General features: G+C 37.6%; 4 protein-coding genes, 2 non-coding genes and 1 pseudogene across 11 annotated transcripts; 4 read left to right on the top strand and 3 right to left on the bottom strand.

Annotated features, from left to right (window-relative positions):
• The first annotated feature begins 9,819 nt into the window (after positions 1-9,819).
• On the top strand, positions 9,820-102,107 carry LNPEP (leucyl and cystinyl aminopeptidase). 3 transcript variants are annotated; one of them, XM_078447774.2, is made up of 18 exons: positions 9,820-10,056; positions 44,115-44,955; positions 50,036-50,174; positions 51,955-52,086; positions 63,468-63,588; positions 64,246-64,400; positions 67,176-67,289; positions 68,707-68,838; positions 73,532-73,663; positions 75,576-75,736; positions 75,976-76,064; positions 81,772-81,955; positions 83,077-83,233; positions 89,467-89,651; positions 91,087-91,248; positions 93,576-93,716; positions 94,366-94,447; positions 95,324-102,107. In XM_078447774.2, exons 1-18 carry the CDS (start codon positions 10,038-10,040, stop codon positions 95,453-95,455), a joined length of 3,078 nt encoding a protein of 1,025 aa, XP_078303900.1. In that variant the 5' UTR covers positions 9,820-10,037; the 3' UTR covers positions 95,456-102,107. The 3 variants fall into 3 exon arrangements, with proteins under 3 accessions (XP_078303900.1, XP_078303903.1, XP_078303895.1); XM_078447777.2 differs by lacking the exon at positions 9,820-10,056 and adding an exon at positions 10,591-10,938; XM_078447769.2 differs by lacking the exon at positions 9,820-10,056 and adding an exon at positions 13,414-13,540.
• On the top strand, positions 34,666-34,800 carry LOC132682609 (small nucleolar RNA SNORA13). Its single transcript, XR_009611781.1, has one exon. It is a non-coding gene; the product is annotated as a small nucleolar RNA SNORA13 (small nucleolar RNA).
• LOC132681143 (2'-5'-oligoadenylate synthase 1A-like) lies at positions 95,447-142,696 on the top strand. The gene is made up of 10 exons (XM_060635314.2): positions 95,447-95,535; positions 111,410-111,543; positions 119,102-119,290; positions 120,386-120,572; positions 123,293-123,483; positions 125,850-126,010; positions 130,424-130,548; positions 136,776-136,962; positions 140,171-140,380; positions 140,873-142,696. Exons 3-10 carry the CDS (start codon positions 119,132-119,134, stop codon positions 141,027-141,029), a joined length of 1,377 nt encoding a protein of 458 aa, XP_060491297.1. The 5' UTR covers positions 95,447-95,535; positions 111,410-111,543; positions 119,102-119,131; the 3' UTR covers positions 141,030-142,696.
• On the bottom strand, positions 111,333-111,439 carry LOC132682523 (U6 spliceosomal RNA). Its single transcript, XR_009611710.1, has one exon. It is a non-coding gene; the product is annotated as a U6 spliceosomal RNA (small nuclear RNA).
• A 3,928-nt stretch (positions 142,697-146,624) lies between the features above and the next one.
• LIX1 (limb and CNS expressed 1) lies at positions 146,625-209,323 on the bottom strand. 3 transcript variants are annotated; one of them, XM_078447743.2, is made up of 9 exons: positions 206,419-209,323; positions 200,232-203,995; positions 198,681-198,811; positions 198,331-198,476; positions 179,653-179,816; positions 162,237-162,377; positions 159,847-159,942; positions 151,471-151,548; positions 146,625-149,564 (listed from the first exon to the last, which is right to left on the bottom strand). In XM_078447743.2, the coding sequence occupies exons 3-9, from the start codon at positions 198,791-198,793 to the stop codon at positions 149,277-149,279; spliced, it is 1,026 nt and encodes a 341-aa protein (XP_078303869.2). In that variant the 5' UTR covers positions 198,794-198,811; positions 200,232-203,995; positions 206,419-209,323; the 3' UTR covers positions 146,625-149,276. The 3 variants fall into 3 exon arrangements, with proteins under 3 accessions (XP_078303869.2, XP_078303886.2, XP_078303878.2); XM_078447760.2 differs by lacking the exon at positions 206,419-209,323 and having other exon boundaries at positions 200,232-203,714; positions 203,930-204,634; XM_078447752.2 differs by lacking the exon at positions 206,419-209,323 and having other exon boundaries at positions 200,232-204,398.
• Positions 209,324-209,423: 100 nt separating this feature from the next.
• Positions 209,424-230,969, bottom strand: RIOK2 (RIO kinase 2). 2 transcript variants are annotated; one of them, XM_060635307.2, is made up of 10 exons: positions 230,780-230,969; positions 228,319-228,457; positions 227,375-227,515; positions 225,143-225,318; positions 222,134-222,222; positions 219,980-220,171; positions 217,578-217,670; positions 215,593-216,117; positions 214,003-214,099; positions 209,424-209,710 (listed from the first exon to the last, which is right to left on the bottom strand). In XM_060635307.2, exons 1-10 carry the CDS (start codon positions 230,843-230,845, stop codon positions 209,546-209,548), a joined length of 1,683 nt encoding a protein of 560 aa, XP_060491290.1. In that variant the 5' UTR covers positions 230,846-230,969; the 3' UTR covers positions 209,424-209,545. The 2 variants fall into 2 exon arrangements, with proteins under 2 accessions (XP_060491290.1, XP_060491291.1); XM_060635308.2 differs by having other exon boundaries at positions 227,375-227,491; positions 230,780-230,968.
• On the top strand, positions 219,135-219,261 carry LOC132682478 (U4 spliceosomal RNA; annotated as a pseudogene).
• Positions 230,970-253,077: the final 22,108 nt, after the last annotated feature.

The following is a 253,077-nucleotide window of genomic DNA, read 5'->3' as shown; positions in this document are numbered from 1 at the left end:
GAGGCTCCTTAGGATGGAAATTGGTTTGCAATATTGACTTCATAGTATTGATTTCTCATAAATAAAATTGTGGGCTGCCTAACATTGTATCAGGAAGGTAGTAGTATAAACTACTTTGTTCAGGATTTAAATCAGGAAAATCTTCCAATATTCATAGGGAGAAATGGCTGGAAAGTCTGAGAAATGTAAACTTAACTAGCAAGGTAAAAAAAAAAGTGTCTATGTTTCAATCACTTACACAAACTTTACTCTGCATCCATAACTCCAATATCTTTTACTACTTTTTTCTCTTTATCCAAAAGTTTTCATCTTCCACCATGTTCCCAGGTAAAGTCAGGAAGCCAGTTCTCTACTCTTGGCACATGATTAATCTCGAACTTTTAGGTATTTACACATATGATTTCCCACACTTGAAAGTTCATGCCTCCCTCTGTAAAATTATACCATATTTCTTTCTTTCAATACCTCATTTCAGGTTCATGCTTCAGTGTAGGAGATTCCCATGCTAATACCACCTGACATGTCCCTGTAGTCATCTAAACAATACCTCAGTTACAATACAAACGCCATTTTATTTTTTTTCAAAGTTTATTTATTTATTTAGAGAGAGAGAGCAGGGGAGGGGCAGAGGGAGAGGGAGAGAGAAAGAATACCAAGCAGGCTCTGCACCCGCAGTGCTGAGCCTGACATGGGGCTCCAACTCATGAACAGTGAGATCATGACCTGAACTGAAACCAAGAGTCAAATGCTTAACCTACTGAGCCACACAGGCACCCCTACAAACCCCATTTTATTTTATTAAAAGCATTTTTTTAATGTTTATTTATTTTTAACAGAGACAGAGACAGAACGACGGGGGAAGGGCAAAGAGAGAGACACAGAATTCAAAGCAGGCTCCAGGCTCCGAACTGTCCCAACAGAGCCTGACCGGGTTCAAACTCATGAACCATGAGATAATGACCTGAGTTGAAGTCAGCTGCCCAACCGACTAAGCCACCCAGGTGCCCCCAAACCCCATTTTAAGGTAGGCAGAGTGAATTGTCTATGAAAAGACTTAAGGGATACAAAGAATATTATTTCTTGGTTTTAAAACCGTATTTCTCATTAAAAACTGTTTTCTAGCAAACTGAGCTTAGAAATTCTTTTGTTGTTTGTTTATTTTTGAGAGAGAGAGACAGACACAGAGACAGGGCACACGCAGGAGAGGGGCAGAGAGAGAGGGAGACACAAATCTGAAGCAGGCTCCAGGTAGAACACTGTAACCCTCAAACATGGAAAGAGGCAGGAATGAGGTTTGGGGAACTTTTTCTAAAAGAGAAACACTCTCTTCATGGCACAAGGCTATTAGCATATGCTTTTATTTTCTGTCTATTCATGCTCCAGATGTAGGCCTGAAGACTTAGGTAGGAATTTTAGAAGGACAAACAGAGCTTTTTAAGCTGGCAAGGGGTAAACAGGTACAGATATTCAAGCTGATAAAGATCAAAGAAAAGGTCTGGTCTGAAACAACTATGCACAATTCATGTGAACCAGACAGAGCCCACAGGAGTCAGACCCTATGTCCTGCGCAAATTAATTCAACTTACACTCAGGGACTAAATTAGGGTTATTTAAACAACAATGAAAAAGTTGTTGGTTGAGAGAGAGGCTGGATAGCATTTAAAGGTTTGGGGGCTCCTGGGTGGCTCAGTTGGTTGAGCGGCCAACTTCGGCTCAGGTCATGATCTCGCCGTCTGTGAGTTCGAGCCCCGCGTCGGGCTCTGTGCTGACCGCTCAGAGCCTGGAGCCTGTTTCAGATTCTGTGTCCCCCTCTTGCTGACCCTCCCCTGTTCATGCTCTGTCTCTCCCTGTCTCAAAAATAAATAAAAATGTTAAAAAAAATTTTTAAAAAAAGGTTTGTATTTTTTTTATTCTTATTCTACCTTGTTCCTTATCTATAAGGCAACTGTTATGACACTACTAATTAAAAGCACTGTTTTATTTTATTTTTTTCTTTTTCAAAGCATTGTCTTAAAAATAATGTTCTATAGTCCAGGAAAACCACCACCTGGTAGGAAAAGCGTATTATTCTTCTAGTTTCGGATAACTATTTCTCTGGGTAGCCTAGCTGTTTGGATATTAAGGCCATGGGGAATATACTATTGTCTCCTCCATCTCACTGAGGACCTAGGTAGAAATAACACCTGCAGTGTTGGCCTTGCAAATCCAAATCTAAAAAATGCTGTCTAAAAAAGGAAACCTCTTAGACTTTTTTTTCAAAATACATCTTCTCGTACCCAGTTGCCTTTCCTTCTGTAATTTCACAATTACAGATCCATTCCTTTGGGCTAATGAAAGTTAAAGTATTACATTGTAACTCATTAGTCATGCTTTAGTGTGACTTTTTAATTTTTTTAAATTAATACTTAGTTCTTGATAGCTAGCTGAGAAAAGAGCTCTAAGGAGAGAGAGAGAGAGAAACCTGAACCTGGGAGAGAGATTGGCGTGGGTGGGTTCAGGAATAAGGGCAATACTCCAGAAAATACTGGTTTGGTAGGAAGCTCTGGAAGGCAGTATCTGTCACTTACTCAAGGGTGTGGTATACAGATAGCATTTGATAAATATTTGTTGACTGTGTGAAGCAGCACCTAGAAGTGCTGAAGGAAAATAGAAAATAGAACCTGGTAGAACTCAGAGACACCTACTCATCAATTTTGCCCCAGACTGGGCCTGCTAGTGTATATGTATACTTCTGTGTCATTTGTTATGCATTATGTATATATTCTGTGTGCTTGTCCTGACTGGCTCAATGTATTGTAAGCACCTTAAAAGCGAAACTGTAGCTCCTGTTCTGTTTTTAGTTCTCTTTGGTGTTCTGTGCACCATGGGCACTCCACAAATGTTGCTAACTGACAGCCTGTGCTGGCAGCTCTCAGCCAGAGGGAGGAAATAAGCATCTGAGTCATCCCAGAGTCAGCCAAGAATCACAGTAAAGTGTAATTTTCTGCATAAATATTACAGTACCTTCTCATGTTCAAAAACAAACAAAAACCTGAAGGACACATTTAATGGGAATGAACCTTAGACAGGCTCTGTTTTAGCATAGCTGTTAGAAATAAAGAAAGGAGAAGGAAAACTGAAACAGAATCTTCAGGAGTGTAGACATCTCCCTAGAAAGAGGTCAGTCAAAAATTCCAGCTAGAGATAATTTCTAAAAATACCTTTTGTATCTTCTGACTTTTATAGAAGAGGATCTATGATTGGTTTTCATAGCCTGGAGCAGGACCCACCATCTCTGACACTTCCTAGCCTGGCTACGCCCCAGCTGATGCAGGACTTAGATACCAATATCAAAAACTCAGGACATCATTATTTTTAATTATCAGATTGGAATATATCAGCATTGTACAAATTTTTTGATTTCGCATTACACTTTACAAATATAAACTTTTTTTTTGCATGCAATACACATGGTATTAAAGTTTCACAATTCACATCTAATAGTAATAGCAAATACATCCTTAGTGCTTTTTTGTACCGGTTTCTGTCCAAAGCACGTTTGGTGTGTTAATTCATCTTTTTCTCACAGTAACCCTAAGAGGGTGGTAGCTGTCTCCTCAGTTTACAAAGGAGAAAATAAAGCCCAGGGGGTTAAGCAACTTGCTACAGTCACAGGGACAATGGTTTTTAGGACATTCTCAGAGTGCATATCAACATGGTCAATTCTAGAACATTTTTTTTCACCCAATAACATGCCCTATATTTATGAACACTCACTTCCCATTCCTCTCTCCCTACAGTCTTAGGCAACCACTAACCTACTTTCTCTACCCATTTGCCTACTGTGAACTTTTCATATAAATGGAATAATGTAATATATGGTCTTCTGTAACTGGCTTCTTTGATGAACATTTATGTCGTTTATACTTTTCGGCTATTATGAACAATGCCACTATGAACATTAATGTACAAGTGTTTGTATAGATACACATTTTCAATTATTTTGGCTTTATACCTGCAGTGGAATTGTTGGGTCATTTGTTAACTCTATGTTTAGCTTTTGGAAGAACAGCCAGACTATTTTCCAACACAGCTGTACCATTTTATATTCCCACCAGCAGCGCGTAAAGGTTCTAATTTCTCTACATCTTGGCCAACATTTATTATGTCTGCCTTTTTGATTCTAGCCATCCTATGCCTGTGCCTAGCCATAATGTGAAGTGGCATCTCATTGGGGTTTTGATTTGCATTTGCTTAATGGCTAATGATATTGACCCTCCTTTCATGTGTTTATTGGTCATGTGTATGTCTTCACTGGAGAAATGTCTATTCAGATCTTCTGCTCATTTTTAATTGACTTGTCTTTTATTCTTGAGTTGCAAGAGTTCTTTATATATTCTTGATACAAGTCCCTTGTGAGGTATATGATTTGCAAATATTTTCTCCCATTTTGTGTGTTGTCTTTTTACTTCCTGATGATATCCTTTGAAGTCAAATCTTTCTTGATACTTATCTTCAACTTTGTTAGAAAGATACTGCTATAATGAGTTGAATTGTGCACCGCCCCCTCCTCCCAAATTCACATGTTGAAGTCATAGCCCTCATTACCTCAGAATGTGACTTTACTTGGAAATAAGATCTTTGTAGATTTAATTAGTTAAGATGAGGTCATACTGTTGAAGGGTGGGCGCCTGATCCAGTATGACTAGTTTCCCTTATTAAAAGGGAAAATATAGACTCAGGTGTGCACACAGGGAGAATGCCACCTGAAGACTGAAGTTACACTGCCACCAGCCAAGGAAGCTAGGATAGAGTCCTGGAACGTATCTTTCCCTGGTGCCTTCAGAGAGAACATGGCCCTGCTGACTCCTTGATCTTAGGTTTCTAACCTCCAGAACTATGAGACAATACATTTCTGTTGCTTAAGCTACCTAGATTGTGATAACTTTTACAACAGCCTTCACAAACAAATATAAATGTCCAATTTATTTTTCTATTTTAGTAGTTACTTCCAGATCAGAATTTGAAGTTTAATAATATACCGTTTCTTGGTTTGGAATCCTGATTACATTGATAAATTATATGCAAAATTACATTGAATTGGGCTCTGTCTTTACTTTTCCTGTGACAAATGTCTTAGGGTTTAAAGAAATTATCAAAATATTATCAAAATATATCAGTGTTCATAACCTTCAGTTGACATTTAGACTGCCTGCTTGATATTTTGGTTGCTTAACCCTCCCTTCACCCTTCTGAATAATAAAAATGATTTTGCCCAAGTCCCCCCACCTCTCCCATATGAAACAGGGAAGTAATCCTAACTCAGCATTCCTAAACTCTACTTTGTGTAAGGAACCACTCATAGTAACCCTGTTTTTATTTCTAGTGATTGGTTTGGAAATGTACAAAATGCAGTTTTGGCAATTGAAACCTAGGGAGAATCTTAATGGGGGATTTTTGAGAAAAGTTTCCTTGCTCTTGAGGAAGACACACCAAAGAAAATATTCCTTCTGCCTTCTCTGATGCAACCGCTTTTTGTCCACATGACGCTCAGTCTTTCGGAAAATTGTTCACAGAGTAGACAGAATGAGAAGCTGGGTTCTCGGTGAGGTTGGGAGCTGTGACCAGACACTGTTCTATCTCTGCACTTAACATGAGATGAAAAATTTCCTTGATGTCCGTGCTAGTTTGATTCAGCATATTGATTCTTGTAGTTCAAAGCATCTGACTTACTATATAACTGTTCCTTTCTAATAACCTTCTAGTTTATTTAACTGAATCTTTTTGCTAATGTTTAAGCTCTACAAGAACTCTGTTGCATAATTGTTCTGCTTTCCTTCGTGCTCTAAACATTTCTTAACTTGTTATAGCTTCAAACATCACTAAATGATGCAGAGCATGTGTGTTGCAAATAGGCTACAGATGTAATGAGACACTGATTCCTCTGGTCCTTAAGTTGACTGGGTAGAGTCTGGAGTCACTGGAAACCTCATGGTGGTCACCTTTGTCCTGGAAACAAGCATCATCCTCTGTGTATTCAAGAGTGCTGAATAGGGGCGCCTGGGTGGCTCACTCCGTTGAGTGTCTGACTTCAGCTCAAGTCACGATCACACCGTCTGTGAGTTCGAGCCCTGTGTCAGCCTCTGTGCTGACAGCTCAGAGCCTGGAGCCTGCCTCAGATTCTGTGTCTCCCTCTCCCTCTGCCCCTCCCCTGCTCATGCTCTGTCTGTCTCTCTCTCTCTCTCTCTCTCTGTCAAAAATAAATAAACATTAACAAAAATAAAAAAAAAGAGTGCTGAATAAATATCATTTTCAGATTTTTGCACCAAATTAAGGTATTGTTTAGCTTATTTCAGAGTAATTAGAAAAGATATTTAATAATGCTAAACATAACGGTCACATGGAATATTAGCAAATTAAATAGGAATATCAATTAAATAATTAATGGAACCATATTCTAGTAGGATGAAGCTAGCTATATTTCTGTTGACTACGTATCCCTTTTGTGTATTATTGCCAATGACCCTAAGTTTCCTGTGAGAATTGGAAAGCAACCACAAACTCCCGAGCATTGGTTTAGAACACAGATCACCTGACTTCTAGTCTCTGTCTGCTATGGGACTGTGAATAAATCCTCCAGCCTCTCCAGAATTCATCTTATCCATTAAATTGAGACTTCGATTAGTTGATCCATGGCAGACCAAATTCTTTATTTTGATTTAAAAAAATGTTTCTATATCCATTGATTAGCAAATTTGCTGCCTTTTTATAAATACATGCTATTTGTTACTCAGGGAGCTTATATTTTTTCCTTTCATGTTATTTATTATATATTGTATTTAGTCCTCCAAATTTTTGGTTTTCAAATATTAAATGGTAGGCAGCAAGAATTTTGAAAATAGTAAATGGGTATAGAAGATAATGTCACACTATCTCCTCTGATAATGAATAATAACTTCATTATAATTTAAAGTATTATATCCTTAAAGAAGCAACTCTGGGTAGGAGGAGAAGAGGAAGTTAAAGACTGACACATAATCAATAGCAAATTTGTGAAACTGTGTTCCCTCAAAAAGTCTTTACGAAGTCAAATGTAAAATGGTACCCAAATAAATAAAAATACCCACAAAGAAATCCCAGAATACAGCAAAACAAAATTTATTATTATTCTTTTGAGGGTAGGCAGGATTCTGAAATATTTTAGTTGTTCACTTCTTTTACCTCTATTACAAAGCCACAAGTTTTAAATGTCCTTAATGTCTGTGTGTATGAGTATGTGTGTGTGTGTGTGTGTGTGTGTGTGTGTGTGTGTGTATGTAGGAATGGGAGGGATGGGAGGCAAGAGGTTGGCAAAGAGGACAAAGAAATTATTTATCTCTATTTCAAAGAAATCTCAGGTAGACATGACCCACCTATATTTGCTACTGCAGTGGTGAAGCATTTTTACCACAAGTCTCTGCAGAATTAAAGTATTTAAGACAAAACACAAGATAACGTGTTTCACACTTAAAAGCATGATAGACTCTAGCTTACAGGTAAGGTGAGATGAGGTGATTTGACACTCTGGGGAGTTTTAAATATCTCTGATATTAAGTGCTTTGACTGCAAAAATAACTCCAAAAGAACATGTCAAGACCTAAAGTATAAGGATGAGTCTATTTTTCTGAGCAATGTAAGATGCAGAGTTCTTTTAACAAAATCCGGCCCTGCGTATACTATATAATATCTGAGCACTGCGAATACTATATAATATCTGAGCACAGATGGCACCAATCATGTGGTTCACTTCCTGTTTGGGCTTCTGAAGTGCCTGGGGGAGGAGGCAGCCTAAGGCCTCTGATTATCTTTAACACAGTAGGGAGAGAGCAGCTTTGAGGTATCCTAAGATTGACATCTTCTCTGGACTGATCACAAAGACAGCACTCAATACAGAGATGTTCTCTGGCAGAGTTTTCAACATTCCAAGTGAACTAGAACTCTAACTACCATCGCATCTGTTCACAAATTCATTCATAAATTATTTATGGCATACTTATCTTCGGTAGGATACAGCCCTTAAAAGGTAATGACCCTGCAGTCATGGAGCTTACATTCTTGAGAGGGAGTTTGAGAATAATGAAACAACAAACAGAAACATTGTTTCAGAGAGTGATGAGTGCTGTGAGGAAAAGAGAAGAGGGCCCAGTCTTTAGAGAAGACACTATGTGGCTATTTTCCACTGTGGTCAGGTAAAGGCTCTCTGCAGAGGTGACATTTGAGCTGAGACCTAAATGACAAGAAGATACCAGCAGGCGAAGTACCAGGCAGAAGGGATCCTTCTTGCGCAAGGAACATGCAAGAGGAATAGTTAACAATGCCGGGTAGAATTTGGGGACTTCCAGGGACTGAAAGAAGGCCTCTGTGGCCAAAACATCGTTAGCAAGTGTAGATGAGGTTCCAGAGTTAGACCAGGAGTTTCACTTTTATTGTATCCATTGGAGGTTTTAAAGCGTGAGTGGAAAGTGGGTGATTTAGTACAACTGACATTCAAAAATACAATATTGCACATATATTTCACTTCTCTAAAACCTAATTTCTAATTCCGTGCGGGTTAAACGGCACCCCAGGCGTCCCTGTTCGCCCAGGCTGTTTGCGCTCGTCGGCGGCTTGTTTGCACCCGACGTCCTGCTTTTGACAGCCACGGAGGAGTGTGTGACAGTTGGCAGGCGCAGGGAGGCACAGCCAGAGCCAAGTCGCTGCAGGGGCCAGGGCTGCGAGAGTGGAGGAGGGGAAGGAGGCTGTGGCTGCGCGCTGGGAGGGCCGAGGCTTTCGCTGCGAGCGTGGCGGCGATGCCATTTCGAACAAGGGATAAGGAGGCAGGTCCCCACGAACTCGGGGCTCACTGGGCCCCTGGTTCTTCCATTCCGAAGGTTCGTCGGGTATGCCTGGATTTGACATTGAAAACAATGCTGTCTCGGGATTGGAGGCAATGGCGCGAGTAGGAGAGGCGGGACAGGCTAAGAGAGTTTCCGTTTCTCCAACCTTGCTCCGCCAGGCCTGTCCGTGGGCCCCAGCAGCTGCACCCAAGGGAGCCGCAGGTGTTGATTCAAAGCTAGGCTCCGGCAGGCCTTCTGCTCACAAACTGCGGCGCCCGCAGCCCGGGGGAATCCAGAGCCAGGTTTTGTGATCTGCCTGCATGTAGAGGCCGCGCCCAGAACCTGTGGCCTGAGGACTTGAACCCGGGCATTTCGGACCCTGCGGGGGTCCTCGCCCTCGCTTCAGTTGGCTGGCCAACGACCGCAAGGGACCACTCTGTTGTGGGCATGACCCACAGCCCCTACTCCCTCGGGCCTTGGCGAAGTGAGCAATCTGGAACCAGTCTCCCCAGGGAAACCGAAGCTTCGCATTCCGGGGAGCGACCTGCGCCAGCAGGCGCGAGCTCTGCCTTCAGATCGCTGTCTCAGTGGCACCTGTCAGCAAGGCCTCTTTTCACCACGCCGTCTTAATTAGCTCTCCACTCACTCTCCATCACATCACCCTTTAATGCTCAGCGGGACAAATCTTTTAGTCTTGTGTGCCTTCTGTGTCTGTTTATTGTCTGTCTGTGCAATGTCCACTACACGGGGCAATGGTCGTTGTTTTTTGGGCGCAGTGTCCGGCTCCGGCGCCTAAGACTTGGCCGGGCCGGCAAGCAGTAGACCGTCACATTTGCTAAATGACTGACTACTGTCCCACAGCACTGAAGAGCTCGAGCAGCCCCACTTCCTGGAGGGGCGGGGCCTCGTCGGGCCCCGCCCACGAGGCTGCCTCCAGCTCTAACCTGCTCCTCCCCTTCCTCTCTCGAGAGGTGGCCTCGGGCGGTGCGGTGTTTTTCCCTCTGGCCTCCCTCGCTGTTTCTGCAGCTGTTGCAAAACCCGGAGCAGCGGAACCTCAGAGCGGCGGAGCGGCGCCGCCCCTCGCTGCACCTCCCCGACAGCCCTCCGCGGCCGCGCTGGGCATGCTCAGTCGACAGGGCCGCTTCAGTTCTTGGAGTAGGAAGCTTGGGCGCTTAGGCTGTAAGGAGCCGCGGCGGGGGGAAAATGGATCCCTTTACTAACGGTGAGTAGGCAGCCAGAGGCGTCGGGGCCGGGACTCTCTGGGGAGCAGAGGGACATTGGCTGTCGTGACACGCGGGGTCGGTCGGGCTGCAGTCGCTCTCCACCGTGGGCTTCTTCCCACGAGGGTTTAGGGGAGGTGGAAGCCGACTGGGGAAGGCAGCTAGAGGCTGGGGTGGGTGGGCGAGCGGGCAGAGGCCGGCGCGGGACTAGGGGCTGGCGTGAAGGTCAGTGCCATCGCCTGCCGAGGATCAGGAGGCGTCGGGTGCCGCCAGACCCGCTGCGCGGCCAGGTGGGCGAACAGCAAAGTTTGGGTTGCTTTGCGCAGAGGAGGGGAAAGTTGGCCGCCAGGATTTGCCCCTGGAGAAGACGGGTGTCGGCCTCGGCTCTTTGGCAGGAAGGGTTAAGCCTCGGTCACTGCCAAACCAAACTTCTGTGGTGCAAGGAGAGAGGTCTCCCCTGTCCTTCCTCGAGTTGCCGGCGTGACTTTTCCTAATGGGGCGGGGTGGGGGGTGGGGGGCTTTGCAGGTTAATTTAGTGGAAGGAAGGGAAACTTGCGGAAAGGCTTGCATAGTCCTGTTCTGTGCCCAATAGGTGCCCGCCCGCATTGGCACCCTCCCCGCTGTTGCTGAGGCACTCCGCAGGGCGTTCAAGCTTCCCTTCACGGGTTTCTGATAATACCAGTGTTTCAGTCTAAGGCTCATGAAGTATCAGGGGTCCGTCATGGTGATATCACAATGTGACTTGAGGGGAGAGTCAAAGCAGGAACCTGCAGGATGCCCTGCAAACAGCCACAGCTCTGTACTGAATGGACAGAATAAATCCCACCCTAGTTAAAACCGATGGCTTTTGTTTGGACCAGAAGTGCCAGAGTCACAATACAGGGGTGAGATGCGTTACCATTTTGTGGCGTTGAGTATATGGATTCCCTTTTGGGGCAGAGAGTAGGAATACTGCCAGTAAGGGAGAATTCACAGTGAAACTAGACGATTTAGTCCCTAGTTGACATGTGTTTTCTTGCGGGTGGTTGGTTACTTAAGGTAGACAGTTTGTCGCATTAATAGAAGCCAACATCTACTCCTGTTTAGGTGGGTCACTTGCCACTCAAGAGACAGAGACATTGTCCACTATATCCCAAACCCTAGCCAGACTTTGTCGTGTGCTGTGCTTCATTCATGGGACTGCGAATTACTCGAATTACTCGTTCTTTTCTCCTTGTCCTTAATTCAGAATGCTTTATTCTACTGCCATCTTCCTGTCTGTACTAATTAGGCTTAAAGATGACAACTTTATTTCTGAATTTTTTTTCTCGTTCAGGTTCTATTTGTTATTACTATTGCTCTAAAAATAGTCGGGTAAAGTTACCAAGAATTAAGGAAAATTTGAGCTAAAAGTAAACTTTGAGACCATCTAGTATTTTAGTGTAAAATATGTTTGATACAAATCATTAAATCCTTTCAAATGACTATTCCAAGGATTTTTCTTTGTCCTGGTTAGAATACTTGGAGCTTTCATGTTTATAGGATTTTAAATGTGAACTTTCACTTAAAAAAATTCCCCACAACAAGGCTGAGTCACCCATTTGGTTAAGATTATTGCTAGCTGATGTGGTGGACCTGTGCCTCCAGAATTAAAGTACATTCTCAAGTCTTTGAACTAGGGCCTTTTCTCCGCTTAAAACATGTTCCTCTAGATGTGAATATTTGCCAATTGTCACATTTGAGAGGTGAATGGAAAGTCCCAGAGAGAAGAACAAAAAGGAAGCAGTGCTTTAACTTTTATGTAGGAAATTGGATTTTTAATCCTTTTCCTATCAGTCTTCCAGATTTCCAGAATCTGTTGGAGACAGTTTGACAGTGCATCATTTTAATATGTTAATCACTCCTTGGAAGCTTATCTAGTGTCCTTTACAAAGAAATAGAAACTACAATATCTAAAGTAAAAAAAATTAGCTCCTAGCAATTTAAAGTGCTTTTCAGGTTTAAGCACTGGACTGGTTATTTATTTCAGAACTTTTGAAGGATAGCTGTACAATTTTCTAGTGTCTTTAAACAGGACTTGGTATAGTGGAAAGTATGTTTATCTTTGTACTTAATCCTGTTGAGTACAAAGGATAGGTACATCTAATTCTTCTCCCCTAGGTCTGGGTGTCTTGGTGTAGAGTATTTCATTATCCATTGAATTTATAATCACAGGATTTACTGAGCTTGATACTGGCTTTTATTGCACATTCATCCTCTTTTAATAAAATCTTCACCACTTTTTGATATATCCCTACATATATAGAGAGGTGTGAGAGCTTAACAAAACCATTTTCAGCAGTTCAGAACCACATAGCTTCCAATTAAAATCTTGTCAATGGTTTCACCCTCTGACCTAGAAATTTGTAAAGGAGGCACATTTAGTTTGTTTTGTCATTTTGACTGTCAGTACGCATCGATTCCAATACGACTTTCTCTGCTTTCCCAGTTTTCTGTCAAAACTTGCTGTGTGTGTGGTTCATTTTTCTTGGGCACTGCTCTCTGCCTGCTGATAATGGGTTCATTTGATGAGTATCCTATGTTAACCTGTCCAGCTAACATACTGCTGTAATCTATTTAATATGCTTACCTACAGAAAGGGCTTATAAGAAGGAATCCTAGTGCCATTAGGCTCAGGAGATATTTTTGATCTTGCCCTCAGAAGGGACTGCTGACAATTACATTGAAGACTGGATATCCAGTTTGGTTTTGGATTTTTGGTGACTTTTTATGGGGAGAAAGATGCACTGGACCAGTACTAAAGATTATTTGGCAGTAGCTATTATGTCCTGTTAGGCAGTTAGAGGTGAAACTCTTAAGAAGTAGTAATTTATATATTACCAAAAACAAAACAAAAAATTGCTGGCAATTCTCTAGGTCTTTTGATAGATGTACTAGATTAGGGCAAGTGATTATTTGGTGACTGTGTAGCTTTATTTCTCTTTATTTCTTTATTCTCATTTACATACAGGATTTGGGTATTTCAAAATAATTTAAATTCATGTTAAGGAATGTAAATGCCAAAGCTCACTCTTAGAATATGATTAAGGAGGTCTGAGGTTGGGCCTAGAAATGTACAACTTAATTTTGAGGATACTAGAAGTATTCACCAGAAGGGAGCTTTTGAGAACTTTATTAGGTAGGCAAATTCAGGATTTAGATGTGTACTGATCGAAAAGGACTTCTTTTCCTGCCATGTGTATATATATATATATATATATATATATATATATATACACACACACACACACACACACACATGTTTATATATAAACATATATATATAAACATACACATATATGTATATGTTTTTGTGTATATGTATTTATATATTTTTCCCCTTTGCTTTCTAGTTTGTGGTATCTAGAGGATGGAGAAGCATTGATATTTTGAAGTCCCAGAACTGAAAACATAAGTTAAACAGTTTGTCTTTTTTTCTTATGAACAAAGCCCCAAGGAATCAGTTTGGTACTACAACCTGGTATATGATCAAACAAGGGGGATTTACCTGTCTTAGAAATGATTTTGTTTTTGTTTTTAGATTGGCATCCAATCAAAAATATTACCCAACTTCCAAAATGAGAAGTTGGACAACAAATTAGATATTCATAGGCTGTAGTATAAAATTGTGATTTCATCTTTTTTTTAAATGTTTATTTTTGAGAGAGAGCGTGAATGGGGAGGGGCAGAGAGGGCGGGGGGGGACAGAGGATCTGAAGTGGGTTCCACGCTGACATCAGAGAGCGCAATGAGGGGCTCGAACCCATGAACCATGAGATCATGACCTGAGCCAAAGGAAGTTGGATCATGACCTGAGCCAAAGTTGGCCGCTTAAAGGACTGAACCACCCAGGCACCCCCATCTTTTTATCTTACAAATAACACTTGTCCTATAGTTATGCATTTCTTTAAAAAAAATTAGCATCATCTGTCAAAAATATGAGCTTACCATATGTATGTGCATATATATATATATATATATATATATATATGCACACACACTATTTCTTTTGTGATAAATAACCATGTTGAAAGAAAATCCTTAAAAAATGGAAGATCATAGTTTCTCTATGTGATTGAAGTTAAAATATGTTTTTATCCTCTGTCTTGAATGTTCTGTTTCATTTAAGTGAAATAGGACTGTATAGGAATCAAGTATTAACATGATTTAATATTCTAGGGTTGAGGCTATAACTAGAAACTATCCAGTTTTTAAGGAAAACAGTGGAGGCGGGGGCATAGTCCTTTGCTTTGTAACAATTTCCAAAAAAGGAGTGTCTTGAGACAAACAGCATATTTTAGGAGCAATTAAAATAAGCTTGTCTACAGATGATCCTTGAGAATTGAAAGATATATAACTAGAGAGATTGGTTATAAGGAAATTACCATATAGAAAATAAGCCAGGGGTGATTTCCTCCTCAGGAGTTCATTCAAACACTGTTTTTTGAACACCCACTTACAAGTAGATTTTTTGCTGGGCACAGTTGCAAGAAACCCACAAACCTGTTATCAGGTAATGCTGACCTCAATGAGAGAAATGAAATAGAAGAATCTAGTTTTGCTTTCATGCTAATATAAAACTAAGAAATCTAGGAGAAACAAACAAAACAATAAAACGTTAAGATAGTTTTCTAATTATGAAATAAATGTACAGAATTGTATTAAAACCTGTTCATATAACATTTGCCACCAATAAGTTCACATTTCTAATGATGCGGTATGATACTCCTGTTAAGGAGTGAAAACATTTTCAACCCTTTCTGTGAAAGCGTTAGGAAATTGAGATATGAAGGAATTTATCCAAGGTTACCCTTGAAGTTGTGATGGAGCTACATTGGGCCCATGGCTTTTGGCAGTAGAGATGAGGACAGTGTAGCCATGTTCTGTCAGGTAGTTACCTCATGTCTTGAAAACTGTAGGAAGTCGGAGCTGGAGCTAATAATACCAGTAGATCTTTCCATAATATTATTGGAGCAACCAGAGAATGTCTTTTTTCTTTTCTTTTCTTTTTTCTTTTCTTTTCTTTTTTCTTTTCTTTTCTTTTTTCTTTTCTTTTCTTTTCTCTTTTCTTTTTTCTTTTCTTTCTTTTCTTTCTTTTCTTTTCTTTTCTTTTTTTTTTTAATTTGAGTCTCTAGCTATATACCTTTTCTGAGCATTCACAGGAAACCAGGAATGAGAATGGAGGGAAATTTTGGAGGCTTTGTGGTGGTTCAGCTCCTTGTATATCTGGTGGCCTTTGTGAAAAAAGCTGCTCATTGCCCTGGTGTTTCTGTGCAGTAAATATGACAGAAACAAAATAGTTCTTGTTCCTGAATCTATGGAAGGATGGTCAGGATTCCCTTGCAGCCTTATTTGTTGTTGTAATCCATTCGTGATTGTCCTGGTAGCACCTGTAGGACTTTGAAACCAAAGATCTTTAGGGAAAATTGAGACTTAAGAGAATTAGTGATGAAGATGAGAGAAATGTAGAGATTTAAGGTAAAGGGGGAAACTGATAAGGCAGAGATTTCCAAAATGGTCATACCTTGAGCCTTGCAAATCTTTGAGAAGTTAGTTTAGTTTGGGGAGCAGGACACTGATGTATGAGGTCAAAAGATGGAGGAGTTGGGTTTGGAAGGGGCAAGTAGACAAAAGGACTGATTAGACAAAAGGAATTGAGGAGTAAGGGGATGAGTGAGTTAAGAATGGCATTTGGAAACCTTGGAAGGAGATAGAAAACATTTGACACAAGTTTAATCATGCTACATATTTCTCTCTATCATAGTCAGAAAATGCATAGTCACTTGTGAGTTAAGACTGTTCTCTCTACTGAATGTGAAGAATATAGAACCATTGACTTCTTTTTTTAAAGTTTATTTATTTATTTTGAGAGAAAGAGAGAGATGGGCAGGAGAGAGAATCCCAAGCAGGCTCCACACTATCAGCATGGAGCCTGAGGTGGGGCTCGGTCTCATGAACCGTGAGATCATGACCTCAGCTGAAATCAAGAGTCAGATGTTTAACCTACTGAGCCACCCACGTGCCCCTAGAGCCATTGACTCTGTAGGACTATCATGATAGTAGTCACTGTTTTTTATTACCTGTTTTTGCTCCACTTTTGTACTGATGCTTATGAGTGAACAATGAACCAATTTATATTTTTAAAATTTTTTTTAATATTTTTATTTACTTTTGAGACAGAGAGAGACAGAGCATGAGCAGGGGAGGGGCAGAGAGAGACGGAGATACAGAATCCGAAGCAGGCTCCAGGCTCTGAGCTGTCAGCACAGAGCCTGATGCAGGGCTTGAACTCACAGACTGTGAGATCATGACCTGAGCTGAAGTCAGATGCTTAACCGACTGAGCCACCCAGGTGCCCTATGAACCAATTTATTTTTTAAAAATTTCAACCCTTGCATCTAAACTTGGAGGAAACCAGTTCATTGACCAAATAAAGAAAATTCAGGCTTCTAAGGGAGTTTGAAAAAACAATGGAGAAGTAAGTTCAGTTGTACAAGGCTCTTTGAAGTCTTTTCCTTTAGTGTGTATTACTGCTTAATGAAGGTCTCCTGGGCATTCCTTCCACATATGTCAAGAATGCAGTCACCAAAACAAAATTTAAGCCAGTTGTCTGGACTTTTGTGGATTGGGGATTGGACAGACCAGAGTTTTCTCTAGCCCCCTGGTGCTGTCAGGGAGGCCAAACCAGTGATCTGGGATGAAGGGAGTTAAAGGCTTCCTTATGCTTCTCTGGGGAGAATTTCATAAACTGGGCTAAAGGAGAATGACAACTACAGTGAGAGAATGGGTATTTTTGTGGGTTGGGTGTGCTCCTTTCCTTCCTAGATCTTGCAGCAAATAATGGCCAGGGCTCTGTGGTAGTGTTTCGTAAACAACTGTCTTAGGCATTCACTGTCCTAGACCAACTTTCAGGTGGGCAGGGAAGCTTTGCCGGGGGGGGGGGGGGGGGGGGGGGGGGGGGGGTATGGTATTTCTCACAGCTGAAACTTATTTCCTAAGATTTAAAATAGCTGTTAGAACAGTCATCCTCTCAACAGCATTGCACCACTCCAGGGTTTTCTTCAGAGGAAAAATGCATGGTGATTAGTGGGAGTGATTGAAGAGAGCTAACTGTTTTAAAGATCTTTCTTTAACTTGGTATTGGTAGTGGGATTCGAAGGCAAAAGTTGTTTGATCCTTGTCTGGTTTCTTCTTGTTCCATAATTGTCAGAATGCCCTCAGTGATTTAGGGGGGCTGCTGTGGACCTTAGAGCCTGGTGGAAGGAATGAGTATGTCCAAGATTTATCAAAATAATGTCCATGAGCTTGGGCTGCTTCCTTTTTATACTTATTAGCAGTATTTTCTCTGCCCTTTAAACTAAGTGCCAAGTACCTAAGCCCTTTGGGCCACTGACATTGTCCTTTCAGTATCTAGATTGGCTGGCTAGATTAAGAAAACAACTCCGCGTGGATGTAGTGAGTGTTAGTAGGAATAAGAAATGCTTTGCTGTTTACAACAGCAGCCTCACATCCATCTTCCTTAGTACAGGTTACTATGAGAAGCTTGTAAGTTTTCATTTGGAGGAAGCACACAGAAAAATACTTGAACGTAGAAGGAGGGTCCAGTCTGACTTGGGGATTAGATGATAGTGTTTTGAAGTAGGTAGAAATAAGCACATGTTCACTACAGTGTAGCTAACTTTGCTCTAGTGCAGTTCATTGCAGTTCGGTACATGGTTGTAGTTTAATTAACTGCCACTTCAGGAAACATTGTTGAGATAAAAACTTGAATTCACGCATAGAAGCTTTTCTTGGCAGATAATGAAATGACAGTGACTATTGGTGGACAAAAATGTAGTTATAATCCCAGACTTTTGGATAATCACCACTATATTTTTCAGTGGGTTAATGATAGTCAAATTAACCCTCAGCAAGTTGTAAATTGATGGCAAAGTTTTTACTATGAAGATTTAAGATTATCATTTACCTTGAATTTTATCAGTCTGATGAGTCAGATGGAAAAGTATTTCAGAATTATCAGCAAAATAGTTTTTTTTCAAATCCCTCTGACATCAGGTCTAGCAAATTTATTCACCAATTGAGGTATTTTCTAGCTCAAAAGCATTCTGCATACACTGAAGAGTCCTCATAAATTTTCTTTGCAGATCTCATTCGGTGATAGGCATTCTCTTTAAATCACTCACAGGTATTTTTTATGCCTAATGCCATTTTTCATTTTATATAATGAATACGTTATACGTATATGAATATGTTAAGATTCTTTTGGAACTATATCCAAATATTTGATGGAATTAAAAATAAACCTTTTAGCTTTAAATCTTTACAAAGTATTTGTAGTTATGTAGATTTACCTGAAAGATTGATGAGCATAAGTATTTAGGATGCATTGACAATTTCAATTACTTTTTATGGCTAAATCTTTCTCAGAGGTGCCCTGAGGATTGTCAAGGACTGTGGGACTTATGTTATAAGGAAATATTTTAAAAATTACTATATGTGATAAAGATTATAAATTTGATTGGAGGATAAGTTCAATATAAATATAAACATTATGGTAAATAATGTAGCCTAGAAAAGAAAAGAAAGGTGAAAACTAAGCTACAATAATTTTAATTTTTCCCCATAAGAATATTAGCTAACTTTTAAGTGAATAAAATGGCATGTCTTTTTGTGAATTCTGATCCTTATGACAATACTCTGTACTGTTTGTCTGTATTCTTTAGTCCATGGGATATCTTGTTGCACTTGTTAAATTGATGTGTTTTAGGTGCCCTCTGGCCAGAATTTTAAGTAGAGTATTTCCTCTGTGGAATTGACAGTGTTTTTGAATGGTGGTTGTTCAATAGAATTAAATGGTTATTGCTAGGACTTTGTACATTATTGTAAATTTTATATTTTCTTGGTTCTTTATTCCATTATAACAACTGGAGAAAATAAATACAGAAATGAATACACACACACACACACACACACAGAATTTATTGTAGAAAAATTTTTTTAGATGAATGCTTGGTCTTAAGTCTATTTTATAGAAACCAGGTAATACCGGGATTCAAATGTATTTTTGTTGTTCTTTATTTGCTTTTTTCATTTTGAATTTCTTCCTTTTTACATCTTGCTAATGCTTTTCTTCATTTCTTATTTTTATCAAGACTAAAAATATTACAAACCAAAATTAGTGTTCCATGTCTCCTTGGTCCATTCTTCTTTTGGGGAATCAGCACTGGGGGTCAGAGAAGAAGCCCAGAGGGATTATTTTAATACAGATTCTTCTTGCATACCATTTTAAACTGCATCAGTTAACAAGTATTTTTTAAATTTGTTTTTGACAGGTCCCTACTTATCTCTTCTTTTAAAAAAATAATAGTTTTTAAAAAGATACCTTTCTCAAATAAATATATTAAAATATACCTTCACTATGTGCTAACTTGTTCCAAGCTTTATTCTTTTTTTTAATTTTAAATTTTTTTTTAACGTTTATTCATTTTTGAGAGACAGAAAGAGTGCAAGTGGGGAAGGGGCAGATAGAGGGAGACACAGAATCCGAAGCAGGTTCCAGGTTCTGAGCTGTCAGCACAGAGCCGGACAAGGGGATCAAACCCATGAACCACGAGAACATAACCTGAGCTGAAGTTGCATGCTTAACCGACTGAACCACCCAGGTGCCCCTAAGCTTTATTCTTAAAGCTGGAGTCAAGTAAGAGTGCAGTATTGTCTCTGTTTGCCCTTGGAAAGCTTACATCCAGCAGAACAAATTTTGAAGAAAGGTATATGAACACACAATTTAGTATCCTCTCTTTGAAAACGGTCAGGTTTGGAGGAGCACTGGTCCTATCCCACACTGCTTTCCTTAAATAGTTTTGGTTTTATACTTTTATTTTTTCATTTGGAGATCTACCCATGAATCTACCTCCTTTTGTAAGACTACTATCGTGTAGCATAATAGTGCAAAGTAATTCATACTGCCGGCCTTCAAATCCTGGCTCCTTACTCACTGGCTCTGTGACTCTTATTTAAAGATAATATCAGTGCGCCTGGGTGGCTCAGTCGGTTAAGCATATGACTTTGGCTCAGGTCATGATCTCCCAGTTCGTGGGTTCGAGCCCGGCGTCGGGCTCTGTGCTGACAGTTCAGAGTCTGGAGCCTGTTTCAGTTTCTGTGTCTCCCTCTCTCTCTCTGCCTCTCCCCTGCTCACACTCTGTCTCTGTCTCAAAATTAATAAACATTAAAAAATTTAAAAAAAGATAATATAAAGATGTTTTAATATGTTTAGTTAAAAAACTAAAATGTGCACAGAAGCTCAAAACTTTTTCTGATATCACTGAGGTCTAGGAGACATGGTGATATGGCACATTCCTGCCATAGTGAGATTTTGAAAGTTGGGCCACAAATGATATTTCTTGTATCTTGTTTACTAAAGGCTTTAGGTCAGTATAGGATTCTTTCCATTTCATATTTATTAACAATTATGCATTTGTAACACTTGGAGGGAAGTGTTGCCTAAGAGTAGAGGAACTATTCATTTCTACATCCAGTTTAGTTCTTTTTCTGTCAAGCAAATGGAATAAGCACACCTCGCTTCATACACACTTCATACAAGTAGAACTTGTTTTGGTGTTAAATCAGGTATTAAATATATTTTGTCTCTTGGGTGGGGTTGAAACAGGAATTCAAGACTAAAAGGGGTAGTGTTAACATGAAGGTATAGAATAAAGGTACTTCTTTAACTGGTAACAAGGCCTGTATTTCAGACGTCGGGAATGCAAACAAACATGTCTCTAATATAATGTGTTTAAATTCTTACCTGTTTTGTTTGTGTCCTCACAGAAGCTTAATAAGAAACTAGTTTTACTAGTGAATTTATAGTTGTGCTAGTACCTGTGACACTGTATTTTGTTATTATTTTTGCTAAAGGAATGTAACTTGGCAGCCCCTCTTTGGCTCTGAGAATCTGTTGTGATTTATGGCAATTTACCTCCCTACCTCCATCCACCCTGCCAGAAGTCTCTAGGCCTGTTGCCTGTTGTTGTTGTTGTTGTTTTTTCCTCGCTAAGATAATATCCTGAACTTCTGAATCATATAAGGTAGTGATTTTGGACAACAGCAAGGTGAAGGAAGTAAGAAATAATCCTTTAAGTGGCTGTATGGCTGGGTTGCGTGGGAACATAGTAGAGGCATTCCTCTCCTTGAGTCACAATTTTTCCTAGGAAGCCTCAGTGTTCAGAAAATAGTGTTTTCTCACAGGAATAAGTTATTGGAGTTCATGTTTCTTCCCAAGAATGTTCAAAGAGGCATAAATGGTATATTATGAAAGCAGAGGTACCATTTGTTTAGGACTCCATTTTCTGAATGGTGAAAACCACATTTCCTGTTCTGTATAAATGTACATGCTTGTTCAGCCAGGAACCATCAATTACATATGACAGAAAGCACACAGTTGTCCTATATTTAGTTCCTAATAGAGTTGGTGCCCAACATAGTGCTCCACACATTAAATACACATATTAGATACTCATTAAATGTTATCTGAGACTCATATTACTTCATGCAACTCCAGAACAAACTTTAAGTAACAGTTGTGTTTCATTTTTACTTTTTCAATTTTTTTTCCCAAGTAAAGTTGAATTTCAGTGCTCTTTTCCTTTTTCTTTAAATTTCTCTAAGACAAGTAGAGTAATTCCAAATCAGTTTTTTTTTGAATATTCTTATCAGTGCTCATTCAGCTTTCTTTTCCACTGAAACGCCTTTCCAGCACCTGCTTTTTCAGACCCTGTGCTTTGTACTGGGAAGATAGTGCTAAATAAGAAATGGTCGTAGTGTTTGAGGGGAAGCAAGATGAAAGTTAGCAGGTTTGCATTTGAGACCAAAGTGATGCAGTTAAATCAGTTTCTTTTCCTGCAGTCCTGTGGGGCCTTCTGGCTGGCCTACTCTTGGGGACTTTGCCCTTCATTAGTGAGCCACAAAGACAAATCCCAAGCCAATTAAATGAGACTTTTAAAAAGGAATTTCCTACTATCCCAGAATTGGGAAGAAGGCATGAATTGGCCATGTATAAGCATTCGTGTGGCCTTATGGGTAGAATAGAGTAGGTGAAACTACGTCATGGCTGTCAATCAGGCAAAACCATTGAGAGGCAGGGGTTATTAGTCGACACAACAGAATAACTAATGGTCGAAGTGTATTACAGCATGAGCTGAGATATGAAAGTATGAATATTAGACATGACACTAACCAGGAGGAAGAAAATGTGGGTTTCTGTCCCGAGGTTAATCAAAGGATAAAAATTAAATGACATTTTGAGAAAAAACCTGAAACAACTCCTTAGTGGCCAAGTAACATAAATTATGATATGTAAACTGTGAAGATATTTATTCAACATCTCCTTCCCTTTTAAAAATATCCCTCCCCGTCTCAGTATATTTATGGAGTTATAATACAGAAATGGTATAGGCAGTGTATTAGCTCAGGCTACCATAACAAAATACTACAGGATTGGGTGGCTTAAACCAAAGAAATGTTATTTTCTTACAGTTATGGAGGTTGGGAGTCCAAGGTAAAGGTGACAGCATGGTTGGTTTCTGGTGAAAGTCCCCTTCCTGGCTTGCAGATGGCCGCCACCTTCTTGCTGTGTCCTCACATGGCTTTTCCTCTGCACAGAGCTCTTGAGGCTCTTCCTCTTCTTACAGGAACACCCGTCTTACCAGCTCCACCCCCATGACTTCATTTAACCTTAATTATCTCTTTAAAGGCCCTGTCTCCAAATACAGTTGCATTGGGGTTACACATGCATTTCAGCACGTGAATTTTCGGGAACATAGGCAGCCATATTTTGGACCGTTTGTTTATCTCAAGGTAAAGAAGATTATATTTTTCCATAGGAACAAATGGTTGGAGTCTACATTCCTTCTTCCTAAGGATGCTGAAAGAAACACAAATGGTTCAGTTCTTTTTTTCTGAACCCAGGAATCCAGGATGATTCAAAACCCCTTGTGCCCTTGTATAAAGTTATACAGACCATCTGTATTTATTTTTCTTCATCTATTTACTCTATATGCTTTTTCAAACAGTATAATGAAACTTCAGTGCTTGAATTATGGTATCTGGAGAGTTTGGGAATTTTTTATTTATCTTTAAAAGCAAGAGTTATGCTTCTTAAGTATTTTGGTCTCAGGACCCCTTTTATACTCTTACAAATTATTGTGAATCTCTAGGAGATTTTGTTTATATGTCTAGATATTTACTGTACTAGAAATTAGCACTGAAAATTTTTTTAAAAATAAAAATTAGTAAATTTCATAGTGACAATAAAAAAATGACATTTTTAAATGAAAAATAGCTATCCTCCAAAACAAATTAGGGGAGGAATTATCTTACATTGTTGCAAGTCTCTTTAATGTCTGGCTTAATAGAACACAACTGGATTTTCAGATTTGCATTCAGTCTGTTGTATCTCATGTCGTGCGTGTAGCCTATGGAGAACTCCCCTATACCTACGAGAGAATGGGAGTGAAAATGGCAGATAACATCTCAGCGTGAAGACAGTTTTGACCTTGAAGACCGCTAAAAAAATATGAGGGATTCCAGGGTACCCATACTGCACTTTGAGAACTGTCACTCTAAGCATTAAACTTGCCTTTTACAGGGGCTGGAGACGGACACCTTAGGAGTCTACAATGGGTAGAAAGTGGAACTGATGGAATTGGGCAGCGAGTTTAAGATAGATCTAGGTCATAGAAGGAAATGTACTAGCCAGGAATATCTGACAAGCCACACCTCAGATGCCTTGGTTAATTGAAGACTCTACTGTCATTTCATTTCAGCCCTGGATAGTTCTAGGGAGGACACAGATTTTAAAAAAAGTATTCAATTGTCCTTTATAAAATGGATTTTTATCTATATTCTGTTTATATTTGAAGGGATTTCAACAAGCTGCCCCTCCTTCCCAATACCCCCTCCCTCCAACATAACACTTAATATGGATGCATCATTTAACTTCTCAGCCCTTGAGTGATGTCTTAGACTTATCTTAATTATAATGAATTAAAGGTCTACAAAGTTCAGTTATTTTTGTTTTCTGCTTGTCCAGAATGTTATAAAACCCTTTGTCCCATACTTGCCCTGCCATAGAATGATCTGGATCTTTAAGAGAACTAGAACCAACTGTCTTTTTTTTTTCCTTGGGGCTCTTTGGGGCCATTAAGAACTAGGACTGATCTGCTTAAAACTGTCTTGCCCCCAAATTAAGACATATGGTAAACTGATTAAGTATAAACATGTACACCCTGCCATGTACACATAAGTTCAGCCAACTGAGCAAGAATTCTATAAAAATAGGTGATATACCCACTCATCCTAATGCAGTCATTCGAAGTACTTTGAAATACTTATTAATATTATAGAGAATTAGCCTTATGTCTCTTGGTGTTTAAGTGTCAGGAATACGTTTAAACAGGAGACTTTTTATGCTTCCTTTTTTTGTGAGCGGGGAAAAAAGCCATTTTGGAACAAAGGTCTAAAGTCTGGTGTCTGCCAATGAGTAGTTATTGTTCAAATAAACCTCTCAGATTGGCCTTTTTATAATTAAAATCAGAGTACTGAAGTGTTGCATATTCCTCATTCTTGGTGTTACCTTTTTAAAATTTAAAGTCAAAGCAAAACCAGAAAGCTTTATAATTTATTCCTCCCTCCATTCCCATTCTTAGGCAATCACTGACCTGCTTTCTGTTACCATAGATTGGTTTACTTTCTAATTCTGTAGAATTTTATATAAATGGAATTATATAGATTTTGTATAAATGGAATCATAGACTGTCTTTTTTCGCCTGGCTTCTTACAGTTAGCATAATTTATTTTGAAATATCCATGTTCTATCAGTAGTTCCTTTTTCTCTTTTTTCTTTTTAAATTGCTGAATAGTATTCTATTGTATTGATATGCCATTCTTTGTTTATCCATTTACCTCTTAATGGGCATTTGGTTCCAGCTTTGAGTTATTACAAATAAAACTGTTGTGAAGACTCAAATACAAGTCTTTGTGTAGACATTTGTTTTAGTTTCTTCTAGGTAAATGCCTTGGAGTTGATTGGTTGGATTACCTAGGAGCTGTTTGTTTTAACTTAAGAAACTGGCAACTGTTTTCCAAACGGGTTTTACCATTTTACATTTCCATCAGTGGTGTTTGAGAGTGCTTATTCTCTACATCCTTACCAAAATTTGGTATGATTAATTTTAAAAATTTTAGCCAATCCAGTGTGTGTATCGCAGTGTGGTTTTAATAGCATTTCCCTGATGACTACTGATATTGAATGTATTTTTTTTTTTTTGGCGGTAGTTCATCTTTTTTTTTTTTTTTTTGTGAAATGGCTGTTCAAGAGTTGGTTAGGGATTATAGAAGTTGTTTACGTATTCTGGAGACATGTTTACACAAAGGTATAAATATATCTGTGTAATATAGAACATGTATTATGTATATTACACAAACATATATAATAACAGTTCCATATATGTAAAAGCAATAAAGATGTTGCTCTATCATTTTCTGGCTTTCATGGTTTTCTGTTAAGAAACTCATGGAGGGGTACCTGGCTGGCTTCGTCTGTGGAGCATGCGACTTTTGATCTCTGGGTTGTGAGTTTGAGCCCCACATTGGGGTAGAGTTTACCTAAAAAAAACAAAAACAAAAGCAAAAAACTCATGGTATTTGTACCGGTGTTACCCTATATGTAACATATCACTCTTTTCCCATTTAGTTGCAAGTGTGGTTTGTTTTTTTTTTTTTACTTTTGGTTTTTAGAAGTTTGATTGTGTCTTGGTTTGGTTGTCTTTGGTCCTTTTATTTTTAAAGTTCATTGAACTTCTTGAATTTATAAATGTGTGTCTTTCACTATATTTGCAAAGTTTGGGGCCATTATTTCTTTTTTTTTTTTTTAATTTTTAATTTTTTTTTTTTTTTTATTTTTGGGACAGAGAGAGACAGAGCATGAACGGGGGAGGGTCAGAGAGAGAGGGAGACACAGAATCGGAAACAGGCTCCAGGCTCCGAGCCATCAGCCCAGAGCCTGACGCGGGGCTCGAACTCACAGACCGCGAGATCGTGGCCTGGCTGAAGTCGGACGCTTAACCGACTGCGCCACCCAGGCGCCCCATGGGGCCATTATTTCTTAATAATTTTTCTATCTCAATGTTTTTATCCTGTCATTTTGGGACTCCCAATTACATATATGTTAGTCCTTTTGATACCTTCTTACAGATCCCTGTGGCACTGCTCATTTTTTTTTTTTCTCAATCTTTCTTTTCTCCGGGTTCTTCAAACAGAGTAATCTGTCTTCAAGAAATATTTACTGTCTGGTATGTGAATCATAATCAAAATTGATCTTCAGTTTCGCTTATGAATCCCCTGAAAAATAACTGCAGTAAAGAAAGAGCTGCAGTGAAACTTGGTTCAGTGAATAAATCTAAAGTATAATTAAAAAAAAAAAAATCTCACACGATATGATTGGCTGTAAACTTTTTTTTAAGTTTATTTTTGAGAGAATGAGCAAGCGAGCAGGGGAGAACAGAGAGGGAGGGAAAGAGAATCCCAAGCAGGCTCTATACTGTCAGCACAGAGACTGACACGGGTCTAATCTCACAAACCGGTGAGATCATGACCAGAGCCGAAATCAAAAGTGGGACACTTACTGAGCCATCCAGGTGTCCCAAATTTGCTGTAAAATTTTAAGTTGCTAATTGAAATGTATTTTTAAACAAATTGGCCACTTTGGTGTTTGGGGTATGGGAGCATCATTTCCTATATTAGTATTCTTTTATCAGTTGGGACAGTGAGTTCTGTGTCCCAACAAATAGCATTGCAGTTATTTTTTCCCAATGATGACTATATGTTGAGATCAGTCTTTGTAAGAAGATAGGAAAATAATAAAATGTGTTAGAAATATTTGCATTAAAAAACAAATTTTAAGGGGCACCGAGGTGGCTCAATAGGTTAAGTGTCTGACTTTGGCTCAGGTTATGACCTCACAGTTCATGTTGGGCTCTGTGCTGACAGCTCTGAGCCTGGAGCCTACTTCAGATTCTGTGCCTCCCTCTCCTGAGCTCATGCTGTGTCTCTCTCTCTCTTTCTCAAAAATAAACAAACATTAAAAATTTTCTTAAAAACCCACAAATTTTAAAAATTAGTCAGGCTTTATCTTTTAGCCAGAAAACTACTTTATTTATAATTATGCAGATTCCGTCATCCCAAGTGTCACATTTTCCTGTATCATGATTCAACTAGTACTATAGGGTAAAAGGAGACAGCAAATAGATTTTCTCAAAAAATGTTCTATAGTAGAACATGAGAAATTTCTCTAGGAATATAATTTTTTTTCTATCATATCTAGCCTCTGTTTTGTCTGAGGACAGCATGGAACCATGTTGCTCAGTCTTGAAATGTCAGCTTGTCTGTTTCCCTGCAATGATTTTTATTTTTCTGGTTTGGTCTTAAAGTCTTGAGAATTCATTTTATTATGAAATGTAAAAACTCATTTAAAAAAAGCATTTCATAGTTCTTTGCTCTTTTCAAAGGAAATAGAGTATCTAGAATAAAGTAATAACCGTAGCATCTTGTAGACTTGCTCTTTAGGTTGATGAGTGCTTGTACAATGTTATAAAGTTCTATTATCTGAAAAGGACTCATTAAAAAAAAATGTGTCTGCTGTGGTGCAAGAACAAATGACTTCTCTGTGGTTGCTTAACCATTTCCTGTAAGTCTCAGAAAGTGGTTGTTTTCAAAATCATTGAGCTGAACTTGGGTTGATCTAAACTTAGCTGTGCAGTTGTGTGGGTTAAACTCAGTCGTTGTTTCACTTCCATCTTCCTTGTAGAAAAATTAAAGTCTAAAAATTCAAAAAATCTTGTTTTCATTCGTTTTAACTAAGTAGCTGAATAATTTTGAACAAAAGTTAATAATCTGTAAAATATAACGGGCTTAGAGTGTCTCATAAAAAGCTTCTAGTTTTGTGAACTAGCAAAAAATAAAGTTTCAGTGAAATGGGTAACTGTGTTGTATTTGGATAATTTCAGAATCCTAATGAAAGAGGGATCAAGTTCGATTTACTGCCCAGGATGGAGTTGTAACAGGGAATGTAAATTGGGCAAAATCAAGCAGTACTTTTTCAGTACCCACTAAATGCCTGGCTGAAAGAGTTGTAGAAACTATAGTGCCGTTGTTTGACACATGGCAGTAGTTTTGTGGATCTCTGACACCATCCTAACCCTCTTCTCAGCTCTTCAGCTCTGATGTGGGGATGGCTCTGTGACCACCCAGCCCAGATCCAGAGGCTGCTAAGACATGAGGCATTTCTCTGTACATGGGACCTGGTTTGACTTTCCTGGCCTATTTTAAGTCATGGCACATGGTCTTGAAGGGTTTAGCTACCATAGAAAAATATGGGTTTGAAATTTGGCCATGCCACTCACTAGCAAGTTATCTAACTCTCCAATTCCCACTTCTTCATCTATAAAATGTTGTGGGGATTAAATTAAATGAGTTGACATATGTAAAATCCTGATTAATAATACCGAAAGCTAATAATTATTTAGCACTTTAATATGTGCTAGGCTCTGTTTTAAATGTTTTATACATATCTCATTTAATTCTCAAAACTCAGTGAGATAGGTACGGTTATTATCTCCATCTTACAAATGAGCAAACTGAACTTGGAAAGATGAACTAACTTGCTCAATCAAGGTTACACGGGAATGACATAGCAGTGTAGTTTCAGAGACATTCCTAACTACTCTGCTGTGCCCAGTGCATTGTTAGCACATGCTAAAGCCCTTAGTGAATGTTGGTTTTTATCACTATTTGTGGTGGTGTTAAGATGATGGTTTTGATAACGAACTTGGTCTTACTTTTTTCATTGTTTGCCCTGGTCCTGTACTAGGGCCCCAGGCATAGCATCCCCACATCTATTGATAAGGCAGTAAGAAACAATGAAGTCATGTACTTCAAGTTTTCCTCAAAGCCCTTGGAGGGAAAGCTCACAGTTGCACACAGTTTTGTATAAAGAATGCTGAGTGTTCTGAATACCGGATGTTCTATTCTTATGTGTCTGAGTTGGAGTCTAACCATGAGGCCCTGCTTCTGTTCCCATTTCCAAGATGTCACCGAATCGTAGAACTAGTATGTGTAGTGTGATCTTAGGGGATTGTGTAAGAAATGTACACCACAATATTAATAGTATATTGTGTAGAGGATGGATAAATCATTCATCTGTTGCTGTGTAACAAATGACAATACTTAATGGCTTAAAATAATAACCAATTTTATTTGCCCACTATTTTGTAGGTCAACAATTTGTACTGGGCTCAGCTGGATGTTTCTTCCACTGATCTTGCCTGGGGTCACTTGTAGCAGCCATCATTTGGCAGCTTAATTTGGAACTGGAAGATTTAAAATAGCTTAACTGGCATATCTGGCAGTTGGTGCTGCCTGTTGGCTGGACTTGTCTTTCCATGTGGTTCCTCATCCATAAGGACATTAGCTCAGATTTATTCTCATGGGGCTCTCAGGTCAGCAAAAGAGAAATAATGAAAGCAACAAGGCCCTTTAAAACTAGGATTGGAAATTGTACAGTGTCATGTCTGCATTCCATTGATTGAAACAAGTTATAAGGCCATTAGATTCAAGGTGGATGCAGACTCCACCTCTGAATAGGAGGTTCCATCAGAAATTAATGGTATATTCTACCTGGTGTCCAGGTTTCCTGATTTCACCATCCAGGGCCATTTCTAAGTTTATTTATTAATTTTGAGAGAGAGAGGGAGAGAGAGAATCCCAAGTAAGCTCTGCACTACCAGTACAGAACCGGATGTGGGGCTTGAACCCATGAACCACGAGATCATGACCTGAGCCAAAGTCAGACGCTTAACCACCTGAGCCACCCAGGTGCCCCCAGGGCCATTTTTAAGACACCTCAACAGTGTTGATAATTTTTCATCATTTTATTAACTTTAGATCTTCATAGATTAAAACATGATCTGTACATGTTCAAGGGGGTTCTCCTATTTTTATACATTTAAAAAGTAGAAAATATAGATACTAAAAACACCCAACATACTCATAACTCCCAGAAATAACCAGTATTTACGTTTTTATTTACAGTGTTTCCAACTGGATGAATATTTATTTATTTAAAATTCCATAACCTGCCTCTTAATACTATATTTTGAATACCTTTCCATGTTTAAAATAGATGTAAATAAGTTTTATGATGTAAATAATTTTTATGTCTGTATAATACTTTATTAGGTATGAATATACCGTTGTCACATACTTCGATTATTTCCTTTCTGTTGCTCTGTAAACAAGACTGCTGTAAACATTCTTACATATATATTTTTCTGCAGTTACTCTTAGGATGCATTTCTCTTATGGAGTTATTTGGTCAAGTAACTTATTTTAGGTTTTGACATGTATTGATGAGACATGATTTTAAACATTCTATAGTTTAAACTTATCAGTAAGTATAACTGCAGAGCAAAGTTCTTAGGTGTTATAGAAAGATTATTCTTTAGACATTCACAAGTGGATGTACCCATTATGATTTGTGTTTGGGGGAACTTAGATGTGTGTGTGGGGGTTGTTGGGATGACCTGTTAGGTGAACCTTAAATTTAGATCACTTTCCCTTTAACATGATCTCAAATATAATGAATAACTTTGAAAACCTAGATAAAAATGGCAATCATAAAAAAATAACATTGCTTTAGCATTTCAAGTCAAAATGTGTTAATTTAGTTACTAGTATTATCTTATTGACTAAAGCTTTTATTTTGCATACAGGTCCACTGATTAGAGTTCTACAATATTTCATCTTGTATATGATATGTGCTGTTTGTGACGCAACTAATTTATAGGTCTTCATTATTTTTCAACTGGTTTGAGAACTTAAGACACTTTGAAGGCTGGGAGCAAAATTCTTCTGTAGGGCCCTCCTCCCCTAATCTTTTTGTTTTACTTGCTAATACCTAATCTGGCAGCTGTGTTATTTTGGGGACTCATTTTTGTGGGGTCTTTCTGCTGCATACTCAGCTTTCGTAGAAGCAGTTTTCATTCTTTTTTTCCTTTAATGCAGTACTTATTTACATAACTACAGTTATAATTTTAACTAGCATAAATTGATTGGAGAACAACTAATTCTTGGCAAGAATACAACTGCCCTGGTGGGGACATAAGTGCTTGAATCTTCTAGAGAGTAGCCCTTTAGACATTCAGTAGACACTTGGCATCAGAAAATGTCTTTCAGGGGGGAATGAACAGCATTTGTTAATGTGGAGGTTTAAGTGGACATAAGTTAAAAGAACATCTACTTTGTTGAGGTAGAAAATTTTCTTTATTTACTGAAGGAAATTACTCTTCTTAATTCTTGTTTTACAGTTAAGGTTTGAATTAAACTACAGGTGTTTATTTGTCCCTCTCCTTGATCCTTTACATTGAATCCTGTATCTGAAGCATTTTGTGGCAGGATTCTTTATGTGCTATAGCTCATGTTTGTATTTGATACTTTTTGGTCTTCGGCATTCTCTAGTAGAATGCCTCCTTTTCATGTTCAGTGTTCTCCTTGATAGGTATTTAAAGGTTTTTTTTTTAATGTTTATTTTTGTGTGTGAGAGAGAAAGACAGAGACAGAGATGGAGCATGAGCAGAGAAGGGGCAGAGAGAGAGGAAGACACAGAATCTGAAACAGGCTTCAGGTTCTGAGCTGTCAGCACAAAGCCCGACATGGGGGGCTGAAACTCTGGAATGGCGAGATCATGACCTGAGCTGAAGTTCGATGTTTGTTTAACTGATTGAGCCACCCGGGCACCCCTACTTGATAGATATTTAAAATAATGTGCTTCATAGCTGCAACATTAAACTAGCAAACTCATCTTCTTTGTTGCTGCCATCCTGCACTGAAGTGTTGATTTTTGCTTATAGGACTACACAACTGCACAGAAAGTAACAGCTGTGATTAGACTGAATAAATATAATGTGGTGTACAATTTGAAGATGGTGATAAATTTATTGACTGAGTGTTTTAGTTTGGTAAAGTAAAATTCATGTCTGTGTAATGCCCTTTTGGTTATTTCAGTCACAATGTGACCATTATATGATTTAAATTGCCTTCTTATAAATTGTAGCTGTCATTGGTTATCTGAGTTTTATTGTGTAAATGTAATTATAGTAAATGAGCATGGCCTTTAGATGCACTTAATCCCTAGGGATATTTTGGGAAAGGTTGTAGTGTCTTTACAATCAAGACAGCCATTTGGCAAATATATTAGAAGTCAAATGACTTAAAACATAAAACCTGTGTACTAAAATCTCTGTGATACAGAATTATCTCAAGTTATCCTGTTTTACACTGGCTGAAAGCCTCTATAGATATTGCTGATGCTGATCTTACAAGACGTCAAGAGGCCAGAATTGTTGCTTATGTTATCATTTGGTATTTATGGAAGTAAGACAAAATGGAGTTTCTGGACTTTACTTATTTTATGAATTTATCTAATGACATGTGCTGTGAGTGGCATTTAAGAATCATCTTTTATAGTAAAAGGTGTGAGGGGGAAAATTGTACTGATGCATCTTAAAGAGAAATGCTAGAGTGCTTGGCTAAAAAAGGATGTGTTTACTGGCTTGAGATTTTGAAGTTCCTACTGTGGCTATTTAATATAGTAGCAACAAACTATGAATGTGGCACTTCATAGTTTGCAGAGTGTTATGACCCACTTATTTCATGTAACCCCTATGATAGTCTAAGTAGACAGGGCAGTTATCTCCATTTTACCAGATAAGAACACTGAGATCCCAACTAAGTTCTGGAGCCAGAACTAGAATCCACAGTTTCCTCAGCATTATACTTTATGTCTCCTAAACCATAATTGATTTAAATTATGTCCTAGCTTTGAAGAAAGAGGAGGAAATGTAATAAGTCTGAAGAATCCGGGTCTAGTAGAAAAGAAAGGCAGTGACTCAGAGCCCATAATCACTGAAGTAGTACTAGGCCCTGCTGACTTAGGACCCAGCCCCACAGCAGGTGTTAGAGGACCTTCTTAACCTCATGGCTAACATATTAATTCTGTCTTATTCCAAGCTTCGGTTCAGCCTTCAGAGAATTTATGAGTGGCCTTGGAGGTAATTTTCGTTAATTAATACTTAATTTTAATGTGTTGAGTGTTGGTACTTTCATTTCAACATTTATTACAGGCTTTTTTTCCTGCAGGGCTCCAGGGATATAAAGATGAATGAGATAAGAGCCCCTCCCTTGGAGGAACTGTTTAAATGTGAAGCAAAATCTATAATTATAGTTTACTTCTGCAGAAATTCCCTTCTCTGTAGGGTAAACTAAGCCTTGAAATTTTTCTAAACCTTCTCATCTTCAACCTGTAATTCTGTAATAAGCAAAAAGTTACAGGATTAAAATGTATGTTATTCTAGAAAAAAGTATGGAGCAGGTTTTGGAACTTAGTATTTCATCCTAAGTGTGAAAGGCCGTATAAGCGTATAGTGTGCACAACTTCCATTTTCCAAGTTTGAGAGACTGCCAGGGGTTTGTAGTATGGAAAGAGTGAGGTGACTCATGATTTGGAATGATTGTTTTGATCTCTCCCTGTAGTTGCTGTAGAACATTGGCAGGGCAGCCAGCATAATTAACACCGCACAGTCTAATTATAAACACAACTCTGTGGACAGTGGCTACTAAAGAAGAAAGCACGTCCTGGATAAACAATCAAGTTGGCAGGATTACTTTAGAATGATGACTAGATAATGTCAAGTTTACTATAAATCAACTTGCTTTTCCTAGATTGTCTCAGGAGCTACCATAGGGGAAAAAAAGTATTACCTGTGAAAGTCTCGCTGGGTTATTTTTTTAAGGGCTTATTTTAAGCATTTCTTTATTGCAGTCTTTCTAACCTTTTCATCCTAAGAGAACAGCTAGGCATTTTAATTTTTATGGTGTACTATTTTAGGGAGAGTAGGGGAATGGGTCACAGGAGGACATTTGTTCTAGTAATAGTTGAATTGATTTTTAAAAGGTGAAAGAAACTAGGGATTTGGAAAGATTACATTGGAGTAGTGTAATAAAGAGCAGGAAAAGAGAGACCCGTGAGCTGAGGAGAGTGAAGAGGGTGCGCTAAGAATACAAAAGGGAAGTGGCCACAACAGCCATGCAAGTTTGAGAGAAACTGAGACGCATGTTACACGTGTGTGGTCTCACATACTCGTCTGAGACAGAGCAGGCACTGTGCATGTTTGTATGTGCTTAGGGATTTGTTGAAGCATGGCTGAGAGCTGAGGAATGATTTAGTTAGTTTAAATATAGGTTTGGCCCTTGGGTTCCTGAGTTTCAGAACAAAGGCTATGGAGATTGGTTTCAGGACCCTGTAGGGATAGTTGTATTTCTGCAGAATGAACTTGAGTTGTGATTTACTCTAAATAAAGTAAGCACTTGAAAGCAAATGCTTAAAAATGAGACCCTCCCCCCCCCTTTTTTTTTCTTTTTCTTTTTCTTATTGAGTTAATTTCAGTTAAATTTCAAATGGACACTTAAAAAGAGATTTTTCTGGTAGCCTTTGTGTTGCCAATTCACTTTTGGAAACTAGTGAATGTGGTGTCAAAAACGGTGGAAGCTTTGCAGCCTTTTCCTGCCCTTGAATTTTAATTTGAATATTGTTGGTGTAGGAGCTGCATAAAGTAAGAGTCTATCCTTTTATATTAATTTGTTTACACAAGTGATCTTAACTCTGCTTTTAAATGTATAGTTTCTCTTAAAGGGTTTAGAAGAGGACTGATTTTTCTTTTTAAGAAAAAATATACAAAAATCTAAATACAGAAATAGATGAGTTAAGCACAGTTTTTCTTGTTTGTTTTTGATTTTTTTTTTTTTTTTTTTGTAAAAGAATACTTTCTACTTTGAAGAGATTCTAAGAAGTGTCCTTTAAATAATAGCTCCTGGGGCTCCTGGGTGGCTCAGTTGGTTAAGTGTCTGACTTTGAGCCCCGTGTCCTCTGTGCAGACAATTCAGAGCCTGGAACCTGCTTGGGATTCTGAGTGTCTCCCTCTCTCTCTGCCACTCTCCCATTTGCGCTCTCTTTCTCTCTCTATCAAAATAAATAAACATTAAAAAAAAAATTAAAAATATAATAGCTCTCCAATTCCTTTTAAATACTTGAATTTACAAAAAAAATCTAGCTTTTTATTTTAAAGAAGAGGGGGAGAACATGGATTTTTCTAAATTTGGGTAGAGCTAGCATTAACACTGGCTAAATGATTTTTTTTTTTTTTTACCAGATACTCTTGGAGGAGGGACAGATACAAGGCGGTGGGGCTTGTGAAAGAGGATTTCTGTCTGTAGTCCAGGACCCAATTCTGATTCCTCTGTTACATTAACCTAACCAGACTTTTGAGAAGTGAAAAATGGGTCTTGGAGATCTACGAGGACCTGATATAATGTTGATTTTAAGGCCAATTTCTAGGAAAATATGATTAACAGCCAGTAATACTATTTTTCTGCCCTCCAGCATTTTTTGCTTTATTAATTTTCTTTTTTGTTTTCTACTTTATTGGTTTCTGCTCTTTATTATTTTTTCTGCTTAGGTTTACTATACTATTCTTTTTAGTTTCTTAGGGTGAAAACTTATATCATTGATTTTAAACGTCTTTCTAATATAGGCATTTAAAGCAGTAAATTTCTCTCATTAAAAAAATTATTTAAGTATTTTCTAAATCTGTTATTGTTTATTCTTTGATTTTTGAATTATTTAGAAGTTCATTTTCTGTTTTCCAAATATCTACACATTATCTAATTCATTATTTTTGGGTTTTCAAATTATTTCTACTGTGGTCAGAGAACACAGTCTCAAAAAAACTCAGTCTTTTAAAGTTTATTGAGATTTATTTTCTGGCTCAGTGTATGGTCTACCTTAGTAAATGTTACATATGTATTCTGCAGTTGTTTGGTGTAATATTCTACAAATGTCTTTTAGGCCAAATCAGTTGGTAGTATTTAGATAGTCTATGGACCTACTTGTTGTCTACTTGTTCTGTCAATTACAAAGAGAGACATGACAGAATCTCCAATTATGGTTGTGGATATTTCTGTTTCTTGAGTTTTGCCATTTTCTGTTTTGAATTTTAAAGCTCTCTTATTAGATACATACATATTTAAGCTTGGTATCTTATCCTGATGAATTTCTCCTTTTATCATTATAAAATTTTGTTCTGCTTTGTTAACCTAATAGTATCCTTAAATTTAAAAGGTGTCTTTTATAGACAGTGTGTAGTGGAGTCTTGCTTTTTTTAATCCATTGTGACAATCTCTGTCCTTTAGTTGAAATGTTTAATCCACTTACAGTTAATGAAATTTTTTATGCGGTTGTGTTTAAATCTATGATTTTGCCATCATTTTTATTTGTCCCTTTTATTATTGTTTTTGTGTCTTTTTTGATGCCCCCTTTTGGGTTAATTGGGTATTTTTTAATATTTTATTTTCCTCATTGGCTTTTTAGCTATACATCTTTTAAATTACTTTTTTATTGATTATTCTAGGGCTAATAAATGCATCCTTAACTTATTAAAGTGTGTTTATTGTCAAAATTATGTCATTTATCCATTCATCAGTTGATGCACATTTAGGCTTTTTCCATAATTTGGCTATTGTTGAAATCATAAGAGACTCTTAAAAACTGAGAATAAACTTAGGGTTGATGGGGAGTGGGAGGGAGGGGATGGTGGATGATGGGCATTGAGGAGGGCATCTGTTGGGATGAGCACTGAGTGTTGTATGGAAACCAATTTGACAATAAATTTAATATTAAAAAAATATGCCATCTAACATTTTACACCTGACCATTCTCTCTTCTTACTTTATACTTCCTACTTTTCACTGGACACTTAGCATTTCCCCTTCTCAATTCACAAATATAATTTAATATAGTTCCTTTTATTCACCCCCTCTCTTCTTTGTGCTCTTGTTGTCATATTTTTTATTTTTATATATATTAAAAACTTCCCACATATTATTGATTTAAGCAAATAGTTTTAATATATAGTGTTTTAAGGATATTTGAAGAAGAATAAAATATATACATTTTTTATTTTTAACAACTTACTCATCTTTTCTGGTGTTCTTTCCTTCCTGCAGATCTGAGTTTCTGTCTGGTATCACTTCCCTCAAAGCTTTATAGTATCTTGTAGTGCACATCTGCTTGAGATTAATTTTATCAGCTTTAATTTATTTGAAAGATCTTTGTCTTATTTTTGAGAGATATTTTCTCTGGATATAGAAATCTGAATTGGCAACTTTTTTTTTTTTTTTTTCCCCTTTCAGCCCCTTAAAAACATTCTCACATCTTCTGGCCTCCATTATTTTGGTGAAAAGTTAGTACTCTTATTTTTCTCTTGTATGTAACATATTGTTTTTAGGCTTCTTTAAAGATTTGATCTTTGCTTTTTAGCTGTTTGACCATGATGTAGCTAGATATGATTTTCTTTGTATTTATTGTCTTTGGAGTTTGATGAGCTTTTCTGACCTGGTAAATAGTGTTTTTCACCAAACGTAATAAAATGTTAACTATTATGTCTTCAAATGTTTTTTCTGCTTTATTTTCAGAGTCTTCTGGGACTCCTATTACATATGTTAGACAATCTGATATTGTCCCACAAATTTCTGATGTTGTGTTCATTTTTCTTGTCTTTTTTTCCTTTGTTTATCAAATTGGTAATTGTTAGTAATCTGTCAAGTTCATGAATTCTTTTTTCTGCTATCTCCAATCTACTATTAAGTCCATTCAGTGAGTTTTTCATTTTAATTTTTGAAACTTCTAGTCCTAGAATTTCCTTTTTTTCTCCGATTGATCCTTTTTTGCAGTTTTAGTTTCTCTGCTGAGATTCTCATCTGTTCATATATTCTCCCTTGTTGTTGTTGTTGTTGTTATTGTTCAAAAATATTTTCCTTTATTTAAGAGATTTTTCAAACAACAGCTCTGAAGTTTTTACTAAATGCAGTATTTGGGCCAACTTAAAGTCAGTCTCTAATGACTTATTTTTTCTTATGGGTCACATTTTTGTTGAATGCCTAGAAATGTTTTTATTATGTATTGGACAGGATTGATACATTGTAGAGATGCTGATTTTTTTTTTCTTTTTAATTTCTCTGCAGTGTTGTTTGTTTTAGTGGCAGTTTAGTTGCTGGCTGATCACCTTGTATAGGTTTGCTAGGGAAGATCTGTGGAAAGCTTTTTTTTCAAGTTTTTTTTTTCTCAGGCCCCTCTAAGTTAGCACAACTCTTCCCCCAGATTGTTTTTTCCTCATGGTTTTTATTAGGTCTTTAGGGCTTGGTTTTAGACTGTTTTAATGTGGATCTAGAGTTGGTCTTATTCTATGGTGTGCTTTTCCCCTTAAAGTGAAGCCTTTCTGGCATTTCAAATTGATGTGCAGAATGTTAATGAGTTCTCTTTCTTCAGGTTGGGTTAAACTGGCAATGTTTGCCTGTGCTGCTTGATCTCTAGTATTTCTATTCCATATTAACCTCATTACAGATACTCTTTTGTAAGCCTTATGTAGTTACTTACACTCAGCATTCGTTGAGGATTCTCAGGGAACCCCTGGACAAACTTCTGTGGTCCTCACTCTGTGCATTTCCATCCTCTCTAGTGTCCTGTCTCTGCCACTAGCCCTGCTCTGCATGGACTCCAGCTCACTATACTACAATTAGAAAATTGTCCCAAGGCAGAGAGCCAAGCAAATGTAGCCTCGCAGTATTGCTCGTTTATCCAGTAGCTAAAAATAGTTGCATTATTTTGTCCAGTTTAATAGTCATTTATGAGAGGAAGAAAAGTCTGGTACCAATTACTGTGTCATATTGGAAGTGGAAATCTCCCACAGCATTTTTATATGTGTTAAAATGAACTTTAGAGATAGCTTGAAAGGGAAAATTAAATCTTAGTCTCTCTTAGAACTAAATAAAGTGAGCTTATGTTGCTTATGAACTGACCATTTCTCTCTGATCTTTCTGCCTCCCACCCCTAGTCTCCCATTCACTGCTGTCTTCTCTATTCACAAGAGACACAAGGAGGGAGAGGGGAACAGAAGAAAGACCTTACATGGACCGTGCGTCCTACGTTGTGACCTTGGGCCTGTCAAATGGAAAATTAAATGTGGTTTTGAAGCAGTACTATGTAAAAGTAGAAATGCATATAGGACTTTCTCTGTTAATATTTTATGACACTGCTCATACATTGAAGTGTAAGCAAACAGGATGTATCAGGGAAAGGAGCTACTGAGAACATCTTTAAAATTTGTCTCTTAGTGTCTACTCTTCAGATTCTGGTGAGAAGATGATATATCTAGATTTGTAACTTAACATGAGCATTGTGATTAATAGGAAGAAGTTTTCTTTGAGTGCATCTGTGGCGGGGGTCAGGGGATTAGGTAATGTTTTGTCAGATTAGATCCATACAGAAAAATCACTGTTCTTGTTCTGAATTCTAGTTGTTTTCTTGCCTTTTTAGTATTAAACTTTAAAAAAATAAAATATCTTTTTGATAGTCAAGGATTGCTTATTGGGGAAATAGTTATGTTATTTGATAATTAGTCGTCACTTCAGAAATTTAATGACGTTTCCCTTTGGAAGTGATCTAGAAAATATAAATGTTGTCTCATGCTTGGAGCTTTCAGCTCTGTTTAAATATGTCTGAGAGGCCTCAGAAGAAGCATAATTCTTTATTGTTAAGGCCCAATTTGAATATAGCAAGTTGCTATAATACCTAATTGAATATAGCAATCTTGCATCTTCCCAAAAAGCCTTATTGAAATTAGGCCTATTCTTTTAAATTTGTTTTGGCTTGTTGATTTCAAAATATACCCCATTTCATTTCATTTTCTCAGAAAATGTGATGGTAGTTTAAAGGGATTAAAGTTTGTGGGAAGTTTTCTTGTTTTAATTCAAGTTGCTCACCATGTTGTTTGCCATAGCTTTACTTTTTCTGGTGTTTTCTAAATTGAACCCCTCATTTAATCATTTTCTCTCTTGCCAGCACCTTCTATGCATTTTCCTTGTAGCTTCTTACCACATCCTCTCTACATATTTAACCCTGGATTAACCCATCTTCTGTCTCTACTCTTTAAAAATATTTTCCATTTATATTTTCCATTTTAAATTGTGGTAAAATACACATACATTTTTTTTTTTTTTTCTTTTCTTTTAGACTTGGGCTGGTGAGTACTGCTAAAAGGCATTTATGGAGACTGGTAGTATGAGAAGTTCTACTGCACTTACTGACCTTCTCAGCCATAGCTTGTCCTTGGGTCAACTTTCCCTGGTCCTCTGCCTAAGCTTTTGTACTTTATTTTCCTCCGTAAGCCACCTATCCTTCCCCACAACTGCCTTCGGGCAGATGGCCTTGATTCCTCTGTCACAGAGAACATGGAGGCTCTCTGCTGTTCACATCCTCAGTTTTCCATGCTCTTGTACATGCTTCTTCTCTGTCTTCACCTTCTGTCTCCCAGGTTCAGAGGAGAAGTGCCTAGTTCTCACCCAGGTTAATCTCTCTCCCGGAGTTTTTGTGGTATCTTCCCATCCCTGTGGGATGTTATTCTAACATTTCCTCTCATCTACTCCTCCACCTGCACGTTTTGTCATTCTTTACTTTTCCTTCATGCTTAAGTTATTCCCATCTTAAACACAGACAAACGAACAAACAAAAAAACAAAAGGACTTTTCTCTTTTTTAGTTTGACCCTATGTTTTTTTTCTTGATACACAACTGTGTACCTTGAAAGAATAGTCTGCAGCCCTTGCCTTCCCGTGTAGATTTTCCATTCTTTGGGCTGTTAGGCTTCCATTTCCGCTATTCCATTGAAGGTGCTTTATGAAAGTCGCTGGTTCCCTAGTTGCCAAATCTCATAACCTCTCTAGGCCTCATTTTACTTGATGTTTCAAAGACAGTTAATGCTGACCACTTCCTTCATGAAAACTTCCTTTGTTTTTTGGGATACTACTGTCCTAATTTTCTTACCTCTAGTAAATTCCTTCTTACTCTCCTCTTTTGCCCCTCTTCCTCTGCCCACCTCTTCAATGCTCATACTCTCTGACTCTTACCTCCCTCCCTCTCAGTAGTCTCACTCATCTGCACGGTTTTCATTATGTATACGGAGGTGATTCTGAAATCTGAATCTTCCCCATAAATCCCTGTTTTGAGACCAGATCCATATAACATAGTCCTCATAACAGGCCTAGAAAATAGTAATGTTTTTCACATTTATGGGTGAGGAAATTGAAGCTAAGGGATATTTGTAATCCATTTGTGATCAAGCAGTCAGTGGAAGAGGCAGGACTTGAAGTTCTTTCTAAAATTAGGTGTTTATAATATGCCATTAATCAAACATCTCCATCCGGCTGACAGATGTATTAAATACATCGTATCCCATACCAAATGCCATCCTATAACTGTTCTCACTACACCGCCCCCCACCCCCCCCCCCCAAAAAAAAAGAACACCAAGAGAGAGAATTTGGAAACCTATATTATCAATCTCCGTGAATGGCATTCTTTTTTCCAGTTATCCAAGCCAGAATGTATATTGGGAATTGACATAGACTTCCTCCTGTCAGTCCATCTTACAGAACTGTCTGGCCCAAGGGAGCATCAATTCCTTGGTATTCTCTTTTTTTTTAACATGACTTGTAATCATTCCCTCCTTTTTACTTCTGCTGTCATAATTGAGAACTTCATATCGACCTGGATTGCTATTACAGTTACATTGCTTCCCATTGTCAAGCCATTGCTTCCCAAGTTATGTGAGCCGAAGAATCAAGGTTGTTTTTTAATTTTTAACCTGTAGCATAAATTTTGTAGCATTTAAAAAATGAATCATTTTTTAATGATGAAAGACATCATTAAAAAAGACATGCAAATTATAAGCTTCATTTTTTAAATGATTAAATTTGGCAGACATAAAATTATTGACAGATTGCTATAAAACTTTTTTTTTTTAACATTTATTTATTTTTGATATAGAGAGACAGAGGAGGAGAGGAGAGGGAGGGGAGGGGCAGAGAGAGAGGGATACACAAAATCCGAAGTAGGCTCCAGGCTCTGAGCTGTCAGCACAGAGCCCGATGCGGGGCTTGAACTCACAAACCACAAGATCATGACCTGAGCCAAAGTCGGATGCTCAACCGATTGAACGACCCAGGCGCCCCAGATTGCTATAAAACTTTTTAAATATTAGTTGTCCACATGTATCCTGTCACAGGTAGATAACAGTTTGTGGATTGACACTGATTCACAGACAACATAGGAGAGCACCAGTTCATGGTATCTAATGAAAAGAAATGTCTTCAGTTTTCTTAGATTATTACCACATGGGCCTACATTGTTTAAAACTGAAAAATTTCAACTAGGACATTCTTTGTTTTTTGCTTATAGATAGCATGTATATGTGGATTTAAGAGGTTTTAGAAAATTTCCTGTTTCTATAGGATTCCTTCTTCCTATACAAATAACATCCCATTAGAGCAATGAGTAATCATGTTACATTGTATACAATTTAAGGTTAAGATCGAAGTACTGACGAAAGAATCCAAAGCAGCATTTTCTTAAATGGGCTTGAAGTACAATCTTCATGGGTTACCTATTAACAAGAGTGATTTCCCCTGGTTTGGTGTATTTAACTTGATACTGTACACATATGCAAAAGTCTGCCACCAATGTGCAGTAAATTATACCAGAGGAGGTGATGTATTCCAGTTCTAAAAGATTAAAATTCTACACAAGTATTAATCTTCATGGGTGATAAATAATAAAAGTAACTTATTTGGATTTGGCAGGTGTCTGACAATCCGTATCAAAAGATTTGAAGTAAATGAAATGCAAACAGGAGATGCTAAAATGGTTACACAGTAGAATACCCCTGGGCTTTAAACAAGGCTTTGCTGAGGAATCAAAACACATAAAAAACAAAGTTCTAAGGGGGTATGGATTCAGGAATGGGTGTGCTCTAAATATAACTGAGATTATACCTAGAATTAGTTTAGAAATTCATTAAATAAAACCATACTGTGCAGACCTCATTGTTGTCTGCATCACATCTCACACAGAACAAAACACATGGGCAAATGTTAAGACAACATACTTTTCTCTTATGAGGTTAAAAAAAAAAAAAAACAAAGTCAGTAAAAGCCTTTTAGACATCTTGAAAAAACAAATTAAGCAACTACTCTTCAGCATATGCCAGGACTAAAAACTACCACAGAAAATTTCTAACCATTACGAGTTCATTAAGAGTTAAAAAAAAATTAAGTTCAACTATAGCAATATTTGCTCTGATAATGAAGTAGATGATGCCCAAACACAACCATCAGAACAAAACAAAACTTTGTCATGAGAAGTAGGGGCACTATCTGACGTTTAAGAGATTAAATTCCTAAAGCGGTATGTTATATAATCACTCTTCTTCCATTTCTAGGTCATTCACAGGAGGTGGAAAAATGGCAGCTTGCTAAACCCACACCTAGAATGTAACCAAAAGTTTTATTCAAAGAAAAATTTTTTTAAGTTTATTTATTTTGAGAGATAAAGAGAGCATGGGTGTGAATGGGGCAGGGGCAGAGGGGGGGGGGGGATCCCAAGTGGCTCCACACTGTCAGCACACAGCTGGACATGGGACTTGACCTCAGGGACCATGAGCTGAAATCAAGAGTTGGGTGCTTAACCAACTGACCCACCCAGGTGCCCCGGGAAATTAGTATTTAGTCTCAGCTGCCTTTTTTTGTTACTAGCCTGCTTATTTAGCTTTCTTATTTCATGACTGTGGTATACTTTTATTTATGCTTAAGTTTCTAATGGATGATAAAAGAAAATTATAAGCATCTTATTTAATTCAGTAGCTCCATGATGGAAATAAGCCTTAGTGTTAAAAGAATTCTTAGTTTAAATGTGGTTTTGCTTGTAGACATTTTATTATGAGATTTTTTTTTTTTCTAACTCTGCCTTGTCCTTGTGTTTTGGTTGTTTAGATCTGCTTCAGCTCCCCAGGAATATGATTGAAAACAGCATGTTTGAGGAAGAACCAGATGTGGTGGATTTAGCCAAAGAGCCCTGTTTACATCCTCTAGAGCCTGATGAGGTGGAATATGAGCCCCGGGGTTCAAGACTGCTGGTGCGGGGTCTTGGTGAGCATGAGATGGATGAGGACGAAGAGGATTATGAGTCATCTGCAAAACTGCTGGGCATGTCCTTCATGAACAGAAGCTCAGGCCTTCGGAACAGTGCAACTGGCTACAGGCCGAGCCCAGATGGGACTTGTTCGGTACCCTCTGCGAGGACCATGGCGATCTGTGTTTTTCTTATTGTGGTTGCCGTTTCTATAATCATGGTGATTTATTTACTACCCAGATGTACTTTTACCAAAGAAGGCTGCCATAAAAAAAACCAATCAATGGGACTAATTCAGCCAGTTGCGACAAATGGAAAGTTGTTTCCGTGGGCACAAGTCAGGCTTCCCACCGCCATTATGCCACTACGCTATGAACTTAACCTACACCCAAACCTAACCTCGATGACATTCAGGGGTTCTGTGACAATTTCACTTCAGGCTCTTCAGGCCACGTGGAATATCGTTCTTCACAGTACAGGCCATAATATTTCAAGAGTGACCTTTATGTCAGCAGTTTCAAGCCAAGAAAAACAAGTTGAGGTCTTGGAATACCCATTTCATGAACAAATTGCAATTGTTGCCCCTGAAGCTCTTCTTGAAGGACACAATTATACCTTGAAGATAGAGTATTCGGCAAATATATCTACTTCTTACTGTGGGTTCTATGGAATCTCCTATACAGATGAAAGTAATGAGAAAAAGTATGTAGCCCTCTTAAATGGTTCTACTTCTTTGCTCTGTGAAGACTTCTTTAATGTGGATTCCTTTGCCCATACCAGATATGTTAACTGGAATTTTTTTTTTAATTTAGGAGGTTATGTGCAAAATAGAATGGTGATTTGGAAGCATCTACTATTTCTTTTTTAGTCAAAGCCTTGAGCACCTATCATGCTCATATATGTCATATATTATGTTAGGAGTGGGATATGCTGATGGAAGGAAATTGATAAAGATTTTTATCAGTTACATTCTCTATCACCACAACAAGTTATTTTGAGCTTTTCGTATCTTAGATGAATGTAGTTTTCAGTCCCTTAACAATATCTCAATGGGAATCAAAGAAGAAAAGAAGAGTACGGATAATTCTTTAAGATCTATTTTCCTAATGTGCAGAACTTTTAGAGGGTGCTTATTGAGATGGAGAAAGAGGGCAGGAAGAACTGTTGTATGCTTACATATATCATTTTTAGTGTCCTTAATATTTGCTGTTCATTAAAAAAAGTCACTCTATTTTGGATTTCTGATGGAATTTAAAAAAATCTAGGACAGACTTAATTTAGTTTAAAAAAAGTGACTTAAAAGTATTCTCGCTATTTATGTATTTTACACTTTAATCTTAGTATTCATAGAATGTTTCTGGAATTTGAGTTTCTGGAAAGATGCAGTGCGCACTGTATACAGGTTATTCATAAGTAGCAATAATACCATTTCTCTGGTGTACACAAAGTCCTTAATAGATGTGCTTAATTTTGCTGGCGCATTCCCTCATATTACTTTGTATACCAGTTTGTGAATTACTGAAGCTGGCCATTTGGCAAATGTATGTTTATGTATTGAGAAAAATAGAAATGAATATTTTAAATCTAAAGGAACTTGTTTGATCCTTCTTAAATGAAGAAAGAAAAAACAAGATCTGTACAGCTATTCAGATAAATAATTTTTTTCTCGGGGTGCCTGGGTGGCTCAGTCAGTTAAGTGACTGACTTCAGCTCAGGTCATGATCTCACAGTTCGTGAGTTTGAGCCCTGCATTGGGCTCTGTGCTGACAGCTCAGAGCCTGGAGCCTGCTTCGGATTCTGTGTCTCCCTCTCTCTCTGACCCTCCCCTGTTCACGCTCTCTCTCTGTGTCTAAAAAACAAAAATAAACATTAAAAACAAATTTTAAAAAATAATAATTTTTTTCTCTTTGCCTTTACTTAAAAAATGGCATGCTGGCTCTTGCATGAGATCTAACGTTAAAAGCAAATTTGTAATTATACTGGCAGCCCATGGCTTCTTGGCTTTACTTCTCCTTTTATAATCTTCATCAGCTCTAAGAATTAGAGGATATACGTAAAAACAATGCAAACACACCTTTAAGACAAATCCAGTAGTCACCTCTTTGAATCATTATTGCTCTCGGAGTCCCTTGAGTCTACTCCTACTGTATAATGGAAGGAATAAATGTATGACAAAGAAAGCTGATTTTGGGTATGGTCACTTGTTGACTCTTGCCACGGGCTAGATTGAGTTGTGGAAAATTCTAGAAAAATAGAGAAGACAATCCCTTAAAAATAAAAAATAGAATGCTTTTAACAAGTGTTTTTAAAATGTTTATTTATTTATTTTTGAGACAGAGGAGAGAGAGAGAAAGTGTGAGCTGGGGAGGGGCAGAGAGAGGGAGAGAGAGAATCCCAAGCATGCCCCACACTGTCATTGTAGAGCCCGACATGGGACTCTGTCTCACAAACCATGAGATCATGACCAGAGCTGAAATCAAGAGTTGGATACTTAACTGACAGAGCCACCCAGGTGCCCCAGCAAGTGTTTTTAAATCTATTAAAACAAATTAGTTTGTAAAACTCTGCTGTTATAGAAAGTATATAAATCTGTTAACCTGACTGCTTCAGCCAAATGAGTGTCCCACATAATTATATATCTTCATGGAAGATAAATTTGAGAAGATTATTTATGCCTTTCAAGGTGTCTGAAAACTTGAATTCAAAACAATTTTTTGCCTTTCTCCAAATTTTGCATAGATTTGCATAGTTCTGTTAGAGAAATTTTTTGTACCCCCTCCACCAAGTATAATAAGAATAATTAAATAAGTAGATAAAAGAATTAGGGATATATTCCTTATTGATAGGGAAATCAGAGTATATGTAAATATCAACCATGTATTTGTGGTAAGGGAACTTTACCTACGTTATTTAAGAGGGGAAATGGCCAGTGACCTTGGAGTTTAGTCTAGAAGTTGTTGATGATATACTTAATATTCTAGATAATAAACTGATGCTGAAAGAACTAGTAAACAATTTAGGATAGGGATGTGTTTTCTTTGTCCTTCAGTCTCTCAATGCCTTTTTTTGAACACTTCAAGCATCTTCTTAACTGGCTTCTAATCTTATCACTGCTTTCCCCTCCTCTTGCCACCATCTTCCACACTGCTGCTAGACTCATACTTCTAGAGTACAGATCTAACCATATTGGTCTTTGGTTTGAGAGCCTTCACACTTCCTCTTTTCTGATAAGATTTAGTTCAAGATTCTTCCAGCTCTGGCCCTTGTTTTATCTCATAGCCCTCACCTGCTACAATAAGCTTCATGTGCACTTTCCTGAATTCCAGTGATAATAATAGCCCATATTTACTGAGAACTCAAGTGCTAGAAACTGTTTGAAGCATTTTATATGTTTAATCTTTTATCCTGTCAAACCCATTAAGAGGTGGATATTAATATTTTATTCATTTTACAGATAAAAAAGCAGAGCATAAATAATATGGTTATCAGGTAGGAGGGGGGAACTCAAACTCAAACTCATTTTAACCCCATTCTTAACCCCACTATGATGTACTGCCTCCCTAGTTCACACTACCCATTGTTCATTTATTTACCTATTGTTATTCCCAGTGGTTAGAATTCTCTTATGTGAAGCCTGGCTAATTCATGATTGTCTTCAGCACTACTGGAGGGAGTGCTCAAACTGCAGCTAATATTTCTGAAAGCAAAGGAAGTCACAAATGAAAGAATAAGCTTCAAGGTATTCAGCATAGATAAGATAGATTATAAGTATCCTCAAGCAGCAGCCTTCTCAAAGAGACTTATGTAAAATAGTTAATAGTGCATCTCTTTCAAAAATAACTTAAGATTGTCTTTGCCTCAGAACATTATGATCCAGTTTTTATCCAAAGTGATCGTCTAAATAGACTTTTTATGTGAATGGTATAGATATCATTAAACTTTATCCCCTGGTCCCTTGTGGCCCTCTTTCACAATTTTCTATTAACTAGGTAAGAATTGGGGAATGGAGTGAAGAAATTGAATATTAGCAACATAGCATGTTTAAATTGTTTCATATATGTTGATTGCTATCTTTCATGTAGTTTACTCGATAGAAACAGTTATTTTGGCAAATTCTTATCAGGAAAACACAATATTGAGTGTGGATGAGGAGTTATGACTGTCTAGCATTTATAATAAACATCTATGTTGGCAATTGTGGCATACAAGTAGTTTTTATTTTGAATAGTCTTATTTGATTCTAACAAGACCCCTAGGTGTTTGGCAGAGGATCCTACTCAGTCCTAATTTAATAAATAAGGAGGGTGCGGGGTGGCTTAGTAGGTTAAGGGTCCAACTTCAGCTCAGGTCATCATGATCTTGCGGTCTGTGAGTTTGAGCCTTCCATCGGGCTCTGTGCTGACAGCTCAGAGCCTGGAGCCTGCTTTGGATTCTGTGTCTCCCTCTCTCTCTCCCTCCCTCCCTCACTCACACTCTGTCTCTGTCTCTCAGAAATGACTAAATGTCAAAAATATTTTTTTTAAATAAGGAAATTGAGGTGTGTATTACTGATTTGCCTGAACTCCTATGGCTGGTAAAGTGCAGGGTTTGGGTCTTCTTACTTCAAATCCCACACTCTTTTCTGTCTGTCTTTTAAAAGTGGAAACTAAGCCCTAAGCAAGCTAGGCCATCTTGTCCAGGGTGGTGGTTGTATATGTGCCATATTGACCAGTACCTGAAATATGCACAACAGGGCCACACTTGCCCTGATTATTCTATGGCCATGTTTGGATGATTTCCCCAATGCAGATCTGTTTTATTCCTCTGTTTAATTAGAAATCTGATTTTCTCCTCTTTTTTTATGCTTTTCTCTCAGTTTTTTAAAAAGTTTATTTGTGTATTTATTTTGAGAGAGAAAGAGAGCATGTGTAAGTGGGGTAGGGGCAGAGAGAGAGGGAGAGAGAGAATCCCAAGCAGACTCTGCACTTTCAGCGCAGAGCCAGATGTGGGACTCAAGTTCACTAACAGTGAGATTATGACCTGAGCCTAAATCAAGAGTCAGACGCTTACCTGACTGAGCCACCCAGGCACCCTCTCCCAACTTTTAATGTAAGACTTCCATATGAGTTAAATTCTCGAATGTTATTGCTGTTCTGTAGGAGAGGGAGGAAGTTTTTTTTATTCATTTCTGAAAAGCTTGAAGGAAACAAACATACTATAGAGTAGCTAGTTTTTTTAGTCTTCATGAAAGTTTAAGTAGTAAGTTTAAGGTTTAATGTTGTGAAGCCAGGGTCTGTACAGGTGATTAATGGCAATTAATGACCACCCTTCATAGTGATCATCCATCTGAAACCTTTTTAAGACCGGTTGTAGGCTACCTTTGTGGCTTCATCTCCAGCCATCTTGGACAGCCACCTCCTGTCCCTGAGTATCCATCACTGTCTTTCCTTGTGCTTTCCACTCTTTCTAGAGTATACTTTCTTCCCTTCTCTACCTTTTCAAATATTCTTCATTTTTTAAAATTCTCTTCAAAAGTTTGTCACCAGTTTCCATATAGTATCTCAACTGCCAGTCAGAATTTGTTTCCTATCCTTTATTTCCACTGCTTTGTTTTCAATATTAATGACATGATTTGCAGCCTGCAGGTTTCTGTTCATCATATAACCTAGGTCTCTCCCAGTTGATTGCAGATCCTTTGATGACTGGGATTATACCATGTTTATCTTAGTATCACTAGTACTTGGCAGGATACCTTGAATAGTAGGTGCTCAATAACTACTGGATGAATTTGCATTTGTTTTAGGTACTTTGCAGCAACTCAGTTTGAACCCCTGGCAGCAAGATCTGCTTTTCCTTGTTTTGATGAACCAGGATTTAAAGCCACATTTATCATCAGGATCATAAGGGATGAGCAATATACTGCTTTATCAAATATGCCTAAGGTACTGTTCTGTTCCTTAATGTAAAATCCTTGAGTGGGTCTCTTTCTTTGTTATAAATATTTGAATTCCTCTTTGTGATACTGTTGAGAATGAGTAAAATCATGTATATTCTTATCCTTTCTTAAAATACTTAAATAGAAGTTAAAATATATGTTAGAATTAATTGAGAAGTCAGCTCAAGGAGCACTTGAAGAAAGAGTAAGGCCTGCTCAATATGCATTGTGTGGGCAGGAAATATGAAGTATGTGCTGTATATGAAAGGTATGCAAATACTAATACTATATGAACTAGTACTAAAAATCACAGTGATGTTTTCTGAGACTTGATGAATTTGCTGTTCTAAATAGTGGTGCATGATAATGTTGAATCATGATTGACCTTGGTGTTTTATTAGTTATTGAAAAATCAGTATTCTAACGTGGAGGCTTAACAAGAACGTGAACCTCTTTCTTGGATGTAAATTCTGTGTGGGAGGCAATGGGGACAAAACCAAGCAGAATTGTTTTTATGCTAGACAGAACTTAGGGTTGTTTTTTTTTTTTTTCATGACACCTGAGTGGCCATGTGGAATCTGATGGGAGCCTCTCAGAACCCATGTGGCTAGGGGAGAGGAGTAGCCACGTCTAACAGACTGTGGAGTCAACCTTTGTAGGCAGGCGAGGATGTGATCTGTCCTTCAATAGGGACATCACTTCAGCAGCTCCAGTCCTAGCCCTACTCTTCACCTTAATCTTCCTCTAAAAGAGGTGAGATGCCTACTTGCCTAGTATCCCCAAACATATCTTAATTCATGGTCAGAAAATCTTGGAAGGCTTCTCTAATCTTGTGTCTACTACATACTGCATAGTGACTTACCACCTTTGATCCCACTAAGCCTTCTTGGGGTCATCACCATGGTACTTTAATTTTTTTTTTTAATGTTTATTTTTGAGACAGAGACAGAGCATGAGTGGGGGAGGGGCAGAGAGAGAGAGGGAGACACAGAATCCGAAGCAGGCTCCAGTCTCTGAGCTGCCAGCAGAGATCCCAAGCAGGTCATGATCTCACAAACCGTGAGATCATGACCTGAGCCAAAGTTGGACGCTCAACCGACTGAGCCACCCAGGGCACCCCAACATGGTACTTTAAAAGCTGTTTCAGATCTTTCAGAGGAATATTCTAACTGTAGCTCCTTCTTCTGTGTTTGTAGCAGTAGAGTGGAACGCTCCTATGTCATAAGGAAGGATTTTGGTTTTGATGGTATTTTAAAAGGAAGAAACAGAACCACTGTTATTTACCTTCTCTAAGTTATGTTTATTTAAAACCGTCTTTTGAAACTAAAAATTCCTTAAAGATTTTCACTGTATTCAGTGTATTTTTTCTTTTTTCTTTTAGAGAGAGAGAGAGAGCAAGCAGGGGAGAGAGCCAGAGAGAGGGAGGGAGAGAGAGAGGGAGAGAGAGAATCTTAAGCAGGCTCCACGCTTACTGCCAAGCCTGACACAGGGCTCTATCCCACAACCCTAAGGTCATGACCTGAGGTGAGATCAAGAGTTGGATGCTCAACCAACTGAACTACCCAGGCACCCCTACTCAGTATATTTTCATGATAAGCGATGACAGAACAGAATGAGAGGAAAGGTCATTCTCTGTTTGGAGAAAGAGTCATGTTCTCTTATGCTGAGAAATTAAAATATGTCAACATCTTCACTACTCATTTTGTATTTGAATTTTTAATTTCTTAGTTTATTAAGTCATTTATTACCATAATTACAGAACTGTTATCATTTCCCATTGCTTGTAGAATTCATCAATCATTATGGAAGATGGACTTGTTCAGGATGAGTTTTCTGAGAGTGTGAAAATGAGCACTTACCTGGTTGCATTCATTGTTGGGGAGATGAAGAACCTGAGTCAGGACGTAAATGGAACCCTGGTATGTTGTTTTGGTAATTGTCTCAAAAGCCTGTTTCACAAGAGGTTAAAAGGAATTCTTTGATGATTTCTGGAAATGGAAAACAAGCTTTTGGATCACAACTCTGACATTTTATGCCAGAAATGTTACTTTTTGCTTATATTTAGTTTTGTTAATTGAATACCTAAAAGTCAATAATATTCAAGTTTTCTTTAATTATGTTTCTAAAAGAGAATTCCAGTAAGACAATATATGTATAACAAAGATTCTATAACTGTGCTGTACAATATGGTGGTTATTGGCTTTATGTGGTTTTTAACATTTAAATTAATTAAAATTAGATGACAGCATCATGGTTGAATAAGGTATCCCTCATTCATGTCCTCCCATGCCAACAACAATAATTTGACATCCAGCCATGGACAAAAATGCCTTTGTGGAAGCTGTGGGATCCAGCACTGAATGCCAAATGACCTGGGAGGCCTCTTTTGCACCTATGCATCAGGTACTAGGCATACAGACCTTGGTCCTGGCTGTGGGCCCTGTGAAACATCTCTTAGCCCTCTTGGCTATGGTGTGGGAGCACCTGAAAATACTGTCTTAGACAGTAACACCTGGAGAAAACACAAAAAGACAATTCAGTGGAATCAAGAAGCAATACATGAACAAAATGAGAAGTTTTAACAAAGAAATCATAAAAAGAAACTAAAGAAATTCAGGGGCTGAAAAATACAATGAATGGAATGAAAAAAAAGAGCACTAAAGAACATCAACATCAGAATGGATCAAGCAGACGAAGAATTTGTGAGTTAGAAGACAGGAAAGTTGGTATTATCCATCCAGAGAACAAATAAAAATGTAAGAAAAGAATGAAGCAAGCCTATGTGATTTATGGGACACCATCAAAGAAACAATTTGTGAATTACTGGAGTTCCAGAAGAAGAACAGAGGAAGAAGGGGGCAGAAAGCTTATTCAAAGAAGTAATGGCTGACAGCTACCCAAATGTGGGGAGAAATTTGAATAATCAAGTTCATGAAACTCACAAGTTACTGAACAAACGGCTTGAAGAGGTTTCTTCTGAGACATGTTATAGTAAAACTGTCAAAAATCAGAGAATCTTAAAAGCAGCAAAAGGAAAGAAGATTGTAACTTACAAGGGATAAGTCTGTCAGTGGATTCCTCAGCAGAAACCGTAGCAACCAGAAGGGAGTCAGATGAATTAAAGTGCTGAAAGAAACAACTGCCAATCAAAAAATACTCTTGCCTGACAAGGTTTTCCTACAGAAATGAAGGAGAGATAAAGACTTTCCTAGACAAAAGTTGAGGGAGTTCTTTACCCCCTTAAAAAATGCTGAAAGGAGTGCTTCCAGGTGAAATGAAAGGACACTAATTAGTAATATGAAAATATGTGAAAATACACAACACAGTGGTAAAGGTAAGTATATAGCCAAATTCAGAATACTCTTAATACTCTAATATGGTGGTGTATGCATCCTGTAGAATGCATAAAAAGCAGTTCCAAGAGTGATGTTTAAAGCAGTAAATGCCTATATTAAGAAAAAAGAAAGATCTCAAATAAACAACCCGACCTTATACCTCAAGGAAATCAAAAAAGAACAAACTAAACCCAAAGTTAGCAGAAGGAAGGAAATAACAAAGATGAGAGCAGAAATAAGTAAAAGAGAGGAACGCCTGGGCGGCTCAGTGAGTTAAGCCTCCAACTCTTGGTTTTATTTCAAGTCATGAGGTCATAGTTTTTGAGTTTGAGCCCGTGCTGGGTACTGCACTGACAGCTCAGATTCTGCTTGGAATTCTCTCTCCCTCTCTACCCCGCCTTCATTCGTGCCCCCCTCTCTCCAAAATAAACTTGAAAATTAAAAAAAAAAATAAAAGATACCAGGAAAAACAATAGAAAATATCAATGAAACTAGAGCTGGGTTTTGTTTTGTTTTGAAAGATAAACAACGATAACAGACCTTTAGCTGGACTAAGAAAAAGTAAGAGTCAAATCAGAAATGAAAGAGACAATTCTGTTGCACAGAAATATAAAGGAACATAAGAGACTACTATGAACAATTATAGGCCGACAAATTGGGTAACCTAGAAGAAATTGATAAATTCCTAGAAACATACAACCTAGCAAGAATGAATCATGAAGACATTAAAAAATCTGATCAATATTGAGTAAAGAGATTGAATCAGTAATCAAAACCTCCCAACAAAGAAAGCCCAGGATCAGATGATTTCTCTGGTGAATTCTACCAAACATTAAAGAAAAATTAATTCCAATCCTCAAGCACTCTGAAAAATTGAAGAGGGAATACTGCCAGATTTGTTTTATGAGGTTCACATTCCCCTCCTATTAAAGCCAGATAAGGACATTACCAGAAAAGAAAACTATAGGCCAGTGTCCCTGATGAATATAGATGCAGTAGATGTCTCTGCATAAAATCCTTAAAAAAATGTTAACAAGTTGAATTCAACAGCACATTAAAAAGATCATACACCATGATCTAGAGGGCTTTATCACTGGGATACAAAGATGGTTCAACATATGCAAATCAGTAAATGTGATACATCATATTAATAGAATGAAAGATAAATAGCACATGATCATCTCAATAGCTACAGAAAAAAGCATTTGACAAAGTATAACTTACTTTCCTGATAAAAACTGTAAACAGGGGCCCCTAGGTGGCTCAGTCAATTAAGCGTCTGACTTTGGCTCAGGTCATGATCTCATGGGTCATGAATTTGAGCCCCACATTGTGCTCTGTGCTGACTGACAGCTCAGAGCCTGTTTAGGATTCATTCTCTCTATCTCTCTCTCTCTCTCTCTCTCTCTCTCTCTCTGTCTTCCTCCCTCCCCCCTCCCCCCCACAATGAATAAACATAAAAAAAAAACCCTCTAACAAATTAGGTATAGAAGGGCATACTTCAACAAAATAAAGGTCATATATGGCAAGTCCACAGTTAACATCATACTCAACAGTGAAAGATTGAAAGCCTTTCTCTTAAGATCAGGAACAAGAAAAGGGGCCTACTTTCACCACTCTTAATTAAAATAGTACTTGAAATCTCAGCTTGTGCACTTAGGCAAGTAAAAAGAAATAGAAGGCATCCAAATCAGAATGGAAGAAGTGAAATTGTCTTTGTTTGCAAATGATATGATCTTATGTATACAAAATCCTAAAGACTCCACCAAAAAACTTTTAAAACTAATCAGTGAATTTAGTAAAGTTGCAGGATACAAAATCAGCATAAAGAAGCCAGTTGCATTACTATACACTAACAATGAAATATCTGAAAAAGAAATAAAGTTATCTCATTCTCAATAGCATCAAAAACAATAAAATGCTTAGGAATAAATTTAACCAAGGAGGTGAAAGATCCGTATAGTAAAAACTATAAGATTTTGATGAACAAAATTGAAGAAGACACACATAAATGGAAAGGTATCTGATGTTCATGGATCAGAAATATTAATATTATTAAAATGTCCATACTACTCAAAGCCATTTGTAGATTCAATGCTATTCCTATAAAAATTTCAATGGTATTTTTCACAGAAATAGAAAAAAAAATTACTAAAATATGTGTGGAACTACAGAAGACATTGAATAACCAGAGCAATCATGAGAAACAACAAAGCTAGAGATATGACATTTCCAAATTTCAAACTGTACTACAAAGCTATAGTAATCAAAACAGTATGTATACTAATTAAGAGAGTATGATGCTAGAATAAAAATAGACACATAGACCAAGGAACAGAATTATGAGCCCAGAGGAAAAAAATGCATGAATAGGCAACTAATATTTGACAAGATAGCCAGGAATATGTGGTGGAGAAAGGATTATCTTCATTATAATGGTGCTGGGAAAATTGGATAATCATATGTATAACAATAAATTGGACGCTTATCTTACACCACTCACAAAAATTAACTAAACATTTTAAACACTTTAATGTAAGGTCTGAAACTGTAAGGCTCCAAGAAGAAAAGATAGGAAAGGAGCTCCTTGACATTGGTCTTGGTAATGATTTCTTGTATATGACACCAAAAGTACAAGCAACAAATGCAAAAATTAGTTAGTGGGACTACATCAAACTAAAGAGCTTCTGCACAGAAAAAAATCAAAAAATGCAAAGGCAACCTAAAGAATGGGAGCAAGTATTTGCAAATCATATATCTATTAAGGGATTAATATCCACAATATATATAAGGAACTCATATGACTCATTAGCAAAAAGATATATAAGCAGTCTGATTTAAAAATAGAGGAACTGAACAGACATTTCCCCAAAGAAGACATACAAGTGGCTATACAAGTATGTGAAAAGGTACTCAACATCACCAATCACAAGGGAAATAAAAATAAAAATAAAAACCTCAATGAGATATCCCACACCTGTTAGAATGACTGTCATTAAAAAGGCTAGAGTTAACAAGTGTTGGTGAAGATGTGGAGAAAAGGGAACCTTGTGCACTCTTGGTGGGATGTAAACTGATAAAGCCACTGTGGAAAACAGTATGAAGTTTCCTCAAAAAAATAAAAATAGAACTGCCATATGATCCAGCAATCCCACTTATAGATATATAGCTGAAGGAAATGTAATCCAGATCTCAAAGAGATATCTGACTCCCATGTCAGTTGTAGGATTATTCATAATAGTCAAAATATGGAAACAGCCTAAGTGTCTGTCTGAAGATGAATGGATAAAGAAGGTGTGGTATAAATTACTGTGGATTTTTATTCAGCCATGAGAAAGAAGGAAATCCTGCCACTTGCAACAACATGGATGGACCTTGAGGGCATTTTGTGAAATGACTAAGTCAGAGAAAGACAAAGACTATATATATTATCTCACTTAGATGAGGAATCTAAGAAAGCTGAACTCTTAGACACTAGAATGGTGGTTGCCAGGATCTGAGGGTTGGGGAAATAGGGAAATGTTGGTCAAAGGGTGTAAACTTGGAATTTTAAGAGAAGTTTGGGAATCTGGTGGATAGCATGGTGATTGTAGTTAATAATACTGTATTATATGTTTGAAAGCTGCTAAGAGACTGGATCTTGGAAGTTCTCACTACAAAAAAGAAATGGTAATTATGTGAGATGATAGATGTGTTAACTAATATTACTGTGGTAATCATTTCACAACATATAAATGTATCAAAGCAACACATTGCACACCCTAAACTTTCACAGTGTTATATTAATTATATTATTAAAGCTGCAAAAAAATTAATTCAAATTTAAATTCACTTTCTCAGTCCCAGTAACCATTTTTGGTGTTCTTACAGCTAGTGGTTACCATATTGGATTTTACAGATACTGAATATTCCCATCAATTCAGAAAATTTTATTGGGCCACACTAAATCTAAAACATTATGAATACTAAAGAGATAGTGTAAAAATGTAGTTAGAAGAAAAATTCCATGTTTTAGAATTAATTTAGTCTTCCTTTTTTAAAAAGCAAGTCTAGATTGAGTTTTCTTCATCTTATTGAGTGAGATTGTTTAAGGGTCTTGTGTATCTGTAATTCATAAAAATTTATTATTCTAATTATGCTCCTCTGCTTTTCTTTGTCATTAGTCCATGTATATAAGTGATTATTTGTTTAGATTTTATGCTTGGATTTCACAGTAAAGACCTAGTTAGCAAATATTTTCATATAGTGAACAATATAGAAGGAGAAAAGAGTCTTTTTCAAGAAGCTAAAAGGGATTATTCTTCATGATAGAAATATAATTATTTATTTTTCCTTATTTCGATCACCCCAGGGAATATTTTATACCCATTGAACAGGTTCAGTAGGATTTGGTTTACCTTTCTAGACTGAAGAGCTTTATTTTGATCACGGTATATTTAGATATTGCTAATTAAAAAGGCTATACTCATTTTGTTACAAAAGATTATCATGTCTCCTCCATAATGCTTAGAGGCAAAGGCAGAGATAAGGATTATCTGGCTTTTCACCAACAATAATACTATATGCCATTATGCCCAACAGTAAAGAATGGACAACTATTGACGAGGTTTAAATGTCCAAGGGTAAGTGTAGTCTACATGGTGACTAAGTGCTCAAATAATTTACTTACCTTTGGCTTGAAAGAGGTTTTTTTCAGGTCTAAACCAAAAAATTTTTCAGAGTCCGTTGAAAAGGATATTGAGAGTGGTTTAAATCTGATAAAATTCAATTAATTTTCTTCAAGTGTTGCACCACAGATTTAGGCGTTGATTCACATGTTGCAGCCTGGATAAATCTAAAAGGCTCAATCTAGGAGAGTCAGATTTGCTTCAAGACCCAGCTGACTACCATCCTCTCCTTGAAGCAGCTCATTCTTTCCCCAGCTGGGATTAATCATTCCCTCTGTGATCTTTCATAGCACTTGAATTACATCTCTGTTGTAGTTATCACACTCTTTGATATAAAACCCCAGCACTTTTTATTGTATCCCAAAATGTATGCAGTCTTGGCTTTTTCTTTCCCCTGTGTCCCTCCCGCTCTCCCTCCTTCTTCCTGCCTATAGGATTACATTCAAGTTCATCAGTGTGATATTCGGGATGCCCTTATAAATCCATCTGTATTTCTAATTGCTCCAGTATGGATTCTTCCGTATAGCCAAGCTGAATTATTCACTGCTCAAATGCTCAGGTTTATAACTTATTCTCACATAGAGAGAGGAGGATGGGGAAAAGGGAGAGAGAGGGAAAGAGATTGATTGAGACTGAGATTGAGAGAGAGGATTTTGGGGTGGCTGTTTTTTTCTTTTTCTTTTAATTTACATGTATTAGGAAGCAGCATGGTTAAACATGGACTCTGGAGTCCCACTTCTACAGCTTACTAGAATGTACTCTTGGGCAGATTACTCTGTAATCCTGTCTAAACCTTACCTTCTACAAATCTAGTACTGTCTCGCCTATATTAGCCTGCCCTCTCAAGGATTCAATTGTAAACTTTTTGTAAAGCATTTAGTACCTGGTAGATAGTAATACACACACACACACACACACACACACACACACACACATACACACACATACAAATTACACTCTTTTTTATCCATTTGCAAACATATTGTGAACTTTCTTTCATGTCTGTAAATATAAAATATAACTTAAAAAAAAATTTTTTTTTTACATTTTATTTATTTTTGATAGACAGAGGCAGAGCACAAGTGGGGGAGGGGCAGAGAGAGAGGGAGACACAGAATCCGAAGCAGGCTCCAGGCTCCAAGCTGTCAGCACAGAGCCCAACTCAGGACTCGGACTCACAAACCGCGAGATCATGACCTGAGCTGAAGTTGGACGCTTAACTGAGCCACCCAGGCGCCCCTAAAATATAACTTTTAATGCTACCCAACACCCACGTATTTCAAAATGCATTTTGGAAAAATTAATGTTATACAAATAAACAATCGTTTTATTAATTTTCTCTCTTTTTATTAGGATGAGGGAAGAATCTAACATGCATGGAGCTATGCATTAATATATGCGTTAATCCCATATTGTTGATGAAGAAATAGTGTGTCAGAGAGGTTAAGAGAGGCCCAAGATTACGTAGTAAGTGATAGTCAGGATTGTACTGTCCACTGCAATATGCTTTTGCTCACACCAAATGACACAAATAACTTCTGTATACATGGTGACCAGAAATTTAGGCTTGAAATCTAACACAAGATTTGTGTCACACTAAAATGTTGTAATCTTTAGGATGGATGCTGTTTTGTAGTATTTGACATTTCATAAGATTCACAAGGCCTATTTCACAAGATTCAGGGATAAGGCAGTAGGGCTTTACTAATGTCCGTCTCACCAAACAACTAAAAATGTCACAGTTGACTGTAGATTATTAAACATGCCCTCTTTAGTGATAAAGACTACTATGTTGTTGAAGTTTTTTCAAAAAAGAGGAACATTTGTTTTTATCATTTATGTCTATTCTTCAGTGTTCCTTACCCTCTGTGTTCAGTAATGCCAGAATTACCTAAAAATTTCTAGGCTGGTTTTAAAAGACACTGCTTTGTTTATCTTGAGGTTTTTGTTTTGCTTTTGCCATTGCCTGATGTTGTTTTTCACCATAGACAGGTCTAATCTGTAGAATCAGAGTGTAGTGGTGGTTAGTTGGATGTGGATACCATGCCTATCATTCAAACAGAACCTTCAATGGTATTATCCAGGTGAAGTTACAATTTCGATTTATTCATATTCAGTCAGGAACATGACCTAGTTATGAGTTACCACGAACAACATCTACCTCAAGTATCTCTTCACCAGGCAAGGACGTTGTACGTAATTCACATTATTCTCCTAAAGTCCCATCTCATTATTTATTCTGAATAGACTTGAGACTGGTATGTGTGTGTGGGTTTTTTTGTGTTTTTGTTTTGTTTTATTTCATTTTGTTTTCTTTTAGGAATTTATACTTTTGTGTGTGAAGCTTTCTGTTTAGGAAAGCTCATTTTTTCAGGAAGCTTAATATCAAAATTCTAGTATTTTCTGTATTTATAAATCTTGCAGGCCATGTTGTCCTTTTTTGGGGGTGAGGTTTTATTCTATTTTCTTCTTTTATCTAGGTTTTTCTTTTTACTAAATTAAGAAATAGATTAAGTTAAACTTAATAAATCTTCAGTCTTAACCCTTTTCTTTGATATTTGGTCAAGAATCTTTACAGTTGTGTCTTTTAGAAATCTCCCCAAGGTCTTAGCAAGAAATCTTGCAAGAAAAGTTTTAACTTGTAAGTGTTACAGTCTGAGTGCCAGTTGACTTCTATTTAACAGTGTTTAGAGTTCTCTTATCAAGCCCAGAATACTGGTCAATACGCTTGATTTTTTGTTGAACTAGGTTGTTTTCTCTGTTTCTTAATGCTTCTGTTGCTCTTAAAACAAGCTGGACAATAATTATAATGACCAGATTATTTATCTCTAGTGAGAACTCATAGTATGTCTTCTTTTGAGGGGTGGGGGGAAGAAGAAGAAGTAGAAGGAAAGAGCAAATATAATGACTTTTTTCCTAGTCATTGTATTCCAGAAATGGAATCCATAGGTCAGGTTCCATTTTCATGTGAATTTTTGCTCTTCCTTTGCTTTTCCTCTAAGGGAAGGTGCTTTCACACACATTTGGGAGTGGCCAAATGGTATATATGGCAGAAAGATGTTGAAGGAGTGAATCTGGGGGATTATGAGTGGTGTTTCCATTGGGATAGCATCTCCTAGGTGTTTGAATTAACTATAACATAAAAATACATATGTTTGGAAAGAATGGCAGAGATAATAAGGATTTGTCTCAAATTCCTAGTGATCTTGGTATAGTTATTTACAGTGGTAGAGAGTATAAAAAGAATATGTCAGGCTTCCTCCCCTCCCCCTGCCCCGTAACATTGACTTCAGAGGGGGAAAGATGCAGGAAGTACCCACATCACCAGGAGAAGCTGGTATTTCCTTTGGCAGGCCAAGGGATGCAGGTGGTATGGTGGCCTCATGATATGGGAGAATTAAATTTCTTCATAGTTACTTAGAAAGCAACATAGTTTTAATTTACTAACTCCAGTCCTAGATGCTTTATCTTCTAGTAACTATTGCCACAAATGCTCTACTCACACATATTTTGCCCAATTTCTTTTGGGACTGTGTGTGTGTGTGTGTGTGTATGTATATATATATATATATTTTTTTTTTTAATTTATTTATTATTGAGAGAGAGAGAGCATGTGCAGGAGAAATGCAGAGAGAGAGGGAAAGAGAGAGAGTCCCAAGCAGGCTCTGCACTGTCAGTACAGAGCCCAATATGGGGCTCGAACTCATGATCTGTGAGATTATGACCTGAGCTGAAATCAAGAGGCAGACGCTTGATCAACTGAGATACCCAGGCACCCCAGGACTGATAGTAATTAGCATGTACTGAACATTTATATCATGCCATGCACTAGTCTAAGTTCTTTATATTATTTAGCTCATTTAATTTTCACAGGAACCCAGGGAGGGTAAGGAGCTACTTTTATTACCTTTTTACAGATAAGGAAATTGAGGTTAACCAACCTGCTCAAGGTCACACAACTAGCAGAGATTTGAACCCAGCACTCTAACTACAGAGCCTTTACCCTTAATTTTGTTTTTTGTTTACTTAAAAAAATTTTTGTGTTACATTTAATTTTTATGCCATGTTACCTCCATGTTTTTGTGATTAATGATATGTTCTATAGACTAAAGCCCTACATTAAGACAATTATGATTGATATCTAGTTCACCTTTTAGAATTATTGACAGTTTTTCAGTCCTTTAATGAAAGAAGTAAATTTAATTTGGAGTTAGAGTTCATCAGTGCATTTTTGTCCAAGTGATGAATTGTTCAGTAAGTCTCCATTTCCCACCTTTTCAGATTTTTTTTTGAAATTTTTATTTTCTGCTATGTCTTGTCCATATATCATATTCCTAGGTGAGTATGGAGATTTTTTCAATCAATTGAAAAACAATATATATTGCTTTTTAAAACCCATTGCTTTTAACATAATTGCTTAAATTTTGCCTTTTGATACTTACTGAACAAGATGTTTACAGTTAGTTGCAGCTTATGTGTTTAACATGCATTTAGTCAGAAAAGGAAAGCAAGAATAAAAATTTAAATAATGTTGGGGATTGTCTCTGCCTTCCCCTTTAGTGAGCATGTATCCTGGAATGAATGGGCAATGTGAATATGAATCTATTATCCCTAAGTTGGTTTTAGTTACTGTGTACCACTCACTGAATGATTCTGTGGGTATGATTATTTTTTTTATACAACATGATCCATGAAAACAAGCCAACAACTGGAAAAAAGGAAGCAGTCCCAAGGTTGGAAGAAAATCTGGCTGTGTCATACTTACTAAAAGAGAATGCATTGGTCTGTAATAGGTTTTTCCAGGGTAATTTCAACAAATGCGCAATTTCTGCCTTGTGTGTTTACTTTAGAACTAACTCCTTTATGTGACTCCTTTGTATGGGTGTCTGTTTGATGCCAGGTTCTGTAATAGGTGCTAGAAAGATGAGAATTTGTTTTGTCCTTCAAATAATTTGGTCTGATGGCTCATAGGTAAGGAAGGACAATGTGAGGTAATGGAGAAGATAAGTATAAAATTAATAGTTTGAGAATGTTCTGTTGAGAATGTTCTGTTAACCTAAACAAATAAAAAACAAAACCAGTAAGTTTTTGAACATTGTTCTATGTGTGGAAGTAACTAGCTAAATTCTCCAGGGGAGAAAAGAATTAGAAGCAAGAGTTCCTGTCCTGTAAAATCTCATAAAGCTCTTTGCAGTTCTCATATATGTGTCATGGTATTTATCTGAATATCATACCATTTTAGTTGTACCTGTCTTTATGTTATATGATATATATACATTTATGTATGTTTTCTTTTAGGTTTCTATATATGCTGTACCAGAAAAGATTGGTCAAGTTCACCATGCCTTGGAAACAACTGTGAAGCTTCTTGAATTCTATCAAAACTACTTTGAAATTCAATACCCACTTAAGAAATTGGGTAAGAATCAAACAGTGCCTCTGGTTTTCATTAGCATTATAACCTAGATTCATTTGGCAAATGTTTTGTAGAAAGCACTTTTTTAAAATTATTTAAAGAGAAAACTAATAAACACCTAAAGCTTTAAAAATTGTTTACATTTGTTAAGATTATTTACATTCCCTAAAAGTAGCTGAATGTGGAGCTTAAAACATTTAGAAGTTTATGGAGCTGTTCCAAGGGCTTATACAGGTTCTGTGTGAGTGGCAATTTGCTTAGGGCTTTGTCTGCAGTCAGACTCTAACTTCCTAAGAAATTCTGTTTCACAGGAGGAAAACTGAGTAATAGATGCTGAGGAAAGCAAGAGCTGGTCCGATAGAAGAACGTTGGGCCTGTACTTTGTCTTTCTTGCTCTAGGAAGTTGATTCATTGTGAAAGAATTATATATCTCTTTCTTTGTGAAGGGACAGAGCAATGGTGACTCCACAGGAATTGGTCAGGTCTCAACTGACCGATAGGTGGGGAACATACAAGACTAGAGTAAGGTTCGATTTGCCAAGAATATAAAATGAACTCCCTGTCTTTTGATTCACAGTGATAAACCAATGGGTAAAATATTTTTTGGGGGGAGTGCCTTAGATGAGCGAAATTTGATCACTTCTTTCTTCACATGTTCAGATTTGGTGGCTATTCCTGACTTTGAAGCGGGAGCAATGGAAAATTGGGGTTTGCTCACCTTCCGTGAAGAGACACTTCTGTATGACAATAATACTTCTTCAGTGGCGGATAGAAAACTGGTGACTAAAATCATTGCTCATGAGCTCTCCCATCAGGTATTAATAGCCATGACTATTATATTTAATACTTATAGTATTTTAGAATAAGAAAATAAGTAAGAATTTTAGGATAAGAAATTGGAATAAGCTAATGAGAAATTCGGCCTTTTATTGTAGTATTGCCTTTCATAATAAAATGGTGGGTTTTTTTGTTTGTTTTTGTTTGTTTTTGTTTTTTGTTTTTTAGTTTTTTTTAACACAAACATGATCATCAAATGAAAATGCTATCTAGGGGTGCCTAGCTGGCTCATTTGGAGGAGTACGCAATTCTTGATCTCAGGGTCATGAGTTCGAGCTCCACATGGTGTGCAGAGATTACTCAAATACGTAAATACATACATACATACATACATACATACATACATACTTAAAAGAAATTGCTATCTAATGTTTGTATAGGATTTTACAGTTTATAAAGCATTTTCACATCCATATCTCATTTACTTTTCATAACAGCTGTGAGGTAGGTGATGATCCCATTTTATAGATGTGGAAATTGAGAGTGTAAGTAAATGACTTACCCAAAGTCACAGAGCTAATAATTGGCAGCACTGGCCCTTGAAGAACCACTGTCTCCTCAAGATGTTTCTCCTTTTTTGCCCCCAATAATACACAGCTGTTTCACCTCTGACAATTGCCAGCCCCTCAGTATAACTTTGTGGCAGAGAAACCCTCCCCTTAAATTGCATTCTATTCTGGCATCTCTTGGACTGTAGTTGTCAAGACTAGATTTATATTTTCTTCTCTTGCTCAAACTGGGTTCTTTGTTAATTTGAGAGAGGGAGGGTACTCTTTGTATGACAAGGAGAAAAAGAAAGAAAATTATATGGGTACGTGGACCCCCCTCTTTCTTTCTCAACACCTTGTCTTTCTTTTGTCCCTTGATGAGGTGCATAGCAGTGTTGGGTGTAGTTTGGGGGCATCATGATTGAGGGACAACGTGGAAGAAGAGTAGCATGCACTCTGGTCAGTTTGGTCCCTGTCTCAAACGCCTATATGTGTGAGATTCTAGAGGTCTTGTGAAGACTTCGTAATGGTCTTGCATATGAAGCACATACTTAGTGATAATTATGATTTTAGGCATGTAGACAAGTTGTCCTTTAGGGGATCTTCTCTAGGTCTGTTATTTCTGGGGCCTCCCCATCACCACTTCTCAGTTACTTCTTCTTTAAGACATATATTCCTCGGAAGCAGGTTTTAAAATAATATCTTTGAAAAACATGTTATTGTAATTCTCAAAAGTGTTTTGTTTCCATACCCAGTAACCTTATTATTTTGCTGCTGATTTGAGATGAGCCCCAGATGTCACTAAATCGCACACCCTATAACCTACCACTCTCCATTGCAGAGATTTTTGAGATACATTTTTCTTTTGGAGAGTCTCCTTTCATTGTTTTCCTTCTTATTATTATTTTATAGATGAAGACATTTAATGATATTTCTTATTTCATTTATTTATATGCATGCCAGCTTTCTTAAAGAATATTGTTTGAATTCTCTTTTCAATCATGTAAATACTGTCCTCAACTTGGGTAACTGAGGAGAAACATGAAATATAGGCTCTCTGTAGGAAAATCTCTCAGAAATTTATTTTTAAGTTGTAATGGATGGCTGAAGATATAGAATAGAAATAATCTTACTAACTTGATAGTAGTAGGTAGAAGAATTTCATTATCTAGGAAATACCACTTTTATTTTATTTTTTTTTTTTATTTATTTTTTAATATATGAAATTTACTGTCAAATTGGTTTCCATACAACACCCAGTGCTCATCCCAAAAGGTGCCCTCCTCAATACCCATCACCCACCCTGCCCTCCCTCCCACCCTGCCCTCCCTCCCACCCCCCATCAACCCTCAGTTTGTTCTCAGTTTTTAACAGTCTCTAATGCTTTGGCTCTCTCCCACTCTAACCTCTTTTTTTTTTTTTTTTTTTTCCTTCCCCTCCCCCATGGGTTTCTGTTATGTTTCTCAGGATCCACATAAGAGTGAAACCATATGGTATCTGTCTTTCTCTGTATGGCTTATTTCACTTAGCATCACACTCTCCAGTTCCATCCATGTTGCTACAAAAGGCCATATTTCATTTTTTCTCATTGCCACGTAGTATTCCATTGTGTATATAAACCACAATTTCTTTATCCATTCATCAGTTGATGGACATTTAGGCTCTTTCCATAATTTGGCTATTGTTGAGAGTGCCGCTATAAACATTGGGGTACAGGTGCCCCTATGCATCAGTACTCCTGTATCCCTTGGATAAATTCCTAGCAGTGCTATTGCTGGGTCATAGGGTAGGTCTATTTTTAATTTTCTGAGGAACCTCCACACTGCTTTCCAGAGTGGCTGCACCAATTTGCATTCCCACCAACAGTGCAAGAGGGTTCCTGTTTCTCCACATCCTCTCCAGCATCTATAGTCTCCTGATAGGAAATACCACTTTTAATGAAGTAGCGTAAAACTGTTTTTGTTTACCTAGTAAACAGGGTTTGTATGTTAATTTGATAAATATGCTAACTAACTGTGGTTTTTGCTTGTTTTCCCATTCAACAAGGTAAAATGTTAAAATTTTCATTTTCATTTTAGAGTTAATTTACACAAATTTTTTGTAAGTCTTTAATTTGAATATAGTTTGTTTTACCTAATAACTGCATTTTTAAGTAATTATAATCTGGCTAAAGGGGATGAAGCTGACAATTTAATTATTAGAAAATTCTTGACAGTATAAATATTGTGTTGGTTAGTAGGATTTTTTGCTTTGTTTTCCCCACAGTGGTTTGGTAATCTAGTAACAATGGAGTGGTGGAACGATCTATGGCTAAATGAAGGGTTTGCTACTTTCATGGAGTATTTCTCCTTGGAAAAAATATTCAAAGAGCTTTCTAGTGTAAGTATACCGTTTATTAGACGTGCTATAAATCATATTTGCCCCGTATTTTATAGTCATTTGGAGTGCTGAAAATGTTTCTAGAAAGATACAATAAAATTGACACTTGTTACTGATAGCTTATACCTCTTGAGATTTGACAGTGAAAATTAAGCTTTTACTTATTGATATATTTCATTGAAAGCTGAAATTATGTGCAATTATTTCACACTTTGTTAAGATGAACATTTAAAATCGCTTTACTACATTTTATTTCCAATAGATGTGGCTCTTCTTGAAGGAATTTAAATTAAGTTGAAAAGCCTTTTTAGCAAAACAAAACTTTTTATCCTTTGTATAAAGAGAGAAAAAAAATAAGACATTTTGTAGCAATACTCTCTCCCTGTTATCACTGTGATCATTCTTGTAACAGTGATAACATAGGTTCATACAGACAAATAATTTGCCCTGTTAAGGTACCAACCATATTTGTGCCCTTTTCAATGACTTGGGACATCGTTCTGTCATAGGGAGTGTAATACTGTTGTTACTGTGTTCCTAGACTTCCTGGGGAAAGGCAATGGTATGACAGGTATTGCCAAATAATCCAAGCAATAGGTGGGAAAGTATAAAGATCCCGTTCACCCTTAAAATCCTGTGACATTCTATTAAACTTCCTAAATATACGATCCAAGACTGCTTCAAAACAGGGATACTCTTAAGAGCTTTCAATTTGAAATTTTTGTGTAAGTCCAGTTCAAAAACTTCAGGTAAGTAGAAGGAACTTATTTTTAGCTAGAATACTAAGCAAAGTATTCTAAATCTATGTATGTGACTTAATTAAGCAACCAGATACACAGTTTCACCACTGGGTGGTGCCCAGAATGTTTAAAACCTTCTAATGTATATTCTGGGGGAGCTCATCTGCTGAGCTATCGAAGAATTCTATTTAAGTATTATATTTTACTTCAAATGAACCTCAGTGAAGGGAAATGTATATTATCTTAATAGAAACCTGGACTACATATGAGAAATGAGCTTAAGGACCAGTTTTTATTTTTGCTTTTTAATTGTAAATGTTATTTTAAAAGTACACACTAACCATCTTAGAATATTTACTTCGAATACCTGGATTTGGCACATTTGGTCGCTTTAATAGTAGATTCTTAATTAATCCTTATGCTGTGGGTTAGGAAATAATAATGTTTTTCATATGGTCAGGATGTTATCATTGTATTTTTAAATGTAAGGAATATGAATGAAAGTCTCTCTATGCTTACACTTTCAAAAGCCTATTTTCTGAAGTTTAGTAAAGATGGGTATTTTTTAATAATGACCTTAAACAGGTAATTAATCTAATTCATATAAATAATTACTATATTTTCCTTTGCCTTTGATAATGTTCATGGTTTCATAATCTGTTTGATGTTTTTGCTAGTATGAAGATTTCTTAGATGCTCGATTTAAAACCCTGAAGAAAGATTCCTTGAATTCATCTCATCCAATATCATCATCTGTTCAGTCTTCAGAACAGATCGAAGAAATGTTTGATTCTCTTTCCTATTTTAAGGTACCGCTCTACACATCAACTACCTGGAGTGGGTTTCAAATTAATTTCATATGTGAGCAAGCTTCATGATTTAAATTATTTTAAGCATTAAAACTAGATTATTTTAAAGATTAGAGATTACTTTAAGATTATTTTCAGGTATACGTTTAAACTGTAAGATGTTTGCTTCTATTTAAATCTTGGTTTTAACTTTTTCTGGGTCTTTCTTTCTCTGATTTAAGTTCTTCTGACTGGTATAGTGAGTGGGTAATCAGATAATATAGCAACATATCTTTTAAAGTTGGTTCAGTCTCTGGATCTATAGGTAGAATATGTCCAGGGAAGGTCCTAAGCAAGCCCTTAGCTGTGTTATTGAGGATTGAAAGATGTTCAAAGTCACAGTTGCCAAAACTCAAAAACAAAAAGAGTATTTAAGAATTGAGAACTAGATTGCAGGATCAGAAGCACAGACTCCAGGTTTGGGAGTGAAGCAAAAACAGAAAACTGGAAACCTGATTAGGATTGCCATAGGTCAGAGAACAGAACAATGCCTCTCACAGTTGTGGTGGGAGGTGTGAACGTTAGGACTTACTTACCTCCTTACTCTGGCTGCCAAATTAATTGATTAATAAATGAATTCCTCCACTGGACAGAGAAAACACACAAAACACCTGAGATACAAACCATATCTTCAAGAAACTCAAAGTTTAGGTGGTAGGTACTTGTGAAGCACTAAGAGATGATATGTGCTGAATGAATGGTACAGATTTTTTTTACCTAGGTTTATGAAGAGAACTTTTTTGTAGGAAAATGGAAATGGAAGGGAATTAAATAATAAAAAGATATGGATAAAGAGGAATGGTAAGTGTTGAGTATGGCAGGAATGGGACAATAAGGTCTACAAAGAGACAGTTCAGGAATACTGATGGGCAGGACATTTTTGTTTAGGGAATAAATGCTTGATTGTGGTGGAAGCCATAAATGGAGTAGGGGAAAGATAGAAAAGGAGCTTGGGGCAGTTGTAGAAGGTTCTAAACGCCATCAGGAATCTGGACTTTTTTTGTAAGCATTGGGAAGCTTTAGAAGATTTTTCAGAGGAATTACTTGATTAAAGTTACTATTTATGAAAACTAATTTGTTCCAGCTTGTAGATTTAAGTGGAGAGAGAACTAAAGTCAGGAAATTGCTGCTAACGTCCAAGCATGACGTGGTAAAGGATGAAATTAGGAGTGGTAGTGAAAGTGGAAGAAAAATGATGAGTGTAAAAAAACATGGGCTGGAGGGAAGTTCTTGAAGGATTTAGTGATAGGGTAAGACAGGTAAAGAAAGGGAGACATGTTTTCCAGGTTCACACCTGACTGACATGGAAAATGGTAGTATTGTTAACAAATAAGAAATAAGGAGTTTAATTAGCTATATTAAATATATTCCAGTTGGAGATACTGCTATGATTTTTAAAGCCTATATGGGATCTGTCGATAAAATTTTAAAACTTGTGGTTCTGTTCTTATACAGAACTGTCGCTTCAAGATTTGTTCTTACAGAGCTCTGTCGTCCTCTGACCGCCATCCCCTAAACCCCAAATTCATTGTCTTATCATGTGGTCTCCACAGCATACCTAACCCCTGTCAATATGGTAACTACTTATTTCATGATTGGAAATCTGGCAAATACCCCACATAACTGAGAAAAGTAGGATATTTTACCAATGTTATGTACAAGAACAAGTGTCACTAGGGAAATGTGTTTGACAGATATATTCTATTTGGGTTTTTTAATCTCCAAGCCTAATTCTCATGTAGATTGTCTCTTGAGGAGATCAAGTAGGAAGTAAACTTAGAAAGAAAAGAAAAAAAAAAAAAAAAGGTCTGAAATGTAAATGCCAGGGGCCACCAAAATGAGGTGGTTCCGTGCAAGATGAGGATCCAGGGAGAGAGTGAGAGTGATGGCCAGTGAATAGGGGGAGGATGAAGAGTGCCTCCCAAGGCTCAGTGCAGAAAGACTTCAAAGGATGAGTGAGTGATCAGTCATTCAGATGCCACTAGCAGGTTAAGATGAGCCTGGGAATTGATGTTGGTTTCAAGACAGCATGAAGTTCATCAGTGACCTTGATAAAACCACTTCTGGGGGCACCTGGGTGGCTCAGTCGGTTAAGCGGCCGACTTCGGCTCAGGTCATGATCTCGCAGTCCGTGAGTTCCAGCCCCGCGTCGGGCTCTGTGCTGACAGCTCAGAGCCTGGAGCCTGTTTCAGATTCTGTGTCTCCCTCTCTCTCTGACCCTCCCCCGTTCATGCTCTGTCTCTCTCTGTCTCAAAAATAAAATAAAACATTAAAAAATAAAAAAAAAAAGCCACTTCTAGCAGAGTGATGGTTGGAAGATTGCCTTAAAGAAAATGGAGATGGCAACTGCAGACAGCTCTTTGAGGAGTTTACTACAAAGAGGGAAATAAGAAATAGGGTGATAACTAGAAGAGACATGGAGTTAAAAAAAGGAAGGCCATCTTTTATTTGTTTTAAAGGAGGAATGAATGTTGCATAATTTTGTTAATGGGAATGTAATAGTAGGGAAAGTTGGTCATGCAGGAGTGAAAGGGATCTGTTGGGAACAAGAATGAGTACTTAAATTTATAGAACAAGTAACACCATGAAGCATGATACAGAAATAAGCGAGTAATAGCTATTAAATTCAGTTACGTGTATCTGATAATCTTGACCTAATATTGCTACATTTTTACCAGAAGTGAAATTCAAAGACTATTTGAATTCCTTTTGTGTACTAGGTGTTGTTTTAGTCTCTGAAATTGAGCTTTGCAGTGTTGCCCTCAATTATCATACACTCTAGAAGAGGAAATAAAGATATATCTATCTAAATATATATTAAATATATATCTGTAGCAGATGAAGGAAGTGATACAAATTGCCCTTGAAGATGGAGAAATATTTCTATCTTAAATCAGGAAAGGCTTCACAAAGGTGTTTTTGGAAACGATGGCATGCACTTCAATGACTATATAGCATGGCCTTAATAGTTGTATGCTGGATTCTGAATTATTAGTGTATGCTTATTGCCCTATACATTCATTAGTTCCAAACATATTTGAAGTAACTCTGCAGGAAGAAGAGAGATCTTGGTTATTTTAGCAACATGATATATTAAAATTGGAAATTGATGCATTCCCAAGTAGAGAGGCTTTTGAGAGTTCTGCTTTTTTATTGTCTCCTGCAGTGAACCCATGAATTCAACTGGTACTTTTTTTTTTCAATATATGAAATTTATTGTCAAATTGGTTTCCATACAACACCCAGTGCTCATCCCAAAAGGTGCCCTCCTCAATACCCATCACCCACCCACCCCTCCCTCCCAACCCCCCATCAACCCTCAGTTTGTTCTCAGTTTTTAAGAGTCTCTTATGCTTTGGCTCTCTCCCACTCTAACCTCTTTTTTTTTTTTTCCTTCCCCTCCCCCATGGGTTTCTGTTAAGTTTCTCAGGATCCACATAAGAGTGAAAACATATGGTATCTGTCTTTCTCTGTATGGCTTATTTCACTTAGCATCACACTCTCCAGTTCCATCCATGTTGCTACAAAGGGCCATATTTCGTTCTTTCTCATTGCCCTGTAGTACTCCATTGTGTATATAAACCATAATTTCTTTATCCATTCATCAGTTGATGGACATTTAGGCTCTTTCCATAATTTGGCTATTGTTGAGAGTGCTGCTATAAACATTGGGGTACAAGTGTCCCTATGCATCAGCACTCCTGTATCCCTTGGGTAAATTCCTAGCAGTGCTATTGCTGGGTCATAGGGTAGGTCTATTTTTAATTTTCTGAGGAACCTCCACACTGTTTTCCAGAGTGGCTGCACCAATTTGCATTCCCACCAACAGTGCAAGAGGGTTCCCGTTTCTCCACATCTTCTCCAGCATCTATAGTCTCCTGATTTGTTCATTTTGGCCACTCTGACTGGCGTGAGGTGATATCTGAGTGTGGTTTTGATTTGTATTTCCCTGATGAGGAGCGACGTTGAGCATCTTTTCATGTGCCTGTTGGCCATCCGGATGTCTTCTTTAGAGAAGTGTCTATTCATGTTTTCTGCCCATTTCTTCACTGGGTTATTTGTTTTTCGGGTGTGGAGTTTGGTGAGCTCTTTATAGATTTTGGATACTAGCCCTTTGTCCGATATATCATTTGCAAATATCTTTTCCCATTCCGTTGGTTGCCTTTTAGTTTTGTTGGTTGTTTCCTTTGCTGTGCAGAAGCTTTTTATCTTCATAAGGTCCCAGTAATTCATTTTTGCTTTTAATTCCCTTCAACTGGTACTTTAAGCATTGGGGACAGGGATAGGGATTCAACAGAAAATTTGGCATGTTTTTCTATTAAAGATATATTCACAAACACTTAGCTTTTTAACATAACACTGAAACAGTAACTGATAAACCACATAAAAATGGCTCATAGTAGAATTAGTGCACATGGGAATCTGCTCCATTATTCTTTTGTCAAATCCTTTAAAATAATTTTTAAAGACAATTTGAACATAGTTCACATCAGATTATATGATACTAAATAACAGTGTATTATAACTATGTTCTATAGTGCAAGTTTATACTTAGCATGATTGTATTTTGAATTTTAGATTGTCAATTCTATAAACCGATTGTAGTCCATTATTTTCCACCCCCTTCTCACTATTTTTTTTTTTAATTAAACAGGGAGCCTCTCTCTTGTTGATGCTGAAAACTTATCTTAGTGAGGATGTATTCCAAAATGCTGTTGTCTTTTACCTGCATAGTCATAGCTATGCATCCATTAAAAGTGATGATCTGTGGGATAGTTTTAATGAGGTAAGTGACCTGGATATTTTATTTAGTTCTTAAGAAAGAGAAGAGTTCTTCTATTTATATTCTTATCAAGTATATAAATAAGCTATAGTACCAAGGATATTTAAGACAGAGGCGGATGGAACACAGAATTAAAGGTCAAGAAACGGAAATACTAGCCTTGAAATTATTGTGTGTAGCCTTGTATAACCATTTTTGTTCTATACCTTAGTCTCCATTCCTATTTAGTAGGAAAGTTGTCTTTTCTGAATTAATATATATTACTATATTCATTATTTGATTTTTTTCAAAAATCTATTTTCCTTTTCTCAGGCTTTTGCATTTTCCTCCCATTCATGATTTTTTCCCTACACTCTGCCCTATAAAGCCTCCTCTCATTTGTGGCCATACTCTTTCCTAGAAGCCCATGTTTGTAGAGAATCTATCACAAGCTGGCTGCCATGAGCTGAATATTGCCCTTGGATCGTTTTGCTGTTTGGATTTTGTTGTGCCTGCAGATGTTCTAACAAGCAGTGTAATTAGGTGCCAGTTAGGCTTTAGAGCAGTGCGTGAACCCATCCTCCATGGTGCATGTATGCCGACGGCATAGTCCTTACAAGTGTTTAGGTTTGTCATTTCCCTGATCCAGATCAATGGTTCTTAATGTTTTGGAAGATCATAGACATATTTGAAACCGTGATAAAAATTCTGGACATATTCCCCAGTAAAACCACATATTCACAATATCACACAAAGTTTCAAAGTTTTAGGGGCTCTGAAATTAAGAACTCCTACTCTAAATCTTTTCCATATACCCTTTCTCCTTCCTTGTCTTATCTCAAACCTTGTGTTTTCTAGCCGCTAACCCTGGTGCTCAGAAGATACACCTTTCCTTCTCTCTTTGAAAAGGTGGATTATTCCTTGATACTTAAGAGTTGCTTCCAAATCACTGTTGTTTTTTTCTCTTATCGTATGGTAACATTTCAGTTGAAAGCCACATTATTTACTTTATACCCATATTATCTCCTGACATTTAGAATATATTTCTTCCTTTCTGACTGACTTCAGCTTCTGCACCCATAGTGTTTTCCTATCCCAACCTCGTTCTTAACATTATCCTCAGGTTTGTCAGCCTCCACATCATATGCACTGGCCTCTTCATTTCTGTTCTGTTTTGAAGACCCAAAGGTGCCTTGCTTTTGGGAAAGCTTGTTTTCTTCCCAGTCCCTTATCCAGAAATGAATAGATTAGAGCCATGAGAAATGTAATATTAATATTGCAATGAGTTTGGATATATTTGATCCATCCTTTTCTGCTTTAAATAAATGGGCATATGGAGACTGAGGTTAAGGCTGCCATAGTAGAGTGGTACTGTTACCAAACAAAGTACTTAATGATTTTAGTTGCTTGCAATTCACATCCATATGTAGTCTAGAAGAATGATTTGAATGATAAGGTTACCTCACCTGCTTTAAAGAGATAGTTTTTCTAAAATGTCTTCTTAATCATTGATACCAGATGTCTTTAGGGGATGGTGGGCTTTAGAGGGTCTATGAACCTGACACTGGATTCTAGATTTTGCAGATAAGTTGATGTAATTTCTGGGAGAAAGGGTCTGTGACTGTCAAAACAGTTAACCACTGTTCTCTGGAGAAACTTAAAGTTGAGGCAGCTGATGTGTTTATATCTTATTCTGCTGCTGCTTTCTGGCACTCGCACAGAATTAGTTCTTCCAAAGGTGAATGTCAACATTTACAAAAGTTTAACTCCATATTCATGCTTCTGTTTTTATGTTAACATTACATGTAGTCTTCATAGAATGTGGTAGGCAGAGAGGGAAAGGTTTTGTTTTTAAGCAAAAATAATTCTTTTATATATATATATATATATATATATATATATATATATATATATATATGTATACACACACATATAGGTCACAAACAAAACACTAGATGTAAAGAAAATGATGAAAACCTGGACCCTGCAAAAAGGATTTCCTTTAGTGACTGTCCAAAGAAAAGGAAAGGAACTTCATGTACAACAAGAAAGATACTTTTTAAATGTGAAGCCTGAAATTCAGCCTTCAGATGCAAGGTGTGTTCCTGCTTTTTCTTCCTGTTATCTATCTCTTTTGTATCCTTGAGTTAAAGTATTTTGTAATCACAATCTCTTAAGAAACCTAAGAAGATTATCTTTTTCTGGAAATAGCTTGAAAAATTCTCCTTCCTGCCAAAAAGGGGGGGGGGGGGGAAGACCCAACAAATTATGTGTAAATGACTGAGCACTGACTGAACTACTGGAAAGATTAATCTTCCAATATTTTCTTTTTACAGCTATCTCTGGCATATTCCACTATCCTATGTCACTGAGGGAAGAAATTACTCAAAATATCCATTGGTATTTTTACTGGACAAGAAATCAGGTTTGACTATAATTAACTCTTTTCTGAGAAGAAATTGAAAACAGTATATTTTTTAGAAATCTGACCAAGCAGCAGAAGGAGATTTTACTTTGCAAAGTGCATACTCTTTGAACTGGTTTTATGAGTCATCTATACAAGATGTGACTAAAGTGACACTGATTCCATGTCTCACGTTATCAAGTCAGTCATTCTTATTCATGTGAAATAAAGTACAAAAAGTTGCACTGTGTTTTTATATCCTAGATAAATATTTGTTGTTACAAAGAAGTAGTACAGGTAGAGCAGTCTCTTGAAGTATATGCTCTGCTGTTCACTCTTTAGGGGTGAGCTTGGGCAACTGCATTCCACAAGCATCGTAGATGATTCTTGCGCATAATAAAGGTTGATCATGATCCAGATTTATAGTAAGTAAGCATTACAAAATGTCCTGTGAATATAAGACACATTTTTGGTAGTAAGAAAATGGGCAAGAAATTATGTTTGTAAGGAAGCAGATAGGAAAATGTAAAGATGATGTATGTTGACCCACAAGGAGCCTATAAAAAACAATTGAAATGTAGTTTCTGACCATTTGTTAAATACCACTATGAATCCCACACCATGTATCCTCTTAATCCATGTCCTGAAACAATATGAAGACCTTGGGCTCTGCAGGAACCCTTAGTGATACTCTAGATTTATGGAAAGGGAAAATTTCTTGTTTGAATTTGTATCTGGTGGTCAAGCCTCTGTTTTTTGAGGGAGGAGTGTAGCCTAGTAGTTAACAGGCTATACTTTGGAGCCAGGTTATCTGGTGCACTGGTATGATTGTAGGTGGTCATGTGACTTCCTGAGCCTCATTCCCTCAGCTACTGAGTGGAGACAGTGATCGTATTTATAGTGTTACCGTGAGGATGGGGTTAATTTATGTGAAGTACCTAGAATAATGTCTGGCATTTTGTTATTGTTATTATTGAAAAAAAAATCTTCACACACAGTATTATCCATATTACATGAAATCTAGAAAATGGAGAACAAATCACCTTGCCACAACTATTATCATGATTACTTCTTTTGAGTCATTTTTAAAATATTTTTTACTTAGTTGATACCATTGTGTATAAGTGATTTTTATATCTTGCCTTTTTTTAAAACAAAAAACTTAACACATATGATATTTGACTTGATCTTTACTGCTAGACACTTGACTCACCATTTGTCTCTTAAAAAAAATGTCTCAGTAGAAATTTAGGGTCTTAAATGTTTTGTTATTGTATGAAGTTCTTCATAAGAATGCTTCTCAGAAATGAAGACTGTTATTTTTTGTGATTTAGTACACATTTCTAAATTGCCCTTCAGTTATGTGGTAATAATTTGTAATGCCAGTTGAAATACAGGTGTGTGCCAGTTGAATTGCATTTTCACTAGAGTGGAGTGTTAAAACAGTCTCATTATTTGAAATGCTAAGAACATTTCATAATGTTGTATCTTTGATTAATATCACAGCCAGAAGTGTAAGGAAGGGCAGCCTTCTTTGATGAAAACAAAACTTCCAAGTGGCCTTGGAAGGATAGACCCTGACTTAAGAGACAACAAATAATCCCATCTCCATTTTTGGACCGATAAGGAAAATTTTCAAACCTCCCAGTAGTAGATAAGTTTTTTGGTAGTATTAGAAATAATAGGACAATGAGAAATCTGCTTTTATGTGCCCATAATTTTTAGCTCAGTTTGTGTGTGTTTCTTAAATTCTTTTTGAGATTCACACCCCAAAGCCTAGCTCAAGTTTTCATGCTATAGCCTTTTCTCCCTAAGCCTGTACCTGGCACTCCGTGCTTCTGCTGTTCAAAAGTGGTTTTGGCAAGTCAAACGTGCTATACTGCCTCTTGTCTCTGGGCCTTTGCAGATGCTGTTTTCTTGACTGGAAGAACACTCTTGCCTTTCCACCTCCTCGATTTATTGCTATTCATCCTTCAGGTCTCAATGTGCCCATTGCTTGCTCCAGGAAGCTCCAGAAAGGCAGAGATCATGGCTATATGAATCACTTTTGTGACTTTAGCACCCAATAGGCACACAAAATTTTTTTGAATGAATAAATTTTAGTTTGTAATTAAGTCACTCAATATCAAATCTCACTGTAAAAAGTTTTAGGAAAAGAACATTTAGAGCCTGATGAAATGATATCTTCTTTTCCCTTCATTTGGAAATATTCTTAATAAAGAGGAATATACAAAATGTACTATAATTGGTTTAATCTGGAGCTGGAACTGAGCCAATAGATGATGAAAGCAGTGCCTGTTACTTTCTCTTCTCAACTGTTACTTCCCTTGCTGCTGCTGTTTTAATTCCTGGCAGTTCCAGTTTTGAGTGTCCACACTGAAAATGTTCTGTCCTCACAAAAAATTGTGTTGACCCTGAGGACAGTTGAGTCTTCTTGGTTCTTAATGCTCAAGTGAGAAGCACTCTTATTTTAATTGCATCTTAATTGTTTTCTATTCTAAAAAGAAATGTAGCAGAGACAGTGACTATAGAGGCTAATTTTTTGACTTTAGTACATTGTGTTAACGTGGTGGTTTGTTAAATCTGTAGTATATTTCCATGTGTTGTAAGGCCAGGGTTGCTGGCTTAGTACAAAGCATTCAGTCAAATATAGGAATTTATATTTAATCAAGATTTTTGTCACTCTTCCCCACATACATGAATTTGGAATGATTAACAGTTGTTGTGCATAAGAAAGTCTGAAAGGGGCCATTTTTTCAGGCCACATATTGAGGAAATTACACTAAAATAGTGTCTTTTTCTCCCTTCCCTTCCTTTTTCCCTCTCCCCTTTTCCCTCTCTATCCCCTCCCTCATCCATATCTTACTCAGACCTAAGCTCTTTAACTATAGGAAATCTTTATATTACATCTAACTTGAAACATGATATCCCTGTGCCAGAAATATTTATCTGAAACTAAAAGACATGCCATTGTCTTTGAATGAAAGGCATTTGGAAAAAAAAAAAAAATAAGGAAGGGCATATAATTAAGGTATTTATCATGTGCCATCCTTTGAGCTTGCCTGTTTCCCCCTAGTAAAATAAAGGAGAATAAAAGGGCATTGGAGAAAGGAATGCTTTTGAACAAGAGAGGATGCAGTTTAAATGCATGTATCATGCTAACCCTCTGGAGCAAGCTACACAGGAAAATTTTCAACTTTGTTGTAAAAGCTTGTTTTCTGTTTCTGTGCTTCAATGTTTCTGTTTAAAACAGTAGTTGATTTTCAAAACTCATTGACAAATGGTTTTTAAAATCACTACTAAATTACTTCATCTGCTTCTGCCATATAAGATTGGAGTTACTCTTTTTTAATACTCAGTGGACTGTGAAAATTGAACTCTTAATCTGTTAATGATTATAATGAATTAAAAACATATGAGGGTAGCCTCATCCACTTTTGAGCTGCAGGATGTAGTTACCTCCCTTGTGTGCAAAGCTATTATTTTTTGATACCTGTGGTTTTAAGGTCCTTCATTCTGGATCATTCAGAAGACCTGAAAGAGACTAGTATGTTGATTCTTTAAATGATACCTCTTCTCTCCATGCTGTTGGCTGCACTGCTTTATATTCTGTCATCGAGATGACAGTAACAATTTCAAGTACACTCCCAGCTGCCCCTTTCCTCTCTACTGTCTGGAGTTGGCTAAGTTTATAACATGGCAAATTGCTTATCAGCCAAAATACACTGTATTTCAGTATTGTCCTACATCCATCCAGTGGAAGAATTGCCATATTTATCATTTCTTGCCTCCATTTTTTGGGAAAGGGAGATTTGGAGCTCTTTAGTCCTTCTTCCCAAGGGCCTTTCTTGATAAAAGCTCGACAGGAAATTGTGTTTGTAACCTGGAGAATGTCAATATTTTTGCCATACTTAATGATAAAGTTAATTTCATTAGTCATCATTTTGTTAAAATAGCTCCAACCTGGAGCAGCTACTTTGTCATCACAATTATTCCTTAGAACTTCCTTCTGCTCCACAAAAAAGAATCAATCCTATTAACGTAATCGATCTTTCCCATCTGCTGCTGTGTCAGCAATATGGGTAATTTTTTAGTGAACAAGACTGATTATCTGGTATTTCATATTAATACATGATCAGAATGTAAGTCTTTTCCATCATAAACATCCTTTGTAGTTTCAGTAGAATTGGAGTACTAAAATATTAAGAGAATTTGATAAATTTTAATAATTCTTGCTTTTGAAGTTGATAAACCCTGAGACTTCAGGTACCAAAGGGTTTAAATGTATTTCTAAAGCATTTTATGTGCAAAAACCATCATACAGAGTTGTTTTGACAGTAAAAATTTTAAGACAGCCTAAATATTTCCGAAGAGGAGGTTGGTTAAACTGTGGTAGGTTTTTTAAATGGAATTTTATGAAGTTATTTGAATATTGCTTATGAAGATAATGGAAAAATGGCTGTGGTTGAAATCTGGTAGGTAAAAAAGCAGTACAAAAATAAACGCACATCTATCCACTGTATGAAATATTACATCATTTAAGATGTGTATAGGAAAGGTCTTGGCAGGAAATATACCCCACAATGCTATCACTGGCAGACTGTAGATTATTTTCCTTATCTCTACTCCTCTTATATAATTTTTAAAAATTAGTACTCCTTTATTTATTTATTTGAGAGAGACCATGCAGGTGGTGGGAGGAGTAGAGGGACAGAGAGAGAATCTTAAGCAGGCTATGAGCTCAGCACAGAGTCTCATGTAGGGCTCAAATCCACAACCCCTGGGATCATGACCTAAGCTGAAATCAAGAGTCAGACGCTCAACCAGCTGAGCCACCCAGGCACCCCTAATACTCTTTACTTTAAGAGGACTACTCCTGAAACCATTATTAGCCTACATGTTAACTAATTTGGCTTTAAATAAAATTTTAAAAAAATTGGGAGGAAAACTTATAAACATCTTTCAAACCCTATGTAGATTTCTTTTGAAAGCATTTGCCGTGGCATAGTTATCTTGTTCACTTATTTAGTAACTCACCAAGTATTTTTTGAGTACCTGCTAAGAGCAGTGTTCTGGGCACTGAGGGATTAGCATTAAACAGAATGGTAAGGTAATGGACCTATATTCTAATAAATAGTAAATCTTAAGATGCTTAGAAGCATACCCTTAACTATTATATTAAATCCAAGCCTTGTTGCCAACTTTAAAGGACATTTCTTGATTAGTAACTTAAAGGATGTTAAAAATTCCTACATAGATTTTGTAGTCAGGTTTTATAGTAATATATTTTTGTCATCTTGTATTTTATAGCTCCTTATTAATTGAAATCATTCTATATAAATTTCTATGAATTCTCTCAACATTTATATATGTAATGGTAGGGGCCCCAAAAGTGCATATCACCATATTTTCTTTTTCTAGCAGTAACATTTATATGATATTCTACTTGCCTGCCTATATTAAATTGTAAGATTTTTGACAGAAGGGATATATCTGTCCAGTTCATCATTAAATAAATAATTGTTAATGAATGGTGATCTTTGCTAACATTAAAATAACTGCACTGGGAGGCAGACATTTAGTTTCTTAGTAGAATAATTAAATGTAAAAACATCCTATATTAACTTTGAAACAAACAAAATGTCCATTTAATACTTTTTCTTCCCCTGTTATCTTCTCTCTCTCTCTCTCTCTCTCTCTCTCTCTCTCATTCTTTGGTCTGTATTAGGTGTCATCAATCTTACAGAAGAAGTGCAGTGGATCAAAGTCAATACAAACATGAATGGCTATTACATTGTACACTATGCAGATGATGACTGGGAAGCACTGATCAAACAGTTGAAAACAAATCCTTATGTCCTGAGTGACAAAGACCGAGCCAACCTCATCAACAACATCTTTGAACTTGCAGGGTAGAGTGTGCTTGGTTTGGGTTTGTTCATTTTTAAACAAGTGTTATTGTGGGGGGAAAAAAACTTTAGAAAAACAGTTCAAAAGAACTGGCATATATTGCCTGTTAGGTATAATTCATTTTGGATGATTGGGAAGATATAAAATACAATCCTTGCCTTCATTGGTGTTACAATCTGTATAGAAATGTCAGCTACAAACATATCGAACAGTTAAGTAACAGTTAAGATTACAATATTAACAACCAGGACACATGTTTGCTGAATATATTGATCTAGGAGTTCAGGATTTGCTTTATTTCATGAGAGAATTCTTTTCAAGCAGCTTGGTTAGTTCTTACCCACTGGTTTGAGTGATGTCTCTGAGAGTTGGGGCCTTCTTATTTGGTTACAGCTTGCCTCCCAACTACTCTGTGCATTACAGAATCCCAAAACCAAGTGTGGTCATGACCGTATGTGTTAGATATCCTCCAGATAATAAGAGTACCAGCTTAGGTGGTTAATGGGTCTAGAGACACACAGAATATTCAAAAGTATTATTTTGGACTGCTCTTGACCTTCTTTTGGTTCATTTTTTATGAAGTAACTATATATCATCTCAGCCATCATTGTTATGATTTCTCTTATGTGGTTAATTTTTAAAATGCACTCACCGTAAATTCACAGTGGACCTTGACTTAACGAGTTTGACAAATTTCCATACAAATAACAAAATATTTTTTTTTTGATTCAGATCCTCTTTATGCCACTTGCTCTCACCTGGTAAATATATGAAATAAATAAATTAATTAATTAATTAAATAAAATTAGTACTCTTCATCTTTTCTCATCTAAGACACTGACTTATGTCTCAGTAGCATGACTCAGTAGCAATTTATAGGTAACTTAGGGAATAAAACCTGAGCTATTGTTTATCTTTCTCATGAAATGTATCTTTAACCTTGGGTCACACACATGAACTTAATCAAAGATAATAATATTTAGTCTAACTTTACAGAATGCCACTTTAAGCTTACATTTTAGTTCTTGAAGACTCACCATCTATTCCTGAAGTTTCTCAGCATGTGTATAAAGTTCATCTGCTTCTCTCAGCATATTGACTTTTCTGTTCTTTTACCCTTTAGCCTAGGCAAGGTGTCTCTTCAAAGGGCCTTTGATTTGATTGATTACCTTGGAAATGAGACCTATACCGCCCCCATCACTGAAGCCCTGTTCCAGACAGGCCTCATCTATAACCTCCTTGAAAAGCTGGGACACATGGATCTGGCCTCAAGAGTAGTTGTGAGTCTACCTTATTGCCAACTTGTCTTTGTTGCTTGCCTTTAATGTGTCATTCACAGTTCTAGGCTGTAAAGGCAGCCGGTCACGTTCCCTTTTCTTCACTCTACTAGTGGTGAAATCTTTACTTTGAATCAAAATGGCATTGCTTACCAGGAAGAATTGATAAAGGCTTAGCGTGACATGGTATTGTTTGACTATCAAAATACAGCCTTCTGACACTGCTGCCAAAATGAGATCACATGAAAAGAAAACTCTCTTCAAATCTCAGTTTATTTCTATATAATAAATGCTCAAAATGGGTCCTTTTGCAATGTGGTGTTCCCCACTGATTTCCTAGTGGTCATTATGAAATGACAGTTATGTTTGTATTGAAGAATATTCTGTTTTAGGAGTCCTTACTGATAACTGTCTTATGGATGATGATGCTGGTGGATAGATTTATCTGCAGAGCACTAAAGGAATCTTGGTAGTGGTGACTGCTTTACTTTTTTAAAACCAGTTTCTTGATCTTAACAGTTGCTGGTTTAGACACTTTAAATATTAAACTGTTGACAGAGTCTTTAAAAGCTTGGGAAGGAGAGATGAATTCTTTGTTTCATCTTGCTCTCTGAATCAGCACATTCTGACAATAAGGTTTGCTTTATGAATCAGTCAGGTTTGCCAGGGCCCAGACAAAAGGAATCTCTCAGAAAAAGGAAGAAAGTATTAGAATAGAAATGAGAATTTCTTTTAGGGTTTTGATGTTCTTACTGGTCAAAGGAATGGGTTAGATTACATCTCTCTCTCTCTCTGTGTCTCTGTCTCTATTTTTCTCTCTCTCTCTCTTTTTTTTTTTTTTTATTATTAAAAAAGAAACAACCTCCTTTCTGCCTCTTACTGTTCTGCACTTCCCCTGTTATGAGTTCTCTCATCACAGTGACGGGAGGCAGTACATGGCTGGTGGGCCATATGGAGCTTGAAAAGTACCCTTCTTCCCAAGTCTCTGATCTGACCCTAAAAGAGCCATGACTATCCTTACCCATAACTGTAATATGTAAGTTAGATGATTTCTGAGGTTTTTTCAAACTGTTAGGATTTTTATCATTCTTCTATATCATAAGGCTATCTATCACCATCGTTAATAAAAACCAGAGTCTTCAGAATGTGACTCAGCGCATAGTGTTACTCAATAAATATTGAGCAAATGAGGAAATACACCAGAAACTGGTACATTTCAGGGCTTGTTTTATTCTGCACACCATGCTTAGTGCTTAATGTAGATAACCTTGTATAATCTTCACACAATGCCAGATAGATACTTCTTTTATTTTTTAATGTTTATTTTTGAGAGAGACAGCATGAATGGGGGAGGGGCAGAGAGAGAGAGGGAGACACAGAATCCCAAGCAGGCTCCAGGGTCCAAGCTGTCAGCACAGAGCCTGACGCTGGGCTCGAACTCATGAGCCACGAGATCATGACCTGAGCTGAAGTTGGACGCTTAACTGACTGAACCACCGAGGCACACTGCCAGATAGATATTTCTACCCCCGTTATACGGATGAGGAGACTACTTAACTTCCCCAAAGTCATTTACCAAGTAAATTTTAAAGCTGAGCTTCAAACCCAGATTAGTTCCACTCTCAAACCCACCATTTGTATTATATTGCTGTATTTTAAATTAATTTGTATTCTAGCAATGTCTCTTTCAAAAGATACCTTTTTGTTGGAAAGATCAAGGCTGTTTCTTTCCTATCATTTTTTTAATTGAGATTTTAAATTAAAACAGTTTGAAAAACTTGTAGACCATGTGTTTAAGGTTTAAAATGACGGACTTACATCTAGTTCCTTGAAAATAAAGTTGTCAACTTACTATTTGAGATTTCTTTTATATGCAAAATGTTAATGACTTTTTTAATAGTATTTGTACGAATTTTCAAGAAGTATGCAAATAACATATTGATCTCTTTAGGGCTCCAACACCGACTTTCTCCTGTTAGCATATCAAAGAAATTGGCCCTTTGTTAGCCACTTCAGCAACCATAGCTGGACATGTGCATTGTTCACAGTTTGCAGCTATTATGAATCACAATACTATGAATATTCTTATACATATCTGTTGTGAATATCTGTATGCATTTCTATGGGCTGTGTCTGAAAGTGAAATTGCTGACTCATAACATATTCGTAGTTAATACTGTACTATCAAATCGTAGTTCGACATTATAGCACTTTGTGCTCCGTCAGCAATGCATGAGAATTTGAGTTCTGTTCTGGCTCTATATCCTTGCCAACACTTCGTATTAATAGTAAATCTTACTCCCTTTAGCCATTTGGTTGGGAGCATAGTGGTATTGCAATTTTGGCTTTAGTTTGTATTTCCCTAATGACTAGTGAAGATGAATTCCTTTTGATTTGTTTAATGACCATTGGAGGTACACTTTTGTTAAATGCCCAAGTCTCTGATGTTTTTTCCATTGGATATTCTGTCTTTTTCTGATCCATTTGTACAGCTCTTTGTATATTCAAGAGATGAGTCCTTTGTTGCTCTTGTACATTTACAAGTATCTTCTCCCCCTCTGGCTTGCTTTTTCAATCTCTTAATTATGCTTTTTGATTAGCGTAAATTCTTAATTTTAGTGTATGAACTCTGCCAACCCAAGGATATTCTCCTTTGTTCTCTTCTGGAGACTTTATTATTTTACCTTACACATTTAGATCTATGATCCACCTGGAATTGATTTTCGTGTATGCTGTTAGTGAGACACAAAGATTCATGTTTTTGATACAGCTATCCAGTTGGCCCAGCACCAGTGTGCTTCATTGTATACAGAGATTTTTCTCTTATTGAGTTTTTATAACTACTTTTGAGGTTATTAGTGCCATATCAAATCAACACCATTTGGGGTAGTTTTTTTTAGTTTCCTAGGGCTGCCATAATAAATTAGTAAAACCTGTTGTCTTAAAACAATAAAAACATATTCTCCCACAGTTCTGGAAGCTAGAAGGCTAAAATTGAGGTGCTGGGAGAGCAGATTGGTTCCTTCTGAGGGAAAATCTCTTCCATGCCTGTCTCCTAGCTTCAGGTGGTTGCCAGCAATCCTTGGCACTCTTTAGCTTATAGATGCATCACTGTAATTTCCGCCTCTGTCTTTACATGGCATTCTCCCTTTGTTTCCGGGTCCAAATTTCCCTGTTCTTATAAGGGCACCAGTCATTAGATTAGAGCCTACCATAATTCAGTATGACCTTACCTTAAATTGGTTAAGTCTGCAAAAACCTATTCCCAGATAAGTTTACATTCAAAGATTCTAGGCAGACCTGAATTTTGGGGGTGGGGGAGGGCACACTATTCAACCCACTATAGGTAGCAATAAATAACTACATACCACTCGTGTTTTTTGTTTTTGTTTTTTTTTTTTACTATTAAAGGATAGTGTTTGGTAGTGAATATACCATAAGAGTTAGCAGAATATTCTTGAAGCTGCCCAGCTAGTTAAATTTCATGTTGGCAGAAGCCATTCTTACACCTGCCTCTCTCCAGTCACTCTGTTGAGAGCCTAGTGTCAGAAAGCACTTGATACTTACCTCAAGCTATCTCTATGCTGTGAACATAGGTGCTAAACTCAATCTAAGAAGTTAGACATTTTGAATATTTTCTTACTGTCATGCTTGAGTAACTCTGCGTCTTCATCCTAGATGATAGTTTCCTGTTTGCTGGGCAGGCGTGTGTTTATGAAGAACATACTTCAGGGTGGGGTCCAGAGGACTGATGCTTAGAGGGCAAGAGCAGCCTTAGTGTATATGTGTGAGCCTGTGGGCCCTTTTACTGCTGTAGATGTCGTACACTTGACTGTTAATTAAAGGTCAGGTTAGCTTTAGGTCATCAAGAGGGAGAAACTGTCTCTGAAATTGTTATTCCATTCTTAGGACATTCTGATGCCATCAACACTCTCAAAATATGAAATCTGACACTATAGTTGGAGATTAGAATGGCGGGCATTTCTGAGTTCTTGGATCCAATCCTCAGATAGTATTTGTAATTAATACTGGTGTCTAATTAATTTTTTATGTTGTCACCAGAGCATTGTATAAATATATTGGTCATTTTGTTATTTAGACTGCACATGCCTACATAACACACACCTCTGAATCACATTTAGTGATGTATGCTGTGGTATGGTGGTGCATAGAGTCTGGAGGCACTTTTCAATTGTGTCAAATTGTTCACATCTGATGTTAACATCTGATCCCAGCCATATTCCTGTTTCATCGCTTACAAGTCTGTCATTCTTTTACATATGAGGGATTGTTGGGATAAACCTTTTGCAATAAAAGCTGACACTTCACATTTAAGAAGCTCACTTGACCCAAGAGAGAACTCCCTGGGCATATCAGTATAAAATTAAAGCAGTAAATCACAATGTAATACATAGTATAAGGGCCGCCACCATCTTTCCTGTCTTTTTTATTTTTAAAATCATTTTGTGTTACTGTTCTTGCATTTTATTGCATACTCTGTGTTTGTAGCTTGTCTAACCCATCTGGTTTGTTCTCTTCCCACTTGCCATTTTCATTTTATGAAATCAGGGGATTGGATTCTATTGTTTAATGAGTTTAAATTAAAAAAAAGATAATTTAGAACCATGGAAAAACAGATTCTAGGTTTGAAGTACTTGCGATATGGTTTATTAATATTAAAAATATAACCTGGATTACTTATAAAACTAAAACAGCAGGAATTTTCTGAACACAGAATTATTTCTAAAATAAAATCTTTTGCTCTATTATGTTATCATTTGAAATATATGTAAAGTCAACTATTTGAGAAATTCATCTTAACTATTTGGTATCAGAAATAATTAGTAAAATTGTACCCTATAATTCCAGTGGAGTAACTGCTTAGGAACTGGCCTTAGCATCTTCTAGAGTCAGGGTTCCCTTGCTTCCAGTGCTTTAAAGTACCTTTTTTCCCCTACTGGTTTCTTTATGTTTTAGTAAACTCTTATTAACATTGACATTTTTCTCCACTGAGTTTTTTAAATAGTATTTCAAGCATGTAACTTTTTTCCCCCCTCTGATTCTTCCTTTGTATCTACTTGACAGTTAGGAGCAGTTTTTAATTTTCTTGTATTCTTTATTCATTTGGGATGGTTTGCTATCAAGCCATTGAGAAAGGCCACTGGGAGACAGCATGTCCAATGCAGCCATGTGTATACAATAGGATCTCCTGCGTTGCTTTTATGTTCCTTGGATTATCAGTCAGCATGGCAAGTATTTTTCCACTTCATGTCCTCGCAATGATTCACAGGCTTTGTTACTCACACATTCCACAAGGTGTCTGTTCTCTATTTCATTGCTTTTGAAGCAAGCAAAAGTAAGTTGACATGTTATCACAAATGTGGAGTCCTTCTTGCACAGATTCTTCTTTTCATTCTCATAGCTCCACAAGAGACTTACTTATGGAAGGTCTGCTAAGAAAATGGCCTCAGCAGTTTAAAACTCTCCAAGTAGGATTCATTTTAGGTATTAACACTGGTACTCTGGAAGAATATGATGCTCTGTGAAGAACTTGAACTTATTTTCTGGGCTGTAAGAGTGTTAAAAACCAATGAATCTAACATACAGGTGTTCACCATACTATTCTTGTTGCTTTACTATAGCTCTGAAAATTTTTTAAATAAAAAGTTGAGGGGGGTTGGGGAAATAACTATAAACAACTCTTCTTTCCTGCAGGCCTCATTTTCTTGCCTCTTTGTTTAGATTAATTTGTTAGATCATCAAGCTAGTTGATATTTTAAGTATTCCTTTAATATTGGATTCAGAAGCATTTAGACATGTACCTATCAGTAAAGAAGCACATTTTTCTCACATTGCTTTATGGGTTTATGGATTTAAAGTCATGAGGTCAGAAAGTTTCAACTGGCTTCTAGCAGTGGCTATAGGTGATACTTTTTGGCAGGAAAAATCTCACTGAGTACACACAGAAGAAATTCTCCTTACCGCATAGAAGTAATTCTTTTTTTTTTTTAATGTTATATAATTAAGAGTCCCCGTTGGCTATAGCAGCCTATGAATAGCCTTTCTTATTGAATGGTTTTGCCCCAGTTGTACTTAGGCTTCATGTGTCATTTGATATTTATTGGGTAATAACTATGCCCCCCTTTTTCTCCTTGGGTAAATGTTGGGGAAAAAAGATCTTGCTGTCCTGATTTTTTCTGGTTGTCCTAATTATTATTAACATTTTTTCTCTCTAGGCCAGGGTATTTAAGTTACTTCAAAGTCAAATCCAACAGCAAACTTGGACTGATGAAGGCACCCCATCTACTCGAGAGCTTCGGTCAGTCCTGTTAGAATTTGCTTGCACCCACGGCCTAGAGAACTGCAGCACTGTTGCCATGAAGCTCTTTGATGATTGGGTGGCATCTAATGGAACTCAAAGGTGACATGTGCTTCTACTCCGATGAACTCTCTACTCTTTCTTAAGTTAATATCATATACTGAAACCAGGATCTTTTCATCCTGAAGTATAAATGTTATAAAACCAAGTGTTAATGTAGGTGATTTCTATGCACTTGTATTGTCAAACAAAATTTTTTTTTTCAAATTGTATTAAAATACATAAAACATACCATTTACTATCAACATATTCTAAGTGTGCAGTTCCGTAGTGTAAGTATATTCACATTGCTGAGCAGTGAATCTCCAGAACTTTTCATCTTGCAAAATAGAACTCTTTACCAAAACAAATCTCCATTTTCTCCAACCCCCAATCCCTGGCAGCCACCATTCTATTTTCTCTTCTAAATACCTTATGTAAGTGAAATGTACAGTATTTGTCTTTTTGTGACTGGCTTGTTTCACTTAACATGGTGCCCTCAAGGTTCATCTATGTTGTAGCACGTGTTAGAATTTCCTTCTTTTTTAAGGCTGAGTAATCCTTTATGTGTATATACCACATTTTGTTTCCTCCATTGATAGACACATGAGTTGCTTCCACCTTTTGGCTTTTACAAATAATGCTGCTATGATCATAGGTATATAAATACCTCTTTAAGACTCTTTTAGTCCTTTGAGATGTATACCTAGAAGTGATGTTGCTACATCATATGGTAGTTCTATTTTTAGTTTTTTGAGGTACTGCTGTATTGTTTTCCATAGTGGTTACTCCAGTTTACATTCCCACAAATAGGGCATAAGAGTTCCAATTTGTTCACAACCTCACCAACACTTGTTTTCTGTTTTTTGATAGCACCCATCCAAATAGGTGTGAGCTGTCAAACAAGTCTGTTTTAATTTAGGAATATAACATAACAGAAGAAACATTTTTGATGATGACTGGTTTTCTCCATGTTCCTTATTTTGCACTCTGGAAATAGATTCAAGCATCAGATGAAAGTTGGGGTGGGGGATTTAGATGACCTTTCCAGCTCTGAGATCTTAATAAAGGCAGAAAACTGTGTTTCTTCCCCTCTTCTCACCACTCTTCCCACACTTGCTGCTGTATTTCCACCATGGAACTTACCACACTATATCGCAATACATTTATTCATTCTGTACGTTGCAATAGTCCCTGTGTTCCTGCAGGGCAGAGAGTGGGTCTCATTCTTCTTCCCGTCCCCAGTATCCAGCCAGTTGCCTGCCTGGTTTTTGTGGATGCTTAGTGAATAATTATTGCATTAAATTAGATTGATATTCCCTATAATCACACTGCCAGGAAAGTAGCAGCCAACTGAATTAAATATTTTCTTGACTATTAGTTGTAAAGACTCTTCTTTTACCTGCTCTGACTCCAAAAGCACCACTAGTCAATTCCTTGCCTTTGTATTCAGGATTTTTTCTCTTGTTTTTTTCATATTTATGTACCTCTCTTACAGCCTACCTACTGATGTCATGACTACTGTGTTCAAGGTCGGAGCACAAACTGAGAAAGGCTGGTCATTCCTACTAAGCAAGTATGTCTCTATAGGCTCTGAAGCAGAAAAGAATAAAATACTTGAGGCTCTTGCCAGCTCCGAGGATGTACGGAAACTTTACTGGTATGAAACCACCCAAGGAATATGATATATAGAAACTAAAAGCATAAAAGCATTGTGCTTCTAGGTTGAGGAGCTCATTTTCTCTGGGATCTCCCGTTTTCTACCTTTACTTGTGGGCCAGACCTGACTTAGAAGGTGTGGGGAGGAGCCCGCATGTGTTGGGCTTCATCTCAGGGATTGGACCTGTACAGATGGATAGAAAGTGCTTCGCCTGAAAGAGATTGGGAGATGCCAGAAATCACAGTCCCCTTCTGCTTTCTGCTTAAAAACTTTTTGATCCGCCTGACATGTTGTCTTTGATTCCACAATTAGTGCTTCTTTTTATTTATTTATTTTATTATTATTATTATTTTTTGTCAAGGCATTGCTCTGTCCAAGCCATCATTTTGAAAATGCAGACACTTCAGTAAAAGGTGACATGTGAAAGCTTATAGGTTATACATTCATGTGGATTTGTCAGACCTTTCCTTTTTAACATTCAGCTGATGAAAAGCTAGCGATGGTTGTTTCACATGGGGGAAAGAAGGGCAATAAGTAGGGCTTCCTGGGAGGAAGAGCAATCAGTGTCAGGGTAGAGGCACTGTAAATAACTGAGAGAAACAGGAAGGTATCTTGAAAGTCATCAGCAGGAAGGAAAGGAAAAGCATGTGGGTCTCATTGCTTCTCTTGTATAACTTTGCTCAGAGAAATCCTAATAGTGTTCCAGAGATATTCTTAGCAGCTGCCCAGATCCACTTTCCATAGGATACACTGTAAATAATCATTTTCTTTAAAGTAGTAGCCAGCCTCTGACTCAAGAAAGCAGAGAAAAGTTGTGTATAAATTAGTAATTTTGTTTTAAAATAGTAGTGTTTTACTAATAAATTTCCATTATAAAGTATTTAAACAATACTTAAGAACATGGAATAAAATGTGAAAGTGTCTCTCATCTGACCCTTCGCTTACATCCTTATTCTCTCTTCTCTGTTAACAGTGTCAGTCCTGGTCTGGGTATTTACATATTTAAACATAGGTTTATACTATACCCAGTGCTCTGTAACATTCTTTTTAATTCTTTGACAGTCTTTGAGATTTGCCATGTGAGTTCATAAAGTTTATTTCATTTGTTTTTATGGCTACACGGTATTCAATAGTATGGCTCTGTCATAATTTATTTACTCCATCACATGTTGAGGGGCATTTGGGTTTTTCCTCCTATTAAAAATAATTCTGCAGGGGCACCTGGGTAGCTTAGTCAGTTAAGGGTCCGACTTTGGCTCAGGTCATGATCTCACAGTTCGTGAGTTCGAGCCCCATGTCGGGCTCTTTTCTGACAGCTCAGAGCCTAGAGCCTGCTTCGGATTCTGTGTCTTCCTCTCTCTCTGCCCCTCCCCAGCTCGCACTCTCTCTCTCTCTGTCTCTCGTCTCTCTCTCTCTCTCAAAACTAAATAAACATTTAAAAAAATTCAAAAAGTAATCATTATGCATTCTCTTGGGAGTATGTGTTTTCCCACTATAAGCAGGTATTACAGCATGATACATGAGAACTGCATTCATTTAAGTACCAAGCTTTAGAATTTATTAGCTACGGTACTATGACAATTTTACATAACCTCAGTTTCTTACTATAAAATGGAGATAGGTAATAATTACCTATTTCAAGCCTTGTGTCAAGTATTTAGAACATAATATAGTACTTAGAGAGTATCAATAAATGTTAGCTATTAATATTAAGGGTGTATTCTGCAATGTATCTTGCTTTTTACATCAAACAGCCCAATTTTTTAAGAGTAGGTGCCTGGGTGGCTTAGTTGGTTAAGCACCCAACTCTTGATTTTGGCTCATGTCATGATCTTACGGTTCATGAGTCTGAGTCCCACATTAGGCTCTGCACTGACAGTGTGGAGCCTGCTTGGGATATTTTCACTCTCTTTCTTCCCCTTCCCCACTTGTGCTCTCAATCTCTCTCTCTCTCAAAAAATAAACTTTAAAAAAGTAGTAATATACCTATCTACTCATATCAAATAAGGTTTTTAACAGAAAAAAATCCAATCTTCAGAGTTGTAATAAATTCTATTTGAATTTATTTCATAAATGAGCTTACTACATCAAGAACTGTTTATTATTATGTGACAGTATATTTAAGTCCTTATCTCATTGGTGAGTTCTCCCTTTATTTAAAAAAAATGACAAATTTTCAGTCTATTGATCAACCTTAGACTGACCCAAAACTTACATCCTTTAAACTGCTTCAGAACCTTCATTAGGAGAATGGTACTAATTTTAAGTTCAGTGATCACTTCATGATGAATAATTATTTTGGAAACCGAATCTGCTTTGCTCTCCAGGTTAATGAAAAAGAGCCTCAGTGGAGATATCATCCGAACGCAGAAGCTGTCATTTATCATTAGAACCGCTGGCCGACATTTTCCTGGGCACTTGCTGGCATGGGATTTTGTCAAAGAGAACTGGAATAAGCTTGTGCAGAAGTAAGTGTCTCAGATAACTACTAATTTTTAGTATTCTCCAGTTCTGCATTTAAAAATGTTCTCAGTGTTGTATTGATTCACAAGATTTAAGATTTGCTGTGAGAGGAAAAATGCTTCACTGACAGTTGAACTGAAGCACCGAGAAATTTCCACCCTTGTAAATGTCATTCCATAATGTGAGGCATTAACGGTGGTGCTCCATTCGAATGCTAATTAAGCCCAACCAGGCTTGACACTTAGTCACTTAGCTTCACATGGCCACGGACTATTTGAGAATAGCTCTTGGGTTATGTGTTTTGAAAAGTACCACTTCATTGCCAAAGAATCAGTTAAGAATTCACACCCACCTCAGTAGCACATGGAGCATTTAATTTCTTTTAAAGTAATAATAGATTAAATGGATTAATAATTTATCTGGGTATCCTTAACTCCTGCCTTTTTCTGCCCAGCTTTTCGTCCTACTGACAGTGAGTGTATGTAGGATTACTCCTAATACACTGAGCTTCATTACCCTGGAGGAGGATTTCACTTTGCCTTTGGCCTGTGTAATTTATAGTAAAGTATTTCCTTTGCACTCAAGAACTTTGTTTCCCAACAGCTGCCTCATTTTTTTTTCTCTCTTTTTGCTCTTGTATTTGTGTTTCTTCAGGTTTCATCTGGGGTCCTATACCATACAAAGTATTGTTGCCGGGTCAACACACCTGTTTTCAACAAAGGCACATTTGTCTGAGGTTGGTTGTATAAAATGTTAGGGAGATCGGGTAATCCTTTCCTCTTAGGCTACTTGGTTTAAGTTAGGTGGTACCTTCTCATGCCAATTCCTGCCCCTCCTCTCTGTCTACTGTGGTCAGTGCTAGTGATTCTGCATTGGGATTACTTTCAAAAGGTGAATATTCAACAATGAGGAAAAATTCTGATGAGAAAGAATTTGGATTCCATTCTCAACAATATTCCCTTCTCTTCCTGATACAAATAATTGTTTATAATTTTTATAAAGTTTTTTTATTTATTTTGAGAGAAAGAGAGAGTGCACGAGCAAGGGAGGAGCAGAGAGAGGAGAGAGAGAATACCAAGCAGGCTCCACATTGTCAGCGCCCAGCCGGAAGCAGGGCTCAGTCTCACCAACCATGAGGTCATGACCTGAGCCGAAACCAAGAGTTAGACGCTTAACTGACTGAGCTACTCAGGCACCCCACAAATAATTTTTTTTAATTAACCAGCATATACAAAGTTTCTTTTTAAGTGGTAATAAAATTGTTTTAAAAAATTTCATTACAAGGGTAAAACTGGACATTAATTCCAACTTTAGACTACTTCATTTACTATTACTTGGCTTTTTTTTTTTCCTATTTTGAATTGGAAAAATTCATCCTTGTGGGAGTAAGAGGAATTCATTTCTAACATTACTTCAGATTTCACCATACTTGATCAGAAACTTGGTGTAAATACTTTGAATATTAAAGTACTTTTTGTTTCTACTCCTTTCAAGACATCAGTATAGCCATGACTAAGTTAAAGCTTATTTGAAAAGGATATTCAGAGTTACCTCTGATTTACTATTTACTCTTCTTTTCTTCTTTTGAAATACTTCTGCATGCAACTTACAGGTCCAGGCGTTCTTTGAAAATCAGTCAGAGGCAACCTTTCGGCTTCGTTGTGTCCAGGAGGCCTTGGAAGTCATTCAGTTGAATATCCGATGGATGGAGAAGAACCTTAAAACTCTGACGTGGTGGCTGTAGCATGCACACCTGCACCTCATCTTGTCGCCCATTCAGAGAGCTTGTTAACTTGGGCTCCGCTGCTTTTGCAAAAAGCCAAGGTGAAGCCAGAACCGCTGCCAAGTTGTTTGCACTCTTAGGAGTTCTAGTTAGCTCAGGGCCCGTCTGTACTTTTCATCTGTCTTTTTCGAATTGTCTTTGGGAAGTATGTAGTTATTTATTATAAAATTATATTCGCCTACATGCACCAACATCTACAAAAACAGTAAGTAATTTTTCTACTTTGAAGATAAAGAAATAGGGGGGAAAAATCTGTTTTGGCCTTCTGTTCTGTTTCTCAGTATCTGGAAAATACTGACATGGTGAAACAAGCAAAGATCTACCATGGGAGCCATCATCTTTGCAGGCTGCTGGTTTGTCAGCCATTTGTTGCTTCTTATTGATAGATGTTACTTGAATGTGGTACAACACTTGGCTTCAAATACTATGGTAATGAAGTCGATGAATCATACAACTGTTAGAAAACTGATCTCAGGTGTGCAGACCTACTTTGATTTGAGGTTTTGATTAACTCTTTATTTTCTGAAAAAAAGTTTAAATAAGATCTATAACTTATATTTTTTTTTCTGCAGAACAGCCAGGTGCTACAGAATTTTTAAATTTTTGTTGTATTGAAAAACTAAGTAATAAGGGCAAAAGATTAAAATTTCCAAATATTTAATAATTATTTTTTCATCTTTTAGGAAAATGTTTCAAACTGAGTTAGCTTTAATTATAATTATTTTATTTATGAATTCTCCAAATCTGTACACCTTTACCACTCCCTGCCATAGATATACCTTATGTTATAAATAAGTATGTCTACATACATGGCAAGCATTTTGTTACTACTGGTGTCTTTTATCCTGACTTTATCACTATTACTAAAAATAATTTGTTTAAGTTACCTTTGACATTACCTGATCATAGACACTTTCTCTGTGAATCATACTCATGTAGATTTTCATGTTATATGGTAGGGTATATTAGAAGCATAGTAGAAGCATATTTTAAAATAGGGCCTTTGAGAAATTGAGCATTTTTATTTGAAGTTCACCATAGTACCTTAAAGGAATAAAGAGAATGTGGGATAGGAGTAATTTGATTCAGATTTAATATGGTGGGCTTTGAATTTTTTCTACTGTCAAAAACAGTACCTTTTTTTAGTTGAAAAATCAGTGGTTTTGTTTTGTTTTGTCTTTATCATGGCCAAACTAACTGATTAAAAGGAACGGCTGAGAAAAGAAAGAAAGAAAAGGGAAGATGTCCACAGCTGTGTGGTATTTTCACTCCTTGCAAAGGAGAAATACTGTACTTGAATTTTTTGAGCTATGCAGACTTCATACTTAGATTGTGGAGTTTCTTTGATTCTTACGGGAAAGACTTTCTTCCTAATAATTTTTGAGTACTTTATATTTTGTTTGAAAACATCTTGTATGTACGTAAAAAGAGTGGATACCCATTTTCAAGCACTTAAAACACTCCACAGAATCAATGGGAAAGGACACCTTTTTTTTTTATTTTAGCAGGTATAAAGCAAAAAATATGTGGGATTGTGTATAAAATTATATTTTACTTTATGAAAATATTTTTATATAACAAGATTTAAAATGCTAGCAAGCTAAAAGCTAGCTTTCTTTAGTCCTAGTGTGTTTTCCCCCAATTTAGTCTTTTCTAAACATTTACCTCTGGTTTAGAATACAAAATCTTATATCCTGAGAATCACAGAATCCTCTAAAGATGTCTTATTGAAACTGGGGTGATCGTAGGTTTTTATTTGTCTTGTGCTTCCGGAAATGAATGATAGTTTAGTTGATATGGGAAGTTGGTGTGTTTTTATATTTTTAGAGTGGGGAAACATATTAAACTTTGAGGGGTTTTTTGGTTGCTGGTTTTTTACCATATGTTATATTACTAAATTCCACTTTGATACAGAATTTAAATTTTGCTACTTCTCAAAATCAGTTAAGACTTTTCAGTTTTACCTGCCCATCTTTACATGGCTACTGTAATGTATGTTAACTCTGCATATGGCAAATCCTGTACCGAATTATAGCATCTTTCCTGAGTGTGTGTGTGTGTGTGTGTGTGTGTGTGTGTGTGTGAAGGAAGAGGGTGATGTTTAAATACTTATCAAAACATGAGCTAAAAAAGAGGTAACTTGTAATCCATTGCTATCTTTGTATTCAAAAGCTGTTCATTCCCATGATACTGGATCTATACTGGTTGTAGTGTTATTTATAGGCCTCACCTCAGTTGTTTGTAGTTTTAGCAGCCCTCCCCTCACATTTTCCCACAGGATTCCATAATTTGTAATGTTAAGCTAACCCATCTCTGTATGGCACTTCTAAAAACTATCTCTAAGTCAGGAATATAAGGTTAAGTAACCAGTAGAACATGTTACATAGTAAGTATAACTAGCTTTTGAAGATTATATTACCCCAAACCTTATCTTTGCCCCTGCATCTTGTAGAGCTCAAATAGATGGACGCACAGCAGTCACAGCACGCTTGTTTATGTAAGCACATAGGTCCATGACAGTTAAGTGCTGGTTTTCAAGTATTATGTTCATTGCAGAGAGACGATCTACATGAATGTAATGGAAGGGGCACATCATACTAGGTTATTAGGAAAGGTAAAATTGGAAATCTGGAATTGTAGAAGAAAAACGTATGCTTTGGAGATCTGGAAATAGAAATCCAAGGAGTCTAGTTTGTTCCCTTAATAGCAAGAGATTGGATACATTAAACTACAGGTGGGGTCAGCTTCCACCCCAGGCTTGTGCCTTCCTGCATCTTCTTGTTTTACATAGAGATCTCTTTAAGTTAAGTGTTGCTGTTATTTGTGAACTTCTTACCAGCACAGCTTCCACTTAAATGTTAATACTCTTTGCCATTCATGTTTTCATTTCATTGAACAAGAGCTGTCAGCAGAGTTCTGGGTACATAGAGGATATTGTGCTGCATCAGTCTCACTGGGTACAGAGCAGAGTCCCTTCTGAGCATAGCAAAATAAGGAATGAAAGTTACGTGCTGAGTTTGTTGGATTATTGGTAGCCTGTTACTGAGTTGTATTTTAAGAGTCTATGCAAACTAAAGCACCTGGACCCATAATCTGCAGTTGGACTGCTGAATTCACGTAACCCCGATTCGTTTCATGGGATTGTGCAGCTCAGGACACATACCATCACCGAGGACAGCATTTTCTCAGCTGAGTCTGCAAAACAAGAATTTCAAATTCTCTGCAAATCTGAATTTCATACATAAGATGCAACTCTTTTTCTCCCCTTTGCCTTTGTCATTTCGTTTTTATTGGAATTAACTCTTTTGTAAAGAGCTTCTTCTCTCCCCCCTCTGACACTCCCATTTGTACTGTTTTGTTTTTTATTTTTTGGGTTCTTTGTCTTTTTTTTTTTTTTTTTGCATTCTTTTATTTTGCACTTCATTCTCTGCATTAGTAAGTACTAAATTAAAAGTGGCAGTCCAAAAGTATGATAAGTTTCCTCTTCTCCCTTTCCTTATTGCCTACATGTTCAATAGCTAATAAAATAGTTGATTGATTTCTTTGAGTGGCTTTTTGGGGGTATATACTTTTTTTTTTAATGTGCATATGTGGTTTTGATATGTTTTTATTTTCTTTCACTTTGTAAACTTTTTCTGACAGTGAAATTCTGTCCTGTGAAAAATCTCTTCCACCTGCCCATAATTGCCTGTGTGGGCAATAGGTACAGAGTAGTTATGTGATGTTTCTTTTTTGGAAGTTGATGGTGATATTGAGGGGAGAGCAGAGTATGTTCTTTTTAAAAATGTGTACAAGATGTTTTTGCTGCTATCTTGTGGGTGTCATTTCATTTTGCACTTAATTCATCTTTCCCATGGATATGTAAATATCTAATGAACTGTGGAGGTCCAGAAGTAGGACACATGTCCCACTTACCCCTCTCCATATTGCCTGCATGGACAGTAACTAATAGAGTAGCTGTGGGTGCTCTTGTCTTGATCTAGTCTTGGGGGCTCGGGCTTGTATATCGTTCTTTCAGGTGTGTGTGTGTGTGTGTGTGTGTGTGTGTATGTTATGCTACTTTTTTACATTTCATTTTTATATGTCCCTTTGCATGTATGCATATATACTTAATGAAAATTGAAGTTCAGAGTATGACAGATTTCCTCTTTTCTCTTTTCCTTATTGCCTCCTTGGGCAGTAGCTAATACTTTGTTTTGTTTTGTTTTGTTTTTGAGGGGGGATGGGAAGTAGGGTATGTACTTAATGTATATAAATAAGTTTGCTACTACTTTGTATTACTTAATTCATTTCGTACTTTGCTCTTCTCAGAGGACATTAAAGTACCTAATGAGACGTGGAGGTCCGGATGTATGACAATCTCCTCTTGTACCCTTCCCTTATTGCCCATGTGGGCAATAGCTAGTAGAATAGTTGTTGGAGTGGGGTTTGGGGGGAGGGTGGGGGTGGGGACAGGGATGTGTACATGTTGTATATACCTGTTTTTACTACCAAGTTGTATTATTTCATTGGGTGCCCACACTGGAAGGTACCCAATGAACCATGGAGGTCCGGATGTATAACAATCTCCTCTTCTCCCCTTCCCTTATTGCCTGCATGGGCAATGGCTAGTAGAGTAGTTAATTAGTTTCAGGGGTTCTTTTGTGGGCTCGGGGGTAAATACTTTTAAATATATATATACATGTATATATATATCTGTGTGTGTGTGCACACACACACACATTTTTACTTCCTTATTACAGTATTTCACTGGGTACCCAGTCCTTCACTTGGACCCGTAGGTTCCTAATGAACCGTGGAGTTCTAGATGGATAGCAATCTCCTCTTCTCCCTTTCCCTTTTTATCTACATAGGCAATAATTTTAAAGTAGTTCGGTTTTTTTGAAGTTTTGGTGTGTGGGAAGGGACAAAGGGCAGAATATATACTTTTGAAAACTGTATATACAGTGTTTGTTACTATATTGTGTTATTCCATTTTGTACCGCGTCCCTTACTTGGACGTGTGGGTACCTAATGAGACGTGGAGGTCCGGTTGTATGAAAATCTCCTCTTGTCCCCTTTCCTTATTGCCTCTGTGGGCAATAGTTTAGAGTAGTTTTAGATTAATTTTTTACTCTACCGCTCCCTCCCTTGAGAGGGTGGGGATATATACTCTTTTCAATGTATATGAATGTTTTTGTTCCTTTTTTCTGTTACTTCATTTTGTACCTAGGTCTCCATGGATATTTAGGTACATGATGAAAATTAAGGTTCATTCTATGAAGAAAATCTCCTCTTGGCCCCTTCCCTTGTTGCCTATCTGGGCAATGACTAGTGGTGTAGTTGTTTAGATGGGTTTTTTTTTTGGCAGGGTGATGGGGGATTTCTGGGTTTACGGTTTTAAAAATGTATATAAATGTCTGCTGCATGTTTTTTGTTTGCTTTTTTGTTTTTGTGGCTTGCTGTTTTACTTCAACCAGGTTTGTTTGTTGGTTTGTTTGTTTGTTTGGATTTGTAGATCTTAAATGTAGTGCAGAGGCCCAGATCCGGAGACATGATAAACCTTTTCTCCCTTCCCTTATAGCCTGTGCACAATTGTAGGACTTGGTTTCTGTTTTTTGTTTTAGAGGTTATTAATGGGGAATGGGCTTATTAGATAAGATAGGTGGTTTTTTTAAATGTATATAAATGTTTCTGCCTCTTTTTGGTGTTCATTTCGTTTTGAATCTAGTGCTTCTCATGACTATTTAGGTACTTCATGAAAGTTGCGATTGATTCTATGAACAATCTCCCCTACTCCCCTTCCCTCATTGCCTGGTGGGCAGTGGTAGAAGAATAGATGTTTCGTTTCTTTTTTTGGAGGGGTGGGGGGTGGGGGAAGTCTGTGTGTGTGTGTGTGTGTGTGTGTGTGTGTGTGTGTGTGTGTGTGAATTTTTTAATGTATATAAATGTTTGCTACATTTTGTGTGTTATTTCACTTAGTAACCAGTCCTTTGCTGGGACTTGTAAGTACATAATGAAACACGGAGGTCCATACGTATGATAAATCTCCTCTGCTTCCCTTCCCTCACTGCCTGCATTGGCAATAGTTTTATAATTTGGGGTGTTTTTTTTTAGGGGGAGAGATAATTTGGGTGGGTAGTGGGGAAAGGATAAGGATAGCGTACAAACTTTTAAAAAATGTATATAAATGTTTTCGTATTAATTGATTTTGTACCTACTCTTAGCATGGATGTATAGGTACTGAATGAAAATCGAGGATCAGTGTATGACAAATCTCCCCTTCTCCCCTTTCCCTTATTGCCTGTGTTGGCAATAGTGAGTAGAATAGTTGTGTATTGTTTATTTACTTGGCTTTTTTTTTTTTTTTTGGAGGGGTTTCTATTTTTGGTAGGGGAATATTCTTAATACATATGAATATATTTCCTTTCATTTTGTATTTAGTTCTTCGCATGGCTATCTATGTAGGGACCTAAAGGAAATTGAGTTTCATAAATAGACAGTTCACTTCTTCCTTCCCCACATATTTCCTCATTTATCAGTGGCTAGTATAGTTGTTGTTCTGTGCTTATTTTGTTTTATTCTCTAGGAAATATGCCTTTAAAAGTATAAATATATTTATGCGCATATCTAATCTGCTTCCCTCTTTTTTTTTTCATTATTTTTTGTTAATACTTAGTCCCTTGCAGGGCTGTGCATGGATCTAACAAAAATAAAGTCCCACCAGATCCCTGTCCTGTGACTTGAGAGGCTTTGGGGTGGTGTAACTAATGGCTAACAAATGTACAGCAAATAAGATGGGAGCAGACACTTGGACATGGTTGAGTTGTGAAAGCTAATCAGGGTCAGCATTTCTTACATTGATTCAAACTGAAGGAAAGGGTGAGATGGGACCTGTACTGTGGAAATTCCAGAAAGGCAAGAGGATCATACTAAGTAAAAAGTGTGTTTAACGTTCATTGCTGATTAATCTTTTAGTAACTGGTAAGCCAGTAAAAGTGCTGCCTAGAACTCATTTGAAGACCCTTGAGAGTAGCTTCTTTTGGGGGCTGGAATTCTGATTTATCTACAGAAGTCTCTTGCAGTTCTATAGATAGCATATTCTCGTGTAGCCAATAAAAATTATTTTGACTTTTGGAATGAACTTTTTGAGTTATTGCCATGGTTCTAGTGAATAACAACATGGGCCCAAAAATCATTCCCTTAAGAATTGGGGGGCTAGCCCTCCTGTCTTCAACACCCATCTATGGGAGGGCAAGTTGGTCCTTTCTTACCCAGAGCTCTTCTGTGTGGCTGCATCTCTCCCTTCCATTCTCCATTAGCTGGACCATTCTTCTTCTTCTTCTTCTTCTTCTTCTTCTTCTTCTTCTTCTTCTTCTCCTTCTCCTTCTCCTTCTCCTTCTCCTTCTCCTTCTCCTTCTCCTTCTCCTTCTCCTTCTCCTTCTTCTTCTTCTTCTTCTTCTTCTTCTTCTTCTTCTTCTCCTTCTTCTTCTTCTTCTTCTCCTCCTCCTCCTCCTCCCCCTCCCCTCCCCCCTCCCCTCCCCCTCCCCCCTCCCCCTCCCCCCTCCCCCTCCTCCTCCCCCCTCCCCCTCCCCCTCCCCCTCCCCCTCCCCCTCCTCCAGTATTAGATGTTATACTCAAGTACACTTAAACATGTAAGCCGGTGTTGCCTCATCAGCTCTATGTTTTTGCATGCATTTCATATATCCAGATGTGTGTGTTCGCTTTCTTGAATCATATTGACTCTTCATCCACCACATGGTAAATGTTAGGACTCCACATTTGTCTGTATCAAAGAAAATGCATGTGTAAAATCCCTCACTCCCTCCCTACCTCTCTTTCTTTCCTCCTTGTTTTTTTTCCTTCAAGCTTCTGAGCAATCTTTGTTTCTAATGCTGAAGGTTTGCTATATTATTTTGTTCTATTATATATATTTTTTAGAAACGTTGCTAGATAGGACTCCTAGAACATTTGCGAAGAGATGTCATTTACCATATCAAACTCTCAGGTCCTAGTGTTGAAATATTAGCCTGTACTTTGCTTATTTATACCTGCTGCTGTAGAAAAAACAAAAGTTTGTTCATGACACATGTAATTATGATCATAAATAAGAGAGAAAGGGACACCTTTTTGAAATTAGTCATGGTAGTCATTAGTGATATCTCTGAGCAGTTCTTAATTTGAAATACTTCAAAGAAGTAAAGGTCATGGATTAGCTGAATGAAATGCTCCAGAAGTTGCGCTGTATAAACCATCAGTACAATAATACACTTGTGTATGTATGTGTGTTTGTGTGTGTGTGTGTATATATATATATATATATATATATATATATATGAAATGAGAATTACAGCATAATTGGAGCATTTGCATTAATGAGCAAACTCACACTGAGACGAACTTAGTCTCCTAGCCGTCTTGATTAAACCCAAGTGTTCCATGTTGCTATGAAGAGTAGTAGTCTCTTTCAAACACTTTGAAAAGTAATTATTTGGAAACTTGTAAAACTATTACGTTTTTGTATTTAGACACCTATACGGATCTTCACTTCTTTGAATCTGAGCTTGTGGGTGGAATTCTAAATTTGTATCATAACCTGTCTTTTGTGGAAAATTTTGAAAACAGTATGTGTAATATAATATATATGCAAATTGTGTTGTGTCACTTGTAAAGGGAAAAGGCTTATTTTTCTTTATACTTCTGATAACTTGTTTTGCATATGACCAGCACTGACTGAAAGGCATGTGTAATTGCAAACACTGTTGCTTTTTCTTTTTTGTGAAATGAAAATAAAGTATTTAAATATAAATACTGTGTGGACTATTTGGATAAATAAATTGTATATATAAAGTGGTACATCTTCTCAGATTATATACTCTACAAGGGTAATGACTGTATTCACTGTATTGCATTATTTGTTTTTTACCCCACTAGTACCCCAGTATCTCTACTGCCTGTAACTCAAGGTTTCTCAGGCTCACACTGTTTGATATCTGGGGCTCTCCCGTGCATTCTGTGATGACTAGCAGCATCCTTGGCCTCTAATGCAAGTAGCAAATATGGGCTAATGGAACTTCCCCCACCCCCAGTGTGACAACGAAAAATGTCTTAAGACATTGCCAAATTTCTCCTGTGATGGGGTGGGGTGGGGATTAAAACTTTCAGTGGATGCATGGAGAAGGGGGCTCAGTAATAGTTATATGAACTGTAGGGCAAGTATTTACTTTTTAGACTGAATTGCTTCCTATAAACACCCAGTACCAGTTGATACAGTAATAATTCAGTACCTAAATCAGAATGAGACATGTAACTACTTATGCCAGTGAAACCAAGGAACACTTACTATCTGAAGGTGAAAGGACACTAAATGTTATCAAAGGACACCCCTTGCTTTGATTTACATGTAATTGGAGTGGGAGTGCACAGCTGTTATCAAGGGACACTGCGATAGTTATGTTCCTGGTCATGTCTACAAAAGGAGTTTCTCTGTTCTAACCCCATGAGTAATCTTGAGAATTGAGAATTTCTTAGGCTTCCAGATATGAGAACTAGAACCAATATTCTCTTCCAGTAATTGTTAGGGCTTAAAGTTGGGCATTTTAGAGCAAATACAGTGTCTCTTAATCCCTTTACCCAAAAACCTGTTTCTGGGGACACAAAGAAACCTTGAAGCCATACCTTCTTACAATCTCCTATGGTGATCATTAATATATTGGAGAATCAACAAAGTGAAGGCAACCCACTGAATGGAGAAGATATTTGCAAGTGATCTGTTTAGAGGTTAATATCCAAAATATATGAATAACTTCTACAACTCTACACTAGAAAACCAAATAATCTGATTAAAATGGGCAGGAGACCTGAATAGACATTTTTCTAAAGAAGACCCGATAGCTAGCCAACAGATACATGAAAAGATGATCAACGTCACTCATCATCAGAGAAATGCAAATAAAAACCACAATGAGATATCACCTTACACCTGTCAGAATGGCTAATATCAAAAAAAAAAAACAGGAAATACCAAGCGTTGACAAGGATGTGGAGAAAAAGGAACCCTCATGCACTTTTGGGGATGTAAATTAATACAGCCACTATGGAAAACAGTATGGAGGTTCCTCACAAAATGAAAAATAGAATTACCGTATGATCCAGCAATTCCACTACTGGATATTTATCCAAAGACAATGAAAACAATAATTTGAAAAGATATACATATCCCTATCTCTATTGCAGCATTATTTGCAACAGCCAAGACATGGAAGGAACCAAAGTATCCCCTTGATAGATGAATGGATAAAGCTGTGGTATGAACGTTATTCAGGCATAAAAAAAGAATGAGATCTTTCCATTTGTAACACAATAACCTAGAGGTTATTGTGCTAAGTGAAATAAGACTGAGAAATACCATGTGATTTTGCTTATAGGTGGAGTCTAGAAAACAAAGCAAAAACACACCCATAAACACAGAGAACAAACTGGTTGGTGGTTGCCAGAGGGGAGAGAGGTAGGGGCATGGGCAAAATGGGTGAAGAGGAGTGGGAAGTACAGGTTTTCAGTTACAGAATGAATAAGTCATGGGGATGAGCGATATAGCATAAAGAATACAGTAAATGGTATTGTAATAATGTTGTAGGGTGACAGGTGGTAGCTAAACTTGTGAGCATATGTATGGAGCGGTTCAATCACTATGTTGTACACCAGAAACTAATGTAGTATTGTGTTGTCAACTAAACTTCAATAGGTAATAGTAATGTACTGGGGTAATGTTCTTAGGAATTTTGATTTTGATCAAATCTTCTGGTTACATTTTTTGTACTTTTTTATTCATGGATATCTGCAGTAAACAGTTGAACTAAAACCCATTATAAATGTAGAGAAGAGGGGCGACTGAGTGGCTCAGTCGGTTGAGCATCTGACTTTGGTTTAGATCATGATCTTGCTATTTGTGGAATTGGGTCCTGTGTTGGGCTCTGTGCTAAGAACTCAGAGCCTGGAGACTGCTTCGGATTCTCTGTCTCCCTCTCTCTCTGCCCCTCACCCAGTCACTCTCTTTCTCTCTCAAAAATAAATACACATTAAAAAAAAAAAACTTTATTTTTCAAAATCATTTTTAGAATCCATGCACAGGAGAGTTTGATTTGGTTATATTTTCTTTTTGCTTTACTTCAATTCATACCATAAAGCCCTACACACCTCCTGCAACACACACACACACACACACACACACACACACACACACACATACACACACACACTCAAGCATCTAGTGCTTCCTAAAACTTGTGAGTTGAACAATTGACTTACATGCTATACAGGAGTGTTATTACCAGAGAGCAAAAACATACTTTAAAATCATCATCACAGCCTACCTTCTATAGTCAATAATTAGTGATATGTTTCCAATGCTTTCTGCTTGTTCTTCATTTTTACTATGTACTTCATTTTCTTATGGATGGCCATCCAATCGATTATGTGATTGTGATTTCTATTGTTGGCTGAGCTGAATTATAATCAGGACTTTTGCTTATACATCTAAAAACTTTTATTCTTACTATGCCGCTCATTTTTTTTGAAGGAAGAATGTAATGTAACATAGTAAAATAACCAAATAGAGTGGTGAAAGTAGATGACGTTGCCATAGTTGAACTGTTGAGCAGGCCACACCAGGAGGCAATAGATTCAAAGAAGTCAGGGACAGACAAGAAGCCATGTCACCTTAGGAAAGGCTTATTTATAAAGGGGACTCGGCGTGTTGCTTATTCACATGCCATTTGTATAGAAGCCAAGTGTGGGAAACAAGAAGCCCTTTTGTTCCATGTTTTCTCATGCTGCTCATCTATGTGAACATAGCCCATGTGATCCTTGGTTGCTTCATCAGGATTGTACATTGGCTGCCCTGGTATTTATGGCTGAGTATATCTTCATTTACTTTGCCTCCTAGCCTTTTGTGATTTTTAACTTGACCAAATGCTTGGAATGTTAGTATTTTTACATGGTAGCAAAAGGCAATGATTTCTAGAAATTTAAATATTTGAAATGCTATGGAACATAGACTGGCATCAATCAGGACTGGAACTGGTTCCTGGTACAGTGATTTTCCACTTGTCTCTTAATTCCTATTAGCCTCAGTTGTCTCCATTAATAAAACAGAGATACTGCCTACCTTGTGAGGTTGTTAGCATTAAATAAAATATCTATAGGGTGTCTCTGTGGCTCAGTGGGTTAAGTGTCCAACTCTTGGTTTCGGCTCAGGTCACGACCTTACAGTTCTGGAGTTCGAGCCCTGTGTCACGCTCCGTGCTGAGAGATTCTCTCTCTCTCTCTCTCTCTCTCTCTCTCTCTCTCTCTCTCTCTCCCCCCCCCCTTCCTTGCTTGTGATTTCTCTCTCTCAAAATAAATAAATAAATAAACTTAAAAAAATAAATAAATAAAATATCTATGAATTACCTAGTACAATGCCTGTAAATATAACAGTGACATGGTAAATACCACTGCCATTGTTAAAACTGCCTGCTGTTTTCTGGGGTGTATGGATGTTAACACCATCAGTTACAGATGGAAATGAGTTTTTTAATTGAATATGGTTATATAACTTGCCAGTTAGGAAATTAGGGAAATACTTTCAGTCTAATCCTCTTTGTAAATTTAAGCCTTAAATATGCAGATTTAATTTGAGAGTTATTGTAGTACATTAGAAAAAGGATGAAGTTATATAGATTTCACTGAATTTGGTTAATTATAAATAAGTATGAAATAAAATCTTGATTATTGCCTAATGCAGTGGTGGTAATGACACCTATTTTGCAGTAATAACATCAGGTACAGGTATACAGGAAATAGATCTGGTACTTCGTATATGCTCGTAAATACTCCTTTTTTTCCTTTCAATAATTTATTTGCCTTCAGTATGCAAAACAATCAAGCATGTACGAGTGTCCATTCTACCTAGAAAATATTGTGTACAACTTTGGGCATGGCAGAGAAATTGGCCAAATGTGTTAAGATCTCTCTTAGTGCTAGAAAGAACTTTCCATATGATACAGTCTAATTGCCTAATTTTACTGATAATGTAAAGGAACTCAGAAGCTCTGCCTTAGCTATGACCCCCAAATATAACATTATATGTTAAATTTGTATATGTGTTTGTATTAGAAAAAGTTTGTGTCGCCTTTGAGAAAAAGGATGTGCAAATGCCTACAGGATACTATTTCCTTGGAAATAAGAATATTAGAATTTACTGTTGAAAGAGGTGTTTCATTTTAACATAGAGTGTGGAGCTAAAACTATCGTAATATTTTAACTTTAAACTCAATAATGTGAACAATCTACCATGATTTCAAAAGAGTAGATATATGGTATATTATCATATGCCCTTTTTTGTCTGTTTGAACTAAGTGGGTACAAGAAAGTAACCTCTCTCGGGTGGAAGATGCTAATGTCAGGGAGGTTCAGAAAGACTTCTCTCCCCGCCAAGGGAAATATCAGGGAAGAGGAAGGGGTGGTTAAAACAGTGGTGAGGTGCCAAGTGCTGTAATGGTTGATAGCTTCACCAACTACAGGTAGAAGATGAGGATGAACCATTTTCCTAAAGTAGTTTGAAGTCAGCCTGAGATGGGCCTTTTGTCCTTGAGTGGGCTGTAGAATCCTTGACTGTGGGTGCTGACTGCTGTCTTTCTTATGTTTCTACAGACTCCCTGTTGCCAGAAGGTCAGGAACTTAAGGAAGTTTACAGTCGTGGGAAGAGACAATATTAAAACACAGTTTTAAAACCATCCACTTGACATATTTAGTCTTTACTGGGAATTGGGTAGGGGGAAATAACCTGGATGTCAGTTGACCTTCCTCTGCCCTGCATCCATGCCCATGGTCTCTTTTCTGCCTTGAGCAAACCTGGGCTTAGAACCTAATACCTCTTTAAGATTCCTTCCCACAAACTCACTATAGCCAAAGCATTACTGAACAATGCAGATTTTCCCTAGGATTCTATAGGGGAGAATCTCTCACATGCCACAACAAACAGCTTCATCATCACTTGATATTTCTCTTCTCCAGAGCCTCTCCTTTACCCTGTTGTTTCTGTGGGATCTTTTCACTTCCTGTAATCATCCAAAACATGCATGCACACAGCCACACAGATACACACACGTGCACCTTGCTGACTGCTCACTCTTACTCCTAGACATCTCCTTGAACTTGAAATGTCTCTCCTCCGTGGCATTGCACTTTGGCCGCCTCACCCAGATGCACATGGCCAAGTGCGTCAGGAGCTCAAGGAAACTAATGGCCTGCAGTTAGCAGCTGGTCCCTTGATTTAGTGGACCCGTACAGACGGCTTTTTGCTATTTGGACATACTCCTTGGAATCTTATCCCTTACTCAAAGCAGCTTATCAACTCTTTATTTCAAACAAGCACATTGTTCTCATAAAAAGAAACTTTATCTCTCTCTTTTGACTGGCAACCAATTTCTTCCTGTTTTTCTAAGCTAATATGAAAATTGGCTTATAATATCTGAGCACGTCCTGACTTTGGGTGAGAGAAAGCAGCCATAAGTTGAACCGGTAGAAGAAGGAAGCCAGGCCATGTTTCTCAAATGTTTTTTATGGCCCATTCACTCAATAAATATTTGTAATCATCCACTATGCACCAGGCCTTGTGCTAGGTGGGTACATGATGCCTGACTCTAATGTGAGCAGCTGGCTGCAGCTGGGAGAATGCCACCTGGACTTTATAAACACTGGCTGCGTGGTGGGTGGTAAATAGTTGAGGGCAGTTGGGTTCATGAGGAACAGAAGTGAAGGGCGTCCCCTGGGAGGTTTTAAGCTACGATGTAGGTAGTTCTGCAGCCACCTCAGAAACAGCAAGCGCCTGGAGTGGAAGGGGGTGGGGATGGGGGTGGGGACACTGGCTCCCCAGCCAGAATTCCCCCTCCACTCCTGTGGGTGTGTGGTGCAATGTGAAAAACGGAGACCTCTCCCCAGATGCTGCATGAGTGCCCACACGTCCCGCCTCATGTCACTGATTGGGAACCAAAGACACTTGATTCGCACTGAGGAACCACACAGGTATTCATTCCTGAGGGTGTTCCAAGTGAATGACAAGAGGCTGGAAGTTAATTGCCTGTTTCAGTTTCACTCCAGGTTTCCCTTAAGTTCTAATTAGCAATAAATGAGCTTGGCTCACCTCAGCCTACGTTGTGAGAATGCTTCCTTGTCTGAGTTGCTCAGGGTAGCCAGGCAAGAACAAGGAGAGTGTTTCAAGTTAGACTTCTAAATCAGGGAGTCTCGATTACACCACAGTTCAATAAAAGGGAGAGGGCTTGTAGCTGCCTGCACGTTGAAAACTTACAGGTGAAGTCACAGAGTATGATTAATTAAACACGCCACACAGGAGACGCGCTGATTGTCTGCTTGGCTTCAGATGACAGGCACCGCGCCCCCTGTATTTCTGTCAGTGTCATCTAGCCTCAGGAATTCTAGCGGCAGTTCTGATCTTTGACCTCTCTGAGGTCCTTACCTTAAATTAAGAACAGTCTGCAGAGGTCTTTTATTTATTTATTTATTTATTTATTTATTTAACCAATGAGAACAAGCTTTCGGATGCAGCTACCAGGATTACCTAGTTAATAATAGTAATGTGATGGGTGGCCGTGGAGATGCCAGGGGGACCACTGAGGTGAGCTCTCACCTCCAAGGACAGAAGATTCGGTGAAGTCCAGGAGAAGCTGACAGGTGTGCTGGGTCCTCAGCTGCTAGAGGGAATGCTTAATTCAGTTCGGAACAGACCTCCCAAGTGACCTTTCCGAACCTTGTTTTTTGTGCTAATCCACAAAGGGTGGCGATTCACTGAGGAACTGCACAAAATACGGAATGCTTCACAAGTTTGTGTGTTATCTTTGCTGAGGGGCCATGCTAATCTTCTCTGTATCGTTCCAGTTTTAGTGTCTGTGCTGCCCAAGCGAGCATGGCAGAAGTCTTAGAACTTGTGATGCAGTGCCAGCAGTAAGTGGGTGAAAAACTCTGGTGGCTTCTGTCCTTGCCCAGTGCTCACCAGGAATGAACAAAAGCAGGTAAGAAGACTTGTTTGCTCTGAGATGGCTTAGAATCCATGCAGCCCATGTGGAAGGAATCTGAGTTGTACAGACACTAGGGAAATTTGAGTCAATCATAACAAATCCTGGAAAATGTGCTCCTGTGAGAGGACATGAAAGAAAAAATGTTTCATGAGGACTGGCCAAAAATGGAAATGCTTTTCTCTGTTTGAAAGAGATGCTTAGCTAGCTCTAAGGATTTCCTACCTGCCTTCAAGGTGGCCAAAGCTGTTATCTGATTTATGTAGCCCAGAAATCTCCAGTAGCCAAGAAATGAGTTGGGCTGTCCTGAGTAGGACTTGCTCCAGCAGGAGCCCTGGTAGGTGGTGCTTTCCCAGGACAGCCAGATTCCATCTGAGAGGAGGCAGTGCATGGACTTGGGTGGAGGCTACCCCCTCCCACAGGTGGGAAAGTGCTGCCAGGTCTCTGCAGGCAAGGAGTCTTCTCTAGGATCTGTGAAATAAAGGTTCTTGTGGGTTAGGCAAGAAGAGTGTGGTCCTCAGAGGTGTTCCTTGGTTGCCTTGCTGATGGTTGTCCTGGGTTAGCCCATCAGCCTGCTCAATCCGTACTGAGGCTGATGTACTGTTTGCCATTAAATGTGGCTCCAAAGGACATCATACTGAGTATACAGAAGAGAACTTCAGCTCAGGGTCCTCAGCCTACAGCTTCTCTGGGAAAATATCCTCTCTCACTCCCTACCAGACCAGCTCTGCAAATAGTTGGTAGAAAAACAGAAGATACATTTAGGCAAGACTAGTAAGAAGGATGGGTATTTGAAGGTATTGGGCATTGGACTTCTATTGGAGAAGGCAGTCTGGCAAACATGACCTGTGTAACTCCTGTGTAACCTTTTGTAGCTCCACTCTTCACAAGGGTTTGTTCAAGGTCATGATGTTTTGAGGCAGGTGCTTCATGATTTAGAATCCTAAGCTTATTGATGCTCCATACACTCTAGTAGTCCACTTGTACAGACTCTCCTAGGAGGGTAAGAAGCATTCCTGGGGCAGGGTAGACTCTCCCTTGCTTTATGCAGGCCAGCCAGTGGCTGGGGATGGGGTGGAGAGAGACAGGTCGATCAAATCTTATAACATCTCAAGTGGATGGTGCTACTCAGTTCCCCAAATCCTTGCATATAACTCTTCTCTCCTTTCCTACTCTGGATAAGAAATAATTTCTGGCCCTAGCAAAATAGTAGAAGCAGAAGATATCACAAGAAAAGAAAAATACAAATCAATATCCTTTATAAATAGAGATGCACAAATCAACTAAATACACAAACTGAATCCAACAATATATATAAAGTATTATCCATTATGACCGAGTGGAATTTATTCCAGGAACACAAGGTTGGTTTGATGTCCAAAAATTAATGTGATACATCATATCAATAACACATAATAGAAAATAAAAACCACATGACCATCTCACCAGATGCAGAAAGAAACACTTGACAAAAACCAACACACTTTCATGATAAAACAATAAAGTAAGATGAAAGGAGAACTTCCTGAACTGCTAAAGGGCATCAATGAATAACACATTTAGTGGTAAAAGACTGAAAGATTTTCTCCTACAATCAGGAACAAGACAATGATATCTACTCTCACTACTTCTGTGCAATATCATACTGCAGGTTCTAGCTGGGGAAATTAGGCAAAAACAAAATAAAACAAAACAAACAAAACAATAATAAAAGGCATCCAGATTAAAAAGGAATAACTAAAACTATCTCTATTTGTATATGAAATGATCTTATACATAGAAAATGCTAAAGTACCAAAAAAAAATGTATTAGAGCTAAGAAATGAACATAAAGGTTACAGAAGACAAGATCAATGTACAAAAGTCAGTTGTGTTTCTAAACAATAACAATGAATAAGCCAAAAATGAAATTAAGACACGAGTTTCATATACAATGGCATCCAAACGTTAAAAGACTCAGGGATAGATTTAACCAAAAAAGTTCAAGATTTGTACACTTAAAACTATAAAACATTGCTAAAAGAAATTAAAGTAGACCTTAATAAATAGAAAGATCCCATGTTCGTGGGATCACTGAAACACTTAAAATTGTTAAGGTGTCAATAGTCTTCAGGGCACCTGGGTGGCTTAGTTGGTTAAGCATCTGACTTTGACTCAGGTCATGATCTGATAGTTCGTGACTTCGAGCCCCAAGTCAGACTCTGTGCTGGGTTCTGTGCTGACAGCTTGGAGCCTGGAGCCTGGAGCGTGCTTAGGATTCTGTGTCTCCCTCTCTCTCTTCTCCTCCCCAACTCATGCTCTGTCTCTCTCTCTGTCTCTTAAAAATGAATAAATATTAAAAAAATTTTTTTTCAAGTGATGTCAATACTCTTCAAACTTATTTAGAGATTCAGCACAATTTATATCAGAATCCCAGCTGCCTTCTTTGTAGGAGCTGATGACCAGATCCCAAAATTCCATGAAAACTCAAGGAACCCAGAATAGCCAAAACAATCTTGAAAGGAAAAAAAAGTTGGAGGACTCATACAACACAATTTCAAAACCTTCTGTAAGGTGACAAGAGTTAAGACAGTGTGGTACAGGCATAGGGACAGACATATAGATCAATGGGATAGAATTGAGAGTCCAGAAATAAACCTATATACTTATGGTGAGTTGGTTTTTGACAAGGGCACCAAGACAATTCAATGGGGAAAAATAATCTCTTCAACAGATAGTGCTGGGACCACTAGAAATCCATATGTAAAAGAATGAATTTGAACCACTACCTCATACCATATACAAAAATCAACAATTAATTAAAATGGATATAAATGTAAGGACTAAATGTATTAAACTCTTAGAAGAAAAACAGCTGTAAATCTTCATGACCTTGAATTAGGTAATGGCTTTTAAGATATGACACCAGAAGGACAGGCAACAAAAGGGAAAATAAATCTGAGTTGATCAGAATTTAAAACTTTTGTGCACCAAAGGACACTATCAAGAAAATAAAGAGATACACCAAAGAATGGCACAAAATATTTTCAAATAATATATCTGATAAGAGCTTGGTATCCAGAATATATAAAGAATTCATATAATTTAACAATAAAAAGACAACCCACTTAAAAAGTGTGTAAAGGGGGGTGCCTGGGTGGCTCAGTTGGTTGTCTGACTCTTGGTTTGGTCTCAGGGCATGATCTCATGGTTTGTGGGTTCTAGCCCCTCTTGGGGCTCCATGCTAACAGCACAGAGCCTGCTTGGGATTCTCTCTCTCTCTCTCTCTCTCTCTCTCTCTCTGTCTCTGTCTCTCCCTCTGTCCTGCTCACACACACATTCTCTCTCAAGATAAATAAATAAACTTAAAAAAATAATAAATTTAAAAGACGGAGAAAAATTCTGAATAGACATTTCTCCAAAGGAGATACATAGTCAGCAAGCACATGAAAAGATACTCAACATCATTAATTACCAAAAAATGCAAATCAAAACTCTTTCATATTCACTTCACACTTATGAGGAGAGTTATACTCTAAAATATGGAAAATAATAAGTGTTGGTGAGGATATAGAAAAATTGGAACTCTCATACATGACTGGTGGGAATGTAAAATATAGAGGTCAGTTTAGCTTTTCCTCAAAGGGTTAAACATAGAGTTACTGTAAGACCCAGCAATTTCACTTTCAGATGCCCCAGAATTCAAAACAATGTTTATACAAAAATTTGTAGATGCATATGTGGATGTTCATAGCAACATTATTCATAGTAGCTAACAAGCAGAAACAACCCAAATGTCCACTAATTAATGCATAGGTTACTAAGGAAAGCAGTATATTCATTCAAAGAGTAATATTGACCTGTAAAAACGAAGTAATGATACATGCTACAACATGGATAAAGCTTGAAAACATTATACTAAGCAAAACGTGGGAGGAGAGAAATCTCATTGAGAAGGCCTAACAATTCAACTATTGTCTTCTTTCCTTCACTCTTCTGATCCTGGACAGCTAGTGCTGGGAATCTGAATGATGTGCTACGTCATATCTGTGAACTACAAATGCCCAACATTGCTTCAACAGCCTTTCTTAGAGAACTTGGTACTTAAGCTTATGGTTGAGTTATGTACCTCTCTACCCCTTTCACTGTAGCTCAGTCAAGGTTGATTGGACTAGGAATGAACATGTAGCATAGAGGAAACAAATCACAATTTGGGTAGATCCAGTCAAGTTCTCCAAACTTCACAACATTGGGGCTTGGAGGGACTCAATTCATTAATTCACAGTGACTGGCTGGATTTATGAAGCTGATTTTTAAGGCATACTCTGCTGCAATGGTAGAGTGACCAATTCCTTCTGGTTTTCCTGAGACTTCTATGGTTTTAACACTTCCCTGGTTTTAACACAGGTATTTTCATGGTACTGTTTTTGATTTTAGTGAGGGATAAATTTCTTAGAAAACATTCATGTGATAAAGCACAAATTAGCACAGTAGAAGCTACATCTGTATTTTAGTATATGCCAGTTTCAGGCAAACAGTTTGTCTTTTCAGGCAAACTGTTTCTAGGGCAGTTTGTCACCCTAGAAGGGCACCATTGTAGAGCACGTATACACACTTGTGCAGAAATAGACAAGGGAAGCAGAGATATGAAAGCAGAGATGTAGACGTACAGGGTCAGTCAGTGAAATCAGTGAGAACTGCGGCCTTGATTCCTGATGATTTTCCAGTTCCTTCCTCTACTCACCTATTCATCCATTTATTGGACCAAAGTTTATTGAACATTCACCCTGTTTTAGGCAATTTGGTATGGCCAGAGATGGCCTTGAGGTCTGGGTTTACTTCCCACTTTTGGATTTTCCAAGATATCCAAAACCCTTTCAATAAACTCCATTTTATGTTCAGTAGGTCTCTATTCCTTGCAAGCAAAGTATCCTTAAAATACTTGTCTGCTAAAATGATGGAGGGGACAGGGAAGAGGGCGAGAAAAGGGTGTTTCAGCCTAAAAATTCTGCAACTTTGCATCAATGTGTACACTCCCCTGTTTATGGTATATGCCAACCGGTGTCTTCCTGCAAGACCAAGTTTGGGAACAGTGACACCCATAGATCTTAATGGCTGCCAACAGGAAAGCTAAGTGGACATTTTGGACATGTGCCTTGGATGAAGAAAACTTCCAGGGTTGTTCTAAAAGTTCTCCAGTAAGTCCTGGATTTTCACGCTAGACCAGTGACTTTGAAATGTTTTTTACTTCTACCCAGAGAAAGACATATAGTAAATATAGCAGATATCACTATGGGTTATTCTATAGCAATTAAAAGGAATGGACCAGAGTATAGATAATATATATATAATATATGTATATATATTATATACATATATATAATGTATAATGTATATACATATATTATATATATATTATATATAATATATATATAACAAAAACATTTATGTTTTTATATATAATATATATTATATATAATATATATAACAAAAACATTTATGTTTATGTTTATATATATATATATATATATATATATATATATACATATAACAAATATATATATAACAAAAAACATTATAATGTTTACCTGTGGGGGAACAAGGAGGTAAGTGAAAGTGGAGGATGGGGAATTAAGAGAAATAAAACAAGAGATAGAGCTTCTGCTGACCAATGAGAGGATATGAAATAAACTAATTCGTGTAATTTAGATTTTTTAAAATACATTTTACATTGTAACCCAATACAGATATGTGTATGTTTAGCTGTAATGGATGTTTCACAAATCATTATTTACCTTCATTATGTTCAATATTCCCTACTTTGGTCTTCTTTGATTTTTTAAAATCTTAGTCACAACCCCTAAATTGTTTTCACACCTTGCTAATGAGATAGGACCTGTAGTTGGAGAACTGCACCGCACCTCAGTGAAAAGCACACTGCTCAACACTCTGTGTCTGACAAAGGCTCCAGAACCATTTAAGCACAGATGTTTTTGCAAAGAAAGGAAACAGTTTGCCTCGTTTCCATTTTTTACAGATACATTTTGGATTCAGTTCTATTTCTGTCTGAAGTTTAGAAGTACAATGTTGCAGGCCAAAAATGGTTCCCCCAGAGAAGTCCATGTCCTAATCTTAGGAAACTTTGTATTTGTTACCTTATATGGCAGAGGAGAATTAAATTTGCAGATAGCATTAAGGTTGTCAATAGCCAACGTTAAAATTGGGAGACTATCCTGTGTTATCTAGTTGCGCCCGATGGAGTCACAAAGGTCCTTAAAAGTGGAAAAGGTATGGCACCTGGTGGCTCAGTCAGTTCGGCTCCTGACTTTGACTCAGGTCATGACCTCATAGTTTGTGAGGTGAAGCACTACATTGGGCTTGGGGCTCACCGATGTCAGTGCAGAGCCTGCTTCATATCCTCTGTCCCCCTCTCTCTGTCACTCCCCTGCTTGCACTTTTTCAAAAATAAATAAGAAAACATTAAACAGTGGAAAAGGGGACAGATCAGAAAGATGCAATGTGAACAGGACTCCACTTGCTTTTGCTGCGTTGGAAGATGGAAGAAGAGAGCCACCAGCCAAGGAGTGTGGGCTGTGGGTTGACTCTAGAAGCTGGGGGGAAAAACAAAACTAACAAACAACAACAACAACAACAACAACAACAACAACAACAACAACAACAAACAAGGACATGAATCTTACCTAGAGCCTAAAGAAAGGAATTCAGCCTTACCAATGCTTTGATTTTAGCTGGTGAAACCAAATCAAACTTCTGGCCTACAGAACTGTAAGACAATAGTTTTGTATATTTAAGCCACTAAAATTTGTGGCAATGTGTTACAGCAACAGATGCAAAATAATTTATGAGTACAGTTAGAAAAGCTGGATCTATTCGATTGCTAAGAAACTGGTAACTACAAATCCCATAATTCTAACCTCTGAGGAAGGAGCTCTAAGCTTCAGATAAGTTTTACAAATGCAAGCAGAGTTGCTTGGCAACAAGAAAAATAAACAGTTTCAAGAGAAACCCACAGGAGATTGGAATCGCCAACGTCTTCCTGACTGTGTCTCTTGGTACAAACTTCTGCTTTTTATATGCTTTTAACTACTTTTAAAAATCCAGGGAGCGATTCAAAAGACATGTACAGATCATGATAATTTTTTCAAATATGGGAATTAATGGGGTGGTAAAAATTGAAGAAACAATGGCTCCTGGGGAATCCTTGAGTACTCTAAATCAGCAGATTTATATCTAAACCAGCAGTTACTAATGTCTTTTGGGTCACAGATTCACTTGAAATTTCTTTTTAGAAAAATGTGCATATATACCTATACATATTTTGCATTTGTTTTACTGATGTTACAGCCATCTTAATCTTTATAAGCCCAAGCTCACAATCAGCTTGTCTAAATAGGTATTTTCATGATATTGCATTTGATTTTAGTGAGGGATAAATTTCTTAGGAATCATGCATGTGATTGAGCACACATTAGCACATTAGAAGTAATACCTGTATTCTAGTTAACTATGAGAGACTATATTTTTTTCAAAGGCTCTTTGTTTTTGTGGTCAGTAGTTTCCAGATCTAATACTTCATTGGGAAAGGATGTGGACTCTCAAATACTACAACTGTGAGTGCTGTGGGAGTGATTTTGTCAGCTGCAAGGCTCTGAAGTATCACTTTCAACAGAAGCATTTTGGAAAAGTTCACTATGAAAAATTTGGCCAAGAAGTCCTGAGGGAGAAGCTCCAAGATCACAGTAAGGTACAAGTGGGAAAAAGTAGGGGAAAACTTGGGGTTTTCCCCCACTTTTTCTAAAAAAAAAACACTGCTTTTTATTTGTTGTTTTTGGGTATTAATTCTCTTCATGGAGATTAATTAACAAGAAAGTAGAAATTATAACAAAACTTCAGGTCCTAGGCCACCTGGTGGGATGAAGTAGTTAAAACGGCATGTCTCAGTCCTGCTATAAAGGATCTGTCTCGTAGGGCTGCTGTTAGGGACACTCAGCAGAGTTCACTGGACACGAGTGTTGTATCCAGGGCAGCTGCTACTGCTGGAATTACTTTTCCAAAATGCTTATGTAGTGACAGGATTCTCACAATCCTAGACTTTTTACTTTTTTTTTTTTTTTTAAGTTTCTTTCTTTTGAGAGAGAGAGAGAGAGCATGAGCAGGGGAGGGGCAGAGAGAGAGGGAGAGAGATACCTCACAAACTGTGAGATCATGACCTGAGCCGAAACCAAGAGTTGGCTGCTTAACTGACCGAGCCACCCAGGCACCCCTAGAATTTTTACTTTTAATGGAAGCTTAGAGGTAGATAAATATACTTTCCCTCCTTCCTCCACCTCATTTTACAAATGAGGGAACAAAGCCCCGATTAGGTTAAATGATTTTTCTAAAGCCTCCAGAGAGAATAAAAAGAGCCGGGATTTTATTCTTCTGATTTTATAAAACAAAACCTGGTGATATATATATATATATATATATACACACACATATATATATATATGTATGTATATATATATATATATATGTATATATATATATATATCTCATGTATATATATACATACATATATATATACATATATATATACACATACATATATGTATGTATATATATAGCAGATAGATATATCTTTTTTTCCCAGCACTGTAGTTCTCATGGTTCATCCATTAATCTACAGTAGTTTTCTATCTATATCAAAAGAACTAATGGGCTTTGCTATGTTTTGAAAACACAGAATGAGAATCTCTGTGCTCATGAGTGGGAACATTTAGTGAGAAGCCAAATCAAGTCCAGCAGATCTTTCAAAGAGCTCTTATAATTCCTATGTTATGTGTTTACTTTTTCTCAGTCTTTACATGACAGGTCAGCCATGGAGACACAGAAGCTCAATTGGGAAAATCTAGAAGAAAGGAATATAAAGCATATGGCTGCAGAAATATCAAAAACCTGCAGGATGTGTTCTAGGCACTTTGGAACCATCCTTAGTCGGGAGAAGCATGAAATACAAGAACATCACTTCACAGCCAGAAAAAGAGGTAAAAGAGAAGCCTGACTCTTTCTCTCTGTGTATATTTACGCAACATAGAAACCATATTTTGATTTTCCCTCAGTGCAAGGCTTTAGGGGTTGTTTCCAGGAATAGGTAATAGAGAACGATAGAGGATGAAACCAGATGTGGCTTGAGACTATCCTCTCTTGGAGTGGCAGGGACGAAGTAAAATTTTGCAAAGCCAAATCTGAAGAAGAAGCTGGGAAACCAAAGTGTCATTCAAAGAGACAACACAGTTCATGCAATTCTGTGGGCTTTCAGTCAAAAGTGGGACAGCATCAGGAATTCAGGTGGGAGTCGGGTAATGGTCTATCCATGTCAAAAATAGCCACAAAACTAAGCTTTACACCTTTTCCTCTCATGTTTGTGGTCTGTGCTCTAAACTAACTTGTGGTTGCTGGTCTATGAAAGAATTTTAATCAATATAAATTTTTTCAGGAAATAATAATTGATTCTGGATACAGAGAGTCACTGGAAAGTAATCATTTTGTGATGAACTTCCCCTAGCGTAGTATATAAGTTGGATATTATGTTTCAAGCAAAAGAATCAAAGTTTCAAAAAAAAAAAAACCCCACATAATCTGTTAACTTGGCATAATTGATAAAACTTAAACAAGAGACTATGTATCCCTTGAGTGTTGATATAAAGTCTCTTGTTACTGATTATTTCTGAGTATGTTCTGATTTCCATTATGATTTCTTCTGTGATACATGATTTATTTAAAATATGTGGTTCTTAAAATTTCTTAAAGCAAGGAGTATTTTTAGTTATTTTGTTACTGACTTCTCATTTAGTTGCATGGTGGCCAGAGAATGTAATCTGTGGGACATTAGTTGTCTGAAATGTGCTGAGTTTTATCTATAGCCGAGTATATATTCAATTCTTTCTTGTTAACTTTATTTATTTATTTTGAGACAGAGACATAGCGAGGGGGGTGGGGTGGGGGAAGAGGGAGAATTCCAAGAGGGTTCTGCACTGACAGTACCAACTTGGGGCTCAGTCTCATGAACTGCAAGATCATGACCTCAGCCAAAACTAAGAGTTGTATGCTTGACCAACAGAGCCACCCTGGCGCCCTGAGTGTGTATTCAATTCTTGTGAATGTTCCATATGTGTTTGAAAAAGAAAGTCCAGTTGAAAGTTCATTCCAGAGAGAATTAGTGAATTCTTTAAGGCACTTGAGCCCTTTTCTAGCCAGAGGCCACTCTAAAATGAATTCTCGGGGTGCTAGGGTGGGTCAGTCGGTTAAGCCTCTGACTTTGGCTGAGATCATGATGTCTCAATTTGTGGGTTTGAGCCCCATGTCAGGCTCTGTGCTGACAGCTCAGAGCCTGGTGCCTGCTTCAGATTCTGTGTCTCCTTTTTCTCTCTGCCCTTCCCCTTCTCATGCTCTGTCTCTATCTCTCTCTCAAAAGTAAAAAAATAAACATTAAAAAAATATTTTAATGAATTCTCAGTGATAATATGAATTTATTGTATAAACCTGAATGAGGGCCACTTTGTGACTGCAGATACTTAGGGATTGTTTTCCTGATCCTTCCAATGCAAAAGTTATGAAAATTTCTTTGCTGTTGAAGGGGATCAGGATATGCCAACCCTAATTATGCCAATTTGGTGTATTGATTATTTGGAGCCAAGGCAGTTGAGAAACAGTAGATACAAGAACTCCCTGCTCTCCTCCTTTCTGCCTAAAAGCAAGCCATAAATTCTCTCTCTCTCCTGTACTGAGATGAAGAGAGTAGCCTTTATCACTGATAACCTAGAGCCGGCACATGAGTGTTTCCAAACAAACCTTAATAGTTTTCTTAATAGTTAATAGAACTTAATAGCTCCCCCTGTGTATTTCCTAGTCACCTTCCCACAATTTATTGGCCTTCAAAGCTCCTGACTCCCTTCCTTCTGTCTACTCACTTCTCCACAACATATTATATTTTAAGTGGCATACAAACCCCCAAGTCTCACTGCTACTTTGAATTTTCTTTTCTTTTCTGTAAAGAGACCTATGCACATTAAAAAAATATATTAGCATCAGTAAAATTTGAATGCCTCTTCTCCTGTTAATCTGCTTTTCTCAGTTTAGTTCACACGCTCCATTCGTTGAACCTAGCAATTCAGTTATTCACTTCCTTCTCGTGAAGGATGTGGTTAGTCTTGTCAGCTCTTCTGGCTCAAAACACACACCTACGATGTCCCCATTTAAAAAAAAAAGTACTATCTCCTGATTTTTAGGTGTTGGCTCAGTTTTTTCTTTTTGAAAACACTGTGCAGGCCAAACCAAACATTCTGTAGGCAGAATATAGCCTCTGGACTGACGGTTTGAGACCTTTAATAGATGGTTTAACTTGGAATTCTGTGCCTTGGGGTCATTTTGTTGAAACTTGTTAACATATATGTTTTTCACTTAGGAACTTAAAATGATTGAGGAAAGTGGAGCAAAGATTTTTTTCCTCATACAAGAATGTCTGAATATCTGTTCAGCCATTTCTCTATAGAGACCTAGGGTTCAATGTCAGCTAAGTCTGGTGGGAGTGAAGTTTGCTGTTCACCTGATGCTCTACCAGCAGAGTCAGTTTCCCTGTTATTACAACTAGATAGTCCTGGTGATTGACTAGATGTAATTTACATATAAAATTAGATTCTTGCCTTAGACACACACATCTTTTTCTGTACAGTGAATATCAAATACTGGCCATTTCTCTATGCAGCCCAAATGTCTACAGGATTTTCACCTCATAATATGTTGGAGTGTAAAAGTCCCCAAGAGCTACAGAGATTTGCAGATAAAAATATCCGCCCTGCCTCTGGTCATCTGAGCACTGCATGTGTGGCTGAAATTGGGGCCCTGTTCAAGCTGATCCAGGATTGCTTTCCGGTGCCGGCCTCCCGAGTGATCCAGGTAATCTGAGCCAGGCCACACAGCCCTAAGGAAGCCATTCCTTCCTCATGGAGGCAATGAACGTCAACCGGGCAAGGCCACATGTTCAAAGGCCAGTGTTGCCTTCTGCATGGGGTAACACAGCTCGCAAGGAGCTCTTTGAAATGCCAGGGCAGGCTTCAGGCTGGTGGAGCAGGCACTCAACCATGCGACAGCTGGAGTCCATTAAGGTTGGCAATTTTTGCCCAAGGGATGAAAGTACCTTTACATTGGCAAGACCAAAGAATTGGCTTACACTTGACTGATATTTGTAAATGCTTAAGGGAATTTCAGGCAAAGGAGGTGAGCCTGTCCCCCAGGGCCCTGTTTCATGCTTGAGCAATCTGCCTGTGGAAGTAATTAGGTGCTGCGCTGATGGGCTCCCTGTCAACTTAAAGACAACTCGCTGAGTCCAGGAACAGTTGTCCAGAGAGCACAGAAAATTTCCTTGAAGAAAAATGGCCTGAACACAGGAAAGGAATCCAAATAGCAATGATGGTATGATTTCCCTCCCGTCCCGTTATTATTATTTTTACCATTAATACTGTCGCTGAATACTCTCTCATCCGTGTTTAGAGAAAAAAATACAGGGCAGTTCTGTGGGCATTTTATTCCGATAATTTTTCCACTCTTTCGTTTTAAAATGCACACATGGTGTGCCTGGCTGCCTCACTAGTTGGAGCGTGAGACTCCATCTTGGGGTCATGAGTTTGAGCCCTCCCTGGGTGTAAAGATTGCTTAGAAAAATTAAAAAAATAAAAAAATAAATCTTTTGAAATGATGTCAAGAAAACTACAAATGCACATATATTTGTTATAAGATCATCTTTCAGCCATAAACTTATTTAAAAGCAAAAATGATTTTTAATGTAACTCAGTAGCAAATATGATTTATGAGGATGATTAAATTCTTCCTTCAGATAGCTATGGCAATGCCTGAATATGAAACAATGTATTTTCTTCTACAGAGATAAGAGTCAGCGTTCTATTCTAGTCCTGCCTGATGCTTGCCAAAAACAGGGGCCAATGATTGATTAAGTTGCAGAATTGTTGTGCCCTTTAGTCCATTCTTGGATAGTGACAGTACACATTAGTGTATTAAGAACTCTCAGATTAAAGATGCTAAAAACTACATTTCCCATATTCCTCTGTCACTATAATTTCCTCTTCTTTTTTTTTTAAGAGAAAGAGAGAGAGTAAGCACACATGTGAGCTGAGGAGGAGCAGAGGAGCAGAGAGAGAGAGAGAGAAAGAGAGAGAGAGAAAGAGAATCCCCAAGCAGGCTTCATGCTCAGCATGGAGCTTGATCCCACAACCCTGGGATTATGACCTGAGCCGAATTCAAGAGTCGGATGCTCAACCAACTGAGTCACCCAGGCGCCCCTGTCACTGTAACTTCTAATGGGAATAGGTTTTGTAAATTAGTTGCACTAGTGAGAACCGTGTTAGGAACAGAGTTAAGTTGGGGTAGAGCTGGTAGGGCATGAGACACCTATTTTAGTCTTCATGATTAGCAGATACAGAATGACTCTGGAGCCAAGCATTGAAATGTTTTCTAACTTCATGTGAAATCACAGTGTCATTTGTGTGTCACAGTCTACCTTTGACAGATTGCTTTTGCCTTATTCGGGACATGACGGTTACCAAATCATAGGTAACAGGTTTCTTTGCTGCTAAAGAGATTCCTGGGGGACCTTGCAACCTGAAGTTTTCCTGGAGTGCTAAAGAAGGCAATAAAGTACAGTTAATTCCTTCCAGTTTGACTTTTATAAAATTATATTTAGAGAGAGATTTGAGATAAATTCTCAGTAATTATAATTACAGAACACTTATTAAAAAGCATTCAAGATCTATTTAGAAACAAGGAAAAGTAACATCCCCCAGAAACCTCAGTCGCTTGTGGTTCTAGCTCTCACAGGTTGGGTCTGTGTTAGGACACTTATGCCAGTGGCACCTGTCTAGCTGTTCATTGACAACTGCTAGGTGTGAGCTTCAGGCTTCACAGTGGTGAATTTGATTCCTGCCCCTGTAGGTTCCATACAGTCTAGTGGCTTTCAGGCAGAAAGAGTCTGAGAACTAGCAGCTCTCTGTCTTTGTAAGGATTTTCAGGATTTTTTGGAAAATTATGCTTTCTTTTTCATAGCTGAACCTGAATTCTCAGTAGACCGTGATAGATTGCTTTCTCCTTCTTCTGTTCCGCACCCCCCCGCCCAGGGTGAAGGGGGTTAAACTGCACATATTTAAGCTATTCCACAATGTTAATTGACCCTAAAATGCTACAACTTGAAATTTGTGCTTCCCTCAAGGTTAGTTTAGGTTTGACCCACATTAAATCCTTCGTCTTCACAGGGTGGTTCTTATATAAAGGGGACTGACACCCAAGGATGCTCAGAGATTGACATCGTGTTGTTCAGTGATGTGTTTGCCAATGTGAACGATTGCAAAAAACAACTGAGAGAAGCGCTGGATGCTCTGAGGGAAAACTTAAAGCATACATCACGTGGAAACAGGTCTGGGTGAAGGTGTTGCTGTGAATTCTTTTCTTCCACAGGTGGAAACGTCGGCTAAGGGAAATTCTTAGCTTGGTACAAAAGGGCATTATTGAGCAACCATTACTTCTGTATGCTAACATTAAATTTTTGAGAGAAAACTTGGAAAGATTGCCCCAGAGGCATTTTTTTTTAAGACTTCTAGCTGAACTTTCAATGAAATTTCACGAATTTGAGATTCTACGATTTAAGGACTAATTATGTTTTCCCCAGTGCACCTTTATTTAATTTCCATCCCCTAGCTGAAACCTGACTCTGAGGAATGCAAACAGGAAGGGGTGGGAAAGGTGCCTCCAAGTACCAAGAGTCTTTGAGGCACATTTGTCTGATAAACATTCCCTTCAGCTATATCCTGGGGTCTCTTGCTGATGTGGCTTTGCTGACATTACACACAATGTCTCTTTGCTCCAAATGTTGAACTAATCAGACCTGGCAGGGTTTTTTGTTTTTGTTTTTGTTTGTTTGTTTGTTTTGGTAAGTTCCAGAAAGAAAAAAGGAAAGAAATGCAAACACCTTGACGTGTTATTATTTATTTTTCTCTTTCATTTTTACACATCCTGTTATTTTTTTCAGTATAGTGAATTGTGGATAAAGAGAAACGCAAATATCCATGTTGTAAAATAAAGAAAGCATTTTTCCTGAGGAAAACAAACCAAGCTATGTGTCACTTTTTCTAAAATAAGATCAATGTTTTAAAACAATGTCCCAGAACTGTTTCTTAATTTAAATAATAGATTCATTACCAAGTCTTTGCTTCAAATGAGTATGGAGAAGTAGCTTGAATGTGTCTTTATTGAAACATACTACCTTCAGGAATACCAAACACCTACTAAATTGTGGTAGTTAGCGAAAGACTTCAGATGAATGGCATGATGGTGACAATAGTGACTGACATCCTTTGGGTTGGAAAGGCAGAAAGGGAAATGATGGAGTTTCACATACAATTACACTTTGGATGGAGAAAGACCACCTTTAAGAAAAAAGAAAACAAACAGGAGAAATAGGAGAATGTGTTTTTCATTTTTATCCATTGCTTCTTCCAAGTTTTCCCCATTAAATTTGTAAACTAAAGGTTGCATCATACTATTGTTATTATTATTTATCAAAACAGAATGTTAATGTACTCTAAGGCACATTAAAAATAAGAGTTAGGCTGTATTCTTTCCATGGTAACCTTATTTGGAAACACAATATTTGTTTTTCATTGTTAGGTCGTTTTCTATACTCCTTGCCCACCCAACTTCAAAGAACCTTATGGATTCACTCTCCCTAATGCTTTTTCCCCTCTTCCATATCTCAGCTGCCCTTCACTTGGAAAAAACAGCTCTTGAAAGTCTTTACTTTTTAGATTTCCAGAAGGAATTTTGAAGTAGAACCCATGAAAAATAACAACCCTGAAAACCATGGTTCATTTACTCTAATTGTTCCTGACTAAAAACAAGCAAACTCATTTTCTCATCTATGTTCCTTCTATTCTTTTAACTCATTAAGTAATTTAATTGAAAAGTCTTCAAAGTTGAACCGAGTTCCCAGGTAACCACCATCTTTCTTTTGCACCTTTTAAATGCCTGTTCATTTTCACTCACTCTGAGTGATTTTTCAAGGGACTAATGGTTTTAATTCAGCCCAGAATGTATTTTATCCCATATTTTGTTTGGTTGAATGGTTCCTGTGGCTAAAAAGGAGCATATTTTCTGAGAAGTAAGACTTAGAGGCAAACTGAGAAAAGAGGACTGTGAAGTCAGGAAAAGAGGCAGATTGTCCAAGGGTGCTGTTTGGTACTGATATCTGAATGGAGCAGCCGCTTTTTCTGGCTTTCTTCTCCACTACTCAGAGCAACTAAGACCATACCACAATTCATTTGAAGGGAAAATTGAATTAAAAATGGAGAAGAAGCAGATATGTGGGTCTGACAGTTGGTTTTGACTCCCACCCACTGAGAGAGTAGAGTTTATTGTTTCAGTTGATGCCTGGTTTTTGGTGATATATTGTTTGTTGCTGTTATTTTTAAAGCTATTCAGTTACTTTATTTTGAGAGACGGGTGTGAGAAAAACTCGTTCTTTTCCTTTGAAACTAGTCTATATCTTAATCTACCAGTAACAGCAACTGTTCTATGTCAGTCACTTTCTGGGCCCTGCTTATGAATGAAATCTCAGGAGACTTGCCCAATAAGCCCAAGTTACTGGAAATCATTTACATGCCAGAGGTATTGTGCTCCTCTCTTTACACATGAGTGTGTTTATTATTAAAAAACCACAATGGGAAAACATACTCTCAGCTTTTAAGGAGATGGTGCTATAAAGTGTCACACCTATAATAATTATGTTATAATTGGAATTTCTCCAGATTATCTCTTATTTCTTATTGCATTGATTTAGAAGTCTTGAAAACAAGAATCTCTCTTTCATTATATTATCCAGTCAGAGCATCTTAAAGCTCTCCTCTGAAAAATAGTCTTTTAAAATTACATTGCTGGGTGGCTGGGTGGCTCAGTCAGTTAAGCATCTGACTCTTGATTTTGACTCAGGTCATGAACTCATGGTTTGTGGGTTTGAGCCCTGCATCGGGCTCTGTGCTGACAGTGTGGACCCTGCTTAGGATTCTCTGTCTCCCTCTCTCTGCCCCTCCCCTGCCCACACTGTCTCTCTAAATGAATAAATAAATAAATAAAGTCAGATTGGAGGACTTGGAGTTGTCTTGATAAGACATGGACAAGACATGGCATGTTCATGGACTGGGTTGACAAGAATAGGAAGTGGCAAATAATATCACCTGAGGACTCCTGAACAAGCACTGCTATGACCCATGCCTCTTTTCTACTAATAAGATTAGCAAAAATCTTTTGGAATACTCATTGGACAGTAATGTGTATGTAAGGTAGCCTAAGATAGTGACATTCTCATTAACCTTGACCCATTTTAGAACTCTGAACTCCTCAGTGGATTTAATACTTCATTCAAACTCTCTGGTATACACAACAGTAAAAACTTCACATACCAATGGCCATGTCTCCTATAGCCCTGTCTCTTGGAATTTCTAGTGATTTTTTAAGATTAAAGCCAGGACACGTGCATAAAAAAATCTTAGATGCTTCAGCTGATGTTCTTTTTCCAAGTGGATAGAATAAGAACTGATTACCCAAGTAACACCTCATACCCATTAAATAAAAATGTTTGGAGGCCAGAGCATCTGTACTTTTTAAGGATCCCCAGGTGATTCTAATATGCAACAAAGTTGGGGAACCACTGTTACAGCCTGGTATGTTCACCAAGGTCTTTGCCCTAGTCCTTGTCTCCTCAGCTCTTAAGACTGAACCCTCATCCATGTTGTCTCATTCGGGCAAAACTATCACCAACCCCATTCAACTCTTGAAGACATTCTGCTTTATTTCTTCAGCCATGCCTGTCTCAAGCATCTTCAGAATTCAGCAGATGTTTGGAGGGAAAAGCAGGTCATATTTCAGATTCAACTCTCCACCCTTCCCTTTTGATCAGGATTGTGGCCTCCAAGTCTCTTAACATTGCATAAATCCCCTGAACTAGAAAGAGTTCTGCTGGTTTCTTTACCCCAGAAGCTTCTCTTCACACAAACAAAATCCATGTTTTCAGCCTCGTGTCTATTCCCCAAATCAGTGTATGTCCCCAGAAAGGAAAAAGCAGAGTTTCTGTCCACCTCTCCATAATCTGCTGTCCCCACCCTCATGGAATCTCAGCCTTTCTAGCTTCATCAACTCCCTGATGCCCCTCAAATACGTTTATATGTGGTTTTGAAAATCTAATTTTCTAGTTGTTCTGAATGAGCATCAATCTTCCACAGACTACTTCATTATACCCAGAAGTAGAAGTCTGATTTCTTTTAAAATATATTACTTAATCATATTCATGGTTAACAATATCTTGTGCCCCAATCTATATTCAGATAATAATTCACTTAAACATTACTTCTTAATCACCTACATGTCAGATATTAGGGACAGGGCAGTAAATAAAACAAACACAGCTCCTGCCTTTGTTCAACCAACACTCCAATATAAGAGAAATAAGCAAATAATGCCAAGTGGTAACTAAATGCTGTGAAGAAACATAAAGCAGGGTAAGGGAACAGGGAATAGGGAGGGAGCTCTTGTTTTAAAGGGTGGCCAGGGAATGCCAAACAGTGCAACGAAGACTGAAGCCTTGTGGAGTATCTTCCATCAATGTACTCTAGGTATAGGAATAGCAATTGCAAAGACCCTGAGAAGGGAACATTCCTGGAATGTTTGAGAAATAGCCAGGAGAGTAGCAGGGCTAGAATAAGGGGAAGGGTGGTTGAAAATCATCTCAGTTTCTTTTTTCTCTACTATTTCTCATGCCATGTCTTGTTCCTTTGTTAAGGATCCTAATGGGAAAGAGAGCACCATTGTCTTTAAGATTCAATTTTTTATGTACTGAAGGTCTTCACAATCATTCTTTTGAGATCATGGCCTGCTATGATGTCCTGGGGCATGCACCCTCCACAGGTAAGGTTTATTTTTTTTGTTTCACATGAAGCCTTAAAATGACTGCTTATTCAACATGTATTTATAGAGGACTGAGGACATCCAGACATAGCAGTGAAGTAGGAGTAGGGAACCAGGCTGCTTGTCGTAGTGAAACATTTAGTGTTGTTAGGAGACATTTTTTTTTTCCTGCAGCACATAAACACCATGCATCTGTCTGCCACCAGTTTTTAACTTAAGAAGTGTGATCAAGTATTAACTATTTGTCCAGGATAATGGAGTAGAGAAAGAGCACAAACGAAGTATGGACATGGCTTGCAGGGAGCTGCTGCTTGTAGCAGGAATCCCTATGTGAGCCTAAGCTGGGTTTGCCCCAGGATTCAGGCACAATCTGGCTGACTCAGGAGGGAAACTGAGTCTTCCCCAGTGGGAAAGATGGGTTAGGAACATAACTTTGGTCCAAACTCAACAGACCAGTATTGCAGAGAAAGGTGCTTAGTACTCAGCACCATTGGCTCATGCCTGTCTCTTGGAGAAAGACTTCAATAAAATTTGAGGGAAAACTAGACGAGCTGTTTCCTGGATGTCTGCTATGGCAGGCAGAGCTCAAGTCAGCACAACTTTGCAGCCTGAGTGGTAGAATGCAGCTCTGGGGTTATTGTGTGAACGAGGAAGGGGTCCAGAGGGCATGAGGAGCCAAGAAGTCACCCTCACTGTGACCTGAGAAGATGCAAGAACAGGCCTCTCTCCTTCAGGGTCTTACTTCCCCACTACTGGCCCGAAGAGTTGTGCCTTTGGCAGGCATGGCCACCCCGATGGCATAACTGTTTTTGGTGGGACCATCAGTGCTTTTGGTAACAGCAGCTACAGAAGACATCAAACAGCACAAATGATCAAGAGAAGATGATAATGGCAAATATCATGTGGTATAGAAAGAAAAAGTCTGCAAGCACATGTGAGATAGTCCATGGGGGCATCTTAAATAGGGGAGGAATTTGAGGAAACTCCTTAAAGAAATGGGAAGTGAAAATGACAGAGTCATAGAATGATATTGTGATGGCTACTGTGATGTTATTTTTATCCCTAAGATGTGCTATCTGAAATGAGATATGAAATATAGAATTTAGTCATACTTATAAAAAGAGGGGAATAAAGTATCTCCATTAGGCAAGAAGATTAAGGCCCCATTATCAGCTCCTCAAAATCCATATGTTGAAACCCTAACCTTCAGTGTGATGGTATTATGAGGAGAGGCCTTTGGGGAGGCAATCAGGTTTGGATGAGGTCATGGGGAATGGACCCCCAGGATGGGATCAGTGCCCCTCAAGGAAGAGAAGGAGACACAAGAACTTCCTCTCGGGGCCATGTGAAGCTACAGCAAGAAGATAGCCAACTGCAAGCCAAGAAGAGATCTGTCACTAGGAACCAAATCTACTGGCACCTTGATCTTGGACTTCCTAACCTCCAGAACTGTAAAAAAATAAGTTTCTGTTGTTTAAGCCATGCAGTCTGTGATATTTTGTTATAGTAGCCCCAGCGGAGGCCCAGATGACTAAGTGATTTATGCAAACATAAGTATATTCTCCAGAGAACTTGGGTGTTGAGTGTAGGCTTCTGCTTGACTTAGAACATTTATGTATGTATTCTCTTTGTGTCAATAGGTGGTACTAAAAGTACCATAGCAAATCATGAGCCAATATATGAGCAGTGATCCTCCTGTAGCTTAGCAGGACATATTAAATATTTTCACTGATCTATTCACTTATTTATCCCATTCAACCATTATTTGTGGAATATCTACCATGTGCTATTAAATACTTACAATGAAATAGACAGGAGATCAAGATTGTTGTTCTTTTGGAGCTCACATTTTGTAGAGGAGAGATTCCTAACCTTGAAATATCTGTTATTCCCTAAGGCTCCAGTCTATCTGTCTATCTGTTATTCCCTAAGGCTCTATCTCTATGTCTTTGCCCACTGTTTCCATTGATTTTTTAAGTTTATTTAAGTAATCTCTACACCCAACATGGGGCTGGAACTCACAACCCTGATTATCTAGAGTCACATGCTCTCCTGACTGAGTCAGCCAGGCACCCCTAGTGATACATTTTCTTAACCTGCCCCATCCTATACTCTATCTTAAAGTTTCTGCTCAACCTTCAAGACTCAACTCAGCACCAGCTCAACTTGCTTCTCTAATTCTTCCTAGACCTGACTCTTCTGCTTTCCCACAGAATCCTCCCTATATCTCCACCACAGCATGATCCTCTATACTGTCACTATGTACAGGTTTGGCTTCCCACAGTGTTTTGAGCTCCATGAGCATAAGATTTGTCTTTGTTCCTGGTACTGTATTATTCAATAACTATTCATGGAATAAAAAGAATTATTAAACATAACATTGGTCCTACCCTCTCAGCTAGACCCCAGAGGAACAGGTTGACTTTCTTGAGCTAGTTCTTTTACTAATCAGCACTGTTGGCCAATGTGCTCCTCACATTAAAATTCTCTTCTTTTGAGCTGTAATTTGTTAATGCACATGCAATACATGCCTGCCACGGTCTAGAAACTGTGTTACCATTGGGTACAAACATGAATAAGACATGATGAAGTTTATAGTCTGGAGGGGAAAACACATGCATAGGCTATTTTATTTTGTGTTGTTTGTTTATTTATTTTGAGAGAGTGAGAGAGAGAGAGAGCAGGAATGCACTAGCTGGGGAGGGGCAGAGAGAGAGAGGGAGAGAGAGAATCCCAAGCAGGCTCCATACTGTCAGTGCAGAGATGGACACGAGGCTTGATCTCATGAACTGTGAGACTGCCCTGAATCAAAATCAAGAAGTAGACGCTTGACCAACTGAGCTACCCAGGTGCCCCGTAAATAGGTCATTTTAATATAACATCATCTGTAATAAGACAGAAGTATAGGGAACTCTGAAATAAGGATACTAGGAAAGGGAATGTGACATCTTGGTCTATACTGCAGTGTTAGTTAAGCCTTCTTGGCTCTGATAATCTTGCTGATCCTGTAAGACTTTTTTAAAGTGCTATGATTTATCCAGCACTTATTATATGCCATACATAATTCTCATTGCCCTAAAATTAATCTCATTAAATGAATCCCATTTGGTTTGCAAAAAAACAAACAAAACAAAACAAACAAACACCTAAAATAATGACCCTCTCTCCAGTTTACATATTTAAAAAAAATTGAGCCTTAGAAAATTTAAGCAAACTACCCACAGTTTTGTAGCCAGTATGTGCAAGGCCTGGGATATAAATCCAGGTCCTTCACACTGTCTAGATCCTGTGTAGACTGATACAATGTCAAAGTTCTATAATGGGAAGAATACACTGGGCTTGAAGCCAAATCCCAGATCTATTTTATATTATCTATGAGACCTTAGGTAAATCATGGGAATCTCAAACCTCATTTTTTTAAATCTAAAAAACAGAGATATTGCAAGAATTAAAATATGAGATTCAATTTGAAATCATGTAGCAAAATGCTTATTAGCTCAATGAATATTTATTTAAAAAGATGATTCTAGGGGCGCCTGGGTGGCTCAGTCGGTTAAGCGGACGACTTCGGCTCAGGTCACGATCTCGCGGTCCGTGAGTTCGAGCCCCGCGTCAGGCTCTGTGCTGACAGCTCAGAGCCTGGAGCCTGTTTCAGATTCTGTGTCTCCCTCTTTCTGACCCTCCCCCGTTCATGCTCTGTCTCTCTCTGTCTCAAAAATAAATAAAACATTAAAAAAAAAAGATGATTCTATCTCCTTACGTCTTACCATAGGCTCATAAAGCTTTTGTATTTGTGCAAATTAATTCTTTCTCTTGTGTGCAGACTTCAAAAGCACAATTGTTAGCCAACAGCAGTTCGTTGGAAATTGTCTTGAGGATTTGAGGCTGTATCAGTAGCTCTTGAGCTAAAATGTCTCCCAGAGGAGATAAACATATTTTTACACTGGCTTCTAAGTCCCCTAAGTTCTTGAGCACAGCTGTGTGAAATGAACTGAAAAATCCTGAAATTGTTATGTAACCCTGCTTTTCTCCACTGATGATGGGGAGTGGATTTTACAGGACAACAATCCAGCAATTCAGACAAATCTTAGGATTCCAAGGAATTTTAGTGGGCAACTAAATGTTGCTAAAAATTGCCAGAGCAAGACTCAGATGATCACATCAAGTTTTCACAGGAATCTTGATGTCATTCCCTGCACACCTTACATAAGTGCTACACAATCAATAGTGTGGCCCATGTGCTACAATGCAGCCCAGAGCCATGAGATCTGACAAGACCATGATTGACAACATTCCTGCCCCAGATGTGATTCTCAGATCAGCACTATCAGCATCACTTAGGAACTTGCTAGATACAGAATCTTGGGTTCCATCCCAGACCTACTAAATCAGAAATTGCATTTCAAAAGATCCCCACAAGATTCTTGTGCTCATTAAAGTCTGAGAACCATTGAATTAGCCACTAATTAGGCGTTTGGGCTCAGATCTAACATGCAATAGAAGATAGTAGGGTGACAATAGATGGTTTAACTTCTTGGCCATGCTGACTTTGAGCCACCTACTTAACCTCTCTGACTCTCCTCCTCCTTTGCAAGCTGGAGAGAATAATAGTTCCTTTATTTCAGGGATGTTAAAGAGTAAATGTGTTAATAATTATAAAGCACTTAGAATAGTACTTGATTCAAAGCAAGGGAGCTAAGTGTTCCTGTATTTCAAATAATGGTGATGATGTGATAATGCTAAACTAAAGTTTCTTAAACTGACCTAAGTCACACAGAGTAGAAATAGAAGACCATAAGCATTAAAAATAAGTTAGGGACCACAAACTTGGGTTCTTGTCAGTGAAGACCTTTGAAGGAGGGGAAATGTTCATATACCAGTGGCTTTGAGTAGATTATCCCCAGGTCAGCCATGACATCTCATCAGATAAATAGAGTAAGTCATCAAGTATCTGGCACACTTATTGAATATCAAAATTTGAGTTAAATTATTGTTTCTTTTATCTTTTATGGTCATAAATCTGAGCTTCTGGCCAAGTCTGATTGCTAAGAAAGGCAGAGAAAAGCTCCGAGTAAAACTGAAAGGTCTTTTTTAATAGTTCAAATGACTATTGCCTGGAAGTTTGGGACTAGAATATGTTTGTTATAATATGCCCTTATAAGATATGTCCCATATACAACTCTATTTATTTGCTTATGTTTATCATAGTAATTTGATTTTACTCTCTAACCTGTTGATAATCAACCTACTATTATATCTCTGATTTGGCCATAAACAACTGGACCAGGATAAAAGGACTGCACAGATATGCTTGAGATTAGGGATCCAGATAAAGGCACATCAGTATTTTACTTTATGTAAAATATATTTTATAACTGACATAAAGTTACTAACCAATTAATTTTAAAATATGTATTATAGATGTGAAATTTTCCATGATTAACAAGTGTATCATTGTGTGCAATTTAGTTGGGCAGAAGGATAGGTATGTGTAAGGGCTGTCTAAAATAAATTCATATTAGAACTTCCAATTGTTTTGAATTGGGAAAATTTAAATAGATTATGATAAAAGGTACTAAACATTTATATTTCATACAGAGAGAATAAGCATGACCTGAGTAGATGTTTTATAAGGTTGTAGTATTAAGCTATTGATGGTCCTTCTTGCCATTTAATCTCATTTTCCTCCCTCATTAGTGGACTATTTGTTTTAAATTTGACCCGAATACATCTTTAAAATCATTTCTACCTTTATAAATACAATTAATTCCCTCGTGTCCAGGTGGTAGAATCTCTTCTGCAAGTATATATACAAATAAGAACAATTTAGATATTGAACAAGGGGAATTACATAGGTTATTGTTCAGAGAGTCTGATGACATTTAGTTTATATGTAGATGATATTTGCCTAAGGTACTGAAATCTGCTTCTGGGAAATAAACTTCCAGTGTGAATAGACAGAAAATCTGCCTCATCAGATTTTCTTACATCAGAGTTTGCTCACTTGAATTGCTCAGGCATCATGATGTTGAAGCTCTCTCTTTTAATTACTTGAGTAAACTGGAATAACTTTCCTAAAAAGAAAAAAAAAAAAAAAAAAAAACAACTTTCGTTTTAAACGATCAAGATCTAATTAATCAGAGAAACATAGCTCATTTGTATTGGGGAAGCCAAAAAAGAAGAGGGAGCAAATTCCCACAATGGTCTTTGTTCCTTGGTGTTAACAGATTTAAAACACCTTTACCGCAAACTGTACCTCTGTAACGACAGTGACTCAGCACAGCTGTGTGCCTTGGCCCTCTTGCCGTACCAAGTGGATTTTGTCAAGGCATCCGTGGTGAGGGTGAAGGAGCTCATTCGTTTAATGATACATTGGTTCAAGACGTCATTTGCCAAGTCCACCGAGGAAAATAAGTATGTAACCAGCACATGGGCACCATGTGAGCCTTCCTCCTTTCATATCCCTTTCCTTTATACTTCCAGGCCCCACCTCTTACCTTGGTAAGCAGAGGAGAGGGAAATATAGGGAGAGAGGAAGAGAGAGAGAAAGAGAGAGAGAGAGAGAAGAAAGGGCTGTCTAGAATATGGAACATCTGTATTACATTATTCTGAAACAATATAATGGTTTGGTAGGAACCAAAGAATAGAAACAAAAATATTCAGTGGCATAGCCAGAGGGATTGATGCAAAGAACGAAGCCACAGGAAAAAGAAAGGGGAAACTACCAGCACAATTTGAGCTTCAAGTGTTCCTTCTGCTGTAGCCAATTCTATCAGAGGCAGAGTTGTCTTTCAGAGAAGGGGGATCCTCAAACGTTGCTATGTGCATGTTCTTGATTCTTTCCTTGCGTTTGCTGGGAATAAGCTCTAACTTATAATGATCGGAGGTGAGGGAGACAGTGACTGGTTTGAGTATTTTAAGATAAACTTTTGATAAACAAAGACATAGAATATATCTGTTTGAATTCTCCTTTTGGCAGAAATAGCAGAGACAGGAGATTTACTATAACATATTTATATATGGCCACTTTCTACAAAGAGTATGTCTTCTTTGTCTTTGTATAAAGTTACTAATAATCTTGACTTGTTCATCTGAATCACCCACTGTTTACTTTGTATATTTTTATGTTTACCATAGAAAACATTAGTCACTTTGTAAACATATATTTCTATATAATTACTTCCTGTATCTAAACATCTCTGAACAGTCTATATGTTTTTTCTCATTTGGTTGAGCAAAAATTTATTATTAAAAATAGAAGAACAGAAGACCAAGAAAGAAAGTTTCTTGCCTGAGTAGATCCTTGGTCAGATTATAGGCCTGGTTTTGAAATCTAACACTGTTTTTTTTTTTTTTTTTTTTTTTTTTTTTTTTTTTTTAATGGAGAGCATTTAGAGGCCTGCAAAGTAGCTTATCTCTTAGCGTAGCAGAACAATAATTCTAATACTTAAAAAGGTGCTATTGTGGGGGAAATTGGACCACATATGTTATAATATGGTAATTGGTTTTCTATTTTGGGAAAGTAATCTGGTAGTGTTGTATTAAATATTTATTATGTGTTAAGGATTTTAAAATATTCAAACCATTTGTCAAGGTAATTCCTTTATAGGTTAAAAAAGTGATAATAAAAAGTGAAAAAAAAAAGTTTATTTATTAGTTGGTTTCAAAAAAGAGTTGAGGTCATTTATATTAAAAATATGTCCTAAAAAAGTACTAAAAATAGAGATTTTTAAGAAAAGAGATGAGAAATACTTCGAGAACTAACCTTACAGAAAATAAATGCATTTAAAGAAGTAATTTGTGTAAATATATTCAAAATAGTACTGCTTAAGATAAAGAACAACAAAAATGCCCCTGAAGAACAAATAAACTTGCACACAAATATGATGAAATACTATTCAAGACAAATTTGGGAAGCACGGTAATTAATATGTGGAAGAAGTTACATGAAACAATGTTAAACGACTAAAACATAACACAGAATAAATAGTATGAACATGTATCAGAAGTATGAAAGTACAGATGTAAATGAGCTGTAAAATGTGAGGGAAAATAGTCTAATGTTTATTAAGTTTTTTCCCCCTAAATTTACTCTCATGTCATATGAAGAGCATCCTCTGCCTGAGTGGTTTTCAACCATGACTTCCTTTTGGCACTTGGGAATACCAGCTGGTTCAAGTGGGGATGGATTTGAAGTCTGGTGTTTGTTGCTGTCAACCCCTCAGGGAGTATTGTAAGAACTAAATTATTGATAGTCTGAAATCTGGTTTGCTATTTCATTACCAGGACAAAAAATTTCGTCTCCTTTTAGTTTTTCCTATTTTCTTTACTGAAATAAAAATGAACAACCAATAATGATAGTAAGAAAATATTTCCATGCTATTAGGGGAAGAACTGCATGATTTTGCAATATGTCCTCAAAAGAGATTGCACTGGCTAATGAATGCCAAGGCAACAAAATATGTGTTTGGATATCAACCAACATGGAATCCTGAAACTATCTGTTTTTTTTTCTCCCATGAGTTTGTTTATAACCCCTGGCTTTAATTTTTATTTTATTTTCCCCTGATGTACATAAGCTGCAGTTTAAAAGACTGATGTAAGAAAATTTTCCTTCTTCACTCCAAATTCCCACCTCCCTAACAATGTTTAGGACATATTCTGCCAAATTTGTTTTTTACATATGCTTAATTTTTTTAAAAAACAAGGAACAAATGGGTTTGTAGTTTATGTATCACTATGAACATTGTTATTCATTTAATCTATATCTTTTTATAGCTGTACCTAGAGAGCTACCTTCTTTTAATGACTACAAAGTACAGTGATGTTCAAATACAAGCCACATATGCAATATTAGATATTCTAGTACCCACGTTAAAAGGTAAAATATAGGAGTGCCTAGGTGACTGAGCTGGTTAAGTAACCGACTTTGGATCAGGTCATGATCTCATGTTTGTGAGTTCGAGCCCAGAGTCAGGCTCCGTGCTAACAGCTCAGAGCCTGGAGCCTGCTTCAGATTCTGTCTTTCTCTCTCTTGCTGCCCTTCCCCTACTCATGATCTGTCTCTCTCTCTCTAAAATAATCATTAAAACAATTAAAAAAATAAAAAGGTCAAAAGCACTGATGAAGTTAACTTTTAATAATATATTTAGCCACTATATCCAAAATGTTATCATTTCAACAGGCAATCAATGTAAAACTTATGAGTATTTTCCTTTTTTAAATATGTCTTCAAAATCCAGTGTGTGCCCAAGTCAGACTAGCCACATTCTCTACAGAATGAGTAGAAGTGAAAAATGCTGACCAAAGCGATGGAACATACCAAATTTTAGTAGAGTTGACTGTTTTAATTTAGAAAAAAAGACTGTATTAAATTACATCCTCACCAATAGAATGTGAGAGTGTCTCTTTTCTCACAAACTCACCAATGTTAGATATCATAATTCTTTATATTTGGTCCATCTCATTGGTGGAAAAATTGTTTGATAAACAGTGAGATTGAAAAGAGAATTTCTTGTTTTGTAAACTGTCTTCTGAGCTTAAATTTTTCTCGTAAGTGAATAAATCTGTCTTCATTTTCTGGGTTAAGGGAAGTAGATAACCCTTCGTTCTGTGTGTCTAGATTCCGCAGACTTCCCTCCTCTTACACAGTGGAGCTCCTTACAATTCACATCTGGGAACTGGCAGGAAAGCCGCTGTTGTTCAGCCTGGTGCAGGGAATGAGGGCAGTCCTCAAACTTCTGGTTCGATACACAGAAATTGATGTCGTTTGGCACAGACACTACCATCCCAAGTTCCCCATTTTTGTAAAGGTTAACCAGAAACACACCAGGTAAGTATGTATCTTCTCTATGCCCTTAGGCTATAAGAAGCATGTTTACCATCAAGAAAGTCTGGAGCAAGGAGTTGCTTTATTGTCATTCATTGTAAATGAGAAGGCCTTAATTACCACAAAGCCAATTCCCTTTGATTACTTCTCACAGAATCTTACTTCTCAAGGGTGAATTAAGAATAATTTGAGTAGAATGAATCAAATGTGGATGTAGATGGCAAATGGGGAGGTAACTGAAGACTGAAACCAGGGAAGAAATGCCTCCCGAGGTGAAGAGGAAAAATGAGAGGGAGTCAGAGTTGGAGGGGCAGAAGCAACTTGCTGTTTTCTGATAGGTATTAGTCCCGCGTGGACTTGCTTCCACCCTTCCAAGAGTCCTGTTCTTAACCAAATTCCTTTTTTTAACTCTGACATTCCCCTTTCTCACTATACTACAAATTGAAATTGAGTTTAGAAATGAATAGTTTTGTGTTCTGTTTTGTTTTGTTGTAGGCCGTTCATTTTAGACCCCGTAAATCCTACTGTCAACGTGTGTGACACCTGCAATGCCTGGGACGAGGTTGCCCTGGTGGCGAGGCATAGCCTGTTGAAGCCTCTTTTCAGCAGAGTAAGAGCTGAGCCCCCTTGGCTTTTCACAAACAACTGGTAAACTGGACAAGGAGCTACTCTCCTCAGATTTTTTTTTTTTTTTTAATTTTTAAAATGTTTTTTATTTTATTTTTGAGACAGAGGCAGAGACAGAGTGTGAACAGAAAAGAGAGGGAGACAGAATCTGAAGCAGGCTCCAGGCTCTGAGCTGGAAGCACAAAGCCAGATGCAGGGCTCGAACCCATGAATCGTGAGATCAAGACCTGAGCTGAGGTTGGATGCTCAACTGAGTGAGCCATCCAGGCACCACTGTCCTAGATTTCTATGAAGAAAATATAAAGGACACAAAGCACATTCCCAGTGAGAGTGCTCTGGACGAAAGGCAGCAGGAAGAAAGCTTGTCTTACTCTAATTCACCATATTAGTGACCCAATCTTTAATCAACATACTGATGTAAGTCATCATTTAAGATAAAAGGATCTATTTCAACCTTTAGGAGAATTGAAACATCCTCCCCCATGTTTTGGATTTGTTTGCTTTGGTGGTCTCATGACCAAAAAACATTAAAACAAAATCTAAGTAGCCACAGTGAATAAATAAAACAAAACTCCCAGGTCATTTGAGAGAGAATTATCTGAAAGGGTAAAATAACTCCCATTTTTTAGTTTTAATTCACTATCATTTCAGGTTGACTTTTCAATTCTCCTGGTAACCTAGTATTTCATTGGGTCACCTGTGTTTTCAAAATTTCCCTATGAAAACCTGCTTGCATTAAGTATGGTGTATTCGCTTCCAGACATAAACTTACAAATGAATACATGGAAAGATGGAAATATCTGGAAAAAACACAATGGATTGCCTCAAAATAAACTGTTCCCAAATCATTTTATGACTGCCTATGTCACGACTCAGGGGTCAGAGTGGAGCCATTCTTAAGGTTTCAAGGTGCTTAGCCATAAGCAAGGATAAATAAAATACTCGGGCTATTGAACTGTCCAGTTCTGCAACAACTGTTTTCAATTGGTGGTATCAGCTGTTTTCCTTTCTATTAAGTAGCGTTAGCGGCCACTGATAATGAAAGCCAGAGCCCACCAGAAATAGACCAGAGGAAATTTCCTGACTCACTTGCATAGCAACAATTCATCAGCATGGAAGATGTATGAAGTGTGACTTCAGATTAATGCGAGTGATTAGGCTTATCCACATGACAGAACTCTTACATATAAATGAGCACTGGCCCCTTCAGGCGAGTCCTCAGAGAACTTGTATGCTTATATTCCAGTGATGTGATTGGTCTGGAAACACTTTTGGACTTCCCCTCAGGGGAGAATGTTCTTTTGAACATCCTTAATGGTGACAAAATTTGTCCTTTGAGGGTGGATTTGATTTTTGGAAATGGTACAATGTATTCATAGTGGACATCTGTTGTTTTCGTCTACCCAGAATCCTCTTACCCAATTACAGGTTGAAGAGACTGCATTTGTTCTATTGTTCACTCTGCCTCTGAAGACTCTCAAGGAGAAATATTTTTAAAATGTCTTAGGAGGTGCACTTCGGTGGCTTAGTCGGTTAAGCCTCTGACTCTTGGTTTCAGCTGAGGTCATGATCTTGTGGTTTGTGAGTGTAAGCCCTGCCTGGGACTCCACGCTGACAGTGCAGAGCCTGCTTAGGATTCTCTTTCTCCCTCTCTCTCTGCCCTCCCCTACTCATCCTCTCTGTCTCTCTTGAAATAAATAAATACATTTAAAAAAAATAAAAAATAAATGTCTTGGGAAATGTCCATCTTTCCTCATTTTGGTGACTGCACCCATATCCACCTCAGGTGACTCCTCCCCCTCCTCCACTAGATCTAAGTTGTTTAGATGGGATGACTTAACCACTAGTTCTATGGGGACAGACATGTGATTCGGGCCTGGCACAGTGATTGTTTGAACTGAAACACCACAATAGCGCTCAGTTCTGGGATTTGGGTTTGAACTGCTGGGAAGAGAATTTCTTCTGCTGCTATGAGGGAAGCATGACACTACTGGTCACCATCTTGCCGCTCCAGGGGACAGCAGGCCTAATAATGAGGCTGACACAAAAGAAAGCCGTTTTGAGAAATGAGCAATGATACACATGTGCACACTTATGTACATGTCTATATCATGAGAGAGACCAAGTCCCGGTTTGTGCTCCTGGACCCAGATGTACTTGCAGCAAAAACTATCCTGGGACTCTTGTGTCACAAGCCAATGAACTCTCCTTTTGCCTAGTGGTTTCTATTTGGATTTCTACCTTACAATCAAGTGAGTCCTGACTAGTCTAGTAGAAGAGAGAAAGACTGGTGAATGAATTAACTCATCATCAAGGAGTAAGGAAGGCACCAACACACTGTTAACAAATTTCTACTGAAGAGACATTCATTGAGCACCTGCTAAGTAGTTGATCTAAATAGTCCAGTTGCTAAAATAAACCAGTCAGTTCAGGATGGCAAGAAGCTTTCAGCCAACAAAAGAAACTGCTTTTCTTCCTTTGCTTGCATGGATTCAGGGGACCATTTCCAAAGAGGAGTTCATGACAGGAATGTCTTTGCCAAAGACAGCATTCTTGAGGATTGTTAGAGAAGGTAACCAGTTTTTTAAGAAGACAACAGTCATTTGAGATTATGAATTCTGTCTTTTTAAAAATAGAGTTCTATTTTCCCTCTGTGGTCATACCTCCTGTGGAAGGTGAGAACACAGTGCAGCAAGGGCAGGATGAGATGATCAGCATAGGATACATAAACTTATTTCAGAGCTGGGAGGACTCCTGGCCACATTGGAGGGGGAAGGGGAGTGAGTGGGGAAAGGTGATCTCTGTCCCAAGGTCTAAATCTACTTTCCTCAGCAGCATGTTTATCATTCGAAGAGGCTCTTTCTGATGTCAGTTTTTTTGGGTCTATGCTGAGGATAAAAAATCCAGAATAATAGAGTATGATTTTGCTCTGAATGGTTTCCTTGGTTGCAAGGTATGTGATCCACTCAGATAAAGAATAAGAAACTTTATTGCAGGGCACTTGAGACACAGCTCTTGCCATCCTCTCATGGGCTTCCTGTGTTCACCTTCTCCTTGCCTCTCCGCCTCTCCCTGCATCTGCTCTCTGCACCAACCAGTGTCCCTTCTTTCTACTGACCAGCTTCCTCTACTGACTCATGGTTCCTTCTCCTCACTTCAGCTTGCACAAACCATCACTTTCATGAACATGACTCTTCCAACTTTACCTCCCAACTCAAACTGGCAAATTCTTTTCATGTTTCTTAGTTCACATTCCTGAGAGGACAGACTGATCAGTCCATTTTGGAGTTTTGAGCCAGATTACTCAGAATCACTGGCTAGTTATGGGGCAGCTGTGATCAGGATGGGGCAGTGTCATGTGGAACCTAATGAGAACACCAAAAAGCAGGAAATCTAGGAGTATGGGGGAATGGGACAGGTTCCATGGCTAGCCTGTCCAAAGCCTGTCCTGCTTTGTGTGTCTATGTTTTTCCCACCAGCCCTGGTGAAAACAGTCTGCAGAGAAGCTTAGTAACTGATATTTTTAGGTCACAAAAATGTTCCTGGTTCTAGTGATAACACCTCTTAGAAATTTTCAAAGAGTTTGTAAGAGGGCAGTAAAAAGTCACCTCTCTACTTCAGTAAGTCAGAAAGTAGAAGAAACCATGATCATAAGAAGCAGCAAGTGATGGCAGTGGGTGGTGTATTGGCAAGGTAATCTATGGAGGAGCAAGGAGAAAATAAAGAGCCTGGAGAACAAATTTGGGGATGAGAAATATGCCTCGGGAGGTTTTCAATACTATGCCCTAGCCTCAGCTGTCCTTGTTCCACCCTCCCCTGCCCTCTTTCAACCTGGAGAGGTATTAGGTCCAGAGATCAATATTTGGGGTACCCTACTGCTTATGTAGGCTAGTCTGGGAAACTTGCCACCATATATGACATTGCTCCTATAGAAAAATGCGCCTTCAGGGTTGAACAATTGACTTACAAATGTATTTGTGGAACATAATTGCTGCTAAAATGGGAACTGCTAAAAATAGATTGCAATCTGGGATTTTCACTCCTAAACCTCTAGAGACTCAACAGCTTTCAAGAAGCTTCTGCTTGCCTTTCCCACAGCCTACTTTGCTCCAAGGAACAAAGTGCTACCAGGGTTTAGTCAGGTTTAAAGAAGTAGCTTTAACTGTGAGCTAAAAGAGATTTCCACAGTTTCTAGTAAAGGGATTAAAAGTAATTCCAAATGTTAAGGCCAAAGTGATAAAAGAGTGGGAGCTGCTCTTTTGGTAGAGAAAAGGCAGCCATATCTCTGTGCCCCTTCTGTTTTTCTCCAGCTTCCTTCCAGAAAGGATAGAGATAACCTTCCCTTCTCTTCTTTATTCCTTTCTGCACGCTACCCCAAGAGGCTAGTTATGTCAGAAGGGGCAGGGCTGTTCTGCCTACTAAAAATGTGTTAGGTAGCTTTAGGCCAAAAGAGCTCAAATTTAAGTGTGATCAGAAACACCTGGTGAAGTGGTAAATAACCCAGACCTTCTCCTGTAATTTGGTCAGCAGGTCCGGGGTGTGGCCCAGCAACTTGAAGTTTTAAATGAGTACCCCCTGATGATTCTGGTGTAGATATTTTACGTACCATATTTGAGAAAGAAAGCCTGGACCCTGGGGCAGAACGTGGATGTACTGCTAAGATACAGTGTATGTGTGTGTGTGTGTGTGTGTGTGTGCATGTGTGCGCTCGTGTGTGTACACGCATGCGCATGGATATGCAGGTGCTTGCCCCTCTTTAGTTCTGGGCTCCAGGAGATCCTCTTGCTCAAGCTGAAGGTTTTGGTTCTACCTAGCTCAAAAGAACTCAACATTTGAATTGGGGCCTAGGCCAAGTGGAATAATAGCTTCCACTAGTTAGGTCATAGACCTCTGAGCCAGACCTTGGTGGATAGAGCAGTCATTCTCAAACCTCGCTGCACATTGAAACAACCTGGGGAGCTTTAAAAAATACTGATGCCTGGGCCCCACTTCCAGAGAGTTTGATTTCATTGGTCAGGGTATAATCTGGACATTTTGGAATTTTTAAAGCTCCTTGGGTATTTCTAATGTGCAGCCAGAGTTGAGAACCACTGTGGTAGAAAAAAAATGATTTTCTTTTTCCTAGGACCCTGGCTGAAAACAATATTCACTCTTTTACACCATAGACACCATAGAAGAAAACTTGATACTTGCATTTCTGCAAGGCAGAACAAAAAAGTATCAATGATATAAAAGTGATAATATCTTGAATAGTGTTTACTTTTAAATATAGTCAAGGATAATGAAAATATTCTTAGTCTGGCTTCTTTTGTCCATGGCAAGAAAGAAAGACATGGCATGATATAACTCAGAATTCTCTAAAGTATCTTAGAGATGAAGTCAACTATGATAATACTGTTGTCTTCAAAAGCTTCCCCGAAAGAAACAGGGAAGTGTTAAATCTTTATTCTTTATTTCTCTTTTTCCTGAGACATAGATGATTAGATTCATAGTTGATTATGGTATAGCATTTCAGGACTATCTGTGATTTTATTCTCTTTTTCTAGAGGTAAGTGAATAAATTAAATGGAAAATGTATCAGTGAACTACAGCTTTTGAACAAATGGACAAATTCTGATCATTAGAGGAATAATGTCTTTATTAGATTGACAATATTCTAATAGGTTCACACACTTAGTGACTAGTTTGTTTTAAGCTGTTTTTTCATAGCAATTTGGTATATTTGGACTTTGTGAAGATTAAACCATTCTTGTCAAAATGCAGTACAATTCTGTATTTAAGAATGATAACATTTATCTTAGAAATAAGCTACACAGGGCTGGTCTGAGCTAGTTTGGATCCATGCTGAAAAGTTTGAGACTATAAGTCTGTACTCAAGATTCTAAATTGGAGGTCCTTGGACAGAGCAATCCATGGACGTTGGGGAGGTTCACAAACTCTCTGAAACTGTTTGCATAAATTTGAAGGTATATGCTTCACTCTATTTTCCTAGGAGAAGGTCCATAGCTTTCATCAGATTCTCAAAGGCATTATAACCACAAAAGTTTAGGACCCAGAACTCCATATATTTAAAATAGAGAATCTTCCACTTTAATCCCCTTCAACACAGTGTATCACTGAGAACAAGATACAGAAGAGGAAGAAGAATCTACTTTGCTTTTCAACATGGCTCTTCTTAGGTCTGGAATTATAAATGTTTAAGTGATGTACTGGCAGCCCTTATGTCTTAGCTAAAATTGATTTGCTATAACTGAGCATTAAAAGGCTCCAGCAATGGCAGAGATTCTGAATTTTGTTTCTTTTGCTATAGGTTCCATACCATTCCAGGAAGAGTGGGCAGTTCTGACCAGGTGGGAAAACTGCCATTGGCCAAGGGCAATGCTTTTAGTTCACGTAATAGGTACAGTTTTCTAATTATAGAGCAAAGATAAATTTTAACATTTTCCTTGCTGATTCCCCTTCCTGGATCTAATTAGATGGTGTCAGCTTTAGGTGGTCATGGTCAAAAGCTGCAAATGCAGCAAAGATGGACCTACCTATAATCACACCCAACATGGGAAATTACGGTTTTATGAAATGATAAAGAGTAATGACTTTATGAAAAAATTGCTTTTAACAGAAAGTTTCCTTAATGTTAGAATTTATTCAACTTGCAAACATTAATTCGAATTTCTTTTTAGGATTATAAGGGAATATAGTTTTAGTTTTATTCTAGGTGACACTTAGCCTCATTTTGGGGAGAAATGTGACATTTGTTAACACAATATTTTTAAATTAAATTTATCTAATATTTATAGTATTACCTTTCATGACAGAGTAAGGCAGTAGGTAAGAAGCTAAATTTTCCCCTGGTGTGAGAAATATGATATCTGAAATTAATTTTTTTATTTTAAAGGCTAATTCCAAAATACATGATCCATATATATAGTTTTCATGGGGACTTAAGGAGTGATAATTACATCTGCACATATTTATATATGAAGTTAAGCTATCATACTTTTGTAAACTTTAATGTAAATATAATGGTTTTAGCCTTCAGGAATGTTAGTTTGCATTCACTTAAACATGAAGAAAAAGAAATCTTACTTAACATTGAAAAAACTGTATCCTTTATTTTGAATTATTGGACTAAATGCAAGATAATCCTTTTTATGTTATAAAGTTGGAAATTCCTACAAATGTCTAAAATTCACACTGCTGCCATTCTTAAATTTGAGTGACCAGAAACCATCTACAAATTGGTCTGTATTTGCTTTTGGTTTTCTAATCAGTTAATTGACCCAAGCCATTTTCAAAGAGAGATGACAATGTCTAATTAAAACTTGGAAATGACACTACATTTGAACTACTCCTGGCTTATGTTCTTGAACAAAAATAAAGACAGTTAAAGACTCCTTCTCTCTAATGCACGAGAAACAATCAAATGCAAGCACTGTTAAAAGCTAATGATTTTTCAAAATCCAGTGACTGTCTCCATGATACATAGATGACTGTGGTGGCAAAAATAAAAACAAATCAACCTGAGTTATCTATTTGCAAGTTAAAAATGAACATCACTGTTTGCAGGACTCATTAAAATTAGATACTAATTCTTCTTGAGGAATAGGAGTACTATTCTAGGTGAAATTTATCCCCATACCGAAGAGTGTGGATTTTTTAAAAATTATCATAACTGGCATTTTAAGCCAAGTTAAATTTATCACGTATTTTCACTATTACCACTTTAGATCTTTGATAGTGGGATGTCCAGATAAAATTGCCACTGGAATTTTGGATTTTACCTAGTAGAGTAGAAGTGTCTCTTAGTTTATAAAGCTTAGGAAGAAATTCTGACCCATGTGTATTTTCTATGTTGTTTATTTAATCCCAACTATTTTTAAAAATTGCTCTCATGCTACTTTCCCCAGTCCCAGCTGGTGTTCTTTTGGGGGATGCTACACTGGCCCATTGTTTAAAACAACATACATAATCTAGGAAGGCACATGTCAACAGGGCTTTAGGTTAGAGCCAAACCTGGGAAATGTTTTTCAAACAATTCTGTCTCCATCCTTTCAGTAAGAGGAGGAACTCTTGAAAGTGTGATGGGAAAATTGTTGGGACCTGTAAGGATCCTATTACTCTGAGAGTCTATGAATGGAATGGGTGGGAAGAATTAGTACAGCCTTCAGGTGGTAGCTGTAGGTGGTAAAGCCTCCAACAACTTCCTTCACTGAGCTTCCTAATGTTAGAGTCCAGCTTCTGCCAACCTCAGGCCAGCTGGAACCTAGCCTTGCTAGTGGTAGCCACAAAGAGCCGTTAGGCTCAGCTGATCATCACTGGGTGAGGAGGTGTCAGGATCGCTGTAGATCTGAGTCAGGGCTAAACTCAGGATTTCTTTCTTTTCTTTGTAAAAACGCAGTTCTTGTCCTGCTTTCCTGGCTTCCTCCAACTCCCTCAGGGCCATCCGTAGCTCTTGAGAGAGAATTCCTGGAGATTCCTTCTCTTTCATGATCCAGTCCAGGGCCATGTGGCTGCGCATCTTTTCATCTAGGGAATACTGGGAATAGTAGGAGATGACTTCCTGGAAGCCAAGAGACAAAGTCCAGAGTGTCAATGAAGAGCAACAAAGGCACCTGTGTTCATGGCTTTCCAACACCTCATTTCCTTTGTCCCTGCCACCCCCCACATCCACATTCATACAGGTTTTACCAATAACTGAACCTCTCTGATGTTTACACATGGAAACAAAATCCCATGATATACTTCTTAAAGCAAATGAAGGGCCAAGCTGGTCAAGCAAAGCAGGGTCACTTCAGGCTAAGTCAAAACACTACCACCAAGAATGACTCAATAATGTTCACAACAGAACTCTGACGTTGCTAGAAAATGTCTTCCTTAGAAAATGCATTCCTTCACACATGGATATTACCTCATTTATTCCTTGAACTCTTCTGCCCAGGATTTTCTCCTTCAGCAAGATGGAGAGATGGAAACAGTTATATGGAAAGATTAGGGTATAATTGCGTTTGGTCTCACCCCCTGCAGAAAGCAGGAGGCTTTGAATCAGGACAAGACTTAGAAACCAGGAGAGCCCACTTCCTAACAAGAGTCAATTTGTTAGCTTAAGGAAGATAGATGACAGTCCAAATGGCTCACAGCAACTACAAATAGAACTTTAAAAGTGTATTGTGGAACATAGGCATTATCATTATTGATATAATGGTAACTTCATGTACAGTATTTCTTCTGCAAACAATTAAAAATTGGCCACTACCTGTCAATTTTCATGTGAAAAAAATTGCCAATACATTGTAACATAATGTATGGGTTTGATGGATACACTTTAAGAAGATCTTGTAGAGTGGATGCTTTGCTTATTTTTATTTTCAAGAACATATGGTATTTATTTATGACCTTAACAAATTAAAAACAACCATGGAAAAGTGTTTATAACTAACCCAGTGAGTTTCAAAGGCCTTTTATAAAATCAAAGGAAAAGAAAAAAAAATAGCCAAAACCATTGTCAGCTACTTATTTCTTTTCCATCTTTGACATTTTGAAAGCCAGACTTTCTAACCAAAGAACAACTAAAAACTCCTGGGGCTGCAGTGCATGGAAAACTCTTATATCCACCCACATCTAGCTGACTAGTAGAGGCTTTATTCCTCATACAAATTCCTGTTAGCAAATTCTCAAAAATAAATGGCCATCTTTCAAAGTCTAATGGTGCATAAAGAAAGCAAAGAAAGCATAAATATTGGAAGATAGCAGGTGAAAGCTGTTCAATACACAGGAGAGGGTTTGCCTTTGCCATTAAAAAAAGGGGGGAAGGGTGCTTCTCATAGGTAACAAAGAAATAGTGAGACCCCATTTCTGAAAAACAAGGAAGAAACTTCCAAACCAAAAAATTGAGGTGACTGAATGCCAGCTTGCCCAGCTTTATAATCATTTCTGTTGCCCTTTGGGGACTTTTAGTGGATAACTTTACCATTCTTCAGTGAAGCAGTTCAGAAACAGTACATTCTCAAATTTCTTTCTGCATTCGAGAACAGAAGAGGGCACAAATTCTTTTTTAATATATATAATTTATTGCCAAGTTGGCTAACATACAGTGTATACAGTGTGCTCTTCGTTTTGGGGGTAGATTCCGGTGAAGGCACAAATTCTAAGGTTGGGCAGGTGTGTAGAGTAGATTTAGCACTTGACTTAGAAATCAAGTCTGTCTTAATGATCCCTCCATTCTGGCATTTAGTACAGGTAGCTAAATGAATCCCATGTCCAGGCAATATTCTCCTTAGCATGCCTAGTTGGTCAGTCCCTGACTCAAATAGATTGTTTTATATATTTTTTTCCTGTATCTTCTGCTCTTAATAAATAAAGTACCAAATTTAAACAGAGAAAAATCCAAATAAAGGAAATCTAGGAAGATGACAAGCCATCTGCTCAGTCTCTATGACATAAACCTGTTCTTGATTGGAAAATCTCACCTGTCGGGAACACTTTGTTTCACGAAGGGCTTTTAGGCTTCCATTCCAGTGCAGTAGTTGGAAAATGGTCATCAGCTCCTACAAAACCCAAACACCTGTCATTAATCTCAAAGCAGAAATGTGAAAGAAAGTGTGAGAGATGGGTAGGGCATAACTCTGATCCCCAACTATCTCAGGAAAATAGAATACACAATATCATCAGAAAATTTTGAGACTTTTCAAACACCAGAGTCTCCAAGATTCTCGAGCATTCTTTCTTCCCTCCTCTGCCACATCCATATTTGCACAATAAAATGACTAAGTAGTTGAAAAATATCTTTCAACATTAAAAATACATATACTGTAACAACTCTACATTCAAGAAGTTATCTAAATATACCAGCATATCTCAGAATGATGTGCAGGCAAAATTATTCATTGTACTGTTTTTGAAATTGCCTGAGGCTGGGAATATGTTAAATGCTCATTTTTAAGGAAATGGTTTTAAAAAGTATGAAACTTAAGGGTAGCAGAATATGCTACTCCAAAATATGAGTTTAGGACATGTCATTCCAAAACATGCCATTTTGGTATATTGATTATTTTAAGCCAGAAGCACTTGAAAAACATCAAATGCAGAGACAGTCTTTCCCTGAACTCCCCTTATCTGCCTAAAGACAAAAGGAACTTGTTTTGATAAATCTCCTCCTGAGGAATTTTATCAACCAGGGAAGACCAACTCTTACTATAGAAAAGGAAACTGGAGGTCCACACCATACCCAAACAAACTCTGTCACAAAGTATTATACATCCTATCTATTCTACTAAGGGCCCATTCATCTTTATTAAAAATCATTTGCTATCCCCTAAGAGGCCTACATCTCCTGCCTCCCCTTTTCCTATCAAGATGGTATTTTATCATAAATTCCAAGCCACCTCAGGAAGATACTTATTTTTCCCTGAGTATCTCTCATGTATATGTGAGGTATATATGCTAATAAACTTCTGTTTTTCTTATGTTAATCTGTCTTTGATTGCAGGGGTCTCAGCTAAGAACTCATAAGGGTAGAAGGAAAATTATTTTCCTCCCCTACAATACATTCTTGCTACTGAATACTTTCATTCATGGAGAGAGAATGAGAAGGCTCTCCAGGTTCTAGTATAAAGAGTCTTTATGATGTGGTGTTAAAAGAAAAGCAAGATGCACAACACATATACTGTGTGCTGGTATTTGATTTAAAAGAATAGAAAACCCTTATAAATGTTTGCTTGTAAATGCCAGGAGAGTTCTGGCAAGATACAAAAGAACTGGGTAACATAGTTGTCTCTGGGGAGAGAACAGGAATGTCTGGAAGGATGGGGAAGGAGATCTCCCTCTGACATTCTGTGTTACCTATTGAGCTTTGAATCATGTGACAATATTACATATTAAAGAAACCATTTAAATTTTAGCCAAAAAGTAAATATAGATAACATATAATTGACAAACCACAGAAACTGTAAAATTCTCCTATGTTTATAAATTCAGTCAAGAAAATGCATACAAATATGGGTAATAAAGTGTAATTGACCTTAAAACCAATCCACAGTCCCTATATCCAGTGGCTGGGGCTGAGCACATCATTGAGTTTCTATCAGCATCTTTTCCCTTGATGATATGAAGGGCAAGGTAAACTATATACACATACTGAAGATTTTATTTTCCTAATGCGTCTTCCAGTGAAATTATCTGCATTTTTTTTCATTTTTGGTCAGAGAGACTACCCCCCCCCCCCCCATTGTGGATTAACAGCATAAACAACACACACAATGCAATTAAGGAAATTCCTGGTCATGACACTAGTTATGAAAACTTAACTTTGAGACAGATGTCCTACCGACCATTTAAAAAAGCTGATTGTTTTGTCTTTACCTCTGCTTGCTCAGGAAGAAGCTTAAATTATGAAAATGAAGAGACCTAAGGCATTCTAAGATTTCAGACATCTTAAAATTATTGAATTTTAAAGCTATAAGATGATCAGAAGAGCAAATATCACCATTCTTATGTCTAAAATTGCCAGTAGAATGTAATTTTTTTCCCTTCTTTTCAGTTTGGAGTTTTGTCTATATTCTATTATTCAAGTAAGCACTCAAAGAGCCCATAGAGACTTCAGTAAAAGCAAAACCATGTGTTTCTATTAATTAAAATAATTCATGGATACCAGCAGAATTACTCCTCCTACCCCAAACAGAGATGCCACTATCTGCCTAGGGCTCTGGTTCCACTGCTCAGGGAAGCTGCCCCTCTTATGCCCTCTCTTTTCCACTTCTCCCTGGTCCAGATTTTCAGTCCGTCATGTCACTCTGATAATTTGGAAAAGTGAGAGTGGGTTTGTTCTACAGCTAAATCTTATGTAATCTGCTTCTCACCCCTGTGCTTCTCAGCAAGGTAACCCCAGTGACTGAAGAGGGTAAATCTGTGCTACCTTTCTCATTGTACCTTTAAACCTACTCACTAGAGACTTGGTAGCCATAAAAATGAAAAGGAACACTTTTTATGTCCTGATAGGAAACAGTCTCTGTGATATTACAGGAGGGCCACTATTTCCAAATAAGACATCTCTTTCCGTTTCATGTTTTATTTTGTATTCTAGTGTATATATCCGTTTTTTAAAATAATGCATACCACCTCCACTCCTCCACTTTCCCCCCAACCCAAGTTTATAATGGTTACACTCAGTAAAACCCAGAAAGATATAGTGAGTTTCTTCTGTGACTTTCAACAGCCCTCTTGATATTGTCCTTGTGGCCCAGTTTGAGAAACAGCCTACAGGGCTCTTAATTCCACCATCCTACAATTTTTGCCTTAGTAACATATTCTTCCTCCAATGTCTTCTAAGCTCTCATTCTTATCTATACACTAACTACTGCCCCCTTTCCAGATAAACTCTTGGCATTCCACCCAGCAGTCCTCCTAAGACTTTAGCACCCACAATTCTGCTATGAACAGAGCCAAAAACTGTTCCCATGTCCCTTGGCAACCGACATCTCTCAAAAACTTCCCCACAGAGACTTGAACTGTTTTTCACTGTGGAAGAGCCCTCCTCCTTACCCCTTATGGTTTGTCCAAATTTCTATTCCATCCCCAAGGAGTTTTTGCTGCAGCAGTAACACAACTGCCTCTTTCTCAGTGCTGTTTTTGTTCCTAAAATCCCACAGGGAAGATGACCTTCTTTCTGCCTTCTTACATTACATCCCAATCTAGTCATTGCCTTCCTTTGTAGAGATGCTAATCTTATCATCACTATGTAAAGTATATTGAAATATTTCCACATTCTTCCTGTCCTACTTCTTTATTTTCCTTCATAAGACCACCTTTACTATCCTCAAATCTTCCCAAAGCTGTTTGAGCCCTTCTCTTAACCCCAGGAAATCCTTGTATGCCTCTCGTTGATTCCATCAGAAATCCCTGCATTATTACAGATTGGCAAGGAGAGCAAGGAGAGGGCTGCTGTGGGCCTCTGTAAGGATTCTCTTCCTAGGTCATCATAATCCCCTGCTGCCTGGTTTTCATGGTTTTGTTTTCTACCTGTCAAAGCCTTAACACTTTAATTTTTTTTTTTTTTAATGTTTATTACTGAGAGACAGAGAGACACAGAGTGCGAGCAGGGGAGGGGTAGAGAGAGCGGGAGACACAGACTCTGAAGCAGGCTCCAGGCTCTGAGCTGTCAGCACAGAGCCTGATGCAGGGCTCGAACTCACAAACCGTGAGATCATGACCTGAGCTGAAGTCGGTTGCCCAACCAACTGAGCCACCCAGATGCCCCAAAACCTTATCACTTTAAAGGAAATATGTTTGGTGAGCTATCTGACCTGTTCCTTATTCATGTCTTTGTGCCATGCTTCTTGTTATGTGGCTGACCTAGAAGCCTGGGGAGTCTGGGTAGGCTGACAGGTAAACAAGAAGCTGGCCTATAAGTTGGGTTGGGACTAGGGTGATATTTGTTATGAATTTTCACACATTCATTTTGAGTTTTTAAAATATTGCATTATAGGGGTGTCTGGGTGGCACAGTATAGTGGTGTCTGGGTGGCACAGTCACTTGAGTAGAATTCTTGGTTTTGGCTCAGGTCATGATCTCAGGGTCGTGGGATCAAGCCTCACATTGAGCTCCATGCTGAACGTGGAGCCTGCTTAAGATTCTCTGTCTCCCTCTGCCCCTCTCCCTTGATTGCACTCTCTTTCTCTAAAAAAAAATAATAAGAATAAAATAAAATAGTGCATTATAATATTGTCTTTGTCATTGAGTTTTTTGAAACTCCTTTAAATTTTGTGCCTGAGGTGAATGCTTAATTCTCCTTTTCTAGTCATCCCTTCTGGTGAGTCTGTCTCAGGGACAAGGCCAGCTTCATGAACTTGTGATCTGTGCAGTCACACAGGACCCCAAGCTTGATTTAAGTCTCCACCGACTTGAAATTCTTAGCAATTTTTTTTAAAAGGCCCTGCATTTTTATCTTATATGGGCCCTAAGAATTATGTAGCCAGTCCTGATCAGTAAAATAAATTTGAAATCAAATGGAGAATCGAGCCCTGTGTTTTCTTCATCTTTAGGAAAAAGTGCAAATTGCAGCTTTCATTCTTCAGTTTTCCTGGTTCAATTTGTCATTCATTTAGTTTAAACCACCACCAGCTGGGCTCTGTCCTCAGTGCTTCCTGGTGTTGCCTCCTATTAGGAACAATGTTTGCCCTTTCAGCTACTTTGTGGGGAGAAAATGCATGCTGCTTCTCTCTAGAACTCTGTCTGGGAGACTCTCTTGGTTCTGTGATTCATCAGAAATAAGAAAAACAAACACTGTAAATGGAGAACTTGAAAAACAGGTGGGCACCATCTCCCCACCCAAGAGAATGGATTTAAGAGGAAATTTGTTTATGGGATGAGGTTTTAAAAGGCGACCTGGAGAATTTAGCAAAGATGTAAATAAACAAGTCGTCCTTGGACTGCATTAGGCTTCAGAGTAAATATATTAACCAGCTTCAGTCAAAGTCTGCCTCAAATCTGACCTTGACAAGACCCAGTGGCTAGTGCTGTCGCCATCCCTCCCCCCAAACACCAGGCAATTTTCTGTATGGGAAGGCTACCCAGCTTCCCTCCCACGAAGTGAACGTAAGCAGAAGCCTATCACATTTCCTCTGAGTGCTGCCTCCTTGACAGCCCCCCTGGAAAGCCTGCAGGCAGTCAGGAGACACCCGCCTTGTTTTTATATGGTATAGTCATCCGTAGCTAGATACAGACATACGTCTATTACCCACCAGGGGTACTGAATTGCTGTGTCGGCTACAAACAGCCCAGGTCTGTGGTCAATTCCCATTATGTGAAGAAACAAGCTGATGCATTTAACCCAGGACACCAAGGAATGTGCTGGGACCCAGCAGGCAACCTAGAACTGGCGGAAGGAAAAGAGATGTGTTCCACAGCCGTCCTCCTGGGTTGCCAGCATCCCTACTGGGGGAGTGAGTTTGGATTTTTCCTGCCCTCACATCCTCTTCCTTTGTCCCCCATCCTGTCCCCAGCCTCTGTTCTGAGAATTTATGAACCATTTCCACAGTTTGATTCAAGTTATTATTTCACATACTTAAATACCTTACTACATAGACCACACAGAAAACATACAGCCCATTGCAAGGTAATTAAAGTATTACTAAAAGGTGGTTGAGTACAGCCTTTCATAGTATTTGGACAAAATTTTAAGAATTTTTAAAAATCATGCCTCCCTCATCTTTGCCAGATTAATAACCTAATTGCATTCAAAACTCATTCTTAGTTTTCTGAAAACAGCTACTAAATCACATATGAGCTACTATGTACTAGAGCAGGCAGCATTCATTTTATAGTAAAAGAAGTACAATTTTCTTTGGTTGGGGTTGAGAGGGGAGGAATTAAAATACATGAGGTTCTTCCTTGGGGAAATTACTGTACTAGATGCTGTATAAATGTCACGTTATGTGCATTCCACAAAAATCCTACACAATGCGCATTATGATTCCTATTTTATGGATGAGAAAATTGAGTCTCAGAATACTGAAGTGCCCAGGTGGGAAGTGGTAGGGCAGGTGTCACACAGTCTGTCCAATTTTGACAAATTGGTGTTCTTTCTCTTGTGTTATCCTCTTCCCTTTCATTTTTTTCTCTTTGACTTTAGATTATTTATGGGGGAAAAGCACGGACCCTTTACAGTTCCACCCTTTTATCCTACAGCAAGACCCCTGAAATATTTAGTGCAGGGAGGTATCTTTTCCTCATTTGAAACCTTTAGGTTAGATAAAGTTGCCAAGGGAATCCATCTGGTAGCCTTTCAGGTGAAGCAGTCTTTCTTCAGAAGTATATATAATAACAGTTGTCAATATTCATTGAGTATTTTTAAAAAAACATTTTTTTTTAACGTTTATTTATTTTTGAGACAGAGAGAGACAGAGCATGAATGGGGGAGGGTCAGAGAGAGGGAGACACAGAATCCGAAACAGGTTCCAGGCTCCGAGCTGTCAGCACAGAGCCCGACTCGGGGCTTGAACTCCCGGACTGCGAGATCATGACCTGAGCCAAAGTCGGCCGCTCAACCGACTGAGCCACCCAGGCACCCCAATATTCAGTGAGTATTTACCATATGCTAGGAAATGTTCTGGACTCTTTCTATATTGTCCCATCTAACGCTCACCATGGCACTGTGAGGTAGTGCCAGTACTAATAGTCTCCCTAATTTACATACAATGAGGAAACAGATTTAGAGGTGAGAAGCAGAGCCAAGCTAAATTGGGCCAGCCCACTTCAGAGTCTGGGCTCAGGATCACTGAGCTGATGCATGCCCCTGTCTATCCCAGAGGGTATGCTTTAGGGATACCCAGTCTCTTCAAAACCAAGACAATCAGCCTCAAAGGCCAGTGAAACCACTGTCACTTAAAAAGAAAACGGGATGGGCGCCTGAGTGGCTCATTTGGTTAAGCGTCTGACTTCAGTCCAGGTCATGACCTCACAGTTAGTGGGTTCAAGCCCCACATCAGGCTCTGTGCTGACAGTGCAGAGCTGGCTTCAGATCCTCTGCCTCTCTCTCTGCCCCTCCCCGACTCATAAGTACTTACTCTATCTCTCTCAAAAATAAATAAACATTAAAAAAAAAAAAAAACTGGGTGACTGAATGAAGAGAGGGTAATTTTGAGGACAAAACAAATGCCTAATGAAGGAAAATACTGATTTCTTAAAAATGGGCAGGAGGGACGTATCCACCTACAAAGTGGCTATGGCATTGCAGTCCAGAAAATAGTTTGAAAGGTATTTGAAAGCTGGTGGCTTCAGAGCTCAGCTGTAAGACCACTGTAAACTACACCATAATGAACATTTGGGTCCATAAAACATTGTATCTTTGATTGCTTCTCGGAATCTAACAACAGAAATACTGGAGGTATAGTCTCTTCATTATAACATTGTGTATTGATTCCTATTAGCATTGCATAAATATGGATATTCAATACCCAAGTTTAGTTTTTTTAGAGGGCACACATTTCATGCCCAATCACTGCTGAATTTTCATCTGCCCAGTCCAATAAAAGATAACAGTTGGGACTGTGAGCTCAGAAATTAGAGTGCGTGGGTCTGAACCCTTGCTCTGCAATTGACTAAATATGGCACATTTCCTTTCCTGATGACATGGGGATAATAAATACTCATATGTTTATTGTGAGTGTTAAATTATGCTATTTGTTAAATGCTCAGCACAGTAAGCACAGTGTCAGACAAAGTAAGCATCCAATAAGTGTCAATGAGTATTATTCTTATTGTTAATGTTATTGATTTGCAAATAATAAGTAATATAGTTCTTCAGCTCTATTATTGCTTGTCAGCAGTGGATGAAACAGAGTTACAGCTTGATAAATGTTTTGATTTAGTTAACAATGGGTGGTGGCAGATCTTGTTTAGTGGAAATGCCAGAAGCAAGGGGGGCATTGTTTAATGTACACTGTAGGCAACTTCATCTATGACTTCCAAAAATTAAGAACCAAATGGTCAAAACCAACACTTCAAAGTGTTCAATTTGGCTTAAAAGGAACTTTGTACTGAAAAGCTGGTGAAATGTTACAAGGTCTTCAAGTGGTGGTGTTCCCCAGCTGTTCGTTAGACTTAAGTCTTTTACTTCCCTTTAAGAAAGCAAAGACTCTGCTTTGTTTGCTTGTTTGTTTTAGTCTACTGAGGTGTGGCTATAATGGAGCTACCATGCCGGATTCTAAGAGGGTTAGGTTAAAAGGTCCAAAACAACAAAAAAAAAAAGACTAGACTATTGGGAAAGGAGATGTTAATGATAAGAGTGGCATTCTCACAAGTTTCTGGATTGTGTAGCAAAATTAAACATATAGCAGGAAGTCAGATACCTGAAATTCCAGCATGGTCTTCCCCATGTTTGACTCTAACATGTAGTGGTAGGCTCCAATGCTGGTGCTGGGGTCGTCTGCATCATCCAAAGTGCCCTTGGGAGGAAAGCAGAGAAGGAAAATATTATGGATTTTCCCTCCTCTTCTTTTGGTGTTCACGAATTAATGCCATGGCCCTACAGTGAAATTTCTATTTTCCTGACCTTTCAGGTGTGCATTCTACAACCAAGTGTCCAGTTGATTTGGGATAAAATTCTTAATCTCATCATGACTCAGAGTAAAGAGGAGGATTTTGTAATCAATTTGAATCTAGATTTTGATTAGAATGTTAACTAATTATATACTTGCTAAAAGAATAATTTTCCCAAAGTAGAAATTCCTGTATCTTGCACAAGGTCTTTGCTGTTGATGCTGGTAATGTGTGAGTGGTTGCCCTCTGAGGCTGCCTTCATCTGTTATTTGAAACACTGAAATGCTGACCCTGTTCTGATTTGATGGCAACCAGGCAAGATTATATAACTGAGAGGGAAATAATTCTCTGGTTGTACGGACCATTCATATTTTACTGCCATGATTCTTAATGGGAGTTCTTATAATATGTTGGTGTTTGACCTGGAGACATGGATCTTGGTGTATATTTTTTCACTTCTGGACTGCTTAATCTTTAGGAAACAAGGTGGGTGGGTGACGAGTAGAACTGAAATTTCTCTTCAATTTAGTTAGGGGTAGTAACAATAAAAAAAACTAACACAAGCTGTGGGCTGGCATTGGGGCCTGCCCTTTAGTATCCCAGGGCGTTGGATTTCTGGGAAAGTGGGCAATGCCTTTGTGAGACTGAACAAACAACTGCCAGCATCAGATACTAGCAAATTTATAGCTTTTGAATGCAATAACATTAACATGCTGCTGCTGAAATATTTATGTTGGCTTTTTAAATATCCCAGAGGAAATCCATCCAGAGCCTGCAAACCTTATATATTCTCTTTCCTGAGAAATTTCCATGAAAAAAATGATAAATTACATTTACACTGAGGGCCCCTCCCTGCTCCTGAGTAAATTCCACACATATAAATCAGGCATCATTTTCCTAACTCTCTTCCTCAAAGGCACTTAAAATTTACAGGGCAAGAAAATAAAGGCTTCCTTTCATCCTGACAGCAGATACAGAACAGAGCTCCCTGATGTCTTCCTGCCAGGTCAACCACTCTCTGTCCCTTACCCCTTCTCTTATCTCTCTTGGGGGTGACAAGAGCATTTACGAGGGGAAAAGGAACAAAAGGGTCACTGCTAGGGCGATAATGTGTCCTTCATTTTCAGCAGCTTCTCCAAAATGACAGAACCTTTATAACCAGATTAAGGTAATCAGAGAATGTAAATCTCAGATGGGGTTTATCCATGCTAATGGCAAAATCAGGAGGTGGCTAATTCCCTCAGTAATGCCAAGTTCCTGTTTTTGGAGGACACACACAGAGACACCTGCCACAGTAAGAAACCAAGGCTTCGTCCATTGTAGTTTGCAGGTAACAAGTATCAGAAGCTCCACATAATACAAGGGGCAAATCATCTACTCCTGGATTTCTAAGACAGTTTTTGTTCTTACGCATTTTGCATTAATTACGTCCATTATAGAAATTTTCTCTGTAAAAAGTTTTCAGTTCTCTGAAAGAAGTAATTCCTATTAAGCATAATAATTCTAAGAGCTAACAAATATTGGGAATATGGCTTTTCCATATCTGAGCAGTCAGCCTTTCCTTAAAAATACAGATTGCCGGATTCCTACACTGGCTGGGGAATTGGTACTTTTACTAAAGCACTTCAGATAATTTTTATCATCAGTCAAGTTTGGGGGAAAAATGAGCTAGTTTATCTCTACATTAAAACAGTATTCAGTTGTATGCATTCCCAAACCCTAAAAGAATCAACGCTTTTCAAACAGCTAACATTCAAGTAAACAAATCAGGATGGATCAAATTATCTACTTTGATTTAAAGCTTGGTTAATGGTGATCCAGGGCGTCTAAAAAATATTTCTGTGATGTGGCATAGGAAGACAGTTCCAATTTCTTGATTTCTAATCCAAGTGTTAGTTTTGTTGAAAATCAATGATTTCATGGGTAAAACTTAAACTTGCACAATTCTTTTTTTTTTTTTTTTTTTTTTTTAAGTAAACTCTATGCCCAGTGTGGTGCTTGAACTCACAACTGAGCCAGCCAGGCTCCCCAAGTTCTTTAAAAAAAGTTCCTGCAGAAGGAACTCCCCAAGTTCTTTAAAAAAAAAAAAGTTCCCCAAGTTCCTGCACAGTTCTTAAAGAATTTGCTTATTTGAGTATTTCCCAAGATTGAAATGCCTCAGTGTTTCAGTGCAGCCAGCTCTACCCTAGTGGGTACTCACACTGGTGGAGGCAACTGCTTCCTGCACACTCTCCATAATGAATTCCTTAGTGATCCTTCGAGAGGGCAGCTCATTGAAGAGGGAGTTGATTAGGGCCACTTTAGCTGCATCCCGTCTGGCCTCAGCTCTACTTAGGCAGCACTTAAGAAGAAAAGAGAAAAGGAGTTATTACAGGATTCAGCATCTCACCATTTTTTTCACTGCCTCAGTGGATCTCTGGACATTTCCATTCATACATTTACTCTCTGCACCTATTCTTCCTTACTCATTGCTAATCCCCTGAAGATCATGAGATTATCTTTCTGCCCTAGAGTCCATGAAAATGTCTTGGTTGGTCTTCCATTGATTTTTGTCTTATTTTACTGTCGTTGAATGTCTACTCTGCACCAGAGGCTTTGCAAACTGTTAATAAATAATAATAAAAGTAATAATGGCTACTACTGTGTACTTGGTGATTACATTTGTCTTCAGTGCCTTCCTCAAATCCTTATTTCAGAAGGAGAAAAATGTAAGGAAAGAAGGAAAATGGGAGATATATATTTTTTTAATTTTTATTTTTTTTTTATTTTTGAGAGAGACAGAGAGACAGAACATGAGCAGGGGAGGGGCAGAGAGAGAGGGAGACACAGAATCCGAAGCAGGCTTCAGGTTCTGAGCTGTCAGCACAGAGTCAGATGTGGGACTCAAACCCATGGACCATGAGATCATGACCTGAGCCAAAGATGGACACTTAACCATCTGAGCCACCCAGGTTCCCTGGAGATATTTTTAACAGAATAATTGAAAACACAGTTTCCGGAGTTAGACTGCTTAGATTCAGATTCAAGCTATGGTACTTATTTGCTGAAAGACTATAGGCAAGTTAGCCCTTTCTGTGTCTCAATTTCCTCCTCTGTAAATGGTAATAATAGTAATTCCTATGTCATCACATTGAGGATAGGCACAATTAGTTAATATAGGTAAAATCCTGAGAACACCTGACACATGGGAATATCTGAGTCTTATATGTGCTTACATGTCCAGGTTAGGACAAGGGAGCTAATGTCAAAATCTATTGTTTTTCTTTTCCAGCATTTATCCCCCACTTTCCTTCTAATAACCATTCCCTGATATTCTTGAGGACCACCCTTTCCACCTTGCTCTCAGTCCACACAGTTTGGGTAGGATATGCCCTGTTTGGTCTTTCTGAAGTTAAGAACCATAGGCAGACTATGATTAGCAACTCATTAAAAAAAATAGTAATTCCTCCTAAAAGTAATATTGCTCTCCATTCTCCTAACCTCACTTTCCTGTGGCTCACATGGGTCACTCAATGTGTCTTGATTCTTTTCTATCCTGTTTCTTTTGTTGTCAGCTACAACTCCTCTTATTCAAATTCTGGCTTAGCATGGACCCTGGGGGTCCAGGTACAGGGATGAAGCCCTGTGAGAACTGCACTGTCCTTGGAGCTCACTCCTACTGGAGGGTGTGATGCCATTTCTCCCACAGGTTCCTATGAACTGCCAAGGGTCGTAGAACCTACTCCAGAACTCCTGGTGGGAAACAAGCCCTGGGAAGAGAAGCCCAGAAGCAGGTCCTGGTCAACAACGTAGCCAGTCACCTCTGGCTCTGCTACTTCATGATCATGAGACCCGGGCTTCCTAAACTTTGGGACGTATTTCCTCACTGGACAAATGGGGAGGCCAGGCCCTCTGGTCTCCAAGGCTCCTACCACCTAAAATGCATGCTTCTCAGAATCAGTAGTGGTTGGTGACTGATGTGGAAGAACAGGGAAAATACCAAAGATCCCAATTTATTTTGTAGTTTTGTAGCCTCAAGAATTCACTAATTCCACAGGGAAAAAGCCAAACCCCCTCAGTTTGCTTTCCACACCTCCCCACCTCTACCTCATCTGCCCCACTCTGACTATGCGGACACTGACTGAGGAACACTTCAAACTCGTGCTCTTGTATCTTCCAGAGGCTGGCCTCTCCTCTCCATCTCCACAAACCCAGTACAAATCCCCTGAGGTCAGGCCCCAGCCCCTGTGATTTTCCCACTGCAACCTCCCTCTTTGGACAGTTGAGACAACTATTGTAATGATCCCGTACTTGGCTACGGATCACTTCTTCCTGCCCCTCTCCCAACCTCCAGGCCTGGGAAGGCAGCTTGTATACTTCTTGAGCATCCTCCAGAGTGCCTGCTCCCAGGGTCAGCACTTGGAAGTGCTCCACATGGTTAGGGTCCAGATGAAATAACGACAAGACTTCTGAAATAGAAACGTGACCCCAGGGAGGATGGAAAAAACGTGCAGTAGCCTAACAAAACAGCAATTATACACAGCTATTTTAATTTATAACACACAGAGAGTTCCAATATCTCCTTTTAAATAAAGAATGATGCTGGGGTGCCTGGGGGAGGGGCTCAGTTAGTTGAGCATCTGTCTTAAAAAAATTTTTTTTAATGTTTATTTAATTTTGAGAGATAGAGAGAGACAGAGTGTGAGCAAGAGAGGGGCAGAGAGAGAGGGAGACACAGAATCCGAAGAAGGTTCCAGGCTCCGTGGTCAGCACAGAGCCTGACACAGGACTCGAACTCACGAGCCGTGAGACCATGACCCGAGCCGATGTAAGACGCTTAACTGACTGAGCCACCCAGGAGACCCTGAGCATCTGTCTCTTGGTTTTGGCTCAGGTTATTATCTCACAATTTGGTTTGTGAGATTGAGTCCTGCATGCCAGGCTCTACACTGACAGCATGGAGCCTACTTGGGACTCCCTCTTTCTCTCTTTCTCTGCCCCTCCCCTGCTCTGTCTCCCTCTCTCTCTTCTTCTTCTCAAAGTAAATAAACTTAAAAAAAAAAAAAAGAATGGTGCTAAAGTTCTAAAATATATATGAAAGTGATTTGGGGTTTTTCCCCTTAGAGTTGAATGACAAGCAAGAAGGCTTTGGGATAGCTTCAGGCAGCAAAAGTCTTTTAAGATTTAGCTCTCTCCTGAGGTTTAGGCTACTTTATTCAATTAGGGGGGTCTGGACAGATAGGTTGATTTTGTCATATGGACTTGGCTGAGAATTTATGGAACACTGAGTTCTGAATCAGTGGGCTTTCACGGAAGCTCAGGTGTTACCACTTCCAGGAAGTTTTCCCTGACCACTCCAAGGTGAGGGTGGGAGGATCACTGTTCATGAGAGGCATTCACCACACTGCCATGTAATTATCTGCCAGTGCTCTGCCCCATAACCCTAGGCGGTAAGCATCCTAAAGGCAGAGTCGGTGACTAAGTCATTTTTATGTCTCTGTACTTGAAATATAGCTTGTTGAATGACATTCAGCTTGTTGCTGTATTCAATTGAATACAGTCTAGAAAATTCAACAAGTCTTTTTTTTTAATTTTTTAAAAATGTTTTTATTTATTTTTGAGAGACAGAGACAGAGCATGAGTGGAGGAGGGGCAGAGAGAGAAGGAGACACAGAATCTGAAGCAGGCTCTAGGCTCTGAGCTGTCAGCACAGAGCCCGATGCAAGGGCTTGAATTCACAAACCCACGAACCGTGAGATCATGAAGTGAGACAAAGTCAAACACTTAACTGACTCAGCCACCCAGGCACCCCAAAAATTCAGTAAGTCTTTAAGGCACCTGACAAAATGCTCAAAAAACCCTCAGAAAGAAGAGAATTAAATACATGTACTTATTATTTTAAAATCCCATTTCAATATACCCTGTATGGTATGTATAACACAGTAATATAAAAATCTATTAATATGTGAATTTCTGAGGGATAATTGCCATTAGTTCAGGCACTCTAAGATTACCATTTTTGCTTGAATGTAGAATATGTTTATTATTCTTTGTAAAGTCAGTTTCCCATCAGAAAGCAAAGTTTTTGCAAATATTACCTGACATCTGTAGGAGTATCCCATTTTAATAGGAATTTTCTTTACAAAATCTATAATAGAGCCATTGGGGGTTTCAGAGTTTAGATAAATTAGATTCAGATCTGGGCAATCTTAAGAAACTTTATATAGCTTTCTATCTAAATAATAGCAATTTAAACTGTCTTTCATAGAGAGAGACCTAGTAAACACTACTTAGATAAAAGAAGCTATCTATTTTAAATAAGACCAGCTAAGTAGTAGATCAAAGGCGCCACATACATTTACAACCAAATGGCACTGCTTTTGAGATCAAAGTGCTGCTGGGCTGAGAGAACAGAAGAGCCTTTTCCCAGAAAGCATGAAAAAGGACTACGGAGACTTCACCAATATCAAGATTTTAAAGCAGACACATGTCTTTACTTATTTTATTGTTTCAATGTACAGAATCTTTGGTTAAAATGGGGGAGAAAGTGTACCAATTAATAAGTACATAAAATAAAATAAATTCTGAATCATCAAAAGGCTTTTCTTGCTATTGTTCTTCGCATTTCTAAAAGACAAGTACTTCAAAATGTCTATAATGTTAACCAGCCGCTTTCTTCTAAAATTTAGAGCTACAATTCCAAGCCAGTAAAGGCTGCATATTTTTCTTTAGGGATATTTAAATGGGATCTCTCAAACCATAAGGGCCTGCACTTGGGCAAGAAATGTAGCCAGAAGCAATCTGCTTGGCAAATCTACATCAGAGTGTGGATTCTGTTGTAAGAATAGGCACCATTATGGTTACCATCAGTAGGAAATGCTGCAAGAAAATAAAATAGGGTAAGTGACAGGACACTTGTGTCCTGTCCAAAGTGGTCATCAAAGACATCAGTTGGAGAGTGAATGAAGTATGATGTTATTTCAAAACAACTTCCTGCTAGAATTAGACTTCCCAGGTTGTATGGTTTATTCTCAGTTTTTCAGCCAGACCCCAATCATAAATACAGATTCGTAAACCATGCCTTATCCGCTAACCATTCTTACTTGTTAATATAGAGAGACAACTTCTGTCCTTTGCACTTTGTTAAAGTGCAGAGCTGGAATATTTAATAGTTGAGATAGTCAGCTGTGGATTTCTTAGGCATGTGAAGCTACATGATTTTCAAGCAGCTAGTAGACCCCACTCAGACATTTATCTTGATGCTCAGATGCCTTTCATTTGTTGATACATTATAAATCACAATAATCATTTCAAAGCCTCCTGGCTCAAATCTAAAATTAAAGCAAAAAATAAAAAATAAATAAAAGAGTGCGGCAGTGGTACCCAGCCCCAAGATAGCTCCCCATGATCTCTGCTCCTGGCATCCACGCCCTTATGCAGTCCCCTCCCACACTATTCCAGGGCTGGTGTATGTAACCAATAGAATGTGACAGAAGTTATATGGTATGTCACTTTCAATATTAGGTTATAAACGGGACTGTGGTATCTGTCTTGGTAACACTTGCTTTCTCTCTTAGACAGCTTTCTCTGGGAAAAGGCCACTGCCATGTTGTAAGCAGTGCTACAGAGAAACACACATGGTAGGGAACTAATGCCTTCTGCCAACAGACATCTGAGTGATATTGGAAGCTGATCCTCCAGAACAGATCAAGCCTTCAGATGACTTCAGCTCCAACTGACAGCTTGACTATAAACCTCCAGTATGAGACAATGAGTGTAAGTTTTGAGGTAATTTGTTACCCAGCCATAGATCACTGATATAAAGGCATTTCTCTTTGTTATCTTATTTTGCAGATAAGGAAACAGAGGTCATATCCCAAGGTTATATAACTTAAAAAGTGACGAAAAAAAGATTAAACCCCAGGTCTCCCTGACTTGAGAGCCAAGATTTTTAACTACTACACTATTGTGCTTGTCACAGAAATGGTCACACACCTTGGAATAGATGGAATAAATAATTTAGCTAAAATCTCATAGCACTCCTCAAATTGATATAGTTCTTTAGCCAAAGCTCCTATTTTGATATTCTATGGGTCATTTTGACAAAAGACTTTAAGATTGTCTCCTCCCATCCCCGCATGACAAATTCAACTTCATTCAGAACAAAAAGCCAAAGAGGAAGCAGTATGCTGTGGCAAGCATCTGTGCTTAGTGAAGAGGGGAATGTGCTGACAATTATTCTATATCTGCTTCCTTTCTACTGTCCTTTTGGTGCTTTCCTCTAACTGGACAATAGGAAGAAGAAAAATGGAGAGAGAGGCCAGCTATGATTAGATGAGAAGATCAAATGTCATCCCTTGTAGGAAATTTCTAATGCTGGCTGGAAGTTACCCCTTGATGAAGTATGGGGCCAAGAGAATTTATAATTCTACCACATATGAGTGCTCAATAATTTTAAGAAGTGTTTGCTAACTCTTCAAGAGAAAAAGTCATTTAAATTAAATGTCCCCAACTCCATTAGATAAGAAATTACCCCAAGACCAGTTCATTCTTGCCTTATATTTTATTTTGCATGCTAGATCACCAACAAGCCACTAAGAGCCCTAGGTACACTGTGAAGATCATTGATAAGCCTAGGCCAGGATCTGAACCAAGAGTTCAGAAACTTTAGTGTTCATAGTAAGATCACTGGGGGAAATGGTTAAACATGCACGTTTCCAGGCCCCAATCTGACCAATTTAATCAGTTTCTTTAAAAGGATTGCAGTGGGGAGGTCTGCATTTTAACTTTCTAGGTGATTCTGAGGCAGGTGAATCCAGGACTTCTCTTGGAGACTTCTGTCCCATTAGTGTCTCACTTGTAAATATCAGGGGCAGAACCATGATTTTGTGGGGCCTGAAGTTCACACAATTTGGTGGACCTTGTTTAAAGAAAATATGAAATTATGAATTTAAAAAGTTGGCACTGTGATTTGGAAGGAACCTAGATAGAAGCTTCACTGGCTTCATGGTTGAAAAGTCGAAGTCTCTCCTCTACTATACCAAAACATTCTACACTTCTATACTCTGGTCACCAACACAACTATTTCCCCCATGCAAACAAATTCTCTGACACCAGCTGGATGTCCTACATTTTAACATAATTCTTAAACTATCTACCTGGAGATAGCATCACTTCCCATAGATTAATGGCTCTGTCCTACAAGACTGCTCCCACTTCAGACATCAATAGCAAGTCCAGATTGTCACCTAGGTTTCTGATTAACCTGTTAAAAATGAGTAGTTCCCATTACTCCCTCCTCTTCTATCATTTGCTAGAACAACTCTCAGAATTCAGGAAAATGGTACATTTATTAGTTTACTCATTTATTATGAAGGGATACAATTCAGGAACAGCCTGAGGAAAAGATGCATAGGGCACAAATGTGGGAAGGGGCTCAGAGTACCATGTCCTTCCCAGGTTCCATATGTACACTAACCTAGAAGCTCTCCAAGTCCCATCACTTAGGATTTTTGTGGAGGATTCATAACATAGGCATGATTGATTAGATCTTTGACCATCAATGATTAAGTTAATTTTTAGCCCCTCTCCTAAGAGGTCAGTTGCTTGGTCTGAAACTTTCAATCTTCCACTCATTTGGTTGGTTCCTTTGGCAACCAGCCATCATCATTAGGGGCTTTTCAGAAATCACCTCATTAACATAAACTCAGGTGTGGTAGAAAGGGTTTTTTTGTGAGTAATAAAATATACCTTTTTATTCTTACCACTTAAGAAGTTCTCAGCATTTTAGGAGTTTTGCGCTAGGGACCAGGAAGGATAAAGACATATGTGTTGAAGAATAAGAAATATGTATTTCTTATTATAAATCACAATATCACAATAGGAAGTCCACCTCTGCTATCATCAAAATGTTAATTTCTCACTAGTGAAATTGCTTCTACCAAAGAATCAAGGAATGCAGTGTTCAGGTTGAAAAAAAAATTCTTTATGACAGTTCTAAAATTAGGCCCTTAGGAAGTATATAAGCACTGCTGATTTAAGTAAGTGAGGTCTCCATTTTCCTTTTCTGCTCAGCAGTTTTTATTCCTTCCATGATAATTTCCCAAACTGTTGCACTGTACAATGGCAAATTATTCAACCAAGATTAATTTGCGAGTCAGTAGGTTGTCCTGAAATAAAATAGTAACTTATCAACTTTTTAGGATATACAGAAGTTCTTAAGTAAAATAAAATTTTGGGTGTCATGTACATGTTATTAAAATAGAAATGCCTGGGGTGCCTGTGTGGCTCAGTAGGTTAAGTGTCTGACTTTAGCTCAGGTCGTGATTTCACGGCTCGTGAGTTGGAGCCCCACATCGGGCTCTTTGCTGATGCTGATAGCTCTCGGAGCCTGGAGCCTGCTTCAGATTCTGTGTCTTCCTCTCTCTCTGCACCCCACCCCCCACCTCTCAAAAATAAACATTAAAAAAAAGGGAAAAAAAATAGAAATGCCTAATAAGAAACGAATTTTAATGTTAATTATTTATTAAATACTTTACAAGTATTGATAAATGTGTTACTGTTCCTAGAAACCTGGTTAGGCTGGCACAATTTATACTCTGAACAGTTACTTTCCTGAGAGCCTTCATTTGATTAATAATTTTCCCCATGCTTAGTATGAGAAAATAGGAAGAATACATGGGTTGAATGGCTGTTTCTGGACCTCAAGATGTTACTGTACATACATCTCAACTACAGTGTTTTCCATAGGAAAGCACATGGAAAGACATCCATATAAGTAACTTTTTTCCATCTTAAACATCAGACTTTTTAGGATTTTTCATATTTTTATTTATTTATTTATTTATTTATTTATTTTAATTCTCTTGTGGCTTCAGGTTTTGTTTTTTGTTTTGTTTTTTTTTTTGAGAGAGAGAGAGAGAGACAGATGGACAGACAGACAGCATAAGCAGGAGAGAGGGCAGAGAGAGGGGGGACAGAGGATCTGATGCAGGCTCTGCGAGGACATCAGACTGCTGTATGCTGGGTGACTGAGCCACCCAGGCGCCCCTTTCATATTTGTATTTGAAAGACATCAAGAAAAAAAAATGGTTTGTAGGTCCAAAATGTACAAAACCAAGTTAGGCACACTTAACTCAGTCCCTAACTAATGATAGCCAAGGAGTTGAAAAATAGTCTATTTAAGAAATTAGATTTTTGAATAAGAACAGTAATAGCAAATGTGACAGATCGAATCTACGTATGAATTCAGACCTGAAAATGTTGTCCCCCTTGGGGTCAAGGGCAGGTCAGTGTTACTTAGGTGGCATTCCCTGAATGGCACATTTACCCAAGGGATGTCCTGAGGTGGGACTTTGCAGGTGGCAAAACCAAATAAACTGACTGAGAGGTGAGAATTCTTGCCCAAGTCCTTTAGGCTGTCAAGTCTGTCATTCAGGTGGTTGGAAAAATTTTGCTTTTGGGAATCAGAGTTCAAGTCTCAGCAAGCGACTTGCAGAGTTGTGTGTGTATGGCCTGCCAGCTCTGGTCAGTGTCACCAACACCTCTGTTTCATCCTGACAGCAAGGCATCAGCACAAAGAATGCCACAAGCCAGGCCCTGCTGCTAATTGTCCCCTTTTCAGTTCTTTAAGACCTTGACTGCCCTGGTCTAAGCATGAACATTTGCATGTGTTCCAATTTATCTAATTGTGGATATATTAGCATTTTTTCTCCTTCCAGATGGTGATGTGAAAAAGGGCAACCGTTGAAACTCAGTCACTCAAGTTAATATTGTGTCTCTTTCTCTGTAGGTCAGGCTGGCTGCAAATATGTTGGGAGCAATTTGGAACTCTGTGAGTGCTGGGAATCAGGGTCTTTGCTAGGTATGGGGGAGGGGAGTGGTCTGGGAGTCCAATTTTCAGAGAAAACTCACCAGTTCCTGTCAACTGAAAGAAACGTTTCATGCACATGGTGGGTCAGAATGTTATTTTTATAATATAAACCACCTGGCCTCCTCCTAGTTTACCTCTGCTGCAAATGCTATTCTACACACATACCTAGACCAAGGTCCCTGGTAACTATTACAAAACCATGTTGTGTTTTGCTCCTTGCGTTTTTTTCTTTCCCCTTTTTTCTTTTATTCCTTTGCTTTTTTCAAGTTCAGGTGAAGACAAGATGAATTGATCAGGGCTCAAAGTTTTGGTTTATTTTTATAGTTGCTTTGATGTAAAAGGACTTGGCTCTGATTGCACTGAGAGGGATGGAGGGGGGACGGGGCAAGATGGAGTCAGCTTTTCTTCCTCACTCAGCAACTCGAGAGACAGTATCTTCCTAAAGCTCATTCAACTAGGGGCTTGGAGACTCCTGTGAAGATAGTCCCAAGTCTTTATTTACTGTGGATTCTCTTCGCAAGCATTTCTTTCACTGCACTCTGTTCTATTTGGAGGCCAAGCATCTCTGTTCACTTTGCTCACTAAGAAAAGACATAGATTAAAGTCAGGGAACAGGGCTGGGGAATAAATACAACATCTCATTAAAACAACATGCACTCCTGGGATGCCTGGGTGGCTCAGTCGGTTAAACATCAGACTTCGGCTCAGGTCATGATCTTGCAGTTTGTGAGTTCGAGCCCCACGTCTGGCCCTGTGCTGACAGCTCAGAGCCTGGAGCCTGCTTTGGATTTTGTGTCTCGTCTCTCCCTGCCCCTCCCCCACGTCTGCTCTGTCTCTATCAAAAATAAATAAAATGTAAAAAAATAAAAATAAAAAAAAAACCAATATGCACTCCCAGTTTTATGGGCAAGTCATTAAAGTCTTGACATATGACTTTCAAATGGGAAGGGGCTATAACTAGCCTTCCTATCTTTGGGTCTCATTAGTTGCAACACAGGATGCTTTCCAGTGGAGATTTCTACCAGGAAATGCCTCCTTTAGAAGTTACGTTACATTGCATGGTGTGTTGTGCATTTGGGTCAAGGTGTACAAGTCTGGAGACAGAGAGGTCATGGATGATTTCAAATAGAAATACTTTGCATTAAAACAGCTTTAGTGTAGGGTAAGAGTCTCAATTTTCTGGCAGGAACTAAATCTCTATTTGGGACACAGAATGTTAAGGCTAGGCCTTATTTAATAAACAGTGAAAAAAACATTATGATTCCATTTCACCAAGTCTATGAATTAATAATATTTTCTATTAGTTCATGTCTCCTGGTAAAAACTTACTTTTATAAACTTAGTTTGTTGTGATTTAAATATACTTTTAATTCCATGGACTTTGAGAAGAATCATTCAATGCATGAAAGTGTAAAATATGTGTTTTATATCTGATAATACAGGGGAAGTATGCTTACTGCCACAAGTAACTAAAACACAATAAAATCAAACAGTCCTCTCCTTCTTTTAGGCCATATATATCTTGGAAAAGTAGTTTTTCTAGGTATCTTCACAGGCAAAAGTTTTGGTGTGAAAACTAAGAGGCATAAAAATGAAAAGCCTTTTAGAGACAGAGCTTTGCTAGGAGCTCATCTGCTCTGTGTGTTCCTCTCACATCTCTCAACTGTGCAGCGTGTTATGCAACACCAAATATTTGTTGAAAAAAAATCAATCAATGGGTTGCCTCTGGAAATATGAAATGTCTCAGTTCTGTGGGGTGATTGGCAATACACAAAACAGCCTAAATACCCGAACCGTGTTTAACACCTATATTTATTTTCTGTGAAGAAATTTTAACAACAGCAAAATGTTTATGTGAAAAAAGATATGATACCCAAATGGCTTAGTGTCCTGTACTTCAAATAAATCGAGCTATCACATCAGTGTTTTAGCCAGGGGACACATTTTTTATTCAATCCCAACTTATGCACATAAATAATCGCATGGTCTAGTACTACACTCAAAGGAATTTTTGGTTTTTATTCCAAATAAGAATGAAGTTTCATTAATCCAAATCACTCTAGCAGGTTACCTGGAAGGCCACGTCACTGGCCGGAAAACAAAATTTGAATCAAACCTTTTAATCAAAATAGAAAATAAGATAAAATACTCAAATAAGTTCTCCTTTTGCATTTGAAAACAGAAACAGCTGCTGAAGCAGTGAGTGGCTTTCCTTCTGAGTTCATCAAAAGGGGAGCCAGACGTTGATCTGATGGCCTCTGTGTTGCTCTTATTGTAAAAAAATGGAAATTACTGCAAGTTTTCATGGTCATGATATGTGGCTAGGGAAGGATTAACTGCCTAGACGAAAATGGCATAAAGAAAATATGTCCAAAATGCATGAATTCCTACCTAATGCCTGTAATATTAGAGGATGGTTTCTGTTATAAAAGACACAATAAGAACTAATGTGTTTCAATATAACTTTCTAAAAGAAAAATAATTTAATATCAATAGGTCATTTATTCATTGTTTTGAAATTCAAAAATGAATCATATTTTCACTTCTCTTTTTCTAATACATAGTAATTTAGGAAGGCATAGTTTAAACAAGATTATGGCTGCTGTCTTTCCCTCCGGCTCTTTATTTTTTTGTGGCTTGTGGTGTCAAGACTAACTGAAAGTTCTTTAATTAGTCTTCTTGGACACAAGCCTCCCATTTACTTCAGTGGGAGGTTTCTTTGCATAAAACCAGTGGTTTGTGTCCATCAGAGCCTTTTGACTGCTTTCCTTTGATTAATCAGAAAACTAAAGCTAAGTCTGAATACCATTTTTCTAAAGAATGAATGGGCATAATCTCTTACAGCTTTCATGAAACCAGAAGGATTAATCCTTCAATCCAGTCCCATACTCCACTTCAAGTATTTTCAATTACTTGGCACCATTGGAGGTGACGTCCATGGCTCAGTAAGAAGGCTACTGCTGGCATAATGGTTTCTCCATGTCTCAGCACATGGTCTTGGCATTAATAATCCATCATGAAATGATTTGCAGTGCACAAGGGTGACATTTGATTATGTGAAAAGCATTGCAGGAATGAGCATGTAGGCTCTTACTGGCCAACTGCTGGCAAAAACATGATGAAATGTTATATGGTGAAAATAACATTTAAGATGGTTTCTGAACTGACAAAGAAAAGGGTAAGGACATTGCTTTAGGAGAAATTTTCTTTCTTTTTTCTATTTCCTGGTTTTCCTTTCTCAAATCATATTTTGGAAGGCCAAATGGGTTAAGGGACCAGATTTGTCAGCCAATCACCCAAACACATTTTCAAAACATTTGATTCAGGAAATTCTGCATCTTTTAAAGCAACGATGTTAACAATCCTCCTGAGAACCTTAAAATATAATGATTTAAACATAAGGTAAAGGAGACTCTGAAATGATTAGAGAAATCACCAAGAGGCTTCCCTATTGAAGAGTTCAGTTTTCTCATTTTGTCTTCTATTTTTTAAAGACCACAAGGAGGATGTTGAATGTACTATCTAGGGGAAACCCTATCATTTTAAGTAGAAATTTATGAGATGATTGGGAAATTCATAATTCTCAGTGTAGTGAAAGCAAAAAACAAAAACAAGAAAATTTGACTTTCTTAAACTCATGTGCTCTAGACCCATGCACTGATCTGTCATATACATTATATTCTAGATAGATTATAATGAATGCACTTATTACATAAGGACAGACATAATGAACACTTGGGTGAGAGGATGGCCAAATCTTGCTTATTCATGGCATGGGTATAGGGTGGAAGGAAAGTTATTACGCATAAATTAAAGTCAGAGAGACTTAGATGGTTTTTTACATCAATATTTTTAAATTAAGCCACAGATATGGACATAATAATATTATTTGATTTTAATGTTTCTGACTTTTCCTTGCCAGCCCACCATCTTATAGTTAGGTAAAATACCTTATTTGATATACTGTATTGCATATAATAATATATATACTATTTTATATATCAATGAATAGTGATCGTATACAATAATGGACAAATATAAACTTCAGTGATTTCTTTAAGTTTATTTATTTATTTTTGAGACAAGAGTGTGAGAAGGGGAGAGGCAGAAAAAGAGAGAGAGAGAGAGAGGGAGGGAATCCCAAGCAGGCTCCACACTGTCAGTGTAGAGCCCAACGTGTGGGTTGAACTCACAAAGTGTGAGATCATGACTTGAGCCTAAATCAAAAGTTAAATGCTTAACCTACTGAGCCAGCGAGGCGCCCTTAAATTTCAGTGATTTTTGAGATTTTTTATTCATTTATTTAGCTATTCCTTCAACAAAATTTATTAGGCATTACTATATGCAAAGCACAGTGCTTGGAGTCATAGGGATAGGATACAGAGCTTATCTCTGAGGCATTTACATTTTATTATAGACTATGCATATGCATATAAGTATATGCATATAAGTAGTAGCTAGAAGAGGTCAAGATATAAATGAAGAACAGTTAGGCTGAAGCATTGAGTGTCAGAAGAGGAATTCAGGGAGATAAAGTTGAAAGGGAAAGTTGGGGTCCAGTTTAAGGAATTTAAACTTTAATAAGAAGGTAATAGGGAGCCACTGAAAACATTTTTTAAATTTTAATTTTGAAATAATTGTAGACTTATAGAAGAGTTTCAAAGATAATAGAGACTTCCCAAAACGTAGTCAATATCATCTAAGTTTTTTTAATATCATCTAAGTTTTCATGTTTTTCAATATAATTGTTTATGTAGTATTCTTATATTATACTCCTATGATTGCATTCCTTTTATCACGCTTAGTGTAGTATATGCTTTGTATTGTTTCTTACTCAGAAATGCCAAAAATGTTTTTTATTAATCTTTTCAAAAGAATAGTTCAGTTTTATTGACCAGGTTTGCCATTTTTTGCCCTATGACATCAGTTCCTCCAAACATATCTTACATAGAAATTCAATCTACATTAAAATAAAACCAAAAACTAAAACCCAAACCAGTGAGATCAATTACAAATCTAGTATCAAAAAAAAAGGCTCTTGATCCATCTGTTAAGCAGAATATTTTCTCTAAGTCCCACAGAACTCTGTGATTCTTTCATCATGATCCTGTTTGGAATATGGTAGGGCATTTCCATATTATAGAAATTTTACATTATAGAAATGTAAAATAAATTTTCATAAATTTCCATATTATAGAAATTTTAAATTATAGAAATGTAAAATAAATTTTCATTTCTATATGAAAATTTGTGATTTCTTTAACTCAAAGAAAATTGTTTCTGTTATATATTTATTCACCACTATTTCCTTTGTCTCTTTCTAGAACCCTTATGAGATTAACGTTTGCCTCCAGGATTTATCCCCATATCTCCTGTATTAATTTTTTTCCCGTCTCTTTGTCTTTTTGCTCTATGTTGTAGAACATTTATTTTACTAATAAAATTTTTACTTTGTCATCCTTCACTAATTTGGCTGTGACCTATGTCCACTCATCTATTTACTCCTCTTTTATTTATTTATTTTTATTATTCTAATTTGGCAACCATATTTTTAAATTTCTTGTTCCCTGCCTTGTTTCATAGCTATTTCAAGGATAAATATCTTTCCACAATTTTCTGAGGATACTCACTGGAATCCTCTCTTATGTCATCTGTTGCTTGAATTCTTTATATTCTTATGTTTGTTTGACTTGGCCTTTCTCTTCTGTTTTTAGTTTTCCTCAGATGTTTGGTGGTCTTTAGACCATTTACATTCATGGACAAAGAGATTCATTCAGGTGGCTGGCAAGACCTTGTTCTGTGGCTGAGTAGTTCTGCCACAGAGCAAGTTCTGCCTAGAAGGTCTCCTCTGAATGAGAAGTCTGATGGAAGCTCTGTATGAATAGGCAGACTTCACCTTAGAATGCTCAATGATGGGCCTGCAGGTTCACATGGTTTGGGAATCCCTTTCTCAGTTGCTGCCTTTCTTCCCCTTCCCCTCTCCCTCATCCTTGTCTAAGTATTTGTGGTTATGTTAAACTCTGTTTTGAGGCTTCTAGACCTGCCTTCAAATCATCTTCATTAGGCAACTCACTGTCATTAGTCGAGGTCAAATAGAGGTCCACTGTTGATCAATGTTCAGGGTAGGAGAAAGCAAGACCTCCGTAGCGGGCTGGGCCAGAAGTTTTGAAAACAGTTCTTTTATTAGCCTGAAAATTACTGTCATGCTACTGTCAGAATAATCCTTCTGAAACACATTTGAATGTATCAGTCTCCTGCTCAGAATCCTTCAGGGGTTCTGATTGTACACAGAATAGAACCTGTTCTCCTTTGCAAAGTATGAAGAAAATTTATTGTTTGATATGAGTGCCTATTCCATCATCTCCTACCATTTCCCTGCCACAGACACACTTAGGCTTCCCAAAGTCTGAAAGTTCTTGTGGTTTTCTCTTCCTCCAGACCTTTCCACATACTGTTCTGTATGCTAGGAATGTCATGTCCCCTGTATTGACTGGCAAAGACACCCTCATGGTTTGGGTCTATTTATTAGACTCACTCCATAAAGGTTTGAAATAACATGTAATAGATACACAGTAGCAGGATAAAATAAATGAGTAAGGCACACTAGGTTCAAAGGGAGAGTAAAGGTAGAAATATAAATAATATCAAGTATAATGTTAGTCCTTAATTACGTGACATTAAGTTTTGTAGACTCACACTGCAAAGAGGTACACTGTAAATTGCCTCTGGGGTTCCTAGTTGTCAAACCTAAGAGGGAAACTTGAATGCTTGTTGAGTATATAGTTCATAAACTATAATTAAAGCATTTTTGCCAGTTATGGAAAATTGAGAGAGAGAGTTACTGCATTAAAGGAGTACTTAGAAAGGTGATTGGTAAACTGAGAAGTTTCTTCTTTATGCTTTCATTGACCCTCATCTATAACTATTTGATTACTATAATTTTTTTGCACCTTTATTTCTTCAAGGTATGGACTATATCCTCATCATTGGGCCCAACGCTTGATATTTCCTAGTCAATGAATATTTGTCATATACACTGGACAATCATAAGTTGATGGTTAATATAGGCAATGTTTTTGTGTGAGTTGATATACAACTAGAAATGCATCATCATTTACGTTAATCATAAACAAAATAAAGATTTAACCAACTAGAAGAGCCTTTATAATAATTACCAAAAAATACTTAGAATACCTAGTATGTGCATATAAGTATATTGCATATATATCTGATATGACTCCCAACTAACACCATGGATATTATTCCCCATTTCAAAATCAGTGAAATCAAGAAGTTAAAATCAGCTTCCCAAGGATATACAGCTATTCAGAGGCAGAACTTGGGCTTAGTACAAGTGCCTGAACTCAGACCTGTGAGTCTCAACCTTTGCTGTTGGTTCGTGCTTTGGTGTGTAGTAGATTGATTAGCATTTGATTACAAAATTGATGGAAGGCCCCTGATAGAAGGACTTTGCAAGAGTTTCCTTGTTCCATATGGTTTATTCTAAAATATTCTGAGGGGAAAGGCAGCAGCTATCAGCAAATAAAATGCTATAAAATTAATTTTCCACAAAGAAACATCACTTAATTTAAAACACTTACATTTAAAAAAATTGGAACACCTGACCAACCTGTATATATAATGGAATGTGACACAACTTATTTTTCACTACGACCAAGAAAGCTTATAATGTTACCATTTTATGAAACGACTTACTCTCTTAACCCAATTAACTTTTCCTGACCAATTTATGGTTGTTTCTTACCTGAAAGTTGCCAAAACAGCTTCCCCCTGGGAGGGTCACATAACTCACAAAGGGCGGTCCTGGAGATGGCAGTGACTCATAGACCACCACGCCTTCACTTGGGAATGCAGCCCTCTGCTGCTGCTTGCTTTCCCAAAATTCCTGTAACATTGACACAACATTCACTGAAAAACACAAAAAAACACAATCGGTTATTAAGGAAGGATGTACTCTGGCAAAAACAAAATATTATTTGCATGCTGGATTGTGTAACATGTCATTTCCAATTTAGGCAGAACAGTATGTACTGTGGGAGTGGGAGGGAGTGCTTTCCTATTTAATGCAAATGTGTTTATCTCTTTATGAGTATGGCTCAAGCGGTTTGGTACCCTAATTCTAATAATGTTGCAGTATATTAAATTTACTTTATAAATTAATTTTTAGTATCAAATTAAAAACGTCACTCTTTCTTCTTTGAAAATTTGTTTCAATAAACTTTGTTTAGAGCTATGGTTATCCATGGCCCCTGCTCCCATTTCTCATAGATTCTTACACCTACAAAGTGAAAGCCAAATTTGGAGGTAAAGATATAAACAATGGAATTTTAATTGGGACCCACCTATTATAAGATTTAAGAGGAGAAAGGCAGAAAGAAGAAAACTCTTTCATGCTCCTCTCCATCCCAATCTAAAGGAGAATGAAAGGCAATTGTGTAATAAGCAGGAGGCTGGAAAAAGCCATAAGTGAAACTAATAACATGGAGACCTTGTTAAGGACTACGTCTGTTAGATGACTTCAGAAAACATAGTAATGGTTATAGCCATGTGTTTTAGATTAAATGACCTGTGATAGCCTGCAGAAGTTTCAGATCAAATTTGGTTGGTTTGTTTATCCTGTACTGCAAATTGAATTGTGGAAATTAACAAGGATAATAGAATTGTAGCATCAAAAGAGACCTTACAGGTCATGCAGGCAAAGTTCTGCCTAATGTAGGAATGTCTTACACAACACTATTGACAGCTGCCTATCTGGCTTGCGCCTTAACATAGGGAAGGAGCTGGCACTTGGCACACCTTGAGGCAGCCCGTTTCAACTCTTAATGGTTCTGTGAAAAGATCCTTTTTGGGAGTAAGCTGAAATCTGCTTTCCTGTAAGGTTCCTGCAAGTGGTCTATTTCTCATTTCTGGGGCCTCACAGAAGTTTATCCCCTAATCCACATGAAAGTCCACCACATGCATGAAGGCAATATAGGACATCTGTTGTTTTTGCCTGCCTGGCATTTGCTTCCCCTCTTTGTGGGAATAGCACAAAGGTTTTCTTTAAACAATCATCTTTCCTTCAACCATGTCTTCTTCAGGGTTGAGGGATGGAGATTTGACCAAAGCCAAGTCATTTAGAACCAATGAGTGCAGGACTTCTGTTGGAAATGTTGGAAGACTAGATTCTCCCCTTTTTCACTAGGTTGCTGGGAGGATAGGAGGTAAGTGTGGCACTGCCCAAGCAAGGGAGAAACGTGGCTGAGAAGAAAGCCAACACAGAGAAGTGTAAAACCAAGAGATGGAGAAAGAAAGACTAAGTTCCAAAGAAATACTTTGAGCCCCTGAGTCAATGCATCTGCTTTTTCCTTAAATCATTTTGTATTGGTGTCTTTCACTTGTATATGAAAGTATACTAATACAGACAACTCTCAGGTTTCCTCAAGTTCTGGATTAAATAGTTTTTGTTCTTCCAAACAGTCTTTGCATAATATTGTGCCTATGTCCTTTGCATTCTCCTAAATACATTCCTAACTGTGCTTCAAAATGTTGGGCTTCAGTAGTTTTCAGGGAGTCAGGAAAGTCACAGAGTTTAACCTGGAGGCAAAAACAATGCACAACCACCTTCTAAGTTGTTTACTAGAGCACGTGGCGCCTTTACCTCATTCCTAGGTCGTGGATTAGTTTCATAGTGTGCAGTTCAGGCAAATTCTCAAGATGCCTAAGGAATCAGATGCCTGAGTATATTTTAAAACTGTAATGGTTAGTATTTAAGAAGTGTTTTGAAAAAAAAAAAAGGAAAACATAAGACTATCAGAAGGTGTAGGTGAATTAACTAAAAAGTACATGTTGAAGTGGTCAAGGTGAGATTGGTCATTACAGAGTTTTTCATTTATTCAAAAATATTTGAATAATATTTTCTACCAGTTGATGTACTTCTAAATAGAACTTTTATATCCTAAACTGTATTTTTGCTACTCATCTTCCCTGGCCTCCCAGCTCTAAGAAAGCAAGGATTTTTGAGCCCTCTGGTTTGCATTTCTACTTGCATGTGACCACCAGAATTCAGCAGGATGTCTTAAAGACTGAAGCCTAAAACAAAAGCCAGTAAACTGTTGCTCTGATAGTCCACAAGGCACAATAGACTGCTATTTTAAGTCAGTTCATTGTTGGATGAATTTAAGCTGAGAACTGAAGTTGGAAGATGAAGACTCATGATAGTCTAGGTAAAATGAACACAAGAATTTTGGCATGCAAAGCTATGTGGATTACAGAGTTCAAAGGTATGTAATAAGTAGATTTCTATATGAACACGAGTAGCAGTTTTCAAATTTTTCATTCTGCAACCTTGGAAGACTTCTTTGATAGTTCTGTGTATGTCATCACCTCTAAAGAGTACAACATATGTACATGCACACACACAATCCATCTTTCTATCTCTATCTCCTCTTGTCGACTGGAAAACCTGATGAATGGAGTGCAAAGGGAAGAAGGCCAGCTTGCTATTTGAAATTCCAAAGAATCAGTATAGCAGAGGATACTCTATTTATGAAACATATGATCCTTTATTTTTTTTGAAGTAGTAGCAACAAGGTTTATGGGCAATGTCAAAGGAAATGCAAGCAGAGGCTTAACTTCTGCTGAAGAAAACCACCCAAGTTTGAGGATAGGCCTCACTACACAATTTAGTCCCTAGCCACAATTGCCCTTTGATGCTCAGTTAATGATCCTGTCTCCCTTATTACAGAAAAAAATTGGGCTACCAAGCATGTGATATCCATCCCCACATCTAGTGACCCATCTGCTCAAGTGCCCAGATCCACATTATTTCTTCCAGTCTCAAATGGCATTGTTCTGGTAGTAATTCTCTTCACCTCCTATTTTTAAAGGTTTCCTCTTTATTCACAACTTCTCAGCAGCCATAGGCATGATCAAGATAATGAATCAATCAATCAGTCAATTAAATGAAACACTCAACCTTGGAACTATTTTTGGCTATTAGTTATTAATATTTTCCTGTTGTGGCTAAGCTACTAGAAAGAATATCTTATATTACTATCTCGGATTCTTTATCTTCCATTCATTTTTAACCCTCCATAATCTGACTTTATTCTTCTGCACTTTATTCCGCTGAAACTGCTCTAGCAAATATCAACAAATCTTAATTTTCAGTTCTTATGTATTTGACCTCTAACTGTATTTGACATAGCTGGTCAGTTTCTTCTAGAAATGTTCATATCTCTAGTCTTTTCTGACAGCATTCATCCTGATTCTGCTTTTCTATTTTTAACCATTTGCTCTCAGTTTCTTTTTTGGGTTTCTCTTCCTCCATTACCCCTCACATTGATCTGAATAAAAATCTTGTCTTTTCTTGCTTTCTACCATTTTCCTTAAATGACAGAACCTATCTCCATGACTGCATCTACCATAATATAAGCCAACGGTTCCCACACCATTCTCCTATAGCTCCAACTTTGTTAATAGATACTTGCTTATTAGATGTCACACAAATTCAACATTTTCCAAACTCAACTAATTTTCTTTCCCAAAAACTCTTCTCTTCCTCCTGAAGTATTTAGAAAGTAATATTATAACCTACTCAGTCACCTACATCAAAAACCTGGCAGGAACCTTAAATTTCATGTCCTCTTTCCATTCTAATAAATGCCCAAGTTTTACCAATTCCATATCCTAATGTCTTGCATAATCTCCACTTCCTCTCAATCTGTACTGCCATTGCTGCATTGGTTCATATCTCATCCAGTATACCATAATATCCTCCTGACTTCCATTATTCTCCTATCCAACCCATCCTCCAATTGTTTCCAGGGTAATCTTCTAAATCTCACAGTTCATGAAATCATTAACATTTTTTTTTAATTTTTAACGTTTATTTATTTTTTATTTGAGAGAGAGAGAGAGAGAGAGAGACAGAGTGTGAGCGGGGAGGGGCAGAGAGACAGGGAGACACAGAATCTGAAGCAGGCTCCAGGCTCTGAGCTGTCAGCACAGAGTCTAACTCGGGGCTTGAACTCACAAACCACAAGTTCATGACCTGGGCCGAAGTTGGATGCTTAACCAACTGAGCCACCCAGGCGCCTCTCATTCACATCTTCTTAAAATCCCTCTGTGAGTCCCTCATTACCTATAAGATAAATAACTCCTTGGCAAGGCATAGAAGACTCCATGTCTTGATACTCTCTTGTTCCATAAAAGCCACCTCCCTCCTCTCTCCTCAAGACACCTTCCAGGCCCCTTACACTTCCTTGAGTTTTATGTTAATGGCAAGCGTCTTACTTCCATTCCTTTTCTTAGAATGCCCTTTTCCCCAGTGGCTGTTGACTTCTTGCATGGTCTAGTTATCTTTTAAGATTCACTTTCAGCATCAACTACTTAAAAATAAAAACAAAGCCAAAATAATCACGAAATCCTTGTTTCAAAAACTTCAATTCTCTGAGAAGCAGCATGGATATCACTTGGGGACTGGTTAGAAATGCAGGATCATAGGCCCCACCCCAGGCCTAGCGAACCAGAATCTGCATTTAAAAAAAAAAAATTTTTTTAACCTTTATTTATTTTTGAGACAGAGAGAGACAGAGCATGAATGGGGGAGGGTCAGAGAGAGGGAGACACAGAATCTGAAACAGGCTCCAGGCTCTGAGCTGTCAGCACAGAGCCCGTCGCGGGGCTCAAACTCACGGACCATGAGATCACAACCTGAGCTGAAGTCGGACACTTAACCTACTGAGCCACCCAGGCGCCCCCAGAATCTGCATTTTTAACAAGATTCTCAGGCAATCTGATGCACATTAAAGTTTGAGAAGTCCTGTTATAGGAAGAAGTTGCTATTCTGATATCCATGTGTACCTATTATAAGCCAGGCACTATGCATTTTCTCATTTACTCTTTATTTTTTTTAATGTTTTTATTTATTTTTGAGACAGAGAGAGACAGAGCATGAGCAGGGGAGGGGCAGAGAGAGATGGAGACACAGAATCCGAGGCAGACTCCAGGCTCTGAGCTGTCAGCACAGAGCTTGACGTGGGGCCCAAACTCACAGACTGTGAGATCATGACCTGAGCCAAAGTCAGACGCTTAACTGACTGAGCTACCCAGGTACCTTGTCTCTTTTAATCTTTATAACATCCCCTACAACTGGGCATTATCATCCACAACTTATAGATTAGACATTAAAGATGCTCAAGGTACAATCAAACAGCTACTAAGTCTTAAACTTGGGATTTTTAACCTAGTGCTGAGTTTATAATCTAGGCTCTTTGTTCATTCTGAGACACTCTCTAATTATGGCAGAGTTTAAGTTGTTTTCATGTGTGCCTACCTCTACTGAAGACAGTGCTCTTTAGAGGAAGAATTACATCATTTTTTCTTTCCACTGAGTCTGGAACATAGTATGAGCATAATTAATATTAGTTGAGTATTTGAATATCATCAAAGCATAAAAGATGTGCTGCATTTGTGAGGCTGTTGGCAATGTGAGGCTCTCCACAAGAATTACCTCACCTATGTTTTCCCAGGGGGCATTTTTTTTTTTTTTGACACATTCTTGACAAAGTCAAATAAAGCAAAGGCCAATATTTGTATTTTTTCATTCAGGTTATATGACATGTTTCCAGCTTGGAACTGTCATAATGAATGAGCAGCCAGGATGTGAACAGGTATCCTGATGACCAATCTTCAACCAACACTTTGCTCTGGTTTAAAGCAATGGTGTAAATACCCACTGATTGTATACCTCAGAGAGGGCAGTGACTGGGCCTCCCATTCTAGTCCCTTCTTTCAAGTAAGGATGACTAACGGAGAAACAAGAGGAAGAAGAGGAAATGATAAAAGACTGATGAGGAGCTTGGACAGGTTTCCTGGGCAGAGGGCCATGAGCAAAAGTCAAGGTCAATTCTCTGCCTGATTATGCCCTCCATCTTAATGTCAAGAAGCTATAGTTTGGAACATATCATTTTTGGTTATGCATTATTCCTCTCAAAGTTTAGTAAAGTTTGTTTTTTTTTTTTTTTTTTTAACTTTCTACTTTGTTTTAATGGACACTAAAGAAAAAGGTCTTTATCCACAGCCAGGACAAGATAAATTGGTCATCCACAGTGAATCTGGACACAATATGAGAGAGGTAGTGCATCCTCAGCTAGACTGGGATAAGGTAGATGGTTAACAATTTGCCTGATGCTGGAGTCAGGACAAACTGAGCATCCCTCCTAGTTCACAGTATAATACCCACAGGTCATCAGTGGTTTTATGTTTTTCAAGGTAACTGATGTTAAACTGGTAAAATTACTACAAAGAAATAGAATATCAAATGGCTGAGACTAGGGGTGTGAGAGGAGTAGAAGGAGAGAGAAATGTTGGGGAGGGCCTAAGAATAATAGCATGAAATTTAGTTATTTTTTGTGACTTCTATCAGTTTATAACATCTGAGAGTAAAGAAAGGAATTAAACCTCTGAATTTACTGTGCACATCAAACTTCTTAATCCTTTGCATTTCCCCAAATTGCTTTCTCAGACACAAGTGATTGACCCTGATATGGACTAAATATTTGTGCCTCCTACCTATCCTTCCTTCCCCCAATCACCAAATCCATATGTTGAAGACCTAACCCCCAGGATGATGGTATTAGAAGATGGGGCTTTGGGGAGGTAATTAGGTTTAAATTAGGTCATTGGGTTGGGGTCCCCATGATGGGGTTAGTGCCCTTATAAGAACAGAAAGAGACACCAGAGCTTCCTATTTTGGCGATGTGAATATACAGCAAGAAGGCAGCCATCTGCAAGCCAGGAAGAGTGCTATCACCAGGAAGAAAATATGCTGAAAACTTGATCTTAGACATCCCAGCCTTCAGAACTATGAGAAAATAAATTTCTGTTGTTTAAGCCAACCAGTCTATGGTATTTTGTTGCAATAGCCTGAACTAACATAAACCACTTTGGAAGTTTTGATTATTTTGTGTATCAACAAGACAATTTGCATTGTAATTTATAGGCATTATTAGTATGGCTACTTTCTTTGTCATTGTGTTTTGAAACTTGAATATGACAGAGTTTTCAGAGTGGTAATTCAATCTCCAAAAAAATCTTTCATAAATGAGGATTTCATTTTTCCCTTCCTCAAGCTTTCTTTTTGATTATAAAAAGATGAGCATTAAGGATTTCACAGAAGGCAGATGACCAGTGAAGACATCCAACAATGTGGAATACCTTGACCATCCAACCTTTGATCCTTTCTATAGAAACCCCCAATCAGTTTCAGCAAAGCAGTGTCTTTACTTGTTCCTGAACATATAGTTCTTATTTTTTACCTGTCCTTTGGTTCAAGTTCTCCCAGGAGTGTTGTTTCTGCTCCTCCCCTCTATCCATCCAACTTACTCCCATACTTCAGAGGAAATACCACCTATTCTATCATGCCTTACTCATGGGTTCCAGCCCATATGGATCTCCTTTTCTGAGCTCTCATTCCATTAGTGGCCTTGTGTCTTAGCACTTAATCTCCTCTAAACCATGCTAATGAAATGGATGTGGTGTTCCAGGCTAAACTGATAAAGTCAGACTTGGCTGGACTTCTTTCTGGCTAGAGGAATGAAATGCATTCATCTTACAGAGTACAGTTTTCTGTTATTTAACTCACAGCAGACTGTGAGATTCTGGAGGGCAGGGACTCTGGTTCATTCTTTTCTGTAGCCTTCTTGGTATACACCACAGGGCCATTCATCTGGAAGCAATTGTGGAATTCACTTGGAATATAAGAAAACTCTACCTTTCTGAACCATTTGAGTGCAACTGAATGAGTGTGTAGAAGGTAAGTGAAGTCACTAAAATTCCTAGAGAGGTCAAGACTTCCTTCTAGAATAGGAGGTTTCATGTATGAACCACTGTGGTGCTCACACAGCATGGATATGGTGGTGGCAGCCATGCCTCAGCTGGAGATGGTGGAGTAGGGGCAGAAAGATGAAGCCTGGTCAGAGTAGACACATGATTGTTACTCACTTTGTAACAAGGTCTTCACTTTCTTAAAAAGTAGAGTTTAGAAAACCCCTGAATAGAGATGGTAAGTAATTTTGTCTTAGAGTGCCAACTCAAACACACTTAGGCTGACTTGCCTAGAGCAATGTGTTGAAAAGGATTTGAAAGTAGCTTCTGGCATTAGTGGAACATAATTAACCAACAATGTGTACTGACTGGCATAGTTTATCTGATGACCATGACCTTGATGATATGGATTTAAAAAAGAAGTTCATAACAGGCTTCTTCCCATAAAAACTTACAGTTTGATTGCAGAAATAATATATGATAATATAATTGGTGAAGAAAATATTAGAGTGCTACATTGTAGAACAGAGATGTTTTTAAAGTAATATTTAAAACCTAAAAATTTATGGCACAAGAATTCAATCCACACAGGGGGAAAGCAAATGAATGTGGACTGAAAAGTTCAGGAAAAGTCTGCCCTGGAGGAAGGCCTAAGCTGAGCCACTTCAGAAGAATGAGATATAGACCATGATGAGAAAGAAGCTGTGCTCTCCAAGGAGTAAGGATGGCTTGACAAACAGAGTAAGAAAAATAATGTGTCAGCCAAGGAATTGTTTAAGAGGGCATAGGAAAGGGTGCCATTAGGAAAGGGGTATGATTTGATAGGAGACAGGGTAAGAGGACTTAGCTTCCTTTAATAACTGGAAATGAACCCCACTGGCCTAGTGCCCCAGCTTTACCCAAGTGGGTGAGAAAGGCAGGAGCACAGAGTCCCTTGCCCTTTGTCTTTGCCTAAGGTGCTGTGCTGCTTGTGGTGACTCCATCCATGAAGACACAAGCACAGACACTTGGAGAGAATGTATGGCTGCTCTTGTACATCTGAGTGAACCAAAGAGAGGGTTTCTGGGAGGAATTCAGGCATAAAAATCTATGAGAAGTGGGTAAGAGATGAGGCAGGCGAGAGAGGGCTCATTCTGCAGCCTGGAAGGAGCACAAATCCCCTTCAGATAAGATCATCAATCACCAGACACTCAGAGGGCTTTTATCCTACAAATTTGGAGCTTGTCATTTTCACGGATTGGATGCGTGTGATGCAGATGCCAATAGGGAGAAATGATCTATGTTTTCATATGGGCATTTTGAGATGTATAGAATGTAAATGTCCAAGGATTATAGAGCGTGTTATAGAAGAATCCTCAAATACAGACACTGGTTCAAACGCAAAAAAATGTATACTGTGTCTTCTCTCTCCACCTTTTATCAACTGGCAGGCAGTTTACTCAGTAGTTAAAAGCATGGAACCTGGAGTCAGAATGCCTGGGTTTGAATCCTGTCTTTACCACTCAAAGGTACCTACTTAACTACTCCAGTTCTAACTGTAACATGCAGTACTTACTACACAGTTTCTGTTAGGCTTAAGTGGGAAATGTCAGAATAGAGCCTCACACATAGTAAGCACTAGAGCATTAGCTATTATTTGTGGTTAGAGAAGGTGATGGAAGAAAGAAAAAGGCATGATTATATGCGTGCATGTGGCATCTTTGAAACTGATTGTTCCTGGGTTGGAAACCACATCATTAAACATTCTAAAAAAAAGTCTGCAAGTCTGAAAATTCTCTAATTGTACACATTGTGCTATTTATTTCCAAAATATGCAAAAAGTTCAGAAATGGTAAAGGGAGGCCTCTTTTGATACTATTTGCTGGTAAAGACAAAGCTTCATAATAGCCAGAAAATAAATGGATGAAATGCTACATCTCAAAATCTGGAAACAGAGATGTTTGTCCATATTATTCACTTTATAATGGATGCTAAAGGCAATACAACTGCTTTTAGCAAACATGACAGGGGCTAACTTTCACTTAAAATTAATGCTTAATGACTGTTTATGCTTCAGGAAAATAGAAACATTATAGTTTGTTGCCCAGTTCAACTACCTAATAAGAGATAAGTCCTAAGTGGAAAAGATTCATTTTCTAGCAAAAAGGGATCTTAAAAGTATGTTATAAATCTACCAGAAAAAAAGAACCAATTTCTTTTCTGCCTTACAGAGAAAAAATTCTAGCTGGGTAAAATATCACTTGCCAAAAACAGTTTAAGACAAATTGGAAAGGCTACCATTTAAGGATAAATCATTAAGAGGCTTTCAAGATGATTAACATATTTTTAAATTGATTCTCTGCCTCTAAACAGATGGATTTATGTTATGCAATATTTTAATATAATCTTTAATTAAATTAGCCTTAGCAGGTGATATTTTAAAATAAAGTTAATTAGTATTTTCTATTCTAGCAGTTCAATCACGTACAGCTTGCTCTTGCCAAATGTGATTTCTTAGTTTTTTTGAGGACAAATAGAAAAAGATCCCCCAAATAATCTAAGGGGCAAGCTCAAGGTGTGATGCCAATTTATGATTCGTGCCAAATGGGTAGTAAAATGGGATACCTTTGGGTCTTGCATTTGGCTTGGTAAACTCCAGGACACTGACCAACAGACCTAGTTGTCTCATTATTTATAACCATCCTCAGGTTCTGCCGGGTTTTGATCTGGCCAGGGGAATCTTGCTGGCACAGCTTGTGTGTCAGGTTGGGTACAACGTGTAGGAATCCTGGGCCCCTTTTTCTTATGTGTAGACACTCTTTCAAAGGTAGCCACAGCTACACAGCAGGACTGAGACAACTTGGAGTATTACTTTGTTCCCAGGAGAGGAACTTTCTTTTAGGAATGCACTTGAATCAGTGCCTAGCTCCTTCAGCAGCTGGAAAGCTGGTTTGTTTCTCCTTTTGTTGGCTTTTTCTTTTCTTCTGCTGTGGTCCCCATGCTCTTCCCTGAACATTTTTCTTGAAATGATCCTTTGGGTTGTTTTACAAAGTTAACCTCTTGGGAGATTGTCCAAAATGTACAAAAAAAGTATCTCATTCTTTTTGGCTTAATTTTGACCTTCAGAATTTTTTTTTTAAATTTTTTTTTAACCTTTTATTTATTTTTGAGACAGGGAGAGACAGAGCATGAACAGGGGAGGGTCAGAGAGAGGGAGACACAGAATCTGAAACAGGCTTCAGGCTCTGAGCTGTCAGCACAGAGCCCGACGCGGGGCTCGAACTCATAGACCGCGAGATCATGACCCAAGCTGAAGTCAGCTGCTCAACCGACTGAGCCACCCAGGCGCCCCAACCTTCAGAATTTAAAGTTACTGAACTGTATATGATTTGGGGAGACATTTAAATGGCATTTATTTTGGGGGCACCTGGGTGGCTCAGTTGGTTAAGCATCTGACTTCGGCTCAGGTCATGATCTCATAGTTTGTGACTTCAAGCCCCACATTGGGCTCTGTGGTGACAGCTTGGAGCCTGGAGCCTGCTTCAGATTCTGTGTTTCCCTCTCTCTCTCTACTTACACTCTGTCTCTCTTTCTCAAAAATAATTAAACAAAAATAAATAAACATTAAAAAAATTTTAAAGTAAATTACATTTATTTTTTATATCTTTGGAAGTACTGAGTAATTTTTTTAAAGAAGGCAAAGGGGAAAGACTATGAAGGAGCAAAAGGGAATCACAAAGACAAATTAAAATAAAATAAAAGATCATGAAGTATACCAGAATTAAACAGCATCAGCAGCATGCCTGAGTTCCCATGTGTGGTTTATATGTGCATCATGGTCAGATGATGTCATCTAATCACAAAGCTACATAGAATAAAAACCTGATGTAATCTATTTAATCAATCAGGAAGTATATATCTTTCTCATGTTCCATTAGGCACTGACATTACACTGTATTTAAGAGACTTTGTAGGACTATTAATTTTAGATAACTAATCAAAGATTTAAAAAAAAACACTGGTTGCTTTGCTGACCAATTCTGTTTAGTTAAAATGCTCAATCTGTGCATATGTGGCTTTAGGTGTATAATGTACTTTTCCTAGATATAGTCATTATAAGAATGCTTTCACGGGGCATCTGGGTGGCTCAGCTGGTTATTTGGCTCTGGTCATGATCTTACGGCTCTTAGTTCAAGCTCTCCATCAGACTCTGTGCTGACCGCTCAGAGCCTGGAGCCTGCTTCCGATTCTGTGTCTCCCTTTCTCTTGCCCCTCTCCACTCCTCTCTCTCTCAAAAGTAAATAATCATTAAAAAAAAAAAAAAGCCTTTCACAACTCTGCAATAGCTGTCTAACTAGGGTTTATGTAAAGTATGAGGCATAGACAGAGTTTGGCCCTAAAGAGCATGGTGCAAGGCCTTTGGTGACCCAGGGTTAAGGTTAGACCCTGAGGATGAATATAAGGATTGGTAATCTAAGTTATTGTGCCAATGTGGAATATGGAATGATTGGAGGTGCTCTACCATGACCAACCCCAGGCAGTGCTCTGGGGAAGTTGTTTGAAGAGGGTGTTTATTTCCAGAGTCCTTTTTTCCTCCATCCTATTTCATATGGTTGTCAGTTTAGCCATGCATGCAATTAGGCTGTGTTTCAGGTATCACTGTATGATGTTTTAGAAGGTTCAGGTACAGTTTATTTTATAATAAAGGAGAACACCTGACAATAGGAAAAATATTCTCCTCTTTTTGTGAGGAAGAAAACAAATCAATCAGCAACCAAAAATGTCTTTTGTGCACCTGTTAGGTGCCTGACCCTGTGGGAGAGCACATGGAAGTGCAAGGTATGGCTTTGCCCTCCTGGGACATCCAACCTAGGTGTGGACAAAAATATGCTAGCAAAGCTACAACTCATATTGCACAAGAGAAATGTAAACTATATAATATAGGCCATAAGGGTCAAAGGACTGGTGACTAAATGACGGGTTCCCACAGCTGCCTGATGGGATGAGATCAAAATAGGGATCAACTGATTATCATCGCAGCAGGAAAAAAAAAAAAAAAAGCCAAACCATAATTCAAATAGCATTCCATGAACACAAGAGAAAGAATATAGAGAACTACAGGGAGTGTAATATTTTGTCAATGTTATTGACAATTGTCAATATTAAACTTTCAATAAAAATCTTTTTATTTCTTTTTAATTTAAAATAAGATTGTTTTAACTACCTTGACAGACTAAACGTATATGAGCATTTGAACATGGAGGCAAAGAAGTAAGAGCCTTTGGGGTTAAAACTTCAATATGAAATGTATTAAATACAGAAGATTCTTTTATGAAAGGCTTCTAAAGTTGTCTTACATTTCTTAAATCAATCTGTAGCACATAATCAGTAAAACCGTATCATTTAAACAGAAAAATCATGACTTAGAAACTCACCCTTGTGCAGCTGTATCCTATTATGGGCTGTAACTTAACACATGAGTTTCAGAAGTTGTTAAAGTTGAGATCAGGCTAACAAATCTTAACTGCTACAAAAAAAAACCTATGTTGAGATGAGACAGCAGACCATGAAGAAGTTCTAGATTTGATCACAGGATGGATATAGATCATATTTTGTTTTGATTTGTTAAATCTTACTTATGTATTAAGAAATAAATGTATTAAGACAGATGGCCATTAAGTGATCAAGAAGCCACTTTTTTTTTTTCCCCATTTTGAAAAGTTTTCCTCTGGGGCTGATACTTTTAGTATTTAAATTCTACCAAATGTATATATACTGAAAAAAGAGTTAGGAAACAGTGTTTATGCCACTGATAGCTGAACCAAAATCTGCATTTGTTTCTTAGTATAGTTATATAATTGTTTCTAGTTGTATCCTGTAATAAAGTAAAATTAGCATTTCAATAGGCTTCAACAGGCTTCACAGTTTAGATGCTAAAATTATTGTAATTAAGATTCAATCATTAATCTGAAATAAGCTAGTGAGCAGTGAGATTTTTTTTTAACCATATTCTTTTAGGCACACTTTGTGGTGGAATGCAGTGCAATATGTGTAGAGATTTTACTGCATAAGGACCTTCATCCCTTACATCCTACTCCATTTCTTTCTGTGAAATGCAAAACCCATAAATGTATCATCAAATTTATAGATTTCAGATAACTCCACTAAAAAGCATGGGATAGAGAAAATACTTTACTCTTGAGAATTTTTGCTCTCTTGGGTTGCATACAGCCAGAACCATGATTACTAACATGGTTTTAATAACTTTATAGTCTGGTCCAATTTTTTCAAAGGGTAAAAATGAACCTTTTGAAGTATTCACCTATCTGATATAAATAAAACCTTTCATGCCGAAAAACATTTCCCAAATGGAAGTTAATGCACCTCAAATACGTGAGACATTTTCTAATTGTGCAATGATTAGGAAGGAAACGTCTCATTTTTTCACGATGAAATTTGGGCGTAAAACATATTAATGAAATCTAACATCACTTTATCAGTCAATGCTGGAAACTAACACATTCTCATGGCTTAAATGATAACTAAGATAGTTTTTTAAACAATCTATTTTAATAAAGTTTGCCTTGATTTGGGCTTTCAGTTAAGTCAAAGTGATTTCTCACTACAGGCATGTTTATATTCACACATCTTGCATCTTGCCTGAATAGGCAAAAGGATTTTCACCATTGAAAAAGTTAAATTCTCCCTAACTTAGCATGAGGAAGTGTGCCTCCAAAAGATGTCAATATAATATTTTTCCCAATGCAACATAAAACCATAAAGTTGCATAACTAATCTAGGATCACTGCTAACTCTGAAGACTCCCTGTTGCCTGCACTTCTGCATCATTCCACCTGCCTTTACCACCTTGTCTCCACCTCCCCTAATGCCTTGTTCTTGTATTGCCTTAGCTTCTATGGACAAGCTGTTCTTTCTCATCAAACATGCCCTTCCCCTCTGACCCTCCTGTCATATTCCTGTTCAGATGTGCCTATTTAGTGGGTTCCCTCCATACTTCCAAAAGAGGTCATTTCAATCCTCCTCCCTGTCCCCTCCCTCGTTTTCCTATAACAGCACAAATGACATGGTTATATAACACCTCTGGGAGCCAATAGTTGTCTTGTAGTTTTGTAGTGGCTAAAGGTGAGGAATTGGAATACAGTACTTGAATTCTGGCTGTATCACTCATTTAACAGTATGACCTTGGGCAAGTCACCTTAACTTCATGAGACTCAGTTCCCTCATCTATAATTAACAATAGTACCTACATTACTGGTTTGTTGTGAATAAACGTTCCTAGCATAGTGCCTGTCATCACATGATGAGAACTTGATACCCTAGCATTACTATGCATGGATAAAGAGAGAGCCCAAAGATGGCAGATAAACATATTATGGTATTGTCATGTGAAAAGTTAACACTCAGAAGAATCTGAATGTTCAGCCATCTTGAAATCATGTGGATTTCCTTTGAGAAAGCACATGAGGAACTGTCAAACAGTGGTAAATAAATAGTAAGCTCTCACACAAAAGAGCTGACAAGGGCTGCTCTTAGGATAGCTCATCTTTGGTTGTGACATATGACAAATGAAAAGAAACTGAATGTTACACAAAGCCAAGAATGGAAGGCAACATGGATATATGCCTTAATTTCTCAGCAAAGAGATTCTGTATGGTGGTGTAGAGATTCCTAGTGCTACTTGTTACAAATGTGAGACATTTAGGTAGTGGAGAACAGTCCAGTGTCAGCTTAGATGAGCAAATTTCAAATTGAGAGCTGACCTTATTTAAATGTCTTTGCATTGTTTTTTATTTGAAACGTGAAATAGGGGGAAACAGAAAAAAAATTGTTATGGAATTCATTTCTTTCCAGGAAAGAAAATTTAAAAAAAATTGCAACTATTGCTGGATGAACACCTTGTCTAAAACAAATGAGAGATTTAATTCATTGCAAAATGCCACTTGGGATGCTAAGAAAAGCATCCAAATAATATTTCTTTAAATGAATATAACTATCCCCATGTGTATCCATCTCAGACCAGAAAATTCTCTGGGTGCTTTTCCTGACCAACTTGAAGAGAAAATTCAATTTACAATTGCTTGTTTTTAAACAAACCAAAAGCCACTGAAGGCATAAAATTAATCGAATGATCATTTACATTCCTTGTATTATGTGTTTCTGAAGAATGAAGAGAAAAAAAAAACTTTCTTTGCATTTATAGAAGAGAAATTAAGAAAAACATTTTTAGAGTATGTGGTGTGTGTGTATGTGTGTGTGTGTGTGTGTGTGTGTGTGTGTGTGTGTGTTTTAATGCTCCTTTGTTCAACTGTTCTGGGTTTTAAAAATTCTTGGATTGGCTTTTCATCTTGCAGGAAAGCAAGGTAGCAATTTTTCTTAAGGATTTGGCAGTGATGTGCCCAAGTGCTTAGCCCTTTCCTTATAGCAGGAAGAGACTGGACTGGGTTGGGGGAAAGGGGGCCAGGAGTGACTAGGAGGAGAGGAGGCTGCTCAGAACCTGCTGTTCAAGGCTGATGGCAGCTTTTTACAAGCTGTGTAAAAGATGAGTGTGGTGGCAGCAGTTTTTGGGTGTGCCAAAGAAAATGAGTCCACGTGCTAAACTCTGGCACGTGCGTGATAGGTTGCCAAGGCATGGCATAACCCCCAGGCAGACTTTTGATGTCCTGCTCCAGAAAGTGTGTAAGCCTGTTCCCATTTATTCCATGAGGATGGTAAGTGGTTGGATGTTTCAATGTTATAAAAAACCGCTGGCACAGAAATTTGCCATTTGGCTTACTTTCATTCAGTCATTTTTCAGATTAGAAACACCTGAAGGGAGAGGATCAGCAGTTTAATACTCACACCTATTAAGCCATGCGAGCAGTTGCAGAGTACAGCTTATTCCAGGGTAAACAGGCAATGCTATCTGATCAAATTTAGGTTCTATGTTAAAGAATGAAATATATAAAATTGGACACTTCTTTATTTTTCTATAGAAAAGAGTTCCTGCAAAGGTCTGAATGACAGAACATAATGCATATTTTATTTTAACCCTTTTTCTATTTTATTCTCTTGGCTAAACTGTAAACAATTCCTGGGATTTAGTTCAACTTAAAAAGTAGACCATATAATTTCAGAGTAAACTTCTTGAATTGACAAGAAATTTGGTGAAAAATTGCTCCTCTATTTCTTTTTCTTTCTTTTTTTCTTTCTTTCTTTCTTTCTTTCTTTCTTTCTTTCTTTCTTTTATTTTATTTTATTTTTTTTTTTTCTGCTTCCATTCTCCAAATCCACAGTATAAGACCCCTGGCTCTATACAATTTATCCAAAGCTTTGAGCAGGTCAAGGGCCCTTTTACCCTTCACTAGTGAATTCAGTGCTATTGTAAGAGAAAGACATTCTTTCCTTCCCTTTTCACTTAAAGAAACACACCAAACCTGAATAGACTCCAGGCTAGACTGGGGGAGGGAGTGATTTTCATTAGTCTAGCATAGCTATTGACATATGCTTGAAGAAAATATTAAAAAAAAAAAAAAAAGACAGAAGGAAGAAAGGTAGGAAGGTAGAGAGGAAGGAAATAAAGGGCTTCCACTATGCATTAAAGGGCATACTGGTTACAATTTTATTTCTAAGAAGAAAATTTTATAGGATAAAATGGCCCAACATTTCTTTTTCTTCATCACACATATGAGAAATATAAACTAAAAGGACATCTGGAAACTAACATTATTCAGCAATCAGAGAGCAAAAATCCAAAGCATTGATGTTTTGATGGAGACAAACATAACAAGATTCACAAAGAAAGCTGTAACTTATTGAAGAAAAAAAAAAATTCCATATGCATTTTACCTTTTGGGCAGTTCCATAGCAAAATTCTATTTCAGAAGCCCTTTGTAATATGAAACTCACTGTAGATAAGATACAACATGAAGATAGTCTGTTTTGCAGCAGCAGGAAATCAAATTGGTTCCAGAAACTAAGTTACATGACAAATGGTATAATAGTATTGCTAGAATTGGGAAGCTTGATTGAATTATTTTTCATAATCATTAAAAAAGATTTTGAAATAACTTTGCCATAGCTGTTTAGATTTTGGGGGGATAGGGACATTGCAGATATGGGAAGGCTAATTTTATTGGCCTTTTAACTAAAGTGTTATAATTTGTTACCAAAATTTAAGAGCTCACTGGTGATTTATTGTTGTTTGTTTGCAATAAAAATTTTCAGACAAACACAATATTTGACTTAACACAGTTAACATGTTATGGAAGGTGAAACAGGTTAACAAATATAGAGTATTTATCATTTCTAAGTTATTTTTAGTTTTAATCTCATTAGCAATCAGCCGTGTTTTATTTAAAAAAGCATCTGGAAGAGTTCATTAAGTCTTAGGCAAGGCTTATATTTTAGGAAAGACTTCCAAACAGTTAGCAAGATGTATCACTGACAAAATAACCCAGCAACTAATACCCGTAGGTGAAATGAAATCATTCTCCTGACTGAAGTCAGGAACAAGTTAAATATCACTTAGACCACAGCACACGACTACAGAGATTTAGGAGAAATCATACTTAAATAGGATGTGACTAGACGTTTAGGACTATTTTCAGAAAACTTTTTCCCCTTCAGTACTTACAGTCTTTGAAGACTAGAGCCGGGTCTCTGTGAGGCAAGACTTGGGCAATGATGTGTCTCAGGGATTCCAAGGTTGTGTCCATCTTGGGTCTGCCTGTGTGAGCCTGCTGCACAGTGTCCTCATGCCTGAATTCTTGCAGTCCTGGACTGAATTTGTGCAGCTCATTGATGCACAGGATTACCAAAGAATCCCTTTTAACATCTGCCAATCAGACATTTCCCAGAATCTAAAGACCCCTCAGGGGGCCCTCCTCCCAGGCTCACTTATCTTTGTTGTATGCTGAGCTAATTAGCTCTAAAGGCTGGCTGACAGGCGGGTTCCCATTGCTTCCTTCTGTTAAACACACCCACCTACAGGCTAGCTGGGGAAGCTCGCTAATCATGAGACCAGTTTTCCTCTCCAACCAGATTCTGCCTGAATGGTGTGCAGCTTTCCGACTTGGGTATTTCTTTTGGTCCTCCATCTTCAAATGTGCTGTCCCCTGGTATAAAATCAAGAAGGTTATTTGTCAAAGAAATTACCTTAGTAACAAAGAAATTTCCAGCTCAGGACTTTCAGTTCAGAATTAGTATAATCTAAATTCTTCTTTGGTAAAGAAGTGCTATAAAGAGTATGGATATAGCCAGGGACCAGATTATGCTATTTGAATTCAGGGGCATCTCTCTGGGAGCCAAGTTTAAAAGTTGTTTTTCTTTTTTTTTTTTTTCCCCCATCACCCATGTTATTGTCACTTATGATGGGTAGTGGCAAATAAAACCTTGGTACTGTCTTTTGGCTTGCCTAGGAATGTTTGTTTTTGTTTTGACTCTTCAAGGAAAATCATTCCCAAGATTGAGTTTAATGAATTCTGATATCATTCACTTCCTTTTATTTCGTGGTAATTCTTTCTATTAAAATTTCAGAAGAAGCAAAAATATATATTTTTTTCAATAGAATATAGGTAGTTACTAACATACCTTAACAGATTCTTTCTCTATTTCCCATACCACTCACGACAAGGTTAAATAGTCTTTCCACAGGAGACGTAAACATGTCATGAGATTCCATTGCAATAATTAGGATTCATAACACATATAAAAGAACTGATTTTAATGGCTATAACCTATGATAGTTTATTGAAGACTTGTTAAGGACTACTTTACTTTTATTTAAAATACTTTTTCGGAGTTGGCACAAGAGATTGCTCTCCCATTTCCAGATTCCATAACTATGTTGTGTTGCATGATTAACTGAAAACAGTCCTTTAACGACAAAATAAAAGTAAAATGTTTTCCATGCAATAGGCTTCTTCAGCTAGATGGTAGAAGGGTGGGCTTAATAAAAGGAAACAGAGGAAATGGTGCTGTCACAATAAGTCTTATCATAATGACTATTACTTAGTAAATGTCCACAGGGAATATATGTCACATACGACAGAGACATGGGGCTGCCCCACTGTGAAAAGATATTATTATAAAAAAGGATGTGAAAGAAGTAGCACTACATGTTAAGACACTTATTTAGGGTTCCAAAGTGTACTTTACTTTACATGGGCTGCACCAAATAGGAAATCATCAGCATCTTTGCCATTCATGAGCTTATAATTTAAAAGAGAAGCTAGATGGTTTGTAGATAAAAAAAAAATTATACATTTATTGGACACAAAGTATAAATGAATGAAAGTACTTTCAGTGTGATACTGAATTGGAAACCAAAACATATAAGGTTCCCATTAGAGAGCCAGGAATTCTCAAAGGAGCGAATCTGATAATGTAAAACTGGTCGATGCCGAGATTTTGGTCAATAAATAGACTTTTTATGGGCTTATCTTTAGTAGTACATAAAAATATTTTGGTTGTGTATTGTGATGGAAAGAATACTGAATTTTGTATTAGTAAAATCTAGGATTTGATATTTGTTACCTGTATAACTTTGAAGAAGTCATGTCTTCTCTGGGCTCACAGTCCTCATCTAGAAAATTAGGGGATTGAGCTGAATGCTTTCTTTCAGATCTAACATTTATGATTCTGTAGCTATATTACAAATGGCCACAAATATTATCACACACTTTATAGCTTTCTGAAAACTCTTACACTTATTTCCTAAAAGCTGGACTGGTCTTCAAACAGATCACTTCTAATAACCATAGTAAACTTCATATCCTTTCAACAATATGAGAAACACAAATTAATATGGTGAGTTCAAAGATACTCATCACACACACACACACACACACACACACACAATAAAAATCCAAAAACAAACAAAATAAAACAAAACAAAAAAGCCCAAAGATACTCATTATTAATGCTAACTAAAATGAAAGGTAAGAATTTGTTAAGAAAATTAACTTTCAACTTCCACAAGATTTTTCTAAAGACAAACTGAGGGTCTGCTTAGAGAACTCCAAAACGGCTTTGCAAAGATAACTTTGTAAAAATATCATGATATTTACTGAGTTATATTTTAAAAAATGAAAAAAGAATTCTAGTTGGATAGTATAGTTTCTTCTTTCTGATCAGGCCCAATGCTTCAACAGAAGTTTTCCAAATCCTCTGCTAAGCATTTATTCCTTGCCCATCCATAAAGACTTCTCACTCTAGAGTGTTACTGTAAGACAGTTTAACTACTCAGGGGTTTCTCACCCTTTTATGTCTTTAATGTAGAAAGTATATGAGGGAGGTGGGAAAACCTAAGATACCCCTGTCTATTTAGTACAGATTCTACAGTTCACATGTTAGATTTCACTGTCAACCTCAGCCAACTGTAGGCATATGCCAAAAGCAAAACTTAGGTATTAAAACAAGGGTAGAGGACTACAGTGAAAACCAAAATGATGTTTTTACAAATCCTGTTAGAATGCTACTCAGATGTGTGAGAAATGCCATCCAACTGATATATTTAGTGATCAAAACTTATCACCCAATGGTAAAAAGGAAAGACTCAGTGCAATAGCACACTTACTAAGCTCCCAGGGAGTACAGAACTCTTTGAGAAGATGAGAAATCAAGGTGGTATATTTTGTACCGTTTCATGCACAATGCAGCAAAAACGTCTATGGAAACAATCATTTTGCTGGTAAGGAAAAGAAAATTTATTCCTATCATTATAGTAATATATTTGTTAAGTAGTTCATTACAGGTACAAAAATGATAAGAAAGTGGGGGTCACCAATTGAAATAACACCCAGAATGTTAAAACACATAATAAATGCATGAAAAGAATCATCTTTAGTTAGAAACAGGAAAGAACCTCCACTATCCTCTGTGCCCCCTCACTTCATGATCTGTTCTGTCCTGGAGGAGGCTGGGGTAGGTGAAACAGGAGAATGGGCCTGTAGGTGAGGCTGTAGTGAAGATGGTGAGATTCCAGGCATGTAGGCATGCAGACTCCACTGCAGTAACTGAGCCTGAGCCAACTTATAGCTACTCATCTCTAGAGGATCAAGTACCTAAAGAAGGGAGAAGACACTGATTGAAATTCAGGAAGATTATCTTCTCTGAAATAATTTCTTCACTTACTTGTTAATGCTTTGATTCTTAAAAATTTACAATTTAAGATAAAGTAAATAAAATGAAAAATAATTCAAGTCATGCAGTTAAATAAACAGAGACAGTAAATCCTTTACAAAAACAATGGGGAACATAGCAGATCCATCCAGATTCCAATGGGAGATGGGTGGAAGGCCCTAAGAGTTGGATTGGCACAAGAGGGTCAAGGGTTGCCTATGTGCAGGACCGTTTCTAGGGGTGTTCTGGAGGGTGAAGAAGGGCAAGGCCCTGAAGAAAGTGACTTTGCTGAGGTAATAACTAATGACTGTTTAGTGTTAGCTAAACAAAACTAAAGACACCAGTGTGAAGAATGAATAGCTGGTTAACATCAACTTTGTTAACTCTTAACTGGGAAAGGTCAGTGAGATATTTGAATCAAGGTATTCATGAGAGGGTCAGTTGGAAAGGCAACTTCTGACAAAAGTTCTGACAAATTCAAAAGACACAGGTAACATAAAATAACTTTATTTCAGACATATTTACCCTGATATTTCACTACATTTAGGAAATCACCAGTAAGTACTAATCTGTTTAACTACGTGAAAAGGTAAGTAGAAAATTGATTAATATCCCATTTACAGATTAAAAGAATGTACATCTCTTCATTTTCATACAATATTATAAAAAATGCTTTCTTAAAATAATATCCTTCCCCACAAGATAAAACTGCTAGTGAACTGCTCTTTATCTGTGTCAGGGCAGTTAGAATCAACACTTTTAACCAGAAAGCACAATGAAGTACATCCATTTATCCAAACCTTCTGTTACATATATATATTTGGGGGCCTGAATGAGCCCATGTCATCTTGACTATTTTAAGTAACCAATTACCCAGCTCTGTCTTGGTATTTGGTCCTGGAAGAGAAGTAAAAATTGATTCTTTAAGAAATACTTTAGAGGCCAAAGATATCACCAGAGGAGGTTTTACTAGTAAGGTGAGAGAATTTGAATGTTCATTTACAAGACTGGAGATACTGATGCCAAGCCCTTGGGTCATTAGGTATGTGTTCTGTGGAAAACTGAACATATTACTGTTAACTGTGGCTGGCTGACTTCCAGCATAATATATATTTTGAAAGAAAAAGAAAAACAGTTTAACATTTTTTGTTTTGGGAGTGACTTTTTCCAGTGGATTTTACAACAATATTTTCTTTCATAAAAGTTTATGTAGTAATAACTAGGGCTCCTCTCCCTCTCCTTGCATTTTCTCACAGGAACCATCCCCTCCCCCTACCTTCTGCTATCCAGTACAGGAGTTTATTTTGCTGCATGTTGAAGAAAAAATTTACACAGGTTGTGGCTATAAAGTGATCAGATTGATCCTAAAAAAGGTGTCTGAACTCCAGCTGAGTCTTTGAGCCTCTCAATAAACGCAAAGAGTTGAGGTCTCCTTTAAAGAAAGGATAGACTAATTGAAGCTAACATTTTTTTTTTTTTTTTCCTTTAGATGGTCATGTTTCTGGGGTATGAGTTCTTTGGAATGTTTAAATCTTTGCAACAGTAATGAGCAAAGTAAAATGAAAACCTAGACTACAAAAAAAATATTAATATTAGATTAAAACAAACCCAGGAAGAATGTTTATTGGCTGTAAATAAATGACTTAAACCTGAGATTAGTTGATGGCTATCAACTAAGTTCAAGCAAGCCACTAACTTCATAGCTCCATATATTTTAGATGAAACTTCCTGTAAAGATTGCATCATTAGTATACCCTTAATTCAATTCAGGCTATATTTATGGATATGCTTACATTAAGATAAAAGCCTCGCGCCCATCCATTTCACACTGTAAACTATAATTTCCATTTCACTTCCTTTGCAGTCACTATCAGAGTACTGCACTTAGCATGTATCCTGTTGACACAGAAGAAATATTTCTTTTCAAAATTTGTTTGAAAGAGGAATAGAAAACTGCATACAAAGGGGGCCTATGTTTCTACGAATTGAAAACTAGAGAAAGACCAAGTTAGAGAATGATATATTCTTCTGATCCTCCCCAGGTACCTCAGTAGCTTTGAGCTCAAGGAAAAAGTACTACTCCCCACCTCACCACCTTAATCCCCTCCTACCTCCTCATGAACAACCAGAAATATTCCAGGCAGAGCTTCAGTCTACTGAGATCGGTTTTCTTGGGCCTGTGAGAAAAATGAAAGGCTTATCATGGAAAAAAAACAAAAAACAAAAAAAACCAACATGTTTTCTAAAAAGGGAGGAAATTTTGTGGAGAATAGGACTCAAAACCTGGACCTGGTTGTAAGGACTGTCTCCTCTCATACCTCCACAACACCAGGAAGACAAGTCAAAGTTTGTGGACCTTAGTGACTTTGCAAAAGAGACCCCTGGGCTGGATACAAAGTTCTAAACCACAGATACTCTGGTTTTTCTACCTTTCACCTTCCTGGTACTTACCAATTCCATTTTTTCCTCCCACTTACTCCCAACCCTATTCACTCCATGTGATTTTGGGCAAGTAATTTTACATCTAAAAATGTTTTCTCATCTCTAAAATAAAAACAAACTAATCAAGAATGTTTATACCTCCAGTGTAATAGTAAGATTCTATCCCAGATTGTCTAAACCTTAATACTTATGCAGACTGGGCAACATTTTAGCTTCTGTTCAAGATTCCTTCCAATCTACTAACACTGACAAAGTTTCCCTAGTTCCCCTTTCCATCCCCTTTGTTTTTAGTTTTTAATTAATTTTTCTTTTTAATTTTTAAATAATGTCTGCACCCAATGTGGGACTTGAACTCATGATCCCAAGATCAAGAGTTGCATGCTCTACCAACAGAGCCAGCCAGGTGCCTCACCACCCCCTTTTTTTTTTATTTTATTTTATTTTATTTTATTTTATTTTATTTTATTTTATTTTTTAATATATGAAATTTACTGTCAAATTGGTTTCCATACAACACCTAGTGCTCATCCCAAAAGGTGCCCTCCTCAATACCCATCACCCACCCTGCCCTCCCTCCCACCCCCCATCAACCCTCAGTTTGTTCTCAGTTTTTAACAGTCTCTAATGCTTTGGCTCTCTCCCACTCTAACCTCTTTTTTTTTTTTTTTTTTTTCCCTTCCCCTCCCCCATGGGTTTCTGTTATGTTTCTCAGGATCCACATAAGAGTGAAACCATATGGTATCTGTCTTTCTCTGTATGGCTTATTTCACTTAGCATCACACTCTCCAGTTCCATCCATGTTGCTACAAAAGGCCATATTTCATTTTTTCTCATTGCCACGTAGTATTCCATTGTGTATATAAACCACAATTTCTTTATCCATTCATCAGTTGATGGACATTTAGGCTCTTTCCATAATTTGGCTATTGTTGAGAGTGCCGCTATAAACATTGGGGTACAGGTGCCCCTATGCATCAGTACTCCTGTATCCCTTGGATAAATTCCTAGCAGTGCTATTGCTGGGTCATAGGGTAGGTCTATTTTTAATTTTCTGAGGAACCTCCACACTGCTTTCCAGAGCGGCTGCACCAATTTGCATTCCCACCAACAGTGCAAGAGGGTTCCTGTTTCTCCACATCCTCTCCAGCATCTATAGTCTCCTGATTTCTTCATTTTGGCCACTCTGACTGGCGTGAGGTGGTATCTGAGTGTGGTTTTGATTTGTATTTCCCTGATAAGGAGCGACGTTGAACATCTTTTCATGTGCCTGTTGGCCATCCGGATGTCTTCTTTAGAGAAGTCACCACCCCCTTTAAAATCAAATCATTACACTGCTCAAAATCTACAATTGCTCCTTTCCAATACATCAAGGTAAATTCTAACAAAAATTTTAAAATAATCTTTAATTTGGTCATTTGCTGCACAATACCCCCTTCCCAACCATAGCACACTACATTTATTTGTCTTCTGCATGATTTCCTCTTTGCAAGCTCTTTTTTTTAATCTACCTATTCAACCAAATTCCTCTTCCCTATAATTCACCAAATCACTCTGAACTTTCACTTATCCACTGTCCTTGGAGGTTTCTCAGTGAGATCAATGGTGTCAGGCTTTCAGTACAGTTGACTTTGTACCTTTAATTGTTATGTGTTTAATCTTGTTTCTTCAAATATAGTGGACGCTTTAGGTCAACAAAAATTTTATCTTGAAAGTCTGTATACTTCCTCAGTATCTTTAGACAACATCAAGCACGTGCAAAATGTACGGGTTAATATTGTATTTTTCTTCCTAATGTAAGCTGAACCTCTTCCACTAAAAGCAGTTATAGTGATCACCCTTATTGGATTCATTCATTTCAAGTGGTTACTTTTTTTAAAATGGAACCATGTAATATTGTGACAAATATTCCAAGGATTATATTTTATTTGTATTATGAGGCACACTCCTATTTATGGAATTAAGCCTACATAATCTGATTCTAAATGTTACATAAAATACTAATTTTAATGTCATCATTATTTACAATAGTAAGACAAAAGAAAAACTTACATTTAAAATGTAACAATATTAGTCCCTCACTGTGTTGTAGACTTTGGAGTTATTCCTACACTCCTTGTTATTACACAACTGTGTAACTCACGGTTATTTTGAACTTTACCTCATTCCCAGCCTTCTACAGTTGCATAAGATGGTTCCAGACCTTCATATAGCAAATCAAGGTCAAACTAAGATATGGCCTGATGCTCTCTAGGGAGATGTTCTGAAGAGAGATGAAGAATAATGGAGATGGTGAGCCTTAGCCACCCAGAATATTGAATGCGACTTGAAATAAACTTACACCTCAGGGAAGTGTTCTCACTGAGAACCTAATGAACTCATACCTCCACCTTGTGGAAGTGGCTGATAAACCTCTGGGCTGCAGGTTTACCTGTTAAGTTCTTTAACTAGACAACTATGTTTTGTCATAACATTTACTGAGTACTTGACTAAAAAAATGATTATCTTCTAGTTAGTAGCCTTAAAAGATCTTTAAGGTTCTGGAGAAAGCTCAAAGACAGCCAGCTAGGCACCAAAGAACAGACCCATGGCTACCAATATCACAAAGTTATTTAGCACAAGTATAAACTGCATTATCTTGTAGGAAAAACTTATTTAGTGGGAGCAACAAGTAGAGGATGCAAGGTTACAAGCAAAGCATTTGTACGTTGAGATGAAAACAGCACCAAAAAGATCACAGGTGAAATATCAGTGACCTTGGAAATAGAAAAGATTCCTCCCGAATCTTCCTTTTGGTAATCTGAAATCATTTGGGAAATACTTCCTAATATATAACATGTCTCACGTACTGTGCTAAGCTCCTTACAGGTGTTATTTAATTTTTATAATAATTCTAAGACAGGCACTATTAAATGTCCTCATCTCACAAATCAAAAAAGTGAGGTTAGAGAGGTTACAGAAGGCACTTGAGGTCTGGGAAGTGGTTGAACCAGGATCTAAATTTGGAACTCGCAGACTCAAAATGTTTTATTAACCACAGTACATGCCTTGACTACATTAGTAGTACACTTAAATTGTTTTTGCTCATTGTTCACTATGGACGTTTTAAATGTGAGGGTTACATCTTGTTTGATAGACCAAATTCTAATTTCTAATTGAGGACTACTCAAAAACATCTTTTAAAAATTGTGAGTAGGGGTACCTGGGTGGCTCAGTCAGTTAATCATCTGACTTCAGCTTAGGTCATGATCTCATGGTTCGGGAGTTTGAGCCCCATATGGGGGGGCTCTCTGCTGTCAGCAGAGTCCACTTCAGATCTCTGTCTCTCTCTCTGCCCCTCCCTGGCTCACGCTCTCTCTCAAAAATAAATATTAAAAAAATATTAGACACTGATTAGACACTGAATAATTTGCTTAGACTTATGCATTTGATGTATCTGTTCTGCCAACCACAAGAAACCTGAGGCTATTCAGGATAAGAACTGCTTACTTAGATTTCAAAGTTCCTAGAGTAATAGTGTTTATGTAGTAGGTACCCAAAAGTGGACTGCATCAACTGAATAAAAATTGAGTAGGAAGATGTCATATAGTTTCATTCCCAGTTTACCTTTGATACTCTAATATGTATTGCAAGATAAATATTCTATGGTTCTATTAAGATGTCTTCAACATTATTTTACTGAAATGCTTTAAAGTAGATTTAGTAAATGCTGTGAAGACACACCTAAAATTCGAAGCTAGGTAAACACTTTCCAAATTAGCATAAGTTAATTTTCAAGGGAATTGGGACATTTTCTTGTGTCTATATAATTAAAGGTATTTATTAATGATAGGTCTTGCAAATAGAAGAATGAATTTTACAAAGGTGAAAGGGAATCTGCTGTTTTTATCATTCTTGGAAATAAATCTGCTGTTATTTCCTCTAGTAGATCATTACCACTGATGCAAGTAATTTTAGGACATTCTGGCTGGTGACTGTGGAGTGACATTGCCATCTAGTGGTCATTTTTTTTTTCCCATAGGTGATGCCCCTCTTCTGGCCTACTGGGTGATGCTGAGACTTGAATATCATCAGGTAGATGTACTTAAGCACCCATCTTCCAATCTCACTGGATTACAAAGTCTTTGTATTACAATGCCTTATGTATTTTCTTTCCCCTGCACTATTTACTTGTTAAGTGAAAACATGTTTTGGACCCACCCAAGAATATTAGAAAGAGGTTTTCATTCCTTATCCCTTCTACCTCCTTATACTCCTAACTCTTCTACTTCTGTTCAGGCCTGCATAAAAACGAACAAGTATGGAAACTGGTGAGACTACGGCAACTTTCTGTTCCCATGACAACATTACCAATTTAAATAGTGGAAAACAAAATTATGCATCACCGGCTGATCCTTAATACTGGAGCCTTGGGGCACCTGGGTGGCTCAGTCAGTTAAGTGTCCAACTCTTGATACCGGTTCAGGTCATGATCTCATAGTTATTAGTGAGATTGAGCCTTGCATTGGACTCTGTGCTGACAGCATGGAACCTGCTTGGAATTCTCTCTTTCCCTCTCTCTCTGACCCTCTCCAGATCGCGCCCATATTCTCTCTCAAATAAATGCTAAAAAAAAAAAAAAAATACTGGAGTCTAAGAAAAACAGGTGGCAGTAAATTCTCCCAGTGGTTAAATAAAATAAAAACAAATTGTTAGCAGAGTATCAGAAAGCTAAACATGATTACAATCATTGTATCATTCTAAAAGCTATACTTTAATGAATGTTTACAAAGTGCTGGGCATTGTTCTTAGTGCTTCTGTGTATTATCTCACCTAGTCCTAAAAACAACCCTATTAAATAGTTACAAATCCAACTGTAATAGTAAGAAAATTGAGGTGGAAAAGGAGAGAGACACATATACGACTTGCTTAAAGTTCTTTTCATTAGCAAGTGGAAAAACTGGGATTTGATACCATGGAATCTACTTGTTTTTGGTAGAGAACAAAAAGCAACACAAATAGTGAAATTTAGTTTTTTTTTAAATACCCAAATATTCCTAATAAAGATTATTTTAAAAAACAGATTTTAGCAGATTGACTAATCATCTAAAATATTTGGAAGAATTAAATTGGTTTAGCAGAATTACTAAAATTATTCTTTAGAAGACACATACCAAAGGAGTCAAATTAATATATGAAAGAGAGTTTATTTATCTATTTATGTATCTGCCTTGGTCTAGAAAAGACTAAAGATGGCTTAAAAGGGGATCATACTAATGTTTTGGAAAACATTCAAAATCTTAAATATATTACTCTCCCCAAAAGTTAGCTGCTTCCAAGCTTGACTTAATATTTTGCATGTTTTCTCTCCGTTGTTTTGTAAATATATTTGCTTCTCCTTTCTGTAATCGACGTCTGGCAGCTGATTTTTGCTGTTTTGTCAACTGACGTTTCACCTTCTGTTTCACCAATTCCTGGAAAGAGTTCATGAATTAGTATTACTGATTACTGAACATTTTAATAAGGAGACAATATTCAATAAAACAAAGATTTACATTGTTAATATTTTTCATATTTGTTAACAAGCATGAATTTCTTAAATTCCAAACACTGACAGTACCATATGAACCAGCAACAAAATAAACCACAAATTAATGGTTATAAAATAGAAGAAATTAAATTCCTAATAGAAATACAGATTATAGCAAAAAGTAGTAGTCACAATTCTTTGAATAACAAACCACAACAGTGCCACCTAGTGTCCATGAGGAAAACTGAAAACAAAAAAAAAATTTACCCAACAAGATAGAAAACTGCTTGTTCCTCTGCTTTTGAGGTAAAAGTAGACATGGCTTTGTAGTAGAAAATTATGTTTGAAAGCATTCACTACTGGCCAAAATTTATCCAAGAGTGCCTTCATAACTTCAGGTGTAGAGACGACCTGATGGCAGCAGTTACATGGTAAAGTCTTCACACAGTTTCTGGGAGATGTAGAATGTTTTCTCAGTGAATAATCATAACTTCAAATTATTTCTTATTAAGACCCAGGCTGCCAATGTCACTTACAAGATGAATAAGTTTGAATATTCTGCTCCCAATAATCTTGTCTTCCTCTGAAGCACTACAGCCTGTTATTTAATTGTATATACCCTTGTACCACCCTACTTATTTCCTAAAAAAGAAATAAACACTGCAAGCATTGAAGGAAGGGTCTCTTGTTAATATGCCCTACACTCTGCTAGGCACAAAGAAACATTTATTAAAACCTGTCAAGTTAAAAAAATTAAAGAATAATCAATCTGAGGTAAAAATGGCCTATAAGAACTAGTTGGCTTATGTTTCTTGAATTGCACATGTGTATTATAAAACTTGGACCAGATGAGTTAAAAGCAGACTTTGCATTTTTACATAGTTAAGCAGACTACATTCAATTAACAGGCTTTAACAAGTCATCCCTCTTGATTTTAGTCTACTGATTCCCAATGGGAAAAAAGGTTAAGAAAATAAACAGATGGAACATTCAGTTTTCAATTCCCTGCAGAGGCTGATATCCCATGAGATGTAGTTCCCCAAACCCAGTAAGGCAGGAGACTTAGAAGGAACTGGTACCTCAGAAGTTTCAGAACTGAAAGCTGTAGGACTGGCTAAAAAGTTTAGAACAAGTATGACTGGGCTCTAGCACCCCTCCCTATCCTAGGAAGAAGACAGGCAATTATCATAGCCTACTCACCCCAGCAAGAGACCAGAACCCTGAATGAGAAAAACATCTTAACTACAACAAAGATAAGAGAGCAATACTTTCAAAATTCTGAAGGAAAATCATTTCCAAACTACAACTCGAACACTTAAAACTCCCAATCCAGTGTGAGAACAGGATAAAAAGACATTTTTAGTAATAAAAAGTACTGCTTCTACCATTCACTCAAATAATTACTGGAATCTATACTGCCAAATAAAGAGATGGAACTAGAAAAGAGGCAACCAAACAAATAGGAAAGGAGAGATCATCCCAGGAAGACAACAGTAGAGCATGTACCACACTTAAAACCAGAGGAATTCAGAGGCCTCCAGAATATTTTCAAGAAAAAAAAAATCAATTTCTTTTCTAAATATTGTGTGTGAATTTCCCCTTGGTTCTTCACTTTGATGAGACCACAGGATAATCATATCAAGAAGCTCAAGAAAATAAGGAAATAATGGATTATTATGCATGCTCTTCCTTCTAATCCAGGACAATTTATGAATCCTACAAGGTTAATTTTTTTCATGTTAAAAAAAAGTGGAAGGGGTGCCTGGGTGGCTCAGCAGGTTAAGTATCCAACTGTTGATTTCAGCTCAGGTCATGATCATGGTTCAGGAGTTTGAGCCCTGCATCTGGCTCCATGCAACAGTGTAGAGCCTGCTTATGATTCTCTCTCTCCCTCTCTCTCTCTCTCATTCTCTCTCTCAAAAAAAAAAAAAAAAAAAAAGGCAGGAGAAAAATCTCATTTAGTATTTATTTTTTAAAAAATACCTGTGTATTATTTCAGGGAGTACATAAAAAATTAAACAAAAATCATGCATTTTGTTGATTCTGTTGTTTGGTTGTTGTGGGCCATATGTTTATTAAAAAGCAATATACCTAAATGTTTAATAAGAATTTGTTACATATTAGAAAGAACAGGGTTCACAGGTGACAACTTCGCCAATAAATAGAGAACGACAGAAGTATTTATATGGAGAAAACAGATCTTACAATTACAGTTTCAAAGAACAGAGAAAATCTTTTACCATATAGGAAAATAATCATCAAATTAACAGAGGTAAAAAAATAAAGTTTCTTTTCTTATGACTTTTTAACAAAATGAAATGTGACCTCAAGGAAAAAAGGGTGACCAAATTTTCAAAAGAATGTAGAGTTAAGATCATCAATTTGTTTCCAATGATTAGAGGGAAATCTTTTTGATCAAGCTGGCTGAAGAGATCTTTTTCCTCTTAGAAGGCAAATTTGTATTTTATAATGCAATTCATTATAGGTTTGACCCCATTTTAAACTTTAAGCTCCTATTAGCTATAAAGGAAATGAGGTAAAGTCAAGCCTTACAGACAATGTCAGTGTCATCTTTTATATACAAAAGACAGCATAACTTAGCATGAGTTAGTAATCTAAATTTTTCTTTATATGCGGTTGCCAATTTTATGCCACTAATTGTATAAAAGCACTTATGTTTGGAATCTGAGAAATCAAAGAAAAGAGTGTAAATAAAACTCAAGTATAGAAAATATCAAAGCCAAGGGTGGACAGACAATCATAAAGTGTGAGAAATTCTTAATAAAGACAGGTTGATAATACTTAAAGGGAAATGTTTATCTTTTAATATAATTAATAGATGTTTCAAAAATTCCAAACATTTATAGTTTTCATCTAGAATATCAAGTAAATTATAAGCTCAGCAGAAAAGAGTATATAAAAAATCAATACATTTATAGAATTTCACTTTTATTTTGGTCTCACAACTCTGAATGTTCATATTATCAAGAAAGTTCCTAGAACATTAAAAATGTGTTATGTTATAGAATACAGTATGTTCTTTTTAGCCTATCTTTTATAATTCTGATTTAATTTTGTAAATATCCCATGTTATATCCATAGGACACACATTTTAACTTATTGGACAATATATATGAATTTGGAAATCATAAGTTCAGTAAAAACAAAATTCTTTTATTTTGAATTCATATTCCACATAATTTTATTTCTTCCTGTTTTTTTTTCTAAATTTTTTAATGTTCCCTTTTATTTTTTAAATTTTAACTCCATTTATTTTTGAGAGTGAGTGTGAGAGAGAGTGAGCAGGGGAGGGGCAGAGAGAGAGGGAGAGAAAGAGGGAGAAACAATGTCAAGCAGGCACCATGCTGTCAGCAGAGTCTGATGCAGAGCTCGAACTCAAAAACCATGAGATCATGACCTGAGCCGAAACCAAGAGTCAGATGCTTAACCTCCTGAGCCACCCAGGTGCCCCTTTTAATGTTTATTTTTGACAAAGAGAGAGAGACATAGGAGAGCACTAATGGGAGAGGGGCACAGAGAGAGGGAGAGAGAGAATCCAAAGCAGCCTCTGAGCTATCAGCGCAAAGCCTGATGTGGGGCTTGAACACATGAACTGTGATATCATGACTTCAGCTGAAGTAGGATGCTCAGCCAACTGAGCCATCCAGGTGCCCCTATTGCCTCCTTTCTAACTTCTAAATTGATTTTCTTCTTTTGTTTATATTAAATGAAGTTATCACTAAAAACTGGTTTTAAGGGTATGCAGCTTAATGGCTTTAAGTACAAGGGAAGTCCCCAATACACCAAGTATGTAATTTTATCTCTTTCCTTAAAATCTACAAAGGAAATAAACTGATTCTTCCTCTTGGGCAGCCTGGAGAGTATGGCAGGCAGTAAAATCCAGGAGCTGGACTATTTGTGTTCACTATCCTGCACAGAAAATGTCCCTTAAGAAATTCTTTTGAACATTGCTGCTAAATGTCTAACAAAACCTTTAGGTCAAAAATTTTTAAATTACCTATTTTTCTCCTTCAAAATTTAGTGAAGCTGGCACATCTTCACACTGTAGCTGCATTGCTGTCACTAGCTAGGTAATCTTGAGCAAAGTCATGTAACCTATCTGGGCCTCAATTTCCTCATTGTTAAAATGCAAGGACTAGACCATATCTGAGTATCTACAATCCAACCAGGGTAGTGACCTAATCAACATTTGGAAAATGTTGAATGAATAGTTACCGGAGGAATTGTTGAACAGCTTAAAACACTGCCCACAGAAGTAACACTCAGAGTTCTTGTTCTGTACTGTTTAGTATCTTCCATACTTTCTTCATCTCTAAAATTAAAACAAAGTCACAAATTACCTAATTTTTTTATAGTTAATTATGTGTCATTTATACTTATCCTTACATAATAAAATATCGTTATATTTAAAATTTCTGTGAAGGTAAAACTTCACACATTTCACAATTCAGCCCAATATATTAATAATTTCCATTTTTCAGCATTCTAATAGTCACCATCAAAACTGCAAAACTGAATGTTTCAGCCATCAAAATTTGTTACCACTTCCCCAGAATTTATATCTCTTTTCCGCTAATCTCTTGTTCTTTCATTGAACTTTACACATATCTGCCTCTTACATTTAAATTCTTAGAACACTTCCCTGCCATCTCCTAAACAACAAAAGATGTAATGGGACCAGAGGCAGTATTCTTAATCTGTATCATCTGCCCTGCTAAGGGAGAAAAACTGCAATGATGGAAACAAACTTGTTTTACACATTGCTCAAAGTTTTAATATATACAAAGTTTAAGACACTCAGACCATATTAACACCGAACAGTCAATATTTTTCAGCAACATCTCTTATCTTATGTTTCTACTCTGAATAATAAAAATTTTGCCCAACATGTGTTTAAAGAGAACAAGTTATTCTGTGGTAAGACTCTTTAACCTCTGTAGATTTTCTTCAATTACTTAAAATCCTCAGTCCCTGCCACTCTTGATTTTAACTTATAATTTTAATTTTACAAATTTATTATTTGAGTTGTAATTGCCCCGAGACTCCAGATACAGTTTTACAGAAAAGGCACAAAATTTTCATGTTTTGTTTCACGATAAAACTCTAAAGACAGCCTTAGGATGTACTGAGAAATGCCTAATAAATGTACTACTGATATAGTTTTGTCTTATTACTATTTTGAAATAATTAAAACTCCTTTCATGATTCAGGATAAACTATTCCAAATATAAAAATTAAATTTTTTATCTTTTGCTAAGTTCAGGCTGCCAATTCATTAATACTTGCAAGAAAAAAAAAAAACTCTTAGAAAAAAAAACATATAATGTTAAATAATTTTAACTATACATGAACAAATATTGATAGAAGGTTCAAAGTACCAGAGAAAATTCACTGTAAGTAGATATCTTAAGAGAGCACATTTACTACATGTTTACTGGACTACATATAAACCAAACACATATACAACTACAAAAATATATGAACATTCGTACATCCAGAACTTGACCAATTTACCAATTATTGTAAATAATTCTTTTAAAGTAATCAGTTTGCATTTTTAAGGCAGAACTGTTTAAAAACGAATCAATAAATTGCCGAGGATTAGGTCCATTGTAGAAGGTAATCTAAATTTTAACAATAAAAGGGTTATTTGCTTTCTCATTTTTTAAACATAATGGGACAGAATACAGCTCTGTTATATCATTTGAAAAACAAGAACAAAACGCCACTCATTTATCAGAATTGAAGAAAGTATAGGTCTCCACATTAAAGTAAAAAAAAAAATCAATCAACAGAAATCTATACCTGAAAGACCTGAATTCTTTGTTTACTGACGACAAGGCAATCAGATGAGGGCATGCATCTTCATAGTCTTCAGAGCTCATGGGGATTCCTCCTTGACCTGTTTTACCATTTTGCCTAGTGTCATTTTCAATTTTGTCTGTCTCCTCAGAACATTCAGTTACAGAATTGTTGTCAATAACTTGACCTTTTATTTCTTCTAAAGCTTGACTGAATTCAGGTAATTCAAAATTTTGTGCATCAGCACTCTCCTCTGACGAATCCTCTCCCTTTATTTGTTCAAGGTGTCCAGATGATATGCAACAGTAGTCAGCGGATTCATCTGCAGACTTCTGATCACTTTGATTTTTTGATTTATGAAACTTTGCTTTTTCTGACAACTCTTCATCAGAAGGTGAGAATTCAGATCCGTCTTCTGTTTCAGTATTTTCATCATCTGGACCTAATGGATGAAGCAATTCATCATCTGTCTGCATTTCCTTTGTGTAGCCGCTGGCAGAAACCTCTACATCAAGAGAGTCCTCCCTCCTAGAAAAAAGAATGACAAACATTAGGAAAAAATCCACCTGACATGGGTAAGTATTTATTATTCTGATAAATTATAATTCTGAAATGAGTTTAATAGTTTATGTATTTTAAAGATTTTTCTTTGCCTAAAATGTAATACTTAAATATACAAATGTAAAAGATACATTTTTGTTGTCACTTAAGAACAAAATGACGGGGCGCCTGGGTGGCGCAGTCGGTTAAGCGTCCGACTTCAGCCAGGTCACGATCTCGCGGTCTGTGAGTTCGAGCCCCGCGTCAGGCTCTGGGCTGATGGCTCGGAGCCTGGAGCCTGTTTCCGATTCTGTGTCTCCCTCTCTCTCTGCCCCTCCCCCGTTCATGCTCTGTCTCTCTCTGTCCCAAAAATAAATAAAAAACGTTGAAAAAAAAAAAATTTAAAAAAAAAGAAAAAAAAAAAAGAAAAAAAAAGAACAAAATGACTATGGGGATGACTGCCTGGCTCATTTGGTTAAGAGTCCGAATTTTGGTTTTGGCTCAGGTCACAATCTCAAGGTTTATGAGATCGAGCCCTGGATTGGGCTGTGCTTACAGTACAGAGCCTGATTGGGATTCTCTCTCCTTCTCTCTCTGCTCCTCCTTAGTTCGCATGTGTGTGCGCACATGCAAAGACTATTAAAAGCAACAAATATTAGCAGAAAGGTTACAGAAACTTCAGTTGATAATGATTTAATAAATTGACTTTAATGGGCACTAAAGATTTCTTCTTTGAAGTTCTATCATCCCAAAGCACAAAAGTGTCATAATTAAGGATATAAAATAAATGAAAAAGTTCTGCTTTGAAAATTTACATATAATTATGTTCCATGAATCAAGTAAATATATCTTCTGTTCTGTATAAAGGAAAAACATAAATTCCAATATGAATAAAAGTTCATGAATTTATAAGAAACTAAATGTGTTACTCCCCTAAAATTCACAAACATTGCCTTAATAGACCAAAGGCACAAAGGCAGGATTTTCTAGTTTTTAAGTTTCATTTATACACTAGACAGCAATGATACTCAACAATGATTATGTGTCAATGGTTACTATTTGGAAATTTTTTAGATGAAACTGTTAAACTTTTCAGAACTAAGTAAATCAAGTATTATTTATTTATTTATTTTTATTTTAGAGAGAGGCAGAGGGAGAGGGAGGGAGGGGCGGAGGGAGACAGGGAGGGGGAAAGGTAGAAGGAGAGAGACAGAGAGAGATGAGAGAGAGAGACAGAGAGAGAAAGAGAGACAGAGACAGAGACAGAGACAGAGACAGAAAGAGAGAGAATCCTAAGCAGGCTCCATGCTGAGGTCTATCCTACGACCTTGGGATGATGACCTGAACCAAAACCGAGTTGGATGCTCAACTGACTGAGCCATCCAGGTGCCCCAATAAATCATATATTTAAACAGTTTTTATTATTTTAAGCAAAGCAGAGTACAAACCTGATATCACTAAAAGTTGGGTAAAGCTCACTTTCATAGCTGAAACGTTTCATGAAGAAATCTCTAATGCATTTAACATCTCTGTCAAAATACCTGCAAAAGGAAGAATCATTTTTGATATAGCCTTTGTTGCTCATGTTTTTCCTCATTAGCCAATGACAATATACTTATTAATGATATTGCTAATCATTATATGAAAAAAGATGTTACTCACAAGAAAGAAAAGAGACAAATCAGATGCCAGTGTGTTTGAAAAACAAAAACAAAACAAAAAAACAGAGGAACTAATAGAAAATATAAGCTTTCAAAGGCATATGGTCCCTATAGTTAGAAAACTAGAGGCCTTCCCATACTGTACTAGACATACTAAGAGAAAATAACATGCATCTGAATCTCAGAAAAAAAAAGACTGGGTCTGCAGTTAGGGGCAGGTTTCCACTTTTCCTCTTTAGTCTCCAGCCTGTCTGGTTATACTTCTCATCAGCTATACCCACTAGAACCCCATCTACAAAAGCTTAAAGACGAAACAGATTAGTGACACATAAGAAAAAGTTTGGGGACCATTAAATTATGTTTATATACCTTTATTATCCATTAGCTAATTTGCAAGAACATCCAAAAGAGATAAATAATGCTGTGGCTTATAAACAATGATCTGAAGACACGCTAATCTGGACCAATGGTAGAAGGACCTATATCAGGTTGCTTTTTAGGCCACCATAAAGCAGTGGGAACAGATTAAATTCTCTAGGTTTCTAGATAAGGGAGAATTAAGAAACAGGGTCACACAGAATTCACTATCTGCTTGAATATTAATATTTCAGAGAAAGTCTGGAAACAGATAATGGTGCTAATCTTTCCTAATTTTAGGGCACCCAGGGAAAAACCTCAGTAAATTAAAAATTATCTTTTTATTTATGTCTATGTTTCATCTAATTAGACAAACTCTCAAAATCTTCAAAAGCAGACATAGGTCTTATTTATAATTATTTATTAATTAATTTACATCTTAATTTCTGCTACATAGTACAACTCCTTTATCCTAGTACTTCTCCATTAAATAGCAAGTTAAATCATACTGTTTCCCTACAGAATAATGCAGCCTACACTTTGAATATCACAATTTGTCATCGTTTCCTTCTCTACTACTGGTGGTTCCTGAATATTCTTTCATTGTGTGACTGTTACCCCACAGTAATAAAAATGGTGATGAGTCATCATCCAAAGATATGTTAAACACTCAAACACCAGGTGTTAATCTATTAATATTTTTTTGGTTAAAAATATTCTTTAAATTTATATTTAAATGACATCTTCTTTTTCTGGAATAAGTATAGACATTTTCTTATGAAAATCCATAGGAAGAAAAGTTTGACTGAACACAAACTGGTTTGAGTTCAAACTTTCCAAGAATTCATACACTCTTATTCGTAAATGATAGCGATTGTTATCTTCAGGAGAAAGGAGAAGTTTCTCATAACTTGGAAAGGAAGGTAAAAAATATTCAGCTTTGATTACAATCAATTACGTCACGAAATACAAAGTAAAATATTATCAAGCTTTGTGCAGTGGCAGTATCGTAGCCAATGAGGTTTATCCGAGGCGTGATTATTGCTAATTGAAAACTTTTCCCAAAGTAAAATATTGTCATACTTCATAACTTGGCTGGCTTACATGGTTAAGTAATGTGAAGAGTAAGATTACCACAGTATATAAAGTGATTCTGCCCTATGTTAGGGATGAGGTTCTACATGAGTTATTTTCTAATAATAAAATAAAAACTAAAAATGATAGGAGAGATATTCTTGGTCTGGTAACTGAGTCCACTTCAAGATCATAATTTTTACTAAGGCCATCATGATTATAAAATTATGCTTGGTGAAACACTCTTGGAGGCAACTATGGAGCAGAGAGAGGATGGGGTCCTAGGGTTCCCTTCTCTATGTCCCTAATTCTGGACAGACTTTGTTTTAAAAATTGGGCTTCCACGTAAAAGTCTGTTTGAATAAAGGTTTGCTGAACTTTCCACCTAAGAAAGTTTGACTTTCAGAAGTCTGTCCGATTACACAAGTAATTCAAATTCTTTTGATGGTTTATAAAGCAGGCAGTTTCTTCAGATTTCCCATGTACAGCAAAAACTTAATGACTAGGTTTTAACAACTGGATCAAAGTGCATTTTCCCCCCTTTAAAATACTAAGGAATAAGACAGGTTCTCTAAGGGGGGGAAATCCTAGTTTGTATCCTTTAATAAAAGAACAAATTTTTAGACCATCAACATCAGTCACTTCAAACCAGTTATTGACCCAAATCACGGTATTACAAAGTTAAAAAAAAAATTAAGAAAAAAATGACTGCATCACACGTAAACACACCCATATCCAGAATCACTTTTAGCATATACCATTCAGCATTGTGATGAGAAGTTGAAACCATCTGTGGAAAATCAATCATGGTGATGTGGTCATCTTTATCTAAAATGAGATTGAATTCATTGAAATCTCCATGAATCAGTCCATGATTTGCAAGTTTGACAATCAGGTCCATAGCTTCATCATATATGGATGCAGGGTCTTCAACATGGTGTATCTGACATCTGAAAGTATGAAAACAGGTTATTTATATTCATTTATGATTTTCATGAAAGCAGGCATGCGTATTATTTTTTCCATTTCTTAACTCCCTATCAGCTTTCTCTTCATTTCTATTAGCACACAGACAAGATGTAACAGCTCCCACATATTAAAAAAAAAAAAAAAAAAAAAAAAAAAAAAGCCACACCCTGTCTCAACTCTGTATTCTCTTTCTACAACATACTTTCATGGATAATTACAGCCCAACTCCTCTACATTGTACTTACTTCATTTTTTCCCTCCCATTCTAATGAACTCATTTTAAATAGGTTTTCATCTACCTCGTTTGAATGCAATACGTAGAGTCAAAACTACCAATGACTTCCATGTTGCTAAATCCAGTGGTCAATTCAGACTTCATCATATGAGGTCTCTCAGTTAACCTCTTCCCCGCCCCCCCCCCCCACCCCCGCTGAAATGCTTCCTTCACTTGACTCTTGGTACACCAACTCTTCAGGCTGTCCTCTTTCCATGTTTATCATTCCTTCTCAGTCTTTTTCACTAGTTCTTCATCTTTCCCCAGACGTTTAAACTTCGGAGCTCAACGGTTAATACTAGGAGCCTTTATTTAGAATAATTCTTGGTGATCTCATTTAGGCTGTTGGCTTTAAACACCTCAATCTATACTTCTCTGAACTCCAAGGCATCTCAAACTTTAGCATGTCCCATACTGAACCTCTGATTCTATCCCATCCTCTAACTCCAAGCTGCTCTTCCTGCAGTCTTTCTCATTTCTGTAAATGACAACTTTGTACCTCCAATTAATTTGTTATTCAGACCCAAAATCTTGGTGTTATCCTTGACTTTCCCTTTCTTCATATTGATATCCAATCCCTAACAAATCGTGTTGGTTCTACCTGCAAAACATATTCAGAATCTAACCACTTTTTATCACCTTCACATCCACAACTCTGATCTAAACAACCATCATCTCTTGACTGGATTATTGCAATAAATTCCTAGCTTTTCTTCCTAATTCTGTCCTTGTCACCTTTCAATCTGTTCTCAAAACAAAAGCCACAGCAATTCTATTAAAACATTAGTCACATCATGTCTCTTCTCAGTTCAAATTCCTCCAATGGATTCCCATCCAAAACAAAATAAAAAAGCCTTGTGCTATTGCTATAATGACAACGACACTGCAATATATAAACATATGAAATCAACATGCTGTACAATTTAAATTTGTATGTCAAATGTACTAAAAAAGAAACTAAAAGTTCCTTGCAATTGCCTACAAACCTTAAATGATCTAGTCCCCTGTTGCCTCTCTGATCTCATCACTTTTTATCTCTGCCCTCATCCACTCAACTCCAGCCACACTAGCCTCCTCACTGCTTCCTGAACATGCAGGCATGCTCCAATCCTAGGATTTATGTACTTTGCTGGTGCCTCTGCCTGGATCTCTTAGATATCTGCATGGTTTTCTCTCTCACTTATTTTAGGATTATGCTCAAAAATACTTTATCAATGAGACTCTTCCTGACCATTTCATGTAAAATAGCAGTTTCATCCACTCACCTCAGTACTCCCTGTCCCCTTACCTACTTTATTTTTATCTATAACATTTTCTACCATCTGATAATCATGTATTTCCTTGTTTAGCTATTTACTGCATGTCTCTTTCTATCAGAACATAAACTCTATGAAGGCAGAGATTTTGTTTTGTTCACTGGTGGGCCTACTAAAACAGTGCTTAATATATACTAGATTGCTAATAAATACATGCTGAATAAATTACAGAGATTACAAAATTCATACTATCAGAACAATATTGAATTTTTAATTTGCATGTGAGACTATTGCTTTGTGTTAATTTCTAACCTTCCAGAAGCAATATTTCATTTAATTAAAAATATTTTTTGAAAACTAAACCTTACATTTATTTATTAGAATCCATAGTTTCAAGAATAATAAATACTTACAGAGGATAGCCACTTACGAGTTCCATTACTACCGCATGGCGATTATAATCAATCGGTTTTGGGACTGGAAATTTCCTCTCATACAATGCCTAAAATACAGCAAAATAGGTATAAACTAAAGAAGAGGTCATTAATATTTAGGGTAAAATAAAAGTAAACATACCTGCCCACAACTAGAAGAAACATACAAGATTTTACAAAATTACACGTGATTATTTATGGCTTATTCACAGCACAAAATGAGCTACACATAAAATAAAATTTTAAACCAGTTAACAATTCACTTTTTCACCAAACGCTAATTTACTGAACATTTACTAAATATTATACATGGTGCTAGGGTTACAGAAATGAATGTAAAAAAGCCTGTCCCCAAGCCTATAATCTCCTAGGATATACCCTCTTCATTTTATTTTTTTATTATACTTATTATTTTTTAATCTTTATTTTAATTAGGCTCCATGTCCAATGTGGGGCTTGAACTCATGATCAACAGTCACACTCTCTACCAACTGAGCCAGCCAGGCACCCCAGGATATATCCTATTTTTTTACATTTCTGCCATCAATTGGGAGTGTGCTTAAAAATTCAAATGGAAATAAACTGTGAGTGAGGAAATACTCTTGTCTTCTGGCAGATTAGAAAATGAAATATCCCAAAAGATCAGGTATTGTAGCTTACAGAGCATTGACCTTTTTCTTCAGACCACAATATACAAAGTAAATTATGTAACAAATATACACAGTAGTAGTCTGAGTCATATTACTTCAGATCATCCATAAATCCATCTTTTCTTAACTTCTTATGCTTAACTTCTTCTACCTTTTGCTTACAAAGTCCTGTTATTACTTCCTGCAAAATATGTTAGGTTTATGCTCTCTGAAATTTGGAATGTTACCATTTGAAAGTAGGCCTTTGTTATTTATACCTGATTGCTCTAACAGTGGTTCTAGCTCTTGCCACCATAACTAACCTTTATTTTGGGTACCAATACCAAACTAAAATACTTAGGTCAATGCTCCATTCAGAAAAATCTACAATGTTTATAAATATTGATTTCAGTCTCAACAACTTTTCCTAGTTTTCAGAACTCTCTTTAATCCACATATCAGGTCCTAGTTTTCCCAATACTCTTTTTAAAAAATATATATATTATATGTATATATTATATTTATATTATAAACATAATATATATAATAACAGTCTATGTAATATTTATATTACACATAATATATTACATATATAATATACACATATATAATATAGAATGTAAATATATACTACATATAATATATACATGTCTATATTTATAATATATAGACACATATATAATACATATTATATATATAATATGTATTTTATATATATATGTATCCATCATATATATATGATGAAACCTCTTTCATCAACTATTCTACTTTACAGAAGTTTCTCTAAGCTTAACATATAATTTAATTTTTAAATGTTTCTTTATGTATATTTGTGTTATATTCCCAACTTACAGATGCTTGACTTCATTACTTATTCCTTTGGTAGCCACACCTTCAGCCCACCCTATGCCAGGTACTTAATACAGTGTGGTAGGCATACAATTCATACTCCGTACATATTTATGAATAGGGTTAATTTCATAAAGCGTTTATTTCCTATCTTCCTTGCTAAGGAACTGAACTCCACTCCCCAAAGATTTTTGTTTGTTTGGCTTTGAAGATTTTTTTCAGTACAAGTAGTTCTGAACATGCTTTGGCAGCTCAACAGCATATAACCTTAACTACTGTCATAATGGTCTAGCTCTTGCACTATGGTTTACTCCCTAATCTTATTTTATCTAATTAAATTTATCTTACTCCTTCCTAGGAAAAAAGAGAATAAATTTAAGGAGCTATTGATGCACAGTCTGCTTCTATTCTAGTATCTTCATATAAACATTTGAGAAAACACCTAATACAGTTTTAGGAAAATGTGTAATAATCTCTACCAAACTGCTTATTTACTGAATATTATAAGATACAAACCATTAGTATATAAGACAAGAAACACATAACATGTATGGTATCAGTATCAGTTATTTACATTGTCTTCAGAATTCTTCCCCCATAACTACTAAAAATTTAAGCACATGAATTAACCTACTCAACACCAAAAAAGCAACTTCCAAAACTTTCATTTACAAATCACATACTATAGCATTATGTATGTAAATTATGTACATATGTATGTATGTACTTTTAGTAAACTCCATACCCAATGTGGGGCTCAAACTCATAACCCGGAAATCAAGAGTTGCATGCTCTTTTGACTGAGCCAGCTAGTGCCCCGAGGGTGACTTTTAATTAAAAAGTGAAGTTAAGTAGTAACAAATAAATACTACTGGAGAATAATAAAAATACAGTATTATTTTCTGTTTAACTTAAATGTTATCGAAGATACATATTTTGATTATTAAAGAAACTTAACAAATATATTCTGAACTTAATTTTGAAGTTAAAAGATGAAAACCTAAAGATTTTTACCATTCCTAATATGCATGCAAATTTGTACATCAACATTTCTTCTCCATTAAGTGAAGGAAAGGTACTAGTCAACTTAGCTGAGACACTAAGGTTTCTATAGATAATCACTAGAGGTAATTCCCTGGGGTTTTCAACTGAAGACAAACATAAGCATATTTATGTATACTAAATAGATACATATTCACACACACACTTTTGTGAGGCAATTACATCACTAATTACTTAAAGCTATTTGTTAATTTGCATTGTAATACCTTATTAATACTGTAGAATACTTGTTGCCTTTATGCATTAATAATGATTAAAAATGCCTTCACATAGAAAAAAAAAAATCACCAGAAAAACAAATAACAAAAATAATTAACAGTTAAAAATAAGTGTAATGACTGGGACTGGGGGTAGAGAGATGTGGGGAAAATAGACTGGTAAATGTCACTACGTCCTTTCAGTTACATGTATTATTTGGTTAAGAGACATAAAATTATTTACAAAATACCTTCATATAAGCAAATTCTTTCATGGCAGAGAGACGAGATAAATAAAGCCAAGACATGTTATGCCTGTGTTTATGATAATCACGCTTGTTTTTCAGATTTCGAAAGGAGGTTCTTCCCAGCCTATGAAGCTTTAATGCAAATTGCTGCCCTTCTTCATTTGCAACAACGTAAATATCTAGAGCCAAGATGTAAAAAAGAGCATTATTATACTTTCATTCCAAAAAGTTCACTTGTAATTTCCTAATTTTGATTTTATTTACATCAATTATATCTTTCCTAATAACCATGAATACTTACTACTCAGCAAAATTATTTTAACTGCAATCCAAAATAAAATGACATGTATTAATATCTACTACAAAAGAAAAGAGGGATGTTGTGTGTCAAAGGTTATTACTTCCAAAGGTGCTCAATATTCAATTCAATTTAGTGGGAAAAATGTAATTGTCTTTTAGCATCCTACATGTATAAGAAGCAATTTAATATCTTCTTTTTCAACAACACAAAGTTCAATTCTTTAACTGCTTCAATAAATAATATTCAGTTGTTAGAATATAATCCTATAGTAATCAGAATGGAGATATTCCCCTAAGTATTCCAATTATCAATAAAAGTCGATATTTGTTAATACTGACATTTAAAACATGTCCTAATTATTCATAAGGATTTTAATTATTACACATCAACAAACTATCTCTCACATTGGCAGGATTATAAACTGGCGTAAACTTTTGAAGGGAAATCTGATAATATAAAAAATTTAAATGTACCTAACTTTTTTGCTAATAATTCAATTTCTAAGACTGTATTTACAAATTTATTTGTACATGTGCACAGAGGCATGTGTACAAGGGTGTCTACCACATCATTACCTACAAAAGAAAAGGTGAAGTAACATAAATGTCCATAACAGCTGGGACTGGTAAATTCAATTACAGAGCACTCATACCATGTAATATTCTACATAACTATGAGAAAGATCTATCTGTTAACATGAAATGATATCAGAAATGCATCCAGGGACACCTGGCTGGCTCAGTCAGTATGGTATGGGACTCTTGATCTCGGGGTTGTAAGTTTGAGTCCCACATTGGGTGTAGAGATTACTTAAAAATAAAATCTTAAAAAAAAAAAACCAAATCAAATGAATCAAATGGAAAAAAATCAAGTAATGTTTGCTTTTACCTGTGATTAAAAAGATATATATGTGTATATATACATATTTTCAGTGCATTATATACTATTATTTACATAGACTATTCCAAGAAGGATATATAAGATAGCAGTCAACAGTAACAGCTTTCAAAAGTATGACAACAGATGGAAACCTGGTTAGGATAAAGTTTTACTTTTTATTTTACTTTCTTTTGTACTATTTATGATCTATACAGTGAAGTTCTTATAAACAAAAAAATGTTATTTTTTAAATGAAAAAATTGGACATAAGAGGCAGCCTATCTAAAAAGAGGTGTTAAATTACCTCATTTTACACATTTCTCTCTCTCTCTCTCACACACACACACACACACACTGCTGTATTTAGCAATCTTGCATTATGTATTTGTTCAATGCTATTTTAGAATGTTTTCTGTGTTCTACACATACTTAATTTTGCCATATTTCTGCGGTAGAAAAATGTGATGTAGCTTTTAGTCACTGTCTTCTAATAATTCCTTGTGTTACATATTTTAACTGTTACAAATGTCCATTTATAACATAAAAGAACAAATAATATATTTGCCAAAGATGTCAGTTATTAGTGGAAAATGAATTCTTGGTATAACTGAATTTTCAATGAGAGACTTATGAAAAACAATAACCTACCAAACTAAGAGTAATTTCATCAACTTTACTGCTTCCAACTAACTTTTCAATTCACTGCTTAGCTGAAAAAAATGGAAAAATTTAAAAGATATGTTTTCTCAGGGCACCTGGGTGGTTCAGTTGGATAAGTGTCTGACTCTTGGTTTTGGCCCAGGTCATGATCTCAAACTTTGGTTCATGGGATGCAACACCACATCAGGCTCTGTGCTAACAGTGGCAGAGTCTGCTTGGGATTTTCTCTTTCACTCTCTCTCTGGCCCTCCCCCTGCTCATGCTGGCAGGCGCACTCTCTCAAAATAAATAAATAAACATTAAAAAAAAAAAAAAAAGATAATGCTTTCTCAAAGAGAAATATAAAGAGAAACTAAAGCAAAGAAAATGAGTTCAGTAGTACTGTTAGCACTTACCAGATTCTTTGCCAACACCTATCTGGTTTCCAACAGATTCAACTACCTGTCTAGAAGAAAGTGTTTTCAAAGCTAGGTAATCATATCCTGCGTTTGTCAACCGATAGCCCTGGACAGCTAGACAAAATAAAATGAGAAAGACTGTATTTTAGTTACATCGCACAATCAAGTCACATTAATTCAAGTCATGAGAAGAATTTAAACAGTAAGAAGTCTTAGCTGAAAAGATTAGCTTACCCAGTCCTAGGAGTTTGGCATTTCTTCCTATAATTTGTATTTTCTCTCTAGAGAGGTGTTACTCAAAGCATAACTCACAGACTGACACCAGTCTATATATACTACTAGTTTGTGATAAGACACAGAAACTGAATGAAGTGGTTAAGTTCAGTATTAAGTTCAGTAAATCACTTTCACCAAGCTTTTTTTTTATGTCTTTAGCTCCAATAAGGAATTTGTGCCTGTATTTTATCAGTTTTTAAATTTCATTTTTCTAGTAATTACTTTTTAACTGTTATTTTATAATAAAGTATGGCTCCATGGCAGGTTGAAAGAAACAAACTCATTCCTCACCATGGATAATTTGAGAGTTAATGCTCTAGAGTCCTGTGGCAAATTTTCCAAAGATTGTGGCAACAATTATCTCTATCCTATTTGCTCTTCTGAAATTGGAATTTGTTATGAGGAGATAGAGACTATTTCTTTACTCTGTTTATCTGGGTGGGCCCTGTGACTACTCTAATAAAACATGGTAAAAGTATGTGGGTTTTCGGGTCTAGATAGAGTGCTTTGCTGTTCTTGCAACTTTGATTTTCTACCTTTTTAAATGCCTGCTCTGCAAATAAAATAAAATAAAATAAAATAAAATAAAATAAAATAAAATAAAATGACTGCTCTGGGGAAAGCCAGTTATATGAAAAATCACAAATGGTGCCATAAATACTTACTTTTGGTACGCTCCCAAGCTATGAGTTTATGTTTCACTAATTCTCTTAAAACTTTATTACAGCCACCATGTTTAAGGCTGGCTATAGAAGCAACCAAACTGCAGGGAACTATTTCATGGTTCTTCATGCCCATTTCAACCTGAAATTAAAGGAATTATATGCAATCATAATCAACACAGAGCTACTATCAAAACCTTACTAAGAAGTTAACTTCTCCTTCAAATTTCTCTGATCATGCAGTTCCCCAACCAATTAGAGACATAAGTGATACCTTCTCTGGACATATATTAAATCATAATTTGATATATAATCACTGATATTCATATTCTGCCTCTATACTAAACTATACAGGTAAAAACTGTGAATGCTTAACAATTACTGACAGGTGGCAAATATTGAGATATTTGTTGACATCTAAATGTTTATCTGTAAAAACTATAGGTAGTCCAGATATTTATTAAAAAGGTATTTAACATGAAAGTACCATGCAGGAATAGTGGAAGATAGAAAAATATACACAAATAACTCTCAACTCTTTGGAGAATTTATTATCTAATAGTGTAAATAAGAACCGATACATCTAATTTTATTAGAAGGCAAGAAACAGTAAGTGCTAAAAAAGAAGTGGCTCAGGGATGAACAAAAATAATTCTAGCTGAGGGATCAGTTTCAGGAAGAAGTGGCTCTTGAGACTGACTGTGAGATGCAGAAAAACAGAAAAAGTACACAAGGGAATATCAGAGACAGACAAAAGATTTGGACATGGCACATATGTAAGGCAGTACAGAGCACAACAGCTAGTACAGTGGTAGCTCAGATGCGATATTGAGTTCATGAAAGGAAGGCTGTAAAATGCTTTTAAGTAAACATAAAAAGCCTTGAAATGCAGACCAAAGAGTTCCAGATTTCTTTTTGAGAAACAATGGACCCCCTTGAAGGGTTTCGGTACGGGTGATATATGAACAGAGATTTTTTAAGGACACTAATCACGATGCTAAGTTCTGGGAGGTCCTTCAAACAAAGATGTTTAAGGTAAAGTGGAAACATACATCTATACTCAGTAATGAAGTCACAATTAAAGGGAAAAAATTGTCAATTATTTGATAGAGGTAACAGATAAAGCCGCCAAGTGGATGTGATCATCAAGTAAGAGATAATGGAAGACAAAGGAGGGTTGAGAGACAGAATTTGGGGGGAAGTTCACATTAAAAGGTAAGGGTAGCCAGTCAAAGTAGGGTTATTGATGTAGAAGGCGCCTGAGAAGTAAAGGAAGAGAGAGTCAAGGAAAGATGGCCACTGATAGCAAGGATGGTAAGACTTAACTGAGACTGAAATATTCTATTTAATGAGAAGGTCATTCCTTGGTGAGCCTTAAAGAGTTTAAAATATCACAGAAGTCAAGTTTTGGAAGATAAATCTGGCACTGTTTTGATGTCCCAATCAAAACCTCGTACCTTAACTCATTTTCCATGCTTTGTTCCATCTCTCCTAGTCTCTAACATTCTTTCTCTTGACTCCCCTATTTCTGTCAGAGGCATTAAGGATTAAGTGAACATGCTGATGAAGCAAAAAAGGAAGGTTATCTACCAGAAGTGACAGATGTTTAGAGAAAGTACAGCTGAATTAAATAATCTATGGGAAGAGAAACGTGTCTTCCAAACTTCATAATGAATTTGCATCTGACAGTTTAATCCTTAAGTATTGCCTATTTAAGCAAAAGATAGTATCTTCTAAAAAAAAGTCATTGTTTTATTCTGGGAATGCCTAATCTATGTGTTGCTGATATTTGTGCCATAAGACTATGACCAGTAAAATCAGTTTTTATCACTTCCCTGTTTAAAACATTCAGTGGACTACGCCATTTACCGAAGGCATCGATGCGCCCCATCCCAAACGTGCACAAAGTCTCTATTCTATTATTCTCGTTATCATCTCCGTAGCACTTAATATCTGATACTATCCTCCTTATTTATTTATTCATTTATTCGTTTACTCGATGATCTGTCACCCTTGTCTCGTACCCCGGTGAATTCCCTAAGATTGTCACTAAAAACCAGGTAAATAAGCGTTGAGTGAATGAAACTGAATAAATGCTACGTAAGTGAATCTGGGAGTGAGGAACTCAGTGCTATCAATTCTGAAGAGTCTTAAACTCTTGCTCGGGTGGTGGGAAGCCGAGCGTTCAGAGGTTTTCCAGGCCACAGCGATCCAAGTGTGGCTCTGGAGTACAAGACGGGAGCAGAAAGGAAGGAAATGATTAGAAGAGGGGCCTCTGCTCTGTTTTAGGGGAGACGAAAGCTTCCGACCAAAAGCTTCCGAAAAACCCGACTGTCGGGTCTTTTCCCCGTGCCCAGTCTGGGTCTCCTTGGAGGGCCTACAGCGTGCTCGGCTGAGAGCCGAGTTCGAGGAGCAGAGAAGAACCGCGGTGGGAAAGGACAGGGAGAAACGGCGAACTTCTTACCGCGGTCAGAACCCTGAAGTCATCCCGGCTCATGTAACGTAACTTGGCCACATTCACTCTCCCCATGGCGGCCCAAGATCAAGCCACAAGTCCCCCTCACAACAGATGAGGAGCACAACGCAAGCCCATACACCAGCCTCTCTCAAGCCTCTCCACCGCCGCCGCCGCCGCCGGATGGTTCGCGCATGCGCCGATCCTTCCTGAAGGTCCTTGTTAATAAATAGAACTAGTCTGGCGTGGGAAAATGAAATGCCTTCTGAGTTTTATGATGCATATAGTATGGGTCAGTGAAGAATATTTTTTGTATAGTGACTTTTTAATGTAAACTAACGGACTTGAAAAATTCTCTACAATACTTCCTTTCATTTTTCATATCTGTCAGGATTGGCTGCCTAAAAGACGCCATCCATCTGTAAGAACAGAATGGCAACTTAACGGGAGGAGCAAATTTTACCCACAAACAGCAATTCCTCCTTTAGGCAAAGTGAGTTCCAATAAGGGTGGTTGGAAAATGAACCAAAGCGCGGTTAAAAGTAACAATAGTAATTATACAGACATACCTCCCCTAACAGGACCTGCTGAGAAAAGAGGAAGGCGTGGCTAGAGTGAGAACTCCGTTGCGTTTGCTCAGTATTGGTTTTAGGTTGGTGCTCGAGACTCGGGAGTGCGCCTGCGCCTGGCGGGGGTGGAGTTTAGGCTGCGTGGAACGCAGGCTGTCTTGGTCGCTTCTCCCTCGCATTTCCAGAGAAAGTGGGCCATTTTGACAGGTGGTAACGAATCTCCGAGGATGTTTATCCAAGGCCAAGGAGTAATTTCAGGGCTTTAGGAGAGCCACCCACACTGACCCTGGAACTTTCTACGTCAACAAAAATGATAACCGGAGCAGGACCTTAAACAACTTGCACCTCAGAGGGTGGGTACTCTACCTTCCCTACTAAAGCAACAGGGGTAACAAAACTTGTGTGATAGTTTGTGTTTATACCTCGTTTCATGAACTACAGTTTAAACCTATTTTGGTATCCCTGTCCCGCATTAAGGTGTGGGTGCTACATATGGCCACGAAGGACTGTGGCCTATTTCAGCTTTGACTCCATTTCCAGCCACTGCTGTTTAGCCTCTCTCTGGATTTGAGTCTTATAACTTTGCAAGTAAACTTTGGAGTCCATTTTTTACAGAGTCCGCTTTTTCCTGCTGGGGTTCCACGGGCCAATGTGTCCATTTTCCAACTCTCCAAGGCCTTAGTGAGTATGTTGCTTTGTCCAAACACAGAGTTAGCCTTTTCATAAAACATGCACTGCTGTTCGAAGACAAGCAGTTGAATGTGTGCTTTCATTCCAGTCAGAATAGTTAATAGTCTGAAACCATAGAATACAGGCAGCAGAGCAGTCCTCTGTCCCCTCTACACCACAACCTTTGGCTTCTTTTTTCACTTGAATGCAGTAAGTCTTTGATTAACCATGCTCAACTAATGGAAACCTCCATTGAAATGGAATTTTTCTTTCTGTACTTCACATTAGAAGACATAAAAATGAAAAGTTTTTAAATAAACCAAATGACTAAGCAAATGAGCAAGAGTGAGATGGGAAACACAAGTCGTTTGGTGTCTATTCCTAATCCAACATTTTAGCAGACATTGCTAATCTATTATGGCACAAGCCTTATGTTACTTCTCAACTCTGCCCCAGACAGCCACCACTAGTTGACTGGATTTGGCTCCACTTGCTGCCCTGGTTCTTGGGTAGTCCTTGGGGCTGATCACACTGAGGCTAAATCTCTTCTACTTTCAATATTAAAATATGTTTTTAATATAATCATCTTAATCAGACCCTGGAAGAGTAAAAGTGATGCAAGTACTGTTCAATATTCTGTTCTCTATTGTACCATGCTTAGTAATGACAAACAAAAAATATACAGTATTCTGTCTTCGCTCATTTACCATTTATGAAATGTATATGCCAGAACTTTTGCTTGGTCCTGGGGAAAGAATCCCAGACCATAAGCCTTGGGGTGGAAGGAGATGAATAAAAAATAAGAGAATAGTGTGACAGAGAGGTATGAAAAGGATTTAGCACATCATTATTACCTATGCCCATATCTCACCACTATGCCCCCTCTTCCCTCTGCCCCCCTCCCCTCCGGTACCCAGAGTTTGTCCTAACAAGCTGCAGGGCATCTTGATTGTCTATGGATAAAAGTTCAGACTTCTTAGATTAATTCAGACTTCTTAGGCTGGCAGTCACCATCTTCTACAATCTGTATCACTGCTTACTTGCAAGTAGCATATACTCTTAACTAATTGAACTGCTTTGTTTTCTCTTGTACAATTACCTTGATTTCCTGTCTCACTGCCTTTTCCATTCATCTGTCATGCTCACCTTCCCACCTCTTTTTTCATCTTCTTTTTAGTTACTACATATGTGAATCTGACCTATCACTCTTTTTTTTATTATTTTTTTATTTTTTTAAATTTATTTTTTTAATATATGAAATTTACTGTCAAATTGGTTTCCATATAACACCCAGTGCTCATCCCAAAAGGTGCCCTCCTCAATACCCATCACCCACCCTACCCTCCCTCCCACCCCCCATCAACCCTTAGTTTGTTCTCAGTTTTTAAGAGTCTCTTATGCTTTGGCTCTCTCCCACTCTAACCTCTTTTTTTTTTTTTTTTTTCCTTCCCCTCCCCCATGGGTTTCTGTTACGTTTCTCAGGATCCACATAAGAGTGAAACCATATGGTATCTGTCTTTCTCTGTATGGCTTATTTCACTTAGCATCACACTCTCCAGTTCCATCCACGTTGCTACAAAAGGCCATATTTCATTCTTTCTCATTGCCACGTAGTATTCCATTGTGTCTATAAACCACAATTTCTTTATCCATTCATCAGTTGATGGACATTTAGGCTCTTTCCATAATTTGGCTATTGTTGAGAGTGCTGCTATAAACATTGGGGTACAAGTGCCCCTATGCATCAGTACTCCTGTATCCCTTGGATAAATTCCTAGCAGTGCTATTGCTGGGTCATAGGGTAGGTCTATTTTTAATTTTCTGAGGAACCTCCACACTGCTTTCCAGAGCGGCTGCACCAATTTGCCTTCCCACCAACAGTGCAAGAGGGTTCCCATTTCTCCACATCCTCGCCAGCATCTATAGTCTCCTGATTTGTTCATTTTGGCCACTCTGACTGGCGTGAGGTGATATCTGAGTGTGGTTTTGATTTGTATTTCCCTGATAAGGAGTGACGTTGAGCATCTTTTCATGTGCCTGTTGGCCATCCAGATGTCTTCTTTAGAGAAGTGTCTATTCATGTTTTCTGCCCGTTTCTTCACTGGGTTATTTGTTTTTCGGGTGTGGGGTTTGGTGAGCTCTTTATAGATTTTGGATACTAGCCCTTTGTCCGATATGTCATTTGCAAATATCTTTTCCCATTCCGTTGGTTGCCTTTTAGTTTTGTTGGTTGTTTCCTTTGCTGTGCAGAAGCTTTTTATCTTCATAAGGTCCCAGTAATTCACTTTTGCTTTTAATTCCCTTGCCTTTGGGGATGTGCCGAGTAAGAGATTGCTACGGCTGAGGTCAGAGAGGTCTTTTCCTGCTTTCTCCTCTAAGGTTTTGATGGTTTCCTGTCTCACATTCAGGTCCTTTATCCATTTTGAGTTTCTTTTTGTGAATGGTGTGAGAAAGTGGTCTAATTTCAACCTTCTGCATGTTGCTGTCCAGTTCTCCCAGCACCATTTGTTAAAGAGACTGTCTTTTTCCATTGGATGTTCTTTCCTGCTTTGTCAAAGATGAGTTGGCCATACGTTTGTGGGTCTAGTCCTGGGGTTTCTATTCTATTCCATTGGTCTATGTGTCTGTTTTTATGCCAATACCATGCTGTCTTGATGATGACAGCTTTGTAGTAGAGTCTAAAGTCTGGGATTGTGATGCCTCCTGCTTTGGTCTTCTTCTTCAAAATTACTTTGGCTATTCGGGGCCTTTTGTGGTTCCATATGAATTTTAGGATTGCTTGTTCTAGTTTCGAGAAGAATGCTGGTGCAATTTTGATTGGGATTGCATTGAATGTGTAGATAGCTTTGGGTAGTATTGACATTTTGACAATATTTATTCTTCCAATCCATGAGCAGGGAATGTCTTTCCATTTCTTTAAATCTTCTTCAATTACCTTCATAAGCTTTCTATAGTTTTCAGCGTACAGATCTTTTACATCTTTGGTTAGATTTATTCCTAGGTATTTTATGCTTCTTGGTGCAATTGTGAATGGGATCAGTTTCTTTATTTGTCTTTCTGTTGCTTCATTGTTAGTGTATAAGAATGCCACTGATTTCTGTACATTGATTTTGTATCCTGCAACTTTGCTGAATTCATGTATCAGTTCTAGCAGACTTGTGGTGGAGTCTATCGGATTTTCCATGTATAATATCATGTCATCTGCAAAAAGCGAAAGCTTGACTTCATCTTTGCCAATTTTGATGCCTTTGATTTCCTTTTGTTGTCTGATTGCTGATGCGAGAACTTCCAGCACTATGTTAAACAACAGCGGTGAGAGTGGGCATCCCTGTCGTGTTCCTGATCTCAGGGAAAAAGCTCTCAGTTTTTCCCCATTGAGGATGATGTTAGCTGTGGGCTTTTCATAAATGGCTTTTATGATCTTTAAGTATGTTCCTTCTATCCCGACTTTCTCAAGGGTTTTTATTAAGAAAGGGTGCTGGATTTTGTCAAAGGCCTTTTCTGCATCGATTGACAGGATCATATGGTTCTTCTCTTTTTTTTTGTTAATGTGATGTATCACGTTGATTGATTTGCGAATGTTGAACCAGCCCTGCATCCCAGGAATGGATCCCACTTGATCATGGTGAATAATTCCTTTTATATGCCGTTGAATTCGATTTGCTAGTATCTTATTGAGAATTTTTGTATCCATATTCATCAGGGATATTGGCCTGTAGTTCTCTTTTTTTACTGGGTCTCTGTCTGGTTTAGGAATCAAAGTAATACTGGCTTCATAGAATGAGTCTGGAAGTTTTCCTTCCCTTTCTATTTCTTGGAATAGCTTGAGAAGGATAGGTATTATCTCTGCTTTAAACGTCTAGTAGAACTCCCCTGGGAAGCCATCTGGTCCTGGACTCTTATTTGTTGGGAGATTTTTGATAACCGATTCAATTTCTTCGCTGGTTATGGGTCTGTTCAAGCTTTCTATTTCCTCCTGATTGAGTTTTGGAAGCGTGTGGGTGTTTAGGAATTTGTCCATTTCTTCCAGGTTGTCCAATTTGTTGGCATATAATTTTTCATAGTATTCCCTGATAATTGTTTGTATCTCTGAGGGATTGGTTGTAATAATTCCATTTTCATTCATGATTTTATCTATTTGGGTCATCTCCCTTTTCTTTTTGAGAAGCCTGGCTAGAGGTTTGTCAATTTTGTTTATTTTTTCAAAAAACCAACTCTTGGTTTCGTTGATCTGCTCTACCGTTTTTTTAGATTCTATATTGTTTATTTCTGCTTTGATCTTTATTATTTCTCTTCTTCTGCTGGGTTTAGGCTGCCTTTGCTGTTCTGCTTCTATTTCCTTTAGGTGTGCTGTTAGATTTTGTATTTGGGATTTTTCTTGTTTCTTGAGATAGGCCTGGATTGCAATGTATTTTCCTCTCAGGACTGCCTTCGCTGCATCCCAAAGCGTTTGGATTGTTGTATTTTCATTTTTGTCTGTTTCCATATATTTTTAAATTTCTTCTCTAATTGCCTGGTTGACCCACTCATTCGTTAGTAGGGTGTTCTTTAACCTCCATGCTTTTGGAGGTTTTCCAGACTTTTTCCTGTGGTTGATTTCAAGCTTCATAGCATTGTGGTCTGAAAGTATGCATGGTATTGTAAACTTATGAAGGGCTGTTTTGTGACCCAGTATATGATCTATCTTGGAGAATGTTCCATGTGCACTCGAGAAGAAAGTATATTCTGTTGCTTTGGGATGCAGAGTTCTAAATATATCTGTCAAGTCCATCTGATCCAATGTATCATTCAGGGCCCTTGTTTCTTTATTGACTGTGTGTCTAGATGATCTATCCATTTCTGTAAGTGGGGTGTTAAAGTCCCCTGAAATGACCACATTCTTATCAATAAGGTTGCTTATGTTTATGAGTAATTGTTTTATATATTTGGGGGCTCCGGTATTCGGCGCATAGACATTTATAATTGTTAGCTCTTCCTGATGGATAGACCCTGTAATTATTATATAATGCCCTTCTTCATCTCTTGTTACAGCCTTTAATTTAAAGTCTAGTTTGTCTGATATAAGTATGGCTACTCCAGCTTTCTTTTGGCTTCCAGGAGCATGATAAATAGTTCTCCATCCCCTCACTCTCAACCTGAAGGTGTCCTCAGATCTAAAATGAGTCTCTTGTAGACAGCAAATAGATGGGTCTTGTTTTTGTATCCATTCTGATACCCTATGTCTTTTGGTTGGCGCATTTAATCCATTTACATTCAGTGTTATTATAGAAAGATATGGGTTTAGAGTCATTGTGATGTCTGTATGTTTTATGCTTGTAGTGATGTCTCTGGTACTTTGTCTCACAGGATCCCCCTTAGGATCTCTTGTAGGGCTGGTTTCGTGGTGACAAATTCCTTCAGTTTTTGTTTGTTTGGGAAGACCTTTATCTCTCCTTCTATTCTAAATGACAGACTTGCTGGATAAAGGATTCTCGGCTGCATGTTTTTTCTGTTTAGCACACTGTAGATATCGTGCCAAGCCTTTCTGGCCTGCCAAGTTTCAAAAGAGAGATCAGTCACGAATCTTATAGGTCTCCCTTTATATGTGAGGGCACGTTTATCCCTTGCTGCTTTCAGAATTTTCTCTTTATCCTTGTATTTTGCCAGTTTCATTATGATATGTCGTGCAGAAGATCGATTCAAGTTACGTCTGAAGGGAGTTCTCTGTGCCTCTTGGATTTCAATGCCTTTTTCCTTCCCCAGGTCAGGGAAGTTCTCAGCTATAATTTCTTCAAGTACCCCTTCAGCACCTTTCCCTCTCTCTTCCTCCTCTGGGATACCAATTATGCGTATATTATTTCTTTTTAGTGTATCACTTAGTTCTCTAATTTTCCCCTCATACTCCTGGATTTTTTTATCTCTCTTTCTCTCAGCTTCCTCTTTTTCCATAACTTTATCTTCTAGTTCACCTATTCTCTCCTCTGCCTCTTCAATCCGAGCTGTCGTCGTTTCCATTTTGTTTTGCATTTCGTTTAAAGCGCTTTTCAGCTCCTCGTGACTGTTCCTTAGTCCCTTGATCTCTGTAGCAAGAGATTCTCTGCTGTCCTCTATACTGTTTTCAAGCCCAGCGATTAATTTTATGACTATTATTCTAAATTCACTTTCTGTTATATTATTTAAATCCTTTTTGATCAGTTCATTAGCTGTTGTTATTTCCTGGAGATTCTTCTGAGGGGAATTCTTCCGTTTGGTCATTTTGGATAGTCCCTGGAGTGGTGAGGACCTGCAGGGCACTTCCCCTGTGCTGTGGTGTATAACTGGAGTTGGTGGGCGGGGCCGCAGTCCGACCTGATGTCTGCCCCCAGCCCACCGCTGGGGCCACAGTCAGACTGGTGTATGCCTTCTCTTCCCTTCTCCTAGGGGCGGGATTCACTGTGGGGTGGCGTGGCCCGGTCCGTCTGGGCTACTTGCACACTGCCAGGCTTGTGGTGCTGGGGATCTGGCCTATTAGCTGGGGTGGGTAGGCAAGGTGCACGGGGGCAGGAGGGGCAGGCTTAGCTCGCTTCTCCTTAGGTGATCCACTTCAGGAGGGGCCCTGTGGCAGCGGGAGGGAGTCAGATCTGCTGCCGGAGGTTTGGCTTCGTAGAAGCACAGAGTTGGGTGTTTGTGCGGAGCGAGCAAGTTCCCTGGCAGGAACTGGTTCCCTTTGGGATTTTGGCTGGGGGATGGGCGGGGGAGATGGTGCTGGCGAGCGCCTTTGTTCCCCACCAAACTGAGCTCTCTCGTCCGGGGGCTCAGCAGCTCTCCCTCCCTTTGTCCTCCAGCCTTCCCGCTTTCCGAGCAGAGCTGTTAACTTATGACCTCCCAGACGCTAAGTTGCGCTTGATGTTGGAATACAGTCCGTCAGGCCCCTCCGCTTTTGCCAGCCAGACTCGGGCTCTGCTTGGCCGGCGAGCCACCCCTCCGCCCCGGCTCCCTCCCGCCAGTCCGTGGAGCGCGCACCGCCTCGCCGCCCTTCCTACCCTCTTCCGTGGGCCTCTCGTCTGCGCTTGGCTCCGGAGACTCCATTCTGCTAATCCTCTGGCGGTTTTCTGGGTTATTTAGGCAGATGTAGGTGGAATCTAAGTGATCAGCAGGACACGCGGTGAGCCCAGCGTCCTCCTATGCCGCCATCTTCCCTCAAGGATCCCTGACCTATCACTCTTAATACACTACACCCCATGAAGCTTTTCTTTTTATTAGATCTATATTATTGGGAAAACATCCCATGAAGCTTTTCTTTTTATTAGATCTATATTATTTTTCTAGGGTTGCTGTAATAGGCATAAATTTGGTAGTTTAAAACCATAGAAATTTAGTCTTTTACAGTAATGGACCATGCTCCCTCCAGAGGCTCTAAGGGGCAATCTGTTTTTTGCCTCTTTCAGCTTTTGTTGCCATTTGGTGCCGACTGGCATTTCTTGGCTTATAGTTGCATCACTCCATCTCTGCCTCTGTAGTCACATTGCGTCCTCCATTTCTGTGTGTTTCCCTCTGTTGCTACCTTACAAAAATACATGTCATTGCATTTAGGGCCCTTTCAGATGTTTAATCACATCTGCAAAGTTTTTTTTTTTGTTTTGTTTTGTTTTTGTTTTTCCCTAGAGGGTAAATTCATAGATTCTAGGCATTAGAACATGTATATATTTTTTTGGGGGTGGGGTCATTATTCAACCTATCATAACTTCAAAGGCAAGTAAACTCTTCCTCCTCTAATCTTCTGTAGCTCTTTATCTTTAATGATCCTGGCCACTTTTTAATGACCCCCCCCTTAGCTAGAAATTAGATTAACTGGACAAAATTTGAAACAAAGAGATTGAATAAAAAGTTTAGAGTCAAGGAAAATAAAAATGATATATTTATGATTATAATGATTATAATTTAAGATATTATACTCAATGTCAGAAAAAATTGTGATAGACTTTACTGCACATGGGCTATAGTGCCATATATGTTTGGGTATTGGAACTATCAGTGGTGGGAAAACACATAGTATGGGATATATGGATATGTGGAATTTATGGAAAATTCCAATGAGAAACTCACAGGTGGACTTGAAGGGTTCTGGAGCATGGCATAATATGCAGCAGAGATACATATAAATTTTGAAAAGCAGCTTTGTGCATATGCAGATCCCTGAGAGAGATGGAGTGCCTGACATTGAGATACTACGTGATATTGTACCCACATCTGTCCTTCACAAACTGATTTGTTGGTCAGCCATGTTATAAGTTTGGGCAAGCTCAGCAACAGTCCATTATAGGGTTAAAGTGGTACATTCAGGAGTGAACACAAGCAAGACCAGAGGGCACAAATAAGCTGCATGACCAGGTCGCCTGGATTCCCCTGCCCAAGTGCCTCTCCCTCAGCTCATGCCTCAGTAGGTGATCCCTTAAGATCAACTAGTGAAGGAAAAATAAGGCCACATTTGGTTCATGTATGAATTGGTTTGATATTGTTGAACTGTAGCCCTAATTGGGTGGCCTTAAAAGCTAAGTAAGAGGATATCTTCCTCATGGTCAGAGACTTGGGAGATGCATCTGGTACTCCACTTTGTTTAGCAAGAGAAATAATCCAAGGTTAGAATACACATGGATTGAGGAATAGTGGTGATTAGCCTGGCTGGTTGGTCAATGGCCTGGAAAGGACAAAAATTGTTAGATTGGGGATAAGGAATTCTGAGATAGAGGCATGAGAATGGGCATATTAGAATAGACAAGAAGGGTGAAGATCTTTGGATTGCGTAGTAACACCCTCCAGAAAGCATCTAACACAGAAGAGGCACTGAACAACCAGGTGGACTAAAACCATGTCTAGTTGTTGACAGCCAGCCTCTGTCATTGCAACCTGCCACCACAGTGAAGTCACAATTGGTAAACAAATGAATTAGTGAAGGTAGCAGTGATGGAGGGGGCTAAGCATGGGCTTAACAACACGGACTCTAAATTACGAAGGCTAAAATGGCTACTGCTATTCCTGAATACCCAATCCACATTCAGACACCAATGCTGAGTATAATGCCATCCCTTGAAGAGACTCATCAGTCACTTGGTATCAGAATGACTACATTGGGCCCCTTCTACCATAAAAGGGCCAGAGACACAGATTCCTCTTGACAGTAATAGTAATATTATGGTCATAGGTTTGCTTTTCCTGTCTGCAGAGCCTCAGCTTGCACCGGTATCATAAGGCTTACAGAATGTTTGCTCTTACAGCATGGGACTGCACTTTACTTCAAAGGAGATACCTCAGTATGTATATGACCATGGGATCCCAGCTTATATCACATTCTACACCATTCAGAAGCTGCTGGTATGATGGAATAATGGGGAAGTCTATTGAATGAACAGCCTGTAGAAGGCATTGCTGAAGAGGCAGATCAGAGGTAATACCCTGTGAATTTGGTTGCCATCCTCTTAGAGATCAGTGATATGGTCCTCAGTAGGTAGAATATATAGGCCCAGAAATCAAGGAATGGACACAGTATTGGCTCTACCCACTGTCATTCCCAATAATATGCTTGTGGAATTTCCATCTCAGCAACTCTGGGCTCTGAGGGTTTAGGAGTTTTGGTTTTTAATGGGGAATATTTCTGCCAAGGGACATAGCCAGAGTTCAAATGAATAATTAGCTGTGGCTGCTACCTGCTCTTCAGACTACTTGTTGCAAGAAGACATGGCATGGGAAACCATTGAGACCTTAAGGCAAGTATCTGGATCATGTCACCAGACAAGTCATGGAGATCAGCAGGCATGCCAGCTGAAGGTGAGAGTAATCTAAAATGGATAGTAAATGAAGGTAGTATCACTTATAACCCAAGACTAGCTGCAGTGATGTGGGCTATAGTTTTTCCCATTAATCTCCCCGAGAAGAGAAGTTCATTGGAATCCTGAAGTTGCTTCCAGAATTTGAAGTAGATCCAAGTAGCATACGGGTTGGACTGTGGTGGACACTGTGATGTACCACCCAGCTATCCCCCTCCAGGAATGAAGAACTTACTCCCCCCAGCTCCTGGAAGTGCTGCCAGCAGAAAATGCTCAGCAGTCAGCCTCCACTTGGATTGCATAGGCTGTAGGATCCATCTCACCCAAGGTCATACTTCCTTTCTGGGTTTGCATAGATTCAGTGACTGATTGACATAGACGTCTAAGTGCTCAAATTCTTTGCACCAATTCAGCATAACTCTGAAGGATCGTCCTATCTTTAAAACTCCTTGTAGAATCAATTGCAGCCTCCTTTGGTACTGCATCCCATATCAGCCTCTTTCTTTGCTTACTCCTGCTCTTTCCCTGCTCTCTTCCAAGGGTTGATTATAAGAGCACTTCTTATTAATACCCCTAATATAGTACAGATCTGCTTTCTAAGGAATTTAACTTTTACCATTTCTGGCCCCTCAGCTTAGTGTTAATAGGACCCTGCTATAAAAATGGGATAGGCAGGATAAGACCGCTAAGCTAGAGGTCATTGGATTAATTCTGCCACTAACTAGCTTTTTGACCTTGGGTACACTCTTTAACTTCTCTTATTCATACAAGTTTTTTTTTTGTTTGTTTTTTTTTGTTTTTGTTTTTTTGTTTAACTGTACCTCCCAAGCCATGGTGATTTTTATAGCACCTTAGGAACTACTGGACACTCACTTTGAGTTCAGTTAGGACAGAAACCATGATAGATATTTAAACATGGAATTTAATATTAAGAATCATGAATTTGACATAAAGCTAAAGAAAACTGAAATGGTGGGGGGGGGGGGGCGCCTAGGTGGCTCAGTCGATTAAGCCTCTGACTTCAGCTCGGGTCATGATCTTGCAGTTCGTGGGTTCAAGCCCCTCATCAGGCTCTGTGCTGACAGCTCAGAGCCTGGAGTCTGCTTTGGATACTGTGTCTCCCTCTCTTTCTGCCCCTCCTCTGCTCACGCTCTGTCTCTCTGTCTCTCTCAAAAATAAACATTAAAATTAAAAAAAAAAAGAAAAAACTGAAATGGGAGAGGAGAATACTAAAGCATCATAACTACCACTACTAAGCTTTGAGCAACTAAAATAAGAGGTTTGAAATGACTCAGAAGCTTAGAAAAGAGGCCCTGTGGACCTGAGCCCCAGACACTCTGAAGAGTGCTAATAACCCTGGGGCAGGAAGACTCAATAAAACTGGTTCAGCAAGACTGGTTTGGTTGGAAGAACTGCAAACTACACTCAGATGTTGCTATGCAAGGATGTTGCTGATGGCTGAGGTAGGTTGGGACAATGCTAACAAAAATGACATACCTAGGAAGCCTCAAGGAAACAAACAGGAAACAGACAGAGGAACAAATTGATTCTTCCTCCTTTAAGATTACTTTTCAGCAGAGTACAATGTAGAGCCAGCTGGCAAAGCAGAAATGGTTCCAGTCCTGGCATCAGAAAGTGGAGTGTAGTGGTCTGGGTTTTGGAGGTAAGAGGCAATAGCCTAATAAGGGGCACATCTCTAAGAGATTTTTGAGATTTGATACTGTACTTGTCTGCCTTAAAGACTTGTACAGGGTTATCAAGTAAAGTTCTTTATGGTTTCCCTTTTTTTTTTTTTTTTGGTATGTTTTCTTTATATGTACCTTGATTCAGAGAATAAATAACTTGTTTTAGATTTTTCTTCTTCCATTTTATTGCCTTAATTAATGGATGTACCAATTTTAGTCTTGTTCTTGTTTTGATATTTTGTTGTTATATTTTTTGTTTACAAGAATGAAAAATAATCCCATTATTCTGTTAGATATTTTTAATAAATAAGGGCTTTTGAGTTCCCCCAAATAGTGTAATTATCTTGATTACAAGTTAGAGCATTTGGCCTACTTTTCCAAGTTAATCTTTCAAATTTTAATTGTTTCCACACACTAAATTTTATTTAGTTTTTTAATTTTTTCTTTGAATAGTGAATCTGGGTTCTAAAAACATTCTCCAGACTATGGAGAACTAACTGGTCCTCTGTTAGAATAGCTTTTTTTAGGCTAAGCTACTGCTTGACTTCCAAACCTGGTTAAGCATTCTTATTCTTTCCCCTTTAACATGGCTTAATATGCTACTCTTTAATGTGAAAACATTATTTGCTTACAAACAAGGAGTTCTCATGAAAGTAGACTTTATATAAAATGTGGTATTAAACTTTCAGTAGGAAATGGTCAATAAATAGAAAATATTAAAAATGAAGTGTTCAAGGGGCGCCTGGGTGGCTCAGTAGGTTGAGTGTCTGACTTCGGTTCAGGCTGTGATCTCACAGTTTGTTAGTTGGAGCCCTCCATTGGGTTCTGTGCTGACAGCTCAGAGCCTGGAGCCTGCTTTGGATTCTGTGTCACCCTCTCTCTCTCTGCCTCTCCCCTGCTCGTGCTGTGTCTCTGTCTCTCAAAAATAAATAAACATTTTAAAAAAAAGAATAATCAATAAAACACTTTTATTTTCTGTATAAAATACAGGTGATGGTCCAAAAATACACATTCTCTAGGATCCAACTTGTGAAAATGGGTTCTGGTTAAGCTTAATGGAAGGAAGTACATGTGCCAGACCCCCACATACTGCAAATTCTTTTCCTTAGGTAAATTTATAAATACCTTCACATGTTTGCTGAAAGTCCACCCTGAACAGAGCAGTTCATATACTGGATCCTTTCATCCTCATTTTGGGAAATCACTGTTCTTGAGACATGTTCAAATGATTCATTACTTTTATGACTACAGGTGTCCTTTTTCAAACAGGTCTCCAAGGATAAGATTGTTTAGTTCTCTTTGAATTCCTAGCTTTATTAAGCTGCCATCTATAGTCAGAGGACATTGGGAAATGTTAGAATTAGCTTTTAAAAAGTGATTAGGGTTACCATAGTCCCTAATACTCTGATATTCCAAACTCATTTATTAACCTACTAGGGAGTTCTTGTCAAGGCAGTTGGAAGTTGGCTTTAACTTATCTAGTTGCCGCCTGATTATTAGTTCATGTTGAACTGGTTTGTTTATCTGAACATATCTAACATATATTAAGCCTGTATGGAATAAAGCTCATACAGTGTAGTTTAGCCTAAAATAACCTATTGGCTGGTAATTGTTAGAAGTTTCACTATTTGTATAAATATTAGAGGTGGTGTCTTCTAGTACTTAACACATGCCCTGTTTATAGTCACTGGAGCAATTATTTAGTTTGTGAATAAACAGAACCCCTCTCTTGGGTTTTTTCCTTATGGTTCCTGCTCTGGGCATTTTCCTACCTAACTCAGGGTAGGTGGATAAAAGAAAGTGAGATGAAATAAAAACTGTTATTTTTATTGTTGTTTTTATTTTATTAGCTCAGATAAACTATTTCATAAGAGTTTTAAGGCATTACATTGAAGGTCCTGACTTATCTAAGGATTTTTTTCCCCACCATTTTCAGTATTTCTCTACATCACTGACAATAGATTTCAATGATCTCAACATTAGTTTCTTAAATGTCAAGATAGATTATGATTTATGGTGTTTAAGGTATTTTAGGACTAAATTTTTAAGGAAAACTATTTTTTATTTTTATTTATTTTTCTTTTAACTTTTAAATGTTTATTTATTTTGAGAGTGAGCACGAGTGGGGTAGAGGCAGAAAGAGAAGGGGACAGAGGATCTGGAGTGGGCTCCATGATATGGGGCTTGAACTCACCAACTGTGAGATCATGTCTGAGCCGAAATTGGACACTTACCTGACTGAGCCACCCAGGTGCCCCCATTTTTATTTTTAAAAGTATATTCTGAAAAAAAAATTCTGAATATAGAATTTCATGTTAAACTTTTTCAGCAATTTCTTTTTCAATATTCATTTTTAAATTTGAATTTATTTATGAATGATTCTTAGCAGAGTCTGCTAATTATCCCCAGTGCCCATTCTTCCCTTTTTTCTTTTATCAATAGAAGCTGCTGATTTCCAACTGAGCACATGATCCCTAAGCTAGAGATTATATTTCCCAGCCTGTTAGAACTAGATGTGGGTACATGTCTAAATTTTTACCTATGGAGTGTGAGTAGAAATTATAAATGCACCTTCTGAGTCTTGTCTTTTAAAAATTGAGTATGCAGATCCTTCTTTTATTCCATTCTTCCATAGACTGGACCTTAACTGTCATGGTAGTGAGCTAGCTTCAACCACACAGATAAAGGTGATTCTCTGAAGGAAATGTCTGAAAAATAATGTGGAAGGGCCCTGGTCCCTGGGTGACATCAAGGAGCAGGCTGCCTTCCCATTTTATTCCACCTGTCTAGCTCTGAATGTTACATGAGAGAGCAATAAACTTCTGCTGTATTAGGGGGTCTTTTGTTACAAAAGATTACTTCTTAACCTAATTAATATATACAGGATTTTACGTGAATATTTTTCTGATTATTTGGAGCTTCAAAGGAGGCTCTAGAGGTCAAGGCTCATAGATGCTAATTATCTTCATTCTAAACTTAAGCATTACCCATTTATGTGAGATTGGAAAGGGGGGCTTCCAAAGCTCAGTTCTGCTCTCATTACCTGTTACTTACCTCCTTTCTGTGTAAAAGGAGACTGGATATTATTGAAGACTGAAAGATGGAAGCCTATAATTGAGTATTTCTTGGCAGAGAGAGGTCAGTGTTTTCTAATGTTTCCTCCCCTACCTTTCCAAGAAGAAAATGGTGCTGGCCTCTACCTCAAGCCAAATGATAGGACCTTAAATAGGTACAATTACAGAACTTCACATGGGGCACTGGAAATTTAGGGGATATAGGGGTGTCAGCTCTCTCACTCCTAAGAGTCTTAAGTCAAGACTGGCTGGAGGGGCCTACTGGGAAAAAAGCAAATGGAGAGGGTTGTATTGAGATCATCCAATGCTTCCACAATTTGGTTGGGCAACCCTCAAAGAGGTTAAAGAATTTTGCTCATTTATAGTGGGTGACTAAGTGTAAAGTTTTTATAGACACTTGTGTCATACCAGGGGGTTTCCTTGTGGTCACTACCTGTTGAGCATGAGCTTCAGGATAAATTCTGCAGTGTCATATTCATGAGTTATGCATTAGGTTTTACCAAGGACAGTGAAACTTACAAGGTGAATTACTCCGAGTCTACTCAGGAAACAGGAAACATATAAATTATTTTAATTTAGAGAATTTTATATAAAGAACTATTTACCAGGTACTAGAGAACAGATATCCTCCCTAAGTCTCGGGATACAAGAAGGAAATTTGTCAATATTTTTAAATCTGAGAGGCTTGGAGGAAGGATTTTAAAAGCTGGGAGTTAGATTTCTAAGGATGAGTCATTGCCTGATTATTGTTGGTACTTCAGGAATATGGATGCTGCACTGAGAACTCTGGGAGGGCCACTGGCCATCTGGCACTGGTATGGCTGAGGGGCACAATGAAGGTGGTTTTGGGAGTGAAACTGCAGCTTACTGCTGCTTTAGGATCAACTGTTTGTCAGGGGTAAAGTGTCATTGCTGGGTGACACTGACAGAAATAGGAAGAATACAGGAAGGGGCAAGAACTTTTCCCCTCTTCCTTTTTTCTTACCTCCTTTAAGTGATCCTATTGAGAGAATACAACAGGGAGCCAGGTGTTCCTTTTAGATATGATTTTGTTTTGAATGATCCTAGACCAACATACCAACCATGAGTTCCATATTTTGTCTTCAGGATTCACACATTTCTATCAGCAATTGTAGGGGAGTACAGTCACTTCCCAGATGCATCCCTGTCTATTCTGCCATAATGTACTTTATTTTTTTAAAGTTTGTTTATTTATTTTTTGGGGAGATGGGCAGAGGAGGGGCAGAAAGAGAGGGAGATAGAGAGAATCCCAAGCAGGGTCTGCACTGTCAGCACGGAGTCTGAACACAAGAACTGGGAGATCATGACCTGAGCCAAAACCAAGAGTCAGACACTTAACTGAATGAACCACCCAGGAACCCCTCTGCCATTATCTACTTAAGTTTTCTCAGGACCAAGTCATTTAATAGATGATGTTGTTCCCGCTGCAGGGAATATATGTGAAGTTTTATAATTCTTGTTTTCTTTAAGTTACTCCTTCTAGGCTTGGGTGAAATGGTGAAGTGAAGATAATACACACAGTCTCTCTGCAGAGGGTTGAAATTATAGCTTTCTTCATGGAAATCTTCTGTACATATACTTTTGTAATTCCCATCAACAAAATCCTTTATAGCCTTGGTAAAGGTGAATTGTCTATCCATTTCTCAGCCACCTATTTGGTCTCTACCTCTGCTTTTCAAACCTCTAATGTAGAATGTGTATCATGAATATATGGTTAATATTTTAATAGCTTTAAATAGCTGGCATTTAAAACTTAATTTTGGTGAAGTACTTTTTGTTTTTTTTTGATATTGCATGGTTGATAATGTTTATTTGCTTTTAAAGGGTCTTTTGAATAATGATCATTCTAATTTAACTTGTACTCAGACACATTAGCTTACTAATCTGAATCTTTCATCATTTTTGTTACTTTGATTTAATCTTTAAGAATTTTAACAGTTATAATCCAGAAATATATGACAATGTTTATTATTATAGTTCTCTTACTGACTTAAATTTTATAAATGTGTGTGTCTGTCTACCTACCTTCTAGAATTCCAACTGAATCTTTTAAAAATAGTTTCCATTTCTATGTAGAACTTCCTTATATGTTTACTTATCAGGTCTTTTTCTTAGGTATTTGAAGATATTTGTCACAGCCTCTTTAATGTCTTTTTTTGCTACTTCCAACATCTGGGACATTTTGAGACATTTTTCTATTGACTCCTTTTTATCTTAATATGGGCCAGGTTTTATTTTCTTAAATGTAACATTTAAAAAAAATTTATACTGGACATTGTGGATAACAGGTTGTAGGGATTCTGTGTTGTCTTCCTTTGGGTGTTGAGTATCTTTTCTCTGACAAATTAAATTTTCCAGTTAAATTACTAGAAAATCCTTTTATCTGTTAGAATTTTGATTTGTTAATGTAGGTCTATTTCTGTCTTGTCCTTAGTCCTAGGATTTGTCACTTCTTTTAGGGTCTGGATTTTACCGTTAAGGAATATCTTTTTGGGAGTTGCATCTGAGTACCTGAAGAACTCTGCAAGATTTTCATTCCCTCTGGCCTGAATACAACAGTTTCCATTTTTGTGCAACTTCTCTTTTTTTTTTCCATTCAACTCTCAGCAATTACTGTCTTTGACCTCATGGAATCTCAGTTTGAAATGCTTGGTTTGCATGTTGGCCAGAGCCTTGAAGAAACTCTTATTCATACTTCTATGTAACCCCCTTATCACAAGTCTCTCCTCTGTGAATCATGCCCCATTACACCTAGTTGGTTCAAAACCTCAGCCACCAATCTTTGCCTTGGCATCTCAGTCAGACAGATAACTTTCTACTAGAGCTCTTCCTCACTGCACTATAGTGCAGAAAGAGTCCTAAAGCTCCTCTGATATGTTTCTCTTTTATACCATCAGCTGGTCAAATTTATAAAAGCAGTAAATCATATATTTTGCCCAATTTTGTAATTGTTTATAGCAGAGGTTAAGTCCAATGCTAGTTTCTAATACCATGGCCAAAAGTAGAAGTCCATGCTTGTGCAAATCCTTTCTATAATTATCTTTTTTCCCCACTCAAAATTTGATTGCTAAATAACCGTATAAAATCTTGTAAAGCTTTTTTTTAAAATTTATTCTTTTTTTACAAAAGGTAGAAGAGAAGGAACAACTTTCCAAGTGATTTTATGAAGCCAGTATTCTCTGATACCAAAACCAGATAAAGACATTATAAGAAAAGAAAACCACAGACCAATATCTTTGTGAATGTGGAGTCAAAATTTCCTCAACATGTTAACAAACTGAATTTAGCAAACATATAAAAAGGATTGTACACTTTAATAAATGGGGTTTATTCCAGGAATGCAAAGCTGATTCAGCATATAAAAACCAGTCAGTATAATAGACCATATTAATAAGATATACATAATAAAGACCTGTGATCACTTCAGAAGGTACAGAAAAAGCATTTGAAGAAAATCCAGCACCTCATCATATTAGAAATACAGGAAACTTCTTCAACCTTATAAAGGGTATCTATGAAAAATACAAGGCTAACATCTCAATTAGTGGTGAAAGACTGATAATTTTACTCCTAAGATTAGGAACAAGATAGAGATGTCCACTTTAATCACTTCTGTTTGCCATTGTACTGAAGGAACAAGCTAGGACAATTAGATAAGAAAAAGAAATATAATTAATCTAGATCGGAAAGAAAGAAATAAAATCTGTATTCACAGATGACATAATGTTGTATATAGAAAATCCTAAGGAATGCACACACATACAAATTATCAGAATTTATTAATGAGTTCAAGGCTGCAGTATAAATGATCAATATGAAAAACCATATCCTATATCTATCTGTTCATTTAGCAGTAAATAATTCAAAAATGAAATTAAGACAGTTTTATTTATTGTAACATAAACAGATAAATATTTAGGGATAAATTTAACAAAATAAATGTAAGATTTTTACACTGAAAACTACAAAACATTGAAAAAATGAAAAAAGACCTAAATAAATACAAATACAGGGATGGGAAGACTTAATATTGATAAGATGGAAATCCTTTCTAAATTGATCAAGAGAGTCAGTGCAATCCCTTTTAAAATCCAAAATGACTGTTCTTTTGTTTTTTGTGGTTTTTTTGCTAGAAATGACAGGATGATTTTCAAATTCATATGGAAAGTAAAGGAACCCAGAATAGTCAAACAATGTTGAAAAAGAAATGGTTGGAGCAGAGATACTTCTTAATTTCAAAACTTACCTCAAGGTAATAGTTGTGAAAATGGTATGAGTGATGATGAAGTTTTGGGGTGGTGGTGGGGTTTGGAGCCAAAGGCCAAGAAAGAATTCTTGAAGACGTCTTTGGCACAAAAAGATGATTTTATGAAAGTACAGGGACAGGACCTGTGCTGGGCAGAAAGAGCGCACTGGGGCTGTGAAGAATGGTTATATAGTATGGATTTGGGGGAGGTAAAGTCAAAAGGGAGGCCTCCAGGGGGACTTTGATATGCTAAAGAAGACTCCTAAAATACCTGAGGCCTTCCTATTGTCAAGCTAGGGTGGTTATTCCTCTAGTAAGGCATAAACATTAGGACAGTAGGGGGTTCCTGTAGAAATGTTATACCCTGTATTTGCCTCTGTATTTGCCTCAAGTCAATGGGCTGTAGGTTATAAGGAAATTTAATTTTACCTGCCATTTCCTTCTTGCCTCTGTTCCCCACATCACTATGTTAGGGCTCCAGGAAACTGAGTCTATAGGTTTCTGGAGATTAGGTTATTGATAAGATTGCCTTTTTCTTGTAATTTACTATGATATTTGTAAACTGATGGAGACTCATGTTCTGTATGACTGTGATTCTCTATCCATTAACCATTTGTTTTCATTCCTTTCGTTTGTTCTTGGGCAGCCAGGAGTGCCTGAGGAATATCACACCTATCCCATCTGGGGGGAGGGAGGTGCGCTAGCTTGTACTTTGCCCTCAGCTTGCCTTATGCTCCCTCATCAATAGTATGGATATTAACACATTTTATTTATCCAAGAGTCAGGTGATGAATATTTGGATTGTATCCATCTTTTGACTATTATAAGAAATGCTACTATTAATATTAGTGTAAAATTTTTATGAAATCCAATTTATGTTTTTCCTTTACACTGTGCTTTTAGTGTCATACCTAGGAAACAATTATGTAATCCGAGGTTTCAAAGGTTTATGTCTGTTTTTTTCTAACAATTTCAGAGTTTGAGCTCTTATATCTAGGTCTTTGATACATTTTGAGTTACATTTTTGTATGTAATGTGAGGTAGGGGTCCAACTTCATTGTTTACATGTAAATATCCACTTGTCCCAGCACACTTCTGGATTCTCAATTCTACGACATCAATCTTCACACAGTCTCATGATGAGGGAGCATAATACAAGGTGAGGGCAAAGCACAAGGTAGCACACCCACCTCCCTCCCCCAAGATGGGATATGTGTGATATTCCTCAGGCACTCTTGGCTGCCCAAGAACAAACGAAAGGAATGAAAACAAATGGTTAATGGATAGAGAATCACAGTCATACAGAACATGAGTCTCCATCAGTTTACAAATATCATAGTAAATTACAAGAAAAAGGCAATCTTATCAATAACCTAATCTCCAGAAACCTATAGACTCAGTTTCCTGGAGCCCTAACATAGTGATGTGGGGAACAGAGGCAAGAAGGAAATGGCAGGTAAAATTAAATTTCCTTATAACCTACAGCCCATTGACTTGAGGCAAATACAGAGGCAAATACAGGGTATAACATTTCTACAGGAACCCCCTACTGTCCTAATGTTTATGCCTTACTAGAGGAATAACCACCCTAGCTTGACAATAGGAAGGCCTCAGGTATTTTAGGAGTCCTCTTTAGCATATCAAAGTCCTCCTGGAGGCCTCCCTTTTGACTTTACCTCCCCCAAATCCATAGTATATAACCATTCTTCACAGCCCCAGTGCAGCTCTTTCTGCCCAGCACAGGTCCTGTCCCTGTACTTTCATAAAATCACCTTTTTGCGCCAAAGACGTCTTCAAGAATTCTTTCTTGGCCTTTGGCTCCGGACCCCCATTACTCCAAAACCCCATCACTATGGAAAAATATTTTGATAAAAAAAAGGAATGAAGTACTGATCGTTCTATAACATGGATGAACCTTGAAAACATTATACTAAAGGAAAGAAACAGGTATAACAGACCACATATTGTATGATTCCTTTTGTCAGAAATGTCCAAAACCTGCAAATCCATAGGAACAAAATGTAGGTTAGTGATTGCCAGAGGTTGGAGAAAGGGGAATGTGGAATGACTTCTAATTGGCACAGGATTTTGTGGTATAATAAAAAAATAAACATTTGGCGTTTTTCCTGAGTTCTTAGCATAGAGCTCCTAAAAGTCTTGGAATTTACTGTTGTCAAAAGAAAATTCACAGAACTTTACTTGATACAAATATTATATTGAGTGAGAAACAAACTCTTTGTGAACAGGGAGACTTCAAACCC

Source organism: Panthera onca, chromosome A1, assembly GCF_046562875.1.
Source record: "Panthera onca isolate mPanOnc1 chromosome A1, mPanOnc1 haplotype 2, whole genome shotgun sequence".
In the NCBI taxonomy this organism is placed as follows: domain Eukaryota; kingdom Metazoa; phylum Chordata; class Mammalia; order Carnivora; family Felidae; genus Panthera; species Panthera onca.
The sequence above is the reverse complement of the archived record's forward strand: the minus strand, read 5'-3'. Positions and strand labels throughout refer to the sequence as shown.

Excerpts from the sequence above, each read along its gene's own strand:
- LNPEP (XM_078447769.2), top strand. The coding sequence starts at position 13,513 with ATGAACAAAGCCCCAAGGAATCAGTTTG. Across the intron at positions 13,541-44,114 it reads AGCCCCAAGGAATCAGTTTG|ATCTGCTTCAGCTCCCCAGG; the intron begins GTACTACAACCT and ends TTGGTTGTTTAG. Across the intron at positions 64,401-67,175 it reads CTCATGAGCTCTCCCATCAG|TGGTTTGGTAATCTAGTAAC; the intron begins GTATTAATAGCC and ends TTTTCCCCACAG.
- LOC132681143 (XM_060635314.2), top strand. The coding sequence starts at position 119,132 with ATGTGGACTCTCAAATACTACAACTGTGAGTGCTGTGGGAGTGATTTT. Across the intron at positions 120,573-123,292 it reads CTTCACAGCCAGAAAAAGAG|CCCAAATGTCTACAGGATTT; the intron begins GTAAAAGAGAAG and ends TTCTCTATGCAG. Across the intron at positions 130,549-136,775 it reads GGGGCATGCACCCTCCACAG|ATTTAAAACACCTTTACCGC; the intron begins GTAAGGTTTATT and ends TGGTGTTAACAG.
- LIX1 (XM_078447743.2), bottom strand. The coding sequence starts at position 198,793 with ATGGAGGACCAAAAGAAATACCCAAGTCGGAAAGCTGCACACCATTCA. Across the intron at positions 179,817-198,330 it reads GGCTCTAGTCTTCAAAGACT|TGAATGTTGTGTCAATGTTA; the intron begins GTAAGTACTGAA and ends TGTGTTTTTCAG. Across the intron at positions 162,378-179,652 it reads GCTGTTTTGGCAACTTTCAG|TGCTGCCTAAGTAGAGCTGA; the intron begins GTAAGAAACAAC and ends TTTCTTCTTAAG.
- RIOK2 (XM_060635307.2), bottom strand. The coding sequence starts at position 230,845 with ATGGGGAGAGTGAATGTGGCCAAGTTACGTTACATGAGCCGGGATGAC. Across the intron at positions 217,671-219,979 it reads TCTCATCACAATGCTGAATG|GTATTTTGACAGAGATGTTA; the intron begins GTATATGCTAAA and ends TTCCTTTTGCAG. Across the intron at positions 209,711-214,002 it reads GCTGTTCAACAATTCCTCCG|GAATTGGTGAAACAGAAGGT; the intron begins GTAACTATTCAT and ends AACTCTTTCCAG.